We start from the raw sequence: 288,358 nt of genomic DNA on the forward strand, positions 1-288,358 counted from the left end.
CCCAGGAAGAGACAAGCGCATAATCAGCAGGTAAGGAAATACATTTGAACTTACTCCTATCCCAGTCCCTGGGTGGGACTCGCCTAAGTGTACAAAGAAGCCTAGGGCTTCCAATGGTAGGCTCAGCTGCCTGTACACTAATGCCAGGAGCATGGAGAATAAACAGGAGGAACTGGCCCTTCTGCTAAGCAATAACAACTATGATCTTGTAGGGATAACGGAGACCTGGTGGGACTCCACCTATGACTGGATCACTGTACAGGAGAGATCGTGCTGGGAGGAAGGGTGGGGATTCATAGATTCATAGATGTTAGGATCGGAAGGGACCTCAATAGATCATCGAGTCTGACCCCCTGCATAAGCAGGAAAGAATGCTGGGTCTAGATGACCCCATGTCATGTAGACATGGGGGTTGTAGCTCTCTATGTCAAGGAGCAATACACTTTCCTACTAGCTGACATTGGCACCCAAGGAGGGCGACTTAAAACCCTCTGGGTTAGAATATGGGGAGAATGTGGTGAAGGGGATATTACTGTAATAGTCTATTATAGACCTAACCAGGAGGAAGAGCTTGACCATGAACTCTCTAACTAACAGAGGCTGCATGCTCAGTGCATGGTTGTCATGGGTGATTTCAACCACCCTGACACCTCATGGGAGGAGCATTCAGCCAAATCTGATCAGTCATGGAGCTTCCTCACCTTCATTGACGAGCTTGATCTGACTCAAGAAGCCCATGGGCCAACATGAGGCAAGGCACTGCTAGATCTGATTCTGACCAAAGGAGATGATCTAGTGAGTGATTTAAGGATTGAAGGGAAGCTTGGTGAAAGTGATCATGACTTGATCACTTTCCTTATCCATCGCAAAGCTGGCAAATCAGTCAGTAATGCACAATTCTCGACTTTAGGAAAGCTGACTTTCACAAGCTCAGTTTTATAGTTAGTTTCATAGTTGGTAGGGTAGGAAGGAACCTGAGCAGATCATCAAGTCCAACCCCCTGCCATGGCTGGAAAAAGTACTGGGGTCAAACGACCCAGGACGTAGGTTGTCAAGGACCTGAAAGATTGTGATCTGACAGGGAAGGGAGTCCGAAATGAATGGCCAGTCCTTAAGGACATGATCATAAAAGCACAAGGGGAGTCCATTCCTGCCCGCAGGAAAGGTAGCAAAAGGGCTGGGAAACCCCCTTGGCTAAATAGGGAACTCATGAACCTTCCTTAAAAGAGAAGCCTATAAGGTTTGGAAGATGGGAAATAACTCTAAGGACGATTATGCATCACTGGCTCATACCTGTAGGGAGTGGACCAGAAAAGCCAGGGCCTAAACCGAGCTCAAGCTGGCTACAGGAATTAAGGACAATAAAAAGTCCTCTTTCAGATATGTAGGAAGTTGAAAGGTAAATAAGAGCAACATTGGACCCCTGATGAATTAAATGGGGCAGCTGACAACTGACACCCAGGAAAAAGCTAATCTTCTCAATGATTACTTTGCATCAGTTTTTCACCAGCCCAAGGGGCTCATCCTGCCTGATAGATTTCATAGACATTAGGGCTGGAAAGGACCTCGGAAGATCATTGAGTCAAGCCCCCCACCCAAAAGGCAGGAAGTCAGCTGGGGTCATAGGATCCCAGCAAGATAAGCATGCAATTTTCTCTTGAAGGTGTTCAGTGTAGGTGCTTGAACCACCTCTGGTGGCAGGCTGTTCCAGACCTTGGGGGCTTGGACAGTAAAGAAATTCTTCCTTATGTCCAGCCTGAAATGGTCTTGCAGGAGTTTATAACCATTTGACCTCATCATCCCTTGGGCGCTCTGGTGAACAAACGTTCCCCCAGATACTGGTGGTCACCCCAATAAATTTATAGGTGGCCACCAGATCACCCCTGAGCTGCGCTTTTCCAGGCTAAAGAACCCCATAGCTCTCAGCCTGTCATTGTAAGGTCTGTTTTCCTGACTTCTGATCAAGTGTATGGCTCTTCTCTGGACTCTCTCAAGCTTCTCCACATCCTTTTTGAATTGTGGGATCCCAAACTGGACACAGTACTCCAGCTGTAGCCTCACCAAGGCCGAGTACAAGGGGAGAATGATGTCCTGGGATTTGCTTGAGAAGCAAAGCCAGCGTTTTGGTCGCTTTACTAGCTGCAGCATCACATTGCAGGCTCATGTTCATCTTGTGGTCAATGATGACCCCTAAGTCTCTTTCTTCCATAGTGCTAGCCAGTCTGCCAAGCCTATAGGGATGCTGCAGGTTTTTCCTCCCAAGGTGGAGAACCTTGCATTTTTCAGTGTTAAACACCATAAGGTTCTCATCCCCCATTTGCTGAGCCTGTCCAAGTCAGCCTGGATCGCTCTCCTGTCTTCAGGTGCGGATGCTTTGCCCCAAAGTTTGGTGTCATTGGCGAACTTGGCCAGTCTGCTGCTGACTCCAATGTCCACATCATTAATGAAGATGTTGAACAATATGGGTCCCAGGACAGAGCCTTGGGGGGCCCATTGGTCACACGGCACCATGATGATTGACTTCCATCAGTTACCACCCACTGGGTCCGACCACGGAGCCAATTTCCCAGCCAGCGGATTGTGGTGGACCCAAGGCCACAACTGGCCAGTTTCACCAAGAAGTGATCATGGGATACCAGATCGAAGGCTTTTTTGAAGTCAAGATATATGACATCCATCTCTTCCCCCTTGTCCAGGTGATAGGTCACCTGGTTGTAAAAGGAAATGAGATTGGTCAAGCAACACCTACCCACAACAAACCCATGCTGGCTATCCCTCAGGATGTTGGCGTCGGCCAGTTCATTAAGGATGGCCTCTTTAATAAACTTTTTTCTAAGACCTTCCCCAGGATAGAGGTCAGGCTGATGGGCCTATAGTTTGCCGGATCCACTTTCCTCCCTTTCTTGAAGATAGGCACCACATTGGCCTTCTTCCAGTCTTCAGGCACTACACCAGAGCACCAGGAGTTCTCAAAGATCTGTGCCAGAGGCTGGGCTATGATGCTCTTCAGCTCCTTGAGTACCCTGGGGTGAAGATTGTCAGGGCCAGCTGACTTGAAGGTATCCAGCCTCTCAAGATGTTCCTTCATGAGGTCAGCATTGACGGAGGGCAGGGGATCTCCCTCACCCAGATCTCCCTGTCCCACAGTGGGCATGGGCTTCCCATGGGACTGATGAAAGACCAACGCAAAGTACCCATTTAATAGGTTGGCTTTTTCCTGGGTGTCAGTTGTCAGTTGTCCCATCTGGTTTAGCAGGGGTCCAATGTTGCCCTTGCTTTTCCTCTGGCTCCCCACATATCTGAAAAAGGACCTTTTATTGTCCTTGATGCTCGAAGCTAGTTGGAGTTCAGTTGCAACCTTGGCTTTCCTGGTTTGCTCCCTGCAGGACCGGACCAGTGCAGAATATTCCTCCTTGGAGGTGAATCCCACCCTCCATCCTTTGTAGGCCTTTCTTTTTACCCTCAGGAGGTCTGCTAGATCCCTGAAAAGCCAGGGGGGCTGCTGAGCCCTCTTGCTGCCTTTCCTCCGAGATGGAATAGAATTAGTTTGTACATTGAGGATTGCTCCCTTGAGAAGCAACCACTCTTCCTGAACTCCCCTCCTCCTGGGGTTGTGGTTCCTTAGGGCCTCACTGACAAGCCTCCTGAGCTTGTCAAAGTCGACTATCCTGAAGTCAAGGACTTCAGTATTGCTGACTGACTTGCCAGCTTTACGGCGGATGGTGAAGGTGATCAGTTCATGGTCGTTGTCACTCAACTTCCCATCGATCACTAGGTCACCGATTAGGTCATCCCCAGTAGCCAGTACCAGGGTGAGCAGCACTTTACCTCTTGTTGGTCCATAGACTTCTTGAGTCAGGTAGAGGTCATCCATGCACAATGGGAAGCTTTGCGACTGTTTGGATTTTGCTGATTGATCCTCCCACAAGATGTCTGGGTAGTTGAAGTCACCCATGACAACCATGGTCCTGGAGCATGTGGCCTCAGCCAGTTCCTGGGTGAACTCCTGGTCAAGCTCTTGACTTTGGGTGGGAGGTCTGTAGTAGACTTCCACCATTGTGTCCCCAGGACACAGGACTAAGAGGGTACGGGTGACCATATGTCTACATTTGGTGAAGACTTTGTGAGGGAACACCTTGAGAGGCTGCACAGCCATAAGAAAGCAGGCCCTCATGGAATGCACCCAAGAGCGCTAAAAGAGTTGGCTGCCATCATAGCTTGACCATTGGCACAGATATTTGAGAACTCATGGTGCTCGGTAGAAGTTCCTGAAGACTGGAAGACAGCCAATATACTGGTGCCAATATTCAAGAAAGGAAGGAAGGAAGATCCAGGGAACTACAGGCCAATCAGTTTGACCTCAATCCCTGGGATGATCTTGGAAAAAATTATCAAAGAACCTATCAACAACAGCCTGACAGAAGGCACCATTCTGAGAGACAGCCAATACAGCTTCATTATGGGTAGGTCATGCCTGACCATCCTCATCTTCTTCTAAGATCAGGTGACACGTCACCTGGACAGGGGGGAGAGGTTGACATCATTTACTTGGATTTAAAAAAAGCCTTTGACTTGGTCTCCCATGATGTCCTCATGGCAAAATTGGGGAACTGCAGCCTCAATGGCCTTATGGTCTAATGGCTGGGGAACTGGCTCTGCAGCCAGACCCAGAGAGTGATAGTCAATGGAACTAAGTCAACATGGTGTATGGTGACCAGTGGCATCAGGGTCTCAGGGTTCAATACTGGGACCAGTACTCTTTAATATATTCATTAACGATCTGCATTCGGGTGTCAGAAGTGGACTGGCTAAGTTTGCAGATTACACCAAACTATGGGGAAGCGTGGTTACCCTGAAGGATAGGCTGGGGGTTCAGGTTGACCTGGATAGGCTTGTAAGGTGGATGGATATAAACCTGATATCCTTCAACATAGAGAAATGCAAGGTACTCCACCTTGGGAGAAATAACCCACTTCATACCTATAGGCTCGGCAGTGCTTCAAACACTAGAATAAAATCCAAAAGAGACCTGGGGTTCATGACTGACCACAAGATGAATATGAGCCACCAATGGTTCAGCTGGCAAAATAAATAAAACAGTGGCTTGCATCTATCTCAAACATGACCCAAGCTGTCATTCTCTTGTTTTATTCAGCCTTGGTGAAGCCTCAGATAGAGTACTGCATCCAATTCTGGGCTCCACACTTCAAAAAGGACATGTAGACGCTCAAGAGAGTCCAGAGGAGAGCCACGTGCATGATCAGAGGTCAAGAGAGCATACTTTATGAGGAGACGCTGAGAGGCATGGGACTCTTCAGCTTGGAAAAGCATAGGCTAAAGGGGGACTAGGTGGCAGCCTATAAGTATATCAGAGGTGTACATCAGGATCTGGGAGAATATTTGTTCACCAGGCCTCCCCTAGAGAAAACAAGGTCCAACAGTCACAAACTGCTGGAAGACTGTGTTAGACTGGACTTCTTTAACATCCGAGTCTCCAGAGTCTGGAATAGACTCCTTTCCAGAAGTGATGCAAGCACCTACTCTGGACAAGTTCAAGATGCATTTGGATGATTATCTTGCTGGGGTCATCTGACCCCAGCTGATTTTCTGCCCTTTGGGAAGGGGGCTGGACCAGATGATCTTGCAAGGTACCTTCAAGCCCTAATGTCTATAAAATCTATGAAACATAAATGCACCTTATTAGCTATATCCTCTACCAATGTAAGTAATACACTGTTTATTTTTCTCTCCATTCCATTAAAAAATAAAAACAGGCTCTGTTGCACCACAGTGGACATCTCCTTCTTCAATGTATATATGAACTGTTTTATATGAACTGTATGTTGATATTGCACCATCTATACCTCTCTCAAGAAGGTTCACATGACAATGGTCAGACTCGTCCTACTGTAACTACTTCCCCTCCCAATGTGCATCAAACAAATTATTTATTTGTTTAATGTAATGATTTGTTGATAAGTAGACTGTCTTCAAATGACCATATGGATACTCCTGATCTTGTTCCTTTTAACGTCTGGAATTGAGATAGGAAATCTGAAATTTCTGCTAAGTGGCAATTTAGTGGCATGAATAACTAATGAGGATAACAACAATAGTTAGTATTATAGTTCTAATGACACTATTCCAACAGCATATAGATTTTTTATTACAGAAAAAAGCAGCATGAAACATTTCAGAAGGAACAATCGAATGAGAGATAAAACATCTTGTTTATTGATACTTGATAGTTAAGGGGATTTGGAGTCTTGTATTCTACACTACATGTTCAGTGATAAGCCAAGGCAATAACCTCCCAACTAGCTAGACAAGAACTGTGGGAGATCAGTACCTCACAGCTTTGTAAGGTAATATGTGTATGTTGATGCTCTCTTCATGATACCTGGTGGCATAGGCGCTTGGGATTTGGCTCTGGATGTGCCTTCACCTCAAAATACACTGCAACAGAGAGACTTGCAGCAAATACATACATTTATATTTCTCTCACATTTTTACAGGAGTGTTTGTTTTACCAAAAACAACTGCTGAATGTAGCAGAAGTCAGAGAGAGAGGATTGAGTCAGCTGCAAGCATGCAGCATTATTTATGACTGTGGGGAGAACTGTTTCCTTCGTGCTACTTAATTACTTTACTGCAGTGTATTAACTTCTAAGCTGTTCCAAGCCGTTGTGTTTATCCTTATGTACTTTGCTCCTTTTTGTATATATTCCAGCATTCATGGCCAGATACAGAATGTGCTTGGTATTTATCTGGCTCGTTGCCAGTGCCAAGGTCTGGAATTTTCTTGCAGGTCTGTTGTCTTGACTAATTTTTTCTAAAGCTTTCTTTTTCTGGCTTCAGAATTGGAAGCATAATTGCTACATTCATTATTTTTAATGTTTCTTGTTCTTACTGAAGTAGGGATCAGCAGTTAAGTCTTAGCTACCTTATGACTTAGTAGGTAAATCACCACAATGTACCATGGCCAGCTGTATCTCTCCAAAGATCTTTTACTGAGTTCTATCAGGACTGCAGCATATACATCCTGAATAAGGACCTGAGGAAGCAAGTCTTACATTCAAAACTTGTTTAACTCTGTCCCAATTGTGCAGTGGATCCCAACTGTGCAGTTGGACCCCAAAGAAATCCATGTCTCTTGTTTAATTCCTGGACCATCGCATCCCTCTGATATTAGTACATACTTCCATATTTTCAGAGGTGCCACATTATGATTTCTTAAATGGAGGATGGCTCTGTAGTCATTAAGTTCAGGGCTAAATAACTGTAGCACTGAGTAAGTGGTAATCAGACCTGTAGTGATACAAATTATAATTTAGAGATGTGCCCTAACTAAGGGCTCTGAGGAAGTTGGTAATTGGGAAATGGTCCCTCAGTTAAGTAGCTAGTTAGAGTAGGGCTGACCAACAATTAAGTGGCCAGGGACTGTAGGTCCCCCATTACACACTGTGTAGGCTGCACACCCCACTGGGCTATATGCATGCAGGGCCCCCACCACACCATGTGAGACCCCCCCACTGCACTGCATGGGCCTTTACTGTGCTGTGAAGCCCCACCCAACAGTCCCCACCCCAGCCACACTGAGTGGATGTGATACAACATGTACGGCTTTCCCTCCCCTCCCATCAAGCCTTGGGCAACTCCCACTGTGCCACACTGGCAACTCCATGCCATGCAGGATCCCCATTGGAACTGGGACACCTCCTTCAGCCCCACAGGCTGCACTGCTCCAGCCTATCCCTAGAGGTGGGGGCAAGTAATGGAAACTGGTAGGGAGAGGTGGAGCCCAGGAACCTGGGTAGCAGTAGTAGGAGAGCAAAGTATGGAACAACCCCTGGCCTGGGAGCCTGGGAGACCTTGGGGGCCACATATGACCTGCCATTTGGACAGTCCTGAGTTAGAAAGAGACAAAGGGGGTGTGTCTACAAGTCCATTTATGCCAGCTTAAATTTATTGCGCAGTAAGCGGGAATAGGCTGGCATCTACACATGCAGGCATTAAAGCGCATTAACGCTGTGTGGACTGACTTGGGTTTAAAGTTAGTCCTAAGTCAGTCCACATGCACAGTGTTACTGCACAGTAAAGCATCTACAAGTGCGTTACTGCACAGTAACTAATTGGGCATAAATTTGATACCTGCATGATACAGGTATCAAATTTATGCTCGAGTTGGCATAAGTCACCATATTTACTGCGCAGTATGGGTGTACACATGTAGACGCGCACCCATACTGCACAGTAATTTTGGTTACTGTGCAGTAAATGTGCATGTGTAGACATGCCCAGGGTCTGCAATGATTGCCTACTGTTCCACAAATAAAGCTTGTTTAGTTTTTTTCATTCATGGATGCCTGTGTTTACTAATCTTAATGATCGCTACAGGATGCAGATTAAGTTTATACTCCACCAGGGTGTAGATTTGAAGTGTTGTCAGACCTAAGCCTGGGGCTAAGCAACAATGAAGTCTCATGAACTTACAGTATTATGCCACCAAATGATACAAATGCCACATGGTTCTCTTGATCGTGTGAGATGTTATCTGTCTTGAAGAGTGAAACTCCCATGGAATAAGCTCCCATGAAATAGGAAGGAAGTGTTTCCCTTCTTTCTTTGTATTTAGGTCAGAAATAAAAGCAGAATGGCTGTTCCAGCCCTCAGGATTTAGATCTGAATACTCCTGAAATGTAAAGGGCTTTAGATGGCCCAGTCCCCAAAGACAGACTCCAAAGTAAGCTGGCCATTAGCAAATGTCAACTTGGATGGCCCCAGACACCACAGCAGTTGGTTGATTTTTTTTTCTATTCTTTTTCTCAGGGTATAGGGTATTTAGACAGATAGAAAGCCCTTCTGGTTTGTTTTCGGCTTCCTGGGTGAAATTCTGATACCTGGAATAATATTCAGAATCATAATATTTGACACTTGCTTCTAGTTTTCTCATCAGAGATCAAACAGTAGTTTATCAAGGTGGGTAAGATGTCCCTCTATAAGATTTCTGTAGGAGGTTATTGGTATGCTTAGCAAACCCAATAAATCTATATTATTTGTCTGTACCCAAATCATGGCCATGGATGGCAGATTGCTACAATACTGGTAAACTCGATCCTCACAACAGGCCGTTCTAAAATTGTCAACAATGGACAAAAATACCCATAAAGCAGATTTAGCATGTTCTTCCTCCAGGTTCAACTGGATAAGCAAGGGGCAATGTTAAAACATTGTTGCAAACTAAAGCATAATGTTAAAGTAATCTAAAGAGACATTCTTAGAATGGTACGTTACTTATTTTAAACTATTGTACTTATAGAAATAGGTTTCAAAGTATTTTGGTAGGTTTTCAACACCCAGGATCACCCCTGACCAACTACAATTATAAGCCCACATCCCAAAAACATGAAGTGTGATGTGAGGACAATAAAGAAGTCCTCTCTCTCATTATGATAAATTCTTGGGCTACTAAAATTAGCACCACAATACAGAGGTTTAGAATTTCAGTTTTGTCCTTCATTTCCTGGCCTTCATTCCCTGGCCCAGAAGCTTCTTTCTCAACTTTTGTAGGGAGGGAATTTGTCACCTGTAGAGGTTTCAAGGGCAACAATGTGGGAGAAAATGGAAATAGGGACCCCTCAAAGTAATAAAGCTGAAGGAATCTCCAAGAGAAAAAAATTAAAATTATTCTAAACAAAAACTGGTTGAAAGAGGAAACTGGTGACCTTCTAGCACTGTGGGGTGAGGCAGAGGTGCAGCGCTAGTTCGTGCGGGGGGAGGGGGGTGTTCCAATGCCCATGTCTATAAGAGGCTGTCAGGCTGGATGCAGGAGTGCAGGCACATGCTACATAAAAGCCAAGACCTTGTAGGCATGAGGGTCACTTTGACCAACCATGACTTTTGGTCTGGGAGTGCCTGCAAGTCTGTGCTCTTTATGTAGCAACTGATAGAGATCCTTGTGCCCTGGGAGCCAGGCTGCAGCCATACTGTTTATAGTAGCACAGGTGGCCTGCCTGAGCCCCTACCCTGGCTTGGTGACACATTACTGGGGGAGGGCTCCTCAGGCATCCAGCAGCCCATCCTGCCAACCTCCCCTACTGCAGTCTCCACCAGCAGCTCAGGGAGCCTGAGATAGTGCCTGCCTTGATAGGTCCATAGCCCCAGGGCCAGACATGAGGCACAGCTTGCCATGACACTGCCAGCCACCAACAGTGCCAGTCCTCTCCAAGAAGGACCCCCAGCCAGGCACCTGCACACTATGACCTGCCATCCAAAGACACCACCCAGAGCTTCACAGCACTACCATCAGCCAAGGCATGGATCTAAGCAGGGAGTGGAGTCTCCAGCCATGCCAGCTCCGGCCATGTGGTAAGCCCTTCAATAGAGGGGAAGGCCCTTGCTGCCCCCCTCCCCATCCAGCTGGGCTGCATTACCCTGGCCCCAGGTTCCCCCACCACAGCATGCAAAGAAGCAGAAGACAGTGCAGAACTTTATTGAGCAACCCATGCCCCTGCAGCTACATGAGCACAGGCCTTTCACAACAGAAGAAATGTGCCAATGCCAGCAGCAATGTCCTTTTTGGCTGCGGGGGACAGGGACATGTAGTGCAGCCACAGGTAGCTTTCCAGGTGGTAGCAGAGGTTGCAGGGCAGCCCAGGCTTGCCCCCTGCACCATCAAAGCTCAGGATCCTGTGCCAGGTTTGCAAATGTGCCTGGGGCACCATGGTGATCAGCAGCAGGATGTAGTGGATCAGGCACCTCTCAGTCTATGCAAACAGCTCCTTGTACTATGCCCAAGACACATAATGAAGGGGCATGCTTGAGGTGCAGTGCTGGCATGAGGCGGGGGCATCTGGGAGGCCTTCCCGGAGAGGCCCCTTGTGTGGAGGGTGAGGGCATGGGCAGCTCTCATCCCAGTCATCCAGGAGCCCTATGCCCCCCAAGCCTGGGCACTGTGGGCTGGGCAGCAGCACAGGAGAGTGGCTGGCCTGCAGAAGGAATGGGGAAAGCAGGGTCTGGAGCTGTGGCAGCAGGTGCTGCTAGGAGTCTGGCCTGTCCTGCCCTGGGAATGGGGTGGGGGAGGCAGGCTGCCTGTTGCCAGCACCCAGCAGCCTGCTGGCCCTTGGGGAGTGTGCAGGGATGAGGGGGCTCAGCTGGCACCCCTTAGACCCAGGGATGTCTAGCTGACTTACCATGATCCCTGGGCACCCATGCATGCCCAACCCCCTATCTGAGGCTGGACAGTGCATGACCTCTGATACAGAGCAACTTATTGAAAAAATGTTGCAAACTCTCACAAACAGCTTCTGTCTCATAGTTCTGCAGGACCTGCAGCTGCATGCAGGGGAGAGGCTGCCCTTGGCAGCCATAATGCAGCCTCAAGGTCACCACTGCTCACAGCCGGGGCCTTGAGAATGCATCAGCTCTGCCAGAGGCAGACAAAGGAATGCACCATCTTCCTGGACCAGCTGCTGGCAGCATTGGAGGATCAGCTGCAGAACTCATGGACCTGGAGAGCAGAGCACATCACCTGCAAGAAGGCATGGGACTGGGTGGACCAGGAGTTCCAAGCACAGGTTCTGGCCCTGGAGCATTAACAGCTGGAGGAGCTGTGGGAGCAGAACATGATCCTGGTTTGGGTAGTGCAGGCCATGGATGACAACCACCAGGTGCTGGACACCATTCTGGCCATGGTAGTCACTTTTATGCCATGGCCACCTTCTGCTTGGCCTCTGACTCTAGCCCCACCTGGCAGCCTCCTGCCTCCCAGCAGCACCCCGCCCATCCTGCCATGGGGCTGGAAGAAGGTCCTGAACTGCCACTAGCAGCCAGGAGTCCCTGTCCTGGCTCCTGCCCTTGGTGTCCTGCCACCCAGTCCCCCCAACTGGGGGGCCTGCTGCTTGCCCTGGCTCCTGACAGGTGCAGAGCTAGAGCTGCCTGCAGTGGGACCAGGACCACACGCTGGCCCTGGACACTAGCTGCCAGGGATGGAGACACCTGTGCTGGGGGACCATTGCTGCCATTGTCCCTGGGTGAGCTCCCAACCTGTTGGACATGCCATAGCATCCACATGCACAGGGAAGCAGCCAGAGGCCGGGGTTCTGGGAGCCTGTCCCTGGGCTCTGCCCCCTAGGTGCCCCCACCTGATATCCCCCCACCCCGGGCCAGCACACAAAGGACTTGCACAGGGAAGAGGGTGTTTTATTGTTGGGGGGAATAAAAACTGTTGTTCTTCTGAGACAGGTCTGCACTGAGTGTGGTTCTGGGGGTGTGGGGAGGAGGGCCGTGCTCAGCAGGAGCCTCTTGCTCCTGGTGGCCTGGCCCCTGGTGGTGGCTGTGCAGCTTACCCAGGGTCTTGGCAGGGGGGGCCTGTTGCTGTTGCTGTTGCTGCAGGTGTTCCTGCCACTGCACCTCCTCTGCCCAGGCCTCATGGAAGAGCTACCCCTGGGACTTGCAGATCTTATGCAGCACATAGGTTGTGATGATGACCTGGGGACGGTTGTCTTCCGCAAACTTGAGGTGGGTGGTGAGGGTGCACCAGTGTTTGTTGAACTGTCCCAGTCAGAGGCAGGACCCAGCCCCATGCCCCGATTGGGCAATTGAGGCAAGGGGCTTGGAAAGATCTGCAGGGGTGAGGCAGGTGCTGGACCCCTGCCTGGATCTGCAGTGGGGCAACTAGCAGCTAGCTCACTGCTACCTGCCCCACCAGTGGAGCAGGGTAGGGGGCTGGGACCTAACCCTCCCCTGCAGCTCTCCAAGCTAAGTTCTGGGGAGCCTAGCTCAGCTTTCCAAGGCCCCTGCCTCCAATCAGGGAGCTGGGGCCAGGAGCTCCCTGCTGCTGAGGTAGGGGGATAGTGTCCCCACCTGGGTTCTGGTGGTAAAGCTCACCCCAGCAGCAATCTCTCAGGTCCCACCAGGAGACAGCTGTCTCCCAGCCCTGTGCTCCTTGCCAGCCCATGGGATAGTACCTAGGGGGTGCCTAGAGGTCCCCCTGGCTGCTGCAGGGGGCCAGTGCAGGGCTGGTGGGAGCAGACTGCTGCCATGTGCAGCAAATCTTCTCCCACTTCCCCACACAAGTAGCTGCCTACCCAGGGTGGGTTTACTCTAGAGTAAATTACTAGAGAAAATTACTCTACAGTAAACTCATCCAGGAGCACTGGCATGTGTAGACCCTAATCAATACTTCCTCCAGATGATGGGAACAGCTATGGGCACTAAAATGGCGCCACAATATGCCAACCTTTTTATGAGTCACCTGGAAAAAGACTTCCTCAAGAACTGCACCATCAAACCCTTGCTATACTTAAGATATATCAATGACATCTTCATCATTTGGACTGAAAACCTGTAATCTCTGATTGAGTTCCACCAGAAATTCAACAATCACCATCCCTCCATCCAACTTTCTCTAGAATACTCCAGCACCAGCATCTCCCTTTTAGACACGAGGATCAGTATCCAAAATGATAAAATACAGACCACGTTATACAAGAAACCCACAGACCAACATACATATCTGCACAGAACCAGCAATCACCCTAAACACACCAAAAAAGCTGTGATATACAGCCAAGCCCTCAGATACCACCGCATCTGTACTGAAGAGAATACACGGGATTGCCACCTCACCAATCTTAAAAAGGCTTTCACCCAGCAAGGACACTCCTCCAGAGAGGTAGATCGCACGTTTGAAAGAGCCACCCGGATACCACGTGAAGAACTGCTGCAGTACAGAAGAAACCCCCCCACAAATCGCACACTGCTGGTTATGACATATCACCCCTCCCTCGAACCCGTACGAAAAATCCTCAAACAACTGCAACCCATAATAGAAAGAGACCCTATTCTTAAAAAGATTTTCCTAGAGCCACCCATCCTAGCCTTCAAACAAGCACCGAACCTCGCCAACCTCATCACCAGAAGCAAACTTCCTCAAGCCCAGAACACACCAAAAGGATCCAGATCGTGCCAGGACAAGAAATGCAAAACCTGCCAACACATCTCCACCACCCCCACTATTACTACACCCCACAACAGAGCCATCAGGATCCCTGCATCTTACAGCTGCACCTCCAGAAATGTAGTATACCTCATCCAATGCACCAAATGCCCTAATGGAAGATACGTAGGAGAGACCAAACAACAACTGCGCACCAGAATGAACACACACCGGAAATCTATCAAAGACAGAAATACCCGATTACCGGTGGGGGCACATTTCTCACAGGAGGGCCACTCTCTCTCCAATCTCTCAGTCCTGATCCTCAAGGGAAATTTACATAACACTTCCCAGAGACGAGCCTATGAGCTCCATTTCATCAACCTCCTGGATACTAGAGATCATGGACTAAACATAGACATTGGATTTTTGACACATTATAATCTGCCTGGCAACTGACTCCCCAGCCCAGCCCAGCCCAGCCCCTGGCTTCTTTACTTTTCATTCCATCCAGGAAGAGCACGCACCAACTGCTGCAACTTCCTTAGCCTGATGAAGGGTTTTTGAACCTGAAAGCTTGCTTGATAACTATTCTCCAACTATTTGGGTTGGTCTAATAAAAGATATTAAATTCACGCAAGGAACCTTGTCTGCCTATGAGATAGAGAGGGCATTTGATAGTTATGAATGCTGCCTGGAGCTCTGCCTAGAATAATGCATCTAATTTACCACATCCCCACTCAGAGTGTTTTTTTTGCTGCACTAATCCCACGTGCAGGTGCATGCACTAGGGAAAGAAGCAACAGCATGAATTTGTGCCACTGATTTTTCCCTGTGGCAACCACATGCCCCTGCTTGTGGGGATGTGACCTCTTATGGCATGAGATGATGGAAGAGTTTCTTGTTTTCATATTTTCTTTCTCTTAAAATAAATACTGTGTTGCTAGCCCTTTTTGCTTTGAGGAAAAGCCTGAAAGCATGAATCCTATTGGCTCAAAAATCAAGAAGGCAAAAATACAGTTCTGCAAAAACATTATTTTAAAAATCTTGTAAACCTTGTTCCATTCTTATGATGTTCTGGGGAGCCTAGCTCATTTGCTTCAAATGGTTGGGATTAACAATACTGGATTAAGCCAGTTCAAAATATACCAGAGTACTCCCTATGCTCTAATAAGAGCTTTAAATTTATTTTTAATGAAATATAAACAAACAAACCCCTCAGAGTGAGCACAGAACCTATATATTGCAACACATGCAACACTTGAATCTCAAGCAATCCACTGCTGAAGAGAAAATTAACACATTCTGAAATCAAACTGGGATTTTGACAAGTAGCTATGGTGGGCAAGGCACTGTGTGCACTTGTCTGATGTATATTTACCAAAACAAATGCTATACTTCCAACTCAGCCAAGAACAAGGAAATGCTTCAAGGACATCCTCAAGGTAAACATTTAGGAGTGTGTCACTGACACTACAAATTGGGAAAAACTAGCCAAGGACAGAACAAAGAGCAATGGTCTGACCACCTCCTCCTGCTGTGGCTGTGATGATCTAGTTGGGGATGGTCTTGCTTTGAGCAGGAGGTTGGACTAGATGACCTCCTGAGGTCCCTTCCAATCCTAATTTTATATGATTCTATGACAGGGCTACAAGGCAACATCTTGTAAGAGAAGATACATCTTACTTTGAGGAAAACCATCTTGCCCTGGAGGCAGAAAAATGAAATAAATGGAAGAAAGGAAACACGAATGAGAAATCCACAGTTCAACCTTCCCTTTAGCCACTTCCTGTGGTGTCTGCCAGAGAGTCTGTGGTTCTAAGACAGGGGAAGGCAAAATACTGCCCATGGGCCAGATCCTACCTGCCAGACACTTTCATCTGATCTGCGGGCACCCACCAACAAATTGTACCCCACCCAGCCCTTCTGCCCACAAGGGTGGGAGCAAGGTGCCCAAATACTGCACCCCCACCCCACAACATACCCTACTGCACCTTGTTCCCACCGTCCTGGTCAGAAGGGCCCAACCCAGCCAGCAGCAGCTTCTGGGCAGGGCTGCTGCAGCTACCCTGAGGGGGCCTGCTTGCCTTTCCTGCATCCTGCTTACTCTGGGCAGCAATTAGGGAAGCAGTAGGGGCAGGGGCGGGGGGGAGTTGAAGAGAGAGTGGGGCTGGTGCTAGTGGCAGTGCAGAGCCTGTGCCCAGGGGGGCAGCAGGAGTGTGGAGTTCAGCTTGACAGGGTATGGGTGTGAGGGAGAGTGTGTGTGTGTGTGTGGGGGGGGGTATGCCATGTACCTGAAGCTCCCATACTCACACAGCACCTGGGGAAGCCCCATGTTGGAACTGACTGCCTTCCCCACCTCCTGCTGCACAGGTCCTGGGACTCTGCAGGGAAGCATGGGCCAAGAGTGGGACTTCCTCCACTCCCGGCAAAGTCCTGGGACCTGAGCAACAGGGGGCAGTGTGGTAAGTGCAGATGTGCAGCATGGAGCCCCCTTGATAGAGGCAGGCTGAGCTGACTGAGCTCCTCACCCCCATGCACAGCTCTGTCTGAAGCCATGCACTGCTGTGCACCAGTGCTTGCACAGGGAACAAGCGTCCCAAATGCCCCTGCCTGCTGCTGCTGGCAGTGGGGGTTTGCCTTGTGGAGGAGTGTGTGGGGGTTCCCACTCCTTCCCACCCTCCCTCACACCCCACAAACCTCACACACCCACACCCTGCCCCCACAACCTCCTACATATACACCCCCAACATACTCTATGTCCTCCCACACACACAGCTACACTCTGTCACAACCCCCCCACACCCTACCATACACCCCCACCCCTCCCACACACCCCACCATACACATACCTCCACTCCCAACCACACCCCACACCTCCCACACACAATATTCAAGACTAAGACTTTATTTTTGAGTTATGATGCAATCCCCTCTATATACAGTATGCAAACACAAATCATGACAATTTTTTCTTGTAATAAAATTAAAGTATGTTATAGTAGATGTTTGACTTTTTAGTGTATGATTTGTTTTTTTTTCTGGTTCCAAGATGGCAACTGTCAAGGGGCAGGGTTACCCATGTGCCCCTTGACAGCTCATTGAAACTCGTTAAGTGGCTCTCCAGCTGAAATAATTGCCAGCTCCTGCTCTAGGATCAGCCTTAGCCTTCAATGGACTCATATACAACACTTTACTTGACCCGTGGGAGTGATCATCCTTGACTATGGGGGATCACCACCACCGCTGATGGCAATGCAACCTCAATGTATTTTTAAGACCATCACCTGACCTAGTTGCAATACAAAGATATTTCTAAGATGATATATACTGTAATACTATCTGATTAATATGCATGTGAATAAAATCTCATAAGTAAACTGTTCATAGAAACATTCAATGTGCTGTTCTTAGCAAAATCATATATTTTGTTTCATCCACTGGGTTTACTAAAGTTTAACAAGATTAGCTTGTCTTAATCATTTTCTGCTTTTTCATGCTTTTCCTTTTTAATCTTGGTTTGTCTTGAGTCATTTTACTTATTCTATGTCATAATTTCCATTGACAGTTTGCTGCATGCTCAAATTAGTGACCACAAGACTTATCCTCTGTGGGAAAAAAAATCCTTAGCAGCAAAGAATTCCATTGATCTCGTTTTGGCAAAAATAAAATCACAAGGCTGGGATAAAACCAACATCTAATATAAGTAGAGGCCATCTTGTCTGGATTATGATTAATTTTGAATTCTTCCTGTTGCCATGACACCACGCCTGAAAAGAAGTCAGGAAGGGATTGTGTGTCATTCAAGAGCTTGGTGGGGTTTTGTTTTGTTGTGTTTAAAATGGCAAGAAAACTCCATTTTTTTCAAACAAAAGAAAAGAATAACACTTTTTACATTTCCCCAGGAGATTATCAGTTTAACAGCAAGCCAGCGTGTGTGCATAAGCACAGAGTCTTGTTGGTCAAAATAGTCCCCTCTCTGCATCTGTTTCTCCATGTGTAAAATAAAGTGAGTCATAGTTCCTACCTTTGTACACTACTGTGCCTTATATGCTGCTGCAGTCTGAGCCATAGACTGTTTCAGCAATGACATTGAAAAGAGCAGAGTATGCTCCAGGCAGGCCCTTGACAGAGCACCTAGGCTGGGGGTGACAACTACTCTACATCACTGGGAGAACAGTGGGATGGGGGAATTGCTCAGTAAAGAGAGCAGCCCATTTTACTTAGCCTCTTCATCAGCAAAGTGAAAGGAGCCAGAGGTGCAATCCAACATCAGGTCTTTAATTTTTAGCTTCTCTTTACGAAGATTAAAGAAACCAAGACCCTTTACATAAAGAAAAAAGGTTTGTACCCATGTCAGTCCCTCCCTTGCCTTGCAACGGGCTGTTCATCAATTGGCTCCATACTCTGACCCAGAAGCTTTTGCAGTTCCATCACATTCTGGGCCTGTAGCTTGTAAAGTCTTTTGGAAAGAAAAGCCCTAAGTCAAAGTATACTGGGGCACCCTTGGGTACTTTACTGGCAACTCTCACCTAATGATGAGGGATCCTAGTTTTCCCTGATAAAAAATCATAAATTTTCTGATTAAACCCTCCCCAAATCCATGATTAAATAAAAGGCCTCTCACCCCACCCCGCAAAGCCGCTGCTGGGCCTGCTGGTAACCCTCACTCCCCCTTCCCCCCACAGCCCCTGGTCTTCCTACTGGTGCCCCTCACTCCCCCTCACAGCCCCCTGGCCCTGCTTGTTCCCATCACTCCTCCCCTCCCAGAGCCCCCTGCCCCCCCAGCACTGCTGGAGGGGCCCCCCAGCTGCTAAGGCTATGGGCCAAGGACCCGGGTTCAAAGCCCACTACCCCCAGCAGGAGGTGGTGGCTGCTGCAGTGGAGCAGAGCCCATCTTTTCACCTGCTACCTGCTTACTGCAGGCTTGGGCAAGGGTGGGACTGGCTCTCCCCGCTGTGCACATTCCTGGGGACCTGTGCCCCTCAGATCTGTGCATGGGGTGCAGGCGGGCATGGGCTGCCCACTGTGGGCTCAGGCTCCCGACCTGCTGGCCTCCCCTGGGGCATCCACAGCCTGGTTGGTGCAATGTGGTACTGCAGGGCAAAGTGGGCTCGCACAGGAAAGTTGCCTGCCATTGCGAGCTCCATGCTGCCCTGGTGATGTGTGCATGGCAGCAGCAGGCGTGGCAGCCTAGGGTTTTGTCCCTCACTGCTGCCATGCGTGCAGGGCACACGTCTTTAGGGCAGCATGGAGCTTGCAGTAGCAGGCAGCTTTCCTGTGCGACCCGACTCCACTTTGCCCTGCAGCACCAGGTTGCATCCACTGGGCTACAAAGGTCCCAAGGGAGGGCAGCAGGATGGAAGCCCAAGCCCGTAGTGAGCAGCCTGTGCCCGTCCCCACCCTGTGAACAGATCTGGGGGCACAGGTCCCCCCTGCCCCTCAGGGAGTGTGCACAGCAGTGAGGAGCTGGCCCCACACCCTGCAGCCCCCTCCTGCTCCCTGCTGAGGTGCTGAGGCTGTGCATTATGGCCCTGGATCCCAAGCCCCACGCATCACCCAACTGGGTAGCAGCCCCAGCCCTCCCCAACTCCTTCCGTCCGTCTCCCTCTCCCTCCTCCGCTTACCTGTGGGAGCTACTCTCCAGGCTGCCTGGCAGCCATGTGCATGTGTAAGTGCACACATGCACATGGCACCCCCTGCCTGATTACTCTCCTCCCGCTCCCCCCTGCCCCTTGTAGACTAGAACTCTGCCAGCCTGCAGAGAACTCTTTGCAAAACAGCAAAATCCATGGGTTTCTCCGGCAAAATGAGAATTCCATGGTTTCCTCTGGCAAAGGGGAAAAATCCATGGTTTTCTCCATTTTCCCATGGGAAAACCCGGCTCCCTGCTAATGACTGTGAGTGATAATGATTGTTGCTTATATTGAGACAACAATGACAGCAGTTCCATTTGCAAGGCTATCAGTGCAGTATATAGGTGCTTTGTCTGGGTTAGAATTGCAGTGAAAGCTACTCTGGGAAAGAGAAAGCCAGTTCTCAAATCATTCCACCTATAAACCAGGACATTGCACTGTGATCACTTGCAGCTCCTATGTGAGTTCTATACTTAGGAGGAGATTAAAAGGTCCAGCCAAAAGGCTTCAAACCTGGATCAATGTGGAGCTTAGCCAGGAATTAGGTACCTACCTGCTCATCCCAGGATGGTCCTGTGCATTTGCAGAAGCCTAGCTTTAGCTCTGAATGTAGGTGCACAGGAAGTTTTGCAGCCCCTGAATTGGGGGCTTTCTGTGTCTGTTTTGGACCTAGGCACCTAAAATTTGCATTCTGTGCATTTCCCAGGAGCTTTTGTTTGGACCATTAGACCTTTCTGAGCTTCCTTTGTGTTGCAAAAGAGCTTACATAGAAGGAAGTGAAAGAGAGATTAATGGCCAGATCGCATGATAGGAAGGAGGCCTTGAACTAACTCCTTCAGGTGTGAAATGCAGGAATCTGGGAGAGAAAAAAATGGATTCAGTGTGATGCAAACTCGTCTGTTTTATAGAGGCAGTGGCCAAGGAACCTCTCTCTTGGAAAAGGGTAGGATATCTTTACTGGACCATACTGCAAAAGACAGTTGCCTGTATGCAGTGTGGTGCCACTGCTTTTCAAGAAAACAGGACATAAGTACACTCTATGAAACTCTAAGAATATAACTGGCTTTGTGTCATCCATTTCTGCTCCAAGTAAACATCTGACCTGCATGCCTCAAATCTACTTACTTTGATCAGAAGTGTCAGCAGCTCTGCCTGTTTGGCTCTGCATTGGCCCTTCATTTTAACCTCCAGACTTCCATTCTGACAAAGCCTCCTCCCTTCCTTGAAGACTCCTAAGCCCTGGGGAGAATGGGAACTGGTGGCAGGGAGTGGTTTACTTCACTGCCACGGCAGGGAGGACAAAGATTTGCAGAATGAAGTGATGATGCTAAACACTGAATCTCGAATGATGTATCTTGACCATTCTCTTCCTTAGTTGTGTCCCTTCATTGCCCTTGCCTAAGCTGCCCACTCTCCTCTTACCTGTTTCTGATCAGGTCAAATAGTGGAAATCTTCAGCATCTTCTGAAAGCGACTCTTCCTAAAACAGCAGCTATCCCAATGTCCTAAAGACCATCTCTCAGGCAATGGGAAGAGGAAGCATTACCCACTATGCTGCAAATGAGTGAAGCTAAAGTAGGCACATGTGCTATCCTGTACCATCTGAGCTTAGCCAGTTCTGAAGGAAATGGAAGAACAGCAGTCACTTGATCTGATGGATATACAAGCAGGGTGGTGGTAGGAAGGTAAACAAGCCTAGACCACCCCAAATCCATAACAATACAACTTCCAATGCACACTTGAGAGGATGGAACAAAGGGATGTGGAAGATGAGGAAGAAGGATTTCTTGGCCAAGGGAAGCTTGATTTGCATCTCACAAGTGTCCCAAACAGGTTCTGTCTAATTAGAGGCTACCCCACTACTAAGGAGACGATGGAAAGTTGCCTGTTCTCAGGTGATGTGGAAAGGAACGTTGTAGGAATGGCTAATGCACCTTTAAGAAAAAGTTCAAACTTGATTTTGGCATTGGTAAGGTTGTGATACACAATCCTCAGGCCTCAAAAAATATGCAAGGAACTAATTTATTTTGTGTATTCCTTCGCCTGTCCCATTGAGGTACACTTTTCTGCCTCAGTCATAACCAAAGAGATAACTGGCGAGATCTGCACTCTGTGGTGACAGCACATAGTGTGGGGGCACTGCTGCTGAAAGGGGAGATGTCACTTCCTTTTTTTGCCACTGATGTTTGTCAAGCACCTATTTAAACACCAATTCTTGGTGCTGCTCCTGGTTCTCTGCCCTCCCTGGTACCCAAGTCAGAGGCACTGAAGGGAAGGTGTAGGATGCGGGTGGGAGGATGGGGAAATGGGAGTGTGAGACATTCGCTTAGGTACATTTTGGCACAACTGCCCCTCTTATCTTAGGCAGCAACCTGGACTTGTGCCCTACTCACCTACTCATTGTGATGCTACTGGTTATGGCATCTCTCAGTTCAGCAATATCTAAAGGACTGAATGGCATTAACCAATGCATGACCTGTTCAGTATCTCCAGTTCTGGCTACCTCAGAGCTCTTTGAGAAGGCTGTCTTAAATTTAAAAAGGACTACTTATCTGAATGTTTTTCTGCTGTTAATAACATCAGCTTCTCTCTGCATACATCAGGCTCTCTGGAAAGTGAAATGTATAGTGTTTTTGCCTTTCTGAAAAGGTCAGCATGTTCTCCACAGTCAGAACCATAATGGAACATGTCAGTCTGAAATTAGAAGAGGTCTCGGTGTAAGTTTGCAACATCCAATATGACATTAGTACCGTTGGAGTGTTGTAGCTATGACATATGTGAAAAGTGGGGTTTTTTAATATGTCTAACATCTCTCTCAAATATGCAGTTGAACAGTCCAATAAAAGATATTACCAACCCACTCCCCATTTCCATCAAAACATTGTTAGAGTTCATACAACATTACAATTAACTCTGTGTGCCTCACAACTTCAGCTTTAAGAGTGCAAGATATAAATCTGATTTGTTCACACATTTTTATATTAAATGTCAACAAAGCAGAGAATTCAATATAGTTTAATATAGTTCAATATGTGTTCACAGACTGCACCCTGCTGGCTTATAACAGCATCAACTGAAATGAAGACTTAAAAGTTTTGAGCTTTTAAAAATGTGTATAAGAAAAATTATGGATGGATTTTCTAACTCAAGTATCATTTACTTGAGAATAGCTAAGCATAGGAGCTGTGCTGCACTTTAAAAATGAAAACACTAGCACTAACAATTACTGAAGCATATAAAACATATTGCTGAATTATGGCCTTCTGCCCTGACAATTTTAAAATGGAATTCTGCAAAGCCTTTTGTGTTTCTTTTGCGGGCAATCCCACAAAATGACAGGGTCATTTTAAAAGTATAATAAGACCTTGGGCTTTTTAGGCAGCACAAGCATTTCTGCCACCCACAAAAACCCAAATCATAATCCCAAGGGAGTGAAGAAAAAAATAAATTGTTCTGTTTGTAATCAGTTTCAAGAATAAAACCCAGCAGGGTAGATCGCTGGAGAGCTTGTGCCTACAGAGTTTAATTTAGACTGGTTTGAGAAATGAAGGCATGCATAGTCTCCTGGATAGGATGGATGATGCTTTCGCCTTCATTAGGTTTTTCACTTGCATATGCTTGTTGAAATCAGTCTATGTTCTGTCACACAAAGCCAGTTCCAAGAGCTGAGGCAAATTGCTCTCAAAGAAAACCCTGTCAGATAAACACAGCTCTCTGTTTCTGAGAGACTGCAATGGGTATCCTGATTAGCTATGCCACTCTGGAACACGCTCCAAACCTGGAAGAGATGCGGTAAATCCAAGGTAGAAACATACTTCTTCCCTTGTTGTCAAGCATGTTGGAAATAAGGATCTCAAGAGCAGTGGGGGTTACCACTAGCATGACTTCGCCACTTGTCTTCCAGGTTGGTGTGCACAGAACAGCAGAACTGAATAGATGGGGAAAACTTAAGAGCTGTGTTCCAGAAGCACCAGAGAAGTAGTGTAGACATATTTAAAGAACCATACAGATCATCTTTGCCAACCTCAATACCAATTCAAAGGTTGCCAAAATCCTTGGAAGGACCTATCAATTTGAATGGTCCCTGGGCATTTCTAAAATTCTGAAGTCTCTGGGAATATCCACAGGTGCAATTAATTTGCAGCAATAAACTCTGGTGCATATTGCATTGGAGTTTATTGCTCCCGAGCACACCTTTTGAATATGCACCTGTGACTGCAACACGTTGAGATGAGTCAGAGCAGCCCTGGCTGACAGGGGACTCAGGGGGCTGAATAGCAAACGTGGTTTCATACTGTTCCTCTTGTGGTCACGCTACATAAAAATGTATCTCTGTTCTATACATATATTAGAAAATGAACTACTGAAAAGTCTTTTTTTTTTAATTGTTAACAACTATTTGTGCCAGAATTCAAATGAGTTTGATTTGTTTCATTAACAATTCTGTGCATGTGGCATACATATATTGATTTTATATAACTGTCATTAGAAATGCCCACACAAAGATGGAGCTAATCTGGAAACCATGTATAGTAGGACAGCAGTTTGGCTCCAATTTGTATAACCAACTTCTATGCTAACATCTGAGCGCTCTGGAAATGTCACCTTTGAGAAAGTGCCATAAAGCTCTGGTTATATCCAGTTCACTCTCCTTTACACCATCCACTCTCTGCCACTGTGACACCAGGTTTTTGTGTTATTGAACTTTCCAAATCTAGGTCTGAATCTGCACAGATCTCAATTGCCCTTGGCTTTGTGGCACTAGTTTTCTTAGACAGCAGCCCCACCTGGATATTAGGTAGGACCCCACCCTGAGCAATGGTGACTCCCCCCAGCAGCTTCTCATTGTTGCAGACTGTCAGCAGCGGGGAAATGATGAGAATTTTCTTGTTCTCCCAAGAAGTATTCTCAGCCAATTCCAGGATTTCAGCCACCAGGTATTTCATCACTGCAGCCAAATAGACTGGTGCCCCAGCTCCCACTCGCTCAGCATAATTGCCTTTGTGAAGCAGACCGTGCACACAGCCTAGAAGAAACTGCAGCCTGCCCAGGAAGACCTAGACTTGGCCTTAGCCTGGACCTTGCCCCCCTGCTTGCCATAGCCAGACATGTTTTTGCTCTTATGTGATGCCACCCCTCTGCAGAAAGAAAAGCTCAGTTTTGGCCTGACCCAGTGGGAACATCTGCACATGCTATTAAAGTGATGGAATACAGTCCAGCACAGTTCACACGGGAGTTACAGACACTGTGCCCAGGCACATTTATGTATGACCAGGGCAGCAGCACTTTGAGCAAGGGTGAAGCAGCCCCAGGCAGACAGCAGGCTCGGGCAGTCAGCCCCAGGCTCTGGGTGGCAGTGGCGGGCAGCAGAGGGGTTGGCTGGGGCAAAAGGGTACTATAGTGGAGGGCTAAGTGACAGGCAGCCCCTGCACTTTAACACCCTGTGGCAGAGCACCCCTGGTGTTTAGGAGATAAAGGCAAGACCGTATGGGGATGTTTAGGAGACTCTTGGTCTTGGGTATGACCTAAAACTGCAGCCTGCCGGCAATGGGTGGCCTGGTGGGGCTGTTCACGGTGGAACAGCCCCCCAGAAATGCCAGGCCAGTTATCATCCCGGTGGAAGGCGAGTAAAGGCATCTAAACCCCAGCCCCCACCTTCAGGTGGGTCATTTAACATTGGAGGTAGTTGGGGGCTAGGCACGGCTGCGGCTACCTGAGCCTGTGTGGATGCAAGACCCTGCAAAGTGGAGATGGGCCCAGGCATGGCTGCAGCCACCTGAGCCTGCGGGGTGTGTGTTTGGCCCCAGGCCCCAGTGCAGGGGGTGGATGGAGTATGTGCCTCAGCGGAGGAGTAGAGCAGGGAACAGTAGGGCACCTCGCGGCCTGCACCAGAGTGGAAGTTAGGAGGCCTGGAGAGCCTAGTAAGGGGTATGGAGCCTAGTGAAGAGGCAAGGAGCCCCGATTGTGTGTGTGCGGGGCAAGGAGCCCAGTACGAATGAGGGACACGAAGCCCAGTGAGAAGCCGGAGTTAGAGGCCAGGATATGGTTACAACATGCGACTGCCGAGGGGGCGTGTAGCGAGGCCCTGCGAACAGGGGGCCTGAGATGAGGCCCTGTGAGGAAGGGGCACAAAAGGAACCCAGTGAGCAGGGAGGCGTGAAGATAGGCTCTGCTAACATGGGGGCCAGATTAGGTCCAGGTAAGCCTTCGGGTGCCTGAGGCCGCAGGCCGACTGGGTGGGGTGGCTGAGGAAGTGCCGGAAGTGAACAACAGGGTGAGTCAGGAGCCCGATTCAGGGCAGCTGGGTGAATGACCTGGTGAGGGACTAGAGGCAGAGCCACTCCAGTGTACTGCTAACCACCCAGCGCTCGCTTGGACGAGGGTTGCGGGAGAGGCCCGAGAGGCTGCAGGGAAAGAAGCCCCAGGACCCTCCGCGCGAGAGCAGGGTGAGTGTGGCCCCAGGAAAAGGAGGGGTGGCATAAGAGTGGCCCCGCAAAGGGGCAGTATGAGCAAGACCGTGTGAGAGGTGGTGGAGTGAGAGAGGCCTTAATGAGAGGGAGGCGGTATGAGTCTGGCCTGTGATAGGGCAGAAAGCGAGAGGCCTAACACTGGGAGGAGTTGAGCCCAGCCTCAGGCCGGGGCAGAGCTCAGCTGTTAGGAACATCTGCAAGGCTCACGATGCAGTATAGGGGTGGCTGGAGCTGCATACATAAGCCCAGGAGAACAGGGCATATGAAGGGCAGCCTCCTGCTTAATTAAGACCTTAATTTTTGAACAAAGTGTGGCAGGAAAGAAAGGCAGGCGGCATGCCCAGAGGCAGGTGGGAGACTAGCATTGTGGCTAGTCAGGGAGTTCCCACTTTGCCACACCTTCATGATGTAGCCAATCCCTGTCTACACATGTGTGCTGCAGCACACTTAATGACTCTGCCATAAAGACAGTACTGTCCCTGATGGTTAATTAATTTATTGCACCTAATACCAGCGCACATGTGAGCAGTGATGCTTTACTGTGGAGCTAATTAGTCAACTGCAGTAAAGTATACATGTAGATTGATGCACCCAGTAAATGGCAGTTTTTATATTTTTTTTTTTGAGCTGAAGATTGAGGACATTTAAAAATAATTACTCCAACTGGGGTCTGAGTAATGAAATACAGCCTTTCACCTCTACTCACAATTTTTAATCCAACCCAGACTAGAAGTGATAAAGTCTTTCTATCCTCGAACATCTATTGTAACGGCCTATGGAAAATGAGACGATCAGCCGCAGTGCAATTGCAAATGCCCTCATCACAAAAGCTGCTCTGCAGAACTAGCATCTGTTGCAGTTTTGGAAGGAAAGTCAAGGACAAAGTAGGCCTTGGAAAGCAGTGCTTTTCTTATCTACTTTGCATGCAACAGATTTAACGTGTGGACTCTGAGGTTTGCCACTTCACATGCTGTCTTCATGATGTGACGAATACTTTGACTGCAGAGTCACAGAACAGGAATGTGATCACGGACCTGGAAGCAGATCTCACAAAGCATTTGGAAAGCAGAGTAAACAGATCTCTGCCTAGGAAATAAGAGGAAATGCTCAGGAGACTGAATGCTAGATTGCACAGTGCAAGCTGCTGCTATGAAAATGTAAACCTCTTCACCAAACAACAGCAAAGCAAACCGTGATCATGAACCATATTCTGCTGGAGCAGGGTGGAATTATTAGAGAACAGAGATTGCTTCCCTTGTGAGTGGGTGTGAATAATACCTGCTAGAAAAATCACTTTAGGAAGCCATGTAGCGTTGAAAGAACATTTTCTGCATGGTTATTTAATCGAAGTATCTAAGCTGGTAGGCAGAAAGGTGACTACGTTCCACTAAGTCATGGTGAAAAAGGAGTAATTCAGAGGCAGCCATTCTATGGACTTGCATTTTCAAAGTGTACATGCAGTGGTGTTTCAGGTTTGTGTTCAAAACAAGAGATAACTGCAGGGCTTATGCACACTGCAGTGACTGCATACAGGTTTTTAAAAAGAATTAGACAGTGGTGTTTCAAGGAGCACAAAACAATTTCTCCTGACTTCAGCCTAACAAGACAGGCAAAACAAACAGCACTACTGCAGGGAAATCTTGGTTTGGGCTACTGAGGCAAATCCCTGCTCTTATAAAGAGTTAGGCGTGGTCTGTGATATATGGGCATGGCAGAAGATGACACCAAAGTCCCAACAAGCTCTTCTAACCTCCTTCCTCACCCTCTCTTTCTGCTTCCACAGACTCAAGACAGGCAAAGCAAGACTTAACTGTCAGAAGCTCAAGCCACCCCTTGCAGAAAAATGATAGAGCTAACCTTGACAGGACTTAAACCTGTGGTGCTTTGGGATACTGAAGTATTCTAATTGACGTTTCGAGCAGCAGGCTAACTCATTTTGGGTATGTGCCAACAGACTTCTGTGGGTGTTAGAACGGACCCCTTCTGTGTGCTTTCATGTTTCCTTGCATTCAAGGAAGGAGCTGAAGATAGGTATAAAACAAACTATTGTAACAATGTTTTTTTAAAGGGGGTATAATTAATCACAGGAGACGCATTCATTTAAAATATCTATTGAAGTTACAAATTAAACTCTTCAGTATGATTCAAAGTACAAAACACAACATTAAAAGGCATTCGACAGTTCTTTTATACATCACAGTGTTAGTGGCACAAAATGTACTTACATTTCAAATACATAAACAAAAACTTATTTTTACACTGGTCAAATACATCATTTATACATATGCATGACTCTTTCATGCTTATCTCTATACAAGGTTAAAATACATCCATGGTAAAATGATCAAGAAAGGTTCTGCTATGTAGCACGTGTCTGTACCTAACGTTCCTGGAATTCTATACGAGAGACACAAATCAAAGCCATAATGAAGACCACGGGGTTTTAAAACCCCCAAACAGCATGCTTTACTTAGTTTAAGTGCATTAGCAATTAAGCATTAATGCAGGCTTTTCTTGATCTTGTTAATGTCATTATCTGCAGCCACCTCCATTTTCATTAGAATTTTAAATGCTATATAGGAAATGTATGAACTTTGGTTTTTAAACGCAAACCTGCATAAAGCTTCGTGCATGCTGTACCTTACAAGATGAAAAATGCTTTTATTAAATATCTCCTTTATAGTAAGGGGAGAATATAAGAAATACATAAATATCACTTTTGAAGTCCACAACATTTTAAGTCCAAATATCCTGTTTTGCTCTATGAATATGTTTTACCCAACTCTTCCCATAAACACATAATACTTTATCTATCTTAGTATTAAATATTTTCTTCAAGTCAGGTCATCAATTCTACATTAAGAACTGGGACACTCAGTTCTTACTTGTTATCTTTCATGATTTGAAGATAAATATTCTATGAAAGGTTATGGGGTCTGGTATTTAAAAAACTGCTCTCTGTAGACTATGGCAGGAAGTTTCAGGGTGAAAGTAGTAAGACAATGATTGAACTATTAACATAAAACTATAATAGTAAGTACTGACATAGCATCTTACATCAGAGGACCTCAGAGAGCTTTCCAAACAATTAATTAAGCCTCACAACACCCCTGTGAGGTAGGTAAGCATTGTTCCACCTGTTTTAAAGATGACTAAAGTGAGACAACCAGTGGAGCAGCGACTTGTTGAACGTCACAGATGCTGCTGACGCGAAAACAAACACAAGCAGAACCCGCCCCCCAAACAACACTTTACCAGAAGCAGCAGAGCATTAGTTTGACTCAGCTCCCCAGAGGCTGTATAGATCAGGAGCTTCAGCAGGGCTTTTCGGTGCTTTTATCTAAAGCCGATTTAATAGCCAATTGAAATCAGCTTAAAGTTCTGGTTTATTTTTTTTTCCACATCTGTAAGCAGCCATAATGAAGGCCCAATGTCATTCCAGAGGAGTTTTCCCCAATTCCTGCAGTGAGGGCAGGCATGAATCCATATCAGTGGCAGAGCTGGAAGAAAGCAGCCAACAGAAAACTGCCCCCCGGAGATGCAACTCCATTCTCATTCCCCTGCTCTCACCACTAGACAAGACACTGCTCCTTCCCAGCAGAATATTCAACTCACATATTGTAATCATCTCCTTTAAAAGAGCATTTAAGGCAATGCAAATGAAGCAAACTGTAGAATAGACATAAAATACAACAAAAACCATGCATTGAACCTCCATTGTCTTTAAACTGTCATCTGAAAACCCATAAACAGTTTCCTCAAAAATACAACATAAGCACATGAGCACATTTACTCTTCCATAAATGTGGGACTTAACATCAGAGTTTAAAGCAATACATATTTTATTTACAATCTGATTCAGGGTAGTAAATACCAGACTGTCAACATAAGCTGTCACAGAGTGACTACCAGAGCTATCACTCTTTTGAAACAAAACTGCAATGCTAAAATTAATACAAACTAAAAAAAAGTAGGATGCAAGATATTTGCAGAGTGGCTTCCAATGCCCAGAAGAGAAATCAAATGACACCATGTAAATGGAGCCGGAAATACGATGTAGGCCTCTAACACGGGTATAACGACTAAAATGCATTCTCAGTGCTAATGGTGATTATCAACTATAAACTATTTTTTTTAAAGTGTTGTAATTTATAACCCGCCACTTTAAATTTTGAAATGCATTAATTGTTTCCCTGGGGACTTAAATTCTCAATTCCCTGGGTATTGTATTCCCAGGTCACAGTGCCACAACTCTGTTCTATAAAGGCTACTTCTTAGAAAAATCAGAATGGAAATAATTGTTGTACTACAATATCCCAGACACTACAGTGATTGGCCACAATCTGTCTTCTGGAATTGTTAACCAGAATCACTTATAATTTAAAAAGAAATCTGTGTGCAACCTAGCGCTCACCATGTAGGAAACCCTTTTCAGCTCTTTAGGCACAGTTAGATGTCTGACCTGCAACTCCTCTTTCTGCAACCTGATCTGCACAGGGCAGGTCCATGGTTTAAGCTCTCACACAACATCAACTTGCCTCAAGTCTGGCAAAACTGAGCTATTCATGTACAGGTACCCATTAATTCTACACTATAAGCGCTGATTCAGGTTGATCCTGGTCTGGGGAAGGCATGGGGAACTACAACTGCTCAAGTCCCCACCCAGACCAGTCAGGAAGGGGACTGAAGAAGCCAAACTCACTCACTTTCCAGATTGGGGATCCTGATGTCATGGATAAACTGATATAATAATTTTAGTGAATGTGCTTGCAGTTTCTATGAGGAGAGTGGTGACTCTCTCGGTAGAAACTTAATATACATGGCCTTAAGCAACATCCCAAAACAGGATAGTTTCCTTCCAACGTCTTACTATGCCCATTAGTTTTGAAGGCAATTTATGACATGGACACATAGGAATAACTGCATTCAGTGCAACGCTTTCCTACTGCTCACTACTGAGCAGTATCTCCATCCCAGTGAGGAGCTCATGTGGCATCCAAATCCCTCATGTGAACATTGAGAAAATAAGTAAATGGAAAGTTGTTTTAATATTGGTGAAACTATTATGAAAAGTGGGATAAAAGAATAATGCCACCACTAGAGCTCTGAATTATACATTTTGTGCAAACCTAATGATATTATATATACATTATACATTAGATTGTAACAAGATTTCCTCTTCCTCCCTCTTAATAAGGTTGAATTTACTAAGATTAAAAAAATCTCTGGAAAGCATTTTTCACTTGCTTTGTTTGATTTTGGACGTAAAGTATTTTAAAGTCAATATTTTGACCTCGGGTTAAGGGAAAGATGCTCAGAAGTGCCTAAATGACTTTGAGCTTTAATCTCATTGAAAGTCAATGGGTCTCTGAAATTCTTTCCTATAACTGAATTGCAGAGTAAATAGAAGGAATGGAAAAAAAGAAATAACTTTTTAATGAGTTTGAGTCAGGAAAATATCTTTTCAACCTGCTGTAGTTACCCAACTGCTGCTATGTTTAAGGACCCTGACCACACAATCTCTTAAGTGGAAAGTCTTATTGACTTGGATATACATGCACCTCTTGACTGCCTAAAGATATAAAAGGACTAGGATAGGGGGCTGCTGTGCTTGGAGCCAAGCTCGATTAAAGCAGCCCTCTGCTACAAAAACATTGCTTAACCCTGGACTAGGAAATAAAGGTAGCTTAACTCTGACTTGCCTTCTATATACAGTTCTACTTGTTATCCTCTTGAATACAGAGCTACCGGGGGGGGGGAAGGAATGCCTGGGTCAGAGTTTGCTAAATTCATGTAGGTTGTGGGGGAAGGGGGTGGGGAAGGTTTCTTCCTACAGTTTTGCACAAAGTAGTACTGGAGTGGAAAGTTTGTGATCAGCAATATGTTGACTAGGACATGTTTCTACGCTGGAAAAGTTACAGCACTAAATTACAACAAAATAGCAAAAATACCACACTGGAATAACACACGTTAATTATAAAAGAGAGAACTGTTTTGTCACAGTATCATCAGCAATATCATACACCATATGACATCAATTCTGAAAAATGGGTCAAATGCTTAAACACTGAGAAGAACTTCCACAAACATCCCAGGCTTTTTTTTTTTTTTTTAAATCATCAACTATAAGATTAACCCTGAAGTTTAATATTTTTCACACTATCAAGAAAGGAATCACTACTAAGTCAAGAGTCTGCTGAAAAGTAAAATTAGTCTCAAAATTTATTTGTTTTGCTACTTGCTTTTAAAGACAGAAGCAAGCCATCTTGAACTTCTAAAATAACCAATAGCACAGCTATTTACACATTTGGTTTAAGATATAATTTTCTCTCTCTCTCTCTCTCTATATATATATATAAAAGGTTAAGATACCTGGATTAGACGTTATGTAGCCCTATAAGTGTAGCAGATCCTTAAATAATAGCAAAAAATTAACAATTCAGAAAAAGACTAGTGGTCCAATGGTAATCAATACCACCTATGCATTTTTAAAAGAACTTTGATTAAGTAACAGGTTTGTGTCACCACTAAACTTTGCAGCTTTCATAAATTCATTTTTAAAATGTAGTTTTTGATCAAAGTAGTATCATAAGACTTCCCAAAACTAGTGGAAGGCAGCAATTCCAATCCCCGCCCCACCCCCACCCCGAAATTCAAAAAGGCATATGATGGCCTACATGCACCTTATTGATTTCATTACCCTTGGAAAAATATACACCAGCACAGGATTTTGCAGTGGCAATATTCATAAAAAAATGGTCATAACAAACATGTCAAATTAACTGCCCAATTTAAATGATAGGCAACGTAAATACACGTAGAAATAAGACACCATTTAAAAGCATATGGATATGTGAAAATTTGCATGGAAAATTGAGGTTCTTTTGCTGATGTAACTTAACACAATTCCTAGTCCTACATGGTAACTTGCTGGGGTAACAAGAAACCAGTATCTCCATCTCTTAATTTCAGATATCTAACTTGGTCGTTGACCTCCCCTAAACATCCAACTTGCCTTCTATTTTCCTTCTCAACTATTATGAATTGGTCTATGAAACTGTAGTAACAACTGTTCCTGGAGTTTCCGACTCCATGTGTCACTCAAAAGCAGGATGGGGCAAGAAAGGCTACAGCAACATAGAGTGCAATAGGGAAACAAAAAAATGTGCTGCCATGAGTCCCATTTTCTCTTGATCTAAGTAGGTAGTGGATCATCATCTCCTTTATTACACTTGCACTTGCAGCAAAGAACAAATGGGGTAGCAAGTAAAAGGAAAGGTGAGGCCACCAACAGAAGTAGACCAAATCCTGCAAAGATTCCCACCACCTGAAAAACACAACAGAAATATCTGGGGTCAGTAGTGTATTTATTATACAAGAGTTCAAATTTTGCCCTAACACAAAGCCAATGTACTAGGGCAGAAAACATGACCTCAGTAAATTCAATGGCTTAACTGCCACTGACTTCAATGGGGCCAGGATTTCTCCCTAACTGTACCGCCAACAATATTTGGGTGACTAATGAAATATAACAATAGTTAGAAAAAACAACGGCTCGTTGTCAAATGGGAAGACAGGAACAAGTTTGAATCTTGAGAAAGTACCTTTGAGATTGCAATGGTCTTTTTCCATTGGTTCAGTCAGAATTTACGCTATGGGCCAAATCTTATGGCACTTAGTCACCTACATCCACTGAGGTGCTCAAGTGCACTTCTATTCCACATTGAGTCCTTGAAAAATGAATTAACACATCTCCTTTTGTAACACACTGTCATCCTACCTTTAAGACTGAATCACAAAAAAGCAGCAAGGAGGAAGATGATGACCCACCCACCTTTTGTATTAATTTTTTTTCAAAAACTTGAGTAGGGTGGAACAGGATGACACTTAAGTGGACATAGGCACCTATGTGCTAAACAGATGAAATAAATTTATGTGGATGCTTCCTTGAAGTGAATGGTTTTGTTATGTTTCTTATATGGAATAAAGCCACCCTTATGCAGTACAGTTGGATAGTTACATTTTTCTTCTACGCAGGTAAAATATTAATATTAAGCTTTCGGTATCCCTGATGTCTAGGTCTGAAGGATTCTGATGTTGAGGTCTTGTGTGTTTATATTAAAAGTCACACAGGTTCTTACAAGAATCTCAAAACTGCATTTCTTTCAAAGAGCAATATTTAATCTAAATAATGGTGAGCTTCTTGTGTACAGTACATTCTTTTATTAAATCATAAATTGATGACTGACATTTCAATACTGATGAGTGTTGTTTGCAAGAGATAACCATGCAAAGTTGTAAAATCTTTTCACAAGCTCTTCATATAGCTGAAATTGCTAAGTGCTACCTATGCTAGAAGAACACAATTTAGATGCTTTATATTGTCAGTTTTATTGAGATAATTGAAGTGACTTCCCAGTCAGCTGATAGATGACAACTCATGGATGCTGTTATGGGACTCCATATTATGCATTTGGCTAGCAGTTGCCTAGTGAATCCGATATCTTACCTCTTTCTATCTGGTTTCTGAACAGGAGGACTGTTTTCTATCTTTTTCTGTTCCTCCTTTCAACTAGTCTGCTCCCTAAGCAGCTGCTAGAGTACACAAAGCGTTCTTCCTACAATTGTCTTGCCTTTCTACTTTCAGGTTGCCGCAATGTGGTGAGTTACTTTTTCCACCCTGTTGACAACTACCTTCTCAATGAACAGTTCTAACTACCTTTACTGATGCATCTCAGAGTTTTCTCAAACTCCAGAGTGAAAAGAACCTGTTGCTTGTCACTTGTACTGCTACTGTTGAAAAAGCTTGGGGCAGCAATGAAAACGGTAGGCTTGCCACACTAGAAAAATCTATGAGCACTAGAAATACTCCATTTCTTGCTACCCAGTTCACATCTGGAAGGTTATCATTATTTTTGCCTAAGGCAAATGAGAGGGTAGATTCTGCAAACCCTGCTTGCAGATTATACAACCAAGAACTATTATTCAAAGAAGTAATTCTGTGAATTTTGAATAATGATTGCAGGAGTAGAATTATAATCTATTCATGAACAGAGAGGTGAAATTTAAATACATTATCTATAGTGAATGCTTCTCCCAGCTCTCAGATATGCTAGTTCAATTAGCGTGCAAATATTTTATTTGCCCTGCTCTGGAAGATATACTTTAACTTTTTTAATGGATTATTTGATACTTTTTCAAGCACGGATAGTTTATCTTCTTGACTACTGCATATTTTTTCCATTATTTTGTTATCCAGCTTTTTTTCTTTTTATTTCCAGAGTTGAAAACCAGCATTCAGCTCAACAGCAGGTGGCACTGTTGAACAAAATAAATTCTGAAGAGTAAAGAACTCCCTACTTTATTATGTAACATTGGGCTAGGATTATTTATTTATTTTTTAAAACGTTGCTTTTGGCTCCCCTAACCCTTATACATTTTATGTTCTGCCAAAAGGCAATTACTTTTTAAATGCACATTGTATGCACATTTACAACTGATCCCAAAGATGGAAATGGTTTGATAGTTTAATGATGGATTGAGGCACTAAAGATTACTGGATACATCTACTGGCACCCATGCTGAAAATGAAGCTTAGATTTCCCCTGTGCTTCTTCTATGTGCTATTAAGCTACAGTTTCCTGTTCTGTTCTTTGAAGACGGTGCATAAACACTCAGCCAAGTGCAGTAGGCTTTTCAGAGGGCAGTATGGGATGCCACCAGTTGAGCAGAGTAGCCAAGGGTGAAGCTAGCAGTCCACTGGACTGACAATCAGTAGTATTTGCAAGAAACAGGAGAACAGCTTATACTTTACTTTCAGTCCAGATATGCCATCAATGAATTTATCCTGGAGTTTTAAATATTAGTTCAGCAGGTTCTTTGCTAAGTATTGGTCACAATTTTCACTTGAACTCAGCTGTTGCTGACCAACAAGGGGTTTTCCTAGCAAGTGTAATGCCTAGAACTGATCTGCAGCAGAATACTCCTGGATGTATTTTTGATATTACACTGTCCGGTGGAATATATGAAAAGCAAACAATAAAACAAGGCTTATTTCAGCTCCTCTTAGCTAACAGAATCATAGAAAAATTAGGGTTGGAAGAGACCTCAGGAGGTCATCTTGTCCACCCCCCTGCTCAAAGCAGGGCCAAACTAGATCATCTGAGTCAAGGCTTTGTCTAGCCATATCTTAAAAACCTCCAAGGATGGAGAGTCCACAACTTCTCTAGGATAGCACTAGAACAGGAACTAGAACTCATACCCTCCTTATGAGAAAGTTATTCCTTATATTTAACCTAAACGTTCCCTGCTGCAACTTGAGACCATTGCTCCTTGCTCTGTTAACAGTTGCGAGTAAAGCTCAAGCATAATAGAAAAAGCCTTTTCTTACATATCTTTCTTAAGGGGAAATTCTCAGGGTTTTAAGTGTTTTTAGGACTGGGTCCCTAAATCTTCAAATTTTCTCTCTCTCTGTGACCAGCATATGAGTCTGACATCCCCTACACCAAGCCAACCAAGTATCAGCATAGCCTCTCTGTGGTGCTGAGAGATGCTGGTAAATGGTGAGAACTCTGTTTCAAGTAAGACAGGAATTCCTTTCTAAGGCACAGCTTTTTCCATATGTACCTCTGGGCATGTTAAGGTCTATATTTGACAAAACACAAAATGGATTAAGTAAAATGAAGAATACATATCAAAAATCCCAAAGATCCTTTTACTGGAACTGACAGTAACAGCTCATGTAAGACACAACACAAACAGGTGCTTGAGATACATTTACTGAAAACTCAATTTTTGTCTGGCAAATTACATTAATGTTGTTGCTGGTGTTGCTAACAATGCCACACTGCAGCATAGTAATCATTGCTATAGGGGAAAAACATAGAGATGGGAAAACTATTTATAATAAAAGTTATTTCTGTCAAAATCTCCCCGTTTTAAATAAACTAAACTTTAGCAAAATAGGGGCAATTAAAAAAAAACAACCTGTAAATGCCATTTCATGTCAAGTACTTCTCACTCTGTTCTTGTTAGGATTGTAAAAGCTGCTTTCCCTGAAATACCCCCTAAGAAAGGAGATGAAAGCACTCAGTCTCTGACTGCATTAACAGAGGCTAGGCATCTGGAGGTTCTGTGTTCCTCCCCCTCTATCTCAACAAATGCCAGCACCCTGGAATGGCGATCCAATCAATAAACCAACTTCATTTTTATCTTGTATTTTTGGTGGCCTTAAGTTTTGCAAAGGAATGTTGGTGTTTTTATGCCAGGAGGTTAATTTAGAGAAATGCTGCCTGACCCACTTAGGCACCTACAAGTTCAGCTACTGGACATGCCCAAAGGCACCACCATCTTAGATGGCTGAAGTTTAGGTATGTATTTTCCCTGAAGGCTGCTTGGGATTCACAGATTACAGGCCAAATCCTACTCCATCTTTTAAAGGGCTGAAGTAGGTGTAAATGCCTACGTGTGCTCTTATTTCACCTTGCTTGAATCCCTGAGTAACAGTTAAGCACAAAAGGGAAATGAGTCGTCTTCCTCCTTTCTGTTCTTTTTGACTTAGCTTTAAGGCCAAGATGATGGCCTGTTATAAAAGTAGGTCCATTAACATTTTTTAGAGTACTGATCAGGATGGAATAGGATCACACTTATGTCCAATTAGATACCTAATAGGTTTTAAGGGTTCCTGCATTCAAGTCTCTGGAAGAGTCCAATCCAGTAGGCATGTTCAGAGCCTAACAGCAGTAAGTACAACACTAACAGATACATTACCTGAAAAGCAGTGATGGGATCAGCAGAGGAGCATTTTACAGAATACATTTTAGCTAGAAATTTTTCAATGCAAAAAAGCACTTGTGGGGCCATGGACTAGAACCCAAGACTCCCCCTCCCCCGGTCTTTTTAAGGGACCGTCTTCTCTACAGGGCTGCAGAATCAAACTTCCTCTTACTTCCTCTCTGGCCCTAAAGATCTTTCACTACTTTCTACAGAGTGGCAGAGAGTGGTTTGGAGAGAGTCTCCAAACCTAGCCAAGCCTCTGGCCTCATGGACATAAGAGAACTCTTTAAAAAACAAACAAACAAACAAACAAACAAACAAACAAACAAACAAACAAACAGAGCCGGTTGTTTGTACATGAAAGATCAGCACAGACACCCTGGTCTAGGCTTCAGCTTCAGATTGTGAATCCCAGTCCTCTATATAGATGCCTCTGAGGCCTCCAGGTAAGAACTTAAGTTAGGGAGAGAGGTAGAAAGAGAAGAGTGACATCCCGTCCTTCAGGGTTCCCTACTGAATGGCTCGGGTGCCCCCTGGCTTCATATATGTTGCATGTTGCAAATCTCAAACCTAGGCAACCAATTCACCCCATTTAAAGTACAGGGAGCTTAGGTATCTAGCTTGGGTTTGGGCATCCTGTGCCCATGCAATTAGTCCTTGAGGCAATGAGCAGTGACACCAATGCTCATAAGGAGATCTGACTTAAGAAGCCCTGGGGCAGCCTCCTTTTGCCCAAAGAGAGTAAAATCGATAAGGGCTGAGGGGGCTCCAGATGCAACATGGCCACCCCTGGAGTGGGACCCTGTTACAATTCTACCCTCAGAACCAGGTGCCTAACTCAGGGACAGGATCACTCAGTATACTATGCCCCTTTGTGAATCTGGCCCATGATGCATCCTTCACATTTCTTAAGACTGTTGCAAAAAAAGATGACCCCTCAGTGCCCATTGCCTCTCTTCATGGTGAAGGAAGAAGAGAAGGAAGGAAGTGTACAAAACCTCCTTTGCTACTGATTAATGTTCTGCTGTTTGACTGATACCAGAAGAGGTACCAGTCAACCAATGAGCCAAAGACTCAAATCAGGAGAGACTTTTTACAAATAATTTTGACCAGCATCAATCAAGTCAGATATTGCTATTAGGATCAAAATTCAGAATCCAGTAAGTAAGTTCAGTGATAGAGACTAAAATATTTCAATGTGGGTATATACAAAGCTTTTAAAAGAGCTGCACTTACCTGTGTTCTGTGCCAAATAACAGATGCCCTGGAGTGACCTAACTTGTTTCGACAAGGTCCTTTATCATAATGTATAAGGAGGAAATCATCCTAAAAACATTCAACAGAAATGTTATCAATTAGTAGAGACCCAGTTAAGAAGAATTTGTTCCTTCAATAAAATATTCCTACTCTCAGAACTAGCAACGGAACTGAAAACAAAAATCTGGGTTCTGGAAAAGTAGCTATAGAAATGCTAGTATTTTTCCAAGTGCATTGTTGAAAGTTCAGCATCATAATAAGTAGCCTGGTTTTCAAAGATACACAGCATCTGCAATGGGAATCACTGGGATTTGTTAGTACTCATTATTTCTGAAAAAACCCAAGATGTCTATTTAAAATGCTGATAGATGGCATTTACACAAAAGAATTTGAAGAGAAAAGGGAAAAGAACATTTCTGCTCCTTGGACCCCATGCTTCAAAACACAGCCCCTATACTGCAGCTAAAAAAGAGAAAAAAAGCAAATATCTATAGAGTTCGATGGGAGAAATGCCCATCTTCCAGTTCTGGATGTATCATGTTTCCGTACAAGCAATTTGCCAGACTAGGCACTTTTCAGATCACTACGGCAGTGCTAGTGAATAAAAGCTTATTGGTAAGGCCTTGGTACATGACAATTTCAGGATTTACAGTATTCAGAGTACATTTTTGGGATATGAAACATTTCCTTTTAACATTGTTATCTATGCTTTGAAATAAATGTTTCTATACATAAGCCAAGGAAATGGCCACAATAAGATATGGTTTTAAAAAAGTTTAAAACCATTACAACAAGCAGATAAAGAGTTAAAGTTTATCTCCTAATGCTAGCTAGCAGAATATTACTGGTTTTCACATGGCAGTTCAGTGGCCTGTCTGGTAGAGCAGGCTTAGGAAATAAGTTTCTTAAAAAATATCACTAATAAATTTCTACACCATAGTCACGGTTGGTATCCTGCAGGACGCTATATATGAGTTCCTTTCTTATTATATGATGTGATGCCTTGCACAACTAGAAATAATGCAAATACAATCATTCTGCATTTTGTAGACTGAAAGTACTTTGGGAAGGAGTTGCCTCCTTTCTGTGCACTGTACTGTACTGAATACAGAGTGAGACACAAATTAAGAGACAGAAAGTGAATAATTTCCATCAGGTGTCATGTTATTTCAGCTCCTTTCTCTCTCAATTGTTCAGATAGGTAACATAAGATAAAGGGCCAAATCTTATTTTACTTCATGCACCTAAGTGGCATATATGTAACTGCAGTTTCTGACTTTTAGGCAGTTTGGGATTCTGTGTAGTTACATTCACCCTGTACTTCCCTTCTGAACATTATCAGTAGGCTGCAGTTTGGCTGCAAAAGTGTCTGGGCAAAGTAAAGTGCGTGCGCCAGATACACACGTGATGCCCGAGAAGTCCTGAAACTCAGGGGGCCCTGCCCCCATTGCAGCAGAAACTACTCACTGCTGTTTATGAGTTGGAGAGAAGTAGGGCTGGAAGGGACCTCCAGAGGTCATCTACTCCAACACCCCCTGCCTGAGGCAGGAACATCCATATGCAAACCATCACAGACGAGGTATTAACTAAACTCTACATAAGACTACCATTAACTCTGACAACACAGACCTAGCACCCCCACCTGCCACAGGTAAAGCAGGGGAACCATGGCAGCTAATATCCTGCTTCTATGAAATGTTATCAATATATGCTCAAGAGATCCTAAGTAGAGCAAATATTGAGGCTCCAAAGCATACAGAAGGCAGAATGGGGAAGAGCCAGACAGAGTTAGTGATGTTAGTACTATTCATTAATAGGCCAGTTTTAATACAAAGCAAGGTAGTTCTAAGCCTATAATAGCCACCTAAGCCCACAGCATCTACTCACGTCAAGAGATTCCAGACAGTACCAGCAAAAGGCATGTTTGCAGTTTTTACACATCATTTGGGCACAACCTTCATCTCGCTCAATATAAACTTTGCACTTTGGACAGCGTTTGATTGGAGCATCATCTTCTTCCATTTTGAAAACAGAACTGTGGGGGACATTGGGGGATATCTGTAAGTTAGGTATCCTTGTGTGTTTGCAATCGAAATTATACAAACATAAAGTAGGAACAAACAGACATGTCAAGTTTGCATATACATTTTATCAGGATTTTTTAAACTTTTTTTCAGTAACCTGAATGGATCTAGTAAAGCTGTTAAATCTTGACAATGGCAACAAAATAGCTAGGTGTGCCAGAGATGAACAGGGGAACAAGGTCTCCCTTCTTTGGCATCAATCAGACCAGTCCAGAATCAGAATTTCCATCCAAGTGCCTTGTTCCTTCTCTAATTTATTGTGTAGAGAAACAGAATGCTATTACATCCCTTACCAGCAGACTGTAAATATCCCATGATCCAAGTGTTAGTCTCTGGGGGAAGGGCTTCCATGAAGAAGACAGTTAAGGGGAAAGGGAGAGACAGAGCAAGTCACAAAAGGACTTTGGTATGGGAATGCTAATTGTTTCCATTATAGAAATGTAGATATCTGGCTTGAGGAGTGGAAATCACAATCTTGAGTTAGGCAAGTACACTTTAAAGAGGAAGACTGGCCCACTGAGTGCTGGCATTCACAATGTTCAGTATACTAAGCAGGGGGACGCCTACACCAACCAACAGGAAACACAGAAGACAGGTATTAATTTACAATATCAGCTCTCTTCCAGGGTTCTGCAAAGGTTTCTGCATTTTATCTAATATTTAATGCAAAATGCATAGGCAATCACAGGAGCAGGGACCAGAATGCAGGACTACCTCCCTCTGAGGGGAGTGTCCTCCTCCCTGGGTTACAGAGTCAAGACTTCTCTTGCTTGTTCTCTCTCTGGTCCTGTAACTCTTGCATTCCCTTCCATGTAGTTGATTACCCTCAGGAAGGCTGGAGAATACTGCCATACCAGCTGAGCTTACAGCCTGGTGGTTAGAACGCTCCAAATTAGCTACCATCCGAAATGGATGTGATGACGACCAACAGAATTTGCTGCTGGTAGCTATCTATGCTCATCCAACCAATGGGCCTTGGACCCCACACAGTCCCTTTGTGCCACTAAATGGTACTACCTTCTCCACGATTGTGGTGCTGAGTCAGTGGAGGAGTCACCGCACCCTTAATGTTATACACACAGTGTTTCAAAAGATACTTGCTACAGCTGCGTGAAAAATACCTTGAACAAACAGGAAAAAAAAGTGGCCCTTGATTGAAGGTGGATTTATATTCCTCTTGTTTATGCATGGATTTGATCTAGGTTGATATACCCGATAAAATAAAACTGTACCTTGTTTCTCCTGGAAGGAAGGAAATTGGCATATTCTCTTGACAGCCTTGTCCTGGATGCCAGTTAGATTTGCAAGCAGAGCAAAATTCTATATCACAAGCTTTGCATTGGACCAACTGGGGATTCTTAGGCCCCGATTCTTGTAGTTGGCAAACTGACTGGCATGTAGAAGAGGGACACCAAGTCCGACATGGGTCCAAAAGCACTTCTGCAAAGAACCAGAACAGAACCAAAGTAAATCACTGCTGTAAAAGTCTTTAAATTACAAAATACTGTACTCCGCTTATCAAACCAAACAGAAAAGGTCACCTTTGCAAAAGTGGTCTCTTGTTTGGTGCATCCAAACAGACACACATAAGGACTTGCTGCAAGTGAGCATCAAACCAATGTAAATAAGACTTGTCCCTTTACTGAGGCACAGCTTTACTACTAACTCTAGGCCTAATGTGAAGACCAATGAGCTCAATGAAAAGATTCCCACCTACTTCAGGTGCCTTTACCAAAAGAGAAGCTTTCTTTCAAGTTCTCTCATACCATTAGCTGTCCAAAAACATATTCCTTCTCCTTCTCCCTGAGTAGCAATCCATTTTTTTATATTCAGATTGGGGTTAACATGGCACACCTTAGCACAAGTTAGCTAGTACTAACTGGCACTTTGTGCAAGGGTCCAACATTTGAGTTTATGGTGGCATTGCAGGAGAGCCAGAATCCAGGGTACTGCCATCCTATATAGCAGCACTATGCTATATATGTAAATCTGCACACTGCCAGGAAAATTCCCTTTCTCAGTAACAGCAATATAATACATAGCAATTTTCTTTGTGTCTCATTCCTGGAATGTGGTAAATGGCAACGTGAGGGCAAAAGCAGAAACAATTCAAGCTTTGTTCTACTGACACAGCATATAAAGCTGCAACAGTACTGTATAAACATATACAGGACTAAATTTTGACCTGTGGCACTGGGATCAGTCTGGAGTAACACTACTCCCACGGAGCTGGAAGCCAGATAGGAGAAATGGAGTAATGGCTACTGTTGCATACTGTACCTCTTTCAAACTGTAGCTTCTTATACCTTTGCATGATTTCTGAGGCAACCATACACTCAATCTGTTAAAATAAATAAATTAGTAAATAAATAAATAAAAAAGACTTTAAATTAAGGGCAAAAATAATCTAAGGCATTTTAAATGGATGGAGACACAATATTTTGATCTTTACAGAACCATTAAACACATCGGCAATAAAGGACAGTAATATTCTGGATGAGATGCACTGAAATGTATTAGAATCAATCTGCGGTAAAACTTACCTCATTTTCTTGTAGATGACCTCGCTTTGGGCAGGCAGCATCTGGGCAACTAATTGCTGTTTCCAGACCTTCTCTGATCAGAAGCTCTACATACTGTTTCAGGCACTGTAAGAAAGCCAAAGGAAGCATAACAATTCTCCAAATATAAATTACTCTACATATCTTTAATACTTTGCCTTTATTTTTCTGAACAACAGAGATTATGCGATAAATAAGGGGCAGGAACTACTTCTCCTAAAATCCATTTCCATAGTCTATATACCAGAAAACTCTGCCTCAATTAAAATTTGTGCAATAGATAAGAGGTACATAATAACCAAGGGAAAAGTAAAGCGGAGAACTAGGAAAAGAGAGATAAAACTAGATTAACCAGTCTCCATAAATCCCTCAACGTTGTATCACTGGAAACCACAACACAGCTCAGTAAGCAGTAGTTACCCATAAGCACGCATCTGTCAAGTACAACAGAAAAGGGAAAAAGGGAGTGCATCTTGTTTTCCATTTTTAGAAAATAACCGCTTGAACTCCACAGTGGAAGAAGCAAGTTATTCTCAGTAGAAAATAAAATATCCAAATCAGGACTCTCAAAAGAAGTATTGTTTCCGTAGGGACTTCTTAATAAATAATAGGTCATGGACAGGCCAATTCTCTCCATGAAGCATCCACTAATGATTTATGTGTAAAGCATAACTGAAAGCATAGGCCCCAAGAGACCGGCACACAGCACAATTCACACCAATGCGAGGGAGGAAGTGGAACACTTTTGGCCATGGACAGGAAGACCACACCAGGTTGATAACGCACCGCAAAGTGATCAGATTAAGGAGTTACCAACGAACCAAAGCAGCATCTTAGCTGCTGTTTTATTTAAACAAGACCTCACACATGCAAGATGGCACCCTGCCTCAAGTGTCCCTTTAGCGGCCACTGTCCACTGCCAGCATCTTCTTTTGTGAGGTGACTGCTAATCAGCAAGTTGCAGACATAATAGTAGCCAAGCTTCAAAATGTTCTATTACCAACGGTGGGACTACAGGGATAATGCAGCTCACCTCATCCCCACACTGCTCCAAACTGAGCAGAGACCTGCTATCACACCTAGGGCCCAAGCATGGTGGGGGGGAAAGGGTACACTTGCCAGGACCCAGAGATCCAGGGGGGCCTGGCCCAGGTTGCAGCCATAGGGAAAAAAGTGAAGGCTAAATTGTAGGTCATACTTGAGGATATGTATGGAAAGTTATGTAGTACCTATATGGGGTCTCCACTGTGAGATTTGCTGGAGCCAATCAAAAGCAGAACAAGCAACATTGTGAGCAGCGAGCTGCTGGCCAGCCCAGGGCCCTGCAGTAGAAGACAGTGTGCTTGTGCAGTTAATTCTGGGACTTGTCGTTTGACAGAGAGGGATTTATGCGTCCCAACGTGACATGCTCTCTCAAGAGCTACAAGTCCCAGAAGATGGAAAGAGGAGGGACAAAGCACCATATAACCACGGACATTGATCCCTGGGACAGTGGAAGCTGCAGTGTTGCTGGTCAGATTTACAGGCCCAAAAGTGAGTAATGAGTTAGGCCTTGTGGTCTAAACATTGCACAGAGAAGAACTGAAACAGGGATAGGGTTAGTGCCTGGAAGGAAAGGACATTTCTTTCTCTCTCTCACATACACCACGTGTCTGGCTATAAATACAAAATCAGGCAGCCAGAAACATAAGGAGGTAAAACAAAGGGAACTAAAAGAAGCTATAGGACACCAATCAATCCTCCATTTTTTTCAAAACAGACAAGGCCTTTCTGCAGTCTGGCTCAGGCACTAACTAGGGAAGCAGATGAACAAAAGCAAAATGGAAATGATTATAATATAGAGACTGTGTCCGTGGCAACTGATGATGAAGAAAAGCTGCCAGATGCATCATGCAACTCCAATCTAATGCTTTCAAAAGAAAACGCAGTACTACTCTCTCCTGTTTTTTGTAAGCCTTCTCCTGAACAATGGTGCTAATGGTGATATTACCCAACTATCTGATTCATGCTTTTTCAAAGACCCAGGCTTGTTCTATGTGCTGTCCTGACTTTGCTAGGTTCCACATTTCTTTGAAAGTCAATTCCAAAAGATGTTGGTGGGCATAAGTTTCCTGAATTTCTCCTCAAATGTAAGACTTCCAATGGAGAACAGCTACCAAGAGACTGGCTTGTTTGGAGTCCTATCAATCAAGCGCTGTATTGTTTTTCATGTTGGTTACTTTCTGAAGGGAGACAAAAACAACGCAGCATACGGGCAAAAAGTGAAGGATATTCACCAAATGTGAAAAAATGGCAAAAGCTATATAGCAAACTTCCTGAACATGAAAAAAGCATAGAACATAAAACTTGCTATTTTCATTGGAAGGAATTACAGCAGTCACTGTTGGGTGGACATGGAGTAGAAAGTGAGGTTCAAAAACAAATATTAAGAGAAGCAACAAGATGGAAAGAAATATTGGAAAGATTGTTGGATGTTACCTCATGTCTTGCTTCAAGAGGTTTAGCATCCCAAGGAGATGATAATCTGATACGTGACCCGACCCACACAATGACAACTTTCCTGGAACTCTTGAGTTAATAGCTCATTAGGACAGCAACACTCGTCACCATTTGGCCAAAGTAAAACAGAAGCTAACAGAGTGCAAAATGATGCAAGGACAAGCTCATTATTTCTCATGGGAGTCCGAATGAGTTTATTGAATTATGCAGTAAGAGTGTGCAGAAGACCATCCTTGCAGAGAGAGAAAAGGCCATTTATTACTCTATCATATGTGATGTTACTCCTGATGTCTCTCACCAAGAACAACACATGTTGATATTCCGATTTATAGTTCACAACAAAGATACTGGTACATTTAACATTAAAGAAAGGTTTTTTGAGTTTATCAGCTTTGATTAAAAAAAATGGAGAACAGATAGCTGAAATGCTAATTGCCTGCTTGAAGTGTCATAACATTCCTCTTGATGACGATAGAGGTCAAGGTTTTGATAATGGCTCTAATTGCCAGGGAAAATAAGAGGTGTTCAGCCCTGCATTATATCCAAAAATGAACTTGCTGTGTATTCTCCTTGTGCTTTCCATTCACTAAATCTTATAAGAGTTAATGCTGCAGCAGCACGTACTTAAACATTAACATGTTTTTGGTTGCATGCAGCAACTTCGTGTTTTTCAGTGCTAGCCCTGTGAGGTGGAAGATTATAACAGATAAATTACACTGCTCACTCCACTTTGCCAGACACACACTGGAGTGCACGTGCTGATACTATCTGTGCACTCACAAAGCATCTTCCAGGTATTCTGGAAGCACTGGAATATGCTCTTTGACACACAAATCTCAATCACAACTGGAAGCACTGAAAAGGTACTTCAGCTCATTTTCAAGCTTTTTGTTGGCTAGCTTCTGGTACAAGGTTCTTTCAAGCATTGATGACAGAAACAAGATTTTACAAACCAGGGGAATCTCTCTTGAATCAGAGGCAGCCCTCATTCCTGATATTATTGAAGAAGTAAAACAACTTGGAGATCAGTGGCCCAAAATTCTACAGGAAGCACGTCTTGTAGCAGAAGGCATGGGAAATTTTGCCACAGTCACCAAAGGAGCGAGGCAAGAATCAGAAAAGATTTAATGATGACACAGCTGAGGAATCATGTTCTACCTTCTCTGAAAATGATCCAGAATCTTTATTCAGAAGGAATGTTTTTGATGCAACTTTGGACAGCTTTATCTATGGATTAGAGCACAAATTCAAAGCAACCAATAATATTTGTTTTACATTCTGTTCAGTCCTAAAGTATGTGACGCTAGAGCCTGAGGAACTGGACGAAGCTTCTAAATACCTACTTCACAGATATCCTCCAGATCTTTCTGAGAATTTTCCTTGTGAAACGTTGCATCTGAAAATATCTTCAAATCTACTTTTAGAAACGAATATGAACTACTACTTATCTTATTAAATGAGATTTACAAAAAACAACTGCAACTAATTTTCAGTGAAGTGTCTGTAGCCATATGGATCTTTTGCACAGTGCCAGCGACTACAGCAGAAGCTGAAAGAAGTTTCAGCAAGCTAGCACTCATCAAAAACTGCAGCCATTCTACTATGGGACAAGGATGGTTAAGCCACCTTGCTATTTTGTCCATCGAGTGTGAACTTTCAAGAGAAATTGACTTTGGAGAGAATTCACGATATTGTAATGAAAAGGTCAGAAAAATAAAGCTTTAAAGTGAATTGGTCTGTTTATAAAATGTTTGCAGCCATGTTGGACCATTAGAACAAAAAAACCCATCAAAACATCGACTGGATAATACCGTTATTAGGACCAACAACCAAAAAGTTACAAAACAGCAATGCACAATGTAAGTTCAGAATTAAAATAGAAAAATTTCTTTCATAATTCATGAGATTTTATGGATGTGGGATGGTGTGTGCGTGGGAGGGAGCCTGCTTTACAAGTCTCTACTGGGTCCAAAGAAATGATGCTTGGGCCCTGATCACACCAAAAGGCTACCAAGAGTCAAGCTGCTGCTGTTAAAAAGGACACTCACTTCCATCTATGCTCATGGTTGCTTGAGACGCTCAAACAAAGCAGAGAGCTAAAGTCCTTAATAGAGGTTTCCCTCAGTGCTCCCAGTCTCGAAGTCTACCGTCAGGTACAAAACAGTACATCAAATGGGAGAGTGAGTTAGGGAAGCATTACTCAGAATTAAGCTAAGGGGATGGGCCCCCAGCTCTTCATTACAGGCCCTAAAAGTGGTCATATTATAGGCCAGCATAGTAACAGGTAGAGCAGAGTGAAACCAAAAGAGCAAGTGGGGTAGGAGATACAGTGTCCAATAGGGGGATGCCAAGGTGGGTGGGCAGGAGAGCCCCTTGCACTCCACAGGCACAAGCTATGAGACCCATGTGGAACTGCCACATAGCACCATATGGGGTGGTTCATGCGACTAGACTGGACCTTAGGAATTCCCCATGTAAAACTGACTAGCACTCAAATGTAATCTGCCTTGGAAAGATTGAAATAAATGTTGCTGGACTGTGAACCACTGATTAGGCACAATTCAAGCTTCTAAACCATCCCCCCGCCCCACACTGTAAAAACACAGGCCAAACTACAAATAGCTGTTTAGTCCAACTATATCCCATCAGGTGAACAAACCTCTACTGTTCTCATTAGACCACTGCATATAATTCACCTGGTAATTTGTAGAAATTACCAGGTGAATTATATGCAGTGGTCTAATGAGAACAGTAGAGGTTTGTTCACCTGAACATTACACACACACACACACACACACACACACACACACACACACACACACATATATACTCTTATAAATAAAAGGATTGTGGATTCAGGAGTATAGGTAAAAGGATTGTAGAATTGGGATTTTGGGCCCAGTTCACAATTCAAGACTCTACTCCTTTACCCTCTTCCTTGTATATACTGCATTCTTTAAGCCTGTGAACACTGTTTCTTTAGAAGAATTATTTTAAATCCCACATTAATATGTTAGCTTTTACACCTTTTGACTTGACAGTGGTAAAACTTTCACATTCTGCCCACATTATTTTAGCTACTACAGCATGTTGCTTCACTAATGGCAATACAACCCTGACATTTCAACACATTCTTTTGTCCGATTCTCCTTTCTGAGTTTCTTTTTCGGAAGAGACAATAGCTCAGCTGCTTGGCTAAGAAAAAAAAAAACACTTAACAGTTGATGCTTTTGAAAGTTATAACTTTCACAGCAACTGAGATTTTGCAAACAATGCATGAAGGTCCATGTTCTCCCCTTTGCCTGTACAAAGGCAATGAAAGTGAGCATTTGCTTCTATCTTGGCTCCCAGAATGTTTCCGATCTATCCCACTGTGCCCTGCAGAAGGAAAGGAGTCACTTACAGGGTATGGCTGGCAGTTCTCACAGAAGGTTGAGGCCTGTCAGGACAAGGCCATAGGCTGTAGATCGTGGCTAGCAGTAGCATCAACTGTAGCAGGAACATCAGACTAGCCATGCCATTGTCAGCTGTTCCTCTCCCCCTGCCCCCCATTTGTAAGTGCTGAGAGGATTAAAATGAAACTGCATACATTTTTAATGACAACACTTAGCACTTATAGAAAGCACTTTTCAAGCTCAGTGTGCTTTACTGTCATTAATGATTAATTTAGCAATTCTCTTCCCCAACCTGCTTGGGAGCTTTGCCAAAGCTGATCAAACACACACTCCCATTTCATGACAACTTCCAGGGACTGATGTAGCTCATCCGTGCCATGTCCAATGCTCAGGGATGTCCCCACTGGGAAGTCATTAAACTGGGCAGAGCATGGTTCAGACCTTGATCTGGACAGGGGGCAATTCAGATGAGATTCTCTGGCTGCTCGAGATTTCCCCTCCTATCCAGAGTCTCCTGGTGTAAAGAAAGAGAGTAGTAAAAACTATCAGTGACCTGATTTATCAGAGTTCTCCTCCCATCCTTGCTTGGAAGAAGTCAGCTGCGTTTAAACTCTAAAACTTGTGGCACTGCTAGCTTTTCTCTATTGGATCAGCACAGCAAGATGTCCCAACAGGGAAAGCAATACAAGCCAGCACAGCAGGATTGTGGGCCCAGTTCACAAGTCAAGACTCAGAAATAAACCTCAATGACCCTGGAATGGTAAAATTAGAGGTTTTTGTTATTACACTTTTCCATAGGATCAGCCTTTCATAAATTTATGAATTAAAAAAAGATCAACTTTTAGGATAAGCATCGAAAAATTGTCAAGTGACATTATAGTACCAACTGCCTATACTGAAAATCTGATGAAATATGCCTACATTATTATTAAGTGGTTTCATGACGCATTTGCTTAGTGTCTAGGTAAAGTGAATTAGTTTAGTTAAATGAAAAAAAAGGAGAGAAGCAAAAGAATGGCTGACCTTTGGCCAATTAAGTGTATACAATACTTGTATATTGTAAAAAATTAATAAAAATTACTACTTCTCTGGCAAGATGACATACTGTCAAGCTACTTTACATTGTTAATTCTTTGCTGCTTGATAATCTTTGCACTAAAAAATATCACATCCTTTACATTACAGCATTAAAGAGTTTTTAGTCTGCAAAAATTCTACTTCTAGAGTAAAATTGTTAAAAACAACCTATATAATTATCAGTCATATGATAAATCTCCTACAGATGGAAGGAAATTAAGATTAGATGCCAGTAGTTGGAACTGAATCAGAGCCCCCTTACTGATGTGGGTACTTTTATTTTGTTTACAAAATGCTACGTCAAAAGTCATTTGCAGTTCAATAAAACAAAAAAAGTGGCATACAGGAAGCAAAATTATGCTTAACAACTGTGATACTGGTTATACAAAACACATTTCTATGTTTGTACTGCACCAATCACAGTGGGTCCAAGTTTATGCCTTATCTATTAAAAGCTCCAATATTTTTCAAAAATTAACTCAACATTTTGAATTAAGGAAAAATTGGAGGGAGTTTTACACTTGGGCTTTGATTTGGAACATGCACTTACTAGTTCATAAACATATTATATGGCTCAGAAAGAGGCATCTTTGCTTCAAGAAGGCAGTTTGAAAAAAAGTGAATGCATCTTCAAAATTATTTCCATCTTATTATAATTGTCTAGTTATTGCATGATGCCCCTTCCAGGCAGTGTTAACTACGCACATCCATGCTGTAGTATTTCTTTTACATTGACTCTCAACTTTGAATCAGCTGAGCTTGGAGGATAAATTGCAAAGGCTGGTGTAATGACAGAGTCTTCCTATGCCTGAACAAGGGCATTTGTGCCCAAAAGCTTGCAAAGAATTTTTTTTTCCCAGCTATTCATTTGGTCTAAAAAAAGATATCACATCTACCCAAAGAACCTTGCCTGTGTATGTCCTTAGACCAACACTGCTACAACCAACAGCTGTAATGGTTTTACACTGAAATTACTGATATCTGCCCTGAACCTTTAAAAAAAACTGTATTAAACTGGGAGTTATTTGGGAATTCCTATTTGTTCTCTTCCTGCCATTTTAGACATTTTTATAAATGACTACTCAAGAAATGCAAAGCAAATGTTACCATGTCATACTGCTACTGACTGACAGACCTTTACTATCAATTATTTTAAATCTATCTTGTACAGCCAGGTTCACAAATACACTCTAGCTGCTTTACTGTCCTATGGGACAGTACAACAAGGCCAATGCACGGGCTAGTCATTGCCCACCCAGCTCCTGGCTTGAACATGTCTATGTCTGCATATGGGTATGTTCCCCCACCCTCATCTCACAACTGTCCCCCACATTTTCCTGCACAGTGTCTTTTGTCCTCTCTTTTAGGCTATCTGGGGGATCTCATCTCATGCAGCACTAGAGATTTGAACTTGACTGTAGAAGCCCATTTCATCTTTGATTTCTTGTACTTCTGTTTTCAGGAGCTCTCTCTCAAAAGACACTCAATTACCCAGCCAGAGTCTCCACACTTAGGACTGCAGAGTGCAGAGAGAACCATTTTTTCCATTTTTCAAGTTGCTGGAGGCAACATTGAAAGCTAAGCCTTGGGTCTGCTAGCCAAGCTGAAGGCTCTGCAATAGAGGATTCTGCAACAAAAAGGGTAATTTTATTTTCATTGGCAGCCAGAGCTGCACCTTTGCAAACCTCCTTACACTTGTCTTAGAAACAGACTTCATCATGTTACTAGAATGCTTACATTTCAAAGGCACTTGACATTGGTTTCCTGCTCCTAGAAAGGTCATTTTAAAACATCAACCATAATATGCACTCTGGTAGCTCACAAATAATTTAAAAAGAGAAGGATCATTACTTTCCTGAGATCAATTTGGACAGTTTATTCCATCAAATTTAGTACAGAGCAATATCGATGAAAAAATGTTTAAAAAAAAGACATACAGATTAAGTTTTTATGCCATAATTCACCTAAGCCTTTACTCCTTTATACTTCACTTGTTTAGTTATGCTTATGTAAAGTCCTTATGCATCAAGTATAGCCCTGTAAATACATTTGTGATGCCTATTTGTGTACTCCTAATTCACATTTAAAACAACCATTATTTGGACAAACTTAGGACAAGAATTGTTTTTTACCTACAGTAAAGCTGTATTTTTACTGTGCAAACATCACCATTATTGACTGATGTTTGTACAGTTTACATTACAAAACATGATTGCCTTGCATTCATCTCCCTAATATAACCTATTATACAACATAAATAAAACCACAAAGTCAAATGTCATTCTCTCTTTCAGACCATAGTGAAAGCTTTCTGTAAATTTACTCTTAGAAAAAGAGAAGCACTAAGCAAGTCTGTTTCTTGTCCTAGCAGTGGCAGGAGAATGCCCTAGTCCCCCTGCTTTACCTGTGGTAAGTGAAGGCATTTTTTATATTTTTAGGCACTGTCTTTTAGTTGTAGATGAAGAATGCTTGTGGAGCATTAAGAATAGATGAGACCAGTGTTGTCAAACTCAGCCCACCCTCCAAACCTGGAACACAGGATTCCTTAGGCTAGGGCTTCCATGGCTGTACAGCAAGTGACAATGGTTAAAACAGCCAATTTGCTACCAATCTTATATGTTCATTTTTTCTCTCAAACCTTTCTGAAATTTTCCAACTTGATCTAACATTAAAAACATATCATTTGAAATCTACCAGGGGATGTGAAATGTCTTTTGCTGATGTCACTTTCATTTTTGGAAGAAAAAAATAGACGGTTAATATTTACTGCCCATTACACTCTCTTCACAGCTGCTGTGTGAATTTAGATTTAAAGAAGCCTGTCAAAATGTGAGTTTCTGACCCACACTAATACGAGAGCTTTAAATACCAAGTCACGTGGAAGCTTTAAAAAGACTTAATGCACTTGGTAAAAGCCAAAACCACCAGAGAAATGCAGATTCAAGTATCTTTCACTCTATAATTTAATTTATTTTCCACAATTTTAAATATATCCAAGAGATGGCACTGAGCCACTATCCCTCCCAAAACTGTGTGTGTACTGCAGGAAAATCATCACAGGCTTCTCTCGGTGAAATATGAAAGATTCCCTTTTGAGAGGAAGGGAAGAAAGAGGAAGTATTCTGAAACTCTATTTTAATAAAGTAAAGTAAAGAAACAAAGTCAACATTAACCATGCAGTAAACACCGGTCAAGTGGTTTAGTGTAGCACATTACTTGGAACTACAACTATACCGGGGGCAGACCATCGTTAATGAAGATACTCTTAAATGAGGGCCTTTTCAAAGTAGAAATTAGTGAGCCTGCAGTTACATGGGCAAGAAAGAAGCTAATGCTGAAAGAGGAAGGGAAGTTAAAAAACTGGGTAAGATTAAATGGTTTAAATGTGGTAATTAACTAGTGGAACAACTTACCAAGAATACAGCAAATTTCCCATCAGCTGGAGTCTTTAAATCAAGGCTCAATGCCTTTCTAAAAATATATGCTGTAGCGCAACCACAGCTTGCTTTGATAGATTCAGAAATTGCTAGCTGATGTTTTATGGTCTGTGTTATGAGGGAGGTCAGACTGGATGATCTCTAGTGGTCCCTTCTGGCCTTCAAATTCGGTGAGAGAATGAAACCTGAGAAGTCACAAGGCCCCCAGAGCACTTTCTATTTAGCTTACTGTTGCTACAGATCTATTGCTAGGATCGTGCATAGGTTTTTTTTCTGGTAAATGAATACTAGACAGATGCTCAATACTACAGTGATGGGATTAGACAAATAGAAATGAGAAATGTTACAGATGCACAATGTTACCCTCTTCAGCAGTAATGTTTTACAAAAATTGCGTAGGTTTTTCTATAAAAGATGGCCAGCTCTTTCCAGAACTATCATTCAGTGTATTTTGTTGCACAGCCTTAAAAAGTAATAATTTGGGGAGAAGTAATTCCTTTCTACAATGACTCAGCAATGCTGGTGGAGACAGGCAGATAGTCAAACACTGATCTTCACATCAACTTGCCAGTATCAACTCTGCTGTAAGCTCAGCAGATGAAGCAGTTAAACTAACAGTAAGTTTTACCCACAGTCCTAGCAGACCAGAAAAACTGCCCGCCTTTTGACCAAAGGGTAGACTTGGAGAGTCCTAGGTAGAGGTAGTTGGGCATTTCTCAACAAAGCAGTTTTCCATCAAATACCAAATTTGTTGAAGCCAAAACATTTTGTTTGAAGGTACAGTAGAACCTGTATCTGGATGGTTCAAAACCCACTTAATTCACAGTGGGTTGCTTAATTAAGGATGAGATACTCAGTTGCTTGCCATGGTTTTTTTCTTAAAAAGGTGCTGCTACTTCAATCGTGGTGTGGTCCCATTGATGAGAGAGGCAGCCACACCAAGCCACTGGAGTACTTCAGCAGTCTCACAGAGCTGTTTTTGTGGCTCTGTATACACACAAGATCTCTCACAACCCTGATTTTCACAGAGGAAAAGGAACCTAATCTGTTGTACCAATTTCAGAGATTCTCAGGTTGAGGGTACCTTTGTGGTCCAAGCACTCACCTGAAATGTTGGAGATCTAGGTTCAAGTCCCTGCTCCAAAGAATAATAAATTACTTATACCAAGTGGAACAACTCCAAAAGAACAGAGACTCCCATGGAGAGAGATCCATGCCAGAATACCTATCAAGTGGGGTGTGGAGAATGTAAAAGCAGGGAGGGACATAAAAGGTTTTCCACACTTGAGGTGACTGCTCTAACCACCAGGTATCTGAAGGCTGTAGGTACTCTCTTGTGAAAGAGGTGAACATTGTATTCTATTCCAATGTACAATGCAAAACATTATTAAAATCCTGAAGGGGCTTCTCCCTATGCCCCAAAACTTTGCTTGTTCAACTCCAGGGATATACAATGCATTTCCAAAGCATGAATACAGAAATACAGAATGGTAGGCTTATTTGAGTTGAAGTTTCTTTCAAATCCACTAGCACTATATGGCCCTTTTGCATAAAACTGTAATTGTAATGCTGCCCATGTATCTTCTGTTCAGGAATCAGAGAAAGAGTGTGATTGACTTTAAAAAGCTCTAATATATTTTTACAGGCCTTTTCTTTGAAAAAAGGACTATTTTCAAAGTAAACTTCATTTCTACCACTAATGAACCACCTAGCAACAGCATAATTATTTAAGAATTCTTGTGGGTGATATCTTTTATTGGTCCAACTGTTTGGTTGGTATAAACAACCATTTCTTTTTATAAAGAACTTGGCACACAAACTTTGCTCTTATAAATATTCCCTAGAAAGAACACCAAACTGTTCTTAGGAACTACCGTTTAAGACATCCACTTGGTTGTCAAGACAAATAAAGAATCACATGCACTATTACGTCAACCCATTCCAATACCTTCTAACATACAACTGTTAGTAATGTGCTGTAGAAAGAAAACATCACAGGCTGAATGCAGGTGTCTCGAAAATTTCAAGCAAGTATTTTCTGTGGAGGGGTATGTGCAAGGATCATGGAGTATGGTATTATCGCATGATATGAAGCATGGGACCAACAATTTCAGAAGTGACAATAGATTTGGAACATCTCCAGTCTGGGGTATTTGGTCTCAATCTCAGAAGAGCCAGATCTCCTAAAAGCATAGAGTACCCAGCCCATGAAAATCAGCCAAAAATTAACACCTGCATGCCTACTCACACAACTTTTTTTTAAAGAAAGGTCTTGTCCAACCAGACCTCCAGCCATTATTGTACACAACAGTTTAGATTCAATCCTGAGTTCTACTGATTTCAGCTATTAAAAGCTAGGGGTGCAAGGGCCTAGAGAAGCTGGCCCAAAGGGAGGCCCCCACTGAGAAAGATGCCACATATGAATGGAGCAATATAATTTCAAAAGTAGATGGCATTTGCCTGGGGATAAGAGTGTATGTAGGGAAGAAAGTATGACTAATTCTTAGAAAGCATCCACCGGGCAGCTTTAGCTACTGAGATTTATATGGAGTCTTAGCAACAACTTAGTGCACTGGGAGACTTTTCCTCCCCTCATTTTGGGATGGGGAATTATTTCACTAATTAAAACCCCTAGTATAAGGCAATTATGCTGATTAAGCTTTTAGTTATTCCTGGCTAGTCCCAATTACAGGGGCTTTTAGCCTGTATATCCAAATGGCAATAGCACATACAGGTTACATACCTGCTCTGCTCCACCCTTATGCAGCAAGAGTACGCGTGCTATGTGCAGTACTAGGGATGACGATACTGCCTTGGTGCAATCAAGGGTACCCAGGTAACAGCCATTATATTGCATTAAGAGACCCTTTTTCTAGTAGAGGAAGGGTTGCCAGGATTTGCCCCGGAAGCAAGAATGCCTGTTGAGTGTAGTTTTCCTTGTCCCAACCTCAAGGATGTGGAGGTCGTCCCAACCTCAAGGAGTTCAAAAAGCAAGATGTCAAGAGAAGCCATATTAACTTCTACAGAATTAGACACGTAATAAAATTTGAAGCCAAAATATTCTGATCAATTGCTAAGGAAAGCATTTGGGTGCCACTTTAAAGCCAAGCAATTAGAACCAACTGAACATGAAAACAAGACCTTGTTTCCAGTTAAAATAGCTCAAATCAATACAGGAATGGAAACAAAGACACACTGTCCCTTGCTCTTGGAACTCCCAACCTGAATGAAGATATACTTAATGCTTCAAGGATTGATCTTTATTGACCTGTTCAGCTCAGCTGGTTAGAGTGTGGTCCTAATAACACCAAGGTCACAGGTGTGATTCCTGGTTGGACTAGATGATCTCTTGATGTCCCTTCCAGCCTTACTTCTCTGTGAGATGCCTGCATGGTGCTTATGGATTTTTTTTTCTGGGACGTGCAGACTGTGTTCGTATCCAGCCATACTCCATCAACATCTTGAACTCTCCATTTCCAAGGAATTAAAAATTATAGAATGCCCAGCTATTGTTACGTTTTTAGGTTACATTATGTTATAATTAGACTAAAAGTACTGAAATAAGGTTCAGCTTCCGAATGATCTCTTTCTGGATGTTGCTGTTACAGTGTAATTGCTGTGTCAAAGCTGCCTTCCCTATTAAGAGTCCCACTCTACTGTAAATCATGACCTCACCTTCCCATAAAAAGAATCCATATTTAAAAAAATGTATTCTTGATTAGACATGCAAGTAAACTATATTTAATCCTGATTGGAGTTTGCCAGGAATGTTAACAGTCAATTTAGTTGGTTTTTAAAACCAGCACATACTACAGGAAGGAACTCTAAAATACTCAGGAAGCAAACAAAATAAGTTTACGTGTCTTGTTTTTGGAACATTTCTTTTTTAAAAAGTTGGATTGATACTTTTACTGTGCAAGAAGTTAACACTAGTAGCAAACAACCAGACTTCGCGTGTCACATTCAAAGCCTAACAGAAGCAAACATCTGATTTTCACAACTTTCATGTAACGACAATGACCAAAATTGATGTGCTTTGCTATGTCAAGAGTCAGAGAAAGGTAAAAGTACTGGACAGCAAATTAATGACAAAGCTGGCTCTGGAGTTTCAGAGGCAGATTCCAAAATCTAGAAGCAGGTACTTTGTTATGATTATTATGAATTTCTTGTGGTAGCACCTAGGCGCCACAGGTGAAGATCAGGACATGACTGCACCCTGCACTAAAAACATGCCTCATTTCTACAAGTGTGTTTTATCCTCAACTGTTTGCAAGAGAAAGGTTATGTATGTTTAGTGAAAGGACCCCCTAACTCCTGTCCTCATGGTGACATCTCACTATGTCAAGTTGAAACAGAAGATTTGCTAAAAAGGGCCCAGCAAACATACATGAAGGACGACTTCTAGTTTATTGTCAAAAGCTAGTGGAAATGGGGAAATCAGTCATGTGCCAAAACGCTCATAATTCTTGTACAAATCAGAAGAGCTTGCTCCTCTCTCCTTCAAAATGAGCAGGGTGGCTCCTCTCCGAAGGGGGCGTGGGCAACACAGCCTTACAGCAGCGCTGGCTCAGTGTAAAAACATCTGCTACGGCAGGTTTCCCCTGGCAACCACAGATAAACTAGCAACTAATTGGGAAGGAAACCAAGCTTACACAGTTACATCTTCACTGCTCATTGTTCAGTCGCCCTTTCTGTACAAGCAGCAGCAGCAAAAGCTGAAGCTTTGAAATATGGGCAAGCAAGATAATTAAATCTCTCTTTTGTCCGTCTCCCAATGCAGACATCTTGGTATTTCTGAGTAATCCAAGCCAATCATAATGGCAGAGAAGAATTAGCCACTGTCTGGGATCAGTTGCTAAGAGCTAAGAGTTGAAAGGAAGGGGACACTTCACCATTAACACCATTATTTTCAAGCTGCAACAACCTAAAAAAAAAGGGACCAAAAATAGACAAAAGATCATGAAACAAGGGGGTGGTAGTTCTTTAACTACATGAATGAGGATCACAGCAGTGCTGGTGAAAAGGAGCTGGTAATAGTAGGGCAGCAAATACAGCTAAGCTTCTGAAAGACAGGAGGCACAAACAGGACCAAGGACTCATTGCGGGGAGGAAGTGGGACCTGTAAGTATGTGTTTTTCATGAGGTCTGGTTTGTATTTTAAGCCAGCTCCTTAATGGGTGTAAAACTGACATTGCTACAGATTCCAACAGTCTTACACTGCTTTACAGCCGCTAAGCATCTCTTTCACTAGTTAGCAGGCCCACACGCGCACACGGGAGTCTAAGATTCCTAAAAAGGCACCCAAAGCTACAGGAATGAGGGATTGAGGGCTGCAGTTGAGAACAGCACTCATCAGGGCCAATGGAGGTACCCATCACAAAAGTGAAACTCATCTGTGCAACGAACTCCAGGGACTCGTCAAGGACTGTGGAAGAAAAGCACTTGATGTACAAATGGACCACCTCAAACCCTCCACTTCCTTGCCCTTACTTTCACTAGTATATGTATAAAAAAACCCCACTGTAGATAACATATTTAAAATGTTCATACATTTTTCACCATGAGGAAAGGAAAGACGACCAACCCACTAATCTCAAAATGTTAGTCAAGTCACAATATGCACTCCTACAAGGTACTCAGACAGGCACACTATAAAAATCTGAATAGATGAGGAAAATGTAAATAAACATTCAATAGGGTCTTAGCCTGAGGGTATATTTTGAATAGTGGAACAGGTTACTTTCTAAACCCCTTGACAAGGAAAAAAAGCATCTCAGCTTGTATTACTAAGTAAAGGGGCCTCAACATGATTAATTATAGATACCTTAAAACAGGGGTGTCAAAATTCATCCCCGCCCCCTGGATCGGATGAGTGGCACAAGGATGGTCTACAGGCTGGATCAAGCCCATGGACTCCTGCCCTTCCCTCGCTCACTCTCAACAGACAAAACCTGTGGGTTGTGCAGATGCCAGAGCAGCTGCAATGGGTGCCACATGCAGTACAGCCCAACCAGCATGGATCCAAGACTGGCTGCTCACAGGTGCCATGCTGCCTGTGGTGCCCACCCCAGTCACACTGCCCATGGCACCTGCTCTGGAAACTGTGCTGTACATAGCACCTGCTCCAGCCGGTCTGGGACGCACCCTGCACATGGTGTTTGCAGATGCCATATGCAAGGTGGGTCCCCGACTGGCTGAAGCATGTACCTGCATACGGTGCACTCCTGGAGTCTCTGGAACAGGCACTGCATTCTGTTTGCGTCTCAGGTCCTGCTTGTGCGGCTGGTTTAACATGCGATGCCATGTGGGTCTGCTTAGACCCAGGGGCAGCAACAGGGGACAGATGGAGGGGCTCCACAAGTCGGATCTGGCCCATGGGCTGTATGTTTGACCCCTGTCCTCAAAATTACAACTGGCTATGCTATGAGTGAAATACTGCCCCAGTGAAGCCAGCTGGAGTCCAGAGGTTCAGAATTTTCTGTTCGACCCATTCTAGAAGATGCTTTTTATGTAACAGGAAGGCAACCCTGGAGAAAGGGCTAAGTTATTAATGCAAGGGTTCTGGCCCTGTTGGTTTCTTGCATCTGAATCTTGGGGCAAAAAAAACAAACAACAACCAATGCCCTTGATCTGTTATGTGCACGTGCACACACACACACACACACACACACACACACACACACACTACAAATGACATAAGAATTATGATATTTCCTAAGGAAATCCTCTAGGCTTTCCATCTGTGGATGACTAAATTGTTTCCCCAACTAAATTAGGAGAGTACACCATAGTGAAGACTTGCTAACCTATAAACTATTGCTATCAGTAATTTTCACTAGGAAAGTATCTCACTAAAAAAGGCATTACAGTATTCAAAAAAAAAATCTAATGTTTGAATGGTCCAAAATCTGCACATAACATTATGCAGTTTTACATTTTAAAATGGTAACAGCTGAGATCCGGTTTAGCTTCTCGGAAGACTGAATGGATAGCTTTCCCATGGACCAACATTCAAAAGATTAATTAACAGCAGATATTCTTTCCCCCTTTTTCGGCTCATTAGATTTCTGTCTGTGGCTCAGATCACTACACAGCAATAGAAACGTTCCCCAGGGACTTAAAGGGATCTCCTAGTATTTTATGTGTATTAACAATCATATTGATAAATCCCATAATGTAGTATTGTACTAATAGCCAAAAATATGGTGGGAAATTGTAAATGTCTTTATGCCTTATCAGCAGAGTAGTGGCAAATCTGTTCCACTCAATTCACTGGCAACTCTGCCTGTAAGCAGAAGGAAACAGTGCCCCCATTTTATCATTCTGAATAGCAATGTTGTGCTATTGTGTAAGAGTCTGGAGGAGATAATCCCATTCGAGATCTTAACAACTGAACCTGTGGGGTCACAGAGGGGGTGAAGATTTCTCAATCCTATATTTCTGTTCGTGCAAATCTGCACATTGATCTAAATTCTGCTTACAGACTAACAGTGCTTCACTGAAAGATTTATTTCTAAGTAAAGCAGATTTGCTCTTTGTCTGTAGGTTAGAAAGTGGTCCCAGGTCTAATAGAACACAATGGTTAAATAGGTAGCATTTCACAATTTCATCCAATATGAAAAAACAAAATGTTTTGGCACTGAACGTTTCATCAAGTTTACTTCACGCTACTTGAACAAAAACAAAAAAAAAAAACAAAAAAAAATGGAGCTCCATCCCCAATACACATTCTTGGCAAACCACTGCACAAAGTATAAGGAAAAATACAAAAATAAATACAAACAGAAAAAAAACCAAACCAAACCCATACTCAGGCAAACATTTCTCTGGTGCAATTTCACTGATGCTAGCAGAGTTACAATGGATCAGCTGATTAAAGCTTTATCCAAATCCTGAAGTTTATAGGAATCGCTCCACTGATTACAACAGACTTTGGATTTGACCTACTGTAATCTTCAACATCATTTGTCAAACTATAAAGCCAGCAAAATAAAGATGTGTGTACACGGCTGAATTTCTAGATCTCGCAAACAATTTCAGTCTGTGCTTAGGATACATAAATTGGATTTGGCTCTGCCTCAGTTCTAACCTAATTACTAAAAACAACAGTAATAGTATTTTCCTATTTCACAGAGTGTTTGTGAGGATGCTATCACCAATTACATTAAAGAAAATCCTTTTTCTGATTTAGGGAACATAATTTAAAAAAAAATTCATAACTGAATCTTGCATATCTATCTTAGGGGCAACAAAGAGTGGTTTTCAATTAAGCCAATTTAAAATACACTTTTGCATGTTTAATCAAACTCTCCCTACATAAACAGACAATGAAGCAATTCTTGGTTTTTTTAATTGGATGGACACACTGTTTGTGCCAGTCCGCTTGTATGAATGCGCGCTCTCTCTCTCTCTACCCCCATCCCAAATTAAAATCCTATAGCAACAAACAAAACTCTTGGGCTTGAGGTGATATCTTTTATTAGATCAACTAAATAGTAGCAAAACATTTCTTTCTTTGCAAGCTTTCAGGTCCAACGAATCCTTCAACGGGCTGAGGAGAACTCAAAGATTGTAAAAGTTCTCCCAGGTAGAAAGTAAACTTCATTTTGCACAGGGGAGGTAAAAGCTGGAAGTCTTTTCCCCTGGGTTCATCAGACTCCTTTTGTGAGAGAGTTGCTCTGCGATATGCAGGTTGGGTAGGTTTCTTTCCCCTGGAGGTGTCGGGCAGGGAGGTGAACATTTCTTCTTTCTTGGTTAGCAATGCAGCTTATATTACTAATCTACTTGGGGAAAAACTTTTAAAATCTTTTAATTCTCCTCAGCCTGATGAAGGGTGTTTGGACCCGAAAGCTTGCAAATAAAGAAATATTTTTGCACCTATCTAATTGGTCTAATAAAAGTAGGAGTGCACCAGTAGAGATTTTGGGGGCTGATACCGATAGCCAATTTTTAAAGAGGCATATCAGGCAATACCAATCTGATTTTCAATACAGCTGCATGCAGCTCATAAGTCTGTTGTGGTGGAAGTGGGGGGGTGGAAAGGGGTGTGGGGGCAGATCAAGGGCCCCTGCAGTGACGGAGGAGTGGGGCTGGGGCATGGGACAGAGCTGCAGGGAGGGGGAGCGGCTCCCGCCTCTGCGCATACCCTGGGAGGACCGGGGGGCATGTGCCCCTGGATCTGCATGGGACATGGGCGGGGTGCCCACAGCTGTGGGCTGGGGCCGAGGCTGCGCAGGGCTCTTCCCCACATGGGGGTGGGGCGGGGGTTGCAGCCACCCCAAATTTTGCTGTAGCCCCCCCATAACTCCCTCTCCTAGCGCTGCTGCTGCCTGCCCCCATCTCTTTCTTAGACCAAACACAGCTACAGCATATAACCCTGAATCCTATAATGTTGACTTCAAACAGTCTCATTGGTATGTTACTTCCAGAAGATGTCAACACTCACTGCAGCTGTTTATATGATGCGCTTATTTCCTTGTTTGAAATGTTATTAAAACAAACATCCACACATTGTTTTTCTCTTCCCCAGACACTGTTAGTTGTTAACAACACACACGTAGCTTATTAACTTATGAAGTAGTTCCAAAACAAATACCAAAATACTGTAATACCACGAAAAGCAGAAAATATTTTACTTCTAATTAACATTTCAAAACATATGAACATTGCAATGAGCTCTTCTTCTGAAGCCTTACTCCTAACATTGGGAAAAAGCAGAAGACAAGGAAGACTTTCAAATTAAATTGCATGGCAGGGCATGAATATTAGCTGACCTTAAAATTCCAGGAACAAGCTTTAGGACACAGTGGGCACACCTACACGAGACACTTACTAGGCAATAGCCCAACAACACTGCGCAGTCGCATCCTGGGCAAAAACCGTGCCGATATGCTGCTTCGCAGTTAGGGTCACAAAAAACCCCCAACAAAACTGTGTACCATCACTACTGCACAGTAACTGTAGTTACAGCGCATTTAGTTAGTACTTCATTAAGCAAATACTAAACTAAATGTGCAGTAACTACTGTGCATTAATGAACATGTAGACATGTCCAAAGCTAAAAATATGCTGGTGCCTACCAGTGCTTACATTGTTGCTAGTGCAGGTAAAAGTGACCCACTGCTGGAAAATGGAGTACAAAAATCTCCTGTGTTGATACAGTCTGGACTGGGCATTGGAAGACAAAGTTAACGAGATCTAGTTTCATAGACATTAGGGCTGGAAGGGACCTCGGAAGATCATCGAGTCCAGCCCCCTGCCCCAGGGGCAGGAAGTCAGCAGGGATCATAGGATCCCAGCAAGATAAAACATCCAGATTTCTCTTGAAGGCGTTCAAAGTAGGTGCTTGAACCACCTCTGGCGGCAGGCTATTCCAGACCTTGGGGGCTCAGACAGTAGTTCCATGATATCACATCACAGGCCTGAATTACATAACCTCTCTAGTACAATTTCTCCATCTGTGAAAACATGGATAGCTCCTGACCTGCACCAGTGACCACGAGGATTAAACATATAGATTTCTGTATAGCACTTGAAGATGACCCCTGCTAAATAATGCATTTAAACTCTACAGAATCCATACTGAATGCATTTTCCCCTGCTATCCAAGGCACATATTTTGGCAATACGGTAGGATTGATGAAGATTTGCTAGAAAGTTTTGGCTGTTAATTATTTGTTGAAATTGACACTCAATGTGTGGGGCACTTTGTCATTCACAATAGAGTGCATGGTATCTACTCCAGAGGACCCACTGACTCAAAGAACTGCAAAAGAGGTAGTGGTGACATGAAGACTATAAAAAGAAGTTCTGTAAGTAAAGAATAAAGTGGTCAAAGAAGCAGATACCCACAAACTGTTGCTTAAGCACTTTCTTTAGACCCTCATTCTTGTGGGCAAATACATAACTAGAAACTGAGTTTAAATGGACAAGGGATATTAAAGTCGAGTTCAAAGGCTCTAACAGCAGCACTGGCAAAATAAGGAAACCATATTTTGCAAAAAACCTGTCACTCTTCGATTTAATCATCTTGTGTATAAAAGAGTTAGTCACACACCCTCTCCCTCTCACACCGTGAACAAACAGGTAGGAAGAGCACAGAAATCTCCACGCCCAATTCAGACACAGGGCGTAGGTAGGTCTGCGGCCTTTTCAGGGAGAGAATTCCTCACTTTAATATGGGGCATAATCCTGACAGATCCCACCTCATAAGGATTGGTGACTTTGGCTGTGTGCGACTACCCCTCCCCACTTCCTCCTACACACACTGGCAAATCTTTAACTTACTCCCATTCATTATACAAGGTCTAGCTCTGCTAAGATTCGCAGTTGCACGGTATCTCCATATACCCATTCAGAACATAAGGATGCGGCAGCAACACTACAGTTTCAGTACTCGGGCATCTTTCAAGTGAATTCTACTCTGCAGAAGGGCTGTAGAAAAGCCTGCTCCTGATTTTGAGAAAATGTGTCTAGTAAGAAGCAAACTAACCAGAGTACAGAAGATGCACTGGCATTGCGCTATTGTTGTCATCTGTTCCACAGGATACTCGCCAAGACAGAGTTTACAGGACACCAAAGGGTCAAGTACCAAGTCCCAGGTAGGCCTATATCTTGCTGTAGTCATTGCAGCGCAGTCTGAAACAAATAAAAAGTGCAAAATTAAAACACTTCATCTCTTTCCATTTGCTGTAAAGCTTTGTATTTCTGTGCACTGTAGTTTTTGTTTTCAATCGCCACTGCTGTCTACCAGCTGTTAGGAAGGAAATACCATACATCATTATCACCATTTAGACGTATCTACAATATGTTAGGAAGCCCCTACTTGATATACAGAGAGGGGAGTGGAAAAAAAGGGTGTAATATACAAGCAAAGTGATGAAACGACTGGCAAGAAAACCTCTCATAAATTACAGATTTTTATTCATAGATAGATGTTAGGGTCGGAAGGGACCTCAATAGATCATCAAGTCCGACCCCCTGCATAACCAGGAAAGAGTGCTGGGTCTAGATGACCCCAGCTAGATACTCATCTAACCTCCTCTTGAAGACCCCCAGGGTAGGGGAGAGCACCACCTCCCTTGGGAGCCCGTTCCAGACCTTGGCCACTCGAACTGTGAAGAAGTTCTTCCTAATGTCCAATCTAAATCTGCTCTCTGCTAGCTTGTGGCCATTGTTTCTTGTAACCCCCGGGGGCGCCTTGGTGAATAAATACTCACCAATTCCCTTCTGTGCCCCCGTGATGAACTTATAGGCAGCCACAAGGTCGCCTCTCAACCTTCTCTTGCGGAGGCTGAAAAGGTCCAGTTTCTCTAGTCTCTCCTCGTAGGGCTTGGTCTGCAGGCCCTTGACCATACGAGTTGCCCTTCTCTGGACCCTCTCCAGGTTATTCGCATCCTTCTTGAAGTGTGGCGCCCAGAATTGCACGCAGTACTCCAACTGCGGTCTGACCAACGCCCTATAGAGGGGAAGTATCACCTCCCTGGACCTATTTGTCATGCATCTGCTCATGCACGATAAAGTGCCATTGGCTTTTCTGATGGCTTCGTCACACTGCCGGCTCATGTTCATCTTGGAGTCCACTAGGACTCCGAGATCCCTTTCCACCTCTGTGCCACCCAGCAGGTCATTCCCTAGGCTGTAGGTGCGCTGGACATTTTTCCTCCCTAGGTGCAGCACTTTGCATTTCTCCTTGTTGAACTGCATCCTGTTGTTTTCTGCCCACTTGTGCAACCTATCCAGGTCTGCCTGCAGCTGTTCCCTGCCCTCCGGCGTGTCCACTTCTCCCCATAGCTTTGTGTCATCTGCAAACTTGGACAGAGTACATTTGACTCCCTTGTCCAAGTCGCTGATGAAGACATTAAAGAGTATCGGTCCAAGGACCGAACCCTGCGGGACCCCACTATCCACACCCTTCCAGGTCGAGACCGACCCATCCACTACGACTCTCTGGGTGCGACCCTCTAGCCAATTCGCCACCCACCGGACTGTGCAGTCATCCACATCACAGCCTCTTAACTTGTTCACCAGTATGGGGTGGGATACCGTATCGAAGGCCTTCCTGAAGTCTAAGTATACGACATCCACCCCTCCTCCTGTGTCCAGGCGTTTCGTAACCTGGTCATAGAAAGAGACTAGGTTGGTCAGGCACGATCTGCCCGCCACAAACCCGCGCTGGTTTCCCCTCAGCATAATTTGCCCTGCCGGGCTCTCACAAATGTGAGCCTTGATAATTTTTTCAAAGACTTTACCAAGGATGGAGGCGAGACTGACTGGCCTATAGTTGCCCGGGTCCTCCTTCCTCTCCTTTTTGAAAATGGGGACCACGTTAGCCCTTTTCCAGTCCTCTGGGACTTGGCCCGTGCGCCATGAGCGTTCGAATATTCCCGCCAGTGGCTCTGCAATGATGTCGGCCAGTGCCTTCAGCACCCTCGGATGGAGCCCATCCGGGCCTGCCGACTTAAAGGCATCCATTTCTTCCAAGTGACTCTGCACCACCTCAGGATCTACGTGTGGAAGTCTGGCGCCTTGCTGCTGCCTCTTTACAACCCCAGTGAGAGACTTGTCGTGCCCCTCACTTAGGAACACTGAGGCAAAGAACTCGTTGAGGAGTTCAGCCTTGTCCCCCCTATCTGTCACCAATTGTTTCTGCCCATTTAGCAGCGGTTCTATTCCTCCCTGGGCCTTCCTTTTACTCCCAATATATCTAAAAAACAATTTCTTGTTGTCCTTTACTTGGGTTGCCATCCTCAGCTCCATGGTAGCTTTTGCCCGCCTAACTGCCTCCCTACAAGCACAAGCAGAGGAGGTATATTCATCTTTAGTGATCTCACCCTGTTTCCACTTTTTATGTGCTCCCCTTTTGGCCCTTAGGCTGCCCTGGATTTCTCTGGTCAGCCATGGAAGCCTCCTGGCCCCTTTCCCTCTTTTGCCTCGCTCGGGGATCGTCTTGCTTTGTGCCCGAAGGATCGTTTCCTTTAGGCACAGCCACCCTTCTTGGGCTCCCATCCCATCAAAACTCCTACTCTGCAGTGCTTCCTTGACTAATCGCCTGAGTGCATTGAGATCAGCTTTCCTAAAGTCTAGCACTTTCACCCTACTAGCTACCTTACCCACTCGCCGTCTTATGTTGAATTCTATTATAAGGCGATCACTGTCTCCCAAATGGCTACCGATCTGGAGGTCCCCTATCATGTCATCTCCCGTTGCCAATACCAGATCCAGTATGGCATTCCCCCTAGTGGGACCATGTACCTCCTGTGTCAGGTGGAGGTCCTGTACACAGGTTAGAAACCTGCGTGAGCGATGGGACCTTGCTGTCTGCGTCTCTCAGCAGATGTCCGGGTAGTTTAGGTCCCCCATGACTACCGCCTCTTTAGCTGTTATGGTCTCCGAGAGTTGCCTCAGGAGCCCCGCATCCCTTATCTAAAGCAGGGATTAATTTGTGGCCCTCAGTCTCCCATTCAGTCGTCACTTCCCAATTGCTCTGGTTCCAGCAGCAATGGGGGTCTCTTGGTTCCTTCTTCCTCACGCTACTCCAGGGATCGGGGCAAGACAAAGTGCCAGAGTTCATGATGCTGGGGGAGCCCATGGTCAGGGAACTGACAGTGGGGTCCAGGCACAGCAGCTGTGTGGCGTGATACAGCAGGGGTCTTGTGGGCTCATGCCATGGTGGCCCATAAGGCATTTCGACAGCTCTGGCCTAAAGTTACAAAATAAAGCTTCTTTACCTCTCCTTGCTCATAATTCTACACACTTGTCCATCTTACACACTAGTAACCACCTTCTTTATATCCAGATTATATCGTTCGTTCCTCGTTAGTGCCATATCCAATTTTTTTTTTTTGAACCCGAAACACATCCAACCCAACCCAAAGCTCACTGAAGTCACCTGTGGGTTTCGTCACCTGCCAGATTAGAAGTTACCCATCCTGAACTGCTCAGTATTCAATGTGCTCTTTCCTAAACATACACTGCATGGTGTTAACCAATATTTACTGATATTGTTGTTCCTACAAGCAGACACAGGCTGATCACATCACATTTAATTTTATAATGTGATGAATACTGTAAAGAACAAACTAAAATTTGCTATTCTTCAGCTATGCCCCAACATTCATTAGTGACATGCTGTGCCATCAAGATGTGATGAGATGAGAAAGCAAAGCATGGTATCACTGGGATCCTGGATGTCTGACAACCAGACTTCTTCATTAGTCTTCTCTATACATGTTGAACAAGAGGGAATAACAAGACAGAACCCTGTACAAAAAACCCTAAGAGAAGGATCTGGGTTTCTCATACAATTGCCCATCACTATCCAGGAAAAAATAAAGAAAATAAAAAATCCAGACTTTACCACAAAAAGGAAATGAATCAAACACCTCCAGTGTTTGTTGATCCATACAATGCCATGGCTGAAAACCAAACTGCCTGGGTTCAAAGACTTGAAGGCTCCAGTTTATACTTTATGCCATTAATACCTTTCAAAATATAGGACATCCATAAAAAAGGGTGATGTTAAGGGAAAGATCTGCATCAGAAAATTGTTTACAGGGTCTATATTAATTCTTTCCAAGTCATGCATTGTTTTCAGTCCCTTGCTTCCACCCTAGGAGATGCAGGCTGAGTACAGACAGTCAAAAAACCTGAGGCTGAATTAATTCAATTTTTGCAGATTAGTCTAAGCAGTGTAGACTGAACTGATAAGCAAGAGAACAAACATTCACTTTTGATTCCAAAAAATGCAGCCATGAGTCTGCAGTGGCCCAGGCCAGAAGCTGGGGGTACTAAAGCACACCTCCCTCCTCGGCTAGACCAGACACTTTGGCCAAGGTTAGCCCGCCCTCCCGGGGGTGGGGGGGGGTGTGTGGGGAGATGCAAAGCATCATGGGACACTGGGAACTGTGAGTTAACTGAAAGGATCTGGGACAGAATTTCAATAACCAATTTAGATTGTATTGGTTTAAGTCTGATACTACATCCAGATTTATTTTAAACCCCTTTTGGCCACTTTGCGTACTGAACTTCTGTTATGTTACAGATCTGAACTGGTTTCCAATCACTCATACTGGTTTACGTGTAATTTTAATCCCTAGCCACAGAGTCATCCCCAAAATGGCCATCTCCAATGGCTTTTTTCTGCCAGGAAGTACAAAGATATAATTTCCCTCATGATGTGTGTGCATTCTACCAAGTTGCAACAAGTCTCAGAAGCTGAGAAAAAACAAAATCAAGATTATAGCTTCCCACAAAGTATGACGCAAAGACTTAGAGATAAATTCAGGTAGGAGACAGTTTTTTGTCACATAAAATGAACCTATGGGCCGCATCCAGATGAGCATGGACATTTGTTTCCCTGGGGACAAATAGAAGTGGCACACCTTCTGCACTACTACTTGTCCCCGAGGAATGCCTGTGCAATGCACGCTCCGGCATGCAGCAGGTTACTCCGGATGGGGTAGGGGAGTCTAGGACCAGCAGCTGTGCTGCCCCCAGCCACCTTACCTGGGGTCCTGGGGGAGCTGCAGCTGTGGCTCCTGCAGCTGGGAACCTAGCTGGTAGCTGAATTGTGCCTCCAGCTGGCCATACCCCTGTTTTGGGCAGTGCATACTGCCACCACCCCATTTTTGGTGTGGTTTTTGTTTGGTTGGTTTTTTTGACCCCAGGAGATCCCAGGGTCAGAAAAAGTGGGGGTTTTGTTTGTTTGTTTGGGTTTTTTGCAAGGTAGCAACATAGGGAATGCCTGCATGTGCAGTGTGTGGCGCTGCAGAGGGGCCTATGGCACCACAGACTGCAAGTCCATGCTCATGGGGATGCAGCCACAGAGTTCAATGAAAAGAGTTCACAACTGAAGAACAAGAGCAAATTTGATGACTCAATGCTTAGATTCCACCTGGGTATCGCTCCTTTTCCCCTCTGAACTTTTTTATCTTAGGCCTCTCTCTCAAAGAAACCTACAATCAAATTTATTGGAAAATGTCCTTTAAAACAGATATTCAGACAAAAAAGCAGCACTCCATCATATTAATTTCTAAATGAAAACTGATATAATCATACAAAGGAGGAAGAAAGATTTAACAAGTCTCATTTTCAGAGATGTTCTAGTTCACTAACTGAAAATTCACACAACTGAACCAAGTACTGCTTCAAAAGAAATAGATTAATGTCCTGATTAAAGTAGTCCTGCACGACTGCACAACATAAAGGCTCAGAGTCACAAACCCTGAGATGTACTGTACAATCTTGGCACATTTTCCTCTAGTATCCTGAAATTTTCACCTGCACCGAGCCTGAATTTTGAAGCATTGTAGGTTGCTTTGTTATTGTTCATTTCCACTGTTTGTATTTCAGGACTTAAACAACAAAAGCCATTTTCCTCACTGTAATCCCTGATTTGTCTGACATGATTTACATCTACATACAGTTTTAGGAAGTACTGGCACTTCTAATTATCAACCCCCATCAGACACTTGTGTGCTTGCATTAGTACCACATACTAATGTACTTCAGTAGGTGTGTTCAGTCTTTTGTGCATTATGATGTGTTGTCTGTAACAACAGGGAGAATAAAGTAGGATAGCTAACCATGGGGGAGATGCAGATGAGGTAGACAGAAACTTTTATAAAGCATAGGCAAAATACTACTGGTTGTTTTGAGACTACCAGCCTTGGGTAAAGAACTGGTGCTCATGCAATTCAAACTGAGATCCCAAAAAACAGTAAAACAATCCATACAAAAAAAAAAACCCCAAAACAAAAACAAAACAAAAAACTTATGCACATTTAAGTTTGTTACCAAGCATCACCAGGAAGAACTTCATCTTCTATCCCATGCTCCCACATTTGCCTGCTGTCCTTTTGTCTTCCCACACAGCTGTTAACAACTTATCTTATACACTTACAACTGAACAGAATAACCTTTATCTCATCACCTCCTTTGGAAACACTCCTCCCTCACCTATTCCTTGTAGAATGAAGTCTGTGTCATGCAAACACTCAAAGGACCAGCAGAAATTGGTTGCCTGGTACAACTGCTATTTAATTGATGGCTTCTTGAACTCAGTGGGGATGTGGAGCTGGAGCAGACTATAATACAAAGTTCACATGGCAGAATGGGGTGGCTTCTAAAGGCTTGCTAAAAGTACCTTCAACAAACCCAACCTTCTAGTTTAAGACAACAGAACCAAGGGCAGGCTACGATAAACATTCAGTTCATTTGAGTGAGCGGATACAAAACGAATACTTATTTCCTCTAGCTTTTTACGGACATTTTTAGCTTAGGTTTGTTTACCAAGTCACCAGTTCTCAATGTATTTCACTTAGTTTTTTGTAACTTTACAAATGTTCATACTGATATGGGATATGATTTAGTCTTGGCAGCCTTCTTTGTCTTCTGTAGTGTTCCAAAATGTTTATCTATTACAAACTAAATTACTGCCAAGTTTCTGATAAAATAACTTTCATTTTTAGTATGGAAATCTGACATCTATCAGCTAGAAAATAAATCCATACCCAGGGGTAGTGTGAAACAAGAATAAAGACACTTGCCTAAAGCTCATTGAAAAAAGGGTGTGACATATGTTCCAAATGCATGGTTATGCGTCTCTTGAGATGTTTAGAGTATTAAGTTTTTTAGAGTACAGGCTGTACCTTCTTTACACTTGGCTGGTATACTTTGAAAACTCCCAAGCAATTACATGACGATGTTTCAACATTGAACACACACACACCTCTTTCTCCTCCTTACAAAAAGCAGAAGCATTAGAGATGACATCTTCCATCAAGATCTGTTCATTAGATTGACATTTCCCAGGGTCTAGCTATTATAAAATATTTAGTATTTCAAATATTATGCCCATGGCCTTTAGTGATGTACAGTGGACTATTTAGACCGTTGGTTACAACGAGGGCTACAAAAATGCAAGAGGGGCCATCACAAACGAGACATCAAGAAACAAAATCAGGTCAGAAAGTATTTGCTGGTGCTGCCCTTGCAAAGAGAGTACCAATTCCTGCACTAAGCTATAGTAAATAAATATGCATCTCATCAATTGGCCATCTGCTGCTCAGTCACTCAGAAATGGCAGGGTGAACTATAGTAGCTAAAAAAAGATACTACATTAGCAGCAAACTCTTACTGGGTGTAGCAGGATCCACACAGAGAAGATTTTATCCCACTATGTATTCAGACCATTACAGATTTATTAAGAGTTCCCAAACTCATTGTTGGAAACATGAGTTCTCCACAGATATTCATGCAGAGTAAAAAAGAAGATTTGGCCTCAAATTCACACCCAAGTTCCACCACAGCCAATGGCAGTTTCATGCACAGACCCAAGTAGAATTTGATCCACGTTTGGGCAATGAATTCATAAGCCATGATAACATAGGATTACCTTTTCTAGAAAGAGCCCCCCACTGAAAGCAGGGGCCTGATATCAAATATATTCAGTGATCCAGTAGCTATTTATTTAAACCCATCCTTATAATATACAAACGGAAATAATACCTAGGTGATGTAACTATTACCCATATACCCCATGCATCTCTACCTGGAAAGGAAATCAATCCAAAAAGTGACTAACTGAATCTTTGGCAAATATACTGAACTCCAATATGTTTGTAGTGGAACAGGAAAAACTCTCATTCCACCCAATGTTTACCTTCATTATTTTACACATAGCTAATGATCCAATGCCTCATAATGAAGATAAAGTGGATCTGTGGTTGTAACACTTCTCACTTTTGCACTACAGATGCCACTTGTTATATTAAAACAAATAATTGTTTTTATTCACTGATAAAATAAAGCATAGCAAGATGCATCACTTAAGGCCTCAAAAAAGAGAGGGGATGGCAAATAACACAAGCGGGGGTGGGAGGGGTGGGGGGGAGAGAAGGAACAAGAATTCAACGGGTTGCTTTGTTGTGTAAATCTAAAATTACCGTTACTTTAAAAAGGACAGAAGATAACCATCACTGTAGAGTCTAGATACAGCTGCAGTCAGTCAATTCAATGCTAACTTGCCATGTGACCAGCTGGAAGAACAAACGTTGATTGCAAGGGAGTACGATAGCTTGTGTTCAACCAAATGAGTGCATAAAACCAATGGCCCAATTTATCACCCAGTGCCTTAAATAAAGCTCTAGTGGCAGCTGAATCTCAGATCCTTTTTCCAGGACTGAATTTCTCCAAATGCAAAAAGTAAAACATAAATCAAATGGATGAATGGAGGTAGTGCTCCACCTTTTTCTAGGTCAATTTGCTAAACTAGGTTTTCTACAGGGGTTTACCTAATCCCTGTGGGTGTTTCAAGTGAACCACTTGTTAGTCTTTTATCTAAAGAGGAGGTCACCTGTAGGCCTCATCTTGAGTCTTCCTAAAACAGCAGGGAAGTAAGATTATTCCTGTTCTAGAAAAGGGGAACTGCAGCAGAAGGGATTTGAGTGACTAGAGATGGAGATGGATGTCATAGAAGCCTGCACACTTTTGAAAATCCCACTAGGTGCTTTTCTGCATCTTTAGAGACCTAACTGCATAGAAATACTAAAATGTCTTCTGAGGTTACCGGGCAGTGTTAGTCTTTGAAGTGCCTAGTGTGTAAACTGTTTCTAACAAGTAAAACCCTGATTCTGTCAACCCAAAACACTGCAGGAATGAAAAATATCTTAGCATGATGCCTTCAGCACTTACAAAGACCCTTGGGCTCCAAGCCTGTCATCTGGTGGACCACTAAATAGTCACAGGTATAATGCAGGCCACTTCCTTAAAGGAGTCATCTCACCCTGCAACTTCACTTGACACTACTTATTAACAGCACCCCACAACTTCTGCTGGAGGGAACCTCACTCACTTAAACAGAATCAGCATAAATCCCTAAAAAAAAAAGTTCTCATCATTGCTGTTCCTTTTTATGAAACCAGCTCCTGCTACAGTAATCCAGGCCTTAATTCTCTCAAAGGCAGATTACCGTCATGCCTCTACAAGATACTACCCCTTCAATACTCCAGACATTACTGTGAGGCATTCCCACTCTGTGACCCGCACTGACCGCCAACTGATTTCTGAGTGAAGTTTAAAGTAATAGTTTTGAACTTTCCTATATTTACAAATGGCCACTTCATTCTTCTTATGCTTCTATGCCAGATTCAATCAATCACTCAGGGTGCCCAAATTCACAAGCAACTGGTTTACTATAAGGAGACTGATGGCAGGTGCTTTTAGTGAAGGTCCTTGGACTCCTCTTTAGTTTGCTAGAACCTGGATGCAATGCTGTTGTCATCTGTTTTTCCAAACTTTTCCAGGGATTTTAAGCAGGGTTATTTTGTTGGGACATCTAGGCCCTTTGGGAAACACAACCAACCTGCAACTTTTTATTATTTTTATTTATCATAGAAAAATCAAGGTTGGGAGGGACCACAGGAGGTCATCTAGTCCAACCCCCTGCTCAAAGCAGGACCAGCCCCAAATAGATCATCCCAGCCAAGGCTCTGTCTACCCAGATCTTAAAAACCTCCAACGATGGAGAGTCCAGAAACGCTCTGGGTAACTTGTTCCAATGATTTACTACCCTCCTAGTGAGAAATGTATTTCACTTAAACAGAAGAAATTTGTTTAAAACAAATAATTTTGATGAAATTAAATTTTTGGTGAATACAATTTTTTAATTAGGATTTTAGTGGAAAGCTTCCACATTATCTGTGGAACTATGCAAGTGCCAGTGCCCTCCACTGAAGAAAAAAGGGAAGGGAGGAGGAAGAGGAGAAGAAGACATGAAAACAGATGAGAAAGATAAAATAAATGCTTATGCTTAAAATATCTTACAGCTTTACTCTATAGCTCTGATAGTTTATATATACATCTACATACACATACACTCACACAAACAAACAGATGATGATGTTAAAGCAGTGGTTCTCAACCATTTGGACTCAAGGCATCCCACACTGGTCTTGAGTCATGACTCCATAGAGTGCCACTCAAATCACAAAAGCTATTTCAGAAACTAAATTTAAACACTACAGCACTTACCCCTTGCACAGGGCCTGGGAAGTGGGGGGTTAGGAATCATCTAGGCAGGAACAAGCCTAAGTCTGTGCTTTTCTGCTTATTTCTTGCTGTTGGGGCACCCCTCAAAGGATCTGGCAGCAGTCCCAGTATGCCCAGCCCAGCATCAGAGCTCCAGTCCCACAGCAGTTCCCTGCCACCCATTTAACGTGCAATACTTTGTGAAGTAACTTTGTAGCTGTTTTACTATTTTATTGCACCATTAATGCCCTAAACTTGTGGCCAGATTAACTAGTTAATCATATTTTAAGTCTAATGTCTGTCTGGGGCCTAACATTTCACACTGCCTACAAGAGTTCCGTTCTTAGACAAAAAGCAGCTTGCTCAGGCAGAACTTAGGCAACACTGGAGGGATACTGATAGTAAAAAAAAGGAGGAGGACCTAAGGTACCAATCTCCACCTCCTACTGAAGCTCTGTAGCCCATATTTGCCGAAAGATGAAGTTTCAGTTTCCTGTATGCCTTGCCACTGAGCCTGGGCAATCAGGTTACATCAGTATTCTAAAATGTCTTCTTCCATGTGCATTTTGCTAGGAATCTTCATCCCTTCCTCTCAGATGAAAGCCTAGCTATGGTGACTATGCATCCACCACCTCCAGGATGCATTACTGCAACTCACTAATGAACTATACTATTGTATCCAGTATGCATGCTATAGTAATGAATAGATTCACAGATGTTAGGATCGGAAGGGACCTCAATAGATCATCGAGTCCGACCCCCTGCATAAGCAGGAAAGAATGCTGGGTCTAGATGACCCCAGCTAGATGCTCATCTAACCTCCTCTTGAAGACCCCCAGGGTAGGGGAGAGCACCACCTCCCTTGGGAGCCCGTTCCAGACCCTGGCCACTCGAACTGTGAAGAAGTTCTTCCTAATGTCCAATCTAAATCTGCTCTCTGCTAGCTTGTGGCCATTATTTCTTGTAACCCCCGGGGGCGCCTTGGTGAATAAATACTCACCAATTCCCTTCTGTGCCCCTGTGATGAACTTATAGGTGGCCACAAGGTCGCCTCTCAACCTTCTCTTGCGGAGGCTGAAAAGGTCCAGTTTCTCTAGTCTCTCCTCGTAAGGCTTGGACTGCAGGCCCTTAACCATACGAGTGGCCCTTCTCTGGACCCTCTCCAGGTTATCCGCATCCCTCTTGAATTGCGGCGCCCAGAATTGCACGCAGTACTCCAACTGCGGTCTGACCAGCGCCCAATAGAGGGGAAGTATCACCTCCTTGGACCTATTTGTCATGCATCTGCTGATGCACGATAAAGTGCCGTTGGCTTTTTTGATGGCTTCGTCACACTGCCGACTCATGTTCATCTTGGAGTCCACTAGGACTCCAAGATCCCTTTCCACTTCCATGCCACCCAGCAGGTCATTCCCTAGGCTGTAGGTGTGCTGGACATTTTTCCTCCCTAGGTGCAGCACTTTGCATTTCTCCTTGTTGAACTGCATTCTGTCGGTTTCTGCCCACTTGTCCAACCTGTCCAGATCTGCTTGCAGCTGTTCCCTGCCCTCCGGCGTGTCTACATCTCCCCATAGCTTTGTGTCATCTGCAAACTTGGACAGAGTACATTTCACTCCCTCGTCCAAGTTGCTGATGAAGACATTAAAGAGTATCGGTCCAAGGACCGAACCCTGCGGGACCCCACTATCCACACCCTTCCAGGTCGAGACCGACCCATCCACCACGACTCTCTGGGTGCGACCCTCTAGCCAATTCGCCACCCACCGGACTGTGTAGTCATCCAAGTCACAGCCTCTTAACTTGTTCACCAGTATGGGGTGGGATACCATATCGAAGGCCTTCCTGAAGTCTAAGTATACGACATCCACCCCTCTTCCTGTGTCCAGGCGTTTCGTAACCTGGTCATAGGGACATAAAGAAAGTTGGGCAGCCTCATTCTTTCCCGTGGTTCAGGCCACCATGAACTCATCAGGCCCATGCTAAAATGTCTCCACTGACTCCTAGCCAACTTATGATGCCAGTTTAAGGTCTTTATTCTAACCCTCAAAAACAATTAATAGTTCAAAACCTTGCCACACTGAAATGAGATCTAATTATAAACCATTCTGGTTGCTTTGGTCTTCCAGGCTTTCTAACATGCATTGTCCCAGAAGGTGCAAGAGTCACAGACATAATATCCTCCGTTAAGGGGATGCAGCTATGGAACAATTTTCCAGAAAAGATAAGGCAAATTCAGTCTAACAAATTCTACAAAACCATTTGTAAGATGCAAGAACACAACGTGCAATGCTGATGCTCCATTCGTATAAATACTTTTTCCCCCCTCCCCTCCCCGCCATCCAACCCAACAATAAACAACAAACAAATGGTTCTTTGACAACAGCAAAGTTTGCAGTGGACAGCAAAAGATCTTAAAGATAATTAATTTAAAATTAAAATCACCATTGTAGATTTGGTCCAACTATTCAGAGCATGACACTGAATTAGCTTTCTGCTGAAAAGCAAATAGAATCAAAGTGAACTGATATTAATCTTTTTTGAAGAAAAAGTAGCTTTTGAACAAACAACTCGACAAGTACCCAGGCAACCATAAACAGCAACCTAGAGAGATTATTCTGAGCAAGAACAACAGCTTGTTAACTTCCACTTTCTGAACATTACAAAAACAAAGCATATACAATGAAACCAATTTTCCCTGTCCAGTGCAGTTGGGTTTTGTTTTTTACTGAAAGGTAGTTGCCAGGCCTCTACATTTATGGTATTTTCTGTAGTTTGTAGCCACTGTCTTGAACACACATTTGCATTCAAAGATGAGAGCAGTGTACCACGCAGCTATATCTGGATGATTTATAAAGAAAGAACCCCTGCCCTCCCTCCCAAGATGTACTTAAAAGGCCAAGTTCCAATTTCAGGGGAAAACCCCATTATTTTGCTGCTGCTGTTTTGTTGTTATTATTATTATTATTATTATTAAGATAGTACATAAGGGCCTCAATCATAGCTCAGGATCCCAGTGCACAATATACAGACACAAAGACAGGGTCTGCCCAATGGCATTTACAGTCCTAGGCTGCCTGCACATGAGCTGGGAGGCTGCTCCAACATGCTAATTAGTGCGCTCCAGCCAGCCTCCGCAGCTCATGTATCAGCGTCCCTGCACTTAAAAATGGCAGCAGGGGTGCTTTAACTAATGCTTGTTCAATGAACTTTAGATAAGTGCCCCTGCTGCCATTTTGAAGCGCAGGGATGCCGATACATGAGATGCTCTGGGCACTTTAATTAGAGTGGCTCTTGGAGCCTGTGTAAAAATGCCTTTAGTTTAAGAAAGACGACAAGTAAAGGACTTATAATTGTATCAAATTCTAGAAAGCTGGCACTGAAAAGGCATTTAGCTCCTGATAATGTACATTTACAATGGTGGCAGTGATAATGATGAGGGCACATGTCTGAAAATATGGAGGGGAGGAATTGAGTGTCCAAGAGCCCAAATTTTAGTTGCTCCTTTGTTTGATTTAGGAGTTATAAAGTAATTTGCTCAGTTGAAATTCTAACTCTCTAACCTCCAATTTTTCTGGCTTCAACTTTCTTTCTCCTTTCTCCCACTATTACTCCCTTCCCCCCTTCTTCCCCACCCAGGAGCAGCTGAGCTGATGCCCTTTAAGCAGTGTTCATGCAGGATAGCAATAACCTAATAAGCAGCAGTTTAAAACCATAACATGACACAGTTTCTTCATCACTTCACACTTAAGAAAGGTAACTGCTGTTTCCACATAGCCCAAACACCTCCAAGTTGAAGCTCTGTGGGTTTTCTCCCAGTTGGACAGAGGGGGACTACTTGGGACACTTTAAGCAAAAACAATTTCAAGAAACACAAAAGCAGCAGAGTTAAGTCCTGGAATCTGGTCTTGCATCTGAATCTGAGTCACCTTGGGAAAGACATTGAACTTCTCGGTTTCCCCATGCACAAGCAGAGATCAAATCTTCACTACGGCATAGGAATATGGTGAAATTTAATGCCTGAAAAGTGTTTCAAGAGCCTCAGATGAAAGAAAGTGCATTAAAAAACCTGCACTCCTTGCATTTTCTGGGACTCAATGGCTGAGGTAAAGGTATTTATCATGCTTGGGGCAGTGAAACAGCTTCAAGTGCTCCATAGTCTCCAACACTTCCTGCAAATGGACACTTCTGTAGCTGAAAACAGCATTAACCAAAGGAAGCAGAAGTGCTATTAATCTGTCTGCAATCTCCTAGTCCCCTCAAAAAGGTTTTCCTCAGGTTTTCTGTGGGCTGCTGAATAACTGCAGTCGAAGTCCTAGCAGCATTTAAGAAAGGGCACCTTTCTCACCCACTTAGCATCAATCAAGTGCTCCTAGGCTGCTGCACCAATTCTGCCTCTTGGGGCTCCTGTACGGTGCAGGGAACCAGCTCCAATGCACTGGAAAGCCCGTGTGTCAGAGCAGACTTGATTAATCGAAGCGTGGCAATTAATGCCCTCCATCTGACTCTAGCGTCACATGCAGTCCCCTTGCTGAAAAATGGCAGCAGGGTGGTTTGAACTAAAGCTCATCCAATGAGTTCTAGTTCAAAGCACCCCATTCTTCGGCGTGCGGGACACTGATGCACGTGATACTCGGGCGCTTTTAACTAGCGTGGCTCGCTAATTAAACTGCCCCCCACGCCTCCTGGAGCACAAGTAAAAATGCCCTAGGAGATGAGAATTTAGTTCTCCTTGCTTTGCAGAATGGTCCTACAGGGTTTATTAAAGGATATTAAAGATGATATGAATTAGAGAAATAAGAGAACGAGCAAGTCATTCATGTAATGGGGCTAACCAGAAAATTTCACCAAAACATCAGGGAAGGACTTAAAGGTAATATATCTCACCTTCCACCCACATTTAGGGAAAAAAAAAATAAAAATACATTTAATAACTAACAATGCTAGCTAGCATAGTCTGAAATACTAGACTTTAAGCAGCTTCTCTCTGCTCCTGGTGTTACTGTGCAGCCAATTCAGGGGTTAAGACCTCCAGAATCACCTAAACTTACTAAGTAACAAGGACCTTCCTTGCCAGTTCCCAAACTTAAACTCACTGGCTGTTTTTGCTTTCCCAAATGTCTCTTTCATTAGCAACCTAGGATAATCCTACGTGCTATCTGATACTTAACATAACAAAAATGAACTGTCCCCTCAAAAACTGTTCCTTCATCCTCTCAGCAATAGCTACAATTGCCTTCCGAGCCTTCCAGCCTCCTAAGTTTGGAGACTCTGAATTTAAACACACTGCCCACTCTCTTTGCACTTTTTATCCTCATAATATCTGAATCCTGGTGCATCACTATCTATATATAATCTCTGAAGGTGATCGTTTCCACCTCCATCCCCATACAAAGTGCTGCTGCCGATTCTCCCTCCTCTCCTCCCCACCCCCCATCCTATCACCCAAATCCCATTACCTTGTTACTGTGTCTCTAGTCTTCAGCACTGTGTTCCAATTTTTCAGCCTGACCTTAAATACTTTCTATTTGGCTATTCAAAATGGCTGAACAGGCAAGCACAGCTACTTAACCCACTAGACAGGTCAGGCTGCCCTATACTGGCCACATGGGGAAGGCCATGTCAAGTTGTCCTGCCAAGGCACTGCCCGAGAGGAATTTCTCCCTTGGGAATGGTCTTGTTAGCACACCAGTGTTGGTTTTAAGATGGGCATGGCTTAGGTCTTAGCCACAGTGACCAACTGAACAAACTGGTGCCTGTCCCCAAGTTTCCACTTGTACACTGAAGAATTATACGTTCCAATGAGTAACAGCTCTTGGTAGAGTACCTATGTCCTGATGTGAGAGTCATGCACTATACACTTAGTCAACTGAAATTAGACATTATTCCTGGCAAAGAACAGAGCACTCTTCCATAGTTGAGATGTCTGTGAGACAGGTTAGTCAGGCAAATTACAGATTTATTGTAAGTTAAACATCATTAGCTGAACAGTTTGAAGTTTGGCATCTGCTCCCCTCTTTGACTTATCTAAGACAAGTTAGGTATTAAGTAGAGGAACTAAGACATGAAAGAAATAGTTGACTTCAGCCAACATCAGTGAGATATTCTATACCTTGACTAGCACAGGCAACCACTATGATTAGACAAGGAGGAACGAGAGATCACAACATTAGCCCCTGAACTGTGGGAGACCAAGTTCAAATTCTGTTAGAGATAGTGTCCAAACATCAAGTCACTTATAGTTTTGGGGTCTGTAGTTTCCCCATCAGCAAAATAAGAATAAGAGGACTTCCATACCTCACGGGGCTGTCATGAGGATAAGCACATTGAAGACTGAGGTGCTCAGGCACGAGTCATAAGGGACATGCTAGTAGAAAAGATACTGTAATAGCTTTAGACATTTACTTACTAGATTAAAGAAGATTTCCTGAACATAGTGGGTTTCACGGTTTTGTTCTTGAAACAGGAAGAAATATAACACAGCATTGTGTAGGGCCTTTACATAGATCAAGCAGCAACAAGCCTAAAACTGAAGAGGCCAGAGGTGGCAAGTGTACAGAGAACAAAAGTGATGATAGAGGAAGGTACTGATCTAAGCACACTGCATTGAACTGCACTCTTCCTTCCAGTCCCGTGCCCTAAAAAAACCTTGAAAACACCAGGAGAGGAGAAAAGGCATTTTCTCAAAAGATTAGGCTTCTTTTTGGTACATGTATGCAAAGTGGGAAGATTTCAATAGGACCACACTGCCTGGCAATTAGGACCCAGGTCTGTTTCCCTTAAAAAGTAACAGGAGCCAGGTCTTAGTGTCACTAGTTTCATTTGGTTATCCCCATCCCACCCAAGGATTTAGTGTAATAAATGGTACTTTCCTCAATCATGATAAATTCAGGAACGCATAAACTACTGGTTGTTATACATTTATATATGGTTTGCACTACTATGCCTTGCTGCAGTAAGGATAGGAATAGGACCAATTAGTCTTTTCCTTTTTGGCTTGGAGGTTATGTTTTTTGCTGCTGATATTTAGGGCTTCTAAAGTATTCAAACATAACAGGACTTTTGTACCATCTGTTATTTTATTAGAGAAAATAATTAAAACGGCACAGAACAGATTATAAAGAGGTGTTTAATTGAAAGAATACAACATTGGAATTCTGTAAGGTAGTTAACGAGAAATATCTAAAAAAGCAAGAAAAATGCACTGTGGTACACTATGGCATAGATTACCAGATAACTAAATAAGCAGAAAGAAGTCATTGCACTCCTGTACACACACAATTTCTTCTGTTAAAAAGAGGGGGCCTCTCAGATTTTGCTTACAACTCAGCGTATGAACTGCTGTTATCAGACTAATTCACTCTGCTGTAGCACAGGGGTGCTCAGGCTGAGGCCCGTGAGCCAGATCCAACCCACAGAGCTGCGTCATCCAGCCAGCCAGGCTCATGGGTCCGAAAATTTGACAGTGCAGGAGTGGTGGCTGCATTAAATTGTGGCTCCCCTGATGCCAGATTTCTAAACGTATGGGGAAACAGTGGACTGGACAGCACAGCACAGCCCTACATGTTAGATCAGGTGCGTAGAGGCCCAGTGCAGGTGTGGGGGGCCAGAACAGTGCAGGGCCTAATCAGCATGCGCAAGATCTGACCTTGCAAAGGATCCAGCCTGCAGATCAGCTCAATGCCATTCATCAGACACATGTGACAGAGGCTGAGCACCATTGCCTCAAATACTTAACTAAAGCAACAAGCTAATCAATTGCAACTGATCTGTGTTGCACCTAAGCCCTATGAGAACACATAGATTGAAAAAGCTTTTAAAGTCCTGGGGGATAATCATGATGTGATGGCTACTAGCACAGGTATTTAGACTGATCTTGTTCCGATGTGCAGTCCTATGCACAGCACATGCATTTGTTAATCCATACACTCAACTTGCCTACTCTGCAATTCTAAGCAGCCAGAATACTGCAACTGAAACCCCAGAGTAGGTTTCCTATGTTTCAGTGCTCACTTACTGGTAGAAAACACCCTGAAAAGGATGCTGTGCATGTCCTCCCTTGTGATTTATGATTAAGCATCTCTCAGCAGAGGCACTAGAAGTTCAGCTATATTCCAGCACTAATTCTAAGAGAGCTGATTCAAGCTTTAGATACAGAAAATTTTTTTTTAGCAGAGCTTAATGGTTGTGTCCCTCATCTCTGAAAGGATTTCTTTAAAAAAAAGCCTGTTGTTTCAAAAGGGAACAGTCCAAATGGAAAGACCCCACCAGGTTTCCTTCAGTAACCATAATCTGGTTTTGGAAACATTGATTTTGCATCAAAGAATTATTACTACCAGAATGAAACACCTGAACACTTTCCATTTAAACCTGGCCTAAATATTTAATAGCACTGGGAAGCACCATTGTACATCCTGCTGTGACATGCCATGTACATGGAAGGATCCCCCTCTAAGTTTCCTTCTCCAAGTTTCTGCTTAAAGGCCACCATGCCATAATGCCCACTACACACTTGCCAACTGCTAGGAAACAAAGTACCACATTTACTTGACTCTAAGTCAACCCTGAATTTAAGATGACCCTCAATAATTCGATTCTCTATAGAGATTTATAAATTTGCTATAATTTCCCTCTAATTAATTGGAGGGTTGTCTTAGATCCATCCCCACTCCTAATGTTACAGCAGGGAAAGCAGCGGGTGGGTAAGGGTCAGTTAGCCCTTGCCCTGTGTTCAAACTTCTTCCCCCTGCAGCCTTCCTACCCTTCTCGCCACTGCCCCACCCCCACAACTCCAGCTCCCCACAACTTCCCCTCCCCTCTACGGCCCACAACCTCTGCTCCTCCCTCTCTGCTCCCTGTATTTTCTGCCCTCCTCCTGCCCCCTTACTGTCATACATGGATTTGGCTGTTGCTTTCTAGAATACAGCACAAGGAAGTGCAGCCCTTGCTGGGCTACCAGATCTGGCACTGCTGACTGGCTGGGTAGGGGACAGGGTTTCCATGTGCTCTGTATCCAGGAGGGAACCTCGCCCAAGTTGGAGGTGAGCCATGCCTGACCGCAAGGTATGTGAAGGGGGCAAAAGCTTCAGAGGGCAAGCAGAAGGGTGCAGGGAGGCAGGAAGAGGCTGTTGTAGGTCTGACTCTGGCCCCAAACCAAGCTCAGAGCCGAAGTCAGAGCTGCACCAGTCATCTGCCACCCTCTTCCCCTCCACTTTGTATGCAAATCAAAGGCAAGGAGCTCTGCACCCCCCATGCTGATTGGGGTAGGAACCTGATCTTAGTTTCAGGTAAATAGGGTACTCTGCAGTAGCTGCTTGTTGTGTTCAATTGCTGCTGCCCCCTTTTTCTTCCTGTTTCTTGCATGTACCCGATTGATACTTCTTGTTTCAAAGTCAGGGTATGCCTGTTTGCAGCCTTTGTAGCACAGCACAGGCTACACCACCTTCTGGGAAGTTGCAAAGGTTCTTGGGCAGTTATCCTGTGTCAAAATAAATGCAGTTGCAGCTATTCAGCTACCACTACACAAGCCAGCAGTCACTACAGCGTAGCGTAGACATACCAAAATTAGCCTTAAACTATAAATGTACACGCTTTAAAGACTGCAAGATGTGCTAGGAAAGGTTAGTCTTTCTGTCATATGTTGCCTAGTGCCTCTGGATGCTATACAGTAGATGAACAGTCAAGCTAGATATATCAATATCACTGGAAACCCTCTCACAATGAATGCTCCAATCTGGGTCACCAATCGTTTGAATCAAGCAGACAATCTTTACTCTCTGGGTTAGTCTCATGTAAGAGCAGATTTTTTTAAACAGTCAACTGAAAGTCCTGGAATGTTTTCCACTGTTTATAGCACAAAAATAGAAAAGATCATAGAAATCGCTTATTTTTTAAATTTAAAGTAATCCTAAATAATGCCCCCCAAAACCATAGTTAAACAAAAACTTCAGTGGAAAACACCATCAGAACCCCTATTCAAAAATGTGGTTTAAGACACTCTAGCTTTTAAAAGAGATTGCTTGCTGAATATTTTAGAAATTAGGAATTTTTCCAAAGTCAACTGCTGCTTTCTCAAATCAAACCAAACCTAAGCCACAGAGTCCTGCCCTCTCTTCAGCTTCTGGGAAGATCACAGATGGGGTTGTCCACTGAAGCCCAAATTGAGTAATGTGGCAAAGCAAAAATCAGCTCTTAAGACACAAACCCTTATTTAAAGAAAATCCACTGTACTGAGAAGTGAATCTTTTTTGGTAAATTCTGTAATTATTGCTCTCCCATTTACTTTAATGACCATCATTTCCTTAATATAAGGCACTATTGTGAAAGAGCAGCCATGTTGGCCCAGCCAACCATCTGAAAGTTAAAATTAGGACCTGTGGCACAGAAGACTTGTTCTAGAGGCTGCAAAGTAGACAGCTTGAATTACATTCTGCTGCTTAAAATTAGTCTTTGTGGCTTGCTTTTTTAGATATTTCTAGTAACAAATGCAATCTGACTCGTGGCTCTTGGTTAACTTTATTCCACCTAGCAATTTAAGAGACTATTAATAGGAAATTCATTTCAAATACTGCTGTCATTGTCTCTAGAGGCCTAAAAACATGAAAATGTGGGGGAGGAAGGTCAATTTATGTCTGGTTGAAATTTAAGGAGACTGAAATAGTAAAATACAGGCTCACAGAAAGAAGAGAGAAGCCCTAGGAGGTGGTGATACAAATACCAGGAAAGAGAAAAAAAATTCACATAAGGCACATACAATCTATAATTTTCTGGCATCTCAGTTTTCTCTCCATTGCCCTGTCTTATACCCAAATCATCTACTTACATAAAATAAAGCAGTCTGCAGAACTAAACTGGACTGAGTGGCCACTGTTTCTCCGCCCCCAAACCCTCCCCTGCCCAGGCTACAGGTAAGAAATTAATAAGGGAACTAAAGATCAGAATAGTGAAACCACTGGTAAACACTAGTAAGAGGTGTGGGAGGATGAACTTGGCCACTTACTCAACTGGATTTGCCCCACCAGACATCAGGAGATCAAAACCAAAAATAGAACATACCCTGAAGATTGAAAATAAGAAGCACCCACTATACAGCTATCTTGCAGTTCCCAGTAGACCAACAAAAAAAGAAAAAAAGAAAGATCACAAAAAAGTTCTCTCTACACAACACGGCCAATGGATGAAACATGGATTGGCACATTTTTATGTCACTGTCACAACTAGGAATGACTCGGGGGGGGGGGGGGAGGGGGAAGAGAAATAGTATAAAATATCAGAACATCTCTCTGCAGGACCAGAGCTTGATTGGCCAACATGGTGAAGCTTGAGCCACCCCAGGGGCCAGTAAAACTAAATTTCACATGCAAATTGAAGATATTCTTAATAATGCAAACATGGAGCAAATTTTCAGGTTATTAAAAAACACACCTACTGGCCTGCCCACACACAGGGAAACCATGCACCAACAATGACCTAGGTATAAGGATCAAACAACAGCATGTGCCCAGTTTTTGTCTCAATTTTAAACATGGTGACGGGACACAAAAAAAAAAAACGCAGGGAAGCTACTGCTTTTCCAGGAATACGGGTGGAACAAACAGCTGGTTCCACCCTAGGAAGGAAGAGGAAGAGACAGGAGGGCCAAAGACTCCTGCATACCTCGGACAGTGGCAGCAACAGCATCCCTACATGAAGTGCCTGAGGGAATTGATTTGTAGGATGTAGAAATCACAGATTTGTGCGAGTTGGGTTGGGAGGAACCAAAGGTATATCGTTCTAGGGTGAAGGAAGAATTATTCTATTGTACGTAAGTTCTTACACTGGTTCATTGCGGTAGTATCTGAGCATCCTCCAGCAGTGAATGAAGCAATGCAACTACCTATTAACCCTGCATGGTTTCAACTCACTCTCATTTTCTCCATTCAAGATTTGGGTCTATGGTGAAATATTTAGTTTTAGTAGAGGTTGTTTCAGGGGATGTAATTGTAAAGGTACATATGTAATAGTGTCCAGCAGAAGACAAAGCTGAGAGGCACGCCTTGTACCTGGTATGGAAGATGGCAAGGGTTGTGACTGTGCAGTGAAATCCCACAGGGAGCAAGGATGGTCTCAGGCTGGCACTTGAGAAAACTTCATATCCTGCACAGCTGGAGGGATCATACTCCATGTGGTGGAAACTTCCATTGCACTGGAACAACCAGTGTTGGTGACCAAAGTCTCCTCTCTCAAGTAAGTTTTCACCAATTAAAAAACAAATCTGGATTGGCTACCCTGAAGATAAGGGCTGAGACTTTAAACTTGTCTGGATCACTTACCAATGTACGAGTAAACCCAGTACCCAGAACATGGCACAAAGGACAGAGATATAATGGGCTAAGTTGTATGGTTCTTCTGCCCGGTGAGGCAGAGCTCTGAGGCAGCCATGTTCCTGTACTGTAGGGAAGGACTGGAGAACAGTCATAGCCTCACACGCCTCCTTTCCAAATGTTCAGCACTTATGCTCTCCCACTGCTTTTGGTAAGGCTAAGAGGAGACAGGCATGATAACGAGCCTGGATCATTTGAGGATGAGAGGATAACTGAGATGGATACAGGTGAGGAAGGCAGAAGACATTTTACTTGAGAGGGGGCACAGTAGATTTAATGGATTCACATATTAAGTGAATGTGGCTTGGAAACTTCACCCTTCAATCAGGATGGTAGTTAAAGGACTGCTGAAATGCATGCATTTGTTTTAGTTAAATAAAAAATCCCCACACACAAATTCCCCATGTCAGGTCAGGAAATGGATTAGTTATGCAAACCGTTCTCATGTCGCAGCATGAGGATACCAACTATTGGAGGGATTGTTTAACAAAAGACCTGAATGAGCACCAAAATGCACAGCAACAGGTAAACAGTTTCTTTCCAGATGTACCTTCTTCCCTTTTCTCTCATCTAAGCACAAGGCTCCTGCCATTTCTTCCCCCACAAAGAAAAGCTTATGCTCTATGCTGCCTTTTCTCATCTACAACACAGAGGAACAGGGGAAGAAACCAGGCCGTGGAATCCCTAGTCCATTAAACTCTGGTCACCTTCACAAAAGATTGCTAGGTTACAAATGACTTTCCAAAAGGAGCAATTAATTTTGCTACAATATTATCCAAAGCAGGGCCAAAACATAGCAAGGGGTGTCTCATTTCCTTTTGTTCCAGTCAAATGAATCAATACAACTATTCAAGGAGCTTGGATAGGATCTTTTTATAACTATTGTCTTCACTTCAGTATCAATTGAAGTGAAATGCAGCGTATACAGTAAGTTACCCAACTCCCACGGTTTCAGATACAGTTGATGACTTTACCTTCTACCTCTAGATTCATTCTCTTGAGAAAAGGGTACTAAACCAACCCTGAGCTGAACGACCCTTTCCATTTCCCAGCATGGGGCAAGGGAGAGCTGTGCTTGTAATACGCACATTGATAGGCTTATTCCTCCAAAAAAATATGCCTTATTAATACAACCCCCCTATATATTTTTATTCTTGTTAATCCACAAGTATGTTTGTTTTAAATAATCAGTACCACCTGAATGAACAAAGTTCCAGCTTTCCCATGTTGTGACTGTTTCAATAAGGGCAGACCTCACCCATGTTTCATGAGTTTCACAGGCAGCAGGTCCCTAAAATAAAGGGTGGACCAGAGTCTTAATGCTCTGCAGGTTCTGCAGCTGGCCCAACTAGCACATGTGCACAAGCTAGTGCAATAGCAGGGAGTTTTAGAATATTCTCTGGCAGGATGTGCACATTAGACTTTCTTCTGTATTGTGAAGAGGCAAATTCAGCACACAGAGCTAGCATCTCCACATCAGTTATGGCATATCATAGCACAGTCATTACAATGCGAATAATGCATTGAAAATAAAAGTCTGAAGCCATCATCACTGAAGAGGTTCTGTTCTTCATTAAGAAATGAGTGTTTTTCTTGCTGGTTAAACAAGTTAAGCTAGGAAGGTATTTATGAAGAAGCGTAAGCATATAGAAAATATATTTTGGATGCCTGCAAGAGGTCAGGGAGGTGTATCAGCATTCCTAATTGGCATATCAATATAGTGGAGGTTTCTTGTTTGCTGCTGGCAACAAAGTAACAAAACTAGATGCCATTATGTATCTTCTTTCCTTCCAATGATTCTTTAGTGCTTTGCAAATGGTAAGGTAAACTATGTTAGGCTAAGGTATGAATGCTATATTTTTGTCTGGCACAGCTACTTCTTGCTTAATGGTGTAGTTACGTTGTTGAAAATTGTGACTAAGCAAAACGATGTTAAGCCAATCCAATTATGTCACAGTAGTTACTTACTAACAGGTGGTGGCCACACCTTGTAACCGAACATCTTGCAGCTTTAAAAGAGTATGTTCTCTAATAGATCAACAACATAATAACGAAACAACGTTAGCCGGGACAACATTAATGGAGGAGTACCCGTACAACTAGAGCGATCAGTGACCATTCTCTAGCTAATGTACTACAGTGCTTTCACATTGGCTTTCTTGCCAATGAATCCAAGATCTCAAAAGTCCTTCAGAAGAATTTTAGTGAATCAAAGTAAAAATGAGCAAATTAGGCAGGAAGCAGGGAGCTACTTAGTATCACACCATGACCCATGATAAAATTCACCTTGGTACTCAAACAGAGACTCAAATAGCTGAGATACAATAACTCTGAACTATGCTCAGCATGATCATGTAGGTCCATAATTGTTCCAGACTTGGAATAGTAAAAGCTAATGGTGAATTCCTCATACCTGTCTGGAGAAGATCATTTTGCTTTTCTGAAATGCTAACTTAAGAGACATGACCGCAAGGCAGATGAATGACTAAAACCTACAGATTTCCCTCGCTTTATGCAAGTTCTGTATGTGCAAATTCGCTCTTATGTGGTAACACTTTTTATACCAAAGATTATATGTGAGATAAATTCACTCTTATGCAAATCGGTGTGGAGGAAGCCTGCAGTCAGCTGCTTTGTGCGGTGCATTGTGGGAGTGATGTGCACCAAAATAGAGTCTCCTGTGTGGATCTGTGCTCCTCACTCGTTGTCTGCAACACGTGTTTCTGTAGCTGCCACCCCCGTTTTGGCTTCTAAGCATCCCACTAGTTTATCTCCTACACCTCCGCCTGGTCCATCAATGAAGCCTTCACCACCCGTTCTTCACACCAACTAAACTTTCAACACCACCCTGCGCTTGTGTGTACCGTCTACTGTTGGTGAGTAGCAGAATTGTCTTGTACAAGTGGTAGAAATGGGTCTGGGGGCCAGTACAGTCAAGGTCTTGGAACATATCCCTATTTGTTACATTGTAAAGTGGGTTGCCTTTATGAGAATTCGAGTTATGCGCCATTTGCCAGGAACGCATGTACAGCATAAAGCAAGGGAAACCTGTATAATAAAAGCTGAACAACTCAAGAGCAGAACTAAAGTCAATGAAGAGGAATTAAAAATGGAACAGGTTTAGAAGAGGGCTGCTAAAATGATCCAGCAAATGCAGAGCTAACTTGAGAGAGGCAAAGCAGCTTTGCCTAGTTTAGTCTGACAACATGCAAGGTAAGGGGACTATGATTGACCTTTACAAATACATCAACGGGCAAAACACCATGAAGGAAAGATAATTTAGATCTAAAGAACAATAGTGACCCAAGGGAAAGTGAGTATAAATAGACAATGAATAAATTAGGGCAGAAAATTTAAAAAAAGATTTTTAATTGTTTTAACCAACGAGGGAAAGGCCCAAAGTTCATGTTGAAGTACAAAAATGTACTGATAATCTGTGTGTTAGTGCACTAACTGGGGATGTGCATGAACAAATAACTAGTTAGAAACATCTAGTTAGGCACTTATGTTTATCACCAATGGGGTGGATTAAAAATAAAAAAAATAAAACAATCAGGTTTTTTAATTTTTTTTTTTCATTCAGATGCTTTTAAAAAAAATGAAGACAGCTTTAATTTAAGGTATGTTGAAGCTCAAAGATATCATCATGAAATAGTATATAATTAGAAGTTATAACCCCTATTTGAGACAATATATTCATATAATCTTTTTAGAAGTTTTATAAATAGGTCACAACAGGCCATGGACTATCAATCTTATGGGGTTCCCAGAGGCTCCTCTATAGATTAGTAAAGATTAAAGAAAAATCACACTACCCAATGGGACTCAATGCTCTGTCTAGAAAATCCCATTAAGCATCTCTGTGATGCTTAGTTTCAGTTCTCAAACTGTGGATTTGTGTCTAGAGATCATAGGCAGACAAGATTCTTTGGGTAGATGTGATCTCTTTTATTACACCAACTAAATAGTTGGAAAAATTGTTCTTTGCAAGCTTTCAAGCACAAAGACCCTTCTTCAGGCATAGGGAGAGTTTGTTATTTCCAGAGATAACATCTGTGTTAACATCTCTCATCTCCATATACTGCTAACAGACCTGATTATTACCCACCGATCGGCCTTATTGTTTCTCTGCAAGTTTGTGTATGCACAGTCAAGCCCTTACCTTTCTCTAAAACTGCAAAGTTTCAAGAAGCTAAATGAATAAAAGGATAGGAAAAAAAAAAACCAAGAATGCACTTTTTGTAGAAAACAATTATTAAATTGAGGCTTTCTGACCAGTGATTTAAATTGTGATTTAAATCAAATCCACCCTGATCACTGAGTTTGCATGGACATTTTTGCAAATGAGAACCATTGAAAGACAGGGCAGAAAGTCAAGAGGTCATCTGGTCCAACTCTATTATTAAAGCAAAATCATCCCCGACTAACCATCCCAAACAAAAGGTCTGTCCAATCTGCACTTAAACTTCCAGTTTGAATTCCTCTCCCTTCTGGGAGAGACTTCCAAAAGGAAAGAGTATGGGAAAGCAAAAAAAAATCTAATTATATTTTAAGATGGAGCTTCTGCAGTTTATGAAAAAAATTATGATGTGGTTGCTTGTGACAGAGGGCTGGACTCAATGACCCAGTAGGCCCTTCTGAGTTTTTAGTGTAAATTGGGTGGCTGAAAATTTCAATTGCGATGAAAATGTTTTAAGTATTGAAAGCTTTTGTTAAACACTCATATCTAATAAAAATACTGAAGGTGAAAATGCAGTTTATTTTTCATCTAAAACTTTTACATCTTGCATTTTGTCCTCCTGCCTCCACTTTGTCTTAAGTGAAGACTTTCCTTTCTATTTTTCCCCACGAGAGAAATGGGCAAGGACAGACAAAAGCAGCCATAAGAGTCTTCAGAAATATTTTCATTTTAGCCAGAAAGCCTTGTTAAATAAAGAAAAAATATACATACTGAGCTGAATATGATATACGTACATGTATGTGTATACATGTATATGTTTAAGACATTTCAAAAAGCTCTACAACCAATGTTTCCTCTTTATATAAGCAAAACAATCTCAACAAAATGAAGACACAGTTATAATATTTTGATTGTGCATGGTTATTACTCCTTTGATAAGAGCCAAGTAGAACATCATTTCACTCTCTGGGGCTAAGTAGAAAACATGAGTTCTGAAAGAAGTGGGGGGTGGGGGGGGAGGAAATACAAATCCTGCTAAAAACTTGCTATCTGCAATCCTTGTCAAAAATATCTGCAACCAGAAGCCTTTTAGCTACTCTCACTATGTCTCACTAAAAGACACTCTCACAAAGGCAGCACTAAAGAAGAGTGGCGGTAATCCCAGAACAATGACTGCAAGTTTGAGGGAACAGAGAAGTTTTATATATTTCCTGCCAGTAGGGATATGTTAAGGTGTGTATAACACAGCATTTTTTTTAGTTCTAGCCTTAGACGGCAAGCTTTCGTACACTAGACGTTAAATCAGTGGTATGTGTTGTTACTTATTTGGAGACTTTGCATGCTTTCTACAAGGCAACCTGCTACAGATGTGCAATCTGCTACTTTTAGTAAATTGTATAGGTAATTGGCATGAACATCAACAAGTTTCATAAAGTGTTTCAAAGTGCATTTTCTGTTAATTTTACATCTATACTACCCTAATTCCTTGTTTGGAATATGCTTCAGTACCACTAACACAAGCTATAACCCAGTAGAACATACATAACTGGGTAGGTTGTTTGAATTGGAAATACCATATTTACTGGGGATGTGTGAAGTGGGCAGCATTCAATTTGGGGGACAGCGATTCGATTCGCTAATTCAGATCACGGTGCTGATTCGATTTGGCTGATTCTGAAGATTTGATTCTGATTTGGAGAGTCAGTGATTCGGCCACAGACACGTCAAGGGATGGGGTCCCTAAGGATGGCCATGATCTCCTAAGGCCCCTCAACCATGCCAATTTGGCCTGATGGGCACCCTCTTTTCTCGCCCGCCACATCCTGATGTAAAACATAACGTAGGGAGGCTGCCTTCACATCCGGTCGGACACGATCTTGATGGACTTCCGTGGACCCCGTGGGTCCCCAGCCTTATGGGCTATATGCATGGCTCCAACTATCCCTTTACCACACCCCAAGCCTTGCCGATGGCATTGACGTTATCTGGTCTAGGCCTTGCTGTGATTTGGCCCCCTTGTCCTCTCTGGGTTCTCCGCAGTCCGGTCTCTGCACCTCACTGGCATCTGGGGTCTCTGGCACCGGGGTCTGTGCCTCCCAAATGCCATGCCCTCTCTGGCGCCGGGGTCCCCACACTGCAGTAGACCCCCAATGAGGTCTCCTCCTTCCCCAAATAGCCTCACCCAAACCACCAGTGTTATACAGCAGCAAACAAGACATAAGCCTCTGGGCTATAACATAATACAAAAGATCAGGGCATGCTCTGCCCCTTTAAAGGAATCAGATTCCCTCTCTGGCACCAAGTGTCAGGTAGGCAAAGGGTACCTGTGGAGCTCACAGACTCCCCTTAGCCCTAGGTGCAGCATGCCAGGTAGGTGCAGCATCACTAGGCACTTCCTCCCTGGAGGCTCCTTCCCCTCTGGCTGCTACTTCCCTAGCTCCAGCCTGGGGTTCACATGGGCCCATGGCCCTGCCCCTTCTGGTCAGCTGACCAAGTGCAGCTGCAGGCTAATATACTCTCTCGCCTGTTGCCCTGGTAACCTGCACCTGGGTTTCTGTCTGTCTCCGTGGGCTCTACCCAGGTAGTTTCTGCTCTTCTAGGAACAGGCACCTTAGTGCCCTGCGACAACACAGCTTTATGTTTTTTCTATGTACCTCCAGGTACCAGGCGTGGTTCGTGAACGCTGAGATGATGGGGTAGATGGAGTGTCCCACAGGAACGTGGGGGGGGGAGGGGGGTTCCCTAAATGCTTGGCGGTGGACTCCCCCTCACGCCTTCCGGCTCAGCATTCGGCTGTGGGGGGACCCTGGATGCCCCCCCAGACCCAGGAGGCACCAGCCCCTCTGTGCTCCGCAGTGGACCCTAATGTGGACCAGAAGTACTTCCAGGTCCACCACTGAGTGCACGCCCCCCACCCGTAGGATGCTCCATCCACCCCATGATCTCAGTGTTCATGAGCTGCGCCTGGTACCTTAAGGTACGTAGACAAAAAAACCATATAAAGCTTTGTCTATGGCCGAATCGTCAAATCTCTCTGAATCGATTCGGAGGCTTCCGGTTCAATTCGGAGAGATTAAAGGGTCTTCCGATTCGGAGATTCGACCTGATTCAGTGGCTGAATTTCCAAATCGAATTGAAACAGCAACTGAAGCTTCGCAAAGCCCCAATATTTAGTGACATAACACATGCACCTTCCCCCTACCTCCCCAAGTTAGCCTTGAAAATTGCATTGTGTGTCTTAAGCAGAGAAGCTGATTTTCTGCCCAGAATAGCAGCAGTGGCATTTCTACTCAGGCAGCAGTGAAGGAGTCAACCAACTTCATTGCTCATTAGAATCTACTGTACTCCTATTAATTGCTTTTCTCTCAAAAACATTAGTGGCCTGCTCCTTTTAATGGTTTTGATATTCAAGCTATCCTTTCCTTTGTCCAAGGAATTTTCTGTTTAGCTACTCCTGGTTTCTCTCCTCCTTTTTCATAGCTCTGCAGACTATTTTTAGCTCTTTTCAAAATCCAAGACCTGCCCCTGGAGTCTAGGCTTCAGGAACAGTTACAGTTTTAGTTCTTGGCTGCACAGCCAAGAGCTGCTGGCAATTCAGTTTAGAACTGTCATCTTGTGGCAGAAGCTAAAGGGAAGATGAGTGAGTTGAAGATTTGAATCTGTTCCTGCTGTATGTAGCCATAAGTGCAGGGGGAAAAAAAAATCTCTCTTCATTCTGCCTTCCCAGAGAAAAACAAGGCACATGTCTTATTTGGGGACATGCAGTATGTGAGAAAAATACACTAAAAAAAAAAAAAAAGAACAACAGAAAAAGCCAAACCAGAACTATTTAAAAATAAATAAGGAAAACCGTATTGTGCAGCCTGCTAAATGACAATACCAGGACAAGCTTCTTTTCATGTAGTTGGCACTCTACTTAAAAGTTAACTGGCATAATAACAGTGGTGCCCTCTTCTGCTCGTTCTGGTAAGTAAGCCAACCCCTTTAATTTCAGAATAATCAAGTATTGTGAAATTTCTCATTTCATGTCACATGTTTTATATGATGTTGATTATTATAAAAGGTGAGGAAGACTCAGCAAACTTAACTTTTAGTAAAACAAAACAACATACACACACCATCTCATAAAACATTATTCTAGGATAGGTCTCTTATAAAAGAACAGTTGCACTGGGAATGGAGCCTGTCAGTATTGAGGCCAAATGCTGCCAAGACAGTTAATAGAAGTTTCTGGCACAAAAGCCTCTCCTATCCGCTCATGGAGGATCCTATGAGAAAACAACAACCACCCTAGGAATTTGGCTCAAGGTAGAGTACAAGAGACTGGGGAGGGGAGTATGCTACTTTATTTCACTTCCTAATAAAAAGTAGAGATAGCACTTCTCATTTGTAAAGTCCCTTCAAATTGAAATGTTCTGGACTACTAGTCCCAGCAAGCAAAAGGACCTAATTTTTTTTAAATTAACTCCCTTTTAGGTCTGCACTCTTAAGGCCAGGATAGATTTGTATTAATGTGGAAAGAGCAAATGTCGCCATATAACAAATTCTTTTTGGGCAAAAAAGTGCTTCTAAGCCTGAATGAGTTTTTGCTGGCATCTTGTAGCTGTAATTTAAGCAATGTGTGATTTTCAGGATCTTCTGCAGAATCCAAAATAGCATCTCAGGCACCAGCTACAAACCCACTTTAGGCACAAAGTTAAACAATATCCCACTTATTTATCAAAGCAATTGCAATATCTGACAACTAAAAACAGAACTGAGCTGCGTTAATCTTTACCCTGAAATTTTTACTAAAGAAGGAAGAGGAGAGTGAGGGGGGTAGGAAGCAATGCAGAACAAGTGGCAGCAGCTTGCTTTGCCTCACTTCAAATGCAGGCTACTTGCCATTTATAGACTCATCCAGCAGTGTTATTTTTGAAAGAGAAGTCATGGGATTGGTTCTTTTACATGTAACCTATATTCGTTGTAAATGGCAGTCATAAGAACTATGCTTTGGTGGCGAGTCTCAAAAATTTGGCTTTGAAGTAAATTTCTATCCACCCACAGAAGATGCTGGGCTTCCTTAATTTAATAACATGGTTTAAGAACCAAAAAGACTATTTAATAGTTTTCAAATTACAGACAGGTTATTTTTTTGAACTTGTTATAGAAATGACCGCTTTGCATCCACATCTTGCTCATACAGCTGAAAACCTCCTCCTCACCTTTTACTACAGAAATACATAATTATTAATCAGTTTTCCATTATAACTCTCAAAGAGAGCCATATAAATATTTTATATGGCTTAAGGATGCCCATACTTTACTCAAATGTTTTTAGACGTTCATGGATACACATTCCCACATAAAGGAAATAATTAAACCAATTCTACATTTCAGCAAATAGCATCCTCACTTCTTGCATCCCCTTCCCAAAACTTGTCTGATAGCCACATAACTTGCACAAAATTGCAAAATGGCATAACAAGTTTTTCATTCTATGGACACTTGGCAAGAGTTATTTTCACTGCAGAACACATCCTTGAGGAAGTGGTTTACAAGATGCAAGTGGACTGTTCGAGCACCCCAGTCTACTGATTCTCAACCCAGGGGTGCGGCACCATTGTGAGATGCTGCAAGTTCCTTTAAAGCATGCCATGGAATGCCATGCAACACTAGCTAGGTTAATCTGTCTGTTAGGTATGCAAACACCTACTTGATTCACAAATACAAACCCACTGTGTCATAAGCCATCTGACCTGCTGTGGTCCAAGTTCTTTGCAAAACTCTTATTATCTTTCCATAGTCAAAAAGGAGTAAAACCTAAGAGCTGTCATTTTCCAAGGGGTGCTTTGAGTCTAATGAGATTGAGAATCACTAACCTAGTCTAATCATCTTCATATCAAACAATATTTAAATGTTGCCTAATTAATCCAGCATTGACCGCATGAAATGTCTGCACCTCCATCCTTGGTAAAGTCTTTGAAAAAATTATCAAGGCTCACATTCGTGAGAGCCCGGCAGGGCAAATTATGCTGAGGGGAAACCAGCACGGGTTTGTGGCAGGCAGATCGTGCCTGACCAATCTAGTCTCTTTCTATGACCAGGTTACGAAACGCCTGGACACAGGAGGAGGGGTGGATGTCGTATACTTAGACTTCAGGAAGGCCTTCGATACGGTATCCCACCCCATACTGGTGAACAAGTTAAGAGGCTGTGATGTGGATGACTACACAGTCCAGTGGGTGGCGAATTGGCTACAGGGTCGCACCCAGAGAGTCGTGGTAGTTGGGTCGGTGTCGACCTGGAAGGGTGTGGGCAGTGGGGTCCCGCAGGGCTCAGTCCTTGGACCGATACTCTTTAATGTCTTCATCAGCGACTTGGACGAGGGAGTGAAATGTACTCTGTCCAAGTTTGCAGATGACACAAAGCTATGGGGAGAAGTGGACACGCCGGAGGGCAGGGAACAGCTGCAGGCAGACCTGGATAGGTTGGACAAGTGGGCAGAAAACAACAGAATGCAGTTCAACAAGGAGAAATGCAAAGTGCTGCACCTAGGGAGGAAAATGTCCAGCACACCTACAGCCTAGGGAATGACCTGCCAGGTGGCACAGAGGTGGAAAGGGATCTTGGAGTCCTAGTGGACTCCAAGATGAACATGAGCCGGCAGTGTGACGAAGCCATCAGAAAAGCCAATGGCACTTTATTGTGCATCAGCAGATGCATGACGAATAGGTCCAGGGAGGTGATACTTCCCCTCTATAGGGCGCTGGTCAGACCACAGTTGGAGTACTGCGTGCAATTCTGGGCGTCACACTTCAAGAAGGATGCGGATAACCTGGAGAGGGTCCAGAGAAGGGCAACTCGTATGGTCAAGGGCCTGCAGACCAAGCCCTACGAGGAGAGACTAGAGAAACTGGACCTTTTCAGCCTCCGCAAGAGAAGGTTGAGAGGCGACCTTGTGGCTGCCTTTAAGTTCATCACGGGGGCACAGAAGGGAATTGGTGAGTATTTATTTACCAAGGCGCCCCCAGGGGTTACAAGAAACAATGGCCACAAGCTAGCAGAGAGCAGATTTAGATTGGACATTAGGAAGAACTTCTTCACAGTTTGAGTGGCCAAGGTCTGGAACGGGCTCCCAAGGGAGGTGGTGCTCTCCCCTACCCTGGGGGTCTTCAAGAGGAGGTTAGATGAATATCTAGCTGGGGTCATCTAGTCCCAGCACTCTTTCCTGCTTATGCAGGGGGTCGGACTCGATGATCTATTGAGGTCCCTTCCGACCCTAACATCTATGAATCTATTCAAAACACGTATTCCATAAAGGCATCCCATTTTGGTCTAAAGATAAAAGACATGAAGTAGTCCTCCACTTGCCTCGGTAGTTTATTTCAAATAAAATCATTCTATCCATTGCCACTTATTTCTGTTGCGAATTTCTCTGGCTTCAGCCTTGTGCTGCTCATTATGCCTTTCCTGAGTATATTAAAGAACTCTTTAGTATCTACTCTGATAGAAAGGTACTTATACTCCATAATAAAATCATCTCTAAGTCATGATGATTTATTCCTTACAACTGCTGGCAAAAGTTCCTCCCCTCCTCTAGTTTCATCAGACACGCTCAAGTCCGTCTTTTAACCGTTCTACTCCACTCAACCATTTCTCACTGAAATCTCTAATAACCTCTTTTCATCCAGGACCCTATGCTCTTGTTTGACCTGTCAGCTACCTTTGGCAGTCAACCACACTCTTCTTGAAATCTTGTTCTCCCTTAGCATCCATGACTTTGCCTGTCTTTGGGAGTTCTTAATTTCTAGTTGTTCTTTCAGTGTCTGTCAGAGGATCTTCATCTCTTCTTTTAGTTGGGGTTTCACAGCTACCATACACTAGTAGTAGTTATCACAACTACTATGCAGGCAACTCTAGACCTCTTTACTTTAAATCTGTCTTTTGCCCACTCTCGTATCTTGGCCTGTCTTGTATGACATCTCCTTGTAGACATCTAGCCAAGCACAGCACAGCTTCAAACAGAACTCTCATACTTCCTCTCCTCCTCAAAGGCTTCCCTACTACTTCTCAATAATTTTGGACATCATCAACATCCTTTCAGTCACTCAATTTCTTCAACAATGTCAATGTCATGAAGATTAGTTCAGTACAACCTACTTAAGATACAGCTTTCTCTCTCCATGCAACTAGAACTCTTACCTAAGCTTCCAGCATCTTGCGTCTCAATTACTATAAAATCATTTCTTCTTGCCTACCCCACTCCAGTCACATCTACGTGGAGTGCTGCTGCTAGACCATTTTCCTAGCCTGTCCTTAACCATTTCACACCTCCATTTGCATTGGAGCTGGCTCCCTTTCCCTGGGGGGGGGAGGGGGGGAACGACAAAAAAAAACTTCTTTCCTCTTTCAAGGACCTTTCCACCTTCCCTCCTAATCTCCCCAATTCTTCCCCTTATTCTTGGGAGAAGTTTCCTGCAAACATCCATAAGGCCCACTTGCTTGTTCTAGTCCAAATCCCTCTTTAGAAATTTCCTCTAGGGTGCCTACAAAAAATAAGCCTTACTAATAGTGAGGCAGCAGTCAGTATAGTTGTAGCTATTATGCTGACTGATATAGTTCCTTATACTCCAATTTCTCTGTATCACTTGTTATCTTTAGTCTTGTACTTACAACTGTATGCCATTTGGGACAGGGACTGCCTTTCTTCTTTACAGTGTTCAGCATATCAGGATCCGATTTTATAACAGAGGCTTGTGTTACAATAATACAAATAACAAAATGAGAGCATATTGCTTCCTAAATCTCCCCCTTTAAGGATTCTCTCCAGGCCCTTTTCTACCCCCACTCCATCTTTTCAATGTCCTTTTCAGACTGTGCAACACCAAAACCAGATTCAATTTCTAGCCCTCACCAATCCACACAGGGAAGTAAAAGTTACCTCTTTACTCTGACTTGCTGTCCCCTGTATGTGCAGCAAAGATTTGCATCAGCCTGCCTCAAAAGTACAATTCACACTGTTACTTTTTCACTATGGCTCCTAAATCCGTTTCCAAGATCACTGCCTCCCCGATTCCTTTTTTCTAGATAAATAATTTTTCATTTGGCCATCTTAAAACACCTTATTCAGTTAGCCAAGTCCACTCATATGCACCAAATTATTCTGTGCAACTATACTATCCCTCAGCACTGTCTACCACTCTGCTGACCTGCGGGTAAAGTGGTAGCATACCCAAATGTTACCAGCACTGATTTGATATTTACTTCCTCACTTGATTAAAAAATGTAAATGATTTCGAGTTGAAAACCAAATCTCTGTACAACTCCACCAAAAGCTCTTTCAATGATTATTTTCCATCTAGTCAAATAAAGTAATCAATCTGTTCTTTTTGTCTGATACTGTATGGTACTAATGTTTAAAATCAGAATGCTGTGTGGTCCCATTCTGAAACCCTGGTCAACCAGATTAGTAATCTGAAAAAACAAAATAATTTGTTTAACAAAATTTATTTGGCATATAATAATGCTGACTAGCATCTATTATATTCCTAACTTTTGGTTCTTTATCTCTCATATTGACTCTCATATTGACTTTTCCATTATTTTACCTAGGACCAATGCCAGGTACACCAGTCTACAGATAACTGGCTCATCCCACCAGCACAATATTAGCATTTAAAAAAAATTTTGGTATTCCAAGATTTATTAAAAAGTAACACTTGTAATTCCAGACATGATTTCAGTCAGCTCCTTTAGCATTCTAGGATAAGTCATCTTGTACTGCTAATTTAAAAGAAAAAGTGTATCTTGTAAAAGTTTACTGTCTTCTTTGATAACTATCTGACTGGGAAGTACATCAATCTCAAGTCCACCTGTTGACCATTGACTTTGTGTAAATCCAACAGTAATTAGATTTGCTGACAAGCCCAGAACTGAGGGGCTAAACAGACAACAGGACAGAACTAAAATACTCATAACTAAACAAGCAAGAGCAGTGGGAGCTTCAGGGAACAAGGGGCAGCTCTGAGGGCTGAGATTGGGTTTAGCTGGTGCTGAATTTGACACAGGAATAGTGAAAGGTTGTGGGAAGGAAGCACACTGGAGCTGCTAAAATTTGCACTCGAGTCTTGGGACACTACTGGCCAGCCTACGATGGAGGAGTGGCTGGAAACCACACCTGCAGGCCTGCTGCAGTGGAAGGTCCTGCTGCAGTGGTGACAGTAGCTCCAAGCATGATGCCCAGCAGGGCCTCAGCTGCTGCAAAGGAGCCTTGGAGTAGCAGTGAATAAGGCCTTACCAGTAGAAGCTAAAGAGCTCAGACATGAAAAAGTGGGGAAAGACTGCAGCCAAAGGAATAAATGAGAGGCATTTAAGGGAGTTTCTTTTCCTGCTTGTCTCCTTAGTTGTGAGATCATTATGTTTTACCATGGCTAAGCACTGTCACTGGTCTCAGGAAACAGAAGAATCCAAGGTAGAAAGGAGAGGTCACCCAGAACATATTCTTACAGTAAGACGATGCACACATTCCGAAATAAAGGAAAGGTGAAAAAGTGACCTAGAGCACAGAAGAGAAGATTAAAGTTCTGCTGTTCACACACCTCAGCCAAACAGTCCTCAGTAGTACAGACAGGCACGTACATTTAAAATGCTTGGGGAATCCATATTTTCAACCACTTGCATGCCTGAAGCTTTTAATGAAGTTTCTCCATATAAAAAAATTAGGGTGAGACTTTTCAAAATCCTTGGGGTTGGCCTAATTCTGCTCCCATTCAGACACTCCCATTGACTTGAATGGGAGCTAAGTTACGCCCAACAAAGCGTACCTGAAAATGCCACCCACCCTCTACCGCCTCCCTCCCTCGCCCTTTTTAGTCAATGCATCTCAACAATACCTAAATACCATTTGCTATTGGAGAAAGTACCACAGCTGCATGGTTATTCATCTGGCTGATTCATGACATTAAGATGCTTTTTATCAGGTCAGGCGTGGGTGGCTCTTCAAAGGCTTTTTACATAAAGTAGCTACACGATTTCATTGACAGGGAAGCTCAAAGCACTGCGATAGAGGTATTTTAATGGAACTATTCACACACTATCTCAAGTGTGCCTATTTTGAGAGATTAGTTTTTTGCTATTCCCAATCCGCACAATGTCCGCAACGTGACATGTCAGTAGGTTTAATTATTAGCTTTACCTTGAACAGAACAACTGTTAGTACTCCATGTTTGCATGGGTGCATACATAAAAGAAATGCTTTTCTCTTCCACCTATGAAAGACTGATCAAACATACATTTATAGCACTTGTTTTCCTCTATGGAGCACCACAACAAAGACAAACAACTGAGCCATTAGTGAAAGACAATGCTGCTTCTTCCCAAACACTTGGAAGCTGGACTAGAACGTGGCTGTCCTGTTCTTGTTTTTTCCCCTTGCAAAGAATAAAAGTTTGCATGCTGCCATTATGGGGGTGACATCAGCTTTTCACATTTCCTTACTTAAGAAAACGTGATTCTTCTGCTGGATATCCTTTAACCACACACAATAGAAGTGAACAAATATCCAATGTCTTCAACAATTCCTAGGAAGGAAGATGCAGAATATACAACACCAATTTATTAATAGCCTAAAACGAAATGAAACACTGCTTTTCTCAGATAGCTTGGTATTCAAGTGCCTCAAGGCTAAACTTCAGAATTTAACTGATATCTTAATGAAAAGACCAAGTTATGCAAAAAAGCCATGGTGACTATTCGAAGTTAATGTTTCTAGTTTAGATGACAAATATAACAGAACTTGGAAATGTGGAGCAAATTTTGCTTCCACCATTTATTTCTTCTCGCCTTAAGCAATTCTCCATTTAAAGTACTTACCATGAGTTTAAGAAAGCAAATCTATGCTACAATTATATATTTTTTATTAACATAACCCATTCTAAAGTAATCATAGAAAGAAAGAAGCTAAAAATTGGGGAGTTAACAGTAACTTTGCAGTGTAAATATTATTTTGTTGAAAAGGACCATTACATTCTCACTTAAATATTGTGGCCTTATACTTCTGTAGTCCTTAAACAGGATGAACTGAAAAGCCTCGAGGGACTTTGGAAGCTCAGCACACAAGACATTGGCTGGATTGCCAAAGATACACAGACACTTCCTTTTCAATTAGAGAACAGTTTCTAACAAAGTCATTATTAAAGGAACAAATCAGAGAATGTAAGTAGACCAGAACATGCCATTAGAGAAGCAACATAATGGGGATATAAATGTTTCACTATCAGCAAAAGAGAGCGTTCAGTCGATTCAAATTGCATATATATGTATTTTTAAGTTGAAAGGATTTTTGCCTGTTTATCAATTGTGAAACTTGGACCCATTCTTTCTTGAAATAAATGTAGTAATCCAGTGTATTTAGTGGACACTTAGGCAGTTCAGGCCTATCTGCTCTTTTACCGTATATGTTTTTGATTATGAATACTATGAACAGTTGACCAAATATCTGATGAAAGAGAAGTTTTCCGTATACTGAAACATTGCGTGTGGTTGGCAATATCGTGCTTTCAATTGTAAAGGATAAGGCTTGGGCATGACTTCAAGTTTGCAGATGACATCAAGCTGAGGGGAGTAGTAGATATACTGGAGGGTAGGTTTCAGAGAGACCTCACCAAATTGGAGGACTGGACCAAAAGAAATCATGAGGTTCAACAAGGACAAGTGCTAAGTCCTGCACTTAGGACAGAACAATCCCATGTACCACTACAGGCTGGGGGCTGACTGCCCAAGCAGCAGCTGTGCAAAAAGAAGGACCTGGGGGTTACAGTGGACAAGAAGATGAATATGAGTCAGAGTGCCCTTGTTGGGAAGAAAGCTAATGGCATACTGGGCTGCATTTGTAGGAGTGTTGCTAGTAGGGCAAGGGAAGTGATTATTCCCCTCTACTGAGCACTGGTGAGGCCACATCTGGAGTAATGTGTTCAGTTTTGGGCCTCTCACTACAGAGAGTTAAGCGGAGGGCAACAAAAATGGTGAGGGGGCTTGGGGTACGTGACTTCTGAGAAGAGGCTGAAGGAACTGGGCTTATTTAGTCTGGAGAAGATTGAGGGGGGGGGGGGTTTAATAGCAGCCTTCGACTACCTGAAGGGGGGTCCAAAGAGAAAGGAGCTGGACTGTTCTCAGTGGTGGCACATGACAGAACAAGGAGCAATGGTCTCAAGGTGCAGCAAGGGAAGTTTAGTTTAGATTAGAGGTCCACCAATACATTGGTCCAATATTGGATCGGCACTGATATACAGAAAATTAAACGTATCGGAAATCACCCTGATGAGGCGATAATTTGACCAATAAATGCCCGTGTGTGCGTGCAGACGCAGCACAGCACGTAGGCAGCAAGGAACACAGCAAGTGTTGCTCAGCCGGGGCAGGGCGGATGCAGGACAGAGCCGTGGCTCATCCAGGAGGCAGGGGTGTCTTCCACTGCTGCTCCCGCCGCTCATCCGGGAGGGCCTGGGGGGAAGGAGCGGTGTGTGCCCCCAGATCTGCATAAGATAGGGCAGGCTGGGGCCAGGGCTGCACAGGGCTCTTCCCTGCTCACCCTGCCCTGCACAGATCTGGGGGCACCCCCCATGCCCTCCTCAGTGAGTGGCGGGAGCAGCAGCAGGAGCTACCGGACCAGCAGCGCCCCCTTCCCGCACCCCCCTGGATGAGCCGTGGCTCTGTCCCGTGCCCACCCTGCCCTGGCTGGGCAGTGCTTGCCACAGCCCGACTCATCCCGTACCGTGAGGGGCCTTGATCTGCCCCCCACCTTCCACCTCATCAGACTTTTAAGACCCAGCTAGACAAAGCCTTTGCTGGAATGATATACGTGGAGATGGTCTTGCTTTGAGCAAGGGGTTGGACTAGATGACCTCCTGACATCACTTCCAACCCTAATTTTCTATGATGCTATGACTAACGCACAGCAAGTACAACTGTTTGCTCTCCGAGGAGAAACTCCCCTAGGAGTGACTTAACCCTGGTTGTTCCCATGTTATTCTTCTCCTAGAGTGGTCACTTTTACTCTAGGAGAAAAAGCCTGAACATCTGTACACTTACAGTTTCTCCTGGGAGAGCAGAGACTCTCTCGGGAGAAACTAAACGCTTGTATGAGGCCTTACTCACTAGCAGACTGCCACTGTACTATGCAGTCAAGCCAGGGGCAGCAGCGAATGGACTGTAATATTCATCCTACCAGATCCAGTATTTTCTTGGTGTCTGCCTCAGTGACACTGCAGAACTAATATATTTCAATACTTGGTGATCCTCTTTCCTCATGTTTTTAATTGGAAAGCATTGCATGGAGCAGGGATATGGTGGTAAGCAGGAGTGAAGGTAGTGTTATGATAGGAGAGGGAGTCAGATTAAATAAATTCCATTCCCTCTGATACTACAGGCTTCCCATTCTTTTTTGGGCTCAGTATCATACAGGAATAGGAGAGGGCAGGAGGAAGCAGCAGAAGTAAATGAACGTAAATAAGATTAGAAGAAATCCTATCCTCCACTACTAAACCAGCAGCTTTTACCACTAAATTTTTTCATCCTTTCTCTGTATGTTCTGTTAAATATTTGTAGCATGGCAGTAATCAAAAGCCCCAGTCAAGACTGAGGCACCACTGTGGTGAGCGCTGGACTACTCAAAATGAGAAGGTCCCATCATCCTTCTCCATTCCATAGTTTCTGTCATATGGCTCCATCTGACTAGGGGCTCCCCACCCCTGCCCCACTTAAAAAAAAGGCCCTACACCAAAGCCAAGAACACAAATGAGTTTGACATAGATCAGGTGCCCAATAGTCTTGTTCATTTTGAAACAAACTGTCCTGGAGTCATTCGCTTTGCAATTATATGCTGTGTATTGTGGTGCATGCCCAGAACAGAAGACATCTGCCAAATATACTGCATTATGGGAGGGGAGCAGTGGGAAGCCTGGCTACACTCACATTATTCTTTGCTGAAAAGTTGTAATGATGCACTTGCTGAAGATATATGAGCTAACATTGCCCAACATTAAGAATGGAAACTAAAGTACTTTCCTGACATCACTTATGCTAACCTTCATTTCAAACTATGCATTTTTCTTTGTTTTACTTGTACTGGGCTTTTCAATGAAAATACATTTAAGAAAGGAAAAATGACGGAGAGCCTTTTACTGGAAAAGCAACTACTTGAGCAAAATTTGGGAACAATGTTTTTAAAAGATTTCTTAGGCACTTCAGGAAACATTTTAGAACCTTACAAGTGTTCAAAGCACTTTAGGTGTACTACCACTAAGATGTCTTCTACTTGTTTGAAATTAAAGGAACCATTAACTTTTTAATTTTGAATTCTTTGGTGTAGCTGAAGCAGTTGTAGCCATTATTTTGGTGCCACAGAACTACTTATAGACAAGAACCTTGACCTTTTTGTTCCTAGAAGAGGCCCACCTTAACTGGAAATACAGCAAAATAAAAACTTTCCTTTACACTATTCACTTTTTAAACAGGAAACAAATAAAATTTGGGGCTTAAAAACAATATTTTTTTTCTTACAACATTAGTTTCAAAAGGAGTCTCTCCCCCTAATGGAGACCAAAAGCTAAGGTATATTTCCAGGAAGGGAAACCTTCGAAGGATCTATAATTTTCTACCACATAAGCTCTGGGGAGGGTGACTAAAACAAAGACAGAATAATATGGATAATCCAAACAGTCAGAGGGCCAGGTCATCAGATGGTACAAATCAAAAGTAGCTCCACTAATTTCCGTGGTACTGGCTCCTACTGCTTGTTCTGCATAGGAAAAAGTTCATGCAGGATTTGTGCCAAAGCATACTTCTCCCCCTTTGCGTGATGTGGCTGTCTCCAACTATATATGGAGAAAGGTAGAAACCCCTCCTTGCTCACTTCTCAAAGCTTAGAAAGAGACACCAGTGTTTGCATATTACTTTTTCCAGCGTTTTACTGTACTTCCTCAGAAGCTTTTTCTGTTTACTCTGTCCTTCTCAGCTGGATAAATTTTGTGCCCAAAGTTTCTACTGCCTTGTATTGTGTGTGGCCAGCCACATTTCTGTAGCACAGGTACAAAAGCTACTGCTGGTGGGAATGAATAAACGATACTGATTGCTAGCATTTTTATAGACACTTTGCACTCAGGCAGATGACTATGCAAGACAAGAGTGGTCCATTGTTTCTGGATTTGAGACTGTACAGAGCTTATGTGCATGTCCGTGACTTGCTGGATGCCAGAACACATTGTGACCGGTTCTGTGAGCTATGTTACACACCCAGTAGAGACAACACAAACAGCAGAGCCCAGAACATATTTACTACAAGCCTTTGAACTGGATAAAGTATGGGCCTAACTGCAACTGGAAAGATTTCTAAGAATTGATGTTTCCCCTAAATTTAACCTCCCTAAAAAAATTTTTTTTTAAGTCAAAACTAAGAAAAATCCCAGCCAGAAGAGTATTTAACACAGAGAACAAAAATGCTTACTAGTCACCAACAGAACATATCAGACTGAGAATGCCCTACACAGATGCATATGCTCTAAACACACCTTTTTTTCCTGAGTCTTCTCTGCCAGCTCAATAATGAATTTTTTTCTTCTTTTTTTTTTTTTGAAACCCATCCAGTAATACAACACAAAACCAGTTCAGACCCTCTTGCCTGACTTTTGCAGCGGTGGTAAAAGGGCAAACAGAAAAGAAGAAATAAAAAGGAAGAAAAAAAAGTTACTGGATAGAGGAAAAGCAGAGATTCTGTCTGTTTGCTTTCTTCCTCCCAAGCTACCCTTGCCAGCTGCAGATCTGCCTGCCAGCGAAGTGGTACACTGCTATTATTAGCATCTGCTCATTGCACTTTCTCTGACACAATGGCTTGACTCTTCCTCTGACTGACTGGAATTGTTGCTTTTGGATGGAGCTATTCAATAAATTGATAACCAGCCAGGATAACGGCAAAGAAAGTACTTCAACATCAGTTGTTAGGCCAGCACTGTAACAGGCTGCAATAAACATTTTAGATCAAAGAGGAAAACAAATTCCCCACACATTTTATGAGTTACAAGAGCTACCCTTGGCAAATCAATTTACTATTAAATATAATAAGCAGCGCCAGGCAAAAAAAATAAAAATAAAATGTTTAATAGCACCAAGGCTAAATAAAAATGCAGGGAACATAAACCATGTTAAGCAGCATTCGGATCTGTAAACTTCAGCTGCTTGAGTTAATGGAAATGTGAAATGACTGGTAAAAATATTTAGCATTAACTGACAATTTGCTAAAAAGACCATCAACCTCTTTGGATCTGCAAGTCTTCCAAGGCTTTGTCATAACTTGATTTTAAACTAAACATCTAGCAGGAATTGAAGTTAAATTGGGCAACTGATCTCTCTGAAACTTGTCTTTTAAATTGAAATGACATCCTGAAACAAAAGAGGAAGAATAAGAAGCAGGTTATTATTGTACTGAAGTGCCTTTGAGAGAGCCATGGAGAATGAGAAACAAGCAAAAGAAACCTAGAGTTTTAGCCTAAATGGTGATTAAGACCTTAAAGAACAGTACGGGAATCTGGAGAGAGGATTCTCAGCCACTTAAGAACCAGTGCAACATGGATGTCATATACCTATTCCAAACTTGTGGTCTTAAGCTCAGTTGGCACTACACAAGGTACAAGGCAGCAAAAAACCCAGCATGTGTAGCTGTAAGGGATAAAAAGAACAAACGAATGAGATGTTACATATCATAAATACTTATTAATCCACTGGCCTAGCTAGAGGTGTTGAAAACTTTGCCATTAGAGTTCTAGCTGCTTTTGTTCAGGTGCACGAGAGGAAAGAAAACAAGCCCTGCCCACCTTCCTTGCTGCAGTCAGGAATTTGCACTCTTGGTTCATGTCCCCACAAGCAGGAGAATGAGGTTGCTGTGGATGTAAAAAAAGAGCAGCACAAATTCATGCCACTGCTTTTTGCCCCAACACACACCCCTGCATGTGGGGTTAGTGCAGGGAAAAATGCTCTGGGTGCGGCAGGGGAGACTGGCCCCCAACAGCCTTACCTGGGGTCCTGGGGGCCTGCTGGGGCTCCACCAGCAGCAATCTGGGAGTGCAGAGCCTGGCTGGCAGCTGGAGTGTGGCTCTGGCTGGCCAGACTCCAGTTTCAGTGCACGCTGCTGCCATGTGTGCTGCCCCACGTTTATCTGCCATGCGTTTTTGATCCTGAGGTCTCCCCGTGTCAAAAAAAGCCTAATTTGCTGCTAATTTGCAGCACAGGCAGTTTGCGGTGCCTCAGATGGGTGTGTGGAACTACAAACCATATGTGCGCACTCGTCTGGATGTGCCCTTGAAGTGCAAAAACTTGAGTTATAGTACTCTTCAGCCTTTTGGCTCAAATCAAGCATAATCTAAGCTTGCCTGCCAAGGGAAACACCGTGACCGCAGAGGCAGTCTTCCTAGTTGCTCCCAGGGAAGACCACTCTCCTGGCACGGGGTAGTACCTGCCAAGGTAATGTATAGTAAACCTCCCAGTTAACTGCTGGAGTGGGAAGGTCTTGGCTTTAAGCCCACTTTACAGAAATGGAAGACTCCTGCCTGGCTTGCCCCTGGGGTCTTAACAGCTGAACGCAAGCAAAATCAAGGACATCCAAACCCAAAGCCTCTGGGTTTGGGCCTGCAAGTAGGATGCCTGCCAAAAGTTTTGGAAACATCTGTAACCTGAGATGAGGGTGGAGGATGTTTGCCCATAGTAGGGCCACTTACAGTTCTGGACTCTTGGATTTGGAATTTGTTTGGGCTAATCTGGCCTGGAATATAAAAAATTAAAAAAACAAAAACAAAAAACTTGAGTTATAGTACCACCAATGGCAAACGGCAACAAGGAGCACAAATGGGTAAAACAGTATTCAGGACACTCGTACTGACTCATGGCATAGGCCTGAAAACGTATAGTGCAATACATACTGCACTCTCAAGGGAGACGGTTGTCACCATCTGTGGTAACTGTACAGCCCCATCTGTGACTGTAATACTTAAGTGCTGCCCACTCTTCAATACCCTTATCTGCACAGTACTTCTACAATTTAAGAGATGGCTGTCCCCATTTTAAGGGTGGGGAACTAAGAAACAGAGAAACTAACTAACATACAAATGAACACACAGGAAGCCTGTGGCAAAGGAGGGAATTCAACTCAGGTTTCTTGAGGCTGAGTCTAGAATCCCACCTGTAGAACCATACTGCCTCCGTGTTTCTGACTACAGCAACTGCTGCCCGTCCCCTACAGACAGAACCGAGAACACCTATCCATGGTTGCCACAATCATAACCCAGTATTGTAGTCGTACACAGATAGGGCAACCACGGTGTGGCTGGCACACTCCAGGATTCCACAGCCCCGTCACAACCAGTTGGGCAAAAGTCCCAGGCCAGAGTCCGGCAGGGAGGCAAAGTGACCCAATGCATCAGACAAGTACTGCTGCTCCTGTGTGGGAGCAAGGATGTGCCATATGCAAGCAGGATGGCACCTGCTCTAATCCACCCACCTTGCTCCATGCCACTCTGCCTCCCTGCCAGGCTCTGGCCCAGGTCTTTTGCCAAACCAGCCAGCACCAGGCTGCGCAATCCTGGAGTGTCCTGCCCAAATTGGGACATGGTCACCCTATGCATAGAGGAACAGCTACATCTGAAATTTTGTGGTATCTCTGGCCATTAACAAACATTAGAGAGCACAAAGCTGCAGCAAAGACACACTGAAAGGATTGGTTTATTACAAGATATTTAAAAGAGTTAAATTTGAATCACCATTAAACAGAAGACGGCATGATGCCTCTCAGATTTGCGCAATAGCAGGGTGCAATGAGGAATGAAGTCAGCATGGTTTTGCAGACATTAGTGAGGATGGCACTAGGCCCTGGAGCAGGCAATGAGCAAAAGAAAATGGGTGTGAGTTTTCCTGTTTGCACTCTGTACATCCAACACAAACTGCATGAATACTTAGCATCCTCTCTCATTTGCTAAACAAATTAATGCTTAAAAAATGTTAAAAGCAGAAGAGGAAAAGCAGTATTTGAAAGAGATCAGTGCACAAAAGTGATCAGTAAAAGTGACAGTCTGTCTCTGGCCCTGTCTTGTTTGTACAGATAAGCACATACAGTTAAACATGGGGAGATCAAACCAATTGAACTAATAAGCAGGGATCTGGGTTTTTCATTCCCTGCGGGAAAATGGAAAAAACTGTGGATTTTCGCTTTTAACCAAGAAAAAAACAATGTTTCATTTTAATGGAGAAACGTGGATTTCCTACTTTGCCAGCCTGCAGAGAGCTATTTGCAGTAGTTCCAGCCTGCAAGGGGCTAAGGGGAGTGGGAGGAGGGAGGTCAGGCAGGGAGTAGCATGTGCATGTGTGCGCTCACACAGCCGCCATCTCTCACGAGCAGCAGCCAGGACTTGAGTGCTGCAAACCCAGGTCCCTGGCCTCAAAGTCCTGGCAGTTGGGGGCCCGCTCCAGCAGGGCTAGGAGGGCACCAGCAAGAGGGGAGGGGGCTGTGCGTGGGGAGTGAGGGACCTGGTCTTGCATCCTGGTGAGCGAAGGGGGCAGGGGGAGCTCTGATTTTCCACGATAGCCCCCCCCCCCCCCCCAAAAAAAAAAGTCAAACAGCAACATTTATGGGTTCTTAAGAATTTATTTTATTATAGCTATTAAGGTACTGGTAGGCTTCCAAATTGCTTTAAAACTGTAAATATATCAATAAAATATTGTTTTCAATTGTTACATACATACGTGTTTAATTTTAATCACAGATTTTGGGTTTTTAATCAGAGAATTTGTGATTTGCAAAGAGAAAGCAAGGAACCTTGCTAATAAGTAAAAAAGCCATGTCCTAGATTCAGCTTTCCTTTAAATATGGTACTTAAAGGATCGAGCTTTTTCTAGGTCTCTGGAAAAACAGCAAGGGCAAAAGATGAGAGAAGGCAAACACTGCATCTCTATTATAGTACATCTGGCTGGAAAAAAAGCAGCCACTACCACTCTCCCCCTTTCCTACCCAATAATATTATAAAGGTGTTTTGGAGCATTGCCCTGCCTAAAAATAATACTGAACTGGGCACAAATTAGTTTTCTTTTTCTATGCTCATATCTACGAAGTCCAAAATTCTATTTATTTATTATAAAAAATATATATTTTTCCCTTTAAAAAAAAAAATCACCAAAACCCATGAACTGATTTTTATTAGACCAAAAGATAAAAGATATCAGGTTTAACCCCCAAAAAACCTTGTCTGCCTATGTCCTTAGACCAACATGGCTACAACTGATGCTCCCATAAACTGACTAGGCACTCCGAGCTGCAAAATTCAAGGGCCTTGGAGAGCAGGGATTACCCACACAAGTCACAGAGCACTGTTCCAGTTCCTTGCCTAGAGGAGTGCAGTTCTTAATATCAGATAAAAGAATGGGAAGAAGAAGCATTCCAGGGAATACAGCGCACATACACACACACACACACACACACACACACACACACCTGAGTCTTTTCTCTCTCAAGAGGTAGAAAGAAGAAAAAAACCAAAACAGATTAAAGAATTAAACGCAGTTCTTCACACTGAGGATTTATCAAATCACTCGTCTTCTTCTCCTCTAGATTATTTTGTTATAACCACCCTTCTGGTGTTTGAAATTTAGTTATCACTAGGGTGGTTAAGTATTAGAACAGGCTACCGAAGAAGTTGTAGAATATTTATCCGTGGACATTTTTAAAAGAAAAATGTTAGAGCAAGAGATCTGGGGGACACTAGCAGTATTAAACTCTTTAGGGGCTGACAAACAGAAAAGGCAGAAACCATGAATGTGGAAACATCCTGGTGCTGTGCCAGCTGATGGTGGACCAAACTAAATTTGTGCCTATATACTTCCTTGCTTCATTCTTCCCAGATACCTCACTTATTCAGTGAAGCTACCAGCTGGTTTAGGAAGGAGATAAATTATGTTACTTTCAGCTTACAGATAATATTCTGGTATTAAAATGCTGTTGAAACATCTTGGTGATGTGGATAATCAAATGTCTTCTAGAAATGGGTGCTTGGATGAATGTTCTACCCAGGCAAAAATGGAGACAGCTTTTAGTCTGGGAGACTAAGCAGGTCACCTACACTGCTTTCTTTGAATAGTGGGGTCAGCTCTCCTTTTTGATTTTTAACAGTTTTATTTCTTCCAGAAGCAGCTTTGAACCAAACAGAACCAAGCTAACCACAATACAAAGAAACCAAAACCCATCTTCCTTCAGTAAGAAAGACCTACCTGGCTCCGTGCTTCTCTCCACCATCAGACCTTGTCCTCCCCTCCAGTTCTCCTTCTGAATTTAAACCTCCTGATGGCTCCACCCTCATTAGTGGGTCACTCATCAGCAGAGATTCTAGTTCTCACCAATAAAAAAAATAAAATCCCCAACTTTCAGGTTAAAAAATGTAACCCAAAATCCACTTTTTTCTGTGATTAAAATGAAATGCCACCAATGCATACATGCATGTACACAGTGGCATTTCATTTTGATCAAGGAAAAATGTAGATTTGGGGGTTACTTTTTTTAACCTGAAAATTGGGGATTTTTTTTTTTTTTTTTTTTTTTTTTTTTTTTTAAATCAGAGAGAACCAGGATCCCTGGTCATCAGACCCTGCTCGCCCCCTACCTCCCCTGCCAGGCAGACTCTTATCAACTGATCACCTGTAGCTGGGTTGCAGGCTCTTGAGGGCCAAGCGCCTCCTTACAGGGACACGGACCTTGCTAACCTTACCCATGACTATCATCTCAGGATTAGAGCACTGACAGACACTGTATATTCATAAGGAAACATTTGACACCACTTGGTAACTAAGTGGCGGGCTAATTTTCTGAGTGGAGTCTCATGCTGACAGTGCATAACCCCATTGATCTGATCATCGTCCTGACAAGCTGTAAAAACCCATCTTTTTCTCCTAGATGTCTGGGGAGGGTGTTGTATAATAATTCTTCTGTCATATGTCACCCAGAGAATCAGAAGGGCCAGGGAGGAGCTGACTGTTCAGTAATTTATGAGGAGGAGGGGACTGCAGCAATGGGAGATTGTCATGTTTGAATGCTGTAGTGGTGCCCAGAACACAGCCGAACAAGAAGAATTGAATGAAAGCAACTCCTGGCAGATCCCCACGCTGTTTTCTCTACTGACAAGATGGAAGTGAGGTCATGGAAGAGTTACCATGAGGCTGCTACCTCTCTAGGGGATCACCCTAATCCCCAATTACTTTCTTCTCCTCGTTATTATTCATATGATTTCTCTTGGTTTTCCCTTCCCAATTTTCCCAGGAGGTTTTAAAAACATGCCTCCCAGCACTTCTGGTGCTAGCATGAAGCTCACCAACTGCACACACATGTGCAAGTCCAAAAACCTTTGTTTTCTGTGAACACACTGATCACTCCAGCATTCACAGACAGCAACCAGAGAAGAGTTGAAAGCCTAGCTGACGTGAATTGCAATGTAAATTGCTTCCAGAAGTAGGAAAGCATTGCTGTTTACAATGTACAAGCAACACAGCTAACACGTATAAAAATCTGTATTGGGTCTGTGGGTCTTAAAGCCAGAAAGCATTTATTATGGTCTTCTAGTCTGACCAACTTCAAGAGGTTTCTCATCAGCTCACGAGGCGACAAACAGCACTAATTCAATTCTGTAGAGCAAGTTAGAAAGACGGCCTGTTCATAAAAACAATACTTGACAACAGGCCAAGATGTATACAACAGAACTATTAAAACCATTCAAATCGACTGAGTGTTCTGCTGAGTGATAATTGGTTTGTGTCATTTTGACAGTTATAAAAGGAAGCAGAAAACAATGCCATCAAAAAAACAAAACAAAACAAAAAAACCCACCAAAACACAAACATACAAAACACTATTAATACAGCAGTCAAACATGCAGCCAACTCTGTAGCAGGTAGGTTGAAAATTTAAATAGCTACTGAATGTAGTTAAGCCCCAATATCTCATGGTCTATTTGATGATGTGGGTTAGTATTTTCTATGGGTCAGCACAGAGATCAGAGAAGACAAGGCCTTTGCTGGTTCCTGTAAGGTTTGGCATTTTGCTCTACTTCCAGCCTGAGGCACTAGCCATGTCTTATCTCCATACTTTTGGAGCTGCTAAAACTCATTCTTAAATCAACAGTGAGAGGTTGAGAGGAAAGAGTTCAGATGTTGCAACAGGGGTTCATAAAGTGACACAACGAGACAGGGGGAGTCAGAACCAACTGGTGACATTTTCCAAATGGCTACCTGACAATCCATGATTTGGATATTCTGAATTTAGAAATTACAATAACTAGTACCATATACACATATATAGGCATCCCACAACATGATAATCTGTATATACTGAAGAGGCAAATCTCACCCAATAATTACTATCGTTGGAACTGGAAAGGAGAGGCTCTACTACTAACCTGCCACAGAACACAAAGAAAATATCATCACCTATTAACTTAAAAAGAAGATATCAGACTGATGTTTACATGCGACTGTACCTGCTATTAATACATCAGCAGTTGCTGAGTATATTATATGAATATACACATACACAGTATGTCATGTCATTGTAAATCTATTGACTGTCATCTCTAATCAATTCCCTGAACTAAATGCTTAATTCGACATATGTGTTGCCATAATACACTACAAAGATATTTTTTTCCAGGACACTGGTAAAATAAAAGAAGAATAAAGCATAAACTAGACATACCTTTGACCTAATTTGGAATTAGTGAAATCAGTAGCAAAACTCTCACTGCCTCCAAAGGAGGACAGAGCCAGCCTTTTATCTACAACTAGCCAGCCATAAAACAACTACATTGAACTGAACGGTGTAGCTGTCCTATCATATTTCAGTAAGGGAGATGGCTTCTGGATGTTCAGAATACTATAAAATTGTAGAAGAGTATAATGGAGTTGCTGCTGTCAATTAAGGGAAAAACAAATTACAGGAGTCTGCCTGTCTGGAAAATCTATTTCCCATCATTTCAAGTAACATGCAAGATTATTACAAGCAACAGCAACAATATTTGCTTTCTATTTTCAGTTGATTTATTTTGGGTATTTAGACTTTATTTACTATACACTTCACATATAGTCACTTTCACAGATCTCTCTAACTGCATCAATCAGTTGATCACATTCTTCCTTGCTCCCTTTTAAACATCATCCAGAAGCATTTTCCTTCAAAGGTATTAAAAAAAAAAACCCACCAAAAATAATCCAGTTACAGAGTGCTATGTGACTAGAACTTTTACAAGACTGTCAATCAAATACATACATATCAATAGCAGCAAATCTCTACGCAATACTGTTTAGATATTTTTGTTTGGTCAAATCTGTTGTGATGATCCAGCACATGATGAATAATAAGAAAGAGTTAAAGAAAACTGTAAATTCAACTAGAGACACTCCCAGATCAGAACTAATGAGTACAGGTGAAATGAAGTAATAATTTATGAGCAATTCTTTCCACAATGAACATGTGTTTGGCCACGTTGTTCAAAAAACTGAAAATAAGTCTATCATTCATAAATTATTGCTCATGAGCATTGCAAAACTGAAATCATGTGTTTCATAATTAAAAGGACTGACCGTCTAAGAATCTGATGAAAATGCAGAGAGCTAACATCTCTTTCCACCTTCCAGCTTGACTCTGTGTCTCCCCCCATTTCAGTGGTCCAAATACAAGAAAGACATACAAGCCCTGATTTTTCAAAAAGGTGACATGCCCCCATAATGTCAATGGATATCTGAAATTCAGGCCCTTAATGAACTGGTTACTTCAGATTCATGCTTTGATAAGACCAAGGAACAGCATCTCTAGTGTTAATTTAAAAAAATACAAAACAAAAATCAATGACTCGCAACCATGCATTTCACTCCACTGTCCCCCCACACGAGAGACATGATTATTTCCCAAAAAGCTGGCTTTCCATAAACAACAAACAAAAACAAACATGTGCTTGGGTAAATGAGGGCTAAGGTCTTTGTCACAGCATTGTTTTCTCATTTCTTCTCCAGAAGAAAGCTGCTCTAATCACTCTTCAGTAATGGATGGCTACCCATATTCCACTGCGCTGAGGCTGTTTAGTTCATCTCTAGGCAACATTACATAAAATATACAGACCTTAATAAAGAAGGGGTGCATACTCTATTTATTAAGGGGTGTGTGTGTGTGTGTGTGTGTGTGTGTGTGTGTGTATATATATATATATATATATATATATATATATATATATATATATATATAAATAAAAGGTCCCTGGAAATGTTTGTTTTAGGCTATGCCACATGTACCAATATTTTCTTCCTTATGTACTATAATTATACTCATGGCTGAGTTGGAGCTAGCTACTGCTTCTAAGCGGAGAAAAAAAAACATTGCCAGAATTTTTTCAAAATGAAGTAATATTTTTCTGGAAAAGAAACTGTTTCAAAACCCTTCCAGGCTTTTTACGGTACAAAAGGCAACTACCACGGCACAGAGAGCTGATCAGCCAAAATGTTCTTTTAATTCATTATTATTTTTAATTCCTCTACCACAAGGGCCCAGCCAGTGACAGAAGCCTGCACGGAGCAGGCACAGAATTAAAGAGGATCCTTTACATAAGTGGATTTGAACACCTTGCAGTGACCTACAACATCAACTCTGCCCGAAGTACCACCCAGGCCAGGAAAGCGGGCAGGGCCATACAGGGACAAAGGGAGCAGCAGACAATACAAGCATCGCTCTGCAGATCCGAGAGGCGCGCGCTCCCACACACACAGAGCGGCTCCAGCTCCGTGCGGGATGTCATGTCTCCTCTTCCCAACCCTGCCTACAGCCACCGCGATTTCTAGCTGCCATGAGTGCCCCCAGCCTGTTTCCCGGCTTAAGATACACACAGCCACATGCCCCCGCGTGGGCACCACTTGCCTTTAGTGGACCTGCCACTGTCTGGCCTGGCCTGGCCTGAGAGGCAGTGAAAACACCTGCCTTGAGGAGGCATCTCCCACACCCCTCCCTATGGGACCCTGCTCTCCCTTCCCACCCGCCATCCCTCGGTGTCCACACTTAAGCTCCCTCCGGAGGCGGTGCAGTCGCCTACCCTGGACTTCCCGGAGAGGAGCCCGCTGGCTGGGCTCGCCTGACCCCGGCTCTCCTTCCTGCCTGGTGCAGGAGCCCCCAACACCGCGAGCCCCGAGCAGTCAGGACTGCAGTCTTTATGCCCCCCGGCAGGGCCCAAAGGCGGGGGGATGTTTGCACCTCCACACCGCCAAGGGGGACCGAGCGGGGGGGCAGCCCAGCTCCGCGGCAACTCCCCGGGCACCGAGCCGGGCAGCCCCGGACCCCTCTGCCCCCGGCACAGCGCGGGAAGCGCAGCCCCCGGCAGCCGTCCCGCCCGCTCCCAGCGCCCAGCCCAGCCCAGCCCAGCCGGGGCCTAGGCGCGCCGGGGGAGATGCGGCCGCCGCCCCGCTCCGCCCCGCTCCGCTGCTTACCCTGGCGCCGGGCGGGGGAGCCGTGGCCGCCGCCCCAGAGCGGGCGCCTCCTGCGCTGCGCTGCCCCCGGCGCGGCGTGCATGGACCCGGCGCGGGGCAGCGGGGCCGCAGTGCGCGCGGCGCGGGCAGCTCCGCCGCTTTTCTCCGCGGGGGCGGGCTGGGCCGGGCCGGGCTGCTCCGCGCGCCAGGACGCCATCAGCCGCTGCCGCCGCCTCCCGCTCGCGCCGCCCCCCGCTCCCGAGGGCGGGCAGGGGGTCGCAGCATCCCCGCCGGCTTCCCCGGGCGCGGCCGCCTGGCGCGGGCGGGCCCCTCCCTTCCCTTCCCTTCCCTTCCCGGGGAGAAGACCGCCCGCTTGCGGGAAGAGGGTGTTTTCTGCTTGTTGTACCGCACGCGCGGAGGGCAGAGCAGAGGCCCCTGTGCCTGCAGTACCGCCCGTGCCAAGCCCAGCGCCCATCAGCACGTCCCGCCGCCCGCGATCGAGCTGGGACGCTGTCCGCTTTGTGCAGCGGTACGGGGGGGGCAGCCCCGCTGGGTTGCCCCGGAGCCTCCCGGAATTGGATGTAAATCTCCAGGAGATGCACTGCTTCCCCCGGAGAGAAATGCTAGGGGCATTCATTAAAATAAATATTAAATGTTGAATCCGATTTACTTATGGGTGGTTTTTTAAAATGTAACTGTAATGTGCATTCGTCTTCCTGTTGTAAAGTCTATGCATCCTAACGATACAGTGTAATCTGATACACCAAGCATGCGGGCCCGTTCGTGAGTCACCAGCACATTGCCGTTCCGGAAACCACAGGCGACTGGTATGTGGGGCACATGCCCCTCATTGGCAATGTGTAGGGGGTGCACCCCCTGGGATTGGCAGTGCACCCCAAGACTGGTTGCTGCCAACGCTGCAGGTGGTCGCTGCTTGCCACCCCCTCCCCTTGCTGCCACTGATAGCCAGTGGCTGCTACCATCTGTGGGTAATCACTGACCACTGGTCAGTGCTTACCACCCCCTTCCCCCTGTTGCCGACACCGCTGCAGGTACATGCGGGTGGTCCCCACTAGGCTCGCCCTCGCCACCGACTTCAGTGCAGCCGCCTGCTGGCAGTGCCCACTCGCTGCCACCATGGCCCCACCCCTGCTGCCTTCAGGCGGTCGCCGTGGCCCCCCCAGCCTCAGGAGGCACTAGGCATTTATGGCGTCCCTCTGACAGGGCCGTCCCCAATGCCAGCAGCTTCTGTGGTTGCTCGCCTGCTCCCTCCCTGCCACCAATGCCGCCGGCGACTTCTGCAGGTGCTCCCCCAGACTCAGGAGGCACCAGTTGCCCGTGCCAGAAACCTCCCAAAATAGATTCAGAGTTGGCAATGCTAGCCTTGTGGGATTTTTTTTTTTTTAAAGGATTATTTTTAAGTAAATAAATGAATGTGAGGTGCTGTATGTGAACATTATTTAAAACTGTGGAAGCATGAAAATAAAATGTTTTACAGCATTCCTTTGTTACTGCCCCACTGGAGTTGTTCTGACTTGGCCTCATCAGGCTGCATAAAGGCTGTATGAAGTCTGCCTCCTTTGCGGCCACAAAATCAAAGGGCAGAAAAGGTTAAAGGACAGTGAGGGAGGAGAGAGGAGTGAGGCTGCTGGAGAAGCTGCGCACTGTTTTGACCGGAGACCTTGGCCCAGAGACAGGCTGGGTTTCCTCTGTAGCTAGGCATCAAGCAGCAGCCAGTTCTCTTACCTGCGCGTGGAGCAAAAAGAAGAAAATGACCTGAACAAAGGAACAGCATCACCAGCAGGAAATGATAGATGTCAGAGACAGGAGCCAGCCCAGTGATGCTGGCCTTTTTGGCCCCACTGGCCACATGGGAGTGTGGCGGGGCTGGCCCATTGACAGAATTGGGCCCCCATGCCTGGATCAGGCCCTGAATTGCCTCTGCCCAGCTGCATGCACGATGAGCCACCCCCTGGAATCTGGTCCCATGCTGCCCTGTGCGCCCAACCCAGCCAGGCCCCGCTGTCAGGCCCTCAGGGGGTCCGCTAATTTGATAGCAGGGGGGCGGTGCCACTGCCCCCCTCTCCCCACTACCAAATTTTTGGACCTATGGGGAGCCCCCCTCCGGCTGGATGATATAGCGCTAGGGTCATATCTGGCCCACAGGCTGGGGCTGACCACCACTGGGCCAGCCCATTAATAGAACAGAGAGGAGGTGGTAGTAGCAAAATATTTTGCAAACTTACATAAAAAATGGCCAGCCCAAGCAATTGCCCAAAGCCTCCATTTTTGGACTTCCAGTGTAGTATAGTCTAAGCCTAGATCCCAAAGACCAAACAATGGTGTTGTAGAATAGTCATACTCTTGCACCCGACATCGGTTTTTGTCATATCTGTTTACAAAGGTAGAAGGATGCTATATTCCAGTCATTCTTGCCTTTTATTTTTAGACTCAAGGCACCTCTCCATAACTTTTGTCAATTGACCAGTACCCCATTTCAAAAATTAATTTGTTACAGCGCTTAAAGTCGGGGCAGAGAGTAGGGGGCAGGATGCAGCCAGACAGGTGGAACCTGAGCCTGCTCTTATCTGCTTATCTCCTCACACTTCCTTCGGCATATTCAAAGGTTTTTGTGGCACCCTAGGGTGACCTGGCAGCCTGGTCAAGAATCCTCTATTCCCTTTTCCACCTTCAAAAATGTGTGGACACTTGTATCCCTTGTATAGCCTGACAGCACAATTAAAGAAAACTGTGCTCTCGCAACATGACACAATGGGTCTGGCTATATAACAAAGGGATTGCAGTAAAGAAACAGTTATACTGCTTAACCTTTATAGATGTTATAGTTGCAGGCCCAGATCCTGTACTTTGTAGAGGCAGACCGAAAGCCCTTAGGTAAACAAAATCAGAGCCTCTTTTTTACCTCAATTATAAATAATATGGCTCTGGATTATATTTTATAAACATAAGATAAAATTAAGAAAGAAAAATACTGTTTATTTCAATGTACAATTTGTTGTCATAACATTTATACAAAAATAGACACAGAAATGTTCAATATTAACGAATGCATTTTGCTAGGACTGAATTTTCTTAGCACATTTAAATGTTAAAAAGGCCTTTCACACTGAAAAAAACCCCCATATGAAATACAACATAAAACCCATTCCTTAATTTCTTATTTGGGAAATATTCACAGTAATTTTAAGTGCATTGGAATCTTAATATCAATTGTCTTCTCTCCAGAATGTTAGAAAGAAACAAAAGTGCTAATAAATTAGTACACAAACTAATACTCTGATGCAACAAAAACATGTGCTTAAGGTTGCTTTCTTGAATTAACCCATTGTAATAATGTTAAACATAATATAGAAGTCCTAAATCAGCAAAGATATATGCACATCTGTAACTTAAAGAGGTTACTCCTATTTTAAAATTCACTAGTTGCATCTGCACGTGCCATTAAGACAATGTGATAAACTTGGACGGAATTTGTGCTGAAGTTTATCTTGGTACCTCAATGGCACATGCAGATGCTCAAACTGCTGTTGTCCAGGGTGCCTGTGCATTCACTGCACCTGGGACCACAGTAGCCTGAACCTGGCAGAGCAGCCCCAGGCTGGCAGGGGCATGGGAAGTCAACCCCAGGCTCCAGGTACTGGCACTGGGTGGCGGAGGGTGCTAAAGTGCACGGCTGGATGGCAGGCAGTCCCCGCACTTTTGCACCCTCATGCCCCAGCTGTCCCCAGTCACCGTCTACATGTGGACTTCAGCACAGTAAGTAACTGTGCCATAAGATACAACATTCCTTGACAGCACTATTAGGATGAGGTTAATTAATCTCCTGTGCCCTAATATCAGTGCACATGTAGATGGTGACGATTTACTGCGGACCTAATTAGTCAACTCCACAATAAAGCACATGCGTAGATGTGCCAACTGTTAATTTTGCTGGATACATATTCAAAGTTATGCATGCTTGTAACTTTGCAGGATCACTATTTAATCTAATATGAATGGTGTGCATACTCTATCAGTGCAAAAACAGCAAAACAGGCTTTCTAGATTGCTATTTAATCACAGCCATAAAAAAAAAAACACATTTTATTACAGTCAAGAAATTAAAGTTTTAAGTGAAAGGGAATTTTTCATATAAAGGTACTTAAAATTGTAAACGGTATAAAAAGAGCTTATTCTATGAAAGTGTTTGTTCTTCAATAAAGTTACAAAACAAGTCCTAAGTTTTTGGTGTAGGCAGCTTGTATCTCCGTTGAAAGAATACTATACTTGGTAGGACTGAGCATTTTCCACTACACCGGAAGCATCTACACAAGATGTTTACTGTGCAGTTGACTAAATGAGTTGCCCAGTAAACATCTGAGAGTCTATCCTATTAGGCTGGAGTAAACTAATTTACTCCACAGCAGGATAGTATTTGTAGGGTGAATCTACAAAAGACGCTGACTGTGCAGTAGCCTGATACTACTGTACAGTAATGTCACGTGGCAAAAACCATGCTGAGACACTAGTGCACAGTAGTATTAAGATACTGCGCAGTAGCGTCACCTGAAAGGTGTTTGCTGGCGCTACTGCGCAGTAACTCTGATTACTGCAAATTTATTTAGTACTTGTTTATACAAGTACTAAATAAATGCACAGTAACCACTGAGCAGTAGCATCTCATGTAGACATGGCCGTAAAGTACTATCCTTCTGAAGAGGAGAAAACTCCATAGCAACTCACATGCAGATGCTGGAGGGGCTGGCTGGGGCACAAGAGTGCTCCCATATAGGGGGCTGCCTGCCGACTAGCCCCACACTGAAACTCCCTCCTACTCCAGTCAGCTTCTCCATAGCATATTGAGCTTTGGGGAGCAGCCCCAGGCTGGCAGGCTGATCCCCAGAGCCCCCTGCCAGCTGGGGCTGCTCCAACCCAGCTCCATGTGCTGCACAGGAAAAAACTCTGGAGTTTATTGCTCCCAAGTTAATTGCTCCCAGGTACATGTTCAAACGATGCATCCAGGAGCAATAAGCTCCAAAGCACTAAGCTTCGGAGTTTATTCATGCACAGTAATAGTACGTGTATTGAAGCAAAGCACAATGTAAAATCCAACAGTAATAAATCCTATCTGAAAATTTGAACTTTCCTTAAACCACTACTGTATTAATATTTCAGAGACTTCTTTAATTAATTTTCTATTCACTATTTTGCCTTTTCCTCTTTTTTGTTCAGTTTTGAGCCAGAAGAAAAAGAACCATGCTTAATAACACAAATACATCATTTGAATATTGTCCTGCAGTCTTTACTCCAGCAAAACTGCCAACAGAAGTCAGGAGAATTTTGTCTAAAGTTCTAACATATCTAACTCACTGTATTATAGTGACTGGAGATGCTTATTTAGTAGCTAAGGCATATAGGTTGTAAATGGAACTAACTACCTTTAATAGCAGCCACCTTTCATAAAACATAATAAGCAAAAACTCAATTTAGGTGTAATTTGTGTTTACTATCTTTGTCTTTAAGTTCCTCTATCATTTTTTATGGTTATACAATAATATTTTCTTATTTTAAAAGATACATATTTTTCATTTCCTTACTTAGTGGAACTTCTTATGGCCTAGCCTGGTAAACACTTATATATTCACCAACTGAGTAACTTTACTCATTCAGGTAATCCCACTGAATGAAGTGCCTAAAATTATTCTGATATATAAGTGTTTACAGCATCTGGGCAATCGTGGGTGCATCTACATGTGCTATTACTGCGAATGAATAAACTGTGGAGCTTATTGCTAATGTCTGTATGTATGTATGTACTTATATGAATAAAATGTTAACCAGAGCCTGAATTACTACTGCTTGTTCAAAAAGAAAGGCAGTAGAGACTTCAAAGATCTGCTGGGGTGCCCCCTTGTGGCAAATCAAGGAATTGCACCTTGTCATTTCCTATGAACTATGCTGGACAATTCTCCTGAAAAGAGCTCTACCTATTTATATTCTGTTATTAAAGCAAGATTTTATGAAGTTGTATTAGGTTTTATGTCTTCTGAGGCATTCTCTCACACTTTACAATAAATCTTAGCATACAAGAAGGTGCAGTTTAACACCTTCAGATATAAATGAATACTAGATTGTGGAAATTAGCTTTTACTCCTAACGCTAGTATTACTTAACAATTCACAAATATACAGTAGATAAAAATACAATCTAAATTTCAAAAACACTGCTTTTAAAACAGGCTAATGTCTGATGTTATAGTTAATGAACCTAAACATCACTTATATGACATAAGCGGAGATGGAGTGTAAAAATAAAAACGAAACTTTATACAGGCAGTCCTCAGACTTACAACACAATTGGTTCCTGAAAGCCAGGTGTTAAGTCGAAATGTTGTAACTCGGAACCAATTTTCCCATAGGAAACAATGTTATAAATGGAGGATTGATTCCTGAACCAAGGCCTGATACCCTATTTTCAACAAAAGTAACCCAGAATTTTGTACTCAAATCAATTATAGATGAGTAATATAGCTATATTAATGTATTATATTGTAAATAGCAATCATATTGATTTGGAAGGACTTCTTTGAGGAGACTTTGCTGGACGTTTTGAAGGGCTCTTGGTTAGACTTTTTGAAGGGTTCTTGGCTGGAGTCTTCTCAGGAGTCTTGGCTGCAGGTTTTTCTGGAGTCTTGTCTGCTTTCTTAAATAAAGTGTCCAAGGAAGTTTAAACAGATGTTCTCCAGTGAGATGGGTGACCCAGTGAACTTATTTGCTGGTATGGCTTGGCATCAAATCAAGTGTTGTAAAGTTGAAACTGACATCAGAAAGTTAAAACGGGGTGTCAATTATAAACGTAAGTGCGAAACATTGTAACTCGAAACGTAAGTCAAGGACTGCCTGTATTAAAAAGTGCAAATTGTCATGATTGACTATATTGGGTCACCATTCTAGTTTCATATCTGCTTTACTCCACACGTATTTTCCTCCTCTCTTCAGAAACATCTCCTCATCAAATCCACTGAATTTTATAGCATGCTCAACACCAACATCCAGAATAGATTTAGAAGGGTCCTTTCGTCCATTTCTACAGTTCAGAAAACGCATCTAGAGATGGTAAGAAATGAGAAAGTTTTTTCAAATCATAAGATTTGTAAAAAATTAATAATTTGAGCTCCAATCCCACAGTTTTATATACTCATGTTAACTCTGCACATGAACAAGCTGACTGGATCCCAACAGGACTATACATAGGCACATAGTCTTTGGATGGTCAGGGCCTCACAAAATCATGACTTTTGCCTCCTAAAACAGGAGTTAAAGGAAGCCTATTTTGTTTACATATAAATAATGAACACACCTCCAGGCACACGTTAGTAATAACCCTTTAAGAAACTAGATTTCACAATTGAGATTCAAATGTAACAGAAGCACAGTGCATTCCCAGTCCTGCCCTTGGATAAGTACAGGAGGATGCTTGTGCACTTGACAAACTACTCGGGGTCTGCTGGCAGGGTGAGGGCCTATGTTTGGCCCATGAAAGTGTTTATACTCATGAAAGCAATTTCCTTTTAATCCACACGCAGCATAACATTCTCTCAGAAACTTGTTTAAAATCCTCAAAAAGAGTGAGCATTAAACAGAAATAATTCCATTGGCCTGCCAAACCATGAATAATCTAGCCCACATTAACCAGCCAGCAAATATATTAACTCATCAACTGTCAAACCAAAACACTTACATATTCATCCAGAATAAGATACGAATCTTTCATCTGTAACAGATCAGAAGAAAAAGCACACATTACTAGATAAAACAAAGCCCATTTTACCCCAAAGAAAGTTGGGGGAGAAGTAAAGCACAGCCACAATAAGTATCCACTTCCTTCAGGCCTCACCCAAAGCCTGGAAGTTGAATAGAGTCTTTTCACTTGTTACAGTAGGCTTGCATCAGGCCCTTTGTGCATTTGCCTAAAAATGCATCTAGGAGGTATTTGAAACTCACTCCTGGTCTGAGCAGAGAAAGTTTAAATTGATTTTTTTGTCTGGTATCTTTTGCTAGTAGGATTTGCTATAAATGAACCCAAGGGAAAGAGGTAGATAAGAGAAAAATGATTGCAGATCAGAATATATTTGGGTGAAGCTAAAAGGTACCCCCAGAGCCCAAACAGGAGCTGCTGCCATTCCTGACACTGCTATTCAGCTGGGGTTGGAACAAGCACATACTCTGTGCCCTGGGTGAGAGCTGGAGCCAGAGGGTAAGCAGTGGGGTAGGGGGGAGGGAAGTGCAGGTGGGGGGCTGTGGGGGCAGAGGCTGTGGTGTGCAGGAGGGCAGGTAAGCATGTCCACTGATGAATCCCCAGAATATTGAATCCCCCAACCCCCTTGGCCAATCAGCAGAAGCAGGGCTACTGTCTCCTCAGTCAATCAGTAGTGGGTGGTGGGGCCACCAGGCCCTTTAGCCAATCAGCAGCAAGGGGCAGGGCCATCACATAAAAGCCACCTCTCCCCCTCCACAGCTGAATCCAAACCCTGCTCCTCCTGGCTGTGTATCATCCTATCTCTAAGCACAGCCAACAGAATTATGAGGACAAATGATTGGCATGTATTTCCACCAATGAACTGAAAAACAGGACTTTTTGCAGTCGGTTCTTTATTCAGAAAAGGACAGGGAACAAAGGGTTTAAAACTGGATGGTCTGGTACAAAACAGGACCAGTGGCCACTGAGGGGACAGGTGCTAGGGGCAGGAGGGCAGGTAGGCAGTGGGTGGGACAAGTAGGGGACGGGGATGGGGGCACAAGGGGGGGGGAGCAGGCAGCCCCAGACAAGGTGTGGTGGGGCAAGGGGTAGGTGTCAGGCTGCTTGACTCGTCCACAGCTGGCTCCACACTGCCTGCTCCTCTACTGCCTGCCAGGGGGATGCACCTATTGTCCCCCTGGTGCTGCTTTGCCTGCTGCAGCAGTAGGGGCAGGTAGGCAAATTTAAAACAACGCTCTGATAATTAGATTCTAAACAGACAAGCATAATTATAATAAATGTATATTTTTTTCCATTTCTTGAATCTAGGATTTCTGTAACTAAGGTAACCACGTAGTCTTAGCAAATCCAATGATTTGCTGCTATTTCATTACGATACTCAAGTCAGTAGCAGGTAAATCAGGCAGTCAATTACATCATGCTGCTATCACTAGTCATTTGCCAAATCTAGTAGTGCATGGGTCGGTATCGACCTGGAAGGGTGTGGGCAGTGGGGTCCCGCAGGGCTCGGGCCTTGGACCGATACTCTTCAATATCTTCATCAGCGACTTGGACGAGGGAGTGAAGTGTACTCTGTCCAAGTTTGCGGATGACACAAAACTGTGGGGAGAAATGGACACACCGGAGGGCAGGGAACAACTGCAAGCAGACCTGGACAGGTTGGACATGTGGGCGGAAAACAACAGAATGCAATTCAACAAGGAGAAATGCAAAGTGCTGCACCTAGGGAGGAAAAATGTCCAGCATACCTACTGCCTAGGGAATGACCTGCTTGGTAGAATAGAAGCGGAAAGGGATCTTGGAGTCCTAGTGGACTCCAAGATGAACATGAGTCGTCAGTGTGACGAAGCCATTAGAAAAGCTAATGGCACTTTATCGTGCATCAGCAGATGCATGATGAACAGATCCAAGGAGGTGATACTTTCTCTCTGTCAGACCACAGTTGGAGTACTGCGTGCAGTTTTGGGCGCCACACTTCAAGAGGGATGTGGATAACCTGGAGAGGGTCCAGAGAAGGGCCACTCGTATGGTGAAGGGCTTGCAGACCAAGCCCTATGAGGAGAGACTGGGGCAGCAGGATCTCTTCAGCCTCCGCAAGAGAAGGTTGAGAGGCGACCTTGTGGCTGCCTATAAGTTCACCACGGGGGCGCAGAAGGGAATTGGTGAGGTTTTATTCACCAAGGCGCCCCCGGGGGTTACAAGAAATAATGGCCACAAGGTAGCAGAGAGCAGATTTAGACTGGACATAAGGAAGAACTTCTTCACAGTTAGAGTGGCCAAGGTCTGGAATGGGCTCCCAAGGGAGGTGGTGCTCTCCCCTACCCTGGGGGTCTTCAAGAGGAGGTTAGATAAGCATCTAGCCGGGGTCATCTGAACCCAGCACTCTTCCCTGCCTATGCAGGGGGTCGGACTCAATGATCTATTGAGGTTCCTTGCGACCCTAACATCTATGAATCTATGAATCTATGAATATGAAAAATCCCATTGTTTTCAATATCAAAGACACAGCATAAGCTTATTTAATTGTGCCTGCTAATTCTTAAGGGAACAATCCATTCTAAGCTGTTCGCACCTCATTAATGCTCATTAAGCTGTTACAAAGAACATGCTGTGAGCCTATGGCCAGCTCTTGGAATCACATTAAAGACGCATTGTTGCTCAGAACAACTTGCCTCTTAAAGTAGCCTTGAAATTGCCAGGACATAGTCTGTTTGAGGGTTGCTACTATCATAGAACTGACAACAGTGAAAATATGTCACAGGGGTGCACAGTCTACAATCCAGGGCCAAATCTGACCCACAGAACCATTTTATCTGGCTTTTGGAGCCAAGCTAGAGGGAGGGAGTATGCTTGGTGGCATTTCTGTGGTGGAGGGATTTGCCCCAGTGGTAGGGAGAAGCAGCAGCAGCTGCACTGTACAGGGAATGGTGAGTCCAGCTCTAGGTCTGGTCCTAGCTTTGGCTCTCGTTCCAGTTGTGGCATGGGCCAGGTTGGAAGCTATCCGTGCATGGAGCTAGGCTTCATTAAAGCAGTCTCCACTACAAAAGGTCATCAGCCCATGAGCTAGAAGGATTACCTGTCCATCTTGCATAGGCAGAGATAGAACAAATTCTTTGGCGTGGGGGCTGAGCGCATGTGCACATGCGCGCACATGCCCACCCAGCAGGTAATTCTGTGAAGGAAGGAGTGGGAGGGAGGGGGAAGGGCTATGGGGGGGGGGTCAAATTGAGGCCCCAGCAGTGAGGGAGGAAGCAGGGCACAGGCAGGACCCACTTGCCCCAGCCCCTGTTCCTGCCTGTGCCCCTCTCCCTCCCTCACTGCTGGGGCCTCGATCTGCCCCCTGTCTCCCCGGTGGTGAGGGAGGGAATGGAGCAGGGGTGGGCCCTGCACAGCCGGAGTGGGGAGCAGGACAGAGCTGCGAGAAGCTCATCCGGGGGACACCTGGCGCCGGGAGGGGATGGCGGCTCCTGCTGCTGCATGCACCCCAGGAGGGCATGGGGGCTGTGTACCCCGGATCTGTGCATGGGGTGAGGGTGTGCTGTGGCCAGGCTCTTCCCAGCAGGGGGCTGGGCTGAGTTGTGCTTGGAGCAGATGCTGGATAGCAGAAGTGCTCGGGGGGGGGGCCCTACGGCAAATTTTGAGGTAGCTGCAGCCCCTCCGTAACTCCCCTTCCCAGCACTGTTGCTGCCAACCCCCAAGCACAGCCTGGCCCAGCCCCCCCTGCTGGGAAGAGCCCAATGCAGCCCCAGAAGCCTGCAGTGGCAGCCCACCCCATCTTGTGCAGATCTAGGAGTACACAGGTGCCTCCCAGGATGCGGGTAGCAGCAGAAGCCATCCCCCGGATGAGCCGCTTGCAGCTCAGTCATGCCCTGTACCCCAGCTGTGCAGCACCTGCCCCAGCCCCACTCCGTCCTTCACCACTGCGCAGACGTCCCTCCCCACCCCTGCTGCAGCTGCTGGAAGTCTACAGCTGGGCTGCCTTGTGGCCTTACTGCAAAATTCCCACTGATTTCAACTGGAGAAGACTTAGGCTCCATCACTGTAAGAATCCCAATATTATGCAGTTTCCAGTTCAAAATAAACTTGAACAAAGCAATTTGTCTCCAAATATAACAAAAAACAGTTGCTAAAGGAATTGCATTAGCAAATTTCTAAGCAAGTGCAAATTAACTTGGTTATTGCTTAGTCTAGACAAGATTTCTAGATTATGATAAAGTTTTGTGTTTACCTTCTGATTTGACTCTGGCACTAAACATGAGATATCTCTGTGGCGATCTAGGAATCGTTCAAAATCTTCATCACTGATAACAAATTTCTCTGCTTCTCTCAGAGCATTTTCCCCTACGTTCTCCCCGTCAATGAGCAGACACTGGAATACCTGAAATACAGGGTATATCTGATGATATATTTATTTATCATTATTGCCATGGAGGTAAGGACATGATTGACACTGTTGCTAAAGGAGAAAACCAGCTGTATTATCAGTGAAGACAGTGGAGTCATACCACAGAGCATAAAACAAGCATAAATAAGAGAAAATGACAGTGAAATCCTGACACCAAAGTCAGTGACAGACTACCATCTGTTTGAGTGAAGCTAAAATTTTGCTCATAATTTTCTTTCAAATAAAGAGCTGATACTCAACTTACACCAGTTTAATTCTGGTGTAATATATTTCTTTCAAGGCAAGTACAATTGTGTAACAATAGTGTAATGGAGAAGAGAATCAGGTCTTGCTTTTTTCCCCTAAGATCTGCCTGCTGTTGAAAGTGTTTCATGAGCCTTTGCCCATTTAGAAGCATGTTATCTTTACATGCTTTTTTTTTTTTTTTAAGGTAGTTATTAGTATATTTTAATGGAAAATACATGTTATAATTACTACAGTGTGCTGAGTCTTCTTCGGGCTTTTTCACATTAATAGTATGGTGCTTGTATGTTTTAGCTGTAAAAAGGCATTATTTTTCCAATTCTTTTCTATCATAAACAACTAGATAAATATATCAAGAAATAACATATCCTTCTAAATATAATAAAGAAACAATTTTTTGGGTGTGCTTCAACCTGTCTAGATTCATAGATTCATAGATGTTAGGGTCGGAAGGGACCTCAATAGATCATCGAGTCCGACCCCCTGCATAAGCAGGAAAAAGAAATTCATCTAGAAATTCATTGCACAAGAAAGGCTCTAATTTATGAAAATGGAAAATATGCAAAAGGAAGATCATGCAAATGGAAATGGTTCTAACTAATGCAACTGGAAGATCTGTCCAACATTTTCCCAAACTGTTCCTTATCCCCTGGAAAGGGAACACATGATCCTGTATTTCTGACTTACCTTCCAACGAACAGGGTTCAGTGCTTTAATCTGCTCATTCATGTCTTCTTCCACATTAAATCTATTAATCACTGAATTTAATTTAAAAGCCACGCCATATTCTTGACACCATTTTCTCAATTTTTGCAGATTTTCAACATGGTTTTTTTTCCCTTGCCCACGGCCAATTAAAGCATTGACTTCCTCATGAAAACTATCACAAGAAATTGCCAGAATGTCTAGATATTCACCTGAAAAAAGAAAACATTTAATTAAGAAAAACTAATATCAATTTTTTCTAGTATGCAGCATTTATCATCCAGCACTGTCCCTTTTCACCTTCAAGTACACCTTCAAAATCTATCATGATACCCTACCAAACAGGATTGTAGGAATAGACTGTACTTCAAGTGGCACGACACACCCTTCTTTATATAGTCAGTGGGTGCATCTATACAAGCAATAAACTCTGGCTCACACTGCACCGGAGTTTGTTGCTCCCAGGTGCCACATTTACACATGTGCCAGAGACTGCAGCATGTTGAACCAGAGGGAAGAGGGTCCAGGAAATCAGCCTGCCAGCCCAGGGCCACTTCAGCCAAGCTCAATGTGCTGCAGAGGGGCTGACTGGGGTACAAGGGTGTTCTAGCTTGGGCTAGCTAGCAGGCAGCCCCCACACTGAAGCACCCTCATGCTCCAGCCAGCCAAGGCAGTATCTACACATGTGATGCTGTGGAATAAAAAACTCAGTAGCAGGATAGTACTTGTATTTACAGGCAGCATGTGTAGACACCAAGAGGTTTACTGTGGAGCTAATTAGTCTACTCCACAGTAAATATCTCATGTAGACATGCCCTCTGTTTGGTAATGAGTTAAGGTAGTCTAATCACATTTGATTTAAAAATGCACATAAGAAACCTTATATGCATACCTCTACCTTACATACTTCTACTTTCAAAGTATTTTATATGGTTCTTGATTTTATTCACCATAAATGTATTATTAATAAACTATCCCCAAATAATTATTTTAATAAGCAACTTGGTGAGAAGCTGAAGTGAGAAGAGTCCTAAAACGTGTGTATTTTTTCAAATGTGTACTTTGTTTTTTCTTACCATAATTCTTGAACCATCTTTCTCTAATCAAGCTGCCATTGCTCACAATGCTGACACTTGGTAACTTTAATTCTTGCTTGCAAAACTGGACCAATTTGCCTACAAATTCTCCTCTATCAGTCAGAAATGGTTCTCCTCCTGAAAAATTAATTTTCTCCATACCTAGTATATGAGAAAAAAGAAAAAGAGACTGTTTAGCTCAGATACATTAAAGTTTGGCAAACTTTTTCTCACAGCATCCTGCACAGAACAGATAATGATGACTGACTCAAGTAAATGTGATACTACTGCTCAATCATAATTCACAAGGCAGGATCTCATAGTCTTTTTTGCAAGTCAACCCCCTCTGAAGTAAATGAACCAATTTAAAAACTTGCTGATGGAAACCCATTTTTTCTAGCAGAAAATTTGCTTTAGTTTGTAAACATATAAAATTCCCATGGACTACAATGGGACCCCAACTCCCTTTCACTACAGAAAATATCTTAGACGATACTACCTAACGTAACTAATTAAAAGTCCAGGATTTGCAAATCAGGGTCAGCAGCATCAGTCCCTCAAGTCTTTCAGGAAACAGAAAAATGCCAAAATATATGCTAGCCTCTTGTATTTGACTACCAAGATTTTTAAAACATGACCTAGCCTTGAAAATTTGGAACAGCAATTTACTGTAAACCACATCTTTCACATGTCAAATTTGTCTTTTTATTTTTAAAAATAGCTCCAGCTGCTATTGCAATCTGTGTATGCCAGGGGTCATCTATGCACTAGGGCTGTGCGAGGCTTCAGACTGTGCTTCAGATCCGGAGAAGTTTTGGACATTTTGGATACCAAAGCAGCATGTCCAGATTGAAGCACTGGCTTCTTTAGGCTTTCCGAAGCAGTTTGGAGCTTCTGAACCGCTTCAGAAAAGGTTTGGAGCCACTTCAGAGTTCCAGCCATAGGGTATAATGGGGAACCAATGAAATATCTATAAGTTTGTTGTTTTTTGCCTAATTTGGATGAAACTTGCAGGAGTGGTAGCCTCTGCAGAAAGCATGATGTCTGCCAAGTTTCAAGAAGATCGGTGCTGGGGTTTGAAGGGAACTGCACCCCAAATTCTTGAAAGCAAAACTCATGTCACGTATATGTGTTACACCACAGCGGGGTGAAACTGCAGGGGTGGTGGCTCCTGTTGAGGCCACAAAGCCTGCCAAGTTTCAAGGAGATAAGTGCAGGGGTTTGGGGGAAACTGCACCTCAAGCTGCAGACAAGGAAAACTCATGACATGGGTGACACTGTGTGTGTTAAGGCACAGCAGGGTGAAAGCTGCAGGCCTGCTAGCCCCTGCTGTGGCCATGAAGCCTGCCAGCTGTCAAAGAGATAGGTGCAGGGGTTCTGGGTTCTGGGGCCCTGCAGCTCTAGCTGCTGACAGGTAAAACTTGTGACATTTCTTGAAACTTGGCAGGCTTCATGCTGTCAGCAGAGGCTACCACCCCTGCAAGTTTCATCCAAATCAGACAAAAAAACAGCAAAGTTATAGATATTTCATTGATTCTCCATTACACCCCATGGTCAGATCTCTGAGGCGGCTCCAAAACTTCAGAGCCACTTTGGCTGGATTGAAGAGGGAAACTGATCTGAAGCTCCAGATCGGATCCCTGGCATCTGAATCGGCTGGATCTGAAGCCGGATCGAATAGCTGCCTACTCACACAGGCCTACTAAGCACATGGCAGGCTGCAGCTAGGTCTCATGTATCCCATAGAGGTCACCTATGCACTAGGCCTTCGATACGGTATAGGCCTTCGATACGGTATCCCACCCCATACTGGTGAACAAGTTAAGAGGCTGTGATGTGGATGACTACACAGTCCGGTGGGTGGCGAATTGGCTAGAGGGTCTCACCCAAAGAGTCGTGGTGGATGGGTCGGTCTCGACCTGGAAGGGTGTGGGCAGTGGGGTCCCGCAGGGCTCGGTCCTTGGACTGATACTCTTTAATGTCTTCATCAGTGACTTGTACGAGGGAGTCAAATGTACTCTGTCCAAGTTTGCAGATGACACAAAGCTATGGGGAGAAGTGGACACGCCGGAGGGCAGGGAACAGATGCAGGCAGACCTGGATAGGTTGGACAAGTAGGCAGAAAACAACAGGATGCAGTTCAACAAGGAGAAATGCAAAGTGCTGCACCTAGGGAGGAAAAATGTCCAGCACACCTACAGCCTAAGGAATGACCTGCTAGGTGGCACAGAGGTGGAAAGGGAACTTGGAGTCCTAGTGGACTCCAAGATGAACATGAGCCGGCAGTGTGACGAAGCCATCAGAAAAGCCAATGGCACTTTATCATGCATCAGCAGATGCATGACGAATAGGTCCAGGGAGGTGATACTTCCCCTCTATAGGGCGCTGGTCAGACCGCAGTTGGAGTACTGTGTGCAATTCTGGGCGCCACACTTCAAGAAGGATGCGGATAACCTGGAGAGGGTCCAGAGAAGGGCAACTCGTATGGTCAAGGGCCTGCAGACCAAGCCCTACGAGGAGAGACTAGAGAAACTGGACCTTTTCAGCCTCCGCAAGAGAAGGTTGAGAGGCGACCTTGTGGCTGCCTTTAAGTTCATCACGGGGGCACAGAAGGGAATTGGTGAGTATTTATTCACCAAGGCGCCCCCGGGGGTTACAAGAAACAATGGCCACAAGCTAGCAGAGAGCAGATTTAGATTGGACATTAGGAAGAACTTCTTCACAGTTCGACTGGCCAGGGTCTGGAATGGGCTCCCAAGGGAGGTGGTGCTCTCCCCTACCCTGGGGGTCTTCAAGCGGAGGTTAGATGAGTATCTAGCTGGGGTCATCTAGACCCAGCACTCTTTCCTGCTTATGCAGGGGGTCGGACTCAATGATCTATTGAGGTCCCTTCCGACCCTAACATCTATGAATCTATGAATCTAGATTCATGGGTGGATCTAGCATTTTGAAAAGGGGGCTGCAGATGGTAAGGTACCTCATTACCAGGGATCCTGGTTTTCTTTGATTAAAAATTGCAAATTCTCTGATTAAAACCCTAAAATCTGTGATAAAAATTAAAGGCCCCCAACAACCCCCCCACCCCCAGTGCTGCTGGTGCTCCACATTCCCCCCCCACAGCCTCAACAGCCCCTCTGATGCCCCTTGCAACAGCCCCCCAGACCCACAGACAGACACAGACACACAGGCACAGACATGCAAATACAGAGGTGCACACAGACACTGGCACCCACCCCAGCATGTAAGTGAGTGTGGGGGGAAGGGGCGGGGTGGGGTGGGGGAAGGGAAGGTGTTGGGGGGTAGATCAAGAAGTGGGGGAGTGTGCCCCTATAACAGCCAGAACCAGAGGGATTAATAAGCAATAAATATGTGCTTCTGGGAGGCATTTGGTATTTTGCCTAAACAGGTAGCATTAGCTAATATAAAGCTTGTAAGTTTGTAAACCGCAAACGTAACTTCTCCGTCATAAGTTTAACCAAAATGATAAATTAACTATTCATGGAACTGACTGGGCCCCATAGGCAAAGCTGTAGCTGTGAGTTACGTGACCTAACGGCTGTTTGCTCAGGGTTCAGCCTTGACGATAAAACTGGACCGAACTGCCTGGCACACCCAAAACATTCCAGGAAAGTATATCCCAAGAAAGCATATTCAGAGAAACCTAAAAGGGGTTGGATTTAGGTGGAGTAATGTTTATTTCAAACCTGAAGGTGCTGCATTGTAATTTGCTTATTGGATAAACCCGAGTCTAGGTAGTAAACTTTTATGATAATTTTTAACACCTTTTAGTCCCATAGGGTAACAGCTATAGGGCAAGATTGTGAGTGGCTCTAAAGCCAACAGATTAACATAAAACTCGGTATAAAAAGCACATGCATCAGGTAACCAGCAGGAAGGAGGGAACAGAACGGTTATTTCTGTTCCATGCCCAGACCCCGGACTCCCAGTGTGAGTGAGGATCGGATCCTGATCGAGGGAATTTCCCCGGTAATCCCTCCGACAGCATCGATTGGGGACGCCTGACTTTGCTGGAATCACTTGACGCGTACCTGGCATCAAGGGACTATCGATAAGTTGCCAACCCATATCTGTCTATCTGTTGTTTTGAACAGCCCAGTGGCTGATACCCTCGCAGTGCCCAGTTGGCCTGCGACAGAATTGATCTATCTATTGTTATTATTATCTGTTGTTATTATTTACTATTATCTATCGATTGTTATTATTATCTGTTGTTAATATTTACTATTAGCTCTTTAATACTGCATTATCTGCTTATCGCATTTATCTTTCTGTTAACTGTTGTGTGTGTGTAAGCTATAATACATTTGCCTTTGCTTCATTCCTAACTTTGCCTCCTCGATCCGAAACTGAACCAAACAGTCCAGTTGGCCTGTGATAGAATTGATACACTCACAGTGCCCAGCTGGCCTGTGACATGCCCCTTTGCCCACTCCCAGGAGCAGGGCCAGGGGGTGAGGGCAGGGGTGCCACTCTGCGGGCCATACACGTGCTGGCTGGCTTGACAGGGGATTCACACACAGGGGCTGCCACCACAACTCTACTACTCCACCCTGCTCTACCATCCCATGGCCACCTGCACAGCTTTGTAGGCAAGTGGCACAGGGTGCAGCAGTGGCAGTGCGGTGGCAACCACCGTGTGCAGGCTGCATACGTGCTGACCAGCTAGGGGGTAGAAAGGAGGGCTTGCATGCAGTGGCTACCACTGCACCACTGCTTATGCCCTGTGACTGACTGCATGGCTCTGTGGTGGTACGGGCTGCTGTCGGCTGTGTGCTGGCTTGGGGGACTTTGCTGGCAAGTGCTGCCACCGTGGAGCCATGCCCTTCACCCCTGGCTCCTAGAGATAAGTGGGGCTTGGAGGCTGTGAAGCAGGACTGGGGAAGATGGTTGGGGGCTGAGGGGCGGGGGGTGCTGCCAGCTTCAGGTGGTGCACCACAGCCAGAAGCAGGGCCAGGGGGTGAGGGCAGGGATGCCCCTCTGCAGGGGGCTCTGTGGGCAAGCGGTGCAGTACAAAACCTCCCTCTGCCCCATGGAGCCATGCTCGGAGCTGTGCAGCTGGGCGCAGCAGCAGTGTGCTGGCGGCCATGGCTGTCACACAGCATGGGATGGTGGTGGGGATGGCTGCGTGCCACCTGGCCACCACCACAATGCTACTGCCACCCTGCAGCCAGCTGCACAGCTCCAGGTACAGCTCCATGGCAGCACAGGGAGGTTTTGTATGCAGCAGCTGTCTCGTCGGCATAGCCCCACAGGTAAGCGGCAGCGGCCACCGTGTGCCAGCCCCTACCCTGCCCCCACCATCCCTCACAGCCATTGCAGAGTCGGTCACAGAGCTTTTAAGCCGGCCTCATGCCAGCCTCCCCCTCCCCTAGGCAGGCGGCATGTATGCTGCCCGCACATGGCGGGCATCACCACACTGCACCCCACATTGCTTGCCAACAAAGCCCGCTGCAGAGGGGCACCCCTGCCCTTACCCCCTGGCCCTGCTTCTGGCTGTGGTGACTTTTTCAGCACTGCCTGCTTAGAAAGGCTGCAGCCCCTGCCAGACAAGGTTCTTTGGGTAAATCTGATATCTTTTATTAGACCAGATCAAATAGTTGCAAAAATTCTTGTTCAAGAGCTTTTGGGCATAAATACCCTAGCTTGATGAAGGGTATTTACACCCAAAAGCTTGCAAAGATTTTTTTTTTCCAACTGTTTGATCTGGTCTAATAAAAGATATCAGATTTACCCAAAGAACCTTGTCTGCCCATGTCCTTAGACTAACATGGCTACAGCCTACAATCCTGCAGCCACTGCCAGGCACTTGCGCTTTTAAACTTTGTGTGGAAAAGGAATCCAAGGGGTGGGCAGCACACCCCCCTGGGTCCGGCCTGGCTGGCACCCCGCGCAGCCCTTTGGCTGGTCTCCCAGGGCCTGCCCGGCTCCACTTGTGCCAAACCCAGCGCGTGCCAAACCGCAGGAGCAACCAGCAAAGCCTAGGCGGGCGCAGGCGGGTCCCCCGCGCGGCAGGTGCAGGGCGAGGATGCTTTCGTCTGCACCTCGGCCCGGCGCATCCCTGTCCCCGCGCGTCCCACGCTCACCTGCCGCCCGCAGCATGGCCAGCCCCCGCTGCGCCTCCTCCAGGGGCAGCTCGAAGGAGGTCTTGGCCGTGTGGAAGCAGAAGCCGCACTTGTAGTTGCAGCGCCGGGTGAAGTGGTAGTTTACGCTGGTGGGGGTCGGGCCGCGGCTCGGGCCGCTTCCCCGCAGCACCAGCCGCAGCCGGGGCCAGAAGCTTGCCAGGCTCCAGCCCAGGAAGCTGAGCGGGCTCCGCAGGGCGCGCAGCACCAGCGCGGCGAGCGCCAGGGGCAGGCGGAGCATCGCGGAGCAGTGCGGGGCGCCGCGGCCGGGCGGCTTTATAGCGGCAGCGGGCGGGGAAAATGCGGCTGGTTTCTCTTTCCATTCTCCTGAAGTGAAACTGCAGCCGCACCTGCCCGCCTCCGCCTCCCCCCCGCTCCCCGCTTCCCGCCCCCCGGGCAGGTGCTGCAGAAGGAAGGCTGCTGGCTGGTCCCCTCGGCCCCTCGCCCGCGCCTGAGCGCGCCGGGGTCCGTGTGAGTCCAGCTGCGCTGCGCTGCGTCAGCCAGGGCTCCTGCCTGCAGACACGGGCCCAGCAGGGCACAAGCCCGCCTGGGATCCGACCCTGATGCTCTTCCCGCAGTTCGGGGGCAAGTGGCTCCTGGCCCAGAGCAGCCATGCTGCTGACCTTTGCCTCAGCAGGACCCCGTTTCTGGCCCCATGTCCTCAGGGTGGCCCCTCACTCCCACCCGGTCCACTGATGTTGCCACCCCATTTGGGGTCACAACCTACAGTTCCCAGTTTGGGAACTGCTGTCCTAGAAGAATTGAAGTACGCTTTATAAGCCACAGAAGGGGGGGGGTAGGTAACATGGTTTATCCCCCCCCCCCCCAAATGCGGGGCAGTGGTAGGGCCACAAGGCAGCCAGGCTGCAGGCTTTTGGCAGCTGCAGCAGGCTGGGGAGAAAGAGAGTGGGGCTGGAGGAGGGGCAGGCGCTGCACAGCCAGGGCAGGATGCAGGGCTGAGCCGTGAATGGCTTGTCCAGGGGGCACAGCTCCTGCTGCTACACACACCCTGGGAGGCCCAGGGGTTGTGTGCCCCCAGATCTGCGTGGGGCAGGGCAGCCTGTTGCGGTGGGCTGGGACCGGGGCTGTGCCAAGCTCTTCCTGGCAGGGGGGGGGCTGGGCCGCACTGCATTCAAGGCGGGTGGCAGCATCATTAGGAGGGGGCTATGGGGGGTGGGGGGGAGCTGCAGCCACCCCAAAATTCGCCATAGCATCTCCAGCACCACTGCCACTGCCCCAAGTGCAGCACACCCCAGCCCATGCCAGGAAGAGCCCAGCACAGCCCTAGCTCGCAACACCAGGCCACCCTGCCCTGCGCAGATCCAGGGGTATATGCCCCCCTCCCATGCCTGCCAAGCTGTGTGCAGTGGCGGGAGCCGCCACCCCCTCCCTGCACCCCCTCCCCCCCCAAACAAGCTGCTTGTGGCTCCATCTTGTGCCCACAGGGTCTGTCCCAGCCCTACTCTCTTCCTACTTCATAGCCCTTTCACCTTCCCTTGCCCTTTCCCCCACAGACTTACCTTCAGGGGGGTGCATATGCACACACATGCTCAGCCCCCACAAATAATTTTTTTCTCCCTCCACCTTGTACCCAAAGGGCAGGATTCTCCTCCTCTCTGTGCCTCTCAATGGCAGTTTTCAAGTCCTGGAAATATCATTTTTGTCATTTCTGAGCAGGCTGAAATTCTAGCATTCCTTCATTCCTGCAGTGTGGGTAAGTTTGCTACATAGGCATATTCTTTGGGCACATCCAGATGAGTGTGGTTGTGCGGTATATGGGGCTGCAAACAAGTTTGCAGCCCCACGTACCGCACAGTCCAGAGTTCTCCACACTGCAGGGGTGTGCTGCTGAAGCGTGTGCTGCTCTGGTAGTTTTTCCGCATTTTTATTTTTACCCCTGGATATCCAGGTGTGGACTTCTGCATGTGCCTCTTGGCTATCCCACTCCACCACAACATCATTGTTGTACTTGGTCCAGTTCTTGAACGATCCATTTTCCTTTAACCACTGGGGTTGGGCCATGCCTCTTTCCCTCTGCAGGGCTGGGTTGGGGCCTGGCCATGCTTTCTTCCTCCCCCCCTCCCCATCCCCCACAAGGCCAGGCCATGCCCCCTTCCATCTCTGTGGGGCCAGGTCAAGCTCCTTTGCCCTGTGAGGCTGCATTGGTGCCAACCTGCCCCCTGTCTCCCCACTCCTCTCTGCACAGCTGGATGGTACTCACTGTACCTGCCTGGGCACTGGATTGGAAATACTGTTTGGATCCAGCCCACTGGACAAAAAGGTTAGACACCACTGGCTTAGAGCAGTGCTTGGAAATGTTTCTGGGGAATGGGTAAGAAAAACTAAGCTCCAATCTGAGCCACTAGGAAGTCCACTAGAATGCCACTGAAGACAGCTCCATGGGCTGCATCCAAAGGGTCTGCAGGCTAGATCCACTCCATGATCTGTAGGTTGTTAGCTAGTGGGTTAGAGTATACTTCAGGCTTAGCACATGGTGAAGCATATGTCCTTGTCAAAAGCTTCCTACTATTCATGCACAGCATCCATTATACTCATATTAACACATGTAATGGAGCTAAGGGCTCCTGTTATTTTAGGAGGAAAGTGCTGCAGCCGACGTCTGTGATCAGACGAGGCCAGGCAGGGCCAGCTCACAATTTTTTGGGGTTCCCTACAAGATATAGTTTTGGGGGCCGCTGATCTATTGAAAAATCAAAATTGTGGTTAATTGTGGTATAAACTCACTGAAATAAAAGATATGGGACCGGGTTGCATGCACGTGGGCTGTGCTGCAGGGGGCATGGGGGCAGCACATGCTGGGGACACCTGAGTTCCCTCCCTGGGGCTAGGGTGGGAGTGGAGCCAGGAACTCCTGCCCCACTCGGCCAGGAAGGGGCTCCCTGCCTGCATCAAGCCCTTTAAACATGGTGCAGGCGGTGAGGGGTGAACAGAGCACAGTCCCTTGGCTGCATGGCTCTCCGCAGTTGCAAGTTCTGCAGTATAGGAGGGCAGGTGAACAAGGGCTAGCTGCCAGAGAGCAAGTCACCAGGGAAACTGAAGATGAGTAACTTCTTGAAAGCTAGCTGAAGTGCTCCAGGTTGGTAGGAGGGGAGTAACTGCAGCTCAGTTAGGCAAATGGCAGTGAATTGAGTAGGCTGCTCACTAAGAGGAGTAGACACACCTGGGGATAGTAAGAGTGGTATTTGACTGGAAGGGGTATAAACCTGAAGCCAGAGCAAGTAGTGTGGCCTTGACCTCTGGACTGTCATCCTAGGCCAGGGCTCGGCAACCCCTGACACATGTGCTGAGCATGGCACGCAAGGCCATTTTGCTTGGCACGCCACAGCCAGCCTCAGCTCCGGATAGCTGCCGCCAGCGATGGAGCCCGGACTGCTCCCAGCTGGGCTTGCAGCATCCCAGCTGCCAGCTGGGAGCAGCCCAGTCTTCTGGCTGGGAGCAGTTCCCCAGAGCTGAGGCCAGCTGCAGCCAGGAGGCTCCAAACAGCTGGCCTCAGCTCCACACCAGCGTGTGCTCCACAGGGCAGACAGTGGAGCAGTGCGACCCACTCTGAGGTGCCCGTGTAGTCACCGCCAGCATGGAGCTGATGCCAGAGCTGTGCAGCCCGACGCAGCTGTTTGCACTCTGCCCACTGCTTGCTGCAGCTGCCCAGAGCCCGGGCTAGCTACAAACAGCTGTGCCAGGCTCATCACCTCTGTGCTGGGAGTGGGGGAGAGACTAGGGGTGCACTGCCTCAGGTCCTTCCCCCACCGCCTGCTCCAAGGCGCACCTGCATGCGCTGGTGCAGAGCTGATGCCAGAGCCCAGCACAGCCGTTTGGAGCCTCCCGGCTGCAGCCAGCCCTGGCTCTGGGGAGCTGCTGCCAACCAGGAGCCTGGGTTATTTCTCTCAGTGCTGACCGGTGCCAGTCTCAGGGGGGGGCACTGGCTGGCGCTTCACTTGGCACCCCACTCCCCGGCCAGCATGGCCCAATCTCGGGGTGGGGAGGGCACATGCCCCCCCATGTTCCCGCTACATATCATCTATGATTAGGGCCAGGGGCAGGGAACCGGGCTGCAATCATTGCCAATGAAACACAGGTGCCTGTGAGGCATCAAATTTAGTTTGTGGGATGGATGGTCCTTTGGTACAAATAGGACCATGTATTCAGCTCAGGGAGTTGAGCTAGGTAGAGTGGAGATCCTGTAGGGGCATTCAAGGACTCTGGGAAGAGCCTCCCAAGGTAACATAAGGATTGCATCAAGGCATGGCAGGTGAAACAGTGATAGGGAATTAACCTGAGGAGCTGGAGTGGGGTGGGGAGTTCAACCCGGGGTGCCACGGCTGTCCTCAGGGGCTGGTGATGTTAAAAGGAGAACCTGGAACCTATACTCTCCTGTTCAGGTCACGGATGGAGAAAGGCACGTGTGCACTTTGCAGTTTGGAATGAATGTAAGCAGGTGTTGTTGAGCTTGTGTTTGACTAGCCCTCCAATGCTATTCCACAATTCTTGGCACATTTATGCTTTGACCTGTCTAACAATTAATTTCCCAATAACTTCCTATGAACCAGAAGCTACATGCTGTTTTAGGTACAACTAGTCTCTTGTTTAAGGGTTGTGGCCTAATAGTAGGGTAAAAAAGAAGGGTAAAGTGTCACCCCAAGGGTAACTCATGGCCACAACTGGCAGCAGTGTTTCAGGTAGAGATGTCTACCCGTGTCAGGAAAGTCATGTTGGCAATCTGGCATGTGTCTGCCATATTGGAATCCAAGATGACTACAATGATGGCAATGTTACGACTGATCTCCTCAGTTCATACAATGTTGGTTAGTGGGGGCTGCAATATTGACTAAAACATGAATTCGTGGCAGCCATCTTGGATTCCAATATGGCAGCCACATGCCCTACTTACCAGATTTGCAATATGACTTTTTTGGCATGGGTAGACCACCCCTACCTGAAACACAGTGCTGCCACTTGTGGCAATGAGTTGCCTACAATAAAAAAAAAATCTAGGGACCTTATTGGTCAATTTATACCCTCCAATGAGCCTTGTTTGTGGCCTGCGTCCAGCTCAGACGAACAGTAAGTTCCTACCTAGTGAGTTGTTCATTAGCCAGAGAAAGACACAAGTAGCATTTTGCTAACATACAAGAGAGAAAAATAGCTCCACTGGTTTATTGTTATCAGAGAAGGCTTTGGTTTGCTTGCCCTTCACAGATTCCTGAATAAAAGCTAGAAAATGATGTTTCAAACAGTTTCTTACAGAAGCTGTCATAAAATTGCGTAAGACTATATTTGCCTGGCCACAACTTCTAGTTTCTGTTTCCAAGCTAAGGAAAGTGAAACTGAACCAGAAAAAGTTAATCTATGCCTAGAATTACTGTGTAACCAGGGAGTTGTGAGTATGCCTGTATTTAAGTAAGAGCACGTTCCTGCTCTCATTTAAAACAAAACAAAAAATAGCAACAAAAACACCCCCTTACCCTCCCTATGTTTTACTTCATAAATCATTTAAGTTTGTAGCCATAGTATGCAACTTTTGAAAATTAAAATTTTGGGTCAGATTTACTAGAATCTGTCTGGTACTGCTCTGGTGAGGCAAAGTAGCCATAAATCAGATTTAACTGGTCAATTTAATTGGGTTTCTGACCTGTATTATTGGACCAACACAAAGCAGATAGAGTACATATGGATCTAGCACATTCTATTTGGAGACCATGTGTATCCAACCATGGTTCCCAGGGAGATCAGTGAGAATTTTCCCACTGATTTCAATAGGATACAAGTAAGCCTGTATTTTATTCTTCATCTCCAGTTCCATATTACTAGGGATAATTTCAAGGATATGGTTTTATTTGTAAGAATTCATGTGCTCCTATGGAGAATCCCTCCTGAGTACTAAAGTGGCTTTCAGTCCTGCAACTTCTATCTGGGCAATATTCCTGGTGAATGCCAAGAGCAAGGCTCTGGGTGGACATTTACATGGAAATAAATGGTGGTGGCACATTTATTGACTGACTGTAGAGGAGGCAGCTCCACCCACAGATATTGATGGGACTAAAATGGGATTTTTAAGTGAGACATGCCTGATGTCTACCTGTTGCTGTGCAGCAATTATGTTTAGAATACTGGCTGTTTTTTAGTGATATTTCTGCATTTTAGGCAAGCCTAATACAGCCCTAACCTAGTTTTATTAGAAAGAAAAATGTGCAAGTGTTAGAGGAAAGCTTGGGCCAGGGACAACACTATGGACTCTGTGTGGAAGACACATGAATAAAGTCCAATGGTCACAAACTCTTGCAAGATCATTTTAGGCTGGACATAAGGAAAAACTTCTTTATAGTCCGAGTACCCAGGGCCTGGAATAGGCTCCCCCAGAGCTGGAGCAAGTCCCTACTCTGGACACTTGTAAGAAACAGTTGGATGCTTAGCTTGATGGGATCCTTTGACCCTAGCTGACTTCCTGACCCTTGGGCAGGGGCAGTGGTGATGTGTAGGGGGTGCACGCGGGTGCATGTGCACCCTCTGAGTGTCGCAGTGCACCCCCTACAAAAAGGTGCTGCTGACCTGCAGGCGGTTGCTGCTTGCCACCCCCCCTGCCACCAGCACCACCACTGGCATCTGTGAGCGGTCAGTGATCGCCATTGGCTGCTGCCGACGCTGCCAGTGGCGTCTGTGGGTGGTCGCCAACCCCCGGTCGGCGCTTGCCATCCCCACCCTCCCCACCATTGACACCACTGGCGGCATCTGTGGGAGCTCCCTGATTACTGCCACCATGCTCCCACCGCTGCCATGCCCCCCCGCCGCCAGGGGCATGTGTTGCTCATAGGCAGGGACATTGGCGAGGCGTAGGGGGTGCACACACACCCCCTGAGATTGGTGGTGCACCCCTTAAGATTGGCCACCAATGCCAGTGGCACCTGTGGGCAGTCGCCATTTGCCACCCTGCCCCTCACTGGCAACACTTTCACGGCCACCTGAGGAAGCTCCCTGCTCGCCTCTGCCACGCCGCCACCACTGCCGCTTGCAGGGGGTCACCATGGCCCCCCAGCCTCAGGAGGCACACGGCATTCACAGGCAGGGCAAAGGGCCGGACCCGATATCTTATGAGATCCTTTCCAGCCCCAATGTCTATGACAGCTATGAAATAGGGCACAGGTGTGTGTGTGTGTGGGGGGGAGGGGTGCACTTGGCTCTGCCTTGATTCCCGTTGCACCCAAAGTTTAAAAGCAAGCGCCTGGCAGCGGCAGCACAGTTTCTGGTCAGGCAGTGCCAGGGACTTCATGGCTCATTGTAAAGCACCCCATCCCTCCTGAACGCTTCACCCCGCCGGTGTTAACCACCCTGTCGACTTCTGAATGGTCCTGAGTTTCCCCCAAGCCACCTAGCCTCCGCTCTGCAATGCTGCTTGCTTCTCTGGAAGAGGAGAGCACGTCCCGGGACCCGCCAGGCACCCAGCGGCGGGGCAGGCGCGGCACGGGAAGGAGGAGCGAGGTGCCGTGAAGCTGCGGCTGGGAAAGGGAAACCCAGACCGCCGCCTGGTTTCGTTTCTGCCTCGGCCGCTGGTTCCCAGCCCCGCCCGCGGGCGCCGCGGCCCGCCCCGTGCGCGGGCGCCGCGGGACCGCAGTGCAGCAGCCGGAGCCGAGCGGCCGCGCAGCGGCAGACGGACCATGCAGCCCGCAGCGCCCGGCCTGCGCTTCGCCGCCGCCCTCGGCTCGCGGGGGGCCGCGCGCAGCGTCCTGGCCGAGGTGAGTCCGCCCTGCTGCCTCGGGCGCGCCAGGGCTGTGGGGAGGGGAGGGGAGGGGGCGTGAGGTCCGGCTGTCGTGTCGGACTCCAGAGCACAGCTGTCGTATTTCTTTGGTCTAAAAATGGGTGAGCTGAGAAGAAAGAAAATGCCGATAATGCTACAGAAGCATCGCACCGAAGTGTGATTCAGTTGTCCCTTTCAGGTTGTTGCTCCTGAAGTTACTTCTGGGGTCTGCCTACCTTGTCATTGCCTTGTTCATTAATCTTTTAAAGTGGTCAGGTCTGCCCCGCACAGGTACTGTCCGCCCGCTCCCCCACCGTGCCTCCAGCTCTGCGCCTCTCCCCACCACCGCGCCTTGCGTCTAGACCAGGACCAGGCTGCTCTTCTGTTTCCTTCCCTCACCCCTATGCATCTGAATGAAGTCACTCTGCCCCGCTCCAGACAGAGGGATCAAGGTTGGGCTGGAAACCCCATTTTCGGAGGGTCCAACTAAAAGAAATGTCATGAGGTTCAGTAAGGACAAGTGCAAAGTCCTGCACTTGTTCTGACAGGCTGGGGACCGACTGGCTAAATGCGGCCCAGGGGCTGGATACGGCCCACCAGGCCACTCTATCCAGCCTGCAGGGCCACTAAAAAATTTAGAAAATTAATATTTATCTGCCCTGGGCTGCCTGTCATGCGGCCCTCAATGGCTTGCCAAAACTCAGTAAGGGGCCCTCTGCCCAAAATAATTGCCCGCCCACCTGCCCCTGGACTAAACAGTAGCTCTGCAGAAAGGGACATGGGGGTTACAATGGCCAAAAAGGTGAATATGAGCCAACAGTGTGCTGTTGTTGGGAAGAAGGCTAATGGCATACTGGGCTACATTAGTAGGAGTGTTGCCAGCAGATTGAGGGAAGTGCTTATTCCCCTCTATTCAGCACTGCTCAGGCCACATCTGGACTCCTGTTCTCAGTTTTGTGTCCCCCACCACAGAAAGGATGTGGACAAATTGGAGAGAGTCTAGCTGAGGGCAGCAAAAATGGTGAGGAGGTTGGGGAACACGACTTATGAGGAGAGGCTGAGGGAAGTAGGCTTATTTAGTCTAAAGAAGAGAAATCTGAGGTGGGATTTAATAACAGCCTTCAACTACCTGAAAGGGGGTTCAGAAGAGGATGGAGCTAAACCAGTGTTTTTCAACCTGTGGTCCACAGACCCTTGGGGGTCTGTAGACTATATATAAGGGGTTTGTGAAAGATGACTATGATCATATGAATACCCACATTTACAATTCAAAGGCGTTCACACCTCCAGTCAAATTTTTTTAGAGGCTCACAAATGAAAACCAATGAGCTAGACTGTTCTCAGTGGTGACAGGACAAGGAGCAATGGTCTCGAGTTGCAGCGAAGGACATTAGGTTACATATTAGGAAGAAGTTTCTCACTAGAAGGGTAGTAAAGCAAAGGAACAGGTTATGCAGAGAGGTGGTGGAATCTCCATCCTTGTTGGTTTTTAGGATCTGACTAGACAAAACTTTGGCTGGGATGATGTAGTTGGGGTTGGTCCTGACATGAGCAGGGGGTTGAAGTAGATGATCTCCCAAAGTCCCTTCTAACCCTAATTTTCTATATTCTATGAACCCTCCACAGGCAGATAGGGCCTATAGGCCAGTTCCAGCCCATGAAGGGACCTGGCACAGCTCATCTGGCCCATGGGGTAAAAAGGTTGGGTATCACTGAACTAGACACCATACTAATCTGCTGTAGGGGCCCAGCACTATATGATTTGGTTTAAGATCAAAGCAAAACCAGGACTTGATAAGAACCTGCATTAATTTTCAGCTAGATTATATATTCACTTTAAAAGAAAAAACAGAACAAACTAGGCCAGGGGTGCTCAACCACTGGCTTAAGAGCTGTGAGCCACAGCGTCCTCCCCCATTGGGGCTCCCCACAGCTCAGGAGCAGCAGTGGAGGAGCAGCAATTAATACTGGTGCCTTCCCCCTCTGCCAAATACTTGAGGCACGCAGGGTGAAGAGGAGCCCAGAACACCCTCCCTCCCCCACATGGCCAGATCAGGGCTAGCCCACATCCCCTTCCCTTCAAGTGACCAGGTTGGAGCTGGGTTGCACCCTCTGCCCCTATGCAGCTGGATCAGGGTCTAGTCATGCCCTCTCCCCTCATGCAGCTGGTTCAGGGCTGGGGGACTTTCCCCATGTGACTGCATCAGGGCTGGATACCCCTCCCGCCTGCAAGGTTAGGTTGGGGCCAAACTGAGTCTCCTTCCTGTGCACAGCTGGACCAGGGCTGGGCTGCCACGCAGCCCTCCACTTGGCCAGATGGGCCCAGCCCTGCTCACCTTGGGCACAGGGTCAGGACCATAGTCTGGATCCAGCCCGCAGACTGACTAGGCACTGCCCATCTGGCCCAGTGGGGAGAAAAGTCAAGCACCACTGCAGTTGGCAAAAATAGTCAAAAGATACTGTTTCCTGTAGTCATTATAGTTAAATGCACATCTTTTATTCAGATTTGTAAACCAAAATCTACCCTCTTTGATCATCTTGACAGTGCATCTAATACTTCACTATTGGTTATTTCCACGTCTGAGTTAATATTATAACACCCAAGTTATTTCCACACCTGAATTCTAGCTAGAGCTAGAAATAATCTGCAGGGCTATGAAATGAGAGAGAGAGATAGTAGCAGGAGTGGCTAACAGACAGCAAAATTACAGAAGAAAGGTAGCTTGAGTAGTGGAACATGAAGACTATTAAAAAAGGAGAGGGGGTCATTAATATCTGTGAAGTAAAGAGAGATTGTCAGGAATCAGGTAGATTATAATGAACTATGATGTCAACTGGCTCCATCAGTGTTGCTTGAATAGAAATGCTGCTGCCTCTCCCAGGGAGTTGGTTTTAAAATCTGGGTGCAGCAGGAATCAAAGGAGGTGTACCATTGTACCACTGCACTCCCTGATCCATCGCTGGCTGACCTGTCACCCTGCTTTGCAGTTGTGGCTTTTCATCTGGGACCATGGTGTCCTTTATCTAGGATGAGACTTCTTTTTCCACCTACCTTACAGCACTGGAAGGACAGGTTGAGCTCCATGGGGCTGGTGGAGCCGGTTGGAGTGCAGCCCTGGCTCTCCCCACCTCCCGCCGCTGGGCTGCACTCCAAGTGGCTCTGCCAGCCCCATGGAGCTCAGCCTGGTGGTGGGAGGCAGGGGAGAGCCAGGGCTTTACTCCACCTCTGACCACCAGGATGAGCTCCGTGGGGCTGGTGGAGCCGCTCAGAGCACAGCTCTGGCTCTCCCGCCTCCTGCCACCAGGCTGCTTCGGAACTTTCGGAACGTTTCGAGTGCTCTCATTTTGTTTCAAAGCTGCTTCGAAGGTTTTTGTTTCATTTCAATTTAGCCGTTTCGAGCTTGAAACATGTCGAAACGAAACACTCGGCAAAATTTCGTGCACCCTACCAGATAAGTGGTGCATAACTGACCTGTGGGCTGGATCAGTCCCATACACCAAGATTGGGCCTCACATAGCCTTAGTCTGTCCCTCTACACTCAGATTGGGATCTGCACACCAGGCTCAAGCCCTGCGCTGCCCTGTGCACCTAATCTAGCACATAGTATTGTGCTACCTGGCCCACAGGGATACCTGTGTGTCCAGAAATTTGGCAACAAGGGAGAGGCAACTACTTTCCGACTGCCAAACTTTTGGACTTTTTGTGAGCCCTGGGGGCTGGATGAAATAGCTTCAAGGTTCAAATCTGGCCCACAGGCCAGGGATTGAGCAACTCTGTTTTCAACTGATTCAAGCCATAGAAACACGTCAGAAATGTTACCACTTTGGGTCCATGTGGGGTGCACAAGTCAAAACAAAATTAACTATTGCCTGTGAGAAATAAAAAGTGGCCTGTACACGATTCCTAGTCAAATCCAATAATCTGAAGTGAGTCGTGTCAGGTTCTGCTACATAATTTATAACTAGATACTTTTCCAAAGTGACTTGGGCAGCCCTGGCACTTTGGGAATTTTATTTTCTCCCTTCCTTACTATTTATTTTTCCTTTATAGCTGTATTTTTGGGTTTAAAGAGAGATGGCATTGAAAAAAATTATTAAAGATAGAGGTTGTTCACATATCTATCTGATCATTGTGTCAGTCTGCACTTTGTATAAATCTTTGTATTAAACTCTATCTTTCACATTTTTAATAGAATGTTTTGAAAACTAGCTGTGTACCAGGTGCTTTTGAAGTAATGATTGCTGCCTTTACAGTGTACATCGCTAATCCCTGAAGCCAAAGCAGTCCTTGATCTAGTGGATAAATGCCCAAAGCATCCAAAAAAGGGAGATTTTCCTGTTATAGTTATTGAGGGACTAGATGCAACAGGTAAGAACAAAATGTAAATGAATCACAGATGACAATTTTTTAAGATATTGTCTTATGCCACCTTTATGCATACGTAATCACCAATAAATGTAAATTCATGACTAACACTACAGCAGTGGTTGAAAGTTTCAGTTTCATAAAACAAAACTTCTCCACTAACAATTTTCATGGAATATCTTAGTTTTCACTTCAAGCATGCAACTCCTGATACTGTTAGAAGACTACAGGTAATCAGTACAAGAGCTGAAGGAAGGAGCTGAGTCGCAGATGTGAGAATGTGATTGTAGTCTGTATCCAAGAGTGTCAAACATACAGCCAGTGGGCCAGATATAGCCCATGGAGCCTCATGATCTGGCCTGTTAGTCTTGGACTGACCCCATATGTAGCATATGGAGCTGGTCTGGTGTTCAGGTTGGACCCAGGGTGCCAGACCAACCCTGTGCACTGGCTCTTTGGCTGGTCCAGGTCAGGCCATGCTGGAGCCAGTGTACAGAGCTGCCCAGTGGGCCACTGCATGCAGCACATGCCCTGTACTGGCCCCCTGTGCCACAGGGAACATCTGCCATGCTGGATCCAGCCCATGCACTGCAGGCAATGCAAGTCCCGGAGCAGGGCCAGCGTGTGTTGCATGCAACACAGGAGGCTGGCACAGGGAGCATGCAGCACCGCGCCCCCCCTCCCCCCCCCAGGCGAGCCCTGCCCACTGGTTCCTGCAATGCCAGATGTGGCACATAGACTGGCCCAGAGACCCTGATCCAGCCCACAAGGTCAGAGGAGTTTGACACCTCTGCTGTAGTCTCTTGGGAAAGAGGAAAGAAATACAAGTCACAATTGTCTTGAGCAATCATTAATGGCTATTCATGAATAGCACTGTCAGTAGCTGTCACAGACCAGCTGGGCACTGTGAGTGTATCAATTCTATCACAGGCCAACTGGGCGCTGCGAGGGTATCAGCCACTGGGCTGTTCGGTTCAGTTTCGGATTGAGGAAGCAAAGTTGGGGGTGAAGCAAAGGCAAATTTATTATAGCTTACATACACAACAGTTAACAGAAAGATAAGTGCGATAAGCAGATAATGCAGTATTAAAGAGCTAATAGTAAATAATAACAACAGATAGATGGATCAATTCGGTTGCAGGCCAACTGGGCCAGTGAAGTCAGGCGTCCCCGATCAACGCTGTTGGAGGCATTACCGGGGAACTTCCCTCGATCAGGATCCGATCCTCACTCACACCGGGAGTCCAGAGTCCGGGTTTTGAACAGCAGATCTGTTGGTCCTGCTGGTCACCTGAAGCACATGCTCTTTTATACCTAGTCTTATGCTAATCTGTTGGATTTAGAGCCACTCACAATCTTGCCCTATAGCTGTTACTCTATGGGATTGAAAGGTGTTAAAAATTATCATAAAAGGTTACTACCCAGACTCGGGTTTATCCAATAAGCAAATTACAGTGCAGCACCGTTAAGTTTGAAATTGACATTACTCCGCCTAAGCCCAACCCTTTTAGGTTTCTCTGAATATGCTTTCTTGGGATGTGCTTTCCTGGAATGTGTTGGGTGTGCCAGGCAGTTGGATCCAGTTTTTATTGTCAAGGCTGAACCCTGAGCAAAAACCTTTAGGTCAGCTAATCTTGCAGCTACAGCTTTGCCTTTGGGGCCCAGTCAGTTCCACGATGAATACAAACAGTTTTATCATTTTGGTTAAACTTATGACAGGCAAGTTACATTTGCAGGTTACAAGCTTACAAGTTTTGTATTAGCTAATATTACTTGTTAGGCAAAATACCAAATGCCTCCAATAAGCACATATTTATTGCTTATTAATCCCTCTGTTTCTGGCCGTCACAAGTAGCTTCTGCATTTTCAGTTATATAAAGGGTCCTAAACACAGCAAAAATAATTGGGTTTTACTCCAATGAGGTAAACAGAATGATGCCAGAAATTATTTTGGGCAGATTATCAAACTGGTAACATTTGTGTTCTATGATGGGTCAGTAAAGATACTGAATCTGAAATGCAGAGAAAGTACCAAATATGCAGAGAGCCTTAGTGGGACAAAAAAAAAAAAGATGCTGGCAAAAGGGAAGATGGTTCTTGGGGCAGAAAATATAATAAGAACCCGGGTAATAAGTTAGAGGGGTGCTTGGATATAGTCAAAACCTTATCACAACATATTCAGGATACATAGGTATTAGATAAATGTATCAAAATGTGTTCTCCAATTTAAAGAGACTTTTTGCATGTGTAAAAAGAAGTAGATTGTGTTGTGCTGCATGACAAAAGAATATTTCCTTTTGTATATCAAATGCAGGCAAAACTACTGTAACCCAGTCTGTTAAAGAGTCATTGAATGCCGTTCTCTTACGATCACCACCAGCTTGCATCAGCGAATGGAGAAAGACCTTTGATGATAAACCCAACCATATCAGGAGAGCATTTTATGCTTTGGGCAATTACCTTGTAGCTTTGGAAATAGCAAAAGCATCCATCAAGTCACCTGTGATTGTAGACAGGTTTGTAAAAAACATTCCTCTTGTGTTAACACAATCATCTCTTCTCTGTATATGACAAGTAGAATTTGTCAGTAATCCTACTTAAGATTTCTTCCTTATTTTTAGCATTACTTTGGGAAGGAATCTGGAAAATGCCAACTGGACTTGTTTGGTGGGGAGGGGACACAAGGCCTGGAAGGAGCATGGGAGAGACCACCAGGTGGTAGTGAGGAGTCTGCAGCATGCCCCTCCATGCCTAGAGAAATCCTGGAATCTCCTTCACTGGAGGTTTTCAAGAAAAGGCTGAGGAAGGAATCTGTGGGATGGTATTGGAACAGCAGCAAATCCTACATCTGTACAGGGGCTTGAACTCAATAGCCCTTGAGGCCCTTTCCAAAGCTGTGATTCAAATTCTAATGTTCATATTGCAATCTTAACCTAGCCAGTTGGGGGAACCCTCAACCATGCTGTGCAGCTCCCAATTTGGAAAAAGTAACCATATCAAGTCTTTCAGTTGGGCAAACATAGTGATACTGCTTCTAGTTTGAGAGGTAGCTTCCATGGAGCAGCATAGTAAGTTTGCAATGAGTCCTCCAGAGATGAGAAGTTGGAGTATTCCTCCCATTCTGAACTACCAAGCCCCTAATCTGTCTGTCGGATTAGTTAATGAGCATAATCATTATAGTCTAAATCTCATTACATTGAGGTTTAAGTTAGATGTCAGAAAGAATTTTCTGTCTCTGCTAGTGGTGAAGTACTGGAACATATTATCCAGAGAAGCTGTAAAATCTCCTTCATCACTGAACATTTTTAAATGTAGGCTAGAGCAAATATTTGTCTTCCAAGAAATGATGATCCTGCCTTGACGACTGAACTAGATCAGGGGTGGGCAAAATGGCAGATCCGGCTGGCGGCCAGACTCCATTTCCCAGTGAGAGACCTTTGAGGATAAACTCACACTTACTACTTATCAAAGGAAGTATGGCGTGAGCTAAGCTGTCATGTCTGACAAGGGCACAGCTTGAGGTATAGCATATCTTTTTGATCTAAAAATTATTGTTGATCTGAGAATAAAGAAAATGATAATGCTACAGAAGCATCATGGTCCCCCAAAGTATGATTATATTATAACTTACCTGTCAGGTTATTGTTTTTGAAGTTACTTCTGGGGTCTACCTACCTTATAATTGCTCTGTTAATGAATCTTTTAAAATTGTCATATATGTCCACCACAGGTACTGGCACAGCACAGCTGCCTATTCAATTGCCACTGAAATCAGTGGAAAAAAGCAGAATCTTCCTCCAGAACACCATGAGGTGTACCAGTGGCCTGAGGACCTACTCAAACCTGACCTTGTATTCCTGTTGACTGTTAGCCCTGAGGAGAGGATTCGGAGACTGCAAGGGCGAGGGCTGGAGAAAACAAAGGAAGAAACGGAGCTGGAAGCTAACAGTTTGTTTTGCCAAAAGTATGTCTTAATAATGAATAAGACCATGGATGAAACCTTGGCCCCTTTGAAGTCAATGGCAGAAGTCCCATCACTAGGACCAGGATTTTCATGTGCCTAGACCAGGGCTATTGAGTCGGTGGCCCGTGGGGCCTGCAATGTGAAGAGAACCTTACATTAATGTAATTCTATGCAGATGTCTAGAAATCTGCCCATCTCTGGGTATCTGAACAGTTTAACACTGTGTGGCTCCATCACAGTGTGTGACTTGTGGGCTCCTGCCATGCTGTCACTCTCCCCAGTGCTCCTGTTGCAGTGTTGGCAGCAGGGCAGGGCAACACAGCCAGTGGTAGCCCTGGTAAACTCAGTGCCCAGGTGAAGGCAGAGGAGGTTTGGACTGCCTGCACAGTAGTGCTGGCATGGGGACTCAGACAGGGAGCTCACGCTGCTTGCATGGCAGTGACGGGGAGTAGGGGTGAGCTCTACCTCACAGTGAGGGCGGGGAGGTGCACGGGGAAAGGTCAAAACCATTGTTAATTACAGAATTTAGTTTCTTAAATACTTTTAAGTATGCCATATGTGGGTAAAATATTGACCTTTTCCATAAAGAGCTATAAAATTACTTCACAGTACTTAATGATCAGCTTTTGGGGATTAAACAAGACTCTCTAAATCTAAATGTGACCTTGACAAGGATTTATGAAAGGATTATATTAGTCTCTTTGTTTTGCCAAAGCTGTAAATGGCAAATGGTAAAAATGGTATTTCATGCTTCATTAATTACACACAACCATGAACCAAACACTGCTTCAAGAGTGACAAGTATAATGGTAGATGATGCATTCTTTCCTGTAGGAAACAAGATAAAGTTAAACAACTGTTTAACAAGATATACTGGTTAAACAACCTTTATGCGTATCATAAATGAGGAATGATACCAACGATGAGTGTGTCAGTTTGGGTCTAGGTCAGGGGTAGGCAACCTCTGGCACAGGTGCCAAAGCATAACATGTGAAAACATTTTACTTGGCATGAATGCTTTAGGGCAGTTGTGGGGTGGGGAGGAGGCATGAGGGACCTGATCCTTGTTGTGGAAGTGCAGCCCTGGCCCCTTCCCCACTGTTCACCTTGAGGTGCATGTGCACCCAGTACCAGCAGTGTCAGTCCAGTGCTCTGCAGACTGCAGTGCAGCTGCTTGCAGCCTCCTCACTGCCTGCTGCAAGCAGCCTGGGCTGTGTAGCGGGCAATGGGGCCCTGCCCAGAGCCCAAGCTGGCTGTAGTAGGTAACTAGGAGGCTGCAAGCAGCTGCACTGGGGTCCATGAAGCCTTGGCCTGGCTTGTTGCTGGCAGTGAGTACATGTGCACCTGGGTGTGGATGGTTGGGAAGGTGCCAGGGCTGTGCTGCCACAACAAGGGTTGGGCCCTTTCCAGCTGCCCTGCTATCTGTCCCTGGAATGCCAACATCTTACAGGTCACTGTTTCTGGAGTTTTTGCCGTTCTGCCCAAAAACATTGCCAAGCCCTGATCTGGGTAAGCCTCCCACCTTGGAAAAGAACTAAATCGCTCAAGAAACCTTGGGAGTTCTCATCGCTATGTGACAATCCACTGTGATGGAGCCACACAGTGTTAAACTGTTCAGATACCCAGAGATGGGCAGATTCCTAGACATCTGCATAGAATTATGTTACTTCAAGATTCTCTTCACATTGGCAGCACAGCAGTGCAGAATAATTAACTGTCTCTTAGTTTTGACCTAGGCCATCCCCTCTGCAAACAGCCAGATCTCCAGTCCAGCAGAGTTCATTCAGTGGTTTTAGGAAAGTCTAGGGTGAAGTGGACATGATGCAGGTGGGGATTCTCTCTCCTTTATCCCCTTATACCTCATCCTCTCTGTACAGAAAACCACTGATTTTTAGATATGGCCTGTGGTTATTGCAATTCATTAAATAGTAGATAGTTAAATAGTTAAAACCCAGTTTAGGAAGAAACCTCAGAATTTTGCTTTACTGATTGTTTAGGTAGAGGCCTGAATGAGTTTGAAATGATCATTTTTGTAGGAGTAAAGAAAACTCTTCATTGCTCATCACATTTTAAGAGGCTAGTTTTAGAAAAAGCTCTTTATTAGAAAAAAAGATTGCTTGCTACCAAGCAGCAAGGTTTTTAGAGGACTGTTTTTTGGTGCAGCAGCTCCTAGGTAGGACATTGGGTAAGCAGAAGGTTTGCGAAAGTTGCTTAAGAGGAGAAAGTTAATCAGAACACCTACTAGTGATGCTCCCCAGTTCTCCAAATGACAGGAGTCTTTGTAGCACAGAGAAGGAGGTATAGCTCCAAGTTGACATCAGATAAGAGGAGGACAAGCAAATACCAAGATTGTGGGTCTCTTTTACTAGAAACATACAACCCCCCCCCCCAAAAAAAACAAAACAAAACAAAAAAACCCCAAAACAATATGGGAGGGAGATCCTTAAAGAGGAAATGTTGTTATCCCATGGAGGGAGAACATTAATTTGACTCTTGGAATTAGTTTAATAAAAAGCTTGCATATTGCAGTTTCATCGTTGTGAATAGCAGCTGATGTTTTGCTGTTGTGCTTTGCTGGTTAATTGCAATAGATTTCAATCTTGACTTCGTTTTGGGATTTTTCTGTGACTTTTCTCATGCCAATATATTTTTCTGAATCACATGACTAATTGTTACACCTTATCATTTCACTGCACTTTAAGTTACAGATTGTATTTTTGTTGTTTGTTTGTTTTTAAAACAGAGTTGAAGAGTCGTATAAAAGGATGGAAAACCCGGAATGCCAAGAAGTTGATGCCAGCCCATCCAGAGAAGAGGTTCTTAAGACCATTTTACAATTAATTAAAAAACGCTGCAGTTCATAATAGCTGCTATTATGTAGTACTACTTACAGTGTGTTATATCTTCTGCTTTCCCTCTCAGGAAATGCATTGAACTCTAACCACTTTCCCACCCAAATAAGCTGCTTCAGAATTTTCAGAAGTGTCTCCTTCTTCCTCTACCATATCTACATAATGTTTTGGTGCTACCTATTCCACTACTGCCCAATGAACTTGGTATACAGGGCAGAGCACAACTTGCAATTCTCAGACATCTGCCATCCTATCACAGTGACATACTAACTGTAGGAGGGAGTGCTTGGGAAGTGCTAGTATTTCAGACAACTTTTTCTCATTGCTACAGAGAACCTGAATCCGCAGTCCTTACATACAAGATTCAGTGGGAATTTTTCAAGGAAAGTAGAATCCGGAAAAGATTCTCAAATACTGTCCAGCAGTAAAGCAGTTAAATATAGGACATGGAAACCTTGGGTGCCTATACACATACTGGGGGTGGGGTGTTTTAATTAGAGTGGTTCCCAAAGAGCCATTCTAATTAAATTGCTGTAGTATCATGTGTATTAAGCCCCCATGCATTTAAAAATGGCCATGGGATGCTTTAACTAAAGCTCATTAAACAAGCTTCAGTTAAATCTCCCCAGTGGCCATTTTAAAACCTGTGGGGGCTTACACACACAATACTGTAGGGATGCTAGAGCATTCTAATTAGAATACAGTGGAGCACGTGTATAGGCACCCCATGATTCGAGTACTGGAAACTAAAACTTGTATCCTGATAGTGTGATGATGGTGATGTAAAAGCATGTAGCCAATAAGGTGTGATTTTAAAAATACTGAATACCAGCGATTCCAGCTCAATTCAAAGGACATTTAAGGCCCTTAAATGCAAACATGTGAAAACAGAAATTAAAGATGTGAATTACAAATCAAACAGTTTCAAAGAAAAGCAGAGGGAGGGAGAGCACTTTCCATGCTGGCACATTAAAAACCTGGAGCTGAGAAGATAAACATTTTGTAAATAATAAATTGATTATTTTTCTACAGATATTTTTTTCAATCCTAATTTTAATCTGCTAATATGCCTATTAATGTGATTTGCTGTTCTTTAAAGTGAGTTCGTATTAAGTAAAAAGATGTGGAAAATCCCATTCAACACAAATTCTTCCAGCATTTATTCTTTCAGCACTTTATCTTTGTTGAGGTTTCTGTTCATATACGTAATACAGAGGCAACAGCCACCATGGCCTATGCCCTCAACAGACTTGTGCAGAAATTTAACTTGACATACTTAAATATCCTTATCAGTTTCATTGTGTTTACTCAGAAAGTGTAAAACTAAGTATGTATGTAAATCTTTGCCAAATCAGAGCCTAACTAGAATTCAAAATGGAAATGTACATTAAATTCTATTTTATTTCAAATGTCATTCATATTTTATTCTTTTACTAACTAAGAACAGCTGCTGTATGAATTTATCCTATCACTAAAAACTCCAATATTTGTATTACCTTCATTCACGATCATTTGTATATGCAAGGAAGAAAACAGTGACGGAGGAAAAAATCTAGTCATGTTATTTAGTTTGTTTAAAATAACATAACCTAATTTAAAATAACACAAGCCATTATGATATACTTGGTTTACAGAACTGTTTGTATTAAGGGGTCTGATACGGATATATTGAATAGTACAATACAAATACAGTGGTCCATGCTTCTAAGGAGACTCAGATAATCAGTTTTGGATAATAGTATTTCAGAAGTAAAGAAGATAACCAGACTTAATAGGTTTCGTATAATTTGTCCTCAGAAATTCAGTTTTACTTTTTCAAGACATAGTGACCACTCTCATTGTGGAATGCCTTCTTTTAGACAGTTTTAAGATATATGCACAAGCTGTAACATTTATGAACAATTCATTTTTCACAAAGCTAACATACTTCCAGTATTTATTGTTTCATTAGAATTAAAACTAGACGTTTGCATGTGGTCAGTACACTGAAAATGGTGACCGTGATGACAATGATAATGCATTTCTATAACCTTTTTCTTACTCAAAACCTATTACAAGTATGAATTATATTTTACAAATACCCCTATCACATGGATGAGAAATCCAAGAAAATGGCCAAGGAAATTGCAGTTATGTCTAGCACAGAAGCAACAGGAACAGCTTAAAATAGGAAGTGAAGAGAATGAATCCCAATTGCAGGGACAAGATAGGATGAGGGCACATTTATCTGAGCTGGAATTGGCCAGGGCACAGAACTAACTGCCTTTTATGATAGAAAAAATGCCATGAAAACTGTAATGGTCAAAGACCAGGATTTTGCTTTCAGCATTTACTACATGCTTTTTCAGTGATAGCTTGCATATCTCTGCAGTACCACGTTGTGCCATGTAAACATACCTTGAGGGCTGGACCCTGCAAGGTACTGCATCCCTAAAGCCATAAAGCATTTAAACATTAACAGATTCTCCTGGTTTTCCACCTGCCTTACCTGCATCATTTTAACCTGGTTGACACCAGTTTTCTTGTATTAGCATACATTTATGGCCAATGAAACACTTAGAGTTGTTTAAAGCAAAAATTTACTCAAGATTTTCCAGTCCCAAAGGAAACAGCACTATAGGAGGGTTTCCTTTTAACTGAGGTAGACTCTTGGAAAGATTCCTATTCTTAGGCTAAGGGCACTATGGGACATTCAGCCTCAATGTACTTAGAAAGACAGATCAGGGGATGTGTTTCTTCAGCCTTGTTTGTGCCAGATTGGAAGGGGAGAAGCCAACCCAACCTGAGAAGTCACTGGTCTTTGGTTTGTGAGCTATTAGTCCATATTTCCAACAAATTACCTCTGCACGAATAAAGCCCCAAAGATCAAAAGAAGCCTAATATTCCAAAAGATGGAACAGGGGAGACATCATAGCAGGTTCCTCAGAAGACATCACAGGTAAGGAGAGGGGAAGGAAACAGGCATTGGATGCAATGGGCATCAGAAGACAGCTGGTTCCACTGTAATTTTCTATTCTCTTTTGTGAAATTCTAACTCATTTTGTGAAACCCCCAAACCCCAAAATAACTTGAGAGAAAAAAATTGAGTCCTCAGAGTTTCCCTATGCTTGACTCCAGCTATAGTCTTTAAAATGAATCTTAAAAGATCATACTAGATTGGGTGAAATGGTGCATGGTGAGAAAGGACAGCTTAGTAGCTCTGGATTTCATTACTACTTTTCCACTCAACCTGTTATCTTGCATAGCCAACTATTAAACAACACCCACTTCCCAGAAATTGCTTCTGATCTGTTGCTGCATAAATTGGAATAGTATTTTTGTCTTTAATTTAAATACATGACAAACTAAACTTTAATAGAATTTTTTGTTCTTTTTTAAGTGAATAAATGCCATTCCTATATTAAAATTCATTACCTTTTTAGTCCCATTTCCCCTATTTTTTTATTTTGAATATTTGAAGACATGCAAAAGACTGAATTGTAGCTGTAGGGGGTTGCATCTCCTTTGAACTTTTAAATGGAAAATAATGATGTTAATAAAATTAAATCAGCTCCTTTGTAAAGACAAATATCATCACCCTCTGGCTTAGTTTAACTAAACAGATGTAGCCTTTATTTAAATACACACTCATTCTAATATAAAACAAAAGCTAGAACACCTAGTCATTAGTGTAAAAATTTATTCTTTATTACCAGCTGGTCAGTCGTGATCTTTATTTCGCCATGTGGACCCTGCAGGCTATATATAATAAAAGGAGAAAGTAAGATAGGAACATTTTCTTGTGTGGGAGACTTTGGTACTTATGGAAATAGCCAGATGGGCAGAATGTCAATGTTTTAACCTCAGGACAGATACAGACTGAGTATCAGCAGGAAAAGTTACCCTGCATTGTCACACTGGTCTACAAAAGGAGTAGGAAGTTAATACATTCTCCATATTTACTGTGTCCTTGGATTTTCTGTTGGGACTGATTAGAAGTGTAACCCTGGCGGCGATGCTACCCGCAGCCACATCCAAATTCTTGGGATCTTGGCATGCCAATAGGTCTCGGTCAGCTCCCACACCGTTTACAGGCTAGGAGCCATGAGTCAGTGGAGAGTTCTCCCATGGTTCTCCCTGCAATAGGCCGTACACTAAATAACTATTTACAATAGTTTATTATTTACAATAGTAACTGAGAAATTAACAGATTCAACATCACATAGATAACAAGCACAATGTTTTTCAATGAGCTTGATAATAATCTATACCAGTAAATAGAAGCAAATACTTATCATATAGCAAGAGCAATTATGTTATCAAATTTAGCACTCAGGCAACTTACAACAGGTATATACACCTACTCAGCCAGATCCCCACAGAATCACTCTGCCCCCAGCAAATTAATCAACTGTGAGATAGTTGCAGTTGAGCACCCATGGTGCTGTGCTCGTTCTGCCCCAGAAGAGGTGGGCAATGCCATCATCTGGTCAGAAGATGGAGTCGTCTGTTCGGACCTCTGGTGCAGCTGCTCCTGAGACGGGTTTTTTTTCCGTTTTCCAGTTTTTCCTGGATGCCTGTACACAATTACACCATCCCCAAATGCTTCCCCAAGGCAGCTCATTTGTGTTTGGCATCTGGAGCCATCTTGGCTGCATGTTATCGAGCTCTCTGCTGGAGTTCTCATAAAGCCAAGATTCTTTGTTACTTTTTTTTAGTTCTCCCAGAGAACCTGCTCTAACAACCCCTGTCCCTGTGAACTCAAGTGGGGAGAGGAACTGGTTTGCACAACCCCTGCTCCTTTAGTAAAGGATACGCGGCGATCCTGGGTACTCAGTAGCTTATGGCTCCTCTGTCCTCAGTAGCAGCTCACTCAGCAACAATTTTTCTGCCAGTAGTCCTCTCACAAGCAATTGTTCTGGTTGCATTCCCCTTCAGAAGCAGACCTCCTCCCTGCAGCCCTCAGCTACTCTCTCCCCCAGACTTCTCCCTTTTTTCCCGGGCTTTGAACCCCAGAGTTGCAGCTGTTCAATCGCGTGCGTGCATTCTGCAGCCTTCAGCTCCAAGCTTCAGCTGGTTATCTGGCAGCTATATGTGTGTGCAGCCTGCTGCAAATCCACATCCCAACAGTGCAAACACTGTGACTGGGCTTTCAAGCCCTGAGCAAACCCTTCCACACCTTTACAGAAGTATCCCTTCCTGAAACAATAAAGAGGAGACTTCCTGCAGGGAATCCATTTCAAATTTGCCAGTTTTTAGCAAGTTGTGTGTTTTTGGGATTTAACTGAGTGACATAAACCCACTGACTTAATTGGATTGGGCAAACAGTGCATACCTATTTAATACATTCTTACATACCTCATTAATAAGTCTGAGACTCTGATGTAAGGAAATGCTAGCATACTAAAACACAGCAGAAACCAGTTATGAGGAGGGAGGAGGATTTTTTTCTATCTCATTGGTTTTCAAACCTTTTCTTTCATGGACCACTTGAAAATTGCTGATTGTCTCAGCAGACTACTTAAACTTTTCTTTGTTCTACAAATCAAAGCACACAACTCATATTTTAATATCAGTAGTGTTACCTTACAAGTACTGACATTCTCAGTTGTTCCTCAACCTTTCTGCAGACCACCTGAATGGAGCTCATGGACCAGTGGTGGTCCACAGGCCAGTTTGAGAACCTCTGTTATAGCTATTCATGTCCACCTGATCTCACTTGTCTTACACTAGGTGTTTTGGGGGAGGAACCACCTTTTTCTTCTGTGTTTGTACATTTCCCATGATGGTGGGGACACAGGGGACAGAGTGGGGGGGTGAGGCCAGTAGGTAACATGGGGGGAGGAGAGCGGGCCCGAGCAGGAGAAGAGCCCGCCCACCACAGCAGGGAGGGGGGAAGTGGGCCTGGCTCAACATGGCTGCGGCAGCAGCTGGGGGAGGGAAGGAACAGTCCTCCCTACCTCAGGCCCAGGCCCGGGCTCACTCCTCTCCCACTCCATTCCCTTACGTTGACCACGAGCCTGTTCCTCCCATCCACAAGTGGGCCCAACATGGTTGGGGGGGAGGGGCGGGCATGTCATGGAGTTGGCGGTGACAGTGGGGCCAGGGGAGGAGAATGGTCTTAAACCATTTAACAGCTGTTAACTTGTATTCTGTCAAATACTAATTTCTATACTATGCTCATTACTTTTGCCAGTAAACATGAATTGACAGCAGCAAGCTAATGACCTGGTTCCAAGTCTTGATCAATAACCTAAAAGTGATAGGTCCTATCACTTACAAGCCATCCCTGTCCATAGTCCTAGAACAGCGCTGTACAATTGGTGATTCACAAGTTACATGCAACCCCCAAGGGTTTAACATACAGTCCCCAGGTTGCCACTCCTGCCTGATTTGACACTACCTCCACTACTCTAGCACAGGGGCTGGCAATTATTTTGGGCGGAGAGCCGCTTAACAAGTTTGGGCGGGGTTGTCAGGGGCCACATAGTTAGGCCTGCCCCTTGACAGTTGCCCTACCCCCTAGTCACCATATTGGGGCAGGAAGTCCCGCTCCCTAGCCCCTGACCTTTACCACCAGAAGTTCCTCCCCTTGGTCCCCAGAAATATTCTTTTTGGGAGGATAGTTGCCATCTTAGAACCAGAAAAAAAAAAATCATACTCTGGAAGTCAAACACCTACTATGACATATTTTAATTTTATTACAAAAAATATTTGTCATGATTTGTGTTTGTGTACTGTAAATAGAAGGGATTGTATAATCACTCAAAAATAGTCTCACTCATATTGTGTGGGGGCTGTGGGGTGTGTGTATGGTGAGGTTTCTGGGGGGACACAGAGTATGTTGGGGTGCATGTATATGTTGGTGAGTGCTGTAGAGGCAGGGTGTGGGTATGTGAGGTTTGTGCGGTGCAAGGCCCCCCCCCCCACACTCCCCCACATGGCATGCAGCCCCTGCTGCCAGCGGCAACAGCAGGTGGGGGTACTTAGGCAGCTCATGTCTGGTGCAGGCACTGGTGCCTTGTGGGGTGTGGCTCTGGGCAGTGCTGTACATGGGGATGAGGAGCAGAGCCTGCCTGGGCACCTCTATCACAGGAGCTCCACACTGCGTGCCTGCAGCTCCCAAAGTCCCCACTGGACTCCGCTGGGGACAGGGCTCCCTCCACTCTGGACAGAGTCTGGGGATCTACACAGCATGGGGCAGGGGAGGCAATGGGCTATATCATGGGGTTTCCCCCACTGCAAGTGTGGGCGGAGGGCAGCTAGGAGCAGCCCCAGTCTCTCAGGCCAGAAGCTTCTGCTAAAGCAGGAGCTTCCGACTTGGGGCTGGTGGGGAGGAGGGATGGGGCTGGTGGGCCTTGCTACTGCTCTCACTGGCTCTTGCCAGAAGCTTCCCCCTGGGTCCTACTGCCCCAGCTCCTGTCATCTTTGACAGGCAGCCAGGGGCCGATAAATATTAGTTTAAATTTTTTGGGGGGAGCCCTGCAGGCCAGATAGAATGGTTTGGTGTCCTGAATCTGGCCCACGGGCCATATTTTGCCCACTCCTGCTCCCGCAGCTTAGGTGGTGGAAGTGACTACTCCCTCCTTCCACTCCTGCTACCTGCATCCATTCTTGGGGGTGCGCCTGGGTAATTGGAGGGTGCTACAGGTGCAGCAGTGGGAAATCTGGGCTTCCCAGGCTACAAGAGAGGAGCCATGCATCGAGAACCAGTCTGCCCAAGCTGTGCACATGGTGGGGGAGAGCCAGGCTGCATGTTGGGGGAGAGCCAGGTTGCAAGCCAGCTGCTCATGTGGCAGAGGCTGCCTACATGGTAGGGGAGAGTCAGGCTGCCTGGACTGACTGCATGGTGGGGGAGAATGCTGGGGGTCTGCAGCCTGCATGATATTTGACCCCTTGTCCATAAAAACGACAGCCCTGCCCTAGTATGTACTAAAGAGAAGCAAATTGGCTGAGAAAGACCATTGTCACCACTATTTTTTTTAAGCCATTCAGACACCTTAGGCTTTCATGGTTTGGGCACTTCCACTCCAAATATTGAACCGGGGTGTCCTTACTATATGTACAGTTAGAAAAAATGTCTCTGGTAATCTCATAGTCATTTAAGCTTTTTTGCTCCCGATGTTTGATTTTAATGAAAAATCAAAACTAAATCACATGTCTATTGGCAGAAGACCTGCATGTGTCATACTTAAAATGAAAGGCACTTGTCATTCCTATGCAGTGTAGGCACATCCACTGCCCATGCAATGTGTTGTTTGCTGTTCCTTCATATTTTGTATTAAAGGTTTTAGTTTCCATGCAAGGATAAGCAAGTAGATAGCATATTTTAACCAGGAAGGTCCCTTATATTTAGCTCTTAGTTAGCAACAGCTTTTAATACTTGAACTACTATCAGATGTTTCTTCATCTCTTAGAATCACCGAAGTTAGCAACAGAAGAGGCCATGGGTCTTATTCTCTGCTCCATGACACCAGTGCAATTCCTTGATTATTAATGCAGTCCAGTCCTTGAGTTCATCTCCCTTACCTGTACAGCAACTTTCCTCTAGAGCATGTTAGCTGTTCAACAGGTACTTGAGCTCACAGCCAAATGTCTCCGTTTCTTTGTAAGTGTGCGTACATGCCCTGTCATAAGAAAACAGACAGTAAGAAAACAGGCTGACTATAGTTTCTGTACAGAAATTAAGATCAATTTATCTGTGGGTAATAGTCAAAGAAAGCACCTAAATGCTGTAGTCTGTATAGTTTATAAACTAGGAGCATCATAACCTTTCCTCAAGAGTTTTTTTACTTTAAAATGCCAGCTGGTTTCTATTTTGTTATTTCAAAGTTGTGTCCTTAAAACTTAAACCTGTGGGCCATAGGGCTTGCTTAGTGACAAATACTGCTGCTGACAGAAGGTCCCAAATATCTAAGAAGTTATATAGTTCTACTCAGCAGGGTTTAAACCCTGGAAAAGCTGTGTGGGGAATCAGCTTTTATTGTCTGCACTGAGACAAAGTTTTTCTTGGCAACCCTCTCAGCAAAATTGCAGATGATGGGTTGGAGAGTGACATCAGTGAGACTTGCAAATATTTAAATGCGTACATTTACTGGGTAGAACTTCCCGGGCAAGAGAGGCAGCAGCTGAAACTGAGGTTTTATAATCTGCTGTATGCAGTATTAGCTGTTTTGAGCCCATAATTAGGGTGGCCATTAGAGTGCATTTAGCAAATACACAGAGCCTGTGTAAATAGGAAACATAGGCAGGCTGGTTGGTATTCATTGCAACCAATGTCCTGGATCTCTAATCTCCAGATGGTGTTAAAAACCTCAATTAAATAAAGACTTAGCAGAAAGGAAGAAAGCAGAGGAAAATGAGAATGAAGTCATCCAGCTCAGCCAGAAAACCTAAATGCTACACAAAGGGAGCAGCTAAACAAAGTAGAAGCCTAAAAACCCAAAAGGATCCAGAGAAAACTACTTTTTTTGAGGCCAGGCTTCAAAAAAGGGAGTGACAATAGGAAAGTAAGAACATACAAGACATCACCGCAGTCCATTTAGAAGCAACGAAAGAGGGAGGGAATACATAGCCTGTTAAAATGGCAGCGATGGCTACAACTGACAATCTTTGCCATAAATGTCCTGTTTTAGAAGCTATAGCACACTGCAGGACAGTCACTCTGGGTAAGCAGATTCATAGCTGTCCATCAGGGCTTTGGTTTACATCAGAGGTGTTAATTGCTCTTTACAGTGGGATTTTCAGAGGACGTTATCCTCTCCAGAAACAGTTCAGTGCATTAAAAGAAGAACCAAGTATTTTGTGTCACCCCCTTAACGTGATTTTGAGCAGGCAACATTTCACTTATGCAAGCAAAGGGAGGGCAACTCAGCAGATGGTTTCATTAGTCTCCTACACACCCTAGTACAACATTGTGGCTATGGGGAGATTAGCAAGTTGCTCATTAGGAAGAGGCTCATTATAGGGCTGCTAGAAAACCAACCATCTTCTTGACACTACAGAAGAAGGAAAATCAGTATAAAACCTGGCAGAATAGGGATTTGATGGGCACCATAAGAATTAAATCTTAGAGAGTACTAAGTCATTTGAGGGAAAGGAGACAGAGCAGGGATTGCTAGTGTCCAATCTTATTTTGGAAGTGTGCTAGCTGTAAGCATCTCTCAGGAGCAGTGTCATCCTGTTGCATCAGCAGGTTAGCCTTTCTTGCACCCCAATTACTCCCTTGAGACATCACCCATGAAAAACATCCCCCCTGCCCACATCGAGTCACCAGCATATTCTCCAGGTCCTCTCCACATGAAGAGATACCTAGGTAGAAAAGACAATCTATTATACAGAGTCTTGAGAATTGAAGGAAGACACAACGTACATACCTGAATGTCTTGAAAGAGCAGGATAAATCCATGACACAAAAAGCAAGTTCATATAGCCTATCCTAGTGGTGCCCCACTCATCCTGCCCTGTGTGCTGGAAAGGTGGTGCAGGGTTGGTCTGTAGGCTTGATCTGGCATGCAGGGTCAATCTGTACCCAGTTCAGTAGGTGGGGTCAGTCTGTGGGCCTGATCCAGCAAGCAAAGCATGTCACCTGGCCCCATGCTCCAGAAGCCACAGTAATTAACACTGGCACTTAGGGTTTGAATTACACTTTGACTCTTGGGAAAAATTTGAAAATTATAACTGGGGGGGGGGGGGAGGGGAGTCTCCAATCAGATTGCTCCTTACACTTTGACTCTTGGGAAGGTGGGAGGGGGTGGTTTGGTAAAAAAATTAAACCGCTTCATTGATTAACAAGTCCAATTAGGTGAAGAAGCAATCTGATCGGAGACTCCCCCCCTCCCCAGGTTATAATTTTCAAGTTTTACAGGAGGGCTCGTCTCTTATGTGGGCTCAGCCCCCCACAAGCTCTCCCTTAATTCGCACCCTGCTGGCACTCCTTCCCCACAATCAAGTTTCCAGAACAGTGTTGAACCCTGAAGGCTGGATAATCTGATGTTGTGGATTTGGTTCACAGGCTGGATCTTGGTCACTCCTGGTCTAGTAGAGGACAGGGTAGATTTGTCCTTATAGACAAACTAAATTAGAGATATAAATAGCAAAAGCTTTCAAGAGCTGGTGCTCACTTCAACAGATCCTACCCTTCAGAGCCCTGTTCATTTTTGTTTTACACTGGTGTTACATTCCTGTAATTTGTTGCTTCTAGGTGATGGTTTTATCACCCTTTCTTTCTCAGAAATGGGGATGTGGTGCTTTGAATATTTTTAGCTATGATTCAGATAGCTACTAGGGGTCATAAAATAAGAAGATATGAGCCAGATCCAAAAAAAGTCCTGGGGTAGAATTTAGGCTTCTAAGCCCTGAAATCCTTGTTTGCCTGTTGCTTCACCAAATTGTACTTGCACCTTTTTATTTACCTTAAACATTTTCTAGGTGTTTGAAGTTCTTATTTTGGGCATGCACAGGAATATCCTAGCTTTGTCAGGGTTGAATACCTTCATGCCCATCTCATATTTAAGCTTCATTGGGATCTAAAAAATAGGTATCCCTCCTCCTGTTTCAGAGTAGATCTTTAAATCTTTCATACTAATTTGTTAAATAGGGAGCATAAATCAGGGGTAGATACAGTGGGGGTGCAGTGGCATGGTCATACCCCTTTTTTAGACACAGTGTGGGAGCAGCAGCTGGGGACTTCTTTAAGCCCCTGAAGCAGGTAAGAATTTCCTCCCTCCCCTACCTTCCATGCTCAGCCATATCTGAGACATCGCTTCCATCTCTTCCTATTTCCCCTCGTTTGTCCACTGCTGCTGCTGTCCTTGGCTGACCTGGGGAAGGGGGAGATCTAGAGCTGCTCCTGTCTAGGGAGAACCCAGCTACCACTGTCATCATTCCCAGATGAGCTTAGCTCCCTGCACAGCCTGGCTGTAGCAGGGAGAAGCAGCTTTAGAGTTCCCCCGCATGTTCAAGTCAGCCAGAGACAGCAGCAGTAGTGGGCAGTAAAAGGAAAATAGGAGATGAGGGGCATGGAAGGTGCCACTGAGCACAAAGGGGAAGGGAACGGGAGAGCCAGGAAGTAACATGGAATGGAATAGGACCTCTACTAAATGGGCATAAGCAATTGGTGGAATAGGACCTCTACTAAATGGGCATAAGCAATTGGTGGAATAGGACCTCTATTAAATGGGCATAAGCAATTCGTGACGGACAGGGGGAACAAGGCTGAACTCCTCAATGAGTTCTTTGCCTCAGTGTTCCTAAGCGAGGGGCAAGACAAGTCTCTCACTGGGATTGTAGAGCGGCAGCAGCAAGGCGCCAGACTACCAAGTGTAGACCCTGAGATGGTGCAGAGGCACTTGGAGGAACTGGATGCGTTCAAGTCGGCAGGCCCGGATGAGCTCCATCCGAGGGTACTGAAGGCTCCATCCGAGGGTACTGAAGGCACTGGCTGACGTCATTGCAGAGCCACTGGTGGGAATATATGAACACTCATGGCGCACGGGCCAGGTCCTGGAGGACTGGAAAAGGGTCAATGTGGTCCCCATTTTCAAGAAGGGGAGGAAGGAGGACCCAGGCAACTATAGGCCAGTCAGTCTCACCTCCATCCTAGGCAAAGTCTTTGAAAAAATTATGAAGGCTCACATTTGTGAGAGCCCGGCAGGAAAAATTATGCTGAGGAGAAACCAGCACAGGTTCATAGCAGATAGATTATGCCTGACTAATCTAGTCTCTTTTTACGACCAGGTTACAAAACACCTGGATGCAGGAGGAGGGGTTGATGTCGTTTACTTAGACTTCAGGAAGGCCTTCGATACGGTATCCCACACCATACTGGTGAACAAGTTAAGAGGCTGTGACTTGGATGACTGCACAGTCCAGTAGGTGGCGAATTGGCTACAGGGTCATACCCAGAGTGTCGTAGTGGATGGGTCAGTATCAACCTGGAAGGGTGTGGGCAGTGGGGTCCCGCAGGGCTCGGGCCTTGGACTGATACTCTTCAATGTCTTCATCAGCGATTTGGACGAGGGAGTGAAGTGTACTTTGTCCAAGTTTGCAGATGACACAAAACTGTGTGGAGAAGTGGACACATCGGAGGGCAGGGAACAACTACAAGCAGACCTGGACAGGTTGGACATATGGGCAGAAAACAACAGAATGCAGTTCAACAAGGAAAAATGCAAAGTGCTGCACCTAGGGAGGAAAAATGCCCGGCATACCTACTGCCTAGGAAATGACCTGCTGGGTGGCATGGAAGTGGAAAGGGATCTTGGAGTCCTAGTGGACTCCAAGATGAACATGAGTCGGCAGTATGATGAAGCCATCAGAAAAGCAAATGGCACTTTATCATGCATCAGCAGATGCATGACAAACAGATCCAAGGAGATGATACTTCCCTTCTATCAGACGCTGGTCAGACTGCAGTTGGAGTACTGCATGCAGTTTTCGGTGTCACACTTCAAGAGGGATGTGGATAACCTGGAGAGGGTCCAGAGAAGGGCCACTCGTATGGTTAAGGGCTTGCAGGCCAAGCCCTACGAGGAGAGCCTGGGGCACCTGGACCTCTTCAGCCTCTGCAAGAGAAGGTTGAGAGGCGACCTTGTGGCTGCCTATAAGTTCATCATGGGGGCACAAAAGGGAATTGGTGAGGTTTTATTCACCAAGGCGCCCCCGGGGGTTACAAGAAATAATGGCCACAAGCTAGCAGAGAGCAGATTTAGACTAGACATTAGGAAGAACTTCTTCATGGTAAGAGTGGCCAAAGTCTGGAACAGACTCCCAAAGGAGGTGGTGCTCTCCCCTACCCTGGGGGTCTTCAAGAGGAGGTTAGATAAGCATCTACCTGGGGTCATCTAAACCCAGCACTCTTCCCTGCCTATGCAGGGGGTAGGACTCGATGATCTATTGAGGTCCCTTCTGACCCTAACATCTATGAATCTATGAATCTATGAACATGATGGGAGGGGAGATTATAGGTGGATTAATGCATGAGCTTATGAGGCCTGGGCCCAGGGGGCCCTGCGGATGCCTGGGTTCCCTTGGAAAACAGTGGACAGCATTCTAGCCTGCAAGGGGTCCTGCTTGGGGGCTGCTGGGGATGTCACATGCATATACTCAGCCGCACACATGCGCATGGCCAGGAAAAACAGCCGAGCAGCCTGGAGAGCAGCTTCCTGCAGGTACGTGAGGAAGGGGCATGGGTGGGGGGGACACATCAAGGCCCCCATGGTGAGGGAGGGAGTGGGGCATGGGGTGGGGGCAGTGCATAGGATCCAGGGCTGGGGCAGGGAGCAGGACAAAGCCATGGCCAACTCGGTTAGGGGTCGTGGGAGGGCACCGCTGTGTGCACAACCTAGAGGAAGGCATGAGGGAGGTGGCATGTGCTCCCTCCAGATTTGTGTACATGGTTGGTGTGGGCTGCTTGCTGTGGGATTGGGGCTCCCTACTCTGCTGCCTTTCCCTCAGGAGCCCTGCGCTAGCCATGCACCCCCTGCCCACCTGGCAGCCCTTGCCCCACTCAGCTCTGCTCCACTTTGGCTGGGGGAGGGGGCAGGGGGAAGAGGAGACAGATATGTGTCATTCTGCTCGCAGTCCAGCCAGGTCCACCCAGCCTCCCCTGTGAGGCACGAAGGCCTGTCCTGCCTTTGGCAGCAGCAGCATCAGGAGGGGAAGGGGCTCCTTCCCCAGCTGAAGTCTATACATTCAGGTTTATAATCAGGTGTGGGCAGCCTCAGGAGTTTGAAAAGTCCCTGTGTGGCAGGTTCAGGCTACAGGGGCAGCCGTGATGCCCCCTGGTGGCTGGCTGGCTCCTGCCCAGCTCTGCCTGTAATGTAGCCCTCCCTCTATTACTCACCTGCTATACCTTGTTGTTATTGAGATTAAGTAGGGGAGGCTGCCCACAGGCCTTAGAGTGAGCCTGAGTCCAAACAACTCATTAACAGATCCCCCCAGATCCCACTAGTCTCAATCCAGACCTTTCATTAAATAGGCTCTCTCAGCCAGTCTGTGCCCCTGTAGTGCACCTGCAGCTTTAAGGGCAAGTTGCATAGCTCCAGTCTTTCCCTACACCACACCCCAAGCCTCACTGGTGGCATCTTCATCAATGTTTCCTTTCACTTAGGTAAGCCCCCTCTGGGCTTCCTCGACCCTCACTGGTTCCACACACTCAGTACCGCCCTCAGCCCCTTTTCTTGGCTGCTGGGCTTTCTGTATTCCCCCTCAGCTCTTCTCTCAGCTGGGGAACCCTCTGTAGACCTTGAGCCCATCTCCAGCAGGGCTCAAGCCTTGTAACTCAAACAGTGGTATCAACATAAAACAAAGGCCCCTTGCCTGCATAAAACCCTTCCTGCTCGGTGCTGGGTAATATTCTCTTGTTCCCAGACCTGCAGGTTACTCTGCTTCCCCTACCTACCTGGGTCCTTCAGGAGCACATCTGCCCTGCTGCAGAGAGCACCTCTCCCCAAGGCTCTTAGGGCTAAACTACTTGGCTGGCTCAGGCACGGGGTTTATCTAGCCTCAGCCTGGCCCTCTTCTGGTCAGGTGAGCCCCCAGTCAGCCCCCCTGCCACCTGGAAGCTGCCTCTCAGGCATCCCATCCTGAGGAAGGCTCATCACAGTGCCCTGCTACACCCTGTCTGCTGTCCTACTGGTGGTATCAATTAAAGTAGGGGAGTGTTTTGCTGCAAGACAGTACAGAGATTATCAATACAACAGATTAATCAGGGACGGGAAATTATTTTGGGCGGAGGGCCGCTTACTGAGTTTTGGGAAGCCATTGAGGGCTGCATGACAGGCAGCCAGGGGCAGATAAATATTATTTTTCTAAACTTTTTAGGGGTCCCGCAGGCCGGATAGAATGGCCTGGCGGGCCGCATCCAGCCCACGGGCTGCATTTTGCCCACCCCTGGATTAACTGGAAGTACTTAATCAAATCTTTTATCCTCGTTTTATATTCTAGAAAGAAACTGTTGTTCAGAAAAAGTATAAATTTGGTCAGTGTCCTACAAAAAGTAAGAGTTAGTAGCGTGCTCTATACTGCAGGTCCACGTCTCAGGTCAGCATTAGGACTGAAGATGGTAAAAGCCCCAAAACCAAGTTCAGAAGATCAAAGAAATCTGTGGCATAAATGATAAAGTTGTGTGTTTTCTGCTCTGTTCTGGTATTCAAATGTTGTTAATGTTGCATGCATAATCCCTAGAATTGGTACGAGTCACAAAAGTTTTGGATGTGGATCTGAAGTACTTTAAAATTTGAGGTTATTAAGATCCAGGGATTTTGGTTTGAACCCATGACTGATGATCCCTTTATTAAATATATTTAATTCTGAGGAATTAGGGGGATTTACATGGCAGATTGGGAATCTGACATTCTAGTCTCTCTCTGCACTACTTCTGTTGTTAGTATGAGTTTTGCAGTGTTTAAGTGAACCTGGTCACTGTTCAGATCTGAGAGAGCCTTGTGCCCTGTTTTTGAGGGGGCGGAGGGAGGGGAATAGCTAAATGGTTTAAATACTGACAGTGCAATTCTCCTTTTGTTTTTGACTAGGAGAATAAAATACCTGGAGCAATTTAACTGTGTGTGAAATATATGGAATGTTTTTAAAAGATAGCTGCAATCATAATCTAAATTATTGAACAGGGGGAAATGATAGGAGCAGCATTTCCTTTGAATGAATTCATCTTTTTTGTTCAACTCTTTCCTTTGTGAAAACTATTTATCCTCCCCACATGAGCAGCAGGGATCTTGAACTGAATTGTTTTCATGTACCGGTGCAATCTGCATACATACACCACTTAGTTGTCCTCCGTGACCTGTGTAGAGACTGGCACAGAAGGAGGGGAATTCTGCCTCTCATTATTATCCCTTCCCTTGAACCTTGAAAGGAGCCTTTTTGCCAGTGTGCAGTTAATTCTGCCTGAGGCAGCCTCTCCGTGCTGTGTAACTTCCTTTTGGGGAGTTCAAGAGTTAAAAGGGAAACTCAGCCAGCCACTGAAGTGTGCCACTGAAGGCATGCAGAGGGGTGCAGGATTTAGCAAAGCAACATAGGGACATGGGTTCTCAACATAGATGGCTCTGTTCTGTGGCAACTACTGTAGAGATCTGTGGGCTTTGCAATCTTAGCTGCAAGGTGGCCAACGCCATCCCAATCTCACAGAACGATTTGGTGGAGACTACATTAAAGGAACCCAACACTGTCCTAATTTCATACAGATTTTTCCACATAGGGAAATGATCTAGCATACAACTGACATGAACAGTTTAATCTTAAACTGCACGGTGCCATAAATTCCATCAAAGACAGAGAAGTGTTATATATCTGATGGCAGAATCAGATCCACGTGTTTCATTGTGTGGATATGTTTAAATCTGCTGAGATGCCAGTTTCTTTTAAGTCCTAAATATTTTCTTAATTAATCAAATGTATAAGGCACACGTGTGTAAAGGCAAATCTGCAGCAAATTACATTAGGGCCAGCTCATCTACCATTATTTGGCTATAATGGCCTTTAAGCTTTTCTGTAGACTCACTGGAAATATATTCAGCCACTAGAGGGTGGAAGAGTGCTAAATAAGACATAATTTCAAATTTCAGAGGGAGCAGTTCCTCTGTCAAGATAATCACCACCAGCTTTAGTGTGATATACCATAAAAATAAAAGGAGCTGAAATTTCACTAGGTTTTAAATCAGAAAAGACATGGTTATAGTAGAACATGGAAAACAAGAGACACTTCACAAACTGTTTTGATTCAAGTGACAGGCATTTGTAAAACAGTGAATTTCTTTTTATAAAAATACTGGACAGTTTTCTCAGACCCTATAGTATAAAAGGATTGGAAACCTTCTGCATGTTCCCTACTATATAAATCACAAGTAGTTGCACTGCTGTCTTCTACCAATATTTTTCTTCTACCAAATTTTTTCCTGAAGGGGAAGGCCATGTCCTGTATTAGATATATACAGATGTGTATAGGGCCCTCAGTACCCCAACATTTGAGAACAAGTTTTAATATATTTGTCCGTACAATATTCTTGTTAACCTCCAGTTTCAGTTCACTGTTTTGCCACAAACTACCTCTGTGGCCTTGTACAAGTCACTCCTAGACCTTAATGGTCAATGTAGACACCTACCTATGTAGATACCTTTGAAGACTTGGGCCTTAGTCTCTCTCAAGCTCAGTTCTGTTTAGAAATGGCATTACTGTAGTATCATTTCCCTACCTCACAGGGATGTTGTGAGAATAAATACTTTAAAGATGCTTATGTATGGGCCTAAGTAGCTTAGAGAGATTGACATAAGTGTAGTTCAAAATGACTGTAGCTTTAATAAAATATATACTTTCTTTATGTAAGCTGGCATGCAGGGTCACCATACTGAACCAATGCTCCTAAGGTTACAACTTGGTTATTGGGACTTAAAAAGCCAAGATTCCTGGAATTCTGAAACAGTGTACAAACTGCATTAATCCAACATCGTATTACAGAAATGTCTTCTGTGCCTCCAATGTTTTATCAGCATGCTTTATTTTAATGGGTTCATTCAGCCTGCAATAATTAAGGGCGTGTCAGGTTTTCCATAATAAGATCTTATTTTTCAATGGGCTATAAAATTTCACTCTTGGCTGCAACTTGGCATATGTATTTGAGAACCTGCTGCTTTTAAAGCTTTTTTGAATGCCTTAAAGCATTCTTTCTACCAAATGGGATCATTAAGGGAAAGGGGACTGCACTCGATAATATGTTAGTCCTAAAAATCTCTTTCAAGTCAGTAGGAATTCCTCCCCCATTATCCATGTCTTTCAGGCTGCAAATAATGGCAGGAGTCTGTGCATTTATTGTGTTAAAGGTATTACAAAAAATTATTATGGAAACAGCCTTGTGGATTCATAGTTAAGGTTGCATTGCGATTTGTCCTTATAGTGGGAATAAAAGCTTACTATGAAAGTGCTGGTTGGAACTCCAAAACTAATAATGAGGTGGGTTTTGTGCATGTGTATACATGCGTGCCAACACACACACACACACACATGCGTGCACACACACCCACGGCAGTGCAGTCCGCAACATTTACAGTTAAGCTTGCCTGAAATGTTCCATTTTAATACTCTATTTCAGTTACTTATAACTTAGCCAAACTTGAACCATTTTGGCTACATTTTTCCATGCCAGATGTCTGCTACAGGGGTGGAGAGAATATTTTTGGAAAACATTTGCAATTCTTTCTTAGAATTACATTATGGAAAAAATACATTGTTTGGCCTGAGTTATAAATTCTAACTACTGTCTTATGGAGAAGCCCTAGCAGCTGGATGAATTGGAATGGATTCAAAATTTGATAGGTTGTGAGTTGCTCTTATGTCAGAGATGTGCTTTTGGTTTCCACTATGAAAAACTGCTCATATCGGATCAAGTTATTAGCTTCTAAGGCATCTCAATTCATTCATTCTCAGAAGAGGCCTAATAAGAGGTTCTGTCTTTATTGAGCCTAGTTGAGCACCTCACAGCTCCCATTGGTGACTAGATGGTGCACGTGCTAGAAAGCACCAACTCAGGGTAGCATACGGTTTTCTCTGCTTCTGATTTTTCCATCTGTCTGTGTCCACTGTGGTGCCATGCTCTGGAACTGGAAACAGGGAGACTATGTTCTGTGTTCCCTCAGTGCTTCTCTGGTTGGTGGTGTCTACCATGAGAAGAAGGAAGCTCCTTCACCTGGGATCTGAGAAGAGGAGGCTCATCCTGGGCCCTGCCTATGGTTTCTCTTCAGAACATGCAGTAGAACTTATCGTTCTTGTATATCAACATTTATTTGTTGTCAACAAATACCTCTGAAGCCCTATGGTAAATTGTAGGCCTCATCTCCCTCTCACAGCTGATCTATAGAGAGGACAACAACTTTCTATTGTCTCAGTTATGTTAACGACACAGGTCTCTGCAGTGGAATTAAAGTTCCTAAACCTGGCAATGAATGAAATGGGAATCAGTAGAGTTCTCTACCAGTCGCCTATGCATAAAACCGAATGTAGTGAGGAATGAAAACAAGGTAAGTTTAGTGTAAGTGTTTTGGACAGCATGTTCTTCTTCAGTTATCTTGATGTTGCTGCTTTATTCAAAGGAATACATTTAGTGTGAAATTGTGTCTTTCATTGAAGACAGACCGGCCAAAATTCCTTATAGAAATATTTTATATACTTTCTATATGCATATTGCTTGCCAGGGTCTGCAGGGATGCATTATCTAGAGTGCAATCAAATGTCATACTGGAAAAGCACTAAAGCCCTTTTAATTAAAAACGTCATAAAAGCTTAAGTAAAATTATAACCACTGGTTACTGTAATCTCTTTAAAGGGGCATGTGCACTGTGCTTGTCAGAGAGTGAGCATTGTAAAAAGGGTGGAATTTAGTCTCTGCAAATATTCATTTGAATGTGAAAATAAATTTAAATCTGACCATCAACCTTTTGATGTTCCTTTTTATAGGCATGGGAGTATTCAAGCTTTACTGGCATAAATATCAAAGGATAGCAAATGTTATGCTCAAGTGTTCAATATTGTGAAAAAGTTAATTTCATAATGGGTATTGCTTTTCAAATTCACAACTGTCCATTCAAAATTCACTTTACTGGTTAGATACATAAATCACAGGGTTCTGTTTCTGTTCTTTCACAGGATGACATTAACATATCATGTGTCGATGTGAGTCAATAGAGGTATGCCAATATACTTTTTGCTGAGATCAGATCCAGGGAATTTTAAGTTTTATATTTGATTGTAATTTTCAGAATACTTACTTTGTGGTTGTTTGACAGTTACATAAATCACTAGTACTACATGATTTATATAGCTAACCACCCCAATGTGAATATTCACAACTCAGACTTGATGTACAGTTGAAGAATTATTCTTTGAAGGCTGGCTTTGCAGTGAGCCCAAAGTAAAAGGCAGCACTCTTGCACTGAACCACCAAGAAGACTGGAAAGCAAACCATAACTCTGAGTCCACAGAGGCTGGTTTCTATATCCATTAAGCTTCTTGCTCTATGTTCTCTTGTGAGGTATTTCAGCCTCATTATTCCCCTATGTGGCTGCACAAATTGGACTCTAATTTAGCCCTAAGGAAATTCACATCTTTTGAATGATGGAAAATCATATGTTCACTCAGTTGTTGCCATAATTTGAGAATGTTTTGTATGTTTGTGAACAATTCACAAAGAGAAAAAAAAGATGTCAAATAAACCATTTGTCATGAACAATTCAGTGCAATATAGTATGTGTCTATGCCGGTGGTACTGGGAAGAAAAATGTACAGATTTCACCCCAAAATAGTTTTATTATTTTGCTGCTTATGGGTTTGCTTGTGTGTACCTTTAATTGTTTCCTCCTAAAAGAGTTGGCTAGAATTGGTTAGTGTAACTCTACAATCTTAATAAATTACCATACTTTCTACTGTTTATTCCAGTTATGCTACACTTGCTGTTCCACTGCGCCATTTTACAAATTTTGCCTATTACAGCAACACAAGTTCAGCAGATGAAAAATACATCCCCTTAGTTCAATGGGATTTTATCACCCTTACCAGGGCATGTATCTGCTCCTCCAAGACTAAGGTAAACCTAAGGGTCAGTTTTCTTGGCACACACATTTCATACATTAACTTCTCTGAGCCTCTCTTGGGCCTGAGGATGCATATACTCACCTGCTATCTCTTTGGAAAGCTTGTGGCAGCAGGTGAATATCACACACCTGCTGGAGGCTAGACAGCCTGAAAATCTGATCCACTTCCAAAATGGTTTTCTACTGAAAGCAGCCTATACCAATCAGATACCTCCTTTGGTACAATTCTATCTATAGTTTTAAAAGTCCTTGCTAATGAAAGATTGGTTCTTGTACTGTATCTAGGCTCCTGGAGAGCTGTCTCAGCAAAGCCAGGCAGTAGTAAATAAAAGCATGGCATTTGGGACCTGCTGCGGAAATTGAGGCACAAGCATATGATAAAGGGGCCGGTTGATAGATGGGGACATGTTGGGTGCACTATAGTGATAAATTGTTTCTCTGGTAAGCTGCAGCAACAGAAGTTATGCACATATGGTATACTGGCAGGACTGTCACTTCTGCATTTCCCATTTAGTATAAAGTCAAGAAAGTAGCAACTATTCCTATTGATTAAGCAAAGTTTGGCCAATATAATTATCAGAAAATATGCCTTTGATCAACATTTTTAGTGATTTTTAGATAGACTTTGTATTCTCTGGATATTCCCTAAACATGTCAATTGACCAGGAATTTGTACTGAAAGGATTCTGCTGGTGAACACCACAGTGTTTTTCTAGTAAAAATCTCTTTATAATAGCTGCTTTGTAATCATAGGGTTTATCTTTGTAATCATAAGGTCCAAGAGGTCAAAGGTCTATTCCAAGCCTAGGAGGTACTTTGGATTAGCATGGTAAAGTGACACCAGTTTCTCAGCTAATGGCATACAAAGGAGTCAGGTAGCTAGCATTACATCACCTAACTTTGTCTCCTCAGCCCAAATGGCCAAATGAGCATTTATAGCCAGATTGTCTGTGGACACCCTTAATATGGGTCCAGAGTAAGATGCCTCTGGATCCACATTTACTGCCTTACTCCTTATACCACTACACAATATCTACCTCCTCTAACTACTTTGATAATTATATTCAATATAACCAAATCACCTAGATTCCTGCAAACAATAGGTTTTCCAGTCTTAGGGTGACCTTCTAATTTGGACTAAAAAATGAAGTATGTAATTATTATTTCCTGTACACAATATTTTCTCTCTATTTTATGTTTAGAAATTACATAAAATAGTTGTATGATTCCTTGTGCTCTGTATACTAAATCAATATCCCCAGCACTGGGTAAATGCAAAAGAAATGCCAGTGATGTTCACAGTAAAACAATAAATACAAACACCTCCCTGCCCAGTGCTGATTCAGTATCTTGAACGTATTATCTAGTACTGTAAGTCTCCATTGTCCTTTACAAAGGCAATAACAAAGACATAATCCTTTACCCCCTCCCCTCCCCTCCCCCAACACATACACACACACATACATTTAGGTGAAGTGTATGGGTGGTGAAAATTTTCAGCATGTCTTATGTTCTGAGTTGTGAGTCAGTTTATTTTTTGCCTAGTACCTACAGCATTGGATAGGTGTTTTGTAAAAGTAAGTAAAAACAGTGTAGGGTAGGGACACTGTATAAAACATGCTGTCAGAAACTTCCAGTACAAAATCATACACAATCATTTGGTTGGTTGGTAGGTAGCTAGATAGTCAGGCAGACAGACAGACATATGAATCAAGAGATAATATCTCATGGGGCAGGAAGCCTGGATAACAAGAAGAAACCCATGATTTAAAGGTTCGATTTGAAAACTGTTATAAAGTAGAACGCTGCATAAACGGTACCATAAAAGACCCCGATGGCAATCTGTAGAGCAATAAACAGTGAAGCAAAATGCTGTTATTATAACCTGGTACTAAGAACACAAATGGTGGAATAGCTGAGTCCTGTTTTAATTTGAATTGTTGTATATAATACTGCAAAAAAAGGCCCCTATATAACATATAAAGAGTAGAATGAAAATCCCCTATTATAAAATGGTAACCAGTAAATGGTCTAGTGGGCACTATTCTATTCTAATAGACGGGCACCAGCATGAACAGCAAGGAGACTGTGTAAGTGCCTCAAGTGTTATTATACCCAGGGCAGGATTCCAAGCAAGTTATCCATTTCAAATTTATGTGCCTGTGGTTAAAAGGATTAGCCAGTAGTAATCCAGTTCTGGGGGAGAGTAACTTTCAAAAATAAAAGATAGCTTTTGCTGTTGGACATATTTTTGGCTCTGCTGAATTGGGTGCAGTGGTACGATGAGTGGGGGAAGGAAAAGGATGGAGAGCCTCCACCCCCATTTATCTTCCCACTAGAAGCCTCTACACAACTGTCAAGAAAAGCTTTTATTGTCAGCATATTTTTAGGCTACTTAGGATGACAAAGTGCAGAAACCCGTTCTGCAGCCTTCTGTGGATTACACACATACTAGATGGTGTCTGAATGGAGCTTTTAAACCAGAAAACAAAACTAGACCTAATTCAATGGTGGGTTTCCTCAGCAATCAGAAGTTGTCCTGGAATTAGTTTTCAGTTTACATTTCAAGCCTGATTCTGATGTTACCTCAGATGGCTTTACAGTAAAAGACACCTCTGACTTTTATGAAATAATTTTAATTTACACTGGTGTAATCAAGATCAAAATCAAGCTTGCAGATGTTAACACTCTCCAGTTCAGCTACATGGTTTCATACAATAATGTAAACAAAACGTTAAACGGTGTTCCCTATTATGGCATTTTCTAATGCCTACAGGTAATCTATAACATTGTCTTGATAGCTAGGGCTTAACCGTGCTACTTTTATTCTTTGGCTGTCCAGCTAAAATATTCTGATAGTACCAGAAGCTGATAATAATAATATAAGTACTGATATCTACCCAGTTGAACACATCAGGACTGATTCCACCAACAGAAAATCTTGAGAGGTTTGCTAATGTCACTAGAAACCCTCAAAAGAATTAAAGTCTCCAGTGAGATGTCTGGACTATTTCATTTGGTAAAATGTACAGTAAAAATACAGCTATTCCACCTATTCTCTGCTGCTCATTGGAGCTCTGTTTCAGGCAGCTGCCTGTAGCAATATGGAACAGTTTTGTGGTAGAGGGAGGATATTCTTGCTACCTATAAGCTTAAACAGAAATAGCTCTCAGTGTTTTATAGGCCTAGAGAAAACAGCAAATATCCACCCCTACCAGCCTGCAGTTTGGCTGCTCTAGGAAAATGTTTGTTCTGCCTGCATGCAACAGCCATCCCAGAGCTGCAAAAGGAATAACAGTCCAAGGCCTTTTATGTTAGGAGTGGGAGGGCAGATTTATTGCTTGCCATTGGGTTGCCATGGATGTTTAACCCCTTCCAGGCAGTCACATTACCATTAGGGATACATTTACATGCAACCACACACCACCTTCAGAAACAAGCAGCCTTTATGTTTTAAAATAGCTGGTAGCTTCAGCTGCTACATTCTGCTTGCATCAGCCTCTCTCCCCATGGAGGCTCTCTCCTGCTTTCTCTCTTTTTCCACTAACATGAAATCATTTGTGCACCAGCAACCAGCCGATTGTTGACTTAGCTGCATCATGTCACTGTAACCCATCTGTGCAGGGCAGAAAGAGGCATTGAAATTCATCTAGAATATATCTCCAAACCCCCCCCCCCCCCCCCCAAACAAGTCTTTGTCATATGACAGCAGCAGCAGTGCAGCATCTGCACAGGCCTTTTTTTTTTTTTAACAAAAAGTAGATTAAAAAATAGCACTAGCTTAGTTTCAGAAAAAACACAATTCAAAGACATATGGGTAGCACCTGGGTAATATTTGTGATCCCTTAGGAGTACAGCCGACTTGTGTGCAGAGGTCAATGATAATGTTCTGTTTACATATTCCTGAAGGCTGCCTAAATATAAAACCTTCCTTCTTTCTTCAGTTAGCGTCTCAATACACATAGCAAGATACAGTCACTGGAACATTCCTGCTAATGTTACCTTTTGAGGAGCATTATATTACCTCGTCCTCCCTCTTCCCAGCCCCCAACACTCAGTTCCAGTTGGATTGGCAGAGATTCTATCACACATGCTCTCTTCTGTTTCATTGTATGCTCTTACAGAAATTACCCTTCAAGCTGAGTTATGCTTCAAGGCTCCTTAAAATATCATAGATTTTCGGCACAAACTGAAACCTAATAACAGTAATGAACAGATGGCTTTTATCTTGCTTTTTTTGCCAAGTTCAAGTATTATGGCTAAAACCTTCATAATTACCCCATCATTTTATCTGTGATTGCTTAGTATGATGATTTCATGAGCTTTGTTGCAGAAGAGGTAATCTCGTCAAGGAACATTTTCAGGCTATCTGGCAGCTTTTCTTTTCAAAAGATGTATTGTTCCTATTGGGGTTTATACCACCATCTCCTCCAATTCATCTTGACATTTTGAAGCTTATATGGTGAGCTGTTAAGAAAAAAGGGGGCTTGGTCTTTGTCCCTTTTCTCTCTCCTCTCCTCTTTCTTCTTACTCGTATTGCAAGAAGAAGCAATAGCTAGCTACCAAAGTAAAAGACACCTGATTTTCTTCTAGACTGATCAAACATCTGCTTGTAGCTACTTTAAATGAGCAGGCCTGCTGTTTTCTGTCCATTTAACTGGCACTAACTTTTTGGGGGGGAGAGATTTTAAAAGCAAATAAAAGATTTGGGAGCACAAATATTTTCAAAGGAATTATTAGGATTTGTTCTCTTAAATCTCTTCCATACTTTTGAAAATCTCTGTCTTTTCATAGAAGGCTTCTGGGCCAAAAGGGGTGGGAAAGGAAGAGGACTCCCTTAGGATCACATTATTGAGTTTCCTCTGATGGCTATACTCAAGGGAGAAGGGACAGAGGATGTACTGTGAACTTGGGAATTCACTTTAAAATATGCTTCAGTTTAATGGTGGGGACTACTCCTATGTTATTCTTCAGCCTTTCTCCACCCCACCCCTCCCCCCATTGACTTCTTTCAGACTTTAAGTCTTGAAATAAACACATCTTCAACAAACTGTTCATCAGCACTCATTTAGCAAAATATACACAGAACACTATATTCCCAGTGGGAACTAATGCATTTTTCATCAACAAAACTTTTTAACCAAAGTTAACTCTAGAGCTACTCTGATTGGGGAATTCTCTTTCACTGAAAATTCTGAGGTTTCAAAATTTGCTTTGTTTCAAATTAGAAAAAAACCCCCCAAAACTTTGCAATATCCCATAAAATATAAATTTTAATAAAATTGATTTGGAAATGTTGAAAGATTTCATTTTGATGAAGTTGAAATGGTTCATTTAGATAATGTCAAAATATCATAACATAAAGTAATAAATACTGCACATATTAAAATATAATGCAAATATATATATCCATAGTTTAATAGTCTTTAAAAAAAATCAAAATTATGACGCCAACCCGAATGTGTTTACCTCATGGAAATTAAGTTAATTTATTGGTATCAACACAAAAAGAAAAGCCTACAATGATTATTTTACTTTTGCAGAAAATGTCATCAAAATTGTCTCATTCTACAAAATATTTTAATGCTGACAAAGCTGAATTTTCCATTGGAAAACACACAAAAAATTGTGACAGCCTCTAGTATATAGAAATAGTTAGCCATGTTAGTCTGGAGTAAGTCAGAAGGCAAGGATAGATACGCACCATTATAGATTAACTAAAAATTGTGTATAGACTAAATAAGCTATATAGGGTACATCTACATGAGATGCTAAATGAATATTAGAGTAATTCTACTGCGCATTAGTGCGCCATGTTGAAAGCTGTGCTATTGCACTAATGCGCAGTAGAATTAGTGTACTGTGCATTAGTGTCACTTTAAAGGCGTGCTCTGGCAGTACTGTGCAGTAGCGCCAGTTACTGCGCATTTAGTTAGTATGTGTTATTACAAGTTCTAAACTTAATGCGCAGTAACTACTGCCCATTAGTGCACGTGTAGATGTGCCCATAAAGTACAAACTTTCATGGGCTGAAGCTCATTTCATTTGTATAACATCTCCTTATAGTTGTCTCTAAGGAATCAAAAACAACAACAAAAGGAGTAAAAAGGTCTGGCCCTCTTCATTTCACAGTCCTTTTAATGTCTACTTCCATTTGATATAACAGTTGAAATAACATTTAGGCTATTTCCCTGCATAGGAAGTGACATGACTCCCAGGGAAAGATGTGGGAGATTATGGGCCTGTACAAGTGAAACATTTATACTTGTATAATCCAACTGTACACACAACATATAGCCCTTGATGCATCTTACTATAGTCTAGTGTAGTGTCACCCTGGAAGAATCAGGAGTAAATATACATCAGTATAAAATATACAGGTGTTGGCTTTTTATACCAATTTTTATCCCTGAATAATCATTTGCTCAGTGCAAACAGGCTACCGGCAGTCCCCCACCACCTAGTGGTGAAGCACTGCAATAGTGAGACAACTACCCCAGGAGTTGATCACTGGGCACATCTACATGTGCATTAAGGCACTTTTCCTAATGTGTATTAAATTTAGAACCTCCAATATGAGGTACTAAACAAACTGCATTAGGCTGCCTTAATATGCAATAATGAATGTGCATGGTTTTTAAGTGATGCTTAATGTGCAGTAGCCTATTCTACTGTGCTTTAGCGTAACTGCATGTCTTTTAAGGCAATGCGTTAATGTGCAGTAAAATAGACTACTGTGCATTAAAGTGCTCATGTAGATGCTGCCAGTGTCTCTTAGATTGGTGAACAAAATAAATGTAAATTACACTGGTGCTATATGTCCACACTGCATTTTGCTTGGGAAGCAGCCTTTTCTGGGACCTCTACATGATCCTAGTTCAGTAAAGCATATAAGTACATGCTCAACTAACCACATAAATAATGCCACTGAAGTCACTGAAGTAATGTCTTTCAAGTTAGGCATGTTTTTCAATCATGGTTTCAGTGCATTTTGCTGAACTATGATTTTTGTGTATGGAGCACGCATAGTTTGTTTTGTTAGCTATGGTGGGGCACATGTTCCCACTCTGTGGTGAAGGGCCTATGGCCTCGCTCCCTATGTACCTTCCATAGTTCCTAAATTTATTGGCCTGTGGGAAGCAGAAGAAAACAAAGTCTTCTGCTCCAAAGAGTGCAAGGAATACTGCTTTGGTGCAGTTGTACAAAACAGAGGAGGCTTCTAAAGGCTTGTTTGTTACTCTGCAGCAGTGGCACGTCCTGTAAACAAGGGGCCCAAGCTCAGCCTATCTACTCCCACCTGTGGGCACATGGCATATTCAGAAATACATCAACAAGTCTGCTTTAGGCTTGTCCCTTTGTGCCTGCTGTTCAGCTTTTGGTTCTTGGTGAACCTGAGCAGTTGCTGGAGACAAGTTTGGAGAGTGTCAGTGAACATTGTTGGTCAGGATATGCTTGGGCCCTCAGTGCTAGGGCCTGCTGTTGCAGTGGTGTAGTATACCTTAAAATGTCTCTGCCCCTCTGTAGTTACATCAGGGCCTCTCACAATCTGGCTACATCCTAAAAATAAATCTGTTTGCAGTGTACAAAGCTTACAAACATCCTATGAAACAACATTACCCTATATCTGTAATGCAAGACCCAAATTAGTCCCCAACCACTCAGCATTCCCAAATGCTTTGAACTGAAACCCTTTATCCCAGCTTCACAAACTGTTTGGGTTGCTTTGAATCCTTAGAAGGAAATTCTCTTTTGTGAAATACTACTTAAAGATGTGATGAACAGGGCAAGTTGTTTGTGCCAACTTATTTTCAAGTTGTCATCTCTCAAGCAGTGCAGCAAGCACAGGACACATGCTTTGGGAAATCTAGAGGGAATAAAAGTGTGTGATTAACCAGCTAACCACTGGATGACACTATTGCTCCACACAGCTACAGTTGAAAGACTTCATCTGGCAGTGAAAATGAGACTCTTAAAGAAAATTGTAGATGTAGGGTTTCTCTGTGTCTCAATGCAAGGGACAAACACGTTGTGTTTGCCTTTGTGTGTGTCTTCACAATTAACTGCTGGTTTTCTCTCTGTGCTGTTTGGGTTAAACAGCCTGATTCAATCTGGGCTTATCCACTACTGGCTAGTTTCTGCAGATCCATAGCAATGAAGAAATAGTAACTTCATATGTCACACAGGGCGGCTTTACTTACAACATCACTTAGAAGATTAAAAATAAATTGAAGCATATGTCACTTCAAAGGGGGCAAAAAAAGGACATCTGCATTATTTGATGCATTAATGAGAAAGTTCTGCTGAGCCTTGATTTGAAGTGTATGGGAAAAGATGAGACTGGTAAGCTTGCGAGTTAACTGTATTTCAAATTAAATTGTTTCTGAAATTAGTATTTAAGCTGGGTGGGGGAAGCTTGCTTTTTATACTTTGGCTTTTGACATATTATTGGTAAATTGAGCTTTACCCTTTTAACTTGAAGAGTTTACAATAAAAAAAAAAATCAAAGCAATTTAGCTACAAATATCTAAGGCTGCATTTCAGTAGAGTAAGCAAGAACAGCTCTCCTGCCTGAGGCAAATCTTATCATCCATGACCATCTGTGCAGCTACAAACTAACTACCTCCGGCACTGCATGATTTTGTAGACACTGGGCTATGGACTTGCAACCTAACGTCCATCCATCTTGACTGATTTCCACCCCCACTCCCTCTGACTCTTCCCTAATGCCTTCCCTTCCTTTTAAACTGAATTCAAACAGGCTAACATCCTCCTATCAAACACCCTATGTCAAATGGTGAATAAGACAAGATCATCTCGATCTTTCTTTCTTTGCCATAGCAATGAAGACAGAAAAGGGCACTGGAGTAAGGCTGGACTTGAAGAGGTGCATAAGCAGCAACTCATGAAAAATTCAAGAGGAATAATAGGAGTTTCTCTATGCCATCTTGTTAGGTATCCAGGTTGTAGCCGTATTGGTCCAGAGGCAAAAAGAATCCATCTTGGCATTGCTGGTTTGTAGAGCTGGACTGGGAAAGACTCCTTTCGTTCTGAGGAAAATATGAATTCCAGGAGGCTAATGCTCTTTGTTTAATGTATTTGCTTTTCCTGTTGGGGCTCAGTTACAAATGTAGCTCAGCTCAAACTTGTGGAATATCAGTTCATATGAGTCTCATAGTTTGGAGAGGGCAAAGCTGCAATGAGCTGGTGTGGTCTCCGCACAGAGAAGAACGACATAAAAAAGCAAGAAAGCCCATATATGCAAATTTACATACTTAGAGTTAAATACCGAAACCCTATTTATGAACCTAATTAGAATTAGCCTGATTTCAGAGTTAATTTTTAGAGTCTTGTCCTACTGCTGAATTTGTCCAGTTATAAAAAATAAAGCTATCATTCCTGCTATGAAACTTGTGACTTGTAAAGGTATTGGATACATCAAGTTTGGCAATTCCTGTATGTCATAACACCACAAATAATGGGGTGGTGAGACTTGCCAGTGTTTAAAAAATACCTTCCATTGGTTTACCTTGAAGCTACAACCTTCATTTCAGTTAAACAGAATATGAAGGAAGAGAAGATCAAGTTTAGTGTAGCTGTTCTTGAGCTTAAATTCACACCGGTATTTGAAATTCCTGATATATAAACAATATACACTTAATTTATTTTATGTGGAACAGCCAATGGAGGTGCTTAGATGATAGCCATAACAAAATGCTAGATGTTTCTAAGTGTGCTATTTTTTGGAGGGCCCCAAATCATGCATCCACACCCAACCTGCATAGTGGCCCATGAGCTGTTTCAGGCAGAGCAAGGAATTCCCTTTCCAGCCCACAAAACAGCTGGAGGAAAACACTGTGGAATTGCAAGTACTCCCTCCATGGCCCACGGAATCCACTTCCTTCCATTCCCCTTGTCTTGTGTAGCAGAACTAACCTGTCCTGCTATCAGGCAGACCTGCGCTTTGGGAACTCAATTTGTGCCTTAGGAACACCTTTAGGTGATTATACTAATTTTTAGAAGCTGAAAACCAGAAGTGTCTCCTCTCCATTAGCACTGAATGTATACTATAGTATACATAATATATAATATGGCAAATTAATAACAATGCATTAATAACAATGAGTTGAAATGCATCAGCCTCCTACGGATTTTAAAAGTTAATCCTTTTCATAGAAAAATTATATAATTAAACAAAAATAGAAAAGTTATGGGAGGATAGACTGCGCCTCAAGCAAAATTTTAAGTCTTTCACCAGTCCATGCTTCAAACTTCAAAACTAAAGGAACTACTAGAGACAAAAAAAGATATATTAATAGAATAGATCCAACAAAGGTTTTTTAAAAATTAGCTTCACAGCCACAAACAATTGTGCATTTTGTTTAATGAATTCTTCAAGTTTGGTGAGTTCCTCCTAATTAACACCTGTCCTGCACCCCTCACCTCGCCCCCACAAATAAACCATTTCATGTTTCCAGCCTTAAACAATACTCCTGTAAAAGACTTAGCAGGATATTTTTAAGAAAAATTGTTCTTACTGAAAGGTTCTTCCCCAGGTTTGCTCGATGGTAACAGGTATTTTTAAATCCTTTCACTATGTACTCAGTATCTCTGGAATCCCAGCACTTGGCAAACCATCAAAAACAAATCTTGGATTTTACAAGTAAAATGACACTAGAAAGATGAAAGGAAAAGAAATATTCATGAAGCAAGTTATTTGGTTTGAACAAAATTAAAACCCAGGTTCAGGACAGGAGAAGTGATAAAGTCATACTGATTGGGCTTAAGATTTCTGAAATGTGAGGATAATAGTCATTTATTATTTAATGCAGTAAACTTATCTAAGTGATTGCGGGTGTGTCTACACATGCATTTAATGCAAAATAATAAACGCCGGTGCAGTTCATGCTTGAGTTTATTGCTCCCGGGCATGCCACTGGCATGTGTGCCTGGGACTGCAGCAAGGTGAACTGGGGTTCTTGTATAAAAAGAATGGAAGGCACCACTTGCAATGGTATATGCCCCAACAGAATATTGTGCTCCTGTATGGTCCAGAAGTTGCCATACTAAACAGCTTGACACTGTACTTAACTGTGTGCTGAGACTCATAGCAGGCTGCACAACCTACACACACATATATGTACTCCCTGTACTCTCATGTATTAGAGTAGGTGATATAAGGAGATGGACCCTAACATCATTACTGGAAATAGAGGCAAGAGATGATGAAAATCACCTGCTCCACCAATTGTTAACTGAAGGCCCAAATAGCTGGATACTTACAAGGCTTAAAAGTCATAAACTGTTTATACATGAAGCCCAGAAGCTCCTGGAAGAGATTGGTGATGATGAACGAAACCTGTGAGCAGTAATGGAATGGGCCAACCACTGGGAAAGGTAAGACCTATTAAAGGTCAGATCTATTCCTACAGCATTTTACACCAACATCAAATGAATCTGTCATTGGGCACAACCTTTGCAGAGAAGCATGGGTCAATGTGACAGGTCACCAAGTCTGCCCCATCACAGAACTCCGGGGGAGCGAAGGGAAACAGAGAACTTAGCTTAGCAACGCGTCCAAGGAGAGCAAAGGGTGGGTATACCTAGATGGAGCAGAGAGGGACCCAGATGAAAACAAAAACAAAGAGCATGTGAGGAGGGAGTGAGAAGACTGCCCGTTGGGAGAGAGGCAGGATATGGCCGGAAGGATTTAAAGGGGAATGGGGCCCAGAATTAGTTCCTGAAAAGAGAAGAAAGAAACCCAGAAGAAATATGGAGAAACTACAAGACAGAGATGACAGATGGCAGAGAGAAGGGAACGGAATAAGAGTCCTGGAGAGAGATGTACCTGGGAAGCTGAAGTGAGGTAACGAGGGAGACCTCTGAGTTAATGAGTCTGATACCTGAGGATGTCGGGTACCATCCCAGGGACCTAAAAAAGAGAAAGGAACAAGAGTGGATGAAGATAAAAAAAGAGAAGAGAACCCCATATTTTTTATATCAGTAGAAAATACAAGGTGGCATAGGACTGCCATTTGCTTGGAACCTGTGCGGAGGAGAACGGGGCAAGCAACCAAGAAATTGAGAGCTCCCAAAGAGAGAGGGAACTAAATATATCTAAGATGTTAGTTGGCTAAGAGAGATGTAATAACCATGCAGAAGAGTTATTTTTGCTGAAGTGCAGACACGATATCTTCTTTGCCTCTCAGGACTGCGTTTATTTCCCTACCTTATTCCATCAAAGTCGCAGTGGGCAAGAGATAAAGGAAATTAACCAGTTCATATTAAAAAAAGATTGTGATTTATTTTTGCGGGCATAGCTTAACTCTCAAAGTCAAGCTGAACAGACTGAGATCTGGATACAGACTTTTCAAAACAATGCTTCACAAAATAAACATCTTGGACAGCCTGCTATATGAATGTAGTGTCCAAAAAACAGCATGGCACCTAATCAAAAGCTGCAGTCTTTACAAATGCCTAGATGGGGTAGGGGGAATCTACACATTGAGTTATACTACCAGAAAGTGGCTCATAGATTTTGAAGTCGATATCTGATGCCATACAAAAAAGAAATAGCTTTGTCAGAATGGACTAGGGGGTGTCACAACCAGTAGGAAGCAGAATCAGGCTCCTTCTTGCTAGCTGGCTTTTTCTGGCCCCATGACATCTCTGGCTTCTCAGTAGCCCAGATCTAATTAGAGAGGTGGTGGGTAACCACTCCCCCATCCTACTAGTTTTCAGTCTGATAGGACACTCACCTGAGAAGTGGGAAATGTGGGGTTGAATTTTGTTAGTAGAAGAGAGACTACACCTAGATCCTCCACTTTCAACACAAGTGTTCTAGTTATTAGGGCTGTGCGAAATAGCACCATTTTGTTTTGACTTACATTTCGCCATTTTGATGAGACAGTATTTTGTTTTGAGTTTCATTTCATTTCGAAAGCACTATTCCATTTTGTTGTATCAAAACTGTTTCGCTGTTTCAATGCTGTTTTGATGTTTCACCCATAGGCTATAGTGGGGAAGCACAAAACTGCCTATAACTTTGTCATTTTTTGTAGATTTGGATGAAAACAGCAGGCATGGTAGTCCCTGCTGAGGCCATGGAGCCTGCCAGGTTTCAAGGAGGTAGGTGCAGGGGTTTCTGCGAAACTGCACCTCAGGCTGCTGACAAGAAAAACTCATGACATATATGACTTTGTGTGTGTTAAGGCTCACTGTTGCTGGTGCCTCTACATGACATGGTAGCGTGCCCCAATGAGGCCTCCTCCTCCCCTACAGCCTTAGCCTGATTGACCACTTTAAATGACAACTGGTAAAATAATAACTTAGTGAGCAGTGGCACAGTAGCATCAGCAGCATCTCAGGCAGCCAAACTGTGATAGAGCCTTTCTTTCCTCTCCTGCAGGAGCTTCTTCTCCAGCAGCTACCAGAGAACTCTCCCTGCCAGCCCCAGCCCTGGGGCTTAGATGTATCCAGGGCCTTGTCTTCTTCTGGTCAGCTGACCAGGGACAGGTGGTAGGGGTATTGGTCTAAGGACATGGCACTGGCAGACAAGGTCCTTTGGGTTAATCTAATCTGGTAACTTTTAGCAGACCAACTGAATAGTTACAGAAATATATCCTAGCAAGTTTTCGAGTTGAAAAACTCTTTGTCAGGCTGAGGAAGCACCTGCAGTTGGTGTGTGTGCTCTTCCTGGATGGAAGGTATAGTAAAGAAGCCAGAGGCTGGCATGCAATGCCGGTAAGAAAGCCAGTCAGTGAAAATGGAAATGAAGGTGTCACAGGGTGAGGGACAGGTTGGGGTTGCGGGGGGAAGAGGGATGTAGCAGTGCAGGTAAAAGTGGAAAGGTGCCTGGGGAGTCAGATGTCCAGCAGGTTGTAGTGGGTCAGAATTCCCATGTCTATATTGAGTCCATGAGTTTCTGTACCTAGGAGGTTGATGAAGTGCAGTTCATACGCTCATTTGTGAAAAGTGGTTTGTAAATTCAAACAAACACTGAACCTTGCTAACATCATCACCAGAAGCCAACTTCCTACAGCCCAAAACACACTGACCAGACAAGCAAAACCTGCCAACAATATATCTCTGGTATGGAGATATCTTCACAGTACAATACGTATCTCCATCAGGGCACTCGGTGCCCTGATGGAAAATACGTGGAGACACCAAGCAACAACCATACACCAGAATGAGGTCACACTGAAAATCTATCAAAAACAACAACAGAACACCACCTGTCTCCATTTCTCAGGCCTGATCCTCAAAGGGAAATTACAAACCAGTTTTCACAGATGAACCTATGAACTGCACTTCATCCACCTCCTAGTTACAGGAACTCATGGACTCAATATAGACATTGGGTTCATGACACATTACAACCTCCCGGACACCTGACTCCCCAGGTACCTCTCCACGTTTACCTGTGCTGCTACATTCTCCTTCCTCCCCACCCCAGTCTGTCCCTCACCACCTGACACCTCCATTTCCATTTTCACTGAGTGGCTTCCTTGCCTGCATTGCAGGCCAGCCTCTGGCTTCTTTACTATTCCTTCCATTCAGGAAGAGCACACACACCAACTGCAGGTGCTTCCTCAGCCTTACAAAGGGTTTTTCAACCCAAAAGCTGGCATCCCAGGCAGATAAGCTGAGCTCACCTGGAGCCTCACAGCTGCACTGCAACCAGCAAGGCTCAGGCCTGTCAAAGATGTGACGGGTCTGGGTTTTCCCCAGCCAGGACTGTGTGCATGTGTGTGGTGGCTGGAGGTTATGGTGCCTCCTACCCACTTTTCACCAGGGGGATCCTCTGTCCTGGCATTTCCTGGGGCTGCCATGCCACCGGCAGTCCCACCAGGCCTCCCAACCCTGGCAGAGTGAAGTTTTAATGGTCATGCCCAGGACCTGGGGCCTCCTCCTTCCTCATAGCCTCAGCCCATACCTCCAAGTTCATCCTGGCACGGAAGCTCAGCAGGGACGTGTTTTTCCCCTGCTGGCTGGTGATGCAGTGAGTGCTCCCTCCAGGTCTGAGAGCAGGACATTAAATGGTTTGGAAAGTAGAAACCAAAAGGAAATAGGTGTGGATGGAGTGAGGAGGGTGGCACTTACTCTGTCTGCACCTGGAGCTTGGGGAACCCCAGCAGCAGGAGGTACACCTTGAGGAACACCAGCTGCTCCACCAAACCAGGATCCAAGCAGGTGCAGTGGGGTGTCTCTACATCACCAGCAATGCTGAACACCCTCTCACTTAGAACATTGGTCAGTTGTTCCTGGGCAGCTGTGGCCAGATCCAGCCACATCTGGCTGTGGCTTGTCCAGTAGGCAAAGGGGTCGCGCGGCAGTGGTTCCATGTCCTCGGTGAGATAGGCAGCCACCATGGCCTGAGTGCTACCTGCCTGATGGTGGGGTCTGGTGCCTCTGGACCCCACCATGGAAGCGATGTCCTTGGCCCACATTGGCAGCACCTGTGGTAGAGGAGGAGACTGGGTGGTGGATGGCATGCTAGCATGGGACAGTGGATCCCCCTTTTCCATGTCCCCCGCCTCCACCATTCTGTCTCCCCGACACTCTTCACCAGCACCTCCATCCACTGATCCAAGCTTTGGCTGCTGCATGGTGTTCTCCCTCTTAAGCTGATGGAGATACCTAACGAGTGGCCTTGAATCAGGTATCTAAACTCCAAAAAGGGATGGGAATTCAGACACATCTCTGTGCCTACTGTTTCCTATGTTGCCGGGTTTTTGGTTGTAGCCGTGTTGGTCTAAGGACACCAGCAGGCAAGGTTCTTTGATTAGATGTGATATTTTTATTAGACCAGCTGAGTAGTTGGAAAAAAGTTCTTAGCAAGTTTTCAGGTGCAGTCACCCTTCTTCAGGCACAGGGAGTCTCTGTTGTACTGAGACTCTAAGAAATGCAAGAAGCTCAAAGTGGCAGGATGTCAATGACAATGTAAATAGGTAGAAATTAGAAAGAGAAAAGGTAAAGCAGAAAGGTAAAGTAAACAGGGGAGGGGGAAGAGAGCAGGGAAAAAAGGCTAAAGGGAGACATTGCACTGATAGAATACAAGATGGGAAAGAGGCTGCCAGTGAAAAGGAAAATAACTGGAGATCAGGAAAACAGGAAAGAGAGAAGTTCAAAGTGTGAGAGGAAGTAGTGTAAATATAAATAGGTAGAAAGGAGAAACAAAAGGTAAAGCAGGGAGGGTGGGGAAAGAAAGCAGTGGGGGGAAAGGCCAAAGGGAAGCAATACAGAGGTAATAATACAGGGTAAGAAAGAGGTTCTCAGTGAAGAAGGAAATAGTAGGAAATCAGGGAGACAAAGGGCAGAAAAGTAGGGGAGGGGAGAGAAGAAAAGGTGGGGGGAAAGAGGAATGTAAGAGGTGAGGTCAGGCAAGTACCTGTTGAATCAGATGTCAGGCAGGTTGTAATGTGTGATAAACCCAATGGAAAATACACTGGAGAAACCAAGCAACTGTGCTCCAGAATGAATGCACATGGAAAATCTATCAAAGACAAGAATACCCAACTACCTGTGGGTGCACACTTCTCACAAGACAATCAGTCCCTCTCCAATCTCTCAGTTCTAATCCTGAAAGGGAGCTTACAAAACACCTTCTGTAAATGAGCCTATAAACTTCACTTCATAAATCTACTGGATACAAAAATCATGGTCTCAATATAGACATTGGGTGTGAATTACCTTTACATTTTTGCTAGATGGGGTAAGAGTGCACTTGCATTTTGCTTTGTTTATATTTGCAGTGCAGTTTTTTCTGTTGATTATAAAGTCCTGCACTAATACAGACTTTGTGCTGCATGGGACTGTTGCTCTGATAATATAGAACAAACCGCCCAAAATCTAGTTGTGTCTTGAAAATGTATTGTTTTCTTTCAGTAAATTTAGCAAATAAGTGGGGTGGGGAGAGTTTCCAGGTTCAACCTTAACCTATCTTGTGTTTTGGTACTTTTATAAAAAGAAAATTATATCTATTTCTGTTGATCTATTAGTAGGTAATGTGTGAACTTGTTTGCAAAACAAGGTCAACATACAACTCTAAAAAAGATGTGCACACAAATATACACCTGCAAAAGCACAGTAAATATACACTGATATACATAAACGTATCATTAAGACTATTGCAAAGTCATTTTCATTGGAGATCAATAGCAATAGTTTTCCGTGTCTTTTTTTTTTATTAGGTTACTGCTGCTGCTGTGCAAGCAATTAGCCTGAATGAGCAGTTGCCAGTATAGTGTTTCCTTAATGTGCATGTGCCGCTACTGTACTGTTTTGGAGATACACTCATTTCAATGGTGAACTAATTGTCTAGAAAGCGGCAGTGCTGAAAATGTATTTTGCTGGATGGGTCATTGTTTGCCAGTGGTCCATTAAATATGATATTATGTCAGCTGTATCATGTCTCATCTGCAATTGCAACAACTTATCAGCATCATTATAACTGTTCCATATCAGGAAAAATTACTCATGCAGGTATGCAAAAGCCATTTTGAAAGATAGGTAGTGGACTAATTCTGATCTTAGTTAAAGCAACATAAATCCATGGTTATTCTGCTAAACATCAACAAGAAGGTAGAATTAACTATACATTGGCCAAGTGAAATAATTTCAAAATGCTAAAATGTATACGCTTATTTTGTAAATATTAATCTTCAGGTCTTATGGTGCCTCTGAAGACCTCTCAGTGTAACTAAGGGAGGTGATGCAATAGTAACTTTAAGTGATGGGTTCATTGCTTCCTGTGTCATTTCCCACCACCTTCTCAAAGGCCATCCCAAGCCTAGGGTGCTAGGACATCCCTGCTCATTTTTTTCTCTCCTAGCTGCTGTCCTAGCATTTTGGAGGGATCATAAAGTGGGAATCACTATATTCCCTCTCTGGTACCCCCAAATTCCCTAACACAGTGGTGCTCAACCTCCAGCCCATGGGCCAGATCCAGACCATAGAGCCATGCCATCTGGCCCAAGGGGTTCCTCATCTGGGTCCAGAAATTTAGCAGAGGGGGAGCAGTAGCAATTAGTGCTGTCACTGCTTCCCCACTGACAAATTTTCAAGTCCCATAGCCAGGTGGCATGCCCTGTACATTGGATCAGGTTGGCATGCAGGGTTGGTGAAGAGGTCCTGATCTGGCACATGTGGGGCCAGGATGGCAGGCCTGAGAGGGCACCCATGGGCCTGGGGCAGAGGCTAGGGTAGCAGACCCAATCTAGCACTCTGGAGCCAGAACCAGGGCAATAGGCCTTATCTAACATGCAGGTCTGGGACTTGATTTGGGGTGCGGGTTTGAGGCCATGCACTAGATAGGGTTTGCATGTGGGCTCTGCGCTGGATCAGGCGCACCAACTAGGCCCAGGTACTGAATCCAGCCGGTGGGCTGTCCATACACTGGTCATCCCACCAACAGTCTAGAAAGTTTGGGCACCACTGCCCTAACACAAACCGAATTTTCAAATGTTAAGATGCACTCTCGGGGACTCTTTTTTATATGGGAAAATGGTGCAAAGCTTATGGAACATCCCTCAGAACAGGGATCTTTATTAAAATAGTTAAACTAAGCAAACTGTATGGAAATTGGACAAACACAAAAGCAGGCTCTATATACAGGGTTAACGCATTCTTAGTAGGTTATAAATATTTGTGTTATGAAGATTAATGGACTGAAACATTTTACAGTGAAATCTGCTCTTTATCCACACACTGTGAACACAGTAGATATCTGCAACATGAGTTTCTCCACTTTGTCCTATTAATGACCTCAACTTTGACCCTGAAAGTCTTTTCATGGGGTAAGGGAAAATTTAGTCTAAGGTCATTCATGGTCATTTCCTGTGCAGAGACTCCCACTCATGAAAGACATTTAATGATGATTTTGTAACATGAACAACTGACACTACTAGATCATAAAAGTCTCAGCACTTGAGTCTTCAGGCATCACAGCACAAGGAACTAAAAAGTTAAAAATCCCAGCAGATTTTAAACTGAGAGTCAATTTCTTTCATCAGCCCAAACATTTTCTATACTTTAATACAGCATTTTCCAATTTTTTTTGCCTAACAGCACACTTACCTAAATAAAAAAGCACTGTGACACACTGGACCATGCAGAGCTGGTGATGGGGAGTGAGTGGCGCACGGCCAGCTGGATGGCATTTTGGGCTGGAGCCATGCCCCCTGCCTGGCTGGAGCCACACTCCCCGTCTGTCTGTGTCCACAGCAGCAGTAAGTGGGGGGTGTGGCTCCAGCCAGGCAGGGGGCGTGGCTCCAGCCCAAAATGTCACTGCACACCTGGATGTGCCTGATGCAACGCCAGTGTACCATGGCATAGCAGTTGGGAAACGTTGCTTTAATGAACTGAGAAATGCTCTGCATAGCTCAACTGTAACTAAACAATGTTAAATTGTAACTGTGCACTTGTATATGCTGTAGCTGAGTGATTTGCTTCTCCTAAATGTTCTTTTGGGAGCTTCTAACTAAGACATGGTCAAACAAAATAGCATCTCTATATCTGAGAGGTAAGAAACAGGAAACCAAAGAATAGGTTTAGCTATTTATATGTTAGAATATAGCCATGTTGCTAGTTAGGGTTGACCTTAGGGTCACCATCAAACCACTAACCATCTATATCAGTAATTCTAAACCAGGGTGCTGTAGCTCCCTGCAGTACAGTATTAGCACTGCTGTGCAAACACAAGATTAACCAAGAGATTTCAAATAACACTAAGTGTGCAAACACAAGGTTAACCAAGAGATTTCAAATAACACTATGTGTGCAAACACAAGGTTAACCAAGAAATTTCAAATAGTAATCCAGAGTGTCAAAAATATCCTGACCTACTGTGGTCTTTTTGAGTTTGTTGCAACAGAAGAATTGCTTTATTATTCTTCTACAGTTAAAAAAGAGTGAAAGTTAGGAACCAGCATTTAGTGAGGGGTGTCTTCAGTGTAAAAAAGGTTGAGAATCACTGTTTTATACTAGAAACCCCCTAAGCTTGATCTCTAGCAACAGTCCAATCCAAATCTACAAGTTTTGGTGAGCCCATCTCTTCCTGGACTTTGTTTGGAACTGGCCTATGTAACACAGACTGTAGGCACAGGAAGTCCACCAGCAGCAATCCCACAATTCTTTGTAACTGACTTCTGATCTTTTGGCACCCCTCTCACCCTGTGAAAAAGAAAAGAAATCCAAATACTTGCTACAGCATAATTTATGTGCAGTACTCTGATATTAATCAAACTGTCTTGTGGTTTATCTATCATTTATCTATGTATTTCAATTAATGGCTCAGCTGTTGGGATGGGAGGGACACCTCCCAACCCTAAATAGCAACTGTTTATTAGGGCTAGGTCCAGACATTCAAAATGCCTAAGGTGGAATTGATCTGAGTGTTGCAGTTTTCTGTAAGCAGCGTGGTTTAGATCAGTAGTGAACAAAACACACATTCACCCTTTGGTGGGGAGGGGAGGCAAATCTTAGACTGGGTTCTGCCATTTTAAATCAGTCTATGTGTGCCGAACTTCTGTTCTGTTACAGATCACTGATAGTGGTAAAAATGCAATGTCTGTACGTGGCTTAGATGTGGAAGTTATGTAGTGACTTTAAATGTTGTCATCTCCAGAATGCTAGCGACTAATATATATATATTCTATATTCTCTTTACAGAATGAATTCTATATAATCAAAATAGAGTTATGTTATATACCTTCTATTTGCAATCAGTTTTCTTTTTAGAGCTGTGGAAGTATAAAATGGTTGTGTCATTGCAATTATAATTATAAATACATCTTCAATTTTCTTATGTCTTCAAAGCTATTCAACACAGAAAAGTGATTTTAAGCAGGTGTTTTGATGTGAGGGTTTGCACTCCATGTGGAAGTAATCACTGTGCCAGTGCAAACTGATATGTATCTGATATGTTAATTTATTCAGTCTTGGTGGGTGGAGGGGCACATATGGGGAGTGTAGAGAGGAGGGAGAGACAGGGAGAAAGAAGCAGAGGGAAGGAATTAGAGATACTTTAATCTTATATTTCCCTGCTGGATGCAGCATACTGTCCATTGCTCTTCAACATTATCTATATCCAAAGCATGGACAAATGAGGAGACTTACTCTTTTAGTGCTCTTTTCTGCTTGATGCAAAGACCATGGTGGTCCAGTTGGAAAGGCCCCTTAAATTTAAGACTAGATGAATTCATATGTGACAGGAAGAGGATAAATCACACCCACCAGCTGAAGATGTTCAGTATGTGCATTTGCCTCTTTTGCAAGCTGAAGGCAGAGAAATACATTTTGTAAAGAAATATATTCATTTAGAGTCACATTGAGCTCAGAATTCCAATTGTGTGCATTCATATATGCTATGAGCCTGATCCAAAACTCATTGTATCAAAAGGATTTTTCAACTGACTTCAATGAGCTCTAGGTGAATGAGCCCTATTAAGAAATAGAGGAGATGTGTTACCATTAGCCTCCATGAAGATATATGCCCTGCTCTACTGGCTAGGATCATAAAAGTACCCCTTCCCTTTGAATCTTTAATTTACAGGATATAAGGAACAGAAGGCCAGGTTTTAGTTTTCATGCCTTATTTGCATATGCAGTTAGAATGACAGAATATGCAGAACAGGTATTTTTGCACACAAGTTATGCATCTTGCTAGCAATATGATCCATGTGGATAATCCTAGAGATCCTAGAGGGATCTAACTACAACCTGGGCAGCTTTTCAGGCAAACTGTGATTTTGTATTAAAATTGTGCAGACATCTAAAATGTAGATGGCCAAATTAAATTATAACATTATTTTTTTGGGAATTCTGTTGAATCAGAGAGTTGAAAGGGACTTCTCATATCATCTAGTCTGGCCTCCCACCTCCTGCCCCATCATCATCAGTCATCGTTGGTGGTCCCTCAAAATCGAGGATGATGTGTGTCAGGCTTGATGGGTCCTGAGGTGACTGAAGAGCCCAATTCTGGATGCACACATTCCTAAAAAAAGGCTGTTCAGTTGCTGATGCAGCTGCTGAAGGACACCCCTATCCCGACACAGGTGCCCAATGACCATCACACATCCGCCACGTGTGTGCAGATTCTTGGCTGGGGGCCTTCAGGTACCACAGCCCTGCCCATCACCAATCCTCCATCGCCACAGTGCTTTTGGACCTGACAGAAGCCTGCATATGGCATGTTCAGCATGAAGACTTTGATGCACAGTTGGTTCCACACGGTTTTGGTGGTTGATGGCTGGGTTCAGTGACATGGAGAACCATGATGACTGGGGCCACTTCTCCATTGCAGCCTTCTTCCACCTTTACAGCCATGGGGGCCACAGCCTTCCTCTGCCTGCTCCGCTGTTGAGGATTTCTTGGATCGTTCTTTGTCTGGAACCTCTCTCTTGACCTTACCACCATGGGTGGCCCTACCAGGAGCATGAGCTCCAGATGGCATCACTGTCAGGGTCATTGGAACATGCAAGTCTCTCCACCACAACAAGGTGATGATCCTGAGAGAGGACCCACCAAACAGATGCTGAATTAGTGGTTCCCAACCTATGATTTCTGACAAATAAAACAAATATCAAATATGTATACATATACATATGTAGCTTGATCTAGCTTGATGCCTGATCCTGCACAATGCTGAGGATGTTTTAAGAATTGTCAGGATTGCAACAGACCATCTGAGCAAACATATAGGAATTTTGCAATTCTTTTGGAATAAAATATTTATGAAATTTTCTTTCATTAGTCACCCATCTCTGTCTGCCTGTATATAAATGAAACGAACAGCACAAAAGAGAGAGAAAGGCCTTCTCCACCTACCTCAAATCATAGTTCCTGATATTAAAAAGACAAGTATTTATAAAAAAAGAGAGGAAAGGCAAAAAGGGGAGGAGGGAGAAAGATGGGAATGTATCAAGGATTTTTACTCGGACAGGGTTTTAATACTTAATTCTGACTCTTCTCTTTTCAAAATAAGAGGGTGGATTTACACTGCATGTGCTTGGTTTTCTGAAAAAAAAAATGTCTTTTAATATTGTGTGTTAATGCCTTTTCCATTCTTTCTTATTTACAGATGTAGTAAATAAAATACTTTTTATTTTAGTACCATTAAAACCTGTTATGCTTTGTGGATTTCACAATTCCAGATTTCCTGATCTCTTCAATAAAGCTTGGCCTTTTGTATAAAAAGAAAAAAAATCATCCCATGGTATTTAAAATATCTTTACTCTGACCTTTCTTAAGGGTACATCCGATTTGCAGCACTATACAATATGTTAGCAGCAAGCAAGCCTGCATCTTGAAAATCATTTAGAAATTGATAACATATCCCTGTGCACATGATCCATGCACACAACTTCTCATTTAAATGGAACCTTCCAGGAATCTGAGTTCATTATTTTAAAACTGACAATAGAGGTACTGTGTGTTTTTTAATGTTTCAGTCCTCAGGGTTATTTATAAGATTACAAATTAAGAAGATATGCCAATCTGGTGCACAAAGGACAAAACAAGGGACAATGCTGCCTAAGCATAAAAGATTCCATAATCTGGATATCTAGTATCTATGCAGACTGACTGGCTATATCAGATATGCAACATGCATTTCCTTTCTTTTCTTGACTTTTTATTTTTTTTTTAGGAATTGAATACATCTCCAGCTTTCATGTGAAAAATGCAAAAGCAGGCCATATATCAAGATGAAAGGACTCTGTTGAATAAAGACACCCTTCCATTTTTATTGCAACCCTTTTTTCTTTGTAAACTTTTTGTCACAGGCTGATACAAGCATATATTTATAGTCCGGTTCTATTTAACAGTGTTCATTTGTACTGATCCATGACAGATTTATATGGTCATAGATTCCTCATGTCTACCTAATTCTTTATATTTCTATAAATTAATGCCATCATTATCAGAGATGGCTTCTGACAATAGTCTTTCCCATTCAGGGGTAGGATTTAATATTTTGTACCTTGTGATGAGTTACTGAGAAAATAATTCAACTTCTTGTGATAAAAGGATTCAACCTAATATGGAACCTTCTTTGAAAAAGTAATGAAAAGGAACAATTCATGATGGAAAAATGACTAGCTCTACAGCATATAAGATTGTTTTATGAAAACATTTTAGCACTGATAACCACATCTTAGATACAATACAGAACTGATGGCAAACCACTCCTGTATCTGTACCCACTGCATGTAATTAGCTTCTAACACTTATCCACATCATAAGTTTTAAATCTTTCTTTTATCTTTCTATTGGAGTACTGATGTCTCCAGGAACAGATTTTAAGCAAGTATTTTATGACAGATGCTGTACATAGATACTTTATATCTTCAGCATCAATAAAGCAATAAAACTTAATTGGTTACTTCAGCATAGAGAAGCTTATTTCTGACACCTCCAGGCTGCAGATTGATGGGCAGATTCACTGTGAGTAGGGGGAAGCTAGTGGGAGAGAGGGTGGGTCAAAGTCAATAGCACTTCATGAATTATTTCTTATAGTTCTGGCTTGGTAATTACTCTGATGCTGGAGGAGTCTTTCAATCCCCTAGTCTGACTAAGGCAAGGTGAGCATCCAGATCAGCACAGCAGAGGAAATAGGGCTTGAGTTTTGGATTGCATTTCTCTTCAGGCATTTTATATAGCCCCTGACCCAGCAAAGCATTTACACACAGGCTTAGCATAGGTGTGTGAGCAGAACCTTCACATTCAAAGTTATTTTAGCATAAGTGCTTTATAAGTCTGGGACTCAAAAGCTGGATCCAATGAGATACAGGGGATTTCAACTCCTCCTGGTTCTGGGAGTTGAGAAAATTCAAACTTTACAAGGTGCCCTAAAAAGAGGATTTATTTCCATGCATGATTTAAGATGTAGTGCATAGTGTTATTATGTAAGAGGTGTTCTGGCTGGTAAAAAAGAAAAAAGATCAGGAAGGACAAACTGTGGACAAATGATAATTAGTGGAATGCTCTGAATTCCACTAATTTGGAGGATTATTCCCCCAGCGTGTCAGAAAGAAAACCTAGAGTTGCACCCTTCTTTCATAAACTTTCATATAAATGTCTTTAATTGCAATTAAAATACCTTTCTAGTACTTATCTAACAAGTGTTCACTTGTTTGTTCACAAGCAGAATTTTTTTTATATGGGAACAGAAATGTATGTATACCAGGTTTAGGTCAATCCACTGCTATTTCTCCTTTTACACTGATAAATAGCTGATTTTCATTTACAGATTAATAGTCCCATAAATTATTTTTTGACAAAGAAAAAAAATAGGAGGAAAAAACTCATTAGGTTGAGGAACAACCTAATTTTGTTGGTGATCACAATATACATTGACTTATGACCAGTGCATATAGCTTATGGTCACTCTGTGTCCCCATTTATCTGTTAGTGTTGCTGATATATTACAGAACAGTGTTACCAAGGTTAGGATCAGGCATCTGAGAAGGTCAAAAAGCTGACAATTTAGTTTAGTCTGTGGCTTTTGATAGGTTTTCACACAAAGTTCAAACCACAGTTTTGCTGACCACAGCCTTTTCCTTGGCAAATTGTACAGCTAGGAAAATTACACAAAGCATCTTGAGACTGTGGACCAGTTAATGCAGCTCCGAATTCCAGTTCCATCTCTATGCAAGATCCTGACACCATTTTTGTCTATGATGCACAACTATTATCAAAGTCCAAGCAACGTAGCTCTGTGTAGGAAAGCCCAAAAGGAACCAATCTTCACCCTTAAACTGGGAGGTCAGTTTGGGGTGGATGCACAGACACTCCAGTATTCCTTGAATGCTCATAAAGGGTACTTTGTAGGCTCCTTAGAAAGAAGATTTGGTCCTGTGATTGAATTGTGGTAGATGTAATGGCAGTCTCCTTTCTTGTTTCTGCAAAGGGCCTCTCCCACGGTGTGCCCTATCTGTCCTCCTGACTGCTATGTATTTTTAGTCCTACACCTTCCTTCATTATGATGCAGCAGAGTTCACAGGCATTTGCCACCCTTATACAGTCCTCCTTCTGGGTACAGAAACCAAAGAGGTTCTGCAGCATTGAAAACCTTTTGCTCCACTTTCATTACAGAAGAGAACTACAGTATAGAATCAAGGTACTCTGGAGTAGACATGCCACATTTCTGTGTCTTATATCAACTTCAACTAAAGAACATTGACAGCAAAAGTGTCCAGTACTCTTAAGACATCCTAAAAGCAGTAGTTTTACAATAGTCTGTGGGTACCAAATTGCAAACAGAAACAGGAAAGCAGTTATAAAAATCACCTTAATGTCTTTGCCTTGGAAGCATAAAAAAGTCTCAGTGCATAATTACTCCATCTTTTGATGTACTGTATTGTGTTTCCCTCCCAACTGGTTCTTTAATATGTCCCTAAACAGGTGTTATCTTCAAATATGCAGTGCTTCCAAAGCAAAACCTTTAAAATCAGGAAGCACGAGCCAGTGCTTGATTTCATTACTTATAAACAGGACCAGGGGCTGTGATGTTATTCACCAGCCATCTGAATAACTAGATAAAATTGATGGTTTCCTTACAGTTTGATTAGATTTTGTGTCAGTTCTTACAGTGACAGATTTAGAGAAAAGTAATAAAAAGACAATGTAATTTAAAAATCAATAATGCGGATGGGAGGGAGTGCAGACAAGGTAGTTTTGCATAGCTGGTAACCTTGTGTTGCAATGTTTAGCTTCTCCTTTTATCCCCCCACTCCCCCCCCCCCCCAATTTATTAACATTTAAACAGATTTCTAGGGATTTTTATTTTTTATAATGACTCCAGCCCTTTTGCTGAGCTCATTTCCATTACACAATGTAATTTCAGCTGCTAGGGAAGGAGATAATGTGCCCTTCATTAAATATAGCTGAGGATGGGGGTGTACTGAAAGCCCCCTTTAACAAGTATTTCTTGTCCCTTATCATTTTGTTTTACTTGCCAGTCAGATCTCGTCAGAGGAGAAGTTTAATTGTGCCTTAATCCAAATGGCCAGTTCAATCTATTTTAATCCAATTAACCAATTCAAACTATGCTGGGTGTCATAATCCAGTTTTTAATCCAATTACCTATTGTCATTCTGACTGTGGGTGAGGATTTTCCAGAGCAGAGGCTGTTTACATTCCCATCGTCCATGCACAACATCAAATGTTGCAAGCTGGATAACCATGGTTTCTTAGCACCTGAGTTTGGAATGAAAGCTAAGCTGCCAATAGTAGTAGTCTTCCTTTTAATTTTAAATCACTAGTCTGTTAGCTGAACTAAGTAATTGAACCCACTGGCCTTGATTGTCTTGTGGCAGATCTGTATTCACCACTCATGTCATTTTTATGGAATTGGAATAAACTACTGTTATTAAGTAATGTTGGGTGCCCTGTTTTTGGGTTACCTTGATCTTCAGAGCCCAGTTGATCAATTCTTTCTGAAAATTAACAAAATTTGCATTAAGTTGTTTCAGGTTGGGCAACTAAAACAAAGGGACCCAAATTTCCTAAGCTATTGTGCAAATCATGTCCTTTACATCTTGTCCTTCCATAGGACAGGCCAGGCAGTTTAGCAAAAGTAGTGCAAGCTGTGTTTCTGTTTCTCTTTGAAGCATATTAGCTCCTTCCCTGCCTTACTGAGCATATGTACAAAGATCACTCAAAATTTCAGTGCTATTAGCAGCACTCACCATTTATTTCCCAGCAGAGTTTAATCCTTCATTTTTATGTGGATGAAAGTAGAGCGATCAACGTCCAGAGACCTGATTTCGCTTTCTGGAGCCTGCACAGATGCTTTCTTTACCTTTTAATGTTGCAGAGTCTGGCAAGTCTGGCAAGACCCTCTACCCTTGCAGTCTATAGACAAAGGTGTTAGAGGAGAGTCTGAGTTTTTGTTTCCAGGGTTCTCTGATTCACTAAAAATAATACTAACTTTTGAGGCAATTACATTGTCCACAAGCTGATTCTTCTGATTTTATTGGAATTTGGAAAGTGAGACTTCAAATCTTTCTGTGAAAAATCATAGAGGAAGAGGGTCATATTTGCTGGTGGACTGTTAATGATTTCTTTCAGAAAACAGTTTCATTTTTTGAAACCTGAGTAAGAAATAGTGCATGAAATGCACCACAATATACTTTTTCCATCAATTCCTCCAATTTTTTATCTGTGAATAATTGTGCTCTAGTCTCGCAAGCAATGAGCTTTAAAAAATACATTTTGTATCTTTTCTCCACTATAAAAACAATATTTTTAATATAAATTATGCATACTCCAAACTACAGTAAATACTATGGAAATGAAAAAAGGGATTTACTGTAAACAATACAAAAGTTCCCTCTGAGGACTTAATATGCAGTATGCTTTTATATTATATTGCCATAGTTGGTACAGACAAGACATGAATGTTTTCTTGTCACTTTAATATAATGCACAAGAAAGGAGTGGAGATACCAAAACTGTATTCAATCACAAAGATGACCAGAAGAATTGACAAGACATAACACATGAGAAAATGCATTGCATGGAAACATCAACTTATAAATTAAAATCAGAGTTAGTGGTTTTGATGTGGATACAGATATTGATTTGTCCGTTTTTAAGGTTGGGATTTTTAAAGAAGCCACAAGTGTAGTGCTGAATTCCAGTACCCATGCTTTTAAGCTTTTTTGAAAAACCCAAACCCAAAGAAAATGAATGAACTAGAATAATATAGAGAGAACTAGAATATACACTAGAATAATATAGAGAAATTTGAGCACACAGAAAGGCCTTTAAAAGAAAATTCTCTTCTAATTTTCACCTAAAAGTGAATGTGTTCATTATTTACAAGAAGAAATATGCCAGTCTGTTTGAACCAAGGCTGATATAATAGTTGAAATTCCTGAGAAGAATGTGCTGTGGGAATTCCAGCAGTGGCTCTGGTGGTAGCTCAGAGAAGCTAGCCATGAACACCAGCTAACCCCACAGAACCTGAGGGTGACTACAATGCTCATTTATTAGGCATACAGGGATCATCCAGATGTTTAAAAAATCTCATCCCTAATCACATCCCTAATGTCAATCACCTTGTGCATTGCACACAAGATAAAATGTACACAGCTGCTCTCCCATCACTGTGTCACATGAAACAGCCACCCAAAGATCAGACCTAAAGTATCAGATCTCAAATACAAACATTTAGAATCCAACCCATAATTCCAATATGGACATATGCAAAGAGCAATTTGTAATCTAGAAATGTAATGCACTTCTTGGCCATGGGTTGAGACATTTGCAGTGATATAAACATGAATCCCCTCAGTTTCCTTTAGATCATGCAGTATCCTGCATTCCTGCAGCTTCATAAAGTTATTTTCAAGAAGAATGTACAAGGACACAGTAATGGAGGTTAGCTGCAGCCATGAATTTTATGAACAGTTTGATAGAATCCACATTAAATGGCAACATCAGCTCACAAATCAGTGTTGCAATGCTTTTATTCCAATCTGGTGTTGAGGGTGATTCACTGTGAATTTGCTTTTCATGGCCACCATTTCATGTGGTTCCATTTATCAGTGTACTGAGCCACTTGTACTGCAGAAAACTCTGGCATTACTTTTAAGCAGTATTAACCAGTAGCATTGTTAGTGTTCTTCATGCTAGCAAGCTAAATACTGTAAATAACATCACAAACATACAGTAATCACCCTTTTCGTAATGTGCCTACTATCACCTAAGTTATAAAACTGTCATATCTTGACTCACTACATATTGTATGCATGTGTACATCTTAGAATAGTAATACAACTTGTGCACAGAAGCATGACTCCAAATATAGCCTCCAGCCATTCCACAATGCACAAAATAAGTTTATGAGTTGAAGTGATACAAGGCCCAGGGAGATATGAAACGGATGGAGACAAAAAGATCATTGTGACCAAGAAATTAGATATAAAGGAGGATCTTGGTACCAGTAGCATTGTTAGTGTTGACTAACCAAATAAGGAAATGGATCAATAGGATATAAAATATTCATTCTGAAGAAAAAGTATTCTTTTTTAAAGAAGGTGGTAGTATTACATTTTTGGGCACACTGCGTCTCTGATCCTTCCTTGAATTCTCAAGTGCCCTGTGTCTCAGATCCCAAAATCCATCATCTTTGAGCTGTCATCTGGTTAGGGTTGGAATTATGTATTTCTCTCATTCTAAGATCAAGCCTTGCTTGCATCTCTGTGTCCATCAGAAATGACTATTTCAGCATGTTTGGACATTGGCTTAAAACCTGAGGTTCTGTTCCCTTTAGGAAGGACAATAATAATCAATGGACAATCTGCCTTCTTAAAACAATCATGTATTTAGGATAATGGCATTTAATGGAAAACAGATCTTAGAGACAGATCTTATAGTCAATAAATCTTACTCTGCATGTGTGTACACACACACAGCTTTTATGTATATTTCCTAAGGCTCACCGTTCCTTGGATCTGGGGAAGCCCTACTTGTTTAGACTGGCTTCACACATGGGCAACTGGTGCCACCTGAGTCAGGGGGGGCACATGCCTCTCCAGCAGCCAACCAGTGACTGGGGGAGCGGGGCAGCGGCGCTTCACCTGGTGCCCTCACTTCCCAGCCGGCACTCGCGGGGGGGCACTGGCACTCCTGCCTTCCCCCCCTGCCCATTGCCTAAGTGGGGAGCACTGTCTGTCAGGGGGTGCACCAGCATTCTCAGGGGTGCACGTGCACCCCCGTGCATCCCCTACACATTGCCACTGGCTTCACAGAGTCTTTCTCACTTCTCACAGTGTCTATTAAGTACTCCCCTCTTTTTCACAGACAGCTTGTAATTGTTTAATATTGTTTTGATCTCTAAGTTCTGGAAAAACAAACTTGCAACTTCCTTGGAGAGAGGTTATAAGGTCCTTAAAACCAATAGTTTTGCCCATTGTATTTATAGCATGCATGCTTGAGTGTTCTTCCGACATTCTCTAGTATAATTTAAATCAATACAATCATCCAGGGAATTCTTGTAATCCAATTCAATGTCCCCTCACTGACCTGTTCCGATACAGTGTTCATAAAAATGTTGTATCTCAGTTTTCATATTATTATTACATATTGGCTCTATTTCTGTGACAGGTAGAGCCAACATTAATGTGATGTAGCTGATATTAAGACCAGCTGGTTCTCAAACTGTTTTGATTGCAGGAAGAGTCCCCGTGAAGTCCAGCCAGGGGTCACCTGGAAAGGTTATCTCCGGTCCCAAGACACCAGGGGCACCACCCCCTTGGAACTACACAACAAATATGAACGAATTGCAGCACCAGTAGACCCAAATGACCTGCCAGCTCCACCACTAGAGGAGAAAAGGTAACTTGCAGTCACCCCAAGGAAGAAACACAGAATGATCATTGTGAGCAACTCCCTCTTGAGGGAGACAGAGGGAGCAATCTGCTGCCCTGACCCCTTGGCTCATTAGGTCTGCTGATTCCCAGGGGCCCATATCCATGATGTAGCTGAGGATCCCAAAACTTGTCCAGCCCTCCAATCACTACCCGATGCTCCTCATCCATGTGGGCACAAATGACATGGCTCAGAGCAATCCCAGCCAGGTTATGAGTGACTACAGGGCTCTGGGGGCAGAGCTTAAAGGGATCGGGGGCACAGGTAGTTTTTGCCTCAATCCTCCCAGTTATGAGTCACTGGCACAGGAGGAAGATTTGAATCGATGAAGTCAATAGAAGACTGTGGCGCTGGTGCCATTGCAAAGGCTTTGGCTTCTTTGACCATAACCTGCACCTCAGAGGCGGAGGCATTGGTCTGTTGGGAAGGGACAACCTCCACCTCACTCCAAAGGGGAAGAAGCTGTTCTCAGCCGGAATGGCTGACCTACTCGACAGGGCTTTAAACTAAGCTCTCCAGGGGATGGGAAGACAACCATCAATTCAAGCCCTCCAAGTGACAACTGCAGAATTGGTAAATCATGCAGCACAGGGGATGCAAGTGAATTCTCAACAGAACTCATTCCTACCCCAGCCCAGAGACAGGACTCTTCTAGCAGTGCTGGGAAGCCTAGGGTCTCCAATGGCAGGCTTACTTGCCTGTAGCAAATGCCAGGAGCCTGGGAAACACAGGAGGAACTGACCCTCCTGCTAAATAAAAAATCAATACGATCTCATTGGAATAATGGACACCTGATGGGACTCCACCTATGACTGGTAGAGAAGGCTGTAACTTGTACAGGAGGGATAATTTTGCTAGAAAGGGTGGGGGTATAGCTCTCTATCTGAAGGAGCACTACACTTCCCTACAAGTGGAGTTTGGCACCCAAGAAGAGTGACTCAAGACCCTTTGGGTCAGATTATGAGGGGAACATGGTGAAGGAGACAATTTGTTAGGAGTCTATTATAGACTTCCTAACCAAGAGGAAGATCTTGACTATGCATTCGCAGGGGAACTGACAGAGGCTGTATACGCTCGGTGCATGGTTGTCGTGGTTGATATCAATTACCCTGACATCTCATGGGAAGAACACTCTGATAAATCTGATCAGTTGCATAGCTTTCTCACCTGCATTGATGAACTCTATTTGTCTCAAGAAGTCTACAGGCCAAAAAGAGGTAAGGCGCCTCTAGTGAGTGATCTGAGAATTGAAGGGAGTCTGGGAGACAGTGATCAAGCATTGTTCACTTTCTGTATTCATGACAAAGCTGGCAAATCAGTCAGCTATGCAGAAATCCTTGATTTTAGGAAAGCCAACCTTCAGGAGGCTGGTTTTAGGGATCCTTGATTTTAGGAAACCAGCTCAGGAAGTTGGTTGCTGATGTCCTGAGAAACTGGGATCTAACAGAAAGGGATGTCCATGATGGGTGGTTGCTCCTTAAGGATGCGATCCTTGAAGCACGAGGGAAGTCCATCCCAGCTCATAGGAAAGGTAGGAAAAGTGCTGGGCAATCCCCATGGCTAAATTGAGGACTCACGGACTTCCTGTATCTGAAAAGAGAAGCCTACAAGGGTTGGAGGTCAGGTAACCTCACCAAGGAGGATTATTCAGCACTGGCCTGTACCTGTAGGGAGCACTCATAGGTGAGTGGGTGAACACATTCCCAACACAGCCAAAGTTATCATGAGGGGGCACCTTGAGAGGCTGGACATCCATAAATCAGAAGGCTCTGATGGAATGCACCCAGGAGTGCTAAAAGAACTGGGGGACATCATAGCATGGCCATTGGCAAGGATATTTGAGAACTTGTGGCTAACATGGTGCCCATCTTCAAGAAAGAGAGGAAGGAAGATCCAGGAAACTACAGGCCAATCAGTGTGATCTCAATCCCTAAAAGATATTGGAAAAACTCATTAAATAAACCATTAACAACAGGCTAACAGAATGCAACATTCTGAAAGACAGTCAACATGGCTTCATTGCGGGTAGGTCTTGCCTGACCAACCTCATTTCCTTCTATGACCAGGTGACATGTCACCTGGACAAAGGAGAAGAGGTTGATATCATTTACTTGGACTTCAAAAAACCTTTGACTTGGTCTCCCATGAAGTCCTCATAGTTAAACTGGGGAACTGTGGCCTCAACAAACTCACGGTCTGATGGCTCGGGAACTGGCTCTGAGGTCAGACCCAGAGAGTGATAGTTGATGGAACTACGGCACGTGTTAACCAGTGGCGTCCCCCAGTGCTCTGTACTTGCACCAGTGCTCTTTAACATATTTATAAATGATGTGGATTCAGGTGGAGATGTTCCACCAATCCAAAGTGTCCATCTCTACGCCTGGCTTGCCAGGCAAAAGTGGCAAGCCCGCCACACTGAATATAAAGAGGAAAAAAGCTTTGATTTCCTATAGGCCTGGTCTAAATTTCACTGAAAAAATTAGAAACTTTCCCTTTGACTTCAGTGGGAACTATATCAGGTTCTCATGGAACTGAGTGAATAATTACAGCTTCCTTTACATGCTGAAAAAAACCTTAGAACAGAATCACTTTTCTTTACAAGGCTGAGTTCCCCTTCCTGTGACATGTTTTCTAATTATTCTCCTCATTCAAATCCTAATGAAGCCAATAGGGGTCTTTGAAGTCAATGGAAGTGAAAGCACGATATCAAGGCAGATGAAATTCAATGCTGACAAAAATGAAGAAATTCACATTGGAAGGAATAATTAGAACTATACATGGTGACAGGGTCCTAAATTAATTTGATCAATTCTGGAAAAAAGTGGGCATCATTATGGGCAGCTCAATGAACACAGTTGCAAAGTTCTTGTCAAAGAAAATGAATAAAGTATTAGGATGCTTAAGGAGCTGGTAGGAGAATAATACAGGAAATATTGTAAAGTTATTCTATAAATCAGTACTATGGAACATATGTGCAGTACTGGTCACCCTATCACAAAAGGCTGTTACAGAAATAGAAAATAGGTGGACAAAGAGAATGATTAGGAATATGGAAAACATCTAATAAGGAGAGATGGAAAATAATGGGATCTTTTGCTCTTATTAGATGATCGAAACACACAAAAAAATAAAAGAACTAGGAGACACCATGACATTGAAAGGTGGCATATTTACACCTTTTTAAAACTGAAGCTCTTTTCTCACCGAGTATACAATTAAACAGTAAAACTTCCTGATACAAAATATTCTTGAAGCCAAGAGTATCTCAGGATTCAAAAGAGAACAAGGCATACCTATGGATAACAAGAATATCTAGTGTTATACATACCATATTTACTCAAATACAAGATGAAGCTTATTTCCCCAATCAGGATGGGGAAAAATAGCCTTTCATCTTATAATCGTATACAAGGAAAACTTAAAGAAATTGTCTGTCATTAAACTGCTGCCAAAAGCAGCATATGCTCAGTAGTAGAAACCAACTATAAAGTTGGTAAAATGTAGCCAACACTGAGCATGAGTATGAAACACATGACCCATATGGGTTAAACATACTGATGGGAAACTTTTTTTTAAATTACAAAACAATTAAAAGAAACTACATTAACATAAAACTTGACAACCTCCTCTACAACAATACGTTGTTCTTCTTACAACCCTTTTCACCATTAGCAAACTAACTGCTCATGAACCACCCCCAATGTGAAAGGAAGCACCAACTTTCACTCTGTCCCTTTGTTCTTTTGGAAGAAACACCACCACTCTTGTTTCCTCCATCTCTTCTCCCATCTTGATCCGCATTTTTCATTTCCCATCTTGTCCATATCTTGATCCACATAGTATTTCAATTAAAAAATTGCCAACTCCAAACATTCTCTTCTAGTGAAAACCAGGCCCTTGACCAACATTAGTTTCTCACCTTCCATAGTGCTACTGTCTTAAAAAGTAGTATGGTTCTAAGTCTCCATGTCTTCAGTCCTTTGGGCATTAACCTACATAATACCAGTTCATATGTTAAGTCACAGTTCATATTGATTGCCCTCAAAAAATGACTCCCTCCCTCCCATACCCCTTGCACAAAAGGCAGTCCCAAAATACATGCAGTACAGATTCTTTAGCCCCACATCCCTCTCTCGGGCATGCCACCAATCTTACCATTTATGCTTAATGCTCCTCACAAGAAGAATATTCTGTTTCACCATCCATATGTTATCCATATGTTCTCCTTTTGCTGTATTATCTGCCACATCTTTCCACATATTTCCCATCTGTCTTTCCATCAGATCCCCAACTTTTGCTATCTTATCTTTCTTTCTTATCATATTCATCATCATCTTACAATCTTTCAAGTACTCCCACTCCTCAAGTTTATTTACAAAGCTCTCTAACATCACATAGTGGGACAGTGGCTGCCATGTCCACAGCTTTTTCCATTCTTCCCTGTACATGCTTCATCTTCTTAACATTTTTCCTGCCAGCTAATGGCAGAAACATTCAATCTTCCCTACCCACTCCATTATTTCTTTACAGAACATATTTATAAAGTAAGTATACACAAAGTTTTCCAAATCTGGCATTCCCCAGCCTTTAATTCCCTGGCTTTATATAGCTTCTTTCTGACTACCCTTTCTCTTTTACTTTTCCTCGTAAAAAAACATATCTGTGTCTGTATCCACCTTATCTGTTGTCATGACAGTGCATACACCATTCCCATGTAAAGGATGATTGGCAAGAGTACTGTTTTCACTGCATCCACTTTACCCTTGAAAGATAACATTCTACCACTCCATGATCCCAAGATCTGTCTCACTCTTATCTCTAACTTCTCCCACTCCTTGTTCCTTTCCCTATAGCATCCATTGGGATTCCCAAGGTCTTGATTACACCCTCTACCATCCATAGCCTGAACTTCTGTAAATTCTCCCAATTCTCCACACCTATTGACATACTTTTCATCTTATTTAATTTTCCCCCTCACAGCTCACCATAGTCCTCAGTAGGATTCAGTACCCTCTTGACTGATATGTTGTCCTGAGTTACTATGTTCACATCATCAATGTATAATTTACATTTAACTTCTCCTTCCCCTGGTATCTTCACATCACTTATCAGCTTATCATGATGAATTTCTCTGTGCCAGTGGCTCCATCATGCACACACAAAGATAGGAGGACAGCAGTCATCCCTGTCTTACCCTTGTTTGTATGGGAATGCTTTGCTTAAGTAACCATTTACCAGTACTCAACTTCCTGAATTATTGTATAGCACTTTAAAATCATGTTCAACCCTATCATAAGCTTTTTCCAGGTCTAGATTCATTATTATTGCATTTCTTTTCCTCTCTTGCACATCTGATATGACATCTCTCATTAACCATAGGGTTTGTGATGTCATTCTCTGAGGAACAGCACACATTTGTTCTTGTTGTATCACATGTGCTAAACATCCTTTGCCATCAATTTTAGTCTACATGTAAAAGAGTATTGGCCTCCAGTTGCCTAACACATCTATTTTTCTCTTCTTAAATATCAACATTACTACACCTTCCACAAAATCCTACCCTATTTCCTCACTCTCCACTATGTCCCGGTATGTCTCTATTATATCTGTCCCTAGCCATTGCCAAATTTTTGACAGAATTCCATTGGAATTCCATCTCTTCCTGGAACCTTCCCTGTCTTGCAAGTTTAAGCAGTCCTCCACCTCTTTCATACTTAACTTCTCCTCTGTTTTTGGTTTCTTTCCATCCTCTATTCCTTCCTTTATCCCCTCAAGAAACACCTTCATTTTTCTTCCACTCCTCTTTTTTAGAAAACTCTGCAGTTGTGTCCAACACCTTTGCACTCTCATCTAGTTGGATTCTTTCTTCACTCCTTACTGATTTCAGTTCCTTCCTCCTTTTCTTAAAAAAATATGTACCCCACCCTCTCCCCTTCTCCATCCAAGGTGCTCTGGTCAGAAAGATTTTCTCATTCAATTTCTTTTTGAATCTTTCTTCAGTCTGTCACTTTATGTCCTCCAGTTCTTTTACTCATACCCCTTTTACTGCCTCCTGTAATAATTCCTGCTTCCTTGCCTGCAATTCTTCTAGCTCTTCCACCCTCTTCTTTGCCTCCCTGAAACCAATATTCCTGAAAAATTCACTGTTTTCTCTTTATCACAGTCCACCACTCCAGTTACAGTAAAGCTCTGATATGCTACTTGCATACTGTTCCCTCCTGTTTACCGTGGTTATATGCAAACTTTGTGTGCAATCAAACATGCATAGTTGCATCTTGTTAAGAAGGTTCTAGTAAAGTATAAGTTATTCACCTCTTTGAGGCAATGGACTTCAGATCCATTACTGAACAGGTGTGATTGAGATATCCAGATTGGCATGAATATCTGTGTGAGTGACAGGTGATTGCTCCACTCCTGAGGTGACTGGCATGCTGGTTGGTAGACAAGTGGACTGCATGAAAGCTTGTAACAAGATGAGTGATTGATAGGTATGTGAGAGGTTGGCTTGGATGGGGTAACTTAGCCAAACGTGTTGCTGACCAGAGATCAGGGTCTTCACTCTGTATAGCGTTCGGGTTGTCTGCTCCTCGGCAGAGTCCAGAGCTTACTGCCTGATGCTATTGATCATGAGCATTTGGCCTTGAATAGTGTTCCAGTTGTCATCTTTTCAGGAGAGTCCAGAGCACATGGCATTTGCCCTTGACTCTAAGGAGAGAGCCAAGTGGAGAGAGAGAGAATGAGAGAGAGCTTGTATGAGTGAGGGAGCTTGTGAAGAGAGAGTATCTGCATCTGAGAGCCAGAGGCTGGCTGAGAGAGAGAGTGTATATATATGTGTGTGTGTGTGTGTGTGTGTGTGTGTGGAGCTTGTGTGAGACCTTAGGGTCTCTCTCTTTCCAAAGTGGGAGGGCAGCATGCCTTGCTCCCTTGAGACAGAGTGAGGGGAAAAAGGGCTAGCGGGCCTTTGAGACTTACTTCCAGCTATATACGGATCTAATTTCTTAAATGGGGTGATCCTTCCTTCTCTTTCTGCCAGTGCGTATATATTAAACATCTCTAATACTTTCTTTTCAAACTCTACCATCATCTGTTGCAGTCTCTTGTCCACAATCACTTGCACTTGCCACACTTCCGCTTCCTCACTCTTGAGCAAAATCATGACTCCAGCTGTTTTGTCTGCATGCGACCCTGCCCACCACAATGGACCCTCTCCACAATGGCTCTCTTTACAAAACGCTTGTGTTCCCTCTCCCATGGGATTCCACACTCCTGTAAACACGTTATGTCTGCTTTTACCCCACTCAGTATTAACATAATCTTATTCCACCTCTTCCTCAATAACACAGTTCTGATATTTATAGATGCAATACACAAAGTCATACTTGTCCATTTACATTTCACATCTCTACCCCTTTATGAGTCTTCTATGCTGCTACCTGATGCCATCGGCTCTAATCCTCCCCCTCTTCGCATCCCCATAGCCTTTGCCTGTTGTTTTATTGCATTAACATTTAAGAAAGTTTCCCCTTTCCCTTGTCCCCCATCCTTTCCACTTCCTTCCTCCCCTTTGCCCTCTCCATTAGTCCCCAGCCACATTAGCTCTGATGAGCTTTTCATCAACTTGTCTCCCTCCCTGTCTCTCTCTTTGTCCACCTTCTTCTAAGTTTCACAGTGTGTGATTTCTTTCTTTTCCCAGTTTGTCTCTCTTCTTTTTCCTCCTCTATCTTCATTCTTCCTTCTTCTTCCTGTATTGTTCTCTCCTCTTTCCTGTCTTTCTCCTTTGTCTCAAAGTCACTTGTTCCACATATCATTCCCTTATTCCCTCTTCTGTCTCCAGCTGCACCACTTCAACTACTGAAATTTCATTCTTTTTCACCCTGGCTCTTCCTTCTTGTGGTGTCTCCTCCATTGTCACACATTCCAACTCAACATCTTCTTCCCCACTTTCCCTTTCCTGTCTTTGGTGCTCTTCTGTAGATCTAGCTTTATTTGAAAAGGACCATGGGCTTCAGTGCCGTAAGTGTCCTTTTTCTCTGCAGATAACACACTTCAGTGTTTCTTGGCACTCCACCACCCTGTGCCCTTTCATCTGTAGCATATTGTGTACCAGCAGCATGCAGCCAGGTGTTCTTCCTGCTCACAATTGTTGCAGTTTAGCTGTCTGAAATAAATTGGTCTGACTTGGATTACTAGTGGTAAGTGCATTATCTCTCCAGGACTCCTCTTATCTGCCTTCATTACTCTCTCCCGATCCCATCCATATACCATATCAGTGGTGATGCATAGGGGGGGGTGCTAGGGGTGCACCCCTTGTCAGGCCACACTACCTGTTTAGGTGATGGGCAGGGAGGCAGGCGGGAGCACCGGTGCCCCCCCTGCGAGTGCTGGCCAGGGAGTGAGGCCACCAACAAAAGTGGCCACACTGCTTCCAGAAGTGGTTGCAAGACTTTTGGAAGTGGTGCAGCTGCTTTTTGGTAAGTGAGATCAGCTGCGGGGGGACCACGTGCCCCCCCAACTCAAGATGAATCAGTTGCCCATGTACCATATTTATCATGTATCTTCTCAATGTACATAACTTTTTGTACATCATTCTCCAACCATTTTTCTGTCTCCCCATCTCAAGCATGTCCATGTACATTCAAATAATTATTGTCCTTTCTCTTGTATTCCACAATAAAATTTATCCCCTTATGTTTTTCTTTCTCACCTACTACTGCATATGTCTTTCAAAAGTCCTCATAATCTTTTCTACTCCAATATGAAATTTCCCAAGACTCCTGTGTTAAGAAAGGTGACCAGGCTATTCAAATGTTCTGCTTTAATGTCCAAAACTTTACAACACATTTTTCTATAAATTCACATCTATTAATTGTCTGACTTCTCTGTTTTCCTACCTCTGCTACAATTTTTCTTATTCTCAGGTGTAAATTACCTGCCACTCCATCTCGCACTTCTGATGGCTATAAAATAGTACTTAGAGGTTTACTTTTGGGAATTGGCTCGTAGGTAAAGTAGATATTGCATTAGAACAATGGTTCAGGGGAATGGCAAGGGTTCGCTGATTTCTAAAAGCCTGTTAGTGACAAAATTTCCTTCAAGGCCCGCTGTGTCTAGAATCAAGAGACACCATATCTGAGGCCAATGGACAAGTGGGCACACACAGGCTAGGAAAGTGAAGACATGTATGACCCTATTCCATAACATGAGATAAGGTAGAATTAGGTCACAATTCCTCACTGTATAGGCCTTGGGATTTCCAGTTTTGGTGAAAAAAACAAATTAAGAGGACTGGTAAATAATCAAACTAAGATGTGTGCATGTGATGGGTTTGTTGGAACAAAGGAATATGCTAACAGGAGAGAACATGGACAGTATGACGACCACAGGGAAACAAATCAACAATGCCCGGGATTGAAGAGTCATCACAGGGGAAAAAGAATACAAAAGAAGGGATTTCAGAACAGCAAAGTGTCCCCAAGAGGAGAACCCAAGGCCAACATGGAAAGAGGGCACACCACCAGCCTGTCTCACCCACCCCATTGGAGGGGATGAGGGAGTGGGCCTTGGCCCTCAGCCTCCAGGCTGCTGATTGCTGACATTCAAAAAAGAACCACAGGGGGAAGCTTGCCTACTAGCCAGGCATACCTTTCTTCTGTGACAGCCTTAGTCCTGGTAGATATAGAATTGTTTGTGTTATTCTTATCTGCTATCACTGTGTATCAATAAAATGTATCTATTATTAAATGGTGAAGTTGTGCTTGTTCTGAGGGTTTGGGTCCACCCAGAACAAGGTATCTGGATCATAAATCCAGTGGGAACTTTCTCTTTGCAGGTCTGGCTTATTCCTTTCACCAGTCTTCTTCTTTCCTTCAATTAGTGTCTCATTCCTCATTTCTCCCTTCTGACCTCTCTTCATCTTCTCCTGTTCTTCCTGCCAAACGGACCCTTCCCTCATTGATTTCTTCAATAAAACCTCCTCCAAAACCACTGATTCCCACCACACCTTTCTTTCCTACCTTCTTTCATCCCTTCTTCCCAAACATCATCCATCTTCTATCAGATTCTCAATCTTCGCTTCCCCTCTCCAATTCACTTCTCCTCTCTTGGTCTGCTTTCCCTTCTATAACTGCCACTCTACTCTCCAAAACCACTGCTGATGAAATTCTGGGCTCTGAGAACTCCTCCTCCATCCTGGTGCTCTGTCACTATCCCCGTGGCACTCCTGCATTGATCAAAGCAGGCCTCTGCCCAGCCACTACACTTAATCTTAGCCAAGGAATGGCCAAGAAGCTATGCTGCTGTTGGGAACCCGCCACAAGGATAGGTTGTGCGGCCCATCTGAATAAAATATATTGCATACAGTCCCCCTCAATGCCAACTCTTTTTTAAAGTCACAGTGAGCCACTACATTGAGTATATTTCTACTTCTTCACTCCCACAGCTGAGCTAATAATAAATGTTTCTTCATCAGCCTTAAATGTCTGGCAGACATCACAAAATAGAGCCCCTAGCAGTTCACCCAGAATCTCCCTGTCACCACCTTTCTCAGCCTGTCACATATAATTAGAATGCCCCCCCTGCCCCATGGGATGAAACCAAACCAGGTTGCATGTGCCTCATATGCCTATAATTTTTTGGATGATCCCAGGACTTGCAGCAAGAACATTGGGTTCTAGTCATGAATGGGGGCACATGGATCCTTTGTGGGGGCATCTGGAGTACACACACATAGTCAGCACTTGGAGCTGTGAGGGTCACTGTGGCATTGCTTGAAATGCTGTTGACTCCGCTGGGGTCCAGGCCAATCAATTATTTAGTAAACCATGAGCCTTTTGGTTTGGTGTATAGTTTATACTACATATAAGTAAGTACAAAACTGATGCTTAAAAGCATGTTTATGGAGTACCTGTATTAAAGCTTGAAACAGTTTGAAAAAGGAACAATGTCTCAAATCTGCCCGACCTGAGTCTATGGGCACCTGTAATTATTTGCCTATATGCAAATTTTGCTTTTCTCTTCCATATGTTCAGGGAGAGCAGGGTCAGAGAGTAAGGATGGAGGGAAGGAGTTGGGGGGAGGGGTTGGTCAAAGAGCAAGGGAGCTATCTAACCCCCTAGATTGATTTTCCCTGCTGTAGCAGTGGGAGGGGGAAAATTCAAGGCAAATCTCCAATAATTAGATTTGATAACTGGAAAGTTTTAATAAATTTATGAATTTTCCATATATAGAATCTATATTGGGGGGTCATTTTATAATCAGGGTTATCTTATATTTGAATAACTATAGTAAGTATTATAAAAACTGAGAGCTGTAGAAGGGCTATAAACCCAAGCAACCTCCTGCTATTGACTGTAAGGAGAAAGCATTCTCTATGAACAGGCTGCCCCTGAAGCAGCTTGTAATGGCCACTTCCAGTGATAAACTAGATGGATCACTTGCCCAATTTGGTGTTGTAGTTCCTAGTACCTAGTTTTCATTGACCTTAGAGTAGGAGCAGGTTCTTAGTAATAGGATAGTGGGAGTGAACCACTTATAATCAAAGGAGGAAAATCTGCTAATTACTTTTGCTAGTCATCACAGGGTGATGCTAAGATGTAGTGATTCATTCATTGCCCACTGCTCTTTGTTGATTGCCTGAAGATTTTGGTATAATAAAAAGGGATTCTACAAGTATGTCAAAAGTAAGAGGTAGACCAGAGACACCGTAGGTCACTTGAAGAATAAGGAAGGCAATCTAGTTATGGATGATGCAGAGAAGGCTGAGAAGTATTTAATGTATTTTCACTTCAGTCTTCATAAATAGGGGCAGATGCCAAGTGATGAGTACAGCTGGCAGCAAAGATAGGGAAGGGGTTCTCCAGGTGATTGTCCTCTGTCCAGTATTGTTTAATATCTTCATTAATGATTTGGAAGATGGGATCAAGCACACAATTAACCAATTTTCAGATGACACCAAGCTGGGTGGAGCTGCAAATACTCTGGATGGTAAAGCTAGGATGCAGAATGAGTTGGATAGATTGGAGAAAATAGTCCATAATCAATCAAATGTGATTCAATAAGGACAAGGGCAAAGTCCTGCACTTGAAATGGAATAATTAAATACACAAATACAGACTGTGAATGACTGGCTAGGCTGAAGTGCTGCAGAGAAGGACCTGGGTGAGGGTTGGGGGGTTAACGTAGATCAGTGATAAGATGAATATGAGCCAACAGTGGTCTCTTGTTGCAAAAAACCTTCGGGCATACTGGGTTGTATTAACAGGAATGTCCCTTAAAAATCAAGGAAAGTGATTCTTCTTCTTTATTTAGCACTGGTGAGGCCTTCTGTGTCCAGTTTTGGGCCCACATTTTAGAAAAGGTGAGGACAGATTGGAAAGAGCAGCAAAAACGATTAGGGGCCTTGGAGGCAAGATTTACAAGGACAGCTGAAAGAACTGGTTTTACTTAGTCTGGACAAGAGTAGACTGAGTGGGGATGGGGGAAGGGGCGGGGTGGGGGTGAGATTTGATGAAAAATTTCAAACTGTCTGAAGGGCAATTATGGACAATATGGAGAAGGACTTTTCTCTGTAACCATAGGGGATGGGACAAGGAACCACGGCCTCAAGCTGCAGCAGGGGAAATTTAGCTTGGAGATTAGGACTAACTTTCTGACTATGAGGGTAGTCAAGCATTCAAACAGGCTACCCAGAAAAAATGTGCATTTTCTATCTTGGGAATTTTTTTGAAAGCAGGTTAAACAGACACTTATCTAGGATGGTCTAGTAAAGAACAATCCTACCCTGAATGGAGGCTGGACTAGATAACCGTATAAGGTCCCTTTCAGCCCTCTCTGATCCTATGATGTTTCTGTAGCACATATCATTATTGTACACTACATACACATAATTTCTGCACACACAAGGACACTCCTCCTTGTTTGTCAATCAAACAGTACTAATGAAAATCAAAATGCAGGGAAGGAAAGACAATTATATGAACAATATTCCAAACAAAATGATTAAAAACATATTTTGAGGAACAGGGAACTAAAAAGCTGGCTTAAAAACTGGCAGTGTCTCTTTAATATTGCTTTTCCAGAGACAAGTTGGGAAAGGATTAAAGAAGGATAACAAACATGTAGCTATCACACCTTTCAGAGAAGGTGTTATAGCTTGGAGGGAGAAATATATGTGCTTATGCCTCTGCTTTTTTTAATGAACAAAACAGAGTATAATAAGTGTAATTTCCATGAAATTAGCATATGGGTAAGGTTTTGTATGATCTAAGGAAGAGACTTTGTTTGAATATGTAAGGTATCAAATCCTCATTTGAAATCTTTAATTAGTTTTTTTTTCTCCAGTATCAATGAATGTACTTCATATTCGCTGCCCTCAGTTAGGTTCCTGTGGTAGCTAAGTGACAGGCAGTTGAAGACAAAGAACTGATGTACCACATATAAATTCAACCAGAACTCTTTGGGGCTTTTAACTAAAGATTCTACTGGCTGAGGGTCCATACCTAACCTGTATATAGAATATAGTAAGTCTTAGGGAGGAGAGATGTGAAGAAAGTGATAATAAGAGTTGATTGATATATTCTGCCTTTATGACCTGGACCCATGCTCTGGATTCTTTCACATGTGGTCTATGAACAAAGGCTGGATAAATATGCTGAAACCACAATCTTAAAATCAGTTGATTGAATGCATGCAAATGTTGAATTCTCTCAAGGTACACAAACATGTAATCAAAATGAAGCAGACTGGAATTGTTTAAAAATTATTGAATGTTAGGGAGGGAAAGGACCCCAGGAGGTCTTCTAGTCCAACCCCCTGCTCAAAGCAGGGCCATCCCCAAGTAGATCATCACAGCCAAAGCTTTGTCTAGCCGGGTTTTGAAATACTCCAAGGACGGAGATTTCACCACCTCTCTGGGGAGCCTGTTCCAGTATTTTACTACCCTCCTAGTGAGAAAATTCTTCCTAATATCTAACCTAAACTTCCCTTGCTGCAACTTGAGACCATTGTCAACTGTCATCTGCCTCCATTGAGAACAGTCTAGACCCATCCTCTCTTGAACCCCCTATAGGTAGTTGAAGGCTGCTATTAAGTCCCCTCTTAGTCTCCTCTTTTCTAGACTAAATGAGCCCAGTTCCCTCAGTCTTCCCTCATTTCATGTCCATCTCTGCCCCCTCCCCCTCCCCATTTTTTTTGCCCTCTGCTGGACTATCTCCAATTTGTCCACATCCTTTCTGTAGTGCGGTGGGGAGGGGGAGCAAAACTGAATGCAGTACTCCAGATGTGGCCTCACCAGTGCTGAATACAGGGGAATAATCACTTCCCTGGAAACTATTGACAACACATCTACCAATTAGCCTTCTTGGCAACTAGGGCACACTGCTGGCTCATATTCAGCTTCTTGCCCACTGTAACCCACAGGTCCTTTTCTGCAGTCCTGTTGCCCAGCTTGTAAATCCCCAGCCTGTACTAGTGCATGGGACAGTTCCATCCTAAGTGCAGGACTTCACACTTGTCCTTGTTGAACCATATAAGATTCCTTTTGGTCCAATCCTTCAACTTGTTTAAGTCACTGTGAAGCCTAGCCCTTCCCTCCAGCATATCTACTACTCCCCCGCAGTTTCGTGTCATCTACAAACTTGCTGAGGATGCACTCAATGCCATCTTCCAGGTTGTTGATGAAGACATTGACCCCTGGGGCACTCCACTTGATATCGGCTGCCAACTAGACATTGAGACATTGATTACTACTCTCTGAGCCTGATGTCCCAGCCAGTTTTCTGTCCACTTTACAGTCCATTCATCCAGCCTATACTTCCTTAGCTTGCCTCTGAGAATGCTGTGGGAGACCCTATCAAAAGCCTTGCTAAAATCAAGGTACACCACATCCATTGGTTTCCCCTCATCCACAGAGACAGTCACTTCATCATAGAAGGCAATCAGGTTGGTGAGGCATGACTTGCCCTTGGTGAATCCATGCTCTTAAAAACTTTTTCCTCCTCCAAGTGCTTAGAAATGGATTCCTTGAGGACCTGCTCATGATTTTTCCAGGGACTGAGGTAAGGTCTGTAGTTCCTTGGATCTTCCTGCTTCCCTTTCTTAAATATGGGAATTATGTTTGCCCTTTTCCAATCATCAGGGACCTCTCCCAAGTGCCATGAGTTTTCAAAGATGAAGGCCAATGGTTCTTCAATCACATCAACCAACTCCCTCAGCACCCTTGGGTGCATCCCATCTGGCCCCATGGGCTTGTACACATACATCTTTTTAAAACAGTCGTCATCCTCGTCCCTCTCGTCCCCGCCCCATGGCTGCCCTGCCTGGCCCCAGTATCCTGGCACTTAAATAGTCCCTATGCTATTTTTTCACCACTGGAGGCTGCTAACCACCTCCCCAAACTGTGCTGTCCAGTGCAGTAGTCTGGGAGCTGACCTTGCCTGTGAAGATGGAGGCAAAAAAGGCATTGAGCACTTCAGCTTTTTCTGCATCCTCTGATACAAGGTTGCCTCCCCCATTCAGTAAGGGACCCACACTTTCCCTGATCCTTCTCTTGCTACCGACATACTTGTAGAAACCCTTCTTGTTGGCCTTCACATCCCTTGCTAGCTGCAACTTGAATTGTGGTTTGGTCTTCTTGACTTCATCCCTGCATGCCTGAGCAATGCTCTTATATTCTTCCCTAGTTATTTCTGCAAGTTCCCACTTCTTATAAGCTTCCACTTCTTATAAGCTTCCTTTTTGTGATTTAGTTTACTGAAGTGTTCCCTGCTAAGCCATATGGTCTTCTGCCATACTTGCTAGTCTTCCTGAGCATTGGCATGGTTTATTCCTGCACTCTCAGTAAGGCTTCTTTGAAGTACAGTGAACTCTCCTGGACTCCTTTGCCCCTCAGTCTGGCTTCCCAGGAGGTCCTGCCCATGAGTTCCCTGAGTGAGTCAAAGTCTGCTTTTTTTGAAGTCCAGACTCCTCTGCTGCTCTCCGTCCTTCATTTCCTGAACTCAGTCATCTCATAGTCATTGCTCCCCAAGTTGTCATATAGTTCTACATTCCCCACCAAATCTTCCCTGTTTGTGAGCAGCAGGTCAGGAAGAGCATGGCCCCTAGTTGGTCGCTCCAGCACTTGCACCAGGATGTTGTCCCCAGTACTCTCCAAAAAGTTCCTGGATTGCCTGCAAAGACTGTGTTCAGTCCCTACAAGGCCTGCAAGGGAGATAAAGGGAAAAAGAAGTTTCAGACTCAAGAGCTGTTTCTTGTCCCAGCAACTGAAAACAGGATATGGAGGGAGGTGGAGGATGATGGCAACAGATGATTCACTTCTGTGAGAGTTGGCGTTGCTTGATATTGTTATTAGATACCTAGAAATGGTTTTAGAAGCCCTTAGGGCTTCAATCATAATACAGCATAAGCCGCATTATCCAGCACCTTACAAACCGGCATGCTCTATTAACTGGTATGCCAGTCAATGCGGCAAAAAGCAAAGCCAGAAGTGCCCACTGTGGCCCAGGGCATAGCATGGGGTCTCCCTCCCTGTCCCCCAACACACTGATGCAGAGGGAGGGGCGGGCAGCGTTATACCAGATGTGGTGAGAGGGGCAGCAGCCCAAACAGGCAAAGAAGCCTTTTCGGGTCTCTCAGGTAATCAGCATATTTGGTTATCCAGCACCCCCCACATTCCCCATGGGTTCTGGATAACAAAGCTTTTGCTGTACTGGGAATTTATTAGAGTAAATCAGGAGTTTCAAGGCTTAGCACCCTTTTCAAAGTCAGTGTCCAAAGCTAGGCTCTAAATTTGTGTTTTTAAACCCTTTGGATAGTCAATATGTGTTATGTTTTCCTTTTTTGTGCTGTACAGAGAGAAAACTGGGTCTGTTACAGCTTGCGACTTCAACACATGGTTCTCTAACTCAACATATAGCAACTTAGGCATTTTAGCTTGGGAGGCTGCCAGTTCAATCTTTGGTTCATTGATCAAGATGGCAATGTCATATTTAGACACCTAAACACATAGGGTTGATTTTTTCAATATACTTAGAGCCCTTCAGTTAAAAACACCTGAGGTAGACAAGGACCTTGATATATGAATTGATCATGGAATTCCTTTAAGGCACCAGTGTGATCCAGAAATGAAAAAGCCAAAAGAATCCTAGGGTTCAGCAGGAGAGGTATAATCAATAGAAATAAGAATTATTAGTGACATTGTAGCAGCAACAGAAGTGCAGCTGCCCTGCTGTAACTAATGCCACTTTGCAGGAAGTGCCATGAGTTGCAGCAGTCCCCACAACCCAACAGACATTTGCTGTTGAGTCATAGCGGTTGGGGGATTGAACTTCAGTTTAAATGGCTGCGAGTCTGCAGCTGCTTTTCCCTAGCCCTGTCCCTCATGCCTCCCAGTCCTGACACTACCTTCAGAATGGGAAGTGGGGAAGGGAGCAGAGGGAGCTCATTCTGGGGTTTCTTCAGCCAGCGCTGGCTGAAAAAACTCTAGATGGGACTCCCTCTGTTCCCTTTCCCCCCCCCTCCCATTCTGAAGACAGTACCGGGAGCAGAGCTGGGCTGCGTCAGCTTTTGAAACTTATGAAAAAAATTATGTGAGATGGTGTCTGTGATAGTAAGGGACTGGACTGGATGACCCAGGAGGTCCTTTCCAGTTTTGTGTTCCCATATTCCTTAAGAGTTGCTGAAGAACCCACAGGTTCAGTCATAATAAATATTGCAGAAGCCTTCTTTTCCATGCAGTGTAAGAAATAAGTTGCCTGCAGGACTAGCTTTAGAAATGTCACTTCAAACACTGGAAACAGGCACTTCCTCTACCTATAGCCTAAAATGATCTTCCTTGTGTTAAGTTTTCTTGCCTTGTCACACCAAATGTTTAAAATTTTGCTATCACCTTCACATGTTAGCTGTCTGACAGAAAGATCTTTGGAATCTGAGCAATGACTCCTTACCACTGTCATGGTTTTCTGCAAAGCAGACAATTTATTCTGGCAAGCAAGGGCAGTCTGTATCCAAGAGGATACAATACCCAAATATTGACAAAACTCTACACTAGGGAATCCTCTTCACCACTCCTCTGTTGTTGGAGCATCCAGAGCAAGCACAAAAAATTTCAGCAGGTCTTCTCACCAAAGGTGCTAACCACCTTAACTCTTCATGCTGTATGGTTATTCTACTATAGACTACTGGGGCAGATTTCTACTGCCCTTTGTGTGCCTAAATGGCACATACACACAGTTTGCTGTTCTATTATCCAGGGGGCATGGAAGCACCCTTATACTGTCTTGATCAGTAGGCTATACGTGTAAGTCAAGGAGAAGGAGGGCCCTTTCATGGTGTAGCAAGATAGCTGAGTGAGTAGGACAGGGCTGGGCAATTATTTTGACTGGAGGGCCATTTAATGAGTTTTCATGAACTGTTGAGGACCTCAAGGGTAGCTTGGCCCCTTGACAGGTGCTCCACCCCCTGGTTGCCATCTTGGGACCCAAAGTCCTACTCCTAGCCCCTGACCTTTGCCACTAAAAGCCCTTCCCATTTCCCCTGGAAGTACTCCTTTTGGGAGGGGGATGGTGCCATCTTGGAACCGGAAAAATACTAAACCATATACTAAAAATCAAACATTTACTATAGCATATTTTAATTTTATTTAAAAAATATTGTTGTCCTGATTTATGTGTGCTTGTGTAGCATAGAGGCAATTGCATAATAGCATGGGGGGGGGGTATGTGGGCTGTGGCTGAGAAGAGTGCATGTGTGGGGGTGTGTTGGAGGTGTGTGGGTGGGTGGATGTGGGGTTGTAGGGGTGTGTGGCTGTGTATGTAGGGGGCATGGGAGTGTGTGTGGGGTGTGAAGAATGGTGTGGGTGTGTATGTGAATGCGTGAGGGCCTGTGGGGAGGTAAGGGTGTATGTATGCAGTGTGTGGGGTGGGGTTGGTGTGGAGTTCATGGAAAGTGTGAGGGGTGTGGGGGAGAGTGTGTGTATGGGTGGGTGTGGGGATTGTGGGGGGTAAAAGTGTGTGGGGGTGGTGTGTGTGTGTGTGGGGTGGAGGTGTGTGTGTGGGGTGGAGGTATGTGTGTGGGGTTTGTAGGGAAGCGTGAGATGTGTGTGGGGCACCCCTCATGCCCCCCTACACCCCTCCCCAGGGCTCACAGTCCTTGCCACCAATGGAAACAGCAGTGGCAGGCAGTGAGCCCTCAGGGGACCCATGGCCTATGTCAGGTGAAGCCTCCCGGCAGCACATGACTCCAGCTGAATCCTGGGAGCTGCACATGGTGGCAAGGAGTGGGGCTAGGCCAGCTCAGTTCCATTGCATGGGGCTCCCTACAACTCACATGCAGCTCCCAAGGCTCAGCTGCAGCCACATACCACCAGGGGGAGCCCTGGCCTTGCTTTCTGCTTCCACATGCAGGTCCTGGGACTCAGCCAGGGCAGCAGGGAGTGGGGCCAAGCCAGCTCAGCTCTATCATGCAAGTCTCCCCACCACTCCTGGCCAAGTGCCGGAAGCTGCACGTGGTGGCAGGGGATTGGGCGAGGCCACTGGTTATATTGCATGCGGCTCCCAGCTGAGTCCTGGGAGCTGCATGAGCCATGGGGAGCTCCCATGTGATAGAGTGACACTGGCCCCACGCTCCTGCTGATCCAGGCTCTATGCTTTCACCAAACCACACTGGGCCCATGCTCCTGCCAGGCCACATACTAACCCCAGTGTAGACTCTGCACTCCTGCTAGCTCTGTACTCCAGGCTCAATGCTCCCACTGTGCCTGGCACTGGCCCCATGCTCTCGCCCAGCTGTAACTTTCCCCTTTTCTTCCACCACTTCTTTACCTGTTGCCTGGAGTGCTGCAGCAGGGACAGAAGGAGGAGCCACTGGAAGCCAGGGAGTCAAGCAGTTCCCCAGGTGGCTGTAGCTGAGCAACTTTTGAAGCTGAGCCACTTCACCTTGCACTTAACAATCACTGGATAAAATGGATGAAGTACAGTGCAGGTTTCTGCCCCATTAAAAGAATGGGTCCAAGCTAGAATGGGCCTTCTCCTTTATAGAGGAATATCTATCTCAATGAACCATACACCATTTAGTGTGTTCTCTTCCTTCTAACCCTACATATCTCTCTGTATTAGCTGCCCAAGGGGCCAGCTTCAAAAGAAATGCAGTTCAAGGTATTGGATAGTGCATAACCTGTGACAGGGTGGTTAAAGCTCTATGCGAGGAAGTCTGAAAGGTATAATTTCTGGGTGAGAAGGAGGGTAGGGCTGAAGATCCCGGGTCTCGTGTTTGTTAAGTGAGTACCACAGCCACTAGGATATAGGAACTAAAAACATGGGGATAGGAATACCAATCTATAGTGCAACATCTGTAACATCTGCAACACTCCACCTCTGTCTTGTGATCTGCTGTATCCAACCTCTGCTCTATATTTAAACTAGGAAATATAAATCACCATTCAGAATAGCATCACAATACTATCAGATCTCATAGGGTGCTCGTACATGTGATGGGAGTTTAGTCCCCTAAACTGAAATGGTGGGTTTTTAATTGTGAAGATTAAAAACCCACTATTTCAATTTTGGGGCTTCTATCACTGTTATGGTGAAGGGCCTGATCCTTTTTTTGTTTTTTGAAGAGCCTGCCTATCTCTCCCATGGCCAGGGGGCGAGCTGCCAGTGGGTTGAGCAGCCCCTGAGCTGCGGGGGGCCTTAATCCTTCCCTCTGTGGTGGCAGCACCCCCGCCCTGGGGCCACCTGGATGGCCTGCTAGTGGGCTGGGGGCTTCCCCACCTTGGGCTTGGGGAACAGTTGGATAGGGATGGGTGCTGCCTCCGAGCTGAGGCACCCCCAGCACACTAGCAGCACACCTGGGTGGCCCTGCAAGGTGCTTCTGCTGTGGAGGGAAGGACTGGGGCCCCACCACAGCTCAGGGCCTACCAGCAGCTTGCCCCGCAGCCTCAGGCAGGTTCCTCAAAAAAAAAATAAAAGGATCGGGCCCCTCTCTGTTTTATGTTTTCGCCAGTGCAGCCTGTCTGCGCAAGCTGCCGGTGGGCTGAATGCCCCTTGAGCTGCTGGGGACCCCCATCCTTCCCTCCATGGCACTGGTGGCCCCCAGGGCTGTCCAGGTGGGCAGCTAGTGGGCCAGGGGCTGCCCCACCTTGGAGGCAGCACCCACCAGATCCAACTCTTCCTCAAGCCCACTGGGACTTCCAGTGCCACATGCGCTGTCCCTGCTGCGTAGGACCACATGGGAACAGCCTGACTTGCCCTTGGGGCAGTGCAGGGAAGTGGCAGGAGGGCAGCTGGGTATGCTGGTGTCCAGAGAAGATGGTGGGGATGGTGCATGGCATGCTGGGAGCCCTGGTGGGCTTGGGAAAAAGTTGGATTGAACAGGTACTGCCTCTGAGCTGGGGCAGACCCCAGTCCACTAGGAAAGGACTGGGGCCCCACCAGCAGCTCACCCAGGCAGGCTCCACAGGGGGAAGGGGAAAAAAATGGTGAGGGACCCAATACTCCTTTTTTTGTTTTTTGCAGCGCCTGCCTGAGGCCAGGGGGTGAGCTGCCGGTGGGCCCTGATCTGCTGGGGGCCCCGGTCCTTCCTTCCACAGCAGCAATGCCCCCAGACACTGCCTGGGCAGGCTGCCAGCTGACCAGGGGCTGACCCCATTTGGATGCAGACCCAGCCTGATCCAGCTATTCCCTGAGATTGATCTGGGGCAGCACCTGGTCCACTAGCAGACCGCCCAGGCAGCCCCGGGGGGGGGGGGGGAGGGGGCGCTGATATCACAGAGGGAAGGACTGGGGTCCCTTGCAGCTTAGGGGTACTTGACTTGCCAGCAGCTCACCCACCAGCTGCGGGAGAGGCAGGCAGGTTCTGCAAAAAAAAAGGAGAAAAGATCAGGCCCCTTGCTGCTTCTGCCTTCAGCCCACGTCTCCCATGGCCGGGAGGGTGAGGCGAGTTATCGTATTAAAGACTGCAACATTACAAGTAGGTACATTGCAAACTAAACTACATGGGGATGTGGTTTAGCTTGCAATGTAACAAACTCATTTAAATCACAAAAAAACTCTAGACGTGTAAATTTTGATGCAATTAAACCACAAAAATAGGCAATTTTCATCACATGTACAAGCACCCATACAGCTCTCTGCTATATGGTTTCACTTTTATTAGCCTAGTAGATTATTTATTCCTTAGTTTTGCCAATATTAAGCATTCAAAACTCAGGAATCAGTGCTCATAAAATGACGAGAAGGACTTAAAAGTCATGATAGAGTGATGTTGTAGCCATGATGGTCCAGGAATTATACAAGAGGCCAAGATATTTTTTGGGTGGTATCTTTTATTGGGCCAAAAAATCCATGACTCTCTTAAAAGTCAGAAGATATTTAAAATTTTAAGGGCAGGGGGTTAAATTTATGTTTTGGTTTTTAAGTGTTTTCCCAAATTTGGTTTGGTTTTCAAGTGTTTTCCCAAATTGAACTCTAGAAACTTATTTTTTAATGAAAGCTGAGATTCTCAGGTGACCACTCTTTCAGGAGCTGGGGGTTTAAGAAAAATAAAAAGTGTCAAGAGACTTGGAATAAAGTTGCAGGAGTTAGCAACACTGCTGTCCTGGAGTAATCTGAATTTGCTAGTGATAGTGAGATTTATAACTGGGTTTTAGTCTTGTTCCTTATTGGCTTGGTTAGAAAGAGAACAGTTTTTCAGTTTAGAATAGAAAGCAAGCTCACAAGATTAGAGCAGTTTCTTTGCCTCAAAGGGAATTCCCATTGAATAAGTTTCAAGGAGCCTGTTTATGAGACTGCAATACAGGGACAAATTTTGCCAAGGAATAAAAGGGTAGATTTTCAAATTGGAATGAACAGCAACATATAGTTCTAGTCATAATTACAAAACATGCTTATTGTTAGAAAATAGTGAATGAATCTCTTTGTTTATAGAAAACTGGCACATGCAGCCTATAGTTCACAACATAATTTATGAAGTTTGTATAGAGCCCTGGTAATTATTACTGGAACTATTCATTATTGATCTCATTCAGAATGTTAACAAATACAAATTCAATTTGTTAACGTGAAACAACAACAACAAAAATCCATTGTTCAAGGCACCCACTGGAGTCACTAAAAAGGTTCCCATTGAATTCAATAGGCATACATCCAAATGTGGCTCTGTAAGTCTTTTTATATGTGATTCAATAACTGTATGACTCCATGATGGCCTTAACAGCTGATGATTGACATGCACTGTCACAACACCTATAGACTCTTGTTTTTGGCTCTTGCATAAGTATACAGGGAGAAGGAAAGCAGATAAAACTTTGCTTTGTTATCTGCTGTCTACATGACTGTAACCAAAGCATTAAGGATAGTCTCAGTGGGTGCTTCTACATGTTCATTAGTATGCTGTTGTTACTGTGCATTAAGTTTAGTGCTTGGATAACCAAGTACTAAATCAATGCACAGTAACTTGTGGTACTGTACAGTAGCACCGGTGCATGCGTTTTTTCTGCCGCTAACTGCACACTAGCCTAATACTACTATGCAGTAGCGTATTAGCACGGGCTTTGTCTGGCACACTACTGTGCAGTGTTATTAAGCTACTGGGCAGATAGCATCTTGTGTAGACGCACTCAATGGGTACGTCTACACAAGATGCTATGGTGCTGTAGTGACATGCCACGAAGCCATAGTGTTTGTTGACAAAAAGCACGACACTGCTGCTACATTACCGTAGCAATGTTGTTCATCATTATAGCGCATTGCTACAGTGACATAGCAGCCAAAAATAATGGTGAATGGCCAGCACAGTGCAGTACAAGCTGTTACTGCACCATCTTTTAGTACCTCCAAAAGGAAGTACTAAATGACAGCACTGTAACAAAGGTGTCATATGGCCATGTGTAGATACGCCCAGTGAATTTGAAAATTTTAGAGACTGCCCAGACTGCTGCCTCCTATTGCCACAAGGGGTGAAAAAACTAAAGGATGTATACTTGGCCACCCCTATATTGACCAGAGGAGCAACTGGCATGCACAATACTGGAGCATACCATCCATGCACATATTTCTTTGTGATGGAGGCACTGTAGAGCTTCCCTAAAACAGTGACATTAACAAAAGCTAGGAAAATCCTTGGATGTATAGAGGAAATACTGAGTAACAGCTGGGAGGTGATGTTAATTCTATGTAAGACCTTGGCAATAATTGCTTGGGTGCATCTACACATGTTTTTAGCATGCCTGAATAAAGTTTGGAGCTTATTGCTCCAGAGTTTATTGTTTTTGGGTGCTGTGCCTGTACGTGCACTTGGGAGCGCAGCATGTTGAGCTGGCTCAGAACAGCCCCATCTGGCAGGGCTTTAGCAGGGGTCAGCCTGTCAGCCTAGGGTTGCTCCCCACTGTTCAGTATGTTGCAGAGGGGCTGGCTGGGGTACAAGGGTGCTTCAGTGCAGGACTAGCCAGCAGGCCTTCTGAATACGATCCTGCAGGTCCCGGCGGTACTCTTCCGCGGAGACCCCCAACCCCATCGGTCGTTCCCACTCTTCACGGACCAGCTGCAGCAAGCCCCTAGGGCTGTGGCCATACGCTAATTGGAATGGCGAATAGTGGGTTGATTCCTGGGGAGCATCCCGCAGGGCAAACGGTAGAGGTGTCAGCAGGGTATCCCACCATCGGGGATCTTCCTGTGCACAACGCCTCAGCAACCGTTTGATGGTACCACTTAGCCTTTCCACCAGGCCATTGGTCTGGGGATGGTAAACCGATGTTCTTAGTTGTGTGATGCCCAGGGTCTTGCAAAGGGCTTTCATCACCCCGACATAAAGTTAGTTCCCTGATCAGTCAGTATTTCTTGCGGAATGCCTACCCAGGCTATCCATTTAAGAAGCTCCTCCGCTACTTTTGGGGCTGTAATGGAGCGCAGCGGGACCGCTTCCGGGAATCGGGTGGCGTAATCCACCAGGACCAGTATGTACTGATAGCCATTGTGCGACTTCGGAAGAGGACCTATTACGTCCAAGGTGACCCTAGAAAACGGTGTCTCAATTATTGGCATGGATCTCAGGGGTGCCTTAGGCGACCCCCACTCCTGAGCCTTCTGACATTCCGGGCATGCGGCTCCCCACCGATCCACATCCTCTTGTAGGTGTGGCCAAAAAAACTCTTAGGCCAATCTAGCCCGGGTTTTGGTGCGCCCCAGGTGACCCCCTAGCGGCGAGGCGTGGGCCAGCCTCCAAACATGGTGACGTAGGGGAGATGGGACCACCAATTGCCTCCCTTTCAATTCGCCTCCCTCTCCCTGCTGTACCCGATATAACAACCCACCTATTACCTTGAAGGCCTCCTGTCCCCGAGATGTTCCCTCTCCGGGGTCACTGGCCCCCAGCCGCTGGAGCTCCTGGTCCTCCCATTGAGCTTGCCGGAATTGTGCTGCACTCACCAGGGATTCCAGACTAATGCCTTCCCTGCCTTCCTGACGGGAAGGCACCGAATTTTCCGCCGCCCATCTGTCCCTTCTTCTAATTCGCCTCCTCTCCTCCTCCGTGGCTTGCACCCATTCTAACCCCTAATACACCCTGTAGAAGGGTTCCCATTCGCGGCCCAGGATCATCTTGCAGGCTAGGGTGGGAACCAAGCCCACTCGTAATTCGCCTCGGAACTCCATCACCCTAACAAGTATGTAACAGCATTGGAGTTGCATTTCCCCGCCTAAAATGCAGGTCATATTGATGATCCCTGCCTCTCTTTTTTTTCCCAGCGGGGCTAGGTCTGCCCGAAGCAGGGACTGAGAGCATCCTGTGTCAACATTGCTCGCACTGCTCGACCGCCTACCCAGGCTGTGACCATGGGACGGTTCCACCCTTCTTCTGGGTTGGTGAACCCCACACTACAATCCATGGGTTCTCCCGTGCTCTTCTCCCTGACCTTCTCTTTGGTCAGCAGGAATGCTACAGACCACGGCTTAGCTCGCTCAGCCCCATTCCGCAGTCCCGGGAGATGTGTCCCGTGCGTCCACATTTATAACAAACTACCCCCTTCGGGGCAGTCCTCCTAGGGGCTGCCCGGCTTTCTGCCTCGCCCCCTGAGCCTTCTCTCAAGACCTGGAAGCCTCGTCCACTCCCTTTCTCCTTCTCCGAGTTCGAAAAGGCCTCTGCTAGGCGCAAGGCCTCCTCAGTGGACTGTGGTTGATGCCTCCGCACCCACCTCTGGGTGTCTTCCTCTAAGTCCCAGAGGAACTGTTCCAGTAAGATCTGGTCCAGCACCCCCACATGATCAAATTTGCCTACCGGCAACCATTTTTGCAGGGCGTCCCGGAGCGTTTGCAGTAGCCCCCGGGGTCGTTTACTCTCCCTCGGTTTGCGCGCCCTGAATGCCTGCTGGTAACTCTCGGGGGAGATCTCCAGCCGATACAAAATCGCGGCTTTGATGGCCTCATAATCCTGGGCCTCCTCTCTAGATAGTGCCCTGTATGCTGCTTGGGCTTCATCGATCACTAAGCCGCCCAGCTGGTGGCCCCATTGGCTTCAGTCCAACCCCGTTTGAATGGCTGTCCGCTCAAAGGCCTCGATATAGGCCTCAGGGTCATCGTCCTTAGTCATGCAGGGCATCCTGAAGAGGGCCGCACTGTGCTGCATCCACTCTTGCTGGTTCGCCCCCTGTAACTGCTAAACCACTAACAGCTGCCCCATAGCCTGAACCGCTTGAGTTAACAGGTCCACCTGGGACAACCCTGATGGCTGCATCTTGTCTTTTTATTCCCGGGTGGGGCTCTGCCCCACGGGCCTTGACGCTGTCACCAAGCTTCCCGGCCAATGCACCACTGTGACATCAGTGAGCCTCACGTCCGGTACCACCCTTCGTCTGGTAGCCCCTCCCCCTCGTCCCGCCTGCCATGACTTGGATGTTAAGTGATTCAAAGAGGGGTTCAGTGGAGATCTTCTGCCAGAGGGGCTTGCCTGACATGAAGGGGGGTACCCACGGTTGGGTCCTCAGATGTTCCACGGGGCTCCGCCACCCCTACACCCCGTCCACTCGCCAACCGGTCACTTGTTGATGAGATGGTCATCCGCCGCTACTTGCAGCCCTTCTTACTGGCAGGCCTCCCCAAGGCCAACGGTCATCCTCAGGCAGCCTGGCTCCACCTCCGCCTGACCCGGCTGCTAGCTCAGGTCCTTTCCTTTCTTCTCTCCCCCTGCTCTCAAAAATACTGCTCCTCGGGAATGGGAGAACTTCCCGAGTTGCTGCTCTGCTCCCAGCAACCCCTGGGAGTCACTCCTCTTGCCCCCACCAGGGCTTCCGGCTCTCGCCTCAGCTGCTGGGCTGATGCCCAGTTGCCTGCCTGAGGCTCTGGCTTTGGGGAAGCCGCAGCGGCAGCAACGTGCTGCACGCCTCCTCTCACCTCCTCTGGCTTCCTCCTTACTGCGGGGTTTGTCGGGGCTTTTAAACTTCCCACAGCAGCCGCAGCGGCTGCCGCAATTGGCTCAGCTGCTCCCCTTGATGGGAACAGCTGTTTAAACAGCCGGCGTAGCGCCGGCTCACGCGGCTGTAATGGCAGCCGCGTCTGCTGCTGCGGTCCCAGCTCCAACGCCGCCGTCCCTCCCGGGGGCGAGTAGCCTGGCCCATGGCTTTCTTGAGGGGGTGTTGTTGCCCCCCTATCCTGCCTATCCTCCTCCTGCGCCCATGACAGCGGCCCGTCGCCGTCACACTGATGTTATATAATGTTATATTTTAAAATCAGAATATCTTGTCATAAATCAAATGCTTTAGAAAATATATTACACTTATATTATTTGCTATCTTGCTCTCACTTTTTTATTTTATATATATATAATTTTTGATTGTTGCTGTTATTTATCCACCGAATAAGATTTAAGCCAAGGTTTTCTTCTTCCTTCACTGATGAATTATTGCTTTTTGGACATTTAATATACTTCTTAAAGAGCCTCCAAATTTTGTTTACATTTTTTGTTTAATTTTTGCTTCAGATCAGTTTTACTCATAGTTTTCTTCAGCTTTGAGACATTAGCCCTTTTGGAGCATCATGCATATATATTTTTCAGTGATTGATACTCCTCTGTTTATCCATGTTCAATGACAAATTGTGATTACTCAATAAACAGCCACTATAAAACTTACAGAGAAATGTTGTGTTCAATGTTAAATTTCAATCACTTTGAAGTAATCTTCATCCATCATAATTAAGTTCAAAGTAGGGCTACCTTGTGCTGGATATAATATGCCGGGCATTAGAATATTATTACCTATAATTTTTAGGACTGTTAATGGTGTTTTATTACTGGCTGCATGGGGCCTGTGCATTTGTCTTCCAAACTGAAGTTCCTATAAAAGCACATTTTTATTCCATGCCTTACTGAATGGTACTTAAGGACTATCTCACATTGCTGCATTTTAAAAATGTTTGTTACAGACAATGGCCAGTTCTCTCTCCTGGGCTTTGTTAATTAGCACATTGATCCACATGTGCTCATGATCTTCTGGTTCAGCATTATCTATCAATAATTCCAAAAACAAGAGTCTTTAATGTAGGGGGCAAGATCCTTCATCCTGAAAAGTTATAACCAGTGGTATTCAGATTTAATCATGCAAATCATCCCAATAGATTTCAGTAATGCCACATGTATTAAATATATTCTCATTACATGGAATTTCCAGTTCCTTTTGCTTGTTTCCAGATTCCTAGCATCAGGAATTGGAAAAAAAAAACAAAACTTTACATGTTTTGTCACATTGGATCAATTTGTGACCTACTCAGTTTGTATTAGTCCTGCATTTGTCTTCTTAACAATCTTGCCTTGTATTGTTAGACTTAATGACTGCTTGGCTGCTTCAGGAGGTTTCCCAGTGAGAAGATTAGCCCCTTTCCCTGTGAGATATATATGTCCATTTCTGATTACTCTCTCTCCAAATATTCCACAAAAACAAAAGTTTCTGCTTCCTAGTGGAAGCACAACCAGTGGCCCCTTTCTAGTATTTTCTGTATTCTTCTTTTTATCACTTGTGGGACCAGAGGGAGACCCAAGAATATCAAGGGATTTTCCTGTCGTATAGTAAATGTAAATCCACCAGGATGCCAAGTCATTGATTCCATTATCATCACCAGCAGAGGCTTTCCAGATAATTTCATACAGCCATCCAATTTTGCAGCCACATCTCATATTTTCAATGTATTTTCCTGTTGCCCATGTGTCTGGGGGTGCATTGACATTCCACTTTTCTGAATATGAATGATGACTGAGTGCTTTCTTGGTAACTTCTTATTCATACTGCAAGGATGCCCAGAAAATATATACCTTAGAACATTCTGTTCCAGCATAAGATTCCTCAGGAAGTGATTTGTTAAGCATCTGATAACAAATTAAAAGTTCTAGCCAGAATGGCTCCTGACTCTCTTTCCACTCTTGGCCACAGATTGCTAGTTATCTATTTCCGTGTGTACATCTCCAGTTCCCTTGTGCATCCTTCCCTTTGTGGGTTCTATAGCAATGATTTCTAAAGCCGGTTATTCAAGTCAATTCTCTCTTTTTGAATGCTGCAGAGCATTGTAATTTAAGTTTCCAGACCATGTGTATTCTCCTTCAGTGTGGCCACCAAACTGCACTTAATGTCCCATGTATTCTGATAGAAAGGAAAGGATAGTACATCTAAATTAGGTCACAGCAGTTGTTTCTATCTCATCCATATCTGTTCCCTGATTTGGAGCTGCACCCAAGACAAGGAACTATATTCCTTCTCTAAACTATCTCTGAAGCTCTCCTGTTTGCAACTTTTGTTCACCTACTCAGATAGCAACTGATTTGTGCAGTGGGCCTTGTGCACTACTCCATTGCTCAAAGGGCAGTATTAATTACTGAAAAAACGTCAAACACCTAATCTGTTAAAAAATGCAAACATTCTAGCCTCACAGCTCACATGAAACAAACAGACCTGTTGCACCTGGACTGTTCAGGGACCCACAGCCCAGCTGCACAGTTCACATGAAGAACAAGCAACAAATGGACTGAATATACCACTCACTAAGGCCCTCTGTCTTCAAACACAATATCTGCAGCTATGTCCTCTCAAACTCCCCTGTCTGAACACTTGGCTCTGTTGCAATACAAAGCCATTCTTTTCAGTGCTAGGAGTCTGCCATGCTCTGCAATAAATACATCACAGTGGGTGCATCTACACATGCATTTGATCTGGCCTAAGTTTACTCTGGTGTAAGCTACTCTGGAATAAGCACTTTTGGGGAGGTATCTACACTTACGAAGATTAGGGAGAAGATTTCCTGCTCTTTGCACTAGGTTTCCTGCAGCCCTGCAATAGGCCCATGCAGCCACTTTGGGGAACTTGAGGCTCTCCCTGGTGCTATATCAGGGGCTGGCAGGGAGCACTGGACTAGGACACAGCTGTTTCCTGGCCCCGGGGGGATGGGGTGGGGTGGGGGGACCTGCTTGCTACTGGGGAGGGGATAATATCCCTCTGCTCTGGCATCAGGGAACTCCTGGCCCTGGCTCCCTGATCAGGGGTAGGGGACTTGGAAAGATCTGCAGGGGAGGGGCAGGTCCCAGGCCCTGCTCCAATCCACCACATTCCCTGCTCAGCCGGGAGTTTGCTGTTACCTGCTCCACTGGTGGATTTGGGTAGGGGGCTGGGACCTGCTCCCCGCCTTGCAGATCTTTCCAAGTCTCCCATCCAAATCTGGGACCTGGGGCTGGGAGTTCCCTGCTGCAGGGGTAGGGGCACATTAGCCCTGTCCCAGCAGTAGGCAGCCCCCGTCAGCCCTGGCCAGGAGACACCCACTAACCTAGCACCCAGCCTAAAGCCAGTCTAGCACCCAGGGGGAGCCTAGAGCTCCCTCCCCCCCCCCCTCCCGGTGGCAACAGGGGTCCATTGCAGGGACCCAGGAAGCAAGAGCAGTTTGCTGTCATTAGCAGCAAATCTGCTCCTGCTTCCCTACATGTGTAGACGCCTGCCCAGGAGTGTTTACTAGTGAGTAGTTTACTCCTGAGTAAACTGTTCCCGCATCTAATGCATGTATATACACACCCAATATCTAACAATCCTTATAGTTCCTGATCCTAATAGTAGCCAAGAATCTCTAATGAAACAATGAGTAGCCACAACTCCTACTCCCTACAATAGGCGTGTCAAACTCCCCCCAGGCCCTGACCAGATCTGGACTACAGGAACTCTTGGTGTGCTGGATCCATGATGTCAGCTGTAACTGCAGAAAGGCTGTTTTCATATGGCAGCATGGGTCCAGTGGTATGTGGCTACACAGAGCTTCATTCAGGCAGACAAACAGGGTGACATTTTGGTGGCAGCATAAGCTTGGGGCTGAGTGACTGCCTAAGTCTGGGGGTATGTAGTGGGCGATCATTTGGAGCCAAGTCTGGGTAGTGTTTTGGGTCTGGGGCTAAGTAGCAGCCTGGATCCAGGGATGTGCAGAGATGCATGGGGCTACAATCTGGCAGCAGCACAGTTCCATGAGCTGCTGCTAATGGCTATGTCAGGGGGGTGGAGTTGACGGACCAGTTCTATGGACTACATCCAGCCTGTGGCCCATATGTTTGACACCTGGGTCTACAATAACAGATGAGGGCACCTGGCACATCCCAAGATTGGGCCCTTAGTGAATTGCATTGCAAGTGAGGACTGAGACGTAATAGAACATATCTTAATGTATGTATCCCAGAGAAGCCAGAAGCAAAAGTACTATTGGCTTTAATGGGAACAATATTGAGGTTATGGTACGCATTTTCCTAAATCAGGAGTCTAGGAATTATTTGCTCATCATGACTTTCTTGACAGAATACATTCTATACAGACCTTTAAGTGGCTTGGATACTAATTCCTATTTTCAACATAAGGGTTTAAATATATAGCCTGAAAAAAATAATCAGACCCAGCTTATTGCTCCCAGAATTTGATCTCCCTTTTCCCCCCATACATAGACACAGTAGATATAATGGGAGAAAAGGAAATCCATAGCTCTCTTGCAATAAAGCACAGAAGAGGGCACTGTAGACTAGGCCCTTAGCATGCTCTATTCCTTCTTCTTGAAGCAATCATTGGTATTACAAAGCCACAGGAGTATCCTATTATTCCTCATTTCTAAGCCTCTATTCATAGACAAGTGACTATCACTGTTCTATACATTTTTGTTAGGTTCCTGAAAGGTAGTGTCAGCAATTTTGAAACTTTGATAAGCATATGGCATGACTGTTGTTATTACTCATTGTAACTAAGCTATTTAATAATACTTAGGGGCTAGCAGTGCATTTACTACATATATACAAACAATCTTGTGAACTACACTAATTATTTTTGAATGTGCTGTCCAGGTCAGGCTCAAAATTACTGCAATTAATTTTAGCTAGACAAAATGTCTCTGGAAAAGCGAAGTCAAGGAGTTCTTTGGGATTTACAGTGTGCTAGCACTCAGCAATCTTAGCAATCAATATTAAAAAGCAGTAGGTTTCTATTGAATCCAGGGACTGTGTCAATAGTATCTTGGAATTAAAGGTCCCTTGCCCAGAAAAACCTTGAGAAATAAAAGGGTCCCATAATCGCCAAGAAAAATCATGTGGAGGGAATATCTATGCTGATAAAAACACTGCTTTATTTCAAGACATACTTCTCTAAAAAGTCAGTGAATTATCAGCAAATTTAGTACGAGACTTCATTCCTACCTCTGCAGCCCCCTGAATCTAATGCCTTATTCATGACAGACAGGAAGTGGTACATTCAGAAATGCAGATCAGTTTCTTCAAGGAACGAGTGTATCAGTACATGTATGTATGTATATATGTATGCAAAAAAAATAAACTTATAACAAGCCATTGTGAAAGAGAAGGAAGGATAACAAGGGAGAAAGCAAAGGAAGAAAGGGCAGGTTTCATGTGCTTTGTTGCCCATTGTGTTTTCTTCCAGTATAAATACAATTTAAACTCTCATGTTAGACTGGATGTCAGTATCTGGACATCTGTAAGGTTTCTGACAAAGTCCCAGATGACCTTCTCATAAACAAACCAGGCTAGACAAAATTACACAAAGGTAGGTAGACAACTGGCTCAATAGCTGCAAGCAAAGGGTAATTATAGATGGATGTCAGAATGGCAAGAGGTTCTGAGTGGAGTCCCACAGGGGTCTGCCTTGGTCCCAGGGCTGTTCAATGTATTTATTAATTATTTGGATGCTGGAACAAAGAGCTTCTTAAGCAGATTTGTAGATAACACAAAACTGAGAAGTGTAGTGTTACTCATTATAGTTTAAAAATGCTCCCTAACTAAGGAGTTGGAGGAAACTAGTAATTGGGAAATGATCCCTCAGTTAAGTACCTAGTTGTTTAGTTAGTGATAGACAAACCGAGGGTCTGAAGCAGTTGCCTATTGCTCCACAATAAAATTTACTGGTTAGTTCTTCTCATGCATGTATGACTGTGTTTATTGAACACAGTGATCACTATAGGAAGGATTTAAAATACAGCGTAGAACAAGAATGAAATTCCGAAGGATCTTGATAAACTGGAAATCTGGGCTAGAGCCAACAGGCTGAAGTTAAATACTGATAAATGCAAGGAGTTACATTTCAGGAAGGTTAATCAAATATACAAAAACAAAATGGGTGACAACGGACTGGATAACAGCACTGTGGAGAGGGATCCTAGAGTCTTGGTGAATAACCAATATGAGTTTGCAGTGTGAAACAACCACACAAAGTGAATGCAGTTTGGGGCTTCATCAATAGGAACATTAAGTGAAAGACACAAGAGGTAATAGGATCTCTTTACTTGGCACTGGTTAGGCCTTATCTAGCATATTGTATGCAGTTTTGGGCTCTACATTTTAAAATGGACATGGAGAAGTAATAGAGGGTCCAGATGCAGGCAACAAAAAATGATAAAAGGCTTGTAAGGCAATTCCTCTGAGGAGAAGCTGAAGGAAATAGGCATGTTCAGCCTTCAGAAAAGGTGATTAAGAGAGGACATGATGGCAGTCTTCAAATGCCTGAAGGGCTGCCATAAGGGAGAAAGAGAACATCTTTTTTTCCATTGCTGCACAGCGTGGGATACATACCAATGGCTTGAAATTTCAGCAAAGTAGGTTTAAATTGGATATCAACAAAAACTTCTTCTCTATTAGAATGGTGAAGCACTGGACTCTCTGTTATTGGAGGTTTTTAAGGAAAGACTAGATAAGCCTTGGTCAGGGATGACCTAGGAGCAACAACAGGAGAAGCCAGGAGCACCCCGCAACACACATCACTGGGAGATAATGAGATAAGCTCTGTTACCCAGAGCAGGTGAATATCATAAAGGACTATTCTCAGCAGCAGGAGGATGAAGCAGAGCTCCACATCCAGCTTGGTTATGAAAGAATATTAAGGCATCTTGGGGTAAGTTTATGGAGGGGATATAGAAAAGAGAGTGCTGACTCTTCAGTTATAAGATGTGGTATGTGGAGTTATGCTTGCTGCCCCTAGGTTGCAGCACAGAATGGAGAAGCATTTTCCCCATGCTTCTAGGCTATTCTGGTTGCCACATGGACCAGAAAGGAATGTTTTCCCTGCCTGTTACTACTTGGTGTCAGGCTTGTTGGTTTTATTTTCTCTCCTTCCACAGAAGCAGTTGCTCATGGCTGTATTTAAGGCTGTGGATTTTAACTGAGGTGTGCTAATGGTCCTGCTGGAACTAAAACCCAGAGGTTTCTGGTTAGAGGGTCTGGTTTAGGGTCAGACTGATTTGCAATATGCAGGACCAGGAAGGAATTTTACTTCATGGTCAGATTGGTATGGACTACAGGCATTTTTGGCTTCCTCCCTGGGGACCTGGGGGTTGGTGTGAGGAACATGTCCCTCTACTTTGGAGCTCTCAAGTGCATGTAATAACTCTTGCAGCAGCAGGACATTGACAGCCTTCATCTCCTTGATTTACCTGTGACAGTTTAGGGCACTTGGAGTTATAGGGCAATATGCCTTGTATTTGTGCAACAGGTTGCACATTTTGTACAAGGACTTGTATGGGATGGTTTAGGTAAGGATGATCCTGTCTCAAGCAAGAGTTGGACTAGGTGACCTTCTGTGGTCATTTCCAGCCCTACTTTTCTATGACTCCAAGACAAAAGTCTCCCATTTGTCCAGCCCTAAATGAGTACATGAAAGGGGACAGGCTGAATTTGGGGAGCCATCTCCTACACTGTCAGGAGTCACATACAGTGGCTGATATTAAAAACCCCAACATAGGCAAGAAAGAGAGGAGGTCATACTCGATCTGCCCCTCCCCACAGGCTGTTTTGCCTGTGTAAGTGAAGAACACATGCTGTGCTTCTTTAGAGGCAGCAACAGTTGTCATGCTCCTGCTGTGTTCCTTGCGTCCATGTACTCCCGGCTAGGTGCACTTGGGTGCCATCCTTGTAGCCTGCACAGTTAATGGCTTAAGAACTTCAGTCTGCCCATATATTGGTTGTAGAGATAAATTACATAGAGCCAAATCTTTGGTGTATGCCACTGACTTTATTGTTTATCTGAATGGCTGGTAGACACTGCACTTTAATTTTCTGTCCTATTTTATGGTTCATTGACTCTGTTTGACCTGAAGATCATGTGTCTCACTTTTGCAACAGAAGGATAGATGCCACAAGAATTGCCAGATAATGAAAAGCAGATCTGCTGTCAAAATTCTCTCTATAAAGGTGAGGTGAAGAGAGCAAGAGTCTACAAAGTGATCTGGAAGGTTTCCAAGGTAATAATACAAACTGAAAGAGAGAGGAAGAAAGTTGCACAAATACTCACAATGTAAAACATCTTTTTTTCTTTATTGAAAGTCTGCTCATTTCCTGCATGAGATGATATATTTATTGCTAACTATCTGTCAAACTGAAGCATAAAAATATCAGCCATAATTATATTCGTACTACCAGCCTTGACATTAAAGTTAATCTGAAAAACACTCATTTCCCTATGTTACCTTATATAACCAGCACTTAGTTGCAGCAGTGGTTCACTGTCAGGTTTTGTTCTACTGTGTTTCGGCTTAGAGTGTTACTTGACAACTGTGAAAATGTTGGCTTGCCCTGTGTCTTCCAAGGGGAAGCATTAGAAAAGCCTGACATTTGTCAAATGAAGCTGTTATCAGGATAGCCTATTTTTAGGTTCCTCTTGAAACCCTTGATAAGTACCTGAAAACTAATGATCCATCTTCTATTTCAACTGAGAACATTAAGAAACTGGTTTCTTAGAAAAATATAGAGACAGAAGAAAAGGGGCCCTGTGGTGGAGTCTCATAAAGTGTAAACTGAAGGGACTATAGAATTGTTTGGGCCTAGTAGGAACCCACGAGAAGCCAAAACAACGCTGTGCAACAGATTTTAGATTGAAAGTTCTGTGTTCCTGATTACGGGGAAGGCGGTTTTCAAGGACAGGCATCAAATCTTGCTCCAGACTTAAGGCAAATGAAGATACATTTTTATAAAACCTAAGAGCAATAGAATTGTTTCTAGGAGTTTCTTGTTTAAAGGCAACTCCGGTACCATGCTTTTTTAACACATTCTCACAATTTCTGTGCAGTTAGAGATAATTCTAGATTTTGTGGAGCATTGTGTGAAATTGGATATCTAGAAGATGTCTGCAACACACAGAACATCCTTCCTGACATGGAAGGAACTTGAAACTGGGCATGCCAAGAGTGATTATAATGAATGAAGGAGTTCCTTTCTGTGTATAGCACCAACAGTGTTACCTCAGACAAGAAGAGCTGATACTTTAAATAATATGGCATAATTAGCAGTGGAAGGAGGAGGAATGTAGCTTGTCCTTACTGGTGAGGTCAGAAAGCTCTTTTTAGGAAGGACTGGAACAGAGAAAATTTCTGCAAATAAGAGAGAAGGCTCTTGTTTTAAAATGGGGTAGGCCACATGAATGACCTCGTTGGAGTGGCTGTGGGTAAGTAACAACAAAGCAAAGCACCCTGGGTGGCAGACACTTGGCAAGGTTATACATTTGTGCATTAACATGCTATTGAAAAGAGTGAAGGGTTCACACCATTTTTTTCACAGAACAAAAAATATGTATGTTTCACTTGCTGTTTAGTGGAATGGACTCATTGACAAAAATCTGTTGATCTGGGTTAAAGATGGGAGCATGACATCAGTTCACAAACACTTTTGAATTGACTCAGTTGTAGTGAAAAGTGGCTTAAATTAAACCCTCAAACCATGAAAAGTTGGTTGCAAAGGGTAATGGACTAGCTCTGTTACATAAGCAGAAAATTTGTCAGGGAAATGAGACTGGGTTGGTCTTTCATTTGCAGTGTATTTTGGTGCTTTAAGGAATTTCTTACAAAAAATACTATATCAAGTTCAGAAACAAATTAACCCAAGTTAATTAAAAGACATAAATTAAATTAAAAGTTGCTGAAAATTAACAATGTTCTTTAAAATCAAACTGGTATTCTATGTACTAAAACAATAAAAAAGTTGCAAACTAGCAAGGATAGAAATTAGACCTGAGATTTTCAAAAGACACTAATTAGATGAATTAGTTGGGTGCTCAATTCCTTGGATTTCTACAAAGTATCATCCTAGAATCAATGGAAATTATGAGTTGTGTCAACTCAAGCTATGGGAAATTAAGGGAAAATTGAATTACAACAGGGCAGTTGTCCCTTTAAGAGGGGACAGTCAGACCTGTTGAGAGATTGCAACTATGGGGCATTTGGACAGGCAATGAGTGCCCCCCTAGGAGCTTTAAAAAGGTCCTAGAAGAGTAAGCAAGAAGGGAGGAAGCAAGCTGTGAGTAGAGCACAGTGTGCCCATGCTACTGTGATAGATCCAAAGTCAAAGGGCATCCCTCCTAATTCCGAAGGATTCATTTGTTTGTTTATACATTGATCAAATACTGTTCTTTATTTGTGAGGACTGGCTATGGAGCTCACCAGGAAGCAAAACTTGCCTGTAGAAGCCAGCAGGCTAGATAACCTGCTTACAGGAATATTTCTTATTTCCTTCATTAAGTTTTGTCTAGATCTTCAGTCTTAAGGAAAAGTGGTATTTTATATTCTAGTGTATGGTAAGTAAGTTTAACATGCTAGCCCTTTAGATCTCCCAAGGACCAGGTCTGACCGCTCATGTAGGTTCCTAGCCGAGATACAGGACCTCCATCTAACTCAGGACGTGCACAGCCCCACCAGGGGAGACGCCTTGTTGGATCTGGTGCTGGCCACAGGCGACGACCTCTTGAGGGGGCTGTGGGTGCTCGACCACCTGGGCAACAGCGATCATCACCTGCTGGAATTCACCATCCAGCGCAAGGTGGCAAAAGCCTGCAGCAAGGCAGCTGCCCTGGACTTCAGGAGGGCGGATTTCAATGAGGTAAGAAGAATATTTGGGGAAGTACTGAGGTCCCGGAGGGAGGGAAGTAGAGTGTCCAAGAAGAGTGGTCGTTCCTTAAGGAGATAATCCTCCAAGCCCAAAGGGAGGTAATCCCAACAAGGATCAGAGGAGGCAAGAGGGCGCAAAAGCCCCCATGGCTTACCAAAAGCATACGGGAACATCTCCTAGCTAAAAGGGAGGTGTACACCCAATGGAAGGGAGGGGCCATCAACAGGGAGGACTATACCTCGGTTGCTTGGGGCTGCAGGGGGGCGGTCAGGAAGGCCAAGGCGGAGATGGACTAGGACTAGTTTCCCAGATCAAGGACAACAAGAAGTCCTTTTTTAAATACATAGGGGGCAAAAAGAAGGTACCGGGTAATGTGGGGTCTCTCAAGACATGCTAGGAAACCTGGTTGTTGCACCAGGCAACAAGGCTAACCTATTTAACCATTTCTTTGCCTCCATTTTCCTGAGCAGGGACCAGATCAGCCCATCCTCCAGGACCCGCTCAGGCCCCGGGGGAGGCACACCCAGGCCTAGGGTCAGTGAGGATCTAGTCAGGGAACTTCTGGAGGGACTGGATGTATTTAAATCAGCTGGTCCTGATGACCTCCAAACTAGAGTGCTAAGGGAATTAGCAGAGGTCATTGCGGGACCCCTGGCACGGCTTTACGAGCACTCGTGGTGCACTGGTGTGGTGCCAGAGGACTGGAAAAGGGCCAATGTGGTTCCCATTTTCAAAAAAGGGAGGAAGGAGGACCCAGGGAACTATAGGCCAGTTAGTTTTACCTCGATCCTGGGTAAGCGTTTTGAGAGAATTATCCTGGCACATGTCCACGAGGGGCCAGCAGGGGAGATTACGCTTAGGGGCAACCAACCTGGGTTCATTAGAGGCAGGTCCTGTCAGACCAAGCTGGTGGCCTTCTATGACCAGGTCACAAAATCCTTAGACTCAGGGGTAGCAGAGGAAGTAGTCTTTCTAGACTTCAGGAAGGCCTTCGACACTGTCTCTCACCCCATTCTCATTAAAAAACTAGGGGACTGTGGCGTCAACCTCTACACAGTCAAATGAGTTGCTAACTGGCTGGAGGGCTGCACCCAGAGAGCAGGGGTGGATGGGTCATTTTTGACCTGGAGGGATGTGGGCAGTGGGGTCCCCCAGGGCTTGGTCCTCGGACCCGCGCTATTCAACATCTTCATCAGTGACTTGGACGAGGGGGTAAAAAGCACCCTATTCAAATTTGCTGATGACACTAAGATGTGGGGGGCATGTGGGCATGCTAGAAGGGAGGAATAGGCTGCAATTGGACCTGGACAGGTTACAGGGGTGTGCAGATGAGAACAGGATGAGTTTCAACACTGACAAGTACAAGAGGATGCACCTGGGGAGGAAGAACCAGCAGCATATCTATAGGCTGGGGAACTCCCTTCTCATTAGTGCAGAGGCAGAAAAGGATCTTGGAGTCATTATTGATGCCAAAATGAACATGGGCCGACAGTGTGGGACACGGTCAGGAAGGCCAACCACACCTTGTCATGCATCCACAGATGCATGTCAAGCAGGTCCAAGGAGGTGATCCTCCCCCTCTATGCGGCACTGGTCAGGCCACAGTTGGAGTACTGCATCCAGTTCTGGGCACCGTACTTCAGGAGAGATGTGGACAGCATTGAGAGGGTTCAGAGGAGGGCCACCCGCATGATCAGGGGGCAGCAGGGCAGGCCCTACTAGGAGAGGCTGAGGGACCTGAACCTGTTCAGCCTCCACAAGAGAATGCTGAGCGGGGATCTAGTGGCCTGTTACAAAGTAGTCAGAGGGGACCAGCAGGTATTGGGGGAGTCCCTGTTCCTCCGAGCGCTACCAGGAGTGACTAGAAATAACGGTCACAAGCTGGCAGAGGGTAGATTCAGGCTAGACATCAGGAGGCACTACTTCACTGTCAGGGTGGCTAGGATCTGGAACCAACTTCCAAGCAAAGTGGTGCTGGCTCCTAGCCTGGGGGTCTTTAAGAGGAGGTTTGACGAACACCTCGCTGGGGTCGTTTGACCCCAGTACTTTTTCCTGCCATGGCAGGGGGTCGGACTTGATGATCTGCTCAGGTCCCTTCCGACCCTACCAACTATGCAGCTATGAAACTATGACCACCAAGATTTTGAGGGATTTTCTGGATGCTGTGATTGTCCACACTACTGAGGCTCTGAGTTACCAGGTTGCCTTCCTATTCTCCCTCCTAAATCCCTGGCTGGTTCCCAGCAGGAATCATGTTAACAAGATTCTCCATAGAGCTGTTGATGGAGCATACAAACTTGGACCTTGTTGTTGCTCACCTGCTAGAGTGTTCAACATGTACTAACATGCAGAAAATATCAAAGCTTCAAAGGTAGCTGGCCAACTACTTCGACTAAGACAGGACAGAACGCGAATGGAATCACAAGTCACAATTCCACCCCTCAGACAAGTCTTCTCTGCAGATTGCAGTGTAATGTAAAGGTATCTATCTTTAAATGGATTAATTTATGCACTGGAAGCAGGCTAGCCATAGCAGCATGGAGTTAAATGGGGGTTAATTTACCCTGCTTTGGGAGTTAAATTAAGGTAAATTAGCCTGGGCTGAGCTCTTTGCTACCACAGCTAGACTGATGCCAGTCCTCAAGATAGCCTGCTAAAAGATAGTTAGGGTACCTCTACTCTACCTTGGTGACTGCACTGTAAACTTATCCCATGATGAGGGCAAGTAGATAGGCTTTATTGTATGGGTATTGTCACAGGAAGGGCTTTAAGGTAGGAAGGACCCATGAGAATAGGAGTAATTTTTCCCATAATTACCACAGAAGAGGGGAAGATCACTTCAGGCACACACAGTGGTGTGCTGCATTTCCAGAGTGAGTACTATGTCTGGATTGGTGGGCAACAAACCACACCAGGTACTTCCAGCCCGGGAGAGGGGCAGCTGGCAAGAGACTTCAGTTTCAGAAAGCATGAGACACCAGAGGACTCTCCTCTTGATGCCCACCTCCAGTGTTCAGCAGTACTGAGGTGCTAGGAATAAGGTGCGAGTGGTTAGAGGACCACTACTAGAGGAAGTTGTGCTGCAGGGAACTTGACAGTCAGGTGTGCAGCCAATCAGAAGCAGCTTATAAAAGGTAGGTGCTCAGAAGGGAAGTGGAACTATCCAGTGGGCTCAGCCCTCTCTGAGGATAGGACTGCTCTCTGGAGCCCTAAGGCACTCTATCTGTTGTTTTTTTTTCTGTTTTTTCTCTTTCCCTATTGTGTTTCTTTCCTTGTTTTTGAGTTTTTCTTTTTCTGGACTGGAATTCACTTCCCAACTTCTAGGCAGGCCCCAATAGGGGTTTTGGACTTAAAGGGGCGGTGGCCCCTGCTGAGAACCAGTCTCAGGGGCAGACTGGAGGGCTACTGGTTTTGGCTTATTTGATCTTGGGACAAGAGGCCAGAACAGACCCTGATTTGGATAGAAGGGCTGCCCCATATGACCTATTCTGGAATGAATGAGGAATGGTGTGGTAAGGATGGGGTGTAGGGAAGGAGAAGCCCCATAGAGAAGTCTTGCCAGATAGTCCAAAGTGATTTCCACAGGGAACTAACTCCCAAATTGAAAGAAGGAGCATGAAAGTCGTGGGAGGAGAGAAGGTAACATCAGGAAATGACTAAAGGTGGTAACCATACCACCTCCTTAGTCTGAGTACACGAGGAAGACGTCAAGATGCTAAGGACATAAGTCTTGTAGCATCTATTGTCAACAGGTATCTAGTTTCAGTGATATGAAGCTACCACAATACAACCAGATACCAGGGGTGGATCAATATTAAAGTCTCATACTTATTCTCAGCCTATTTGTAATCTGTTTGTATTTAAAACACACACTAATCAGCTGGTTGTATTAGCTTACACTTCAGAATGGCATTTATTCATTAATTAATACACATCACTACAGTCAGTCTCCTTATGCTATGGTTCGTGTTGTCTATATATGTCAGATCTCGATGAATCAAATAGTGAGAGATCTAGAAATATCATTTGTCACGTTAGATGACATTTTAATCAGAGGGAAAACTGACTAAGACTACCTCCAACATATGGAGGTATTACTTAAAGGTCTACCAAAGTATGGCCTGAGGCTATAAAGCTCTAAATATTATTTTTTTTGCAATCATATAATCTGTTTGGATCACTGTAGAGTTGCAGAAGGTATTTGTTCTAATGCAGACAAGTTGGATGCAATAATATAAAGCCCTGTGCCAATAAATGTGTCAGAGCTGAAATCATTTTTGTTCTTTTCAAATATAATGGTTAATTTATAAGAAATCTGTGTTTATACTTGCCAGAACTCCAACAAAGCTATTACTGAAAAATAAACAGTAGTATTGTTCCAAAAAAGTTAAATTGCTCCTGGACCAGCAAATGATATTCCTGAAAAGATGAATGCAGTTATAGATGACCTAACCTGTCCAATGTGTGTGGGTACTCACTCCAAAGCAAATGGGACTATTCTTTCTGGGACCTCTTGTACCTGGCTGGCCCCAGGCTTGCCCCTCAGGCATTAAGTTATGGCCCTCTGGCACTATCAGTGCCTCACAGTACCAGTTGCCTTATGGGTTATATTTGTGTCCTCCATCCTCCCCTGTAGCCATGCCCATGCCTTGCAGATATTACTCCATGTCCATTGGATGACTCCAATGCAATTTTTGGCTGTTAGGCTCTGAGCCTTCTTTTTTGGGCCTCAGCCTCCCTGGCCTTGGTCCTTTTATTCCGGTTGCACCCCACAGCCCAGGCACACTTCCCCCATTTCATGCTCTGGGCCAGCCCTCAGCCCTCTGGGTCCCTGACTCCTGAGCTGCCTGTCACAGAGTGCCCCACCAGGCATCTCTCCATGGTCGCTACATCTCCCCTGTAGACATAACCCAATTCTCTGGTATCAAGCTCAAAATGTAACACAAATACCAGCAAGCTGTTTCACAAACTAAAAGTCTTCCTCACACTGGATTAATGTTGCTTACAAGCCATATGTGCTTTGGAGCTCTCTCATCCCAGCTCCTTTGGGTGGCTAAAGTGTCTGCCCAACTGCCCTTCTCTTTTGGGAGCTTCTCTCTCTGCAGGATGCAAGGCCATACTGCCTCCTTGGGCTTAGGCACTGGGCTTATATGCACGAAAGCACTACCCCTTCCTGTAATGTGGCTCCTCAGCCACACACAGGAGTTACTAGTTGGGCTTGATGGCCAGCCCACCCTCCTCTGCTACAGCAGTCAGCTGCTTGCTGCAGGAGCCTGTTGTTCTCCCCTCTTAAAGTAACACGAGTCTTTGTCCTCTGTTACAACCAGACTGTATGGAACTATTTTACAATGTCACTAGGATTGGAAAAAAGATAAGGGGCCACAGAGATGCAGTCTCCCAAACGGTATTCAGTCACTGCAACTTTCTTATGTTGGCTACAAATGTCCAACTTGGGATCCTTAAAATTCTAGTTTATTAGGTAGATTGAAACACTGTAATCATAAACCTTGGGGCTGGTCCCCACACACACACATACACACACATACACACACACACTCACAGTAGCAGGCTACAGAGTCAGGTATACCTATCCTACAAGCGCTGGAGTCTGCCGTCGATGGCCAGTCGAGGCTTCTTTCAGCGTGGTGTTATCCTCCAGAAGGGGGTCGCCGGCTGGTCCTTCTGGCTGGACAGGTCTGGTCGAGTTGGAGATCGAGATCAAGATGGCACCACCGAGGGTCACTTTTCACTGCCTTTTATCTGTCCCTGGCAGACTTTGGTGACTCCCCAGTTTTCTGGTTTGCCCAATCCAGGGGTCATTGACCCTCGTGGGACTTCCCCCCCCCCCCCCTCGGTGGCTATTGGACAGCATCTGTCAGCCCCAGGGGTTGTCCGCATGTACGTGCAGGTTTGGGAGTCTGTTGATGAATTTAGAATAGGGCTCTGGGAGGGGTCGATCTGGAGACATTAAGTCTAAAAGTTGGTCTCTGGCGTTGATTAACTCATGCCAGAGCTTCTAGCCCTGAATCAGTGACGTTTAGAGATTTCCCGGTTGTTACATTGTCTTCTATTGAATTCTTCCCTTGGTTGATCTGCAGCTTCCAGGTGATAATTGCTGCCTGCTACTATGTTACACATTCAGTCACTGATTCACTCACTCTTTCAGAGGCCAGCCTAATACAGGGAAGGTCATGATTCCTGCCTTTGTTAACAATGTTACAATGTATAACTTACTAAAACACATTTAGTTGAAAGGTGAGGAGTATAAAATATAAGCTACAAATGCCATGGCACACAGATAAAAATACCAAACTACAAGGGGAGATACAAAATGCACACATACAAATTTTAAAATACAATTCCTTATCTTAAAGTGAAAGAGAGATGAAGGAAGAACAGGTAGAAAAAGAGAAACATATCCAAAGAGGGGAGAGCAAATGCAGGCAAGAGGAAAAAGGGGGCTTTCTGCTACACTTACATTTTCCCTTGGAAAAATGAAATGTTGGGGTTTGGATGTTTTCTGTAGACATTCTGAGTATGCCTCCCATTCCCATGCTAACCCCCACTTAGGAAAGGATTAGCTTAAAATGAGGACAATGGAGATCTAATGACATGATGCTCTTTGCTGGCATCTTAAAAAATGATTGTTAGATTATTTCCCATTTAAAAATAGTGAAATAATGTTACAGTTAAACATTTAAACCCAATGGAAACTCTTTGTCAAGGATTTTGAGGAACATACATTTCTTGTCAACATGTATTTAATTTGTGTTCTTCCCAAAACCAAAGTGACTCTTCAAAATGTAATCTGATATCTGCCTTTCTGTGTGTTAATATTGCAGCTTCAGATAGTATAATTTTCCAGTATTGTAGTTCAGTGAAAAGTATGTCTCACTCCTAATACCTCCTTGCTTTCCAGTGCTGCAATGCTTTTTTTCTGTAGAGCATTTGAGTTAGACCATAAGCATTTTAAGGCAGGACCACTGGGACAGATTCTGAACTCAGTATCACTGATTCCAAATCCAGGGTAAGTATAGCAACATTTTTGGAAATAATGATGCCTATTTACTTAGCATTGCCTGGCAGTTGTTTTAAAGAAAACAAATTACAGGTAAAAAAATAACCAGCAGGGTTTGCTGTTTTTATCCAAAAATAGAATCTGGACTCCAGATCCATAACTTCTGCAAGAAAGTTTTGACGAATCTATAATAACAAATGGTCAGGGCATTATTTTATTACCTCATCCAAAAGATAGCATCATCAAGAGCACAGAAGCATGATCATGTATGACTCCAAAGAAGAGAACTACCTAAGAAGCACCAGTACCATTTCCTAAACCTTCTATGTTCCCAAACAACCTTTAATCCAACATACACCTAGCTCTGCCCTGCCAAACTTAGTATACTTGACAAGAATGGAACCAAACATGGAATGGCATGTAAAATAGTTATTTTCCTTTCATATTTTCTCAGATTCACAGTGTATTGTAATGATTAATGCTAGACAGATAATCTTGCAAACAAAACTTACAGTATCATAGCTCAGTTTTTTTTCCCCCCCATGGAATTTCCCCCGAGCTTTTTTGGAAATGAATTTTGGAAAAAGTGACCTAATTTCAGTTTTGACAGAATATGATTTCATTGAAATTTCTCCAGCCATATCTACTAATGAGTAAGAACCTACAATATCTTTGCAAAGACAGATTTCTTACAGGCTACTGCAAGAATTTTGATTTTTATTGCTAATTTGTATTGGTGAAGGAAGGCTGATTGCCATGCTATGAGCTACAGGGTGACTTTTAAAACTCAGTAATTATCTTCACCAAGAATAGTATTAACTTTAGAAAGCTTTGTTCAGCCTATCTTTTTCTGCTGCCAGCTGCTATGGATCTATGTGTCCCACTGAATTAAATTAGCGCATCCAAAAGCAATATCACTAGAGTGATTGACAAGGTTCTGTTTCTGCTCATGGAGGAAAGGGAATGGAGAAAGCAGAAGGATTAATGGTAGGCACTAATGAATGTATCTGCTGGAGACAGAGACTGTGGACAAGTTCCTTAATTAGTATAAACTGGGATAATTTGACTGAAGTCAACTAAACTATGCTAATTTACATCAGATGAGAGCCTGGCGAGAAACATCATTGAATTTATTTGGAGTAAAATCGTTGTTCCATCCCCAAAAATTTAACATGACGGTTTGCTTCCACCACGGGATATCCACAAGGTCTAATTTTTATGCACATCTCAAAGGCAGTCTGAGATTTGCATCTTTCAGTCTCAGAAACATACTCAAGTGTGCCACTAAAACACCATTATAAAATGCAGGCATACTGACAGTTTTAAAAATAGGAAGTAGAATTTTTATTATGCGAGAAAGTTTGATATCCAAAGGAAAGCATGGACCTTGTACTGTATTTTCGTGCATATACCCCACCCACGGGTATAAGCTGCACCCACGTATAACCCACGGAAAATTGTATTTTTGTAAATAAGTCCGTATATACGCTGCACCCGTGTACTCCCCGCGGCGGCCTGCCCGGGCCCAGTGGGGAGGCTATGCAGGCCGGCCTGCCCCGGCCCTCGCCCCTGTGGTAGCAGCAGCACAGCCCGGCCTGCCTGAGCCAGGCAGGGAGGCGGCGCAGCCGGTCCCGGCTCCGGCCCCCGCGGCAGCAGAGGCACAGCCTGGCCTGTCCGGGCCTAGCGGGGAGGTGGCGCAGCCGGCCCCGGCCCCAGCCCCCGCGGCAGTGGTGGTGCAGCCCGGCCTGCCCGGGCCCAGCAGGGAGGTGGCGCAGTCTGCCCTGGCCCCAGCCCCAGCCCCCGCGGCAGTGGTGGTGCAGCCCGGCCTGCCCGGGCCCAGCAGGGAGGTGGCGCAGTCTGCCCTGGCCCCAGCCCCAGCCCCCGCGGCAGTGGTGGTGCAGCCCGGCCTGCCCGGGCCCAGCAGGGAGGCGGCGCGGCGCGGCGCAGCCCGGCCTGCCCTGGCTCCCTGCGGCAGCGCAGCTGGCCCACGCGGCAGCAGCGGCACAGCCCGGCCTGCCGCGGCCCCAGCCCCGGCCCCCCCGCGGGGAAAAAAAGGCCTCCTATAGCCCGCACCCCCGTATAGCCTGCACCCATCCATTTTTTTTGTAAAATCATGTATACCCTGCAGGATATATGCACGAAAATACAGTGAATGCCAAGAACTCATTTTGAGACCTGATAGAGCAAGCAATCCCACTGATGAGGTAAAACACCTGTAGGCAATGGTAGCAGGTGACTTGGCAGCAGTTACTTCAGAGTGCAGAAAGCTGTAGCATTTATTGTGATATAGACTGCCCTGGAGTTTAACTCAGACCAAAAAAGTTATGGATTAAACAGACACATATGCTCCTTCCAAGTGTTACTCCAGTGATTCTCACTCTGGGGTGACTTAAGACACTTTCTAGAGTGCTGTGGGGTACCATGCAACGTTAGCCCTGTTAAGTGTGCAAACATGATTCACAAAATAAACCCAGAGATTTCAAATACGAATCCATAGTGTTAAAAACATTCTGACCTGTTTTGTTTTTTCTGAGTTCTGTGCACAAGAATTGCTCTATTATTTTTCTGTAGTCAAAACATGAGTAACATTAAGAGCTGGCATTTTCTAAGGGGTGCCTGAAGTCTGTCATGGGGTGCCTTGAATCTCCTGAGGTGTGCTCAAGTCTAAAAAAGCTAAGAACCATTGCATTACTAAGTGAGAGATGGCATGCAATGCTGCTTCACCACTAGTGTCTGGTGAGAGCACATATACCAGCAAGCCTTCTAATCTAGACCCTGGAGTTCCCCAGATATTCTCCAGAGTGGAGGAAAGTGCTCATGGGGTGGTGGGTCAGGTAGAACCAGTACCATGGCAAGGAAGTTTGGCACCTGGGGCAAAGCCCACAGCAGCAGCCTGTCCCTGCCCGGCAAACAGATCAGGGAGGTACACGGCCCCCCACATTTGCCCGGGAATGCACGCAGTAGCAGGAGTCACCTTTCCCCCATCCCCATGTACCCCCAAATTAGCTACTCGCAGCTTTGTCCCACACCTCATCCCAGCTGGGCAGTGCCTGTTAGTGCCCCTTTGTTCCAGCACCCATGGCAGTTCCCTCACTTGCCCCTCCGCCCCTCTAACCTGTACCAGCTCATTGCCTTGCAGGCCATAGTCATGCAGCACTAGAAGCTCATGACCAAGATGCTGTGGTCAAGGGAACTCCTGAAGCCTACAGAGTCAAACTTGATTGTAGCCATCTCTAATTTGGACAAGATGGGACAGGGATCACAGATAAGCACTTGCTGGAAGATGTGGAAAGTCATGTCCTTGACCATCTCGGGCTCTTCCTCTCTCGGGCTCTTTGTCTCTGCCCGCACCTTCCACTCTGAAGAGGCAGTTGCTGGATGACCAAACTAAGTGCCTGGGATGCTATGGGAGTGACTCTAAATTGTAGAGTGGCATTTATGGTCCAGGAAGACAAACTGCAACTGATGTGAGCAGATCATCCTTGCTGCCTAGATGAACAGTAGCAGGTAAACTTCCACATGTCTTGGAAACTTTCATAGAGATCTGTGCTGACTTATCCACCAGCCTCAAGTGGTAGTGCCACCCTGACTGTGTAGAAGTGCATTATTGCCATATGGACGTTTGCTACCTCTGACAGCCTCCAGTCTGTTGCTAATCAGTTTGCCATGTCCAGGTCCACAGTAGGATCATCAAACAGATGTTGGTACCACAGACCATCCACCTCTCTGACTCATGGGACGTTCTGCCCAGTTTTGCCTGCCTAGGATTCCCAATGCATGTAAAAGCATTTGATGACAGACGTATTTCCTTTCCCCTGTGCACTGTGCTCAGGACTTCATCACATGCAAGAGGTATTTCCCAGTCTGTAGTCTCAGGCCCTGGGTTGCTGATGTGGGTGAGAGCTGGGATAAATGAAAGCCTTCGGGGGAGAGCATGGATATACCCACTCTGGACATGTAGCGCAGGCACAATACAGTGCAGAGATCTTTCTCAAACTTCCCGCTTTGGCAATGGAATGCTTCATAAATCAGCCATTTCAATTGAACTGGTCTCTATGCATCCTCCCTGCTCCCTAACCCCAATGAATTGGAATGTGGGCATGAAGGATAGTTGCTTTGCCTTGAAGAATAAGCAGGGGGTTCCCCACTCAGTAACGGGGCATGAACCTTAGGAATGTTTTCAGCTTCTTCCCTAATGCTCTCAGTTGCCTCCTAAGTATAGTGGGGGAAACTGAGTCACAGTTTTGGAGTTCCCTGCAGGGACATCCCTTGTTTTCTACTTTGGTACCAGCATAGTGTTTGCAAACTTACTGGGAGTAGGCTGGGTAGGCTGTCCAAAAATTCCATCACACTGACTGTGCCAAAGTAGGAAACCAGGAGTCCCTGGCACTGGGAGCAGGGAAGCTTTGACAGCATTGTGATACTGGCAACAACAGGGATAGCTCAAGTAGGCTGGAGTGGGAAGGAGTATGTCTGTGGGCTCAGGATGCTGACACATGACTCAACAGATGGTCAGGAAATCAAGGATATGGGCCAACTGGAGGCCCTTGGACAGTTACTTCTAGGTCCTTCTCCATGTCCATCTTACTATCTGGAAGTGAAAAGAAGGGTCCCACTTCATAAAATCCAGGAGATACAGGGAGTCCTCAACCTGGGTCATCCCTTGGGTTGGCTGTGATAGTGCATGCAGCCCACCAAAACCACAATGGCATTTGAGTTCTGGTCAATGCCCTAGGATTGATAGGCCACTTCCATGATGTAGCAGGACTGTGCAGTGTAGGATGAGCACACTGTAGCACATTGATCTCTGTGTTCCAGACACATGGTTCCCATCATAGGCTCAACACCATGGTCTCCAAGTATCATTGCTGTCCATCCCAGTTGGGGCCATGGGTGCCACTGTGATCTGCTCAAATACTACCTGGTTCCAGTGGCTGAAAATGAGTACCCACCAGTTCTGTCCGTAAATGGTGAACAGATCCGCTACCTCTTCCTGATTCCAACTGGTCTGTATTTTCAAGCACCAATGGAAGTGGTTAGCAAGGCCATGGCTGATGTATTGCTGGGGATATCTGCTTTGGGCCGATCACTGGTTCACTATATAGGGTGCCTATATACATGCTCCAGGGTGTGTTTGGGAGGGTCGTTTTAATTAGAGCAGCTCTCGAGAGCCGCTCTAATTAAAATGCCAACAGTGTCTTGTGTATGCAGTGTCCCACACTTCAAAATGGCAACAGGGGCATGTTAACTAAAGCTTGTTCAACAAACTTTAGTTAAAGCACCCTCGCTGCCATTTTGAAATGTGGGATGATGAATACATGAGACACTGCAGCACACTGGAGTGTTCTGATTAGAATGCTCTAGTAGACGCAGTTAATTGAATCTGCTCTGACATGTTTTCATCAGAACACATTGCAGCATGTGTAAAAGTGCCTCAGTTTTGATGGTGACCTCAAGCTTATGGCTGGTGAGCATGGAGTGGCTGACAAGTTTTTGTAGTGGCCAAAAAATAGGCTGGTGAAGCCACCTGTGACCTGTCACCTCCAGGTAGTAGAGTTCTGTCCTGAGTAGCCACCCTCAGAACATCCTGAGTGGGGGCAGAAGTGGTGCATTCTGGGATGTCTGGAGGACTGCCTGACCAGCTTGTTGTTGGACATCTGTGCCACAAGCATATAGACAGCATTTGCAATTTTCTGGGAAAAAAGGGTTATATATTTTTTTACGGAACACTTCAGCTGGGCTTGTTGCAGGTCAGTGGTTGTGTACATCTGTATGCTCCCAGTTTGCCATGGGAAAAAAAAACAACTGTCCCATGACAGACGTGATAAAAGGCAATGTTTGTGCATGCTCTTAGATTAATGGAGACCTGCCTGTTTGCAGATGCAGGGACTAGAATATTGGTGACAGACTGTTTGTGGGGTTATTGGAGGCAGAAAGCCAGAAGGAATGGGAGCATGACCCTGAAAGGAAGCAGAGAGAAAGGGCTTCTTTGAATACCAGAGCTTATTGGAGTAGTATATGTGCATTTCTGAGCAAGGAGACTGCTGTTTATTTTGATTGTGTGTAAATAAAAAAAAAGATACATCTGTCTCATATCACCAATTTCGTATCCTAGTGGAGGTCCTGAATATTAGGTAACCACTCAAGCCAGAGGGGGCAACATTATTTACATTCTTTATAAATTACAAGGCTATGTAAATATATCAATAGCTGATTTGTTCTTTTGTGTATATGTATGGGAGGGGAGAAGAAGGCAGGGAGAAGTTTCGGGAGAACGTCTTATACATCTCTTTAACATCACACCCATTATTTACAGTTCATTTCAAATGTATTGTTTTTGTTACTGTGGGATTAGGTTGAAATGAGAAAAAACAGATTTTCTTGCATCAGAGGAGCTTCAAATAAATATTCAGGCAGTCTGTGCTGATCAAATAATAACTTTTGCTGCAGATTGGCAGCAGCACAAGCTTTAGCAAAACAATGAGCTGTATCGCATTCCACATTCAATCTCCTTTTAGCATGCTGCAAAAAAATGTTATAAATAGTAAGAACTCAAGGTAATGAGACTCACTTTACAGGATATTGCAAGTGTTTAGATCCCACTTGGATAATTCCTTATCTTATTCTCCTGATCTATACACCTGTGATATAATGTCACTGCTACTATACTAAATAGGTTCTTATAATCATTGTCTAAGGACCGTGGAGAGCATCATCAGTTCTACCTTATGTGATCTTAGTCACCTGCAACAATCTCTCCTGCTTCTATTATTATTGCAATCTCACTGTTTTAAAATAAAGTGGAAGTCATTGAAATAGGCTGTACATTTTAGAAATGCTTTAAGACAGACAAGTTTCAGCTCTCATGCTTTCCTGTCACAGTTTGAGATTCGTTGAAAGCAAAAAGACAGAGACCAGTGCACAACAATGGATATATCTGAAATGTCCCAGTGGAATGGACATGGAAAGCAAGGGATGAGATCTGTATTGTTGCTCTGATATGCATTCAAAAAGTTCATCAATCAATCATGCCTTATATAAATTCTAATATATGTTGGGTTAGAATGTATAATGTCTTTGCTGTTGAATTCATACTTGCTGTTCCTTTTTCAGTTCAAGAGTCTGAATATGAAGTGGGTATCACAGAATAAACATCTGCTGTCACTGTATGAAAAAAAATGTACCTGACTGTTCCCAGATTTGGGAGTATTAATATCGTGTTTCAGTTTCAGCGCTGCTTCAACGTAAACTTCTGAAACTGTACTTGATAAATTCAACTAGTAAGATCAACCTATAATTTAATAGTGTACTTGATCTCTACCGCTTTTCCTAACCCAATAATGAAATATCTTATTTTATTTGTTCTTAAGGCATGTTTACATGTTAAACTTCTCGTGCCTCCTAGGAACACCCTCTATCCCACATGCTTCAACCAGGCTGCTTCCTAGACCAAAATCCTGTGTCCATAGCTCTGTCCAATCAGCACTGCAGGTGAGCTAATTAGAATCTCCGAGTTACCATGACTATTAGCTCACCATCAAGCCAGTGGTTCTGAACCTTTTTTTTAGACTGGAGGCACCCCACAATAGACTCAAAGCACACTTTGTAATGCTAACTCTCAGTTAACGAGCAAGGATTAACACCTACCAAACCACAGACTAAGGAGAGGAAAGAATCAATACAGAGCTGGGAACTGTTTCTGCTCCAAGACAGAGACAGTCAGTTGCACAAGCACCCATGTCACGAGTTTTGCCTGTCAGCAGCTACAGGTGCAGGGCCCCAGAACCCCTGCACCGATCTGCTTGACAGCTGGCAGGCTTCATGGCCTCAGCAGGGGCTAGCAGGCCTGCAGCTTTCACCCTGCTGCACCTTAACACACACAGTGTCACCCATGTCACGAGTTTTGCTTGTCCACAGCTTGACATACAGTTTCCCCCAAACCCCTGCACCTATCTTCTTGAAACTTGGCAGGCTTTATGGCCTCCGCCGGGGCTAGCAGGCCTGCAGTTTTGACCCCACTGTGGCTTAACACATACATGTGACATGAGTTTTGCTTTCCAGAATTTGGGGTGCAATTTCCCCCGAACTCCTGCACCTATCTCCTTGAAAGTTGGCAGTCTTTGTGGCCTCAGCAAGAGCTACCATTCCTACAGTTTTCACTGCTGAGGCTTAACACACACATGTGACATGAGTTTTGCTTTCAGGACTATGAGGTGTAGTTTCCCAGAAATCCCTATACCTGTCACCCTGAAACTTGGCTTGTGTCATACTCTCAGCAGAGGCTACCATCCCTGCAAGTTTCATCCAAATTAGCCAAAAGTCAACAAAGTTATGGATATTTCATTGATTCCCCATTATACCCTATGGCCGGATCTCCAAATCACCGAAGCTTTTCCAAATCTATTCAGAAGCTCCGAATCAATTCAGAAAGTCTAAAGCTTCCAGCAATTCGATTTGGATTTGTAGATTCAGTCTCCAAATCATCCTAATCATCTCCCAATCTGAACTGTGATCCAAAGCTTTGCTCAGCCCTAGTGTTTTACATTATGAAGTCCTATGTGAAAGTTCTGGGTTTATCTTGTGAATCGTGTCTGCACACCTAACAATGCTAACATTGTTTGGCACCCTGAGGCACCCCTGCTATGCCACCCTGGTTTGAGAATCACTACCTTAAGCAGAAGTATAAGAAGCCACCTGCACAGTGGGTCTGCTGGGCAGCAGTGATGGCAGCTGCTATTTTTTGTACTCATCCTCCCCAGTTGGTGCCTGGGGCTACTTCCCTGGTCATGCCCCACACCGTCCCATGCCCCTTAGTTATGCTACTGGCTCAAGCACCCCATGCATTAAATGAAATACATTTCCTCTTCTTTCTTTCTTCCGTAGGAGGCAGCCCCTTGGGTCTAGGCCTGGCTGCAGTTTACAGCTAGTCTGTCTGCTCCTGCAGGCTGCACTTCAAAGTGATCTGTGGAGAAGACACCTGCTCTATGCCAGAAAAAGATTTGTGCATTAACCAGAAAGAAATCCTGTCATGTAAGGCTAAGTACATACATTCAAGAAGCCTAAGGCAGAATTGATCTACATTACACAGTTTTCCAGTTTAGATAACACATTTGTCTGGAGGAGGTGGAGAGAGTGGGGGAGATGGCACAGATCTTAGACCAAGTTCCACCATTTTTAAACCAGTCTGTGTGTCCTGAAATTCTGTTCTGTTATGGGTATAAAGCAGTTCTGATCACTTATGCCAGTAAAAGTGTAATGTCTGTACCTGGTTTTAGACTAAAATGATATTGTTCTAATTCAATTATATGTTAATTCATTCCCATATTGATTTTTAATAAAATAGCATGCCTTCATGATCACAGCAAAAACCACTGGAGGAATCAAATATTGATTGCAGAGGAAAAACACAAAGGAAAAAGATATGCAGTTGAAGAACTTGTTTGTCTGGGGTATGGGATAAATAACAGTAAAACCGATTAAAAACTAAATACATAACTTTCTCTCTAGGTACATGGCCTCTATCACTTCAGCATCTGAACTGTCTCCAAATACAGATGAATTTATCCTCAAAACAACTCTGAGTGTAGGAAGGGTGAGATTATCACTGTTTAACAGACAACGTGTGACTCAGAGAAATCAAGTGGTATGTCTGAGGTAGGTTGTAACCAAGTTGGAAACTGAACCTAGAAGAGTCCTTAAAAACAGTTTAAAGCCCTAGTCACACAAGGAGAAATATTTTCTTTATTTCTCTGCCTTGAAAGAGAAATAGTTTGATTAGTTTATAGAATGGGTGTTTGTATGTGTGTGTGTTGGGGTCAGGGGCAGGCTGGGGCATACTGAGAGAAAAGAAAGAAGAGGAAATGTATTTCATTTTGTTCTAACCACAACGTTGTCCACAGTCATTTTCTTTTGTGGGAGAGTGTGCCACAACTATACTTTCCACAAGAGGAGGAATGTAGCTGTCCTGGGGGGTTATGGTAACTGGGGAAGAAGAATTTGTCAAGGTTTTACGATCAAGGTGAAAGCTGGCTGGAGATTTTTCATTTTGGTTGGTTTCTATTTGAAGGAAACTTTAAAAAATTTTTAAACATATCAATTTTGCTGGCATTTCCTGGGGACAAAATTAAAATATTTAATTTTAGAAACAAATTCAAAATATTGTTTCATATTTTTTACATTTAAAATATCTTTTAATTTTATATTATCTTAATGTTTGCATTATTTCATGAATTTGTAGTAGTTCATACTACTACATCACATACATATCATAGAATAGAACAGAATAGTACTTATTGTCTATATTTAGTTTAAAAATACTTAATTTTTGTGAAACACTCCATTCCTCTCATTGTCATGCAAACAAGAGCCACTTATATGTAGAAAATAAGAGCTTCAATATATATTATGTAGCAGCTGACCTGATTAGTTAAAAATATTTAAACTGTCATGAGCCATGACATGGCCATTATATACTACTACTGACATGTCACAAAATGATGTAAAATACTAAAATTACTATAAAAGCAACCCCCCCCCCCCAAATATTGGAGTCACAAATCTCTAGATGATACAAAATGGGGAAGGATTGCGAACATGTTGGAGAACAGGAGTGTAATTCAAAGGATCTTGGTAGATTGGAAAGCTGGGCTAAAGCTGACAGGATGTATGCAAGGTACCATTCCTTAGCAAGAATAATCAAAACTATAAATATAGAATGGTGGACACCTGGCTGGATGGCAGCACTACAGAGAAGCATCTGGGAGTCTTTGTGGATCATAGACTCAGTATGAGTTTGCAGTGTGATGCAGCTGCACAAAGACTGAATACAGTTTTGGGATGTATCAGTAGAAGCATTAGATAAAAGACACAGGAGATGATAGTGCCTCTTTACTCAGCACTGGTTAGGATTCATCTAGAGTTATGTGTGCAGTTTTGGGCCCACATTTTAAAAAGGGCATGGCGAAGTTCGAGGGAAAGAAGAGAAAAAGCAACTTTTCTCTCTTGTTGTAGAGAATCGGATGAAGAACCAAAAAGTTGCAGATTGGATGTCAGGGAAAATGTCTTCCCTGTTAGAAAGAACAGTGAGGCAGTGGAACCGACTCCCTAGGAAAGTTATGGAATCGCCATCTTTGGAGGATTTCAAGATGAGTTTGGATAAGGATTGGTTAGGGATGATTTAGGAGTAGCTATGCCTATGTTCTACTGTGGGTATTTTCTGTGCTTCTGGGCTTTGCTGGTTGCAACATGGGGCCAGTGAGGATTTTTCTCTGCTCCTGCTGCTATGTTTTCCAAAGAGGCATTGGGTGCTGGCTGCAGCCAAGGCCGGGGTCTTTGACTGGGGTGTGCCAATGCTCCTTCTAGGACTTAAACCTGGAGAATACATGGCTAGAGGCTTTCACTCCCCCTGCCCAGGATCAGTCAGATTGCCATATTTGGGATCAGGAAGGAATTTTTCTCCACGGTCAGATTAGTACAGACTGGGTGTGTCTACATGAGCTGCTTTACTGGACGATAGACTTATGTACCGCACAGTAAAACGTCACTCTGTAACCATGCACAGCAGCTACCATGCATTCTTTACTGGACAACAGACTTATGGACTTCGCAGTAAAACATCACTCTGAAACCATGCACAGCAGCTACTATGCATTAAAATAGGCTAATGCACAATTTTCTACTACCTAATGCAAATTGCTGCTGGTCAGCCCAGGCAACAGGGGGGTGAAGAACTGACCCTCTGCTCTGGCCAGCTGCCTGCTGCTGGGGCCGGCTCTGATCTCAGAGCTGGGGTGGAGACAATGTTCCCTGCCCCTATAGCAAGCAGCTCCAAGCCCTGGCTCCAAAACTGGAGCTGGGGCTGGGACATTGACCCCTGCCCTGGGCATCTACCTGCATCTGGGAGATGACTCCAATCTTGGAGCTGGGTCATGGACAATGTCCCCTGCCTCTACAGCAGGCAGCTCTCAGCCCTGGCTCCAGGGTCTGGGAGATGCCTGCTGTGGGGGTAGGGGAAATTTATCCCATCCCAGCTCCAAGACTGAAGCCAGCCCTGGCAGCAAGCAGCTGCCCAGAGTAGGAGACAATATCCCAGCCCCATCTCCAATCTTGGAGCTGGGGCCTGGGAGCTGTTTGCTGCAGGTGCAGATGACCTTGTCCTATCCCCTGCTCTGAGATCAGAGTTGGGGTTTGGCAGCAGGCAGCTCCCTGGGGCAGGGGTGTCAGTGGAAGGCAGCTGCCCCAGAGACAGGACATCTCCCCACACACCCCTGGAGTCCAGGTCTGACTCCAGTGTCCCCTGGTAGCCCTGGGCTGGAACCTGGGGGAGCCTAGAGTGCCTCCTGGCTGCCATATGGTAGCAGAGCAGGGCAGAAGTATTCCTGCCCTGAACTTCTCCCATTGGGAGCAGCTTTGCTCCTGGTAGGTACATGTGTAGATGTGCACTCAGGAAAGCTTACTGCACAGTAAGCTTTCTGAGCATTAACTGGACATGTAGACATACCCTCTATAGGGTTTTTTTTTTTTTTGCCTTCCTCTATAGCAGAGGGTGTGGCCCTCTTCCTTGTATCTCTCAAGTGTAATTTAACAACATTGGCCAGCTGGACATTGGCCACTGTAGTCCCATGCTTTACCTTAGGTAGATTAAGGTGTTACGGCTTGTGTTGTACCAGGGTTGACTGTGTAGCTTTCCTAAGAAGTTAGACAATGGTTTGCATAGGATGGTTTGCATAGGGATGATCCTGCCTCAGGCAAGGAGTTGGACTAGATGAACTATGGAGATTGCTTCCAGCCCCATTTCTCTATGATTCTATAGAGGGTGTGGGCTGTTTTAAGGTTTAGCTTCCTATAAGCCATAGCAGGGTTGTCAACTGGGGGTATGCATACTCCTAGAGGTACTTGGAAAGGTGATGGTGAGGGCGGGGATGGAGCGGGGGTGGGGGAGCAAGGGCAGCAGAACCCCTCTGTGGACAGACGTGGGGTGAGGAGGCTCACACGTGGCAGCCGCTGCCACCACCCACCACCCCGCGCCAACATCCACCACCCTGCACCACCGCCTCCCCGGAGCAGGTCCAGGGGGATGAAAGCAGTGGAGCCCCCATATGGGCTGCACAGGTACTGCCCAGATGGCGGTTCCATGGGCTGCTGATAGGCGGCACGTGATTGGCCAGGCGTGAGGCCTGTCAGCAGCCTGCTGAGCTGCATGTGCAACTGGCCGTGGGAAAGTGGGGCGCAGTGGCATGTGGCAATGGGTGGCAGCAATGGCGGTGGTGACAGGGTGGTGGGTGGTGGCAGTGGCCACTGTATGTGAGCTCCCCCGCCCCCGCATGAGACCCCTGCTCCCCCATATCCAGCCGCCACCACCAGATGGGGTACACTTGTTAAAAAAAGGTTGAAAACCCCTAAGCCATAGGATAGGAGTGATTATTGTTTCACTGATTTCTATTCCTCTAGGTTAGATAGAATTTTGTATATGTTTGAGAATTTGCCAGGGTCTTAGATTTGTCAGAGGTGTACCATAGTGATACCTTCTTCTTGTCTTGTTAACAGGAGACTAAATACTGCTTCCAGCAATCTGACCTGGATAACAACAGTTCTTGTGTGTCTTACGGTCTTTGTCAGCCTGAAAATCTTGAATATGGACAGGAACGATTGAAAGTCTAGAGACTGCCTGTGAGATATGTAAGGTGGATCTGAAGAGAGTTACAAAGCATTGTTTTAACATATTAAGGAAAACAAAGTTCCTTAACCCAATTTCTATTTCCAGCACAAGAGGAAGGTGTCCCAATGGCCCATTTTTATTGCCACACACTTCTACCTACAATTGAGAGAAAACCAGACTTGATATTTGCAGACTACAAAGCAAAGCATGTGGCCTGAATCTCAACCCTATTCTAACTAAGCAGTCTCAATAACTTCCAGCCAAATCTCCCCAATATCAAATAGAAGCAAACATGTCTTTACAGTTTTTCTATAATTACATTGGTTAAGATGGAAAATGTCTGCATTCCTTTGACAGTGCAAAATCATTCTCAACCAATAAACTAGCAACGGATAGGCTTCCTCCCCCCTTCCCCCCATTTTGAATCCACTTGAACCCTGAGACTGGAGTATTTGAGTCTGCTGTTACTGGATTCATGTAAAAGGTAAATGTAGAATGAAAAGTAGAGAGAAGAAATTATATAAACAAATAAGGAGGAAAGGGGATGCAAGTGAGGGAGAGAAAAATTCTAATTAAAAATAAATGCAGCATAAACTGGTATGCTGTGTACAGGACTCCTACTTGTGCATACTGATCTTTTAAAAATAGCATATGCTTCTCTTTAGCAACTGGGAAAATGTGCCTTTATTTTTAATAGATTATATTTGGGGTATGTCAGAAGAACAGGGATTGGAGTGGAGGAAAATTGTAGACTCAGGTGGCAGAGGGAAAAACGGTTCATAAGCATAGCTATATGTATTCCCCTCCCTAAAATACCTCATATTCTACCATATAGTCATGTGTCTACCATAAACAGTTACTAAACACCTCGTTGTCTCTAATATTTCATTGTCATAGGCAACCACTTGTTCTGCCTACATGAAAGAACCTGTTTAGGCTACACATGCAACTGTTACCATGGGTTGGATTTGGATTGTAAAAAAGGAATGTGGAAATCTACACATGTAGATTAAGGCTTTATAAAGCCATTAGGTTTGGCTCAGTGGTCCCCAGAGTCACAGTCTAGGGTCTGATTGTGGGCAAGGGAGAGTCTGTTTCTTCATATTTAGGGTTCAGGATCTGACCTATCCAGTCAGAACTCTATACCTTGATATTTGGCTTTGGTTAATAATTGACACTTTGGAGGACATGGAATGCTACCGTTTTAGCTATTTTAATTTTTTTTCAACTAATGTTTTTGTTTATTTTTTTTCTTTTTAATGGAAACATTCGTACCTTTTTTGTTTTGAACAGTTTAATTGTATTTTGGTGGGGAAAATCTTACTTTCTCATCTTTTAATATTTTTATTTTTCCCTTTTTAGATTTTACTCTTTTTACTCCCTTCCAGAGAACAGTTTCAACAAGATAACCAAGAAGAGTTTTACACACCTTCAAAACAAAAATATTCAAAACATTTTAGAATTTGAATTCATCAGAAAAAATCTGCAGAAATGAAATGGTTCCCCAACAAATTCATTATTACCAAGAAGCAGTTTTTCAATTAACTGATCTCATGAAAAGCTTATCAACCATTAATGGCAAATTAATGACAAATACCATTAATAGGAAATATCATTCACACTCCTAAAAATTCTTGCAGTGGTATAAAAGATATTTGGAGTATAAGAGATGATCCTACCCTGACTCCTTTTGCTGACTCTTGTGGTAAATCATAAGCCACATACAGGAAATCAACATGGGGATAAGAAAAATATATAGAATAGGTTGCTAGGACAGGTAACTTAAGCAGGGGAACAATTAAGGGTGGGAATTAGCAGGGAGATGGTAATGAAGGATGGTCAAGGGTAAGAGGTCAGATGTGGTTTGAAGCTCATAATAAAAGACTGTGATGGAGGGTGTAAGCAAGAATTGTATGCTGATTGCTGTTTGCTCCAACACAAGGGGCATTTAAATGCATGTTTGCACCACAGCACAGGGCCCTTTTAAAAGTGCCCAGTGCTGTGGCACATCCATTTGTATAAATGACGAAATACACATCAGTGCTGAGACAATGGCAGCAGTGTGAAAGTGCACTGCAAAAGTGCGCTGCTACCATTGTCTCAGCGCTGATGCACATTTCGCCATTTATACACATCTACGCAATGCAGCACCAGGCACAAAATACAAAAAGACTACTAACTACAAGGCATAGTTCATAGACTGTACCCTCTTGGGGAGGCTTCACCCATGCCCAGGCTCATGGGGCTCACCCAAAAGGACTTGGGGCTCACCCAAAAGGTAGTTTCAGGAGCTTGCACCCTTATACCTGTCCTTCAGCAACGGGCTGGAGAGTCCTTTGAGCTACTCCTTGTGTTTGCTGGGCTGTGGGAGGCTGCTAGAGAGCGTGGGTTCTTCTGTGTGACAAGAGGCCTCTGGTTGCTCCCTGCGATGCTATAGAGCAACCCCCACTTCCATGTGGTGGCCTTGAGGGGTTAACTGAGGCTCCAGACAGCATGCCACATTCCTAAATTCCTAGTCCCAATCCCAGCTCTGCTGGGCAGAAACTGCACAAAGAAAGCTTCAAAGGAGAGGTCAGGCCTACCTCACTGGGCCTGAACTGGGCAGCAAAAGTCAGCCAGGCCTATACTGAAATAAGGCCTGAACATATAGCTGGGGTTCAGCCATGTACCTAGGCTAAAACACCCTAGCTGTAGAAACAGCAGGAAAAAAAAAGTCCCAGGCCTATGGCTGTGGCCTGGACATCCAATACAATTACAAACCAGAGGGGGCCAGGCCCCTGTAGCCAGAGACTGCCAGGACCCATTTCTAGGCAGTTTGCTTCAGTGCTTAACACCCCCATGCTTTTAACCCTCTTAAGAAAAAAATAAGAAAAGAAAGGAAGGAAGGAAAGAAATAGGAATCTCAAACTCCAAACCAGACTTCCTCTCCCTCTACCTGAGGATTTCCCTTCAAATAGTGTTTGCCTGCCTCTCCAGCGAGGGGGGGGGGGGACTCCTCACGGGGAGCATGTTTTCTGGCTCCAATGTAGCTGTGCAGCTCTCAGCAGGCAGGTGAAGAATAACCCCAGACTCTTAGTGAGTTGTTTTTATATACCTGGTGTGACGTCACCCATCCCAAGCCTTGTCCAATCCAGGAGGGACACATTTCAGTCTTTCTCCCGACCAGTCTGCCTGAAGGATCCTCTGCTTCCTCTGGCCAATGAAAGCAGAGGGTTTTACATGCTTCCGCCAGATACAGGCCCCAGCTTGCCATGTGCTGAGCACATGGCCAGAACAACAAGGGCTATCTTGCCCATATCAAAACACATACACACACAATACACAACCCAGTGTGTGTGTGGGTGTTACAGTTATTCTTTGCAGTCTTTCAGGCACAAACACCCTTCTTCTGTCACAGACTGTCCCTTTGCTTGAAAAAGGGTGTTTGTGCCTGAAAGCTTGCAACGAACAATTTTTCCAGCTATTTAGTTGGTCTAATAAAATATTTACCCAAAGAACCTTGCCAGTCTGAACTCCAGAATACACTCCAACGACACTAGAACCTTCATTTTGTAAAAGTCTCTGACTCTTTTATTATGTTATCTGTTGCATCAAATATTTCACTGTGATTTACTGTGTTAATAACAGATTCAAGATTTCCCTGTTTATCTATATTTTCTAACTTGAAAGAGAATTTTTGTATTTATTCGTTGCACTATATTTATGATGTGTGAGCCTTCATAATGGATAGACTGGGAGGTTTGGGAGTTTTCCAGAGATCAGCTGATACAGAATCTCCTACCTCATAATAAAAGTTATTTTTTTATTAAGAAAAACAGACTCTGAGTACAGTTTGTAGTTGTTTTGTGACTTAACAACTGGATGAGTTGTGGAGAAGTTGAAAATAATACAAGCTGTTTAAAATATGATTTCTTGCCTTCTAGTATTTATAATTATATTTTCTTTACATATTTTCTTCATATATTTTCCATGTGTGCAACATGTAAGATCAAATACATATACATAAAGTATTTTTTCATCTGGATGAATATTAAATGTATAGTTTTATTCAAATTCTAGCAATTTAAAAGAAGTATTTTTTGAAGCATAACAGTTTTCTTTTCAGAATACCAACAATTCTAGTAGGAATTATTTATAAGGCAATTGATAATTTAGTACGTTGAAACTCTGGTTTCATTTATATTGATGATAATTGGATTTCAAGAGAGCCCTGCAAATGCTGTGTTTTCCCCAAAATGGATATTTCATTGCAGTTTCTTGGGACCTGAAGTTTTGATTGAGATTGAACTTTTCTAAGATTTGTGCCATTCCATAGTTACAGTTATTTTATAGAGTAACTCTAAGCTGTTTAGATCCTAACGTAATGGATGTAGCACAGAAACATGAACAGAATAGAATAGCACCCAGAGTCTTTGATGCCCTGGTGCAAATTGCTAAATATCTCCTGAAATTTTTTCACTGACAACAGAAGAGGATATGAGCACACTTTGTCCTTGTCTCCTAACTCATCCTGATATTCCTGAACTTAAACATTTGGTCTGCTTCTTATTTAAAATGTGTTAATTATATAGTCACAGCTTCCCCTTATTCAGAAGCAAGAGTTATGCCCAATCCTGTTATTTGCACTGGGAGGAACAGCTGACCCCAAATGACTCAAGGTTTCAATTGTGCAAATCTCTGTTTTCAGTTTGTAGAGGTTCAGGTAATCTTTGTTAAGAGCCAGGAGTGGGTTTACAGCTCATCCTTTTAATTTTGGTCTTAAACAAACCACAAAAACTAGAAGAATTTCAGCTAAAATCATTAGAAATGAGTCAAAACCATGCATAATAGAGCCTGGGAGTTACAGTGGAAAATAAGATGAATATGAGCCAACAGTGTGCCCTTGTTGCAAAGAAGGCTAACAGCATCCTGGGCTGCATTGTTAGGAGTATTGCCAGTAGGTCAAGGGAAGTGATTATTCCCCTCTATTCAGCACTGGTGAGGTCACATCTAGAGTTTTGTGTTGAGTTTTGGGCACCCCACTACAGAAAGGATGTGGACAAATTGGAGAGAGTCCAGCAGAGGGCAACAAAAATGGTTTGGGGGATGGGGCACATGACTTATGAGGACAGGCTGAGGGGACTGGGCTTATTTCGTTTGGAGAAGAGAAAATCGAGAGGGGATTTAATAGCAGTCTTCAACTACATGCAGGGAGGTTCAAAAGAGGATGGACTGTTCTTAGTGGTGGCAGATGACAGAACAAGGAGCAACAGTCTCCAGTTGAAGCAAGGGACTTTTAGGTTAGATATTAGGAAGAATTTTCTCACTAGGGGGGTAGTAAAACACAGGAACAGGTTACTCAGAGTGGTGGTGTAATCTCCATCCTTGGAGGTTTTCAATACCTGGCTAGACAAAGTTTTGCCTGGCATTATTTAGCTGGGGATGGTCCTGATTTGAGCAGGGAGTTGGTCAGGGATCTCCTGAGGTCCCTTCAATCCCTAATTTTCAATTATTCTTTGATTCCATGATAATTTATCATAAAGTCTATGTTGGCTCACTCTCTCTCAAAACTCTTCCAAACTCTATGGAAGGATTTGTAAAGCTCAGCAGATCTTGAGAGGAATCTAAGATTTAAGTTTGTAACACAACCTAGACCAAACAAGCTGATTTTTCTTTTCATTCCAAAGTGCTCACACTACTCTAATCACTCTGCAGTCATACTGTGTATTCATTTTTGTTTATCACTCTTGTACCTTCTTCTGTACTGCCCCCTCCATATGGAATATCCTGCCTGAACTTAACCATATGTCAGCTACTTGCTTGAACCTCATGCCTCTACACAAGACCCATATTTTCCATGCTATCTATAAGACAGAGTGAGCTGAGGGGCTCTTGTTTTTTTTAATTTTTTAAAAAAATATCTAAACTATATGCATATTGACCATGTCTACACAAGCTGATGAGTGCACAGTAGATTATTACTGCGCAGTAGTGTCATGTGGCAGGAAGCATGATGCAACACTTCTGTGTAGTAGTAATGAGCTATTGTGCAGTCAGTGTCATGAAAAAGATGTTTCGTGATGCTACCGTGCAGTACCTCTGGTTACTCTACAGTCATTGTTTATACAAGTACTAAATGAATGCACAGTAACAACTGCATGGTTAGAATCTCATGTAGAATCATAGAAGTAGGGTCGGAAGGGACCTTGTAGATCTTCAAGTCCGACCCTCTGCCTGGGCAGGAGGAAAACTGGGCTCAGTCAACCCCAGTCAGGTAGGCATCAAGCCGCTTCTTAAAGACCTCCAGGGTAGGAGCCAGCACCGCTTCCCTTGGAAGTTGGTTTCAGATCCTAGCCGCCCTGACTGTGAAGTAGTTCTTGCAGATGTCTAATCTAAACCTACTCTCCAACAACTTGTGACCGTTATTCCTTGTTATCCCAGGGGGCGCTGGGGGAAACAAGGTCTCCCCCAAACCCTTCTTGTCCCCCCTAGTGAGTTTATAGACAGTCACCAGGTCCCCTCTCAGTCTTCTCTTGTGAAGGCTGAACAGGTTCAGGCCCTGTAGCCTCTCATTGTAGGGTCTGCCCTGCTGTCCCTGGATCATGTGGGTGGCCCTCCTCTGGACCCTCTCAATGTTGTCCACATCCCTCTTGAAGTGCGGTGCCCAGAACTGGACACAGTACTCCAGCTGTGGCCTGACCAGTGTCATGTAGAGGGGGAGGATCACCTCCTTGGACCTACTTGAGATGCACCTGTGGATGCATGATAAGTTCCGGTTAGCCCTGCCAACCGTGACCTTGCATTGTTGGCCCATGTTCATCTTGGAGTCAATGATGACTCCAATATCCCTTTCTGCCTCCGTGCTCTCAAGAAGGGAGTTTCCCATCTTATAAGTGTGCTGCTGATTACTACTGCCCAAGTGCAGCACCCTGCACTTGTCAGTATTGAAACGCATCCTGTTTTTGTTAGCCCACCCCTGCAACCTATCCAGGTCATTCTGCAGGTTTTCTCTCCCTACTGACGTGCTCACCTCACCCCAAATTTTGGTATCATCAGCAAATTTGAACAGGTTGCTTTTCACCCCATCGTCCAAATCGCTGATAAAGAAATTGAACAGTGCTGGCCCAAGGACCGAGCCCTGGGGGACTTCGCTGCCCACTTCCCCCCAGGTCAAATATGACCCGTCCACCACCACCCTCTGAGTAGGACCCTTCAGCCAATTTGCAATCCATCTGACTGTGTAGGCATCGATGCCACAGTTGCCTAGTTTTTTAATGAGGATGGGGTGGTCAACAGTGTTAAAGGCCTTGCTGAAGTCCAGAAAGACTACATCCACGGCGACACCTGCATCCAGTGATTTTGGGGCCATGATTGTAAAAAGCAATCAGGTTGGTCTGACATGACCTGCCCCTAATTAAACCGTGCTGGTTGCCCCTGAGCATCATCCCCGATGCCGGCCCATCACAGATGTACTCCTTGATGATCTTCTTAAAGAGTTTCCCTAGGATTGAGGTAAGACTGACAGGTCTGAAGTTGCCCAGGTCCTCCCTCCTCCCTTTCTTAAAGATGGGGACCACATTGGCTATCTTCCAATCATCTGGCACCTGGCCCAAGCACCATGAGCGCTCGTAAAGCTGTGCCAAGGGCCCTGCAATAACCCCTGCCTGCTCCCTCAACACTCTGGGGTGGAGAGCATCTGGACCTGCTGACTTGAACACATCCAGCCCCTCCAGAAGCAGTCTAACCCGGTCTTCTGCAACCTTAGGTCTTGAGGTATTCCCCTCGAGTCTGTCTTGAATCACAGTGGGGGAGTCCCGGTCCCTGCACAAGAAAAAGGAAGTGAAGAATTTTTTAAAGAGGTCTGCCTTTACCTCTGGCACAACCACCAGATTGCCCAGCATATCTTGCAGGGGCCCCACATTTCCCTGTGGACATGGCCTCTGTATAGGAAAACTTCATTACTTCAATTTTTATGCCTCTGGCCCAGGGCCCCCTTTGCACTCCCTCCCCCTCATACATACACATCACTTATTTTTAGTCTATAAACTCTCTGTAAAAAAAATAAGGTCTGACTACAAGTTTGTATCATGACCAGCACATTGGGGTTGAGATCCTGACTGGGGCCTCTAGGCACCACTGCAACATAAATAAACAGTAATAATTGTAATAATAATAATACAGTTTTTTTTTTAAACTTATGTACACTGAGAATAAAGCTTTGGAGATATACATTTCTTGGTGAAAGACAAGTTTCTGTTGGTCAGGAGGCTTATATCAGCAGCTTACAATCCCACTAGCAATTCCCCACCCTAGTTAGTGCTCCTCTGGCATTGAATCATAGAATCATAGAAAATTAGGGTTGGAAGGGACCTCAGGAGGTCATCTAGTCCAACCCCCTGCTCAAAGCAGGACCACCCCCAACTAGATCATCCCAGTCAAAGCTTCATCTAGCCAGGTCTTAAAAGCCTCCAAGGATAGAGTCCACAACCTCTCTGGGTAATTTGTTCCAGTGTTTTACTAATATCTAGCCTAAACTTTTCTTGCTGTGACTTAAGACCATTACTCTTTGTTCTGTCATCTGCCACCACTGAGAAGAGTCTATCTCCTCTTTCAAACCTCGCTTTAGCTAGTTGAAGGCTGCTGTTAAATCCCTGCTCAGTATTCTCTTCTCTAGACTAAATAAACCTAGTTCCCTCAACCTCTGCTCAGAAATCATGTTCCCCAGCCCCTGAATTATTTTTGTTGCCCTCTGCTGGGCTCTTTCCAAGTTGTCCACATGCTTTCTGTAGTGAGGGGCCCAAAACTGAACACAGTACTCCAGATATAGCCTCACCAGCTTTTCTAAATAGTCCCTAACTTGTTTTTTAGCAACGTTGACTGCTCACCTCTTTCCCAAACTGTGCTGCCCAGTGACCTTGCCTGTGAAGGCTGAGATGCTCAAGTTGGCATCCACTACTACATTCCCCACCAATTCATTCCTGTTTGTGAGCAGCAGGTCAAGAAGACCACAACCTCTAGTTGGCCACCACAGCACTTGAATGAGGAAGCTGTCTCCAATGGTCTTCCAAAAACTTCCTAGATCACCTGTACTCTGCTATATCACCCTCCCAGTGTTGGCTTAAAAATGGTATTTAAAGGTTTGCTTTTTGGGCATTGCCTTATAGGTATATGTATCTGCATTAGAATGGTTTGGGATGGGCAGCAGAGGTTAATTGATTTCTAAGCCTGGATCTCACACACACAGAGTTTCACACAGCTTTGAAAGCAGACAGGATGTCTAACACAACAAGGCCAATGGATACAAACACAGCCTGGGAAAGAGGAGGCATACACCACACTGTTCCATAACATGAGATAAGGGAGGCACCAACTAACAAGGCCCCAGAGCAGGTGGGGAACAGATCAAATTAGGAGAAGGCCCAGAAAGAACAAATCAGTATGTGTGCATGTGATGAGCTACATAGATGTGTGATGAAAACAGAAATAAACTGGTGACAGCCATGGATCAAGAGTCATCAGAAGTCATAAGGAGGGAAGGAGAATACAAAAGCAGAGACTTGAGAGTAGGAAAGGGACCCTCCCCATCCCCCCCGTGCCTCGGTTCCTCCTCCCCACCTTTCATCTTCCTCATGAGGGGTCCCTGCCCCTGCCTCCTGGGAAGGGTCCTTGAGACCACCATGGACAGAGGACATACCATCAGCCCATCTCATCCACCCAACTGGGGAGGTGTGGGCCTCAGCATCCCAACTTCAGGCTGCTGACATGCTGACATGTGACACCTAAGACAGAGAGCCTCAGAGCAAAGACTGCATCCTGGCCAGATGTATTTTGACTCTGATGACAGCCCTAGGATTTGGTAGATATATATAGAACTAGCCAATTGCTCATCAAGAATAATGGGGGGGAGGGGGAAGCAGGCCGGGGGGAGCCCTGTGCCCCCCACATCTGGACCTGCTCCTCCCTTCCCTCCTGCTGCTTGGGGTCCAGGTGCTGTGGTGGTGAAGGGGGGAGTGGGCCTGGGCCCAATGTGGGGAAGGACCAGACCAAGGGTAGGGAGAAGATGCCATGGCGGGGGCGGGGAGCAGTGGGCCTGGGCCAATCCAGCAGTGGTGGGCCCACTGCTCCCCCCCCACCATTGTGGGCCAACTTCTCTCCCCCAGTTGGGCTCACTCCTCCTCCTCCTCTCCCCCTGTTGGGCCCAGGCCCACTCCTCCCCTTCCCCCACCTCCACCACCGCTGCAATGCCACCCCCCTGCTCTGTCTCCTGTGTCCCCACTATCATGGCAATGCTCCACCACCTCCTGTCTGAATGCTTCTTTGCATTCTGATTAGCTGTTTGTCATCCAATCAGAGCATGAACAAAATATTATGGACAGACAGACAGACAGACAGATAGATTATGGCTTTTATAATATTAGAATTGCTTGATTGCTGGTATTGTTTCTTTTTTGTTATCACTGTGTATCAATACCTTTGCCTATTATCAAATGGAAAGGTCATGGTTGGTCTGAGTGTGGGTCTCTCATCCCAGAACAAGGGCTCTCGGTCCTAAATCCAGAGCTAATACCAGTGGATGTCAGGGTGATTGAAGTCCCCCAGGAGAACCAGGGCCTGTGACCTGGAAACTTCTGCTAGTTGTCTGAAGAAAACCACCACTATAGCAGACACCCACTACAATGTCACCCTTGTTGCTCTCCCCTTTAATCTTAACCCAGACTTTCAACAGGCCTATCTCCAGTTTCATTCTGGAGCTCTGAACAATCATATGGATTTTCTACATAAAGTGCAACTCCTCCTCCTCTTTCCCCCTGCCTGTCCTTCCTGAACAGTTTATACCCATTCATGACAGTGCTTCAGTCATGTGAGCTATCCCACCAAGTCTGTGTTATTCCAATCACATCATAGTTCCTTGAATGAGTGAGGATTTCCAGTTCCTGCTTGTTTCCGAGACCCCATGAATTTGTGTACAGGCACCTAAAGTAACTAGTTGATTATTCTGATTTCTCAGGAAGTTTGACCTTCTCAAACCTTATACATCTCCTGACCGTCACAGCCTGCTACTTTGCATCAAAATAAGCCACCCACCTGTTAATTAATTAACTGAAGCAAGGCATAAATTTTACTGGAGTGGCTCAAAGTTTTCCTAATGCTGACTTTTGGGAATCTTTTGGGAAAATCATCTGTTAAAAAAATGGGTTCTTAAACTAATACTCTAACTTTATTTAAACATTAAAAAATATATGTTGAAATGCTGTATTAAATAGTGCCAAAAGAATGAATAATAGCAGACATTATTTTTAAATGTTCATCTGTAACTACGTCTCTCTAAACTTAAAATTTATGGTCAATGAGGTTTTCTCACGGAGGAATGCATTACATTTAAAAAAGAAATTAATGGCCTTCAGTAAATTTAAGGACGGCTGGCAACTCTGCTTTGCATGTTGTAATAAAAATGGTTTATTGAACTAACGTAGTTAAATGCAGGAGCCAAATTATACTCAGACTCAGCTCTATAGCAAGCACGGCTCTAGGGGCATCATTTCCTGACTTGGGTTCTGCTCTTGCCCCAATCCCATTTGAGTTTCTGCCTGATTGCAAAGCTTAGAGGAATTAAAGTACATGTCTTTTCTTTCATTTAGCTGTATTTATTTTCCATTGGCTCCTTTTATGCAGCACCACTAATGTCCCCAGAGCTCCTGAACCCATTTATTTTCTATCCACTGCCTGCCTGCCTGAAGGATAGCCTATTCAGCCCTGAATGCTGAGCTCCTGTCAACTTAAGGAGGAGAAGCATTTGAAAGATTTCAGGAGTGTATCAGGGAGAATGTAGGCAGGCAAGAAAAATAAATAGATTCAGGGGGTTCAAACAGGAGATAAGAACTTGGTGGACAGTGGGAATGCAAAGCAATTCTATTAAAAGGAAGGGGGACTCGATATGTTTGTGGGAAGAAACATTTCTACTCGTAAGGCAACTGCATGGAAGAAGAAGGCTCTACTTCATTGTAACAAATGGGTTTTGGATAAATAATTTTTTCTTTTTTGATTCATGTACCTTTAATGATACTGGGAAGGTCTACACATGCATTTACTCCAGCCTAGATTTATTGCGGGGTAAGATACTGCAGAGTAGGCATGTCTACATGCATACATTTAATGCACATTAGCCCAATTTAAGGCACATTAAGGGCATGTGTCTACAAGTGTGTGTCCTTAATTCACCTTAATGCACCTTCATAAAGCAGGTATCAAATTTATGTGCAAATTTTTCAATCGCATTAGTAACCATGTAGACATGCTAATGTGCATTAACACAGTGTGTCTCCATTGACTGGGGATTAACTTTAGTCCCAAATCAGTCTGCACACCTGCGGTAAGGCGCATTAGCTCATGCACATGCGGACGTGTGCATAAATCACGTTTATGTGCATTAGACTAATCTGCATTAAGTTTATGTACGCGGAAAAGCATGTGTGGATACGCCCAGTATGGGTTTTTGGGAGATGTCTACATACGCAGAAATTTGGGAGCAGATTTGCTCCCAGTTCCCTGCAGCCCTGCAATTCACCCTTGCAGCCACCAGGGGAAGCTCCAGGCTATGGGTGCAGCTGCCAGCACCTGGCAGCCATTTTTAAAAGGCAGTCCTGCTCTCTGCTCTCTAGCTAGCCTGTTCCTTGCCCAGGAGCACCGTGCCAAGGACAGAGGCAGCATGTGGCAGCTTTCTCTTTGGTCCCTCTTCCACCAGAGGAGTGCTATGGCTGTGGTATGGCTGCTCTATGTCCTGGCCCTGTCTGTGATGACCAGCACCCTGTGATCCTGTTGGCTGCCATGATAACCCTGCTGGCTCACCACCCTGACTACCACCTGGCCCACGGCCACCTCGCCCTGCCCGGCTCCCCCATGACCAACAACTGCCTACCCACAAACAACAAGCCATCTTAGGGCTGCCACACCACTGCTCCTGCCAGGGATGCTGACAAGGGGCTCCACAATGTCACTTCCAGGGATGTCATTGCCCTCCTGGGGCTCCAGCCCCACCACCTCTGGGCCCACTGTGTCAGGGCCTGCACCTTGTTCAGAAGACCTGGGACGATGAGCAGTGGCTGGATGCTTTCTGGCTGACCTGGGCCACCTTCAGGGATCTGCTCCAGCAGCTGTGGCCCCACCTGGAACAGCAGGACACTGGCATGTGCCCAGCCCTCCCCACCAACACCCAGCTGGCCCTTGCACTACTCAAGCTGGCCACACCCACCAGCCTCCAGTATGTTGGACACCTGTTTGGTGTGGCAAGGTCACTACTGGGGAGGCCATCCTGGAGGTTTGTGGAGCCCTCCAGAACATGCTGGGGCACACCATGCTCTGCACCCATGAACCCCTTGCAGTGGTGGCAGGGTTCCATGCATTGGGATTTCCCCATTGCATTGGAGCCCTGTATGGGACCCACATTCCCATCACTTATCCACTCCATGGATACTGTCTCTATTACAGCCGCAGCGTATTTCACTCTGTAGTGCTCCGGGCCATCTTGGACCACCAGGGCATGTTCACCCATATGAGTGCCAGCTGGCTGGACAGCTTGCACAGCAACCATGTGTTTCAGAACTCTGGCCTGGCAGAACTGGTGGAGAGCAGGCACTTTACACTGGGTCCCACCCCTGCTCATTAGGGTCCCTTGCTACCCATTTTTGCCGTGGCTGATGTGGCCCTACACCAGCCACCTGGATTCCCACCGGGCGCACTTCAACTGCTGCCTGGACCAGACCCATTTCCTGGTTGAGGACACCTTTGACTGTCTCAAGAGACATTGGTGCTCCCTCATCACCTGCCTTAAGGTCATTTAGGATAACCTCCAACGGATCATCATTGCAGCCCATGTGCTGCATAACATCTGTGAGGACCAGGGGGACCTGTTCAGCAAGGCCTGGGTGGAGGAGTAACATTACACGAAGGAGGCCTGGTGGCAGGAGCACCACCTGCAGTGACAGTGGCAGCTGTGGGTCCCCCCCGCCTAAGCACCAGGAGAGCAATGTACACATTAGTGGGGGCCAGGGCACTGAGTGCTGGAGTCTCTAGCTGACCATCTCCTATAGCACTCCCTGCTCTAGCCCACCTGCCCTGCTGCCCACAGACCCCCTACCCCCTGTCCACCCCAGCACCACTCTCATGGCAGACACATGTTGGAAGAAGAGGTCTTTATTTCCCACACATTACATTCACTCTCCTTCATCCTTCCCCCCTCAACACTGTGGGGGCCCTCTCCTCACTTCTCCCTCAACACACAGAGCCCTCTCCCTCCAACACCCACCCCAGCCACCAACAATAAAATACCTTCTTCCCCATGAAAACTATTTACAAAGTCATTTGTAGGGGGCCATGGAGTGGGGGCACCTAGAGGGCAGAGCCAGGGGCAGATGGCCAGCACCCTGGCCTCTGGCCATTCCCCTGTGGTTCTGGATGTCACAGCAAGTGTGGCAGATGTGGGACTCATCTGGGGGTGACGGCAGCTGGTGATCCTCTGGTGCAGCTAGCTCCCCCTCTGGCTGGCAGAGTCCAGGCCCAGCAGGGCTGGCATGTGGTCTTGGTGCTGCTCCAGACAGCTCCAGCTCCAGTTCCATGCCCGCGTGAAACCAGGGTGAATAGCAGGGCTGGGCCCAGGTGTGGGGGCTGGGTGGTGGCAGATCCAGGTGGGGGCCAGGCTGGGGACTCCTGTCAGCTAGAGGCAGCAGAGAACCTCCTCCCAGGCCCAGGTAGGGCCTGCTGTGGGGTGGTGGGTAGTTTCAGGGGCCTTGTGGGGCCAGGGATGGGGGCCAGGCAGTGGTGGTCATGAATGAGACTTCCAGGCCCAGGACCTAAAAGTCATTGTCCATGACCTATACTACCTGGCCCAGGATGGTGTTCTGCTCCTGCAGGACCTGCATGTGCTCACTCTCCAGAACCAGGAGCTTGGCCTGGAACTGCTGGCCGACCCAGTCCTACACATCTTCATGTTGGTCCTTCATGTCTTCCCAGGTGATGACCTCTGGCCACCAGGTGTATGCTTTCTGTTCCCGCTCCTTCGGCACCGCCACCAACTGGTCCATGATGTAACATCTGGAGCAGCTGGTGCATCCATAGGGCCCCAGTGGTAGGTGGGAGTGACCCTGAGCTGGCATCCCCTTCTCACAACTGTGGCTGCTCCCCCGTGTCTAGATGCTGGACCTGCAGAGCCATGAGACAGAAGCCTTTTGTGAGAGTTTGCAACATTTCAGAGATCAGCTGCTCTGTACCAGGGGCTAAGCGCTACTCGGCTTCAGATCGGGCATGGGTGCCCAGGGACCATGATAAGTCAAGCCAGACAGGCCTAGGGTCAAGTGGCTGCTGGCTGAGCCCCCTCATTCCCACACACTCTCCTGGGGCCGGCGGCCTACTGGGTGCTGGCCACAGGCAACCTGCCTCCCCTGCACCATCTCCAAGGTGGGACAGGCCAGGATCCTGGCAGCACCTGCTGCCATGGCTCCAGACCCTGCTGCCCCCATCTTCCTCTGCAGGCCAATTGCTCTGCTGCACTGCTCCCAGGCTGGGATACCACAGAGATCCTGGACAACTGGGATGAGGAGCTGGTTGTGCCCCTGTCCTCCCCACATGGGGCATCTCTGGGGAGGCACCCTGGGGCCAGTCCCCAGCTGCATCACTGCTGTGCCCTTAGCATGCCCCTGTTGTGCATGCCCCAGGAGGTGTGCAATGAGATGTTTGCATGGGCTAAGGTGTTCCCAGCTCACTACACTCTCCTGCTGCTGATTCTTATGGTGCCATGGGTGCACCTATTTCCTGGTTTGGGACCCTGAGCTTTGACTGAGGGGGGCGGGGGGAGGGTGAGAAGCCCGAGCTACCCCTCAACCTTCTTACCACCTGGAGGGCTAGTTGTGGCAATGCTACACATCCCTGTCCCCCACTGCCGAAGAATACATCACTGCCAGCATTGGCATGCCTTGGGGTGTGAGAGGCCTGCACCCACCCAGCTGCAGGGGCATGGGCTGCTCAATAAAGTTTTGCACTGTGTCCCACCTCTTTGTGTGATGTATGGGGTGGGCTGGGGAACCCAGGGCCAGGGGAGTGTGGGCAGACCAGGTGGGGAGAGGAGGCATGGGTATGGGCATGGGCCAGGGCTGGGGACAGGGATAGGGGCTGGGGTAGGCAGGGCCTTCCCCCCACTACAGGGCTTACCATGTGTCTGGGGCTAGGGTGGTTAGCAGCTTGGTGCAGTCCTCTCAGCTGGTGAAGGCATGCAGCTGCACCCGGTGTCCTTGGCCCAAAGGACACAGCATGCTAGCACTCAGCTGGGGACAGCCGCTGAGGAGCAGCTGGTGCTGCTGGTGGCCAGTGGTGTCATGGCCAGCCATTCCTCATGTCTGGCCCTGGGTCTGTACAGCTGGTGAGGCAGACACTGGTCAGGGCTACTGAACTGCTGGTGGAGGCAGAAGCCAGGGATCTAGATGGGACAGGATCCTTGCTGGTGAACTTACTGAAGTTGGCAGCCAGGTACTGCTGGCAGCACTCTTGTCCTACCTTCAACACAGTGCCATCAGTGGCTGGGTGGGGTTGGGGCTTGGGCAAGCCACCCATGCTGGTATAAACCACAGAATTGTTGCCTGGGTCCCAGGGCACCAAAATATTCGTCAGCTGCTGCATAAAGGGCCTGGTCTTATGGGCACAGCCAGACTCATGATTATGGTCAGTCATGGTGACTCACTGACCCACACAAGGTCTTGACCTTTATCCAGCACTGCTGTGCCAACTCATCATGTCCTTGCTCCCACATCCTGCCCAACAGGGCCTCATAAATGTGGGTGTTGAAGTGCTCACCCTTGTTAAACTGGTGCAGCACCTCTACCTTACCCCAGAGTGTCACAGGGTCACTAGTCTCTTTTTGGCTTCAGCTGGAGTCCTGGGTGGAAG

General features: G+C 44.4%; 3 protein-coding genes and 1 pseudogene across 3 annotated transcripts; 1 reads left to right on the forward strand and 3 right to left on the reverse strand.

Moving 5' to 3' along the window:
• Nucleotides 1–24,218: 24,218 nt before the first annotated feature.
• LOC102561885 (histone H2A type 2-B-like) lies at nucleotides 24,219–24,685 on the reverse strand (annotated as a pseudogene).
• Nucleotides 24,686–28,140: 3,455 nt separating this feature from the next.
• Nucleotides 28,141–120,492, reverse strand: RNF144A (ring finger protein 144A). The gene is made up of 8 exons (XM_006274957.4): nucleotides 120,221–120,492; nucleotides 65,622–65,767; nucleotides 43,705–43,809; nucleotides 43,442–43,502; nucleotides 42,394–42,601; nucleotides 40,965–41,112; nucleotides 39,057–39,146; nucleotides 28,141–33,372 (listed from the first exon to the last, which is right to left on the reverse strand). The coding sequence occupies exons 1-8, from the start codon at nucleotides 120,414–120,416 to the stop codon at nucleotides 33,241–33,243; spliced, it is 1,086 nt and encodes a 361-aa protein (XP_006275019.2). The 5' UTR covers nucleotides 120,417–120,492; the 3' UTR covers nucleotides 28,141–33,240.
• Nucleotides 120,493–123,170: 2,678 nt separating this feature from the next.
• On the reverse strand, nucleotides 123,171–140,767 carry RSAD2 (radical S-adenosyl methionine domain containing 2). Its single transcript, XM_019492667.2, has 6 exons — nucleotides 140,491–140,767; nucleotides 134,387–134,548; nucleotides 133,293–133,522; nucleotides 132,186–132,335; nucleotides 127,940–127,972; nucleotides 123,171–127,305 (listed from the first exon to the last, which is right to left on the reverse strand). The coding sequence occupies exons 1-6, from the start codon at nucleotides 140,765–140,767 to the stop codon at nucleotides 127,141–127,143; spliced, it is 1,017 nt and encodes a 338-aa protein (XP_019348212.1). The 3' UTR covers nucleotides 123,171–127,140.
• A 7,355-nt stretch (nucleotides 140,768–148,122) lies between these two features.
• On the forward strand, nucleotides 148,123–160,872 carry CMPK2 (cytidine/uridine monophosphate kinase 2). Its single transcript, XM_059729820.1, has 5 exons — nucleotides 148,123–148,274; nucleotides 152,531–152,645; nucleotides 154,957–155,158; nucleotides 156,373–156,606; nucleotides 159,350–160,872. The coding sequence occupies exons 1-5, from the start codon at nucleotides 148,197–148,199 to the stop codon at nucleotides 159,468–159,470; spliced, it is 750 nt and encodes a 249-aa protein (XP_059585803.1). The 5' UTR covers nucleotides 148,123–148,196; the 3' UTR covers nucleotides 159,471–160,872.
• The last annotated feature ends 127,486 nt before the right edge of the window (nucleotides 160,873–288,358 follow it).

The sequence above is a fragment of the Alligator mississippiensis genome, chromosome 1 (genome assembly GCF_030867095.1).
Source record: "Alligator mississippiensis isolate rAllMis1 chromosome 1, rAllMis1, whole genome shotgun sequence".
NCBI classification, from domain to species: Eukaryota; Metazoa; Chordata; order Crocodylia; family Alligatoridae; genus Alligator; species Alligator mississippiensis.

Bases quoted from the DNA above. Each gene is read 5' to 3' on its own strand.
- RNF144A (XM_006274957.4), bottom strand. From the start codon at position 120,416: ATGGCGTCCTGGCGCGCGGAGCAGCCCGGCCCGGCCCAGCCCGCCCCC. The intron at 43,503-43,704 runs GTAAGTTTTACC...TTATTTTAACAG, and splicing joins GTCATCTACAAGAAAATGAG to ATTGAGTGTATGGTTGCCTC. The intron at 33,373-39,056 runs GTAAGTGCAGCT...TGTGTTTTTCAG, and splicing joins TTATTTGGCACAGAACACAG to GTGGTGGGAATCTTTGCAGG.
- RSAD2 (XM_019492667.2), bottom strand. From the start codon at position 140,767: ATGCTCCGCCTGCCCCTGGCGCTCGCCGCGCTGGTGCTGCGCGCCCTG. The intron at 134,549-140,490 runs GTGAGCGTGGGA...CTCATATACTAG, and splicing joins GGCCATGCTGCGGGCGGCAG to GTATGGAGAAAATTAATTTT. The intron at 133,523-134,386 runs GTAAGAAAAAAC...TTCTTTTTTCAG, and splicing joins AAGATGGTTCAAGAATTATG to GTGAATATCTAGACATTCTG.
- CMPK2 (XM_059729820.1), top strand. From the start codon at position 148,197: ATGCAGCCCGCAGCGCCCGGCCTGCGCTTCGCCGCCGCCCTCGGCTCG. The intron at 148,275-152,530 runs GTGAGTCCGCCC...CTGCCTTTACAG, and splicing joins CGCGCAGCGTCCTGGCCGAG to TGTACATCGCTAATCCCTGA. The intron at 152,646-154,956 runs GTAAGAACAAAA...TATCAAATGCAG, and splicing joins TGAGGGACTAGATGCAACAG to GCAAAACTACTGTAACCCAG.